General features: G+C 40.4%; 9 protein-coding genes, 1 long non-coding RNA gene and 1 pseudogene across 20 annotated transcripts in view; 6 read left to right on the top strand and 5 right to left on the bottom strand.

Moving 5' to 3' along the window:
• Window positions 1-19,419, top strand: part of itpr3 (inositol 1,4,5-trisphosphate receptor, type 3) — a 31,490-nt gene extending 12,071 nt beyond the window's left edge. Inside the window, 67 exon segments of the mRNA XM_029833409.1 lie at window positions 90-171; window positions 319-387; window positions 389-435; window positions 534-558; window positions 560-665; window positions 668-785; window positions 1,203-1,350; window positions 1,664-1,814; window positions 1,893-1,927; window positions 1,930-1,986; window positions 2,028-2,082; window positions 2,085-2,110; window positions 2,369-2,384; window positions 2,387-2,419; window positions 2,422-2,487; window positions 2,847-2,901; window positions 3,052-3,082; window positions 3,084-3,218; window positions 3,800-3,854; window positions 3,857-3,966; window positions 5,357-5,432; window positions 7,120-7,139; window positions 7,346-7,465; window positions 7,884-7,904; window positions 7,906-7,987; window positions 8,327-8,383; window positions 8,386-8,543; window positions 8,614-8,729; window positions 9,031-9,166; window positions 9,240-9,365; window positions 9,446-9,522; window positions 9,524-9,556; window positions 9,892-9,952; window positions 9,954-9,998; window positions 10,000-10,027; window positions 10,128-10,309; window positions 10,543-10,691; window positions 10,763-10,871; window positions 11,277-11,370; window positions 11,446-11,621; window positions 11,997-12,156; window positions 12,328-12,524; window positions 12,652-12,852; window positions 12,927-12,941; window positions 12,943-13,044; window positions 13,373-13,468; window positions 13,557-13,637; window positions 13,639-13,662; window positions 13,753-13,836; window positions 15,071-15,181; window positions 15,435-15,628; window positions 15,885-15,930; window positions 15,932-15,970; window positions 15,972-16,003; window positions 16,223-16,313; window positions 16,315-16,391; window positions 16,532-16,706; window positions 16,779-16,968; window positions 17,342-17,434; window positions 17,557-17,675; window positions 17,834-17,999; window positions 18,068-18,145; window positions 18,148-18,197; window positions 18,199-18,228; window positions 18,420-18,534; window positions 18,537-18,580; window positions 18,745-19,419. Coding sequence (XP_029689269.1) covers window positions 90-171; window positions 319-387; window positions 389-435; window positions 534-558; window positions 560-665; window positions 668-785; window positions 1,203-1,350; window positions 1,664-1,814; window positions 1,893-1,927; window positions 1,930-1,986; window positions 2,028-2,082; window positions 2,085-2,110; window positions 2,369-2,384; window positions 2,387-2,419; window positions 2,422-2,487; window positions 2,847-2,901; window positions 3,052-3,082; window positions 3,084-3,218; window positions 3,800-3,854; window positions 3,857-3,966; window positions 5,357-5,432; window positions 7,120-7,139; window positions 7,346-7,465; window positions 7,884-7,904; window positions 7,906-7,987; window positions 8,327-8,383; window positions 8,386-8,543; window positions 8,614-8,729; window positions 9,031-9,166; window positions 9,240-9,365; window positions 9,446-9,522; window positions 9,524-9,556; window positions 9,892-9,952; window positions 9,954-9,998; window positions 10,000-10,027; window positions 10,128-10,309; window positions 10,543-10,691; window positions 10,763-10,871; window positions 11,277-11,370; window positions 11,446-11,621; window positions 11,997-12,156; window positions 12,328-12,524; window positions 12,652-12,852; window positions 12,927-12,941; window positions 12,943-13,044; window positions 13,373-13,468; window positions 13,557-13,637; window positions 13,639-13,662; window positions 13,753-13,836; window positions 15,071-15,181; window positions 15,435-15,628; window positions 15,885-15,930; window positions 15,932-15,970; window positions 15,972-16,003; window positions 16,223-16,313; window positions 16,315-16,391; window positions 16,532-16,706; window positions 16,779-16,968; window positions 17,342-17,434; window positions 17,557-17,675; window positions 17,834-17,999; window positions 18,068-18,145; window positions 18,148-18,197; window positions 18,199-18,228; window positions 18,420-18,534; window positions 18,537-18,580; window positions 18,745-18,861 — 6,013 coding nt within the window. The 3' untranslated portion in view covers window positions 18,862-19,419.
• A 12,718-nt stretch (window positions 19,420-32,137) lies between these two features.
• LOC101075137 (keratin, type I cytoskeletal 18-like) lies at window positions 32,138-36,101 on the bottom strand (annotated as a pseudogene).
• A 912-nt stretch (window positions 36,102-37,013) lies between these two features.
• LOC101075358 (keratin, type I cytoskeletal 18-like) lies at window positions 37,014-41,182 on the bottom strand. Its single transcript, XM_029833932.1, is given in 11 exon segments — window positions 37,014-37,276; window positions 37,371-37,479; window positions 37,482-37,551; window positions 37,553-37,591; window positions 37,755-37,774; window positions 37,777-37,879; window positions 37,986-38,150; window positions 38,899-39,055; window positions 39,273-39,355; window positions 40,622-40,693; window positions 40,695-41,182. Coding segments are annotated over 11 exon segments (1,299 nt in total). The 5' UTR covers window positions 41,061-41,182; the 3' UTR covers window positions 37,014-37,161.
• Window positions 41,183-52,802: 11,620 nt separating this feature from the next.
• Window positions 52,803-57,333, top strand: LOC101066100 (keratin, type II cytoskeletal 8-like). The gene is made up of 8 exons (XM_003963019.3): window positions 52,803-53,308; window positions 54,476-54,684; window positions 55,199-55,259; window positions 55,429-55,524; window positions 55,710-55,874; window positions 55,969-56,094; window positions 56,186-56,450; window positions 56,557-57,333. The coding sequence occupies exons 1-8, from the start codon at window positions 52,928-52,930 to the stop codon at window positions 56,796-56,798; spliced, it is 1,545 nt and encodes a 514-aa protein (XP_003963068.1). The 5' UTR covers window positions 52,803-52,927; the 3' UTR covers window positions 56,799-57,333.
• A 6,694-nt stretch (window positions 57,334-64,027) lies between these two features.
• Window positions 64,028-92,087, top strand: LOC101075578 (plexin-B1-like). 5 transcript variants are annotated; one of them, XR_003887874.1, is made up of 37 exons: window positions 64,028-64,299; window positions 68,945-69,818; window positions 69,970-70,212; window positions 71,582-71,764; window positions 74,525-74,653; window positions 75,061-75,161; window positions 75,238-75,370; window positions 75,443-75,599; window positions 75,701-75,809; window positions 75,985-76,093; window positions 77,495-77,593; window positions 78,221-78,343; window positions 78,662-78,755; window positions 78,849-79,018; window positions 79,827-79,978; window positions 80,066-80,171; window positions 81,970-82,106; window positions 82,210-82,383; window positions 82,773-82,992; window positions 83,118-83,360; window positions 83,480-83,656; window positions 84,400-84,548; window positions 84,646-84,746; window positions 84,821-85,038; window positions 85,194-85,372; window positions 85,460-85,526; window positions 85,718-85,864; window positions 86,076-86,250; window positions 86,431-86,534; window positions 86,680-86,758; window positions 86,981-87,153; window positions 87,413-87,573; window positions 88,123-88,167; window positions 89,930-89,994; window positions 90,402-90,477; window positions 90,604-90,678; window positions 91,067-91,134. XR_003887874.1 is itself a non-coding variant. In XM_029833826.1 (37 exons), exons 2-37 carry the CDS (start codon window positions 68,955-68,957, stop codon window positions 91,169-91,171), a joined length of 5,745 nt encoding a protein of 1,914 aa, XP_029689686.1. In that variant the 5' UTR covers window positions 64,028-64,299; window positions 68,945-68,954; the 3' UTR covers window positions 91,172-92,087. The 5 variants fall into 5 exon arrangements, 1 of the variants encoding a protein (XP_029689686.1); XR_003887871.1 differs by having other exon boundaries at window positions 88,081-88,167; XM_029833826.1 differs by having other exon boundaries at window positions 88,020-88,167; window positions 91,067-92,087.
• On the bottom strand, window positions 79,145-119,893 carry LOC101075801 (LHFPL tetraspan subfamily member 4 protein-like). 2 transcript variants are annotated; one of them, XM_029833827.1, is made up of 4 exons: window positions 118,513-119,893; window positions 111,848-112,084; window positions 108,144-108,160; window positions 107,729-107,911 (listed from the first exon to the last, which is right to left on the bottom strand). In XM_029833827.1, exons 1-4 carry the CDS (start codon window positions 118,919-118,921, stop codon window positions 107,858-107,860), a joined length of 717 nt encoding a protein of 238 aa, XP_029689687.1. In that variant the 5' UTR covers window positions 118,922-119,893; the 3' UTR covers window positions 107,729-107,857. The 2 variants fall into 2 exon arrangements, with proteins under 2 accessions (XP_029689688.1, XP_029689687.1); XM_029833828.1 differs by lacking the exons at window positions 107,729-107,911; window positions 108,144-108,160 and adding an exon at window positions 79,145-79,845 and having other exon boundaries at window positions 118,513-118,921.
• A 4,300-nt stretch (window positions 119,894-124,193) lies between these two features.
• On the bottom strand, window positions 124,194-129,673 carry LOC115249289 (uncharacterized). 5 transcript variants are annotated; one of them, XR_003887984.1, is made up of 9 exons: window positions 129,605-129,673; window positions 128,801-128,906; window positions 128,458-128,604; window positions 128,171-128,303; window positions 127,743-127,925; window positions 127,279-127,415; window positions 126,983-127,073; window positions 126,279-126,611; window positions 126,017-126,170 (listed from the first exon to the last, which is right to left on the bottom strand). XR_003887984.1 is itself a non-coding variant. In XM_029834564.1 (7 exons), the coding sequence occupies exons 4-7, from the start codon at window positions 127,413-127,415 to the stop codon at window positions 126,084-126,086; spliced, it is 648 nt and encodes a 215-aa protein (XP_029690424.1). In that variant the 5' UTR covers window positions 127,743-127,925; window positions 128,171-128,303; window positions 128,458-129,663; the 3' UTR covers window positions 126,017-126,083. The 5 variants fall into 5 exon arrangements, 2 of the variants coding, with proteins under 2 accessions (XP_029690425.1, XP_029690424.1); XR_003887986.1 differs by having other exon boundaries at window positions 128,801-128,873; window positions 129,605-129,642; XR_003887985.1 differs by having other exon boundaries at window positions 127,743-127,909; window positions 128,801-129,663.
• Window positions 129,674-130,686: 1,013 nt separating this feature from the next.
• LOC101076026 (copine-9-like) lies at window positions 130,687-176,232 on the top strand. 2 transcript variants are annotated; one of them, XM_029834242.1, is made up of 20 exons: window positions 130,687-131,051; window positions 131,899-131,939; window positions 145,019-145,065; window positions 145,969-146,072; window positions 146,612-146,651; window positions 147,089-147,168; window positions 151,806-151,869; window positions 152,681-152,784; window positions 158,819-158,923; window positions 161,396-161,437; window positions 161,652-161,727; window positions 164,477-164,530; window positions 164,703-164,764; window positions 164,946-164,992; window positions 166,596-166,777; window positions 167,036-167,163; window positions 168,512-168,614; window positions 169,206-169,263; window positions 173,367-173,440; window positions 173,968-176,232. In XM_029834242.1, the coding sequence occupies exons 1-20, from the start codon at window positions 130,975-130,977 to the stop codon at window positions 174,142-174,144; spliced, it is 1,665 nt and encodes a 554-aa protein (XP_029690102.1). In that variant the 5' UTR covers window positions 130,687-130,974; the 3' UTR covers window positions 174,145-176,232. The 2 variants fall into 2 exon arrangements, 1 of the variants encoding a protein (XP_029690102.1); XR_003887934.1 differs by lacking the exon at window positions 173,968-176,232 and having other exon boundaries at window positions 168,568-168,614.
• LOC115249237 (uncharacterized) lies at window positions 142,281-142,912 on the bottom strand. The gene is made up of 2 exons (XR_003887935.1): window positions 142,761-142,912; window positions 142,281-142,672 (listed from the first exon to the last, which is right to left on the bottom strand). It is a non-coding gene; the product is annotated as an uncharacterized lncRNA (long non-coding RNA).
• Window positions 176,233-183,115: 6,883 nt separating the features above from the next.
• LOC101076255 (Krueppel-like factor 15) lies at window positions 183,116-191,656 on the top strand. Its single transcript, XM_003963060.3, has 3 exons — window positions 183,116-183,226; window positions 184,542-186,057; window positions 189,759-191,656. Exons 2-3 carry the CDS (start codon window positions 184,628-184,630, stop codon window positions 189,925-189,927), a joined length of 1,599 nt encoding a protein of 532 aa, XP_003963109.3. The 5' UTR covers window positions 183,116-183,226; window positions 184,542-184,627; the 3' UTR covers window positions 189,928-191,656.
• A 15,081-nt stretch (window positions 191,657-206,737) lies between these two features.
• Window positions 206,738-215,000, top strand: part of LOC101076480 (solute carrier family 41 member 3-like) — a 30,609-nt gene continuing 22,346 nt past the window's right edge. Inside the window, 2 exon segments of the mRNA NM_001305597.1 lie at window positions 206,738-206,908; window positions 206,910-207,050. Of these exon segments, the coding sequence (NP_001292526.1) occupies window positions 206,738-206,908; window positions 206,910-207,050 (312 nt within the window).

The following is a 215,000-nucleotide window of genomic DNA, read 5'->3' as shown; positions in this document are numbered from 1 at the left end:
AAATTCTACACAGGAATCTTCAAACTTGTCTAACTTTTAAAGGACTTAACTGTAAACTGAATCTGGATTTCTGTCTTAACTCCACCAAGACGTCGCATCCCCAAAGACTCTGCTCCTGGTGGGGTCCAGGGAGAATACCTGGCCATGGACGACTATGGGGACGAGGACGAGGTACCTGCCTTATTTCTAGTTTTGTCTACTTAATCTGGATTGACTGGCAACACCAAATCGATTTTTGGACTGGCTTCTTCTCTGCCAATGTTTTAACCATGTTCAGGGAGTTTCATGTGTTTCTGTCACTCTCTTTGTCTTCTGCAGGTGTGGCTGGTGTGGATGGACAAAACCAGTGAGAAACAAGAGAAGAGCATCAGACAGCTGGCTCAGGAGGGCCAGACAAGGCAACGCTCACGACGAGAACGTCCTCACTTACTATCGGTAGGACAGACAGAGAAGTCCTCCTGACGAGCAGTTAATCGAAACGCCAACATCAACTGAGCTACAACTCTGGTTTCTCCGTGGGTTGAAACGTTCAGGTACCAGCTCAAACTCTTCGCCCGGGATGTGTCTGGACCGTCAGTACTTGGCTATTGATGAGATCTCCAAGCAGCTGGACGTGGAGCTCATCTTCCTGTGTATGATGGATGAGACGTTGCCCTTTGACCTGCGGCCTCCTTCTGCCGCCTCATGCTCCATGCACATGTTGATCGAGACCCACAGGAGCTAGTGACGCCTGTCAAGTTTGCCCGCCTGTGGACTGAAATCCCTACGTCCATCAGCATTAAAGAGTTGGTCCCTTTTAACACGCTACCAACAAATCTGTGAAATGTTTGTGATGAATTTATCCTCCTCGTGTTGTGTTGGTCTCAGGTAGAGCATCAGATTAATGCAGTAGAGGCGTTTCAGCATTCATTCGAGATGCTTTAGTGGTTTCAGCAGTTTTACTTCATGTCAGGCTGGAGTGGTTTTTGGAAATATTATTAGAAGAAGTGTAAAAAGAGACTTCAGGGGTGTGCTAGTTTTACTCTCTCCTACATGTATTTTATCAGATTTTTTTATGTGGGCTTTGTAAAAATGTTATTTGATTCAGTGCCGAGTTTCTTACGCCACATTTGCGTGGTGGCACATGGCTCATTTAATCTATTAAGCTCACACTAAATGTAAATTCTCAGCCAGTCTCTCCCTCCTTTATGTGCCGTCCTCAGTTATGACTCCAACATGGACGACAGCAGAGACAACAAGAAGAACCGCTTCTCCAACACGATGGTTTTCATGGAAGAGTATCTCAACAACGTCCTGAACGATGAGCTGCCTTCCACAACGAAGAGAGAAAACAACAAACTAACCTATGAGGTTTGGCCCCCCACCTTTCTGTTGATAGTTTTAAAAACCATCGCGTTACACATGATTCGCAGCATCTCACCATTATCCAGTGTAGCGTGACATTGAAACATTATTCAGTTGTTCATGGATGTACATGTGTACGTGTGCTAAAGAGAAGAAACTGCTGCCTGGGTTGAGGCTCGCGAACTTACAACCTTCAGGTTACAAGACTGACGTGCTCTATTTCACAGTTGAATACTATACAACATACATAGATCAAACAAAGAGAAGGAAGTTGTGATGAGTCCGTAACACTTCAAAAGTGGTTTTTTTTGTCTCCAAGGTGGTGAGTTTGGCCAACATTTGATCTACTTTGTGGTTCGATAACAACAGCTTTTTCGAGCTGCTCAGACTCACCAGAACACTGCTGGGCATCATAGACTGCAGACCAAATCCTGGATATGCTGGGCTCCTCATCAACGATGATGGGACAGGTATTCTGTCAGACACTGTCTAATTGACTGACTGAACTGACTGACTGACTGACTGATGTGCTATTTTTCCATCTGTAGGCAAAAATGTAAAGCGCTCTATACATGGGGTGGGGTCAGATGATGTTCCACCATGGTCCTGAACAGGAAGGCATCCATATTTGGAGGGGCGGGTGCCCCGAGGGGGATCCCTGGGGGCCGGACTCGTGCTTGAAGGACAGAGAGGTTGGGAAGGACAGCATTGACAAGATGGACATAACAGTGATGGACACCAACTGAAAATACTGGAGATATTACAGGTAACAATGGATGTCAGCCGTGCACATCATCCCAGTATATAGGATGAGCATTTGTATGTTTCCCAATATATTGAACTGAAGGAATTTAAAAAAATATATCGTCTGTTATTTATTATTAATTAAATTTCAATAAACGTGAACTGAGATTTCACATTTCCTCCCTTTAATTCCTCTCAAAACAAAACGAGTCAGCATTCCTCGTATATCGGAACGGACTCCCTACAATGTAAAGAAAACATTTTCCCTGCTCTTCTACAGTTTATCCTGAATGTCCGTTGGACTACCGCCTCTCCTTCCTGCTGTCTGTATTTAAAAGGACTTTGTGGATGTTTATCCCATGGCTGATGCTGACGCCACCACAAATTTGGAAGAAGCAGGTATTCAGGACTGAGCCCTCTTTCATTCAGCATCACTGGCTAAGTACAGTTAGGAACCATCAACGATTCACGTTCTACATTTCTGTTGCTGTATTGTAAATGCACTGAGGCTAACATTAAGAAATAACTGAAAAGCCAATAACACACATGTTTGAGCCCAGTTGTGCAGAACAGCGTGCACGTCTGTCTAAATTTAGAACATCAGTGGCCTCATTTTGTTATTTACATCCATTTATGCTCTTTACATACTTTCAGTATTTTTCCAGGCTTTCATATTCAGTGCACGTATGAGAAGTCACCAACCAGTCAGCCCTGCTGATTGTTAAGTTTTGTGTGTGTGTGTGTGTGTGTGTCTTCAGCCACCATCAATCTGCAGCACATTGGAGAGCAGGCAGAAGCTATGTTTGGGGTCGGGTATGTCTGCTGAACCTTTTATTGATGCTTTTAAAGACATCTGAATCTCCATTGTTATTCCTCTTTTCCATTTAAAAGTAATGGCAGAATCCGGTCAACAGTCTTAAAACATAGTGTGTGCCTGCATGTGTTGCGGGCCTGTGTGTACAGGAAAGGGAACAGCATCCTTGAGATGGACGAATGAAGGAGGTCGGATGTTCCTGAGGGTGCTGATCCATCTCATCATGCACAACTACGCTCCTCTGGTTTCTGGGGCCCTGCAGCTTCTCTTCAGACACTTCAGTCAGAGACAGGAGGTTCTGCACACATTCAAACAGGTACACACACACACACACACACACACACACACACACACACACACACACACACACACACACCACACACACACACACACACACACACACACACACACACACACACACAAACAAGGGCAGTGACAGTAGTTGCTGCCTCCAAACTGCTGCCTTGATTGCCAAGATGATTGAATGGTTTCAGCCTCCTCAACATCAGGAAATTAGGAATTTGAAACACTATTTGCGTCGTACGTGCTCTCATGCATGAGCAAAAGGGAATAAAAGGCTGCCCTGTGTTGAGGCTCGAACTCACGACCTTCAGATTATGAAGACTGACGCGCTGCCTGCTTGCGCCAACAAGGCTGCGAAGCTGCTGTTTTTATTTGTCCCATGGACTAAAAAAGCTTCTGCCTTCAAACGCCACTGAAGCAGCAACTTGGATGCCGTCACGTCCGGCCTTGGTGACCCACAGACCTGATTCGCACAAACAACATGCATCACAGCTCGTTCGCCATTTGCAGCAAAGAGGCCTCAATTTAAAAAAACAAACAAATGTGGCAGTGAGTCCTGGATTAATCCAACGGTGTGTTTCCGTGTGGCTGCAGGTCCAGTTATTGATCTCGTCTCAGGATGTTGAGAACTACAAGCTGATCAAGGCAGATCTGATCGACTCCGAACACTGGTGGAGAAATCTGAGCTGTGGGTGGAGAAGAAGAATTCGGGGGGAGGCGATGGGAAGAAGGAAAAGAAAGACAAAAAGGAAAAGGAAGAGGTAGAGAAACTGTTTTTCACACGTCTGACATTCATAGCTTTCATTAACAGTTTAAAGCTAACCACAGACAATTAACATTTAACTTTTAAACGCATTAAAAACTGCACCATTTACATCTGTCTCCGCCTCGTTAACAAGTACTAATACTTAGTGAAGCAATGTTTTTGATGCTGCATCCATCTTTTCGGCACGGGGCTTGGTGCTGCCTCAACTTGTGACTAGCTGATCTGGTATCAGGTTTGGTTTGGACCTGCTTTGCATGTGACGCTTCTCTTCTCTGTCACGTCTTCCTGCTGTATGTTCATTGCCCTTAATGTGCCTTTTACATGCATAAACTGTGTTTTATACACACTTCCATTTCAGGCTGCTGATGCAACAAGCAATGTTAGGCAAAAATGAAATTGCTGATCTTTTTTTAAAGACGTAATTCAGATCATTTCTTTTTCTCCAACCAGCCACTGTGATTATGGTGTCTTGATGTAATAATTAGTATTGTCAGTTACATTTTTTATAACAATTAACTGCTGTTATGTTGTTGTTTTTTACCCTGGAGTAACAACTCACTTGAGCTGAGTAAATCCCTTCACATATTGTGTCGTGGTGACAAAATCAAACTGGTTGTCGTGACAAAACACTCGAAACGGATCCCCAAAATACCCAAACAGCTTAAAATGCTGCTGGTGGGATCTGAAAGAAACTGTCAGACATCCTTGACATCGCACACCATATCTGGTGGAAATCTGAGGCTAATCCCATCAACAAAGCTGTGATATTTGATTTCCATATTTGGAGGTCTTTCTTCCCAGAGCGGGCGGTTTTCTTTCATAAACAATCATCTGTTAATTCCAGTTCTCAGTTATTTCACTCAGACCTGTGGAAGAAAGACGAATCATATGTTTAAAAGTATTTTAATGCAGCATGTGGAAAACACCATAAGCCTTCCAATAACAGGCTCATGTAGTCCGTGCCAGGCTATGAGCAACTCCCTGCTGTTCCAGTATGATACCAACATTAATATAGAAAGAAATGTCCAAAGTTATTTATCTGATGGCCGTTCCTACACGAATGCGTTCCTGGATCATGAATAGTACTTCCTATTGTGTTTTAGTATGCATTGTTGATCTAATATGACAGTATGACATTGATACTGTCATCCTATGGTATGTTGTTGGGTTTTTCCCAAGATTCAGAGTTAACATAGTTTCAGCAGGATCAAAATGATGGGCACATTTAAGCCTCGTCTACAGCGCATCTCGAGAACGTGTTTGTGAGAATCGCCCAGATTTATAATTATTTGTGATGTCATAGAGAGAAATGAGCCCACTTTATTTAATGGAGCCATCTGCCCACAACGATCTGCATATGCTGTCTTACCCTCTGCATCCTGCAGGGGGCATTAGAGGATGCACCACCAAAGAAGGAAAAAGCGGACAAGGGCAACGAGAAACTACCACAATGTCAAAGAGGTGAGACTATTTTCACAATTACTTCCCTTTGAGAGCTGATCCAATCTCCCGAATCTCTTCCCACAAACACCTGTCAATCGACCCATATGCGTGGGGCATGTATTTTATTTTATTATTGTTGTTGTTATTATTGGTTTTGGTGGTGGTTGCTTCTTGCAATACTGTTGTCTATTGCTTCAGCAGGGGTGGCTTTTATTCCTCCAATTAATGTTTTTCATTCGTCTGTTTTACATCCTTCTCTTGAGATAAAACAAAAAATACACAAAGCATTCACAATATTTTACCTTCAATTATATTCAGCCAATGAAAATGTGTTTTTCATGTATTTAATAGAAATGTTTTTTGTGATTTTTTAATCTTTGTGTCTACATTCTTCAAATCCCGGTCATCTTATGTGGGTCAGGACCTTTTTTTCCAACCTCAACGTTTGCCCAATCATTGGAGCCAGCTCCGCCATCCCACTTCTCCAGTTCCCGATCTTCCATTATTTCCCATTCCACAAGCCTATTTTAGGCTGAAACAACACCAAATGCTGCAAAGACACTATAAAATGAACCGTTTTCTTGGTAAAGTCTGCGGTCAAGTTGCAGCCCTGGACCATGAACAGCCTAAATAATTCTTCAGTAAAGATCTTAAAGAGTTTTCATGAGGACCCTCTAGCTGCAGACTGTCCCATTGTTATATATGACCCTACCTTTGATAGTTTTACTATTTTATTTGCTTATTTGCTTCTCGCCCTGTCTGTTTATTGTTGTTGTTGTTATTACTGGTTTGTGCTGCTGGAGGTCGAGACTATAATTTGACTGGACACAGTTTCAACAAGCACCTCTGAATGTTACAGTAGTGCTGCTCTTCTTGGATGCAGCAGTTCCCTGTCTTCTCCCACATCTCTGCCCATCTATGGCAACAATCTGAACCAGTTCACGCTTCAGCTAATCTTGTCTGCTAACCAACGCTGTCCTTCACCATGAATGGAAAGCAGAATGGGAACATTCTCAATGAAAGAGGTGGCCATAAGCTAAAGAAGACAGGAAGAGATTGCTTGAGTTTTCTGTCAACATAAACCTTTGAAAGGTTCAGTGCACGAACAAAAACAACAGAATCGGTGTATCACAGGTCAGTGTAAGGTTGGAGGATTCCACTGACCCATGTGCCACAGGCCACAGAGGTGGTCTAGCAATTTCTATTTGGACAGGAAACTAAATATATCAGCAGTAAAATGCAGTGAAAGTGTCAGTCAGGCTCCACTGACTCATTAATGCCTTGAAAACTGCTTGTGTAAACGTGTAAATTTCTTTCCTTTATTCTAAAACCTTCATCTGCAGATTGCTTACCTGATTTGTAACATCTTGATATCTTTTGTTCTGTTAAAGTTGTAAAATAACCAACTTCACAATATATAAGCAATTCTAAAAATGTGCGTGAAGCACACAATCATTCCTAAATAGAAGAAACGCTTCTTTAGAAGATGAAGTTTGGGAATTTTAGATTATTGCCATAAATAGTAACATAATTTTCGGTCCTATTTGATGGGGACAACAGTGTACAACATGGTAAAAATGATGTGAAAATTTAGGACCAATGGAGACAAAACCCATCACAGATAACGAGTTCTTGAAAAGACTTGGAGCTTTAACATTTGTCTGCAAAAGTAGCTTTTTTAGGCCCCACTATTATGATCCGACAGGTGCTGACGTTTCGCTCCATGTAAGAACTGAGAAATCACAGAAACATCATCTTTGTGTCAGAGTGATGTTCTTTAAAGCGTTATTGTGTATTAACACATTATACTGGAGCTGGTTCGGCTTCGGTCTGACCAGCGGCTTGCCTTACGGTGCGTCCACAGGCTGTGAACACCAGCCTTCGCGCTCAGGACACTGTTTTGATTTTCTTGGCTCCTCTGTCACCTGCAGATTCTCGAGCGGCTCAACAAGATGTGCAGCACAGGAGTCTGGAAGAATCACGAGGCTGTTTGAAGAACATGGGGAGCACATAAAGTCATGCTGGACCTGCTGCAAGTGTCCTACGACCAGGTCAGGCCTGCCTTCACGGGTGATGTTTAAGTGACAGAAGAAGAGAAAGGACACGTTAACCTCTTCTGAGCACCAGCGCCCCCCTGTGGCTCTGATAGTGAACTGCACGAGACAGCGCTAATGCATTAAAGTAGGCTAGGCTTAATTATTGATAGAGGTTTTCAATACATGAAGCCTTAAACAAGCTCATACTTAGGCTTTACTGTTCCTGTAAGGCTTTTTCAACCTTCTTGAGTCTTTGACTAGAGGAATTATCTAAACTGTTCCATGCAGCTGTGACTGCCTGGATGCAATGTCTGATGCGCCCACTCTGCTGCTTGGAAGAGCAGTTCCAGAAGGTCATTTCACTGTCTGTCTGTCCTGTCTGTCTGTCTGTCTGTCTGTCTGTCTGTCTGTCTGTCTGTCTGTCTGTCTGCAGAACGATACGAAGATGCAGGAAGATCATCCGGTACACTCATCTGTTCCTGCAGAAGTTCTGCATGGGGAACCAGGAGAACCAGGCTCTGCTGCACAAAAACTTGAATTTGTCCTGAACCCTGGGGTACCTTCTTTCTACCCCGTAAACACATTCGTACAGAACGTTAAATGCATAAGATTGACGGTGAGATTTAACGGGTAAGTGTAGTACAAAGACAGCAAAGCAATATTTCAGCATCCAGCTGCGGCGCTTCTAAAAATGTCTTATTTCTGAGTGAAGCTAAAGACTGCATGGTGTGTTACAGAGGGAAAGGAGAGAAAATGTTTTTTTGTGGAAAGAAAAGAAAAAGAAAAATCCATCTGAACATTTGACAGCTGCGCGGATTCTCGGCTGTTTAGAACCTCCTAAAATGAGAGTGAAGAGGTGAAACGTTGCATGTTGACGGTTGTTGCCGCCTCCACAGTTGCTGGAGGCCGAGACAGTGCAGCACATCTTCAGCAACACCAGCTTTGCAGTGAGATATCAGAGAGCGTCCTGCAGCACTTCATCCACTGTCTGGCCACGCACGGCCGACACGTCCAGTACCTCAACTTCCTCCACACTATCATCAAGGCTGAGGGCAAGTACGTGAAGAAGTGTCAGGACATGATCATGACGGAGGTGAGGACAGAGACGCCATGTCATCCTTCTTCAGAATGTGTCCGTGAGCTGACCTCTTGTCTCTCTGTAGCTGACCAATGCTGGCGAGGATGTTGTTGTCTTCTACAATGACAAGACCTCCTTCAACGCCATGCTGCAGCTGATGGCAGAGAGCAGGGAGGGTGTGGGTGAGAACAGCCCCCTCAGGTATGCCAGACATCTAGAGGGAACAGTCTTTTATTTAAGTGTGTTGAATAGATTAGCTTCTGTACATTTTTAAGAGTGAAAAACCATCTGTGCAGCTCTTCCAACCTTCTCTATTAGCATGCTATGCTAATGCTTTGATTATCTCTTTGATACAGATGTACCATCATAAAATCCCAAAACACTATTTCTTTGAGAAGCAATAATATTTTAAAACTGTGACTATTTCACGATGAAGTCATGGATTTTTAATGCGATTTGAGCTTATATTGTCAACCGTGTTGGACTTTTCCACCATTTTCAGGTACCACATCTCTTTGGTGGAGCTGCTGGCCGCCTGTGCTGAGGGCAAAAACGTTTACACTGAGATCAAATGTACCTCTCTGTTACCGCTGGAGGACGTGGTCCGAGTGGTCACGCACGAGGATTGCATCACCGAGGTACTGGCCTCCTCCCTCTTTCTCTCTCCGTTAGCTGGAGCCGCTTTCTCGTTTGAATCTGCGTCTGTCTCAGGTGAAGATGGCCTACGTCAACTTTGTGAATCATTGCTATGTGGACACCGAGGTGGAGATGAAAGAGATCTACACATCCAACCACATCTGGAAGCTCTTTGAAGACTTTACGGTCGATATGGCTCGGGTAACTGTCCACGCCGTGCAAGCGTCCATGCCACCAGGAGGTCCCCGTGGTTTAATTAGTTTCTCGATCGTTTTTTACAGGTCTGTAACAAACGAGAGAAGCGTCTGTCTGATCCCATCCTGGAGAAATACATCATAAATGTGGTCTTTGACACCATCATGCCTTCTCAGCTCCCCGTTCTCTGAGAACAGGCACTTCCCTGCAGGTCAGGACCACGAGACACCCTGATCACTGCTCATGTGTTTGTCACTCGGTCAGTCAGCTCCAGACAGTCAGATGAGAAAAGTAAACAGGAAATGAGGAGCACATTATGATGACCATGAATAAAGTCAAAACTTCTACAAAATAGATAAATCAAGCTAAGCTTTATGTAAATGTCACACCAGCCAACTTAAATGAGTAAACTGTGATGTTTTATACATATCATTTTAGGAATTTGATAGAATCGGCACAACAGAGAGTTTCATTGGGCTGTGACTGATGCATTTATGGCCTTCACCAGTCTGCCGCTGACTCCTCGTGTTGTTTGTTTCTGTCAGACGCATCACACCATTGTGACGCAGCTGTTGCAGTCATCGGTCAGGCTTCATGGACTGTCCCTGGCTGCAGCAGCAGCACCGAGGTCAGGTGGAGGACCTGCATCAAGACCCTCGCAATGACAGGTCTCCCCGTCTCTCTTCCTCACACACACACACACACGCACACACACATGCACACACACTCTTCTCTCAGCAATAATGACTGTGAGCCTCTCCTCTGCAGCAAAGAGTCGTTCCATCTCTCTTCCTCTGGACCTGGAGGCCCAGATCAGCTCCATGCTGTCCACCTCTGCCCTCAACTCTTTGTCCCGCACCAACCCAAACTACAGGTCCACCTCCCGCTCCTCCAGGCCTGTGGCTTCTACCAACCCTTGGGATTACAAGAACATCATTGAGAAACTGCAGGTACATGCGGTCCGCCAGCGCCAACGAACACAGCCATCTATGATCAACGACATTATCAGGCAGCTACTTTTGATAGCAAATTATTCAACATGAGTTATGTAATGAATGGACAAACTCTCACATTTAAGATTGTTTCTGTGAACAAGAAACAGGTCCTTCGTCTCCACGCTGGTGTCGATGTCCATTATGCTATTTTTAATATGCTCAAACGTTGTGTGTTTGGGTGAGTCCAGGATGTCATAAACACTCTTGAGGAGCGTCTGAAGCCACTGGTTAATGCTGAACTCTCGGTGCTGGTGGACGTCCTCCATCAGCCCGAGTTGCTGTTCCTGGAGGGGACGGATGCCAGACAGCGCTGCGAGTCCGGAGGGTTCATCTCCAAGTAGGTCCAGATTCATCAGCCAGGGGCTCAGATGCAGAGAAGATGGGACTGATGTGTGTATTTGTGTGTAGGCTAATCCAGCACACCAAAGCGTTAATGTCTGCAGAGGAAAAACTGTGTATCAAAGTGCTGAGAATTCTGCAGGAGATGCTGATCAGAACTCTGGACTTTGATGAAAAGGTCAGTTCCAACTCTACTGCCTCATTCCAGCCTAAATCCAGTTGTTCCATATCAGAGGAGAACAGCTGTGGAATCAGAACAAGACTAAAAAACACACCTCAGAATCCTGATTTGTTTCGATAGTTAGAGGACAAGAGGCAAGGTGCAACCAACAAAGTGTGTTACACCACATCTGTTACACATCTGCTACGATTTGAAGGATTTCACATAAGGTCTCGTAATTAGCCTTAACTCGTCCCAGCGGCAGCATCAATGTAAAACTCTTTCATGAGCAGGAAAAAACATAAATAAGCCTCACCGCTATATAAAGCGCAGGGTTGGGGCCTGGGGAAAAGCCTAGCAGCTCAGACACCAGAAATTATGGTGTGTTTTACTGAATCACTTGTGTGTTTTTCTTTTCTTCAGGGAATTCCACTGCGCAAGGTTCTGCTGCAGAACTACTTGTTTCCGAATAAGAAAACCAACCCAAAAAATGACCTGGCTGAACTTGGAGCTGCGGGTAAACTTTGCGTTTCCACATTAAAAGTTGACGCTGCGACAAATGTTAAGGAGAAATATGATTTACGTGAGTCAGGTGGGGAGCAAGATCGAGACTGGGCGGCAGTGGCAGCAGTTCAGTGTCGCCTGGACAGAGAAGGAGGAACCAAATTGTTCACTGATCTGGTGATGAGCACCAAGAATGACAAGATCTTCCAGGAGAGCATCCAGCTGGCCATCTGTCTCCTGGAGGGGGGGAACACAGAGATACAGGTGACTGATAGACTTATAAGCATGTACTCACATGCACACAGAGAGAGAGAGAACAGGAACCACGGAGTCAAACCAATACTGAAACAAAGTGCTGTTAATGTATGAAGCATTTAGAACATACACACATTTATGTTATATATATATATATGTGTGTGTATATATACACGCACACACATACATTCTTCTTGAAAAGTAGGAATGTGCTGGATTTAAACATCTACCACCATTCAAGAAAGTTAGGATGAGCTTCTTGGAAAAGTCCCACCATTGGGCTTTTATAAATTCCACTTGTGGCCAGAACAGCCCATAATAGTCAACCTGTGGTGTTCCTGTGTAAAGAGCTCATGATAATGGGAAGGTCCGTGTTTCCTGCAGAACTCCTTCTACAAACTGATGATGGGTGACAACAAGTCAGAGAAGTTCTTCAAGGTTCTTCATGACCGGATGAAGGAGGCTCAGACAGACATCAAAGCCACAGTGTCTGTGAACGTCGGCGAGATGACGTACAAAGCCAACGAGAAGGAGCTGGAGACCGGTAAGACCCGTACGCGGACCCGCCTCAGAGCTCTTGTGGCGTCGGTGCATCATGCAGCTCCGCCTCTAGCGTTTTATGGAGATGTGCGAATATCTCGCATCAGACTTCACGATCAGTTGTGTTCATGCTGAACTGTGTGGCGCTGAAATGTCCCCCCGCCCCTTCCTACAGTCCTCCCTAGTGCGGGTCATCCACTGCTGGTCCAAGGACAGTCCATCGCCCCCATCCCAGGAAACGCCGTGCTTCCCGTTCAGCCAGTTGCAGAGCAGAAGGAGGTGGAGACCGAGATGGGCCCAGCCGTGACCATCATGAAGCCCATCCTGAGGTTCCTACAGCTTCTCTGTGAGAACCATAACCAGGACCTGCAGGTCTGGTTCCACTAACCACCTAATCGGAGAAATTCGCTGACAACAATAAAAAGTAGTGATGAAGCAGGTGGTTGTAGAGGACAGGGGAGCATATTTGATGTCATTTTTTGTTTTTGTTTTTTTTCAGAACTTCCTGCGCTGCCAGAATAATAAGACCAACTACAACCTGGTGTGTGAGACGCTGCAGTTCCTGGACATTATGTGCGGGAGCACAACAGGAGGCCTGGGACTGCTGGGCCTCTACATCAACGAGTCAAACGTCCATCTGATTATTCAGACGCTGGAGACCCTTACCGAGTACTGCCAGGGTCCGTGCCAGGAGAACCAGGTAGAACGGGACAGTCGAGGTTGTTTGTGGTGTTCAGCCCATAGACACGTTTGTCTTTTCTGTCTTTGTCTCAGACATGTATAGTGACCCCATGAGTCCAACGGGATTGACATAATCACGGCTCTTATTCTGAATGACATCAGGCCCTCTTTGTCGTGACGTAACCGGATGGAGATGGTGCTCCAGCTGAAGGTACACGGACTTTTCCCCTGGGGGGCGGTAGTGAGCTGTCCAGGAGGAGCTTCTTTCTCTTATGTCACTGTCAGAAAATGAGTAGCTGTCATGTAAATGTGTTTCCAGTGGGAGAGATGAAGAAGTTTGAGTCTATTATCATATATTAATAATCTTCATCACCAGGGAGAGACTGATGGAGTCACAGATACATTAAATTTCAAGCTTTGAATGTTTTATGCGATGGTGTGTCGCAGAGGTCGTTACTATTTTTAGATAAATGTGTTGTGATGAAAGCCACACTTGTGTTTTTGATGCCACTGCTTGCTGCTGTCCTCCCTCTTACTAGGACAACGCTTCCAAGCTGCTGTTGGCTCTGATGGAGAGTCGCCATGACAGCGAGAATGCAGAGAGGATCATGATCAACCTTAGACCCCGAGAGCTGGTGGGACACACTTCTTCAGTTCGAGACTGAGACTGTTTAAAAGTCTTTAATATTCTGTGTTACACTTGTATCTTCTGTCTGTGTGTAGGTGGAGATCATCAAAAAGGCCTATAACCAGGAGAGCGAAGAGTGTGAGGAAGATGAGGTCTCGCCCCGCGAGGTGGGCCACATACATCTACATTCTGGCTCAGCAGGTGACTCATTAATAGTGGAATCTGAAGTGAGCTGCCTCCTTGATCTGATGTTCATTGGTTCATTCATTTATCTCCAAAACACGTTTGCAGCTGGCCAGACACAACAAGGTCCTGCAGAACCTCCTGAAGTCTCTAAAGAAGAGCAAAGAGGGAGAGGAGGGAATCTCCTCCATGGTAAAGATCACCTCTCCATCCATCCATCCATCCATCCATCCATCCATCCATCCATCCATCCCATCCATCCATCCATCCATCCATCCATCCATCCATCCATCCCTTCCTCCATCCATCCACCAATCTATCCATCCCTCCTCCATCCATCCACCAATCTATCCACACATACCTCCTTCATCCATCCATCCATCCATCCATCCATCCATCCATCCATCCATCCATCCATCCATCCATCCATCCACCCCTCCTTTCACCCATCCCTCCATCCATACATCCTGCTCCAGCCATTCAGCATCCATCCATCCATCCATCTATCCATAACCCACCCACTCATCCATCCATCCATCTATCCATACACCCACCCACTCATCCATCCATCCATCCATCCATCCATCCATCCATCCATCGATACATACATCCATCCATCCACCCATCCATCCATCCATCCATCCATCCATCCATCCATCCATCCATCCATCCACCCATCCATCCATCCATCCATCCATCCACTCATCCATCCATCCATCCATCCATCCATCCATCCATCCATCGATACATACATCCATCCATCCACCCATCCATCCATCCATCCATCCATCCATCCATCCATCCATCCATCCATCCATCCATCCATCCATCCATTCATTCAATCATCCATCCACCCACCCACCCACCCACCCACCCACATACTCATCCATCCATCCATCCATCCATCCATCATCTGTCCACCAATCCATCCATCCATCCATCTATCCCCCACTCATCCATCCACCAATCCATCCATCCATCCATCCATCCATCTATCCATACACCCACCCACTCATCCATCCATCCATCCATCCATCCATCCATCCATCCACCCACCCACTCATCCATCCATCCATCCATCCATCATCTATCCACCCATCCATCCATCCATCCATCCATCCATCCATCCATCCATCCATCCATCCATCCATCTATCCCCCACTCATCCATCCACCAATCCATCCATCCATCCATCCATCCATCCATCCACCCACCCACCCACCCACTCATCCATCCACCCATCCATCCATCTATCCCCCACTCATCCATCCACCAATCCATCCATCCATCCATCCATCCATACACCCACCCACTCATCCATTCATCCTTCCTCCATCCATCCATGCTCCATCTTTAATGACACTCATGTGTTGGTGTAGTTGTAGATGACCACTCCAGAACGTTCTCCTTGTTGTTCTGTCCACAGCTGAACCTGAACAACCGTCCTCTGTCTCAGATGTTGAAGTCATCGGCTCCAGCTGCCGTCGTAGAACAGGACCCGCTAGAATACTATGAGCAGCACACAGCACAGATCGAGGTAGCACTAATGATAGAGTGACGTGTTACTGGTGTTTGGTCTGGACCAGTCTGAAGACTGCTACGGTCATGGTGGTCTCATTATCATACTGTCCAAGTAATCCTGATCATGAAGAACAGCGTCATATGTCTTATTTGGGTTGCTCCTGTGGTCAGACATCTATGAAGGCTTGTTCTGACCTCTGCCCACCAGATCCAGAGCAAAGACATTTGAAGTCACACGGTTCACTCAAGCTTTGTGTGCCTGCCTGTAGATAGTTCGAGAGGATCGCAGCATGGAGCAGATCGTGTTTCCCGTTCATCCCATCTGCGAGTTTCTGACGGAGGACTCAAAGTTCCGAGTGTTCAACACCACGGAGCAGGACGAGCAGGGCTCCAAGGTCACGCACTTCTTTGAACAAACCTCCTTCCTGCACGGCGAGATGGAGTGGCAGAAGAAGCTGAGGAGTGAGAGGACACACACAGACACACACAAACATCCTTGCATCTGTTAGGACCAGCTCTATACCCTGACCCCTCCATACTAACAATAACCTAAACCAAATCAAAACCGTGTTTTAACCCTCAAACAGCCCATTAAAGTTTTGAGGACCAGATAAAATGTCCTCACTAGAAGAATGTGGATTTTGGTACTCGGTTATGTAGCAAGTACAAGAACACACACCAACACACACATTTGATGCCTTTACTTGTCTATTGCAGGTTATACCAGTGCTGTACTGGTTCTCCAGGAGGATGTCCCTGTGGGGAAACCATCTCCTTCAACCTCGCCGTCTTCATAAATCTCATTCATCGCCTTTTTTTACCCCTACGACTCTGGACAAGGTATCTGATGGCCTATAGCAGTTTCACACAGCGGCTCAAAGCAACACCAACTTTTGTACTTAATAGTAAATGATTTTATTAATTATTCTAATAATGACAGTAAAATTTAAATCACAGATATATAATCTGATTATTTTACTGTATGTGTATATAAGAGTTCCTGGAGTAAATGTGTCCTCTCCGCCTGCTGCGTTGTGTCCTCTTGTACACCTCCTCTCAGTAGGAGCCATTGACGACTCTTGTTGCTGATGGTGTTCTGGATCCTGACCGGCCTCTCCGTACTGGGTCTGTTCTCTCAGCGCTATGGCCCTCCAGCCTCTCACCATCGCTCTGATTATCAGATCCATCTACCACTTGGGCCTCGGCAACACACTCATCCTGCTGGGTTCACCTCAACGTACGTCACACTGTCTCACACCTGCTCCCATTATCCATCCCAACGCTCCCATCAGGGCAGCACAATCCTGTCAGGCTACCTTCATTTTCTGTCACTCTGTTGATTCTGTTAATCCGTTTGTCGCTCTGCGGCTGTGCAGCTGATCAATAAGGTGGTGTTCGTGGTGAGCTTTGTGGGGAACAACGGCACCTTCATCATGGGATACAAGGCGATGGTGATGGATGTGGAGTTCTTGTACCACCTTGCCTACGTTCTAACTTCCACATTAGGACTGTTTGTGCATGAGCTCTTCTACAGCATCCTGGTATGTATGCAATCACACACACACACACACACACACAATTTGTCATCTCTAATCATCACAATCTTCCTGCAGCTCTTTGACTTGATCTACCGTGAGGAGACCCTGTTCAATGTCATAAAGAGTGTCACCCGCAATGGCCGGTCCATTCTGCTGACGGCGCTACTCGCCCTCATCCTCGTTTATCTCTTTTCAATTGTGGGTTTCCTGTTCCTCAAGGAGGACTTCATTATGGAGGTGGACCCACTGGCACAGATCGCTGCTGGTAACATCAATATCATATTAGAGATCTGGCAACAGAACCACGGCTTGAGATGGAGATCTTGAGTCTAACCCCTTGAACATATTTGTGTCTGATTTCAATTAACACGTTTCTAAAATGGAATTCTGGGCAAATCCAAAGGAAGCATATAGAAGTATATTTTCTTGTTAAATATTAGGAGAATAATAAGCACATGTTCTTCAGCATCTTGTTGTATTTGGAAGAAAAAAACTGCTGCAAGATTAGTTTAAAATCTAAATGTCTTGATTTAGTCAAGGAAAAAATGTTAAGTACAGGAATATTGAATGAACTCTGAGTTGAGGGATATTAGAAAAAGTGTATTTATTAGTGTAATGTTTATTATGGATGTGTTCAGCTCCTCCGCAGAGCGAAGCTTCTCGGGACTTTCTTAAATCATGCTCTGCAGAAGAAGTCAGCTGCGTGGCTGAGAGTGAGGTTGAGGAGGATGGTAAGATGGATCATCAATGGATGTTTAAACTTTCCAGTGTGTACCGCAAGCCATAATACTGTGTGTGTGTGTGTGTGTGTGTGTGTGTGTGTGTGTGTGTGTGTGTGTGTGTGTGTTCGTAGATGAAGCCAGCTCGGAGCGGGCGTGTGACACTCTGCTGATGTGCATCGTCACCGTGTTGAATCACGGCCTTCGGAATGGAGGAGGAGTCGGGGACGTTCTCCGTAAACCATCCAAAAATGTTGGCACAACTTTATCTCACGCCCATTTGTGTTGCAAAAGAAATACTTAAGTTTGGAACCACTTTAAAAGACAAGTCTGCACTTTAAATCAACTCACTTCGATACATCTGCACTCGTGTGTGTGTGTGTGTGTGTGTGTGTGTGTGTGTGTGTGTAGGAGCCGTTGTTTCCAGCCCGTGTGGTGTATGACCTGCTCTTCTACTTCATTGTCATCATCATCGTCCTGAACCTGATCTTTGGTGTCATCATCGACACATTTGCTGACCTGCGTAGTGAGAAGCAAAAGAAGGAGGAGGTTCTGAAGACCACCTGCTTCATCTGCTGTGGGTGACAGAGGCAAACTCACCACTGTATTCTCTCAGGAAACTATCTCATCAGACTGGGTTTACAGGCCTGGAGAGAGACAAGTTTGACAACAAGACGGTGTCCTTCGAGGAGCACATCAAGCTGGAGCACAACATCTGGAACTACCTTACTTTATTGTGCTGTTGCGAGAGAAGAACAAGACGGACTACACCGGCCCCTGAGAGCTATGTCGCGCACATGATAAAGGTCAGGCCTGATGCACTCATACTCAAAATATACTATTATAAATAAGAAGCTAAGCCCCAATTAACACTCAGCATCAACGCCACCCATGCAGTATGATTTAGGATTGATTTATTTTGCTACAGTGGGAAATGTAGAACTTGGATTTATGTCTAGCAGTGATCTAAAGTTGCCAACTTGTCCTCCTGCTACAGAACAGCAACCTGGACTGGTTTCCACGGATGCAGGCAATGTCTCTGGTAGTCACTGATGGGGACGGAGAGCAAAACGAGATGAGGATGTTGCAGGACAAACTGGGAGCGACAATGAAGTAGTGCACACGCTGACGACACAGCTGACGGAGCTGAAAGAGCAGGTACGTAATCTCCAAAAGTTGAAACCGAACACTGACTAGTGGTGTGAGGATAAACAATGGTTGCCAATCTTGAATGAGAATATCTGTGCAATCACCTATTAGTACAGCTTGGTTGATCACATATTCTAAAGTTGCATCTCCAAATGTCCAACTTGATCCTGTAGATGACAGAGCAGAGGAAGAGGAGGCAGAGGATGGGATTTGTTGACGTCCAGGCGGGAGTGAGCGCTGCGCTGCCCCCTAGCGCTGCTGGTGGGAACCACCCGATCTACAAATCTTAAAATAAAAATAAAAATAAATCCTATATGTCCAGAATCTAGTTTGACATGAAAAGCTCTATTCCAGATGAGGACATGTGCTCGCTGTGCCAAACTGTTTTAAGAGGTGTGAATAATATACTTGCTTTGTAATGCCGGGGCTCAGCATAATTTATTTTGTGCTTCTCTATGAGCACTCTGGTAGGCTAGCATACAGCTGTCGTTAAAACAGCTGGATTCACAAATCTAGACTCAAGACCTGTTTATCCAGCGCGAAGGAGGACGATGCAGCTTGACCTGTGATTAAAAAACCCTTAACATTGATAAGAGCTGTGATAGGATCATCAAAAATGAAGTACTAACCATCCACGATGGAGGACATGTTGACATCACGCAGACATCGATAGAACAACTCAACAGTTGAAACTATGGGGAGTTTGTGTTTGGTTTACTGGTCTTACTGAAACATTACTGTAGCTCCTGTTTGATGTGAACATTTTAAGTAGCTCAAAGTGAGGAGGGAAGGGGGCTATAAATAATAACTGTGCAAAACAATAAATGTTTTACATTTTTCCTTAACAATAATGGCTACGTTTTTTAATCCCGCCAAAGCACCTGAAGACGGCTCTCAAACAGAGCGCACAGTAGCACAAATAGCTGTTTACATGGGTCAGAATCAGTACAAGCTCGCAGGATTACAATGCAGCATGGTTTCTGTAAATGTATAGAATAAACTGTTTGCCTCGGCTCTATGATGACCCTTGTAAATACCTGCTAATTTTTGCTCCTAATCACTGTCTTGCTATGACAACTGTCTTGCTATGATCCCACGGGATCACTGGTAAAGGCATTTGCAAATCTATATTTTATTGCCAGTTGAATTACAGCAATTCATTCTTAAGCAGAAGGGCACCAGTTTCCAAGGCAGTTTTCTCTGTCAACTGGACTGGGTTTCTTCTCTTGAAGACGTTTCGCCTTCTATCCAGAAGGCTTCTTCAGTTCTGAACTCGCTGGGGACAGAGCTTGAAAATATAGCCCCTGGGACCACTGGCATGCTAATGATCTGGGTGGTCACCTGAGAGTCGTTTAGCAGGGTCGATTGGTCGGTCGTTCACCTAGTTTCAGTTGAGGTGTCTCCCCTTTGTCTGCTGGATCACATGGTGGTGAGTCTCCAGGTCTCCTGGAATGGTGTGAATGTTTGGTTTGTTGTTGGAAGGAGTGGAGGACTGCATTGTATGTGGGTGTGATAGGAAGTGCCTCAGGCCACAACCTCTGTTTAAGGATGGTTTTTCCAATTTAACATGGATAGCTTCCTTGACACCCCTCTCAAACCAGCGGTCTTCTCTGGCCAGTACCCGTACTTGGCTGTCCCTCGAAGGAGTGCCCACTCTCCTTTAATGTAAGTGGACTGCTGAGTCCTGACCCGAAGAGGTGGCACGTCTGTGTTGTGCCATTCTTCTGTGGAGAGGTTGTTTGGTTTCCCCAATGTACAGTTCCTTGCATTCCTCCTAGCACTGTATAGCATAAACAACATTACTTTGTTTGGGTCTTGGTGTCTTGTCCTTTGGGTGTACTAACCTCTGTCTGAGAGTGTTGCTGGGGTTGAACTGAACCGGTTTGTCGTGTTCAGTTCAACCTACCTACATACCTACATACATACCTACCTACATACCTACCTACTACCTAATACCTACATACATACATACATACATACATACATACATACATACATACATACATACATACAGTGGAAGGTTTGGCCACCCTTGACAATTGGCATTATTTTTATTCACCAATCATTGGGTGTTTAATTCACAACTTAATTTTGATATATCAAATAACTGATGAACACAATCATATTTCAGCAGTGAAATGAGGTTATTGGGTTAACAGAAAATGTGCAATATGCCCCAAAACAAAAAAAAGGCTTGTGCATAAATTTGGGCACCTTAATAGAAAAATCATTATTAGTAATTAGTAGAGCCTCCTTCTGCAAACTAAGAGCTAGATGAGTGTCAGGATCTGGATGATGGTATTTTGGCCCATTCCACTGTGCAAAACATCTGCAATTCAGTGATGTGTTTGAAGGATTCGAGCATGGACAGCCTGCTTCAAGTCATCCCACAGATTCTCGATGACGACTGGGATGGCCATTCAAACAATTGTACTGTGTTCCTTTGCATGAATGCTCGGGTAGATTTTGAGCAATGTTTTGGGGTCATTGTCTTGTTGAAAACACCCATCCCCGGCGCAACTCAACTTTGTGACAGACTCTGAACATTATTCTCAAGAATCTGCTGATACTGAGTGGAATCCATGCGACCCCCAATTTTAACAAGATTCCAGTACCAGCACTGGCCACAACAGCCCCACAGCAGGATGGAACTCCACCAAATTTTACTGTGGGAAGCAGGTGTTTTCTTCAAATTCTGTGTTCTTTTGCTGCCATGCATATCGCCTCCTGTTGTGACCAAACAAATTAAATTTTTGTTTCATCAGATTTCCTTGTGCAAATTGTGCTGTATCATTGACCGATGCACAGCGACGCCGTCTGCAGCAAGATATCTTTGCAAGTCTTTGGAGGTGGTCTGTGGGTTGTTTTTAACCATTCTGACCATCCTTCGTCTTTGCTCTCTGCAATTTTTCTTCCATTAAATAATAATAAAATAATAAAAATGATAATATTTTGTCCATGAATCACAGACTGCTGTTAATTATATTTTCAATATAATTAACAGCAGTCTGTGATTCAGATATTTTAGGCCAGCAGAGAAGGCCTTGCAGGCCCTGACGGCCCACCACTGGGTTTGTATCATAGCATAGTTTTATTGACAAATTCTAAATTGCAAGTAGCAGATATGAACAGGGAAATGCTACGTTATCCCCTTATTCTGCTACAAATATTCTGATGAGATAGGTGGGGAACTAATTCAGTTGGGGATAGACAGATGGAATATCAGTGTTGTTAGTATTATACTTGAGTTCTTTAGATATTGTTTTCAATTCAGAACTCTGCCACCTTTAGTTGGCTTTTGCAAAGTGGGAAATTCAATTTTATTCAAACACAAACACACACACACTCATAAAAAATTAAATCTCAAACTATGTACAAAAGTGCAACACTAAATCTCAGTGCAACATTAAATCCCAAACTATGTACAGGAGTTAAATAAATCTCAAAAGTATGTACAATAGTGCAAGATTAAATATCAAAAGTATGTACGATAGTGCAAGATTAAATCTCAATGTTAGAAGTACTTAGAAGTTAGAAGTCAATAACATCTGGCTGGATAATTATCAGGACATTAATAGCCCTCGCCTTTACCTGATTTCAGAGTGTGTAAACCCGCAATAACCATGAAATAATCCCAAAACAGGAAAGACTCGTAAGTAAATAGATTTCAATTGAGTGTGGACGTCTCCAACGATGTTGGCTTTCCTGTGTGCTTGATGTTTGGTGAAAAATGATCATACAACAAATAATGTAACGTTGAAAGACCTTTTCAAAACAAACAGTTAGCACCTGGCTCAAGGGTACCTTGGCAGTGCTCTGAAGGTGTTCTGGCCCCTTTCCCCTACAACCAGAACACCTTCCTCGTTTTGTTTGCACTTCTCAAACCGAGAACCCTCTGCTTTTTAGTCCCCAACAGTCTGAGCAACCACCGCTCGACAAATATATTATTTTGTACTATCCTATAATATTTGTGTTCTGTGTCATTTTTGGAAAATCGCATTGGTCTCAGCAAACAGAAGACTGTGGATGGACTGCAAATGGTAAGCAACAACAGATTTATTAAAACTGGAGATTACCAGATTGCAACATTAGTACCTTGAACCTTTTCAGTTTGAAATGATTTTGGAATGATTAAAATGCTGAATTTATTCAAACTGATCTCATTTAATCTATGAGACAGTGAATGTGAGCAATGACTGCTTACCCCTATTATAAAATACATTCTGAGTTCTAGAAAGCACTGAATTGAAATGTTCCTCCCATTAGCATTTTTGACAGAGTTATATTAACTCTAAAATTCATTTCACAATTAAATGAGACCCGAATCGGCACACACTTAATCAGTTACTTGTATCACCTGTATACAATTTGTCAATGATCCTGGAGTTTAATTGCACTGGCATAAAATTAATGTACCTATACAAAAGCCTTATTGGCTGAAGGCTAGTGACGCTGCAATCTTTAAACAACTAATACCGATCATTGGTCATTGATCCCCAAGCCACATCTACCCTATGTGTAACGACTGTTTAGTGCACTACCTTGCCATTAGCCACAGCTACATATGCTACTATGATATATCTGCCTACGACAGTGACATGCAGCCACACAGAAGTTTATCATCTCTGTAACCTGTAACGCTGAAGCTTCCTACCCGTTCTCAGTTTGGAATAAAACATAGAAACCCATTTGCACCTTCCTTCAGAAGCACCCTTGATTCCCTGTCCAGAATCATAGCCCATAACCTGCCGCCTCATCTTGCTGATGCAATGTTCGTATGATGCAGTACCCCAAAAAATCTCCAGGGGGCAGCCCAGGGTAACAGGTGTCCAAATGACTATGACACTAACCTCTGCACGAAACAGTCATACCCTAGTTAATTCTGACATGTTCTATTGTCCAGGGAATCAGCTATATAATATGAATTTAGTCAAGATATTATCTTACTTTCCTGAAATTCTATTATGAGAAAATGCTATTATGCTATGGAGAAATATTTGTACACGTGATTTGACATACCACATATTTCAAAACACCAAAAAACTACTGTCCACATTTACTTTCCATATCAAGACTGTTGGATGACAGTTTCATTTTTCAAAATATTTGCTCCTCACAACACCTTCAGCTAATTTCAATCATAGAACAAGAACATGTTGCATGTCTGTCAGAGCGAAGAACTCTGCAGAGATGGGTTGATTGGGACTTAAATTGAGGGGAACCTTGGTATGAACCAAAAGGCAAAGGAACAGGTTTTTTGACAACTCGTGGAATGAACTTCCCTGCTGGTCAGCAGAAAAAGACTTAGACTCCCAAACATTTAATTTTGCTTTGGCAATGACTTCGACCCCTACACATTACAAAAATTACATCTATGCACTACTCTGGACTTTCTAACCTAATATGCTTTCATTCATTTTTTTTTCATTTGAATTGTTATAATTAATGTACTTGCATGATCTCTGCCTATCTCTCCTCTACCTGTCCTCCTCCCCTCTTCTCCTCCCTCTCTACCCAGCCACCCATCAGCAGGAGGGTCCCCCTACATGAGCCTGGTCCTGCTCAAGGTTTCTTCCTGTTAAAGGGAGCTTTTCCTTGCCACTGTTGCTTGTTGGCGGTCAGGCCCTGGGATTCTGGAAAGCACTTAGAGACAATTTTTTTGATTGTAACAGATGCTATATAAATAAAGACTGATTGATTGAGAGTGTGATGAAGGGTGCTTTTGGTAGGACAGAGGAGTTCAAGGTGGAGAAGGCCAGCACCATAGATCCTTTCTGAGCAGACAAAGGCATAGAGGTCAGACTGAGATGGGCTACCTTAAATATTGGCAGAGAAAAGCAGAAGGTAACTCCCAGGCCAGAGACATGGAAGAAGATGGAGTGAAAAGAATAAAATTAGTGTGTGTAAGAAAAGACGATAGAGTAGAGGATAGGATGAGGAGTGTAGGTCATGGAGTTTAGAGGAAACTACAAGAATTAGTATAAAATATCAGAGGTTTAACTGCATCAAATTTGGAAAAGCCATGTAATTGAAGATGAATCAGATAACTTTAATCAATGAAATTGCCAATTTAATTTATACCACACTGGTCTACATGTAAGTTCAATCAATGTGCACTTTCATTTACAATCAGTATTAATATTATTTAGTATCAGTTGTGGTGTTAAAAATGTGTCCTAGATGTGTCCCTCTGCCCATGTAGAAATACAGTAGAGTCAGAACTTCATTTAAATGAGTGCAGTATAAGAACAATAGCAATACATTGTTAAAAATGAATCAATAAAAACTGCAGCCATAGACAAAACTTCAGTTACATAAGTCTACTGCCAAACGACACATAGAGCTTTCTGAATTGGATACTATCAATGGGCTATTATTATCTGAAGGACAATAAATAGAATCAGCAGCTCGCAATGTTCACAAACCAGATTTGAGTAAGATCACTGTCAGTTTCCTGGTAGAAGAACAACACTAATACGGTTTTCACACTGAAAATTAGCATATCGAGTGATGAGGGAACTATCACATAAATAATAAGTATAATATAACAGCTTCTTTATAACAAAACATGTACATTTTGCTTTTAAAGTATGCAGCTTTACAATATATGTCTAGAATTATTATTATTATTATAACTAACAATGACAACAATAACAACAACAACAACAACAATAATAATAATAGTAATAATAATAATAATAATAATAATACTATGATCAATGGGTGTCTTTGTTCTGACAGCATTACTGTGCCATTGATTGCTTTATAACAGCAATGGGTTTAGGTTACAACTTACCGGTATCTAAGTAGTTCAATCAAATGTGTATCTTGAAGTGCTTGGGATCAGATACACTGTAGGAGTCGCTGAGAGCAAAAAAGAAAACAGGGAAAAATGTGGGATAGTTATAATATGTAGCCCTTTTATTTCATCATTGATAGCTTTTATTTAAATATAAAATAAAATATGTAACTGATATGAATAGTTTTACTAAACTTAGAGTTGTGACAGGAATCAGAAGAGTTACAGTTTAGAATTAACTCAAGTTGGGCATTTACAGCGGGGAAAGGACATGGAATTGGACCACACTTGAAACAATCAACTGATTACCCAGTGCTATGCATAGCAACAGTTCAAAATAAACATCATCTGACATAAAGGCTGCTAAAGTTAAGTTTACTCTCTTACTATACTTGTTTTACATGTGCCTCAAGCCACAGGAAACTATTATTCAAATCTAATCTTTTTCTAAGTCAATAATTAAAACAATACATAAAAGTAATGAAATCTTAAAGCTTTAAACCTTTATTTCAAAATGATGTGGGTCATGAGACACCTTTTGAATGTGATGTGGATGTTAGTGGATATGTGGCGAAAACCTTTTAAAAAAAATTCTTCAAAATAATAATTAATCAAACAACCAGTACAACTGACAGTGTTTAAAATTTTAGTTAGGTCCATTCTTGGCCCTATTTCAATCTGTCCAATCAGCCCTGTGACACTTAAGATTTGACCTGGGGGTCAAGTCAATTCAAAGATAGCAAAAAACTACTTTATTCTAATTTTTGGATTTCAATTTTTTCTTTTCAATAAGATTTGGTTTGATGGTTTTTGACTCACATAACTTCTGTCATACGAGTTTAATGTTGTTGGTGTCAGAGGGGTATATAAAAAACGTCAATCAGATTTACAGTTTACACTTTTAAGGATGACCTGATGATGTATATATCCAACTGTGTGGGTCTAAACAAATTGATGTGGTGAGTGTAAATAAATAAATAAATAAATAAATAAATAAATAAATAAATAAGATGATTGTGAGACTCTAGCCTAGATTTAAACTTTCTCTCACCAAAAACCTTGCTTGCATAATGTGATTCCAGAGGGCAATGCACAAGTGTTACTTCACCCAATCTCATAACTCTTATAAGTTACTCATTTATCTTTGAGCTTGTTTTCATGTTGAGGTCATCTTAGGGCTCTAAATGTTTCCCTGCTCAGATAACTTAATTTGGGGGGATTTGTGTTGTTTGTATTTAGTTAATTTGCCTATATTGTAATATGTCTCATTTAAACTCTCGTAATTTAAAATTCCTTGCTCAGTAACCTTACATTACAGCCAAACCCATTCATTTATCCTACCTCAGTTAGGATGAGGTTACCTTTAGCAGCAGTTTACGTCACTTAAACTCCACACTCCTGTGAGATAAAAGCTGGATTGCAGTAGCAGCTAAACAGTCCTTTTTTGGTCATATCACGGTGATTGGACACCAAATAAGTCAGCTGCTTCGGAAGAATTTTGTAGACTCAGCAGTGAGCTGTGTTTTATGATTGCTTGACCTGAAAGGGGCTATTTCAGAGATGTGGATTTGGATTAGGGAAATAGATGAGATCCTGGTTATTTGATAAGGTCTTTGTACCAAAAAACAATTTTGCAACATTTTGCACATGTTTTATTTACTTGTCTATGTGTCAGCAGGGAGTCAGCTGAATGGTGAAATATCATCCAGTTTCTTTAAATAACCTCAAAATAACCTGCTCTGTCCATGATGAAAAAGGGGTCTGTCTCTCTCTCTCTCTCTCTCTCTCTCTCTATATATATATATATATATATAAGTGATATTCACACACTGAGCTAGGAGCTGATTCTTAGTCAGGGGTTACTCCCATAGTAACACTCCATCAGTACCACATTCTCTGTCCTGCTCCACGAATGCCTTGGAGATGGAGAGAATGTGGGGTATGAAGGCAACAGTGGTCCCAGAAGTGATTGGGACCCCAGGGCCTGTAACACCCAAGCTGAGTAGATGGTTCCAACAGATACCAGGAACCACATCAGAGATCTCTGTCCAGAAGAGCGCAGTCCTAGGAACAGCTAAGATCCTGCGCAGAGCCCTCAACACCCAGGCCTCTGGTGGAGGATATATATATAAAAATTTGTGTTCTGTGGCTGCCTTGTATTACATCTTTATAACACTTAAAGAAGAAAGGAAACAACTGAGCCAGTACTTCCTTTCTGGAAGTCACAGTCAAAAGTATTCCCCCCCAGGGACAGAATTTCCACCACAGGATGTGTTAATAATAGGGAAAAGGGTGGAGTTTTAAACAGCATAATGTTCTTCCACTTTGTAAGCCAATGCATGTGTCAGTTTAAAGATAATTCATGGCTTAACTTCATAAGGCATGACATGTCACAAACAACTGGATGCAACGTTTGCAAAGGCAACAACAGGACACAGAGACATGAATGAAAAGAAATACTGCATACAAAAAGACTCAAACTTCTCTCATGGAGAAAATGATTAGTTTAATTACAGCTTCATTCAGTTTAAATGGTTTACTGTTATTGATAACTACAGTAGATTGCTCCCAGCTATGATGTGAGGGTGACATCCAGGGTTAATGTCTTCTGTTTATTGAGTACACAGATCACAAAAGATTTAAGACTTTTAAAGAATAGTTGTAATGGAATAATTCAATGGCACTTTCGTTTTCCCAGCGGTGTCTTGTGATTCTTGAGTCATCATTTCCTTATTCCAAACACACCCATGAGTGGTTTTCAACACTGAGGTCAGGTGGCTTGCAATTTGCCAATATTTCGTGATATTTAACATCGACAGTAAAGTCTCAAATGTATCAAAATACGCAATTATTACATAAAAGGACAGTGACCCAAAGAGCAACTTTATCGCCAACCTAACCTTTCGAAGGGCAGATTAACTGGTTAATGAGATTTAAAGCACTTTCTGCTTGATTTCTCTCCGTCTCTGAGCAGGTTCCTACTAAATGACTGTCCTGGGCAGTGATATCGGTTTTTAGGGATTTTTAGGGCTTTTTTCCTCACAACTTGAAACATCACAGGTTTCCACTGAACAAACATTGAAGTGCAATCTTAGTGGTAATCCAAGGTAGTTTTCTCTGTCAACTGGACTGGGTTTCTTCTCTTGAAGACGTTTCGCCTTCTATCCAGAAGGCTTCTTCAGTTCTGAAATCGCTGGGGAGAGAGCTTGAAAATATATAGTTAGCTATATATTTTCAATGACCTGGATGATTGAGAATCTACACAGAAATCTTTAGTGGTAATGTTGGACATAGTACTGAACCTGTTCACAAATCTCTTGAGCATCATCAAACCACATACAAAGTAATCCTGCAAATACCCAAGGAAAATATAAAATATTGCAAAAACATTTCTGTTTTCATGATGTGCTCTGATATGATATCTGTGAGATAAATGTTAGAAGATTCAAAAATACAGTAACAATAAGATGGAAAAGAGATATACAGGTCTTCCTGTTTTTGTGTATTTGTATTTCTGTTTTTTGTATCACCCTTCCTGGGCACATTATTATGGCAGTGGAATCTCTGGAACTCATGCTGCCTCTCCCTTCCCGTGATGGAATTTTTCCCGTCGAGAAAAAAGCAACACGTAACTTCAATGCCCTGTTTAAGTTGCTGCTAATGTTTATTTATATATGTGCTTATGTGTTCAGCTACTCACCTAAGTGAAAAAAAGAGTAATTGAACTTAGATATTGTTAACATATGTCTATTGTAAAGTATCCTTGAGCTTTTTTTAAAGGTGCTCACAAATAAAATTGATTATTAATATTTTTATCATTATTTTTAATAGTAGTAGTGTTAGTAATAGTAGTATTAAAGGGACATTTATGCATAATCATTTAATACTAATTCTGCTAGGTCTTAGAATACAGTATAATTGATATAGGGTAGCAGTTAGCTCTGCCTCTAGTGGACTGGGACTGAGTAGCGGAGGGTTCTAGTTTCAAACCCCAGTGTGTTCTGGTATTATGAGGAGGTGCTGGCCCTTCTGCTCTTGTGCTGAGGTGGAAAATTCCACTCACTCTGCCACACCCCTCCTCCACACCCATCTGACCAGCCTTCATCATTTTCGCCTGTTGCTCCCTCTTAGGCCTATTTAAGCCACTGCTGTGCATTCATGTCTTACCAGATTGTTATTGCTCCATGCCTGACTCTCTGGTACTCTGTACGATCAGATTTATTGGTTTTGACCCTCCCTGCCTCAGACTTCTCTTCTCTGTCGATGCCCTGGTAAACCTGGCAACCTTCTGTCCCTGCTCAAGAGTTTTTGCCTTGTGTTTGTTTGGACTTTGCTCTCTCATGGTCTTGTGGTGTTTTTTGCATGCCACAGAGGCTTGTGATTCCATCAGTGCTGTTACCAGTGCAAGTTTTCAATAAAGCCATTTATTGAAACTGTCAGGAACTGCTGTGTTGCAAGTGGACCCCACCACACCTGTGTCAGTACCATGGCAAACAGACCCAAACAGTAAGAGCAGTGCACAGGCAGTAATCATCTAATACCCTTTTTACATTTTGGGTTACAACTGCCTGGCCAGTTTTCATGGAAACCAGATTCAGTCACTAAACAAGTTCAAAAATCTTACTATTGATTTTCCAAGAGTAAGAGCCTTGGATTTTCAGCTCTTTTTCTTCCATTTATCCTCTCCTATACAGTAGTAAGAACTGAGAATATAATTAGGAGTGGATGTCAGCAGGATGGCTACCAGGTCCAGTACTTACTGAATCTTTACTCCTTTTTCAAGCTCTGATGTGTTCTGTACTCTCATTCCTACTCTCTATTCTAATCATATTATGCCACAGTCTTTTTGGTTATTTTAAGTTTGGAAGCATTGTCAGAAAAAAATGGTAGTATGGCAGAAACCATCATTTTCCTTCATAAATACAATAAAGTACATCTTAATTTTGTGAAGACAAAGATATTTCCAAAAGGGAAAGGACGACGTTGCTGATTAGCATCATGTGGTGAAAGGAGTTAGCATACATACTCTAAATGCCAAATGCATGCATGCTAAAAAAACCTCATCAATGTTTTTGATGAAGATGAAAAATGAGATGAAACAGCAGCCAGTGATACATTGATTAAAAGGAAACCGTCCATCTAAAACTGAATTTTGTGTAAATGTTGCATGTGTGGATAAAGGTTTGATGAAATTCTGATAAAGAGGCTTTGGCTTTTTACTGTAAAGATTATCAATCAATCAAATCAATCTGTATTTATACAGCGTCTTTTACAATCAAAATTGTTTCAAGGCGCTTCCAGAATCCCAGGGCCTGACCCCAGACAAGCAACAGTGGCAAGGAAAAACTCCCCTTTAACAGGAAGAAACCTTGAGCAGGACCAGGCTCATATAGGGGGACCCTCCTGCTGATGGCCAGCTGGGTAGAGAGAGAGGAGAGGGGGAGGACAGGTAGAGGATAGAATAGGTGGGGAGAGGAGAGGAGAGGAGAGGAGAGGAGAGGAGAGGAGAGGAGAGGAGAGGAGAGGAGAGGAGAGGAAACCATGACCTAGTGGGGTGACAGGGGCTTGTTCAGGTGATCATGTTTCTGGACCCCAGCAACCTCGGCCTATAACAGCATAGCTAAGATGTTAACCTAATGATCAGACGACCCCCTAAGTATGATCTTTTTTTCTGTCTATGATAGTAACTGGAACTACAGAATTAGTGACAATAAGCTTTTTCAAAGAGGAAGGTTTTAAGCCTAATCTTAAAAGTAGAGATGGAAGTAGGGATGTAGAAGTAGAGATGGAGTCAGCCCAACCCATACCTGGACGTATTATGTGTTACCTTTTTTTTTTAAAGACATGTTCATTAGAATTAATTGATTTACAATACAACAAAGCATAAAAAGTCTCATTCTCCATGGTTTTCTGAAGTGGGGTGAAATTCAGCCTTGATAAGTATTGATGACTGGAAGAAATATTGATGCCAAGACATTTCCAGACACATTTTGGAACACAATGGTATCTGTATTTAATTGGCAGACTAGCACAGAAAAAAAATTGTGAATGAGTTCCACTATCTTACAAAGAGTGGCCTTTGAGTTTTGAAGATCAACTAAACAACCATCTGCACAGACAAGTCTTGTGGTTTATGATTTATGTTTAGATTCATTTATGTGTCTAGTTTGTCAGATATATGCTGTTAATGATTCAATGAAGATTACAAGGAGCGAGAATCTTGGGAGAGATTTGAGCAATAGTTCTCACGATCAAGTTAATGTGTCTCCAAGTGCTGTTGGATGAGTGTTGACCCTGAATTAATCCTGTTTCGTCATGGTGGCATAGCATAACTGATGAGTAACTGATTCTGATCTCTGTGCTAGGATTTACCAAAATTTTGAGATCTGCATTTATAAGATATCTGGGATGTGGCAGATGGCAGTCTAGGATCTTTATCTGTTTTAAGGCACAGGCTATTGTGAAGAGTATAGGTGTGGAGAAAATAGGCATTTTTTCTTTTATTTGTGTTGCCATTCTGTGGAACAAGGTGAATAGCAGGGTGCAAAATTCTTTGTAACCTTCAACTGGAAAACCATCTGGACCAAGGACTTATTTTATGGCCTATGTGTAAAGGCCCCCCGTCATTTTTTGTTCTGTTTTTTTTATTGCACGTTGATTCTGTTGTCTTGAGAAAAGAAAAATTTCCTCTACACATGTAGGTCAACATTTTAAAATATTTTGAGAACTTTTTAAATTCAACTGTGAAAAGTTTTCATATATGGATCTCAGCAAAATGAATGTTTTAATCAAATGTATCAAAAAGTAACTGTGTACATCATAAGAATACAAAAATTAGCTCCATAAATTTAGCTCAATTTCCACCACTCAATGTGATCAGAAGCTAAGATAATGTCATTAAGTGAAAATACACTCCGTCAAATCAAATGGCCATTAAACTGGGGATGCTGAATGAACTAACCAACTCCGACAGTTACAGGAGTACAATCAAACACAGCAGTATGCAAATTGTACTTGGTAAAAACATAAGCTAGCATGGCAGAGGCTCCAAGTCAAAATTTTACAACTTCCATCCAGAATGGGAGTAAGAATTTTTTAGTTATTATTATGTAAGTCGTGCCACCAGACACAAGCACTGTCAGAGAGAGGAAATCTGAAGCGACACCACAAGATCAAGCAAATAAGATGAGGATTTTCTCGCATTTAAAAAATTGAGGTAATTACTACTGATGGATCCCCAGAAATGTTTGGTGGGCACAATGGATTTACAATGCTTTCCCATAATGACTATGATTTTGTTTTCTTTGTTGATGATCACTTTGTCATTCCTCTTGCAGTTTTGCTTGACATTTTCTTTTGTTATGAATTTAGTGGTCACCTGATAAACTCAATTCATGCAAAGTGCTTCAGCACCACTTATCTTTTGTTGGATGAGGTCGATGTTGCTTATGGAGACCTAATCCTCCATGCTGATGTCAGGCGACTAAGTCGTGCCAAAGTGTTGCAGCAATTTATTGACTAACTTTTTCTGTCAAGAAGGAACATGGTGCATGAGAAGCTGTCAGATGATGCATGGCCAGTGGACCTGGGCCTTCTGACAGATCTGCCTACTAAACTTGACTGAACAATGAACTTCAGGGAAAAGACCAACACTCATGTTAAGATCATGCCTGGTATTTGGTCCACACATCTAGAGAATGGGAGGCTGTCACACTCTCCAAACTTGAAGGAAATGTCATGTCAAGTCATGGAAGAGAAGAAGTTGACATGGAAGTCCTTGATTTGCAAAATGACATTAAGATGAAAGCAAGATCCAGTTACAGTGAATTTTGGGGACTAGTCAGCAAGAATAAGTTTCCTCTCCCCACCTCATGTGCAATAAGAGTGAGTGCCTACCTTATCTCTGTAAAATGGCATTTCCACACATGACAACAATTAAATCAAAGTACAGGAACTTTCTTCATGACAGACACCTCAGGGACTGTCTCAGAATAGCTGTTAATAGCCATGAGACAAACTAAAAAGCATGCACAAATAGAATACACACACATCCATCACAATAACTTGATTACATGACAATTGATATCTGATGTCATCATGATTTCTAATTTCCTAATTATTTGTTTTCTGATTTCTGAGCTGAAGTACACAGACTAACAATTTGGTTAGTACATAATACAGCTCTATTGTCGAGTGTGAATTTTATTTAAGAGTGTGTTAATATATGGTAGTTACATTATTGTCTTGGTTGTGTATAATCAACAGCATAAATAAGATGGTCTCGGGTTGGAAGTGAAAAGTTGGGCCATCTTATTACATTTATTTTCATTACATTTTTAAAAAGGTCGATGTTAACTTTGACCAAGGTGGAGGTCAGGGAATTTGGGCTTAAAAAGCTTGCTGAGCATTGCAATAAACATTAAGCTTAGACTATTTAATTTAATGGTCAGATTAATGTTAAAACAGAGACTAACTACAAAACAGACACAATTTATACTTTTTTGATTGTTGCTGCATTTGGTTGCAAACAATATTTTGCCTTTGTTTCTGGCCTCTTAAACAACGTGTTCTTCACTGGACTTGATATCCTTGCTCTCTGACAACCCACTTTGCCATCTACCAGAGTTTGAGTGATTGTCACCCATTTTAGTCTGGACCAACTTTCTTGTCAACTGCATCCTCTAATCTGCAAAAGCAGGAAAAAGAAGAAAACAAAAATGATAACAGTTGTAAAATAGATGACTTTCAATATTCATGGTGCTTCATGTTTGCAATGAAATCAACCTTACTTTAGGGTTGCTCCACCATCCAACAGCCTCCTGTACTCTGCAATTCTCAGCCTCCAGCTTTACTTTGATATTAAGCAGATTTTCGTATTCTCTTCCGTTCTGCTGGATATCAGCGCGGAATTTGAGAAAGCTCCTCCTGAAACCTTAGGATGATAACATTGTATTTCTCCACTCGTGTTGTAACGCATCTCATGTCACGGCAGGGTTGCCTCCAGAGATGCTTTCTGTCAAAGGGGTATAATAGTAATTTGTTATCTCTTTTCCTGTTTCAAAGAGTCTCCAAGAAGATGAATTAGCATTTTTCAAAATGTTAATTAATTAAACAAGCAAACTGATGTAGTATTCAATATTGTAGGATGTCAAAAAAACACAAGGATTTACCAGACTAAGTGCAGATTGCAGCTCAATGTCAAAACTTTGATACCGCCGCTTGGTATCAGACAGCAGAGATGAAGCTTCCTTCAGTGCTGTTGTGCTCTCAGTAACTTGAACCTGCACCTCTGTTATCTGAGGGCCACATAAAACACATTTAGAATACCCTGTAGATGAATTATTAAAGAAATTGGCCAAACTTTGTGAATTACCTGAGATTCATTGCCATGCTTTAAGCTCCTCCTGGTTCTTTAGTGCTATCTTTTCATAATTGGCCCGCATCTCCTCCATGACCCTGCCAGATCCTGTCCTTTAGGAGCATCAACATCTACATGGACTCCAGCCTGAGTGATCTGGGTACGTAATTCAGCCAAATCCTGTGGACAACAGGAAATTATTGGGGATTAGTCATTGAAAAATGCTAATAAAATTAATTTGGTACAAAACATGTTCTACTAGTAGGAGTTTTTCCCCCTTACTGTATCATGATTCTTCTTCAGGGTGATCAGTTCCTCCTTCAGAGATTCAATGTCACTCTCCACATGCAGGCGAATAATGTTTGTATCATCCAGAACCTTCCTCAATCTGGCCACGTCGGCCTCTACTGTCTTACGCATAGACATTTCATACTCCATCCTAACAAAGCATATTGTATATCACTTTTGTATTGTGTGAGGAAACGCTTGGATTTTAGTTACACAGCTGAATACTCACTTGACTTTGAAGTCATCTGTAGCCAGACGGGCATTGTCTAAAGAGATGGCCAAGTTGTGCATTACCCTGGAGTTTGTTAAATATCTGAAAGAAATGTCAACTTTTAGTGTGCGAAGTCAAGACTGTAAAGTATATCTTAACTGATTTATGACAGAATTATGTCAACTCGATGAGGAAAAAGTTGCAGTCAAGTTGATGCCTTCAACACATTGTAAGTAATAAAAGATAAAAGGTTATGAGTATATGGGCTATAAACAGAATGAATCATTCAGTACACTTTGAGTCGTGAAAGGGTGATAGTAAAATTGTTAAAGCAACTAAAATGACTTTTAGCCTCCCATCATATGATGTTTATAAGCGGCAGGAAAGTGGCTGGATAACCAGGATCTTGCTGGCAAGCCGTTGATATGTCAGAAAATTCACAAATAATACAGTATACTTTCAGAAATGCATTCTTAATACATACCTTAGCCCTTAGGTCCTCAATGATAGCAAAGTATTTACTGTAGTCCCTTCCTTCCAAGGGCCCTTTACTGTCAACATATTCTCTGATCTTGATTTCAAGCTGGGCGTTAGCCTTCTCCAGGTTCCTGACTGTCTCAAGGTAGCTGGCTAAACGATCATTCAGGTGCTGCATTGTTGTCTTTTCATTACCGATGGCAAGGGTCATCCCCGAGTCATACCCTTGTCCAAAGCTACTGCCAATTCGTGTGCCATAGGAGGCAGTTGAAATTTTTGTCCCATGGCCACCGGCGCCTCCACTGACACTGTAGGCATAGTTCCTCGCCAGTGTGACAGGTCCGTGAGTGCCTGTCTTCTGACGAGAAATAAATTCAGTACTTTGGCGTCTCTCCATTGCTATAAGTAATGCGCTGATCAATCAGAGTACGAGGCAAGACTTCCTGCAAAGAGGGGTTTGAAAGCAGGAGGCAGAAGCGAGTCCAGTGAGCTTATATACCTCTGAAAGCAATATTCCTGCCACTCCTCTCATAACTATACGACAATCTTATCTTTTGCCATTTTTTTAGACTTTGGCCTGGTTACACCCATTGTCCACCAATCTCACCTCAAGTTAATGCTATGAGATATGCTGTCAATTTCATACAGAATGTTAGATCACCTCTTTGAGGAAAAAAAAAGCCCTGAAAATGTCTTCTGTTCTTGAGTTGGATACTGGACTTTAGCTTGCTCTTGTTGATGTAGCCATCCATCTATTGTCTACTGCTTTTCCCTTGACAGGGTTGTTGGAGCTTGTCTCAGCTGCCTTTGAGCAAGAGGTGGCAAAAACCCTTGCCACTTCACCAGCCTATCGCAGGGCTAACATATAGACAAACAGCTGCTAAATTACTAAGTACCAGCACTGATTTAATAGAATATGCCCATGACAATTTTAGTTTGTTTTGTTTTTTAATTTTTCCATTGCTACTAATATAATCTGGCAAAGGCAATTTTTCTTTCAAACATTCTGTTTTCGTACATGGACAGTTGGTTCACAAAAATCATTTATTGAAAGGACTCCACATTACAGGGCAAGAGATTTATTTAAAAATTAAGAAAAGACAAATGACAAGACAATAAAATCCAAATTGATGTAGTTAATTATATATATATATATATATATATATATATATATATATATATATATATATATATATATATATTTATTTATTTTATATGCACCCTTAATTGATCACTGGAAAGTCTAATTTTGAAATTGTGAATGTCATTCATGAATAAATTGTGATAAAATAAATAAAAGATTCCCTTTGACTCAATTTTGTTTTAAACAGGAAGTCATAGTTGTAGCACTGGGTAGCATTTAATGACCTGGCCGTAAATCTTAAACATTAAATTTCCTGCCTGTGAAATACCACTTTTATTACTCAGTGACAGAATCAGGTGATCGATTCTGGCCTTTAAACTTCTTTGGTTTCTGTGTTGGAAGAAGAAACCACCTTGCCATCCACGAGTGTCTGTGTCACAGTCATGATTTTGGTCTTTGATGTTTTCTGATCTAGAGCATCCTGGAGCCTGCATAGAAAGATAAATTGTCAGGGACTTTCAATTGACTTATTAAAAGTTAAATGAAGAAAATCAAATAACTCAGAGTCACAATTTTACATACGTGAAATTTTCACCATCTAGGAGCTGTCTGTATGTGGCAATTTCCACCTCCAGCTTCATCTTTGTGTTGAGTAAAGCCTCATAGTCCTGTGTTTGTAGCTGTATATTGTACGTAGCTGAGTAAGCTCTGCCTCCAGTCCCAGGATCATACTGTTGAGGGACTTAATTTCCATATTATAATGCCATTTCTGTGTCCCTCAGTGTGCCCTCTAGAGAGACCCTCTGTGGACAAGAATAGGTAAGTTTTGGACAGAATAGTAAGCAGACAACTTCCATTGCAAGTGGTAAACCAATGTGTAAACCATGTATCACAATAATAAATAGAAACATTAAGATAAGCCTGTGTTGAAGAAAATCAAGTGTGTGCTGACTTATTGCTTCTCACCAGGCTCCTCTGTGACTCAGGTCAATCTCCAGGGTCTGGATTTGTCTATGCAGGTCATTCACCTCTGTTTGTGCACACTTCAGTGCCTCTGGTTTCTGTGCAACCTGTGAGCGCACCTCTATGATCTGTGAAAATGAGATAATTGTTGTGAAAATGATTTAGAATTTTCATAGATTTTCTTTGTATCCTGGAAAACAATATGAATCATTATGAATAAGAGTTCAGTCTTACTTGGGACTCATGCCAAGCTTTGAGTTCTTCTTGGTTCTTCTGTGCGATGTTCTCATACTTGGACCTTATTTCTGCCATAAGCTGAGCAAGGTCCTGTCCCTTTCGAGCATCAACATCTACATGGACTCCTGATTTGGCAATTTGGTTGTGGAGCTCCATGATATCCTACAGAGGAAATAGAGGATTGCAAGATATGTTATATGTTATATATGTTTTTCTGTCCCCCCCCCCCTTCTGTATTAATCTACAGGTATCGCCGCCTTCAGAGCTGCGTACTGACCTCCGACGCCACTGACCCACTCAACTTGCACCTTACTTTACTTATTATAATGTATGTATGTATGTATGTATGTATGTATGTATGTATGTATGTATGTATGTATGTATGTATGTATGTATGTATGTATGTATGTATGTATTCTATTCTCTCCTCTATCTCTCCTCTCCTACCTATTCTATCCTCTACCTGTCCTCCCCCCTCTCCTCTCTCTCTACCCAGCCCCCCCATCAGCAGGAGGGTCCCCCTACATGAGCCTGGTTCTGCTCAAGGTTTCTTCCTGTTAAAGGGGAGTTTTTCCCTTGCCACTGTTGCTTGTTGGGGGTCAGGCCCTGGGATTCTGGAAAGCTCCTAGAAACAATTTTGATTGTAAAAGACGTTATATAGATAAAAACTGATTGATTGATATGGTCGGAGGCTTCTGACCGTTTTACTTTAACCTCAAATAATTCTTGAAGGGATTCGTGAGAAACCAACATAAAATAAGATAAAATATTTTCTTGGGTCAATATGTTGGCTCCCACAGTTGTTAAGACTTTTATCTGTCTCTTTTTCTTTTTTAAGACTTTATTGAAACTCATTGCAACTGTATACCATTTTGACTTTACACAAATGTTAAAATATGCTCATACTAACCTGTTCATGGTTTTTCTTTAGGTGGATGAGTTCCTCCTTCAGGGCCTCAATCTCACTCTCTAGGTTCATTCGTGCCATGTTGGTGTCATCGATGACCTTTCTCAAACCAACAATGTCAGCCTCCACTGACTGGCGGATAGCTAACTCAGATTCATATCTAAACATGAGATGGCAGAGTGGTCAGGAGTTTGGAACAGTGTGTGTGTGTGTGTTTGTGTGTGTGTGTGCTATAATTCAAGATGTTTAACTAGTAGACAAAGAGCTGTCTCATAATAAATATGATGCTGTTATTCATAGTATTACAATGTTTACAAAGCAGTACAATGGGATGCTGTCTGGCTTTTGTTTGACAATCTATCACATTTGCAACTTACTTCACTTTAAAGTCATCAGCTGCCAGGCGAGCATTGTCAATATTGAGAACCAGACGGGCATTGTCAGTTGTGGCATCCAAAACCTCAAACAAGAAAAGAACTAAGTAATATGGACTGTAGAATATGCATTGTTGATCATTTCAGTGAGACAAGTAATTAAATGAATACAAAAAAAATAACTGTTTGTTTTATTATTCACAGTCAAGATAATAGCTAAAATACATCTGGGTGAGGTAACCAGGTTACAAAGTCCAAGAGCCAATCGTTGGCTTCCAGACAGCAACTGCTCTTTGCCATCAAATGAACCGGATGTAACCCATCTGCGGGACGAGGGTTTTGCATGAGATGGGTGGAGCTTGTGTGTGTGTGTGTGTGTGCGCTTGTGTGCGTGCAAACCCGTATGTCGACTCACAGGTTTGCATGGGTGTTTGACTTTGTAGACTACACTGCACCAGGGTGTTGCTGAGTCTTTTTTCAGATAATGGCTGCACTGAAAGAAGCTATTAAGTGAATTTCCATGTTGGCAAATTTAGATTACAGCCGTTCTGGCTGTAGGCTGTTTGTATTGGCTGTTGGCTCTTAGCAGAGTAAATATAATCTGATAACAATGAGGGTTATATTCTGTGGGATGTTTGAGAAATATTCAAATATGAATATTTCCTTGCTTTCTTGGTCTCTAAATTAGAGTCTGCATTTCACAGAAAATTCAATTTAAAACAATGTTTCTCTTCCCATGTATGCACAAAAAAAAATTCTAATCAATTAACTGTTTAATGTTGAACATGACAGTTTTGATCATTTTCTTCTAAATTATATATGTAGATTTTTATTTTCAGTAGGCTCAGACTCTTAATCTATCCTCTGAGACACCTGGCATATGTTAACATAAAGACCTACCTTTCTCCAAATGGGAGGATGAGTAAAAATTCTACTGTTCTCTTTCTTTCTCAGCTTATGTCATATATACAAATCATGACTGTACTGTATGCTCATTCTAAATATGAAGCTATTAACACAGTTGGTAAAGGGTTAAAGCCAATATATTTATGTCAATCTGTTAATATTCTAGAGTCTAAAAATTCCCGGGACACTCATTTTGTCTTCCGCTCTTTTTTCCTGTCTGTCTGTACAGTGACATTCCTGAACTATAGTGTTTCCCGCACAGGCCTTAGCCACAAAGGCTCATTATGGCAGGAATTTTCCAAACCCAAAGAAAAGTTAGGCTCATCTGTCCAAAAATAGATAACTACTAATGCACATTGCTTATGTGGTTGAGTAAGGCATTGTATTTTTGAATGAACGTACATTTTAAGCCATGCTTTCATCTCCCCCATTTAACCCCTTCTCACCTTCTTCCTCAGGTCTTCCAGGATCGCCTGGTGCTTGCTGTAGTCTTTGAGGTCAGGTCCACTATTTTGCAAAAGCCTCCGTGATTTTGAGCTCCAGACTGTGGTTCGCCTGTTCCAGGTTTCTCACTGTCTCTATATAACTGGCCAGACGTTCGTTCAGGTTCTGCATGGCAAACTTCTCGTTGCCCATGTATTTGGCATTGTTGCCGCTCACCTGAACGGTGCTAGTGAAGCCCCCAGATCCAGAGCCTATTCCTTTGCCGACCCCTATCCCATTACGGAGGGTAGAGGCAGAGGAGAGGCTGATTCGACTCCCACTTGCAGCCCCACCATGGACAGTGGCTGCCCTGTAAACAGGCCCGGTAGAAGCACGCATCATTGAAGCAGTGGGAGCCCTGCTACTGGCGGATGAGGAGTACACAGAATATGTAGATTTCATTGTTGCTGTAGAGACTCGACTCGTAACAGAAAGTGGGAGAAAAAGAGACAGAGGCACTATCTGGTATGGTCGCAATTGGAACTCAGAGACACAACGCAGGAAAAAAAAGGGTAACCGGTAAACTTTATAAACTTTTGGGCCCTAAGGTCCACCCCTTAGACCACTCCCATTCACCCTGAATCACCTCCCATCTTTCCACCCTGCTTGAATACAGCAGTGTTTTGAAAATGTTTTAGCTTGATAACCATCGTACATTGGCAAATTCTTTAAACAAAACGAAATTTTCTTTTAACCACAGTTTGAAGGTAAACAGTGTACTGTACCTTCAACACAGTGCATGTGAACTTATTACACTATTTAGTACTTTTAGGTACATTTTTGATTTTTGAAGCCTGTGCATTTTACAAAACAACAGAAAAAAAAGTACTTCTTTTTCTTTTAAATAATCCAAATACTGATCAATATAATGTGACCTAATATACATAGTAAATAGAATGCATGACGTGAATAAAAGATAATACTGGTAAAAATAGGAAATAATTTTATTTGAATATTGTTAAATGTACTTTGAGCAGGAATAAGAAATTGCATTTTAATAATGTTGATGACAAAACCCGAAGGAATGTTTTTAACCATTGTGAGTTTGATTATATACTGTGTGTGTGTGTGTGTATATACATATATATATATATATATATATATATATATATATAGAGAGAGAGAGAGAGAGAGAGAGAGAGAGAGAGAGAGAGAGAGAGAGAGAGAGAGAGAGAGACTGTATGCTACAGTAGGATCCCAAAAACAACCACTTATATCAACAACCACTAACACCATTTCAATTACTGCTACTCTGAACACTATCACTTCTGTTATCACTGGTGGTAAAGGGCTGTGTGCGAAGTGGAAAATTTGTTTCATGTAAATAATTTCCGTGAGAGCTGACTTAAGACTTTTCATTTTTGACAGATTACATCAAATGCACACTTGTCTTATTAAGAATTAGAATCTGTTGCTTCACATTCCACATCTTATAACCCTAACCCTAAAGACATATAGAATCTCCAAGGCTTAATCTTTCAAGAAGAGAAGCTCTTCTTACTCGTTAAATGATTAAAGAAACATTATACGCCACTGTGCAAGTTTGTAGTTCTGTTCAGCTTCCTGCTCTCTGGAAGTCTTGTTTGCTTTTCAGGATGGAATATGTAGCAGGATATTAAAGAATGAAGAGCTCCAAGTGAAAATCAAACAATTCCTGTGCTATCTTTGAGCTAGCAAACAAAAGGGATCCTCAGCTATCCAGGCAAGAAGGCATAAAGATGTTTTGTGATAATAATGACATAAATTACTTATAATAATAGCACATTTGAATTTGCAACTTTTAACAAAACTTATTTAAGAATTGTTGGTTGCTCATACATGCTATTTAATGTTAATGTGAATTATTAAATGCATACTTAACATATAAGGGACTTTGAATGGTCAAAGATGAGGTTTTAAAAAATGACATATTTCATCTTGTTTCTTAGCAGTAAAACGAATCTATTGATTTATCAGAAAACACCGCACCAGTAGTGTCTAGTATATACTGTATATATATAACTTGCATTTTGAAAGTACTTCCAATTTTATTTTTACTTTTGCATAAAAATGTCTGGTATAATGGTTTCCAATGAACCTGGAATCTCAGAAAAAAGGTAAAAGGAGTGTCCATACGGGAAATGCACTAGGCTGTGGCCTAGTTCAAACTAGGTCGGCACAATATCAGATACATAGGGCTGCTTTGGAAGATTATTGCTGTTTCAAAACTGATCAAATCATTTAAAAGAAAAAAATTTTTTCAAATAAAACTTATACTAATTATACTACAATGCTTTGTTTTGTTTTTACAAGCATTTAGACCAAACAATGAACATAAGAAGCTAATAAATCAGCTCGTTTTCCACCCCTTATATACTTCAACATACTTGGCCTCTGAGTGTCCTCTTTCTCACTGCAACTCTAAATTTCCACTCATTCCTTGGTCCTGGGGTACCTCCCACTGTCACAGAGCTACTATGGAAGGAAAGTTTGAGGCATTTACCACATCACCATGGTAACGAGAAAACAAATTTTCAGCAGTTTTGGGAAATCGTCGTGCTCAGTTATTTCCTAACCTCACTGGGCATGCATGATGAATATCTAAAGATGTCCCTGCTGGATTTGACGCAGCATATGGTACCTACTAATGCAAAATGGGCTACAGTTTCCAGGCTACAGTTTCCAGGCTACAGTTTCTTGGCTACAGATGTTCCCTACTCCCCTCTGTGTTCCAAGTTTCTGCCCTGGGTGTTTTCTGGCACAATGGGTTCATTTGATTAGACGGACACAGAGTGTAAAGCAGCCACAGTCCCAAGCAAGAATAAAAAATTAAAAGGTGGGGATTCAAAGAATGACCACTGTCTGGTCACGAAGAATGTGAGTTTGGATCTTAGAAGAATGAGCCCTTTTAATAGCGTAGTGCGTGAGAACCAAGCATTTGTTGCAGTAGGATTTTAAAATGATGCCAGTATTTGTCTCTATGAAGGACAGTATTGTGAAGAAAATGTAATGATAGTAAATTAGGACCACCTACTTTCAAGTTACCTGTTCATTCACAAAACTGTTTTTGCTTTCAAGAGATTTGAATGCTTTTTTATTCATTCACCTGCAAGTATCTGCAAGTATCTCAATATAAAAAGTATACACTCAGATGGGCACATGCACACACATACAGTTCACACACAAACTTTAGTCACTGCTGGCTGCTGACCAGAATGACCTGTGTACTTGCATGTCTCTCACCGTTACAGTTTCTGTGCCTGAGTTGCACACTGTGTCTCTTATAGTAAGATATAGTTGCTGACTCATTCCTTCCTTCAAACTAAACCGTCTGTCGGCCTCGTGGGCTGCACAGTGTAGGAAAATTGCCCTCTCTAAAATAGCTATCCCCTTTCCTACCTTTTCCCTCACCATAAATTGCATTCGAAAATTATATTGTGTCCCTCCTAAAGGTTTCCACAGTGGAAATTCCACTCCTTCTCTTCCTATTTTTAAATCTGCTTTCCATGCCCCTCTACTGTGGTTAAGATTGGTTTAATTTGTTCCAAATGGCACAAGTGAGTGAAGGAATCCTTCACTATTCTCAATTCTTTGTGTATTTTGCAGACAAGACTTAATGTGCGAACAGATGTATGTGAATATGAAAATCCCATTAACAATTAAGAGTAATGTCAGTGTCATTGAAACAATACTAAAGTTTCATTTGTCAGAGAATTTTTTTATTCAGGCAAGCATATGGTAGTAGGTCAGAAAGTCACATCAGTGACCTTTAAGGTGTAACATCTCCTAACTAATAAAGGAACTGTGACTCTTTGTGGCTCTTTAAAATGTGGTTCCACACCCAGTTGAATCATTTTAAAACTTACAAAACTTACCTTTCCTTTTTGTCTCCTTCATCAGATGCATAAAAATATAGGCACAGTAGCAGTACTTAAAAAAAACAATGGTAAAACAATTTAAATTAATTTTATATTGACTTGCAGGTTCATACCAGGAAAACAAAAATGTTTTTTGAAAGTGAGTGGGTGGAATTGGTAAACGCACACACATCAGGCAATGACTGTGGCATCACAGTAAGACTTTATGTAATGTGAACATTTTTAATATTTCAAAGAAAGGGAGCTCAGTGATTTAGTGTCAATAACGGTTGAAGGGATAAAAAGAGCTGTCACTCAGATGCAATTAAAGTCCATCATGATGTGTTAAAAATAACCATTTGGCCATCCCCTATTTGTTTGCATTCTGTAACAACATGTCTGTTTTGTATCCTTTTGAGTGCATGTCTAATTTATTGGATGTGACTGTCTTGACCTTGGGTGTGGGTGATGACAGTTTAAAATTTCTGCATAGTAAAAGTCATCTACTAATTTCTTCTCCAGTGGCAGTGTCACATATTCTATTTTCTTTTTTCTACTGTAAAATGTTTATAAGAAATATACTGACTCTCAAATCTGCCACATAATATTTAACACACTATTATCTTATTGTTACCTTTCTCCTCCCTTTTTTCATTCCCACTTCCTTCCAGCTCATCTCTCCCAACCTCCCCCACCACCACCAACTCTGTCCCCACAGGAATGTGCTGTTTGCACATAAACATCACAAGGGAACAGATAAGAGTACACAAAGTCTGGAATACTGGCCAACTCAATGCTATCACTAGGGGCAACTGGAGGGGAAGGACACAAGATGATTCAGTAAATAGCCATTTCAAATTCCAGGAAATGGTCAAATGGACAGTAATAATGTAGTAAGTTGATGACTATTATATACATAAACTGTCATCTACAATTGGTTGACTGATTTTTTTTCTCTCCCTTAAATTGAAAAGCTTTCCATTTTAAGTTATTTTTTGAGAATAATGACTCTGTTCTGCAAAAACCCTCCTCGATGTTTGGGTAGAGACACATCAATCGACAGATCAATTATCATGGAAAACGTTTGTACAAACATCCAACCCATTGTTTTGGTGTTAGACTCAACATCCACAGGATCTTGTCCAGCATCTACTGTGAGTGGTGTCAAGTTACTTCCAAACAACACAATGGCTACCTTATTTATTTATTTTTTTACCTCTCTTCAGTGGCTCAATAATTATATAACAGCATATTTACCAGAAGGAGGCAGTATAGTGCAGCTGTAAATGCCCCAGAAACAAGTTTAACAGGCACCAGGTAAGGAAACTTCTTCAGCCTTTCCAGAGCTTTTCAGACCCCCGCCCTCTCTATCTGACTATCTCTATCTGTTTTCTGTTATATTACATAATATATTTGCCTTCCAAGTCACTGCCAATATGGATTTATCTGTGATCAGGTCAGCTGAACCTGTTTGTACTAGACTCAGTAAGACGAGGGTTGGGTGGGGATGAAGTAGACGCATGGTGGGAATTTAAAAGTGTTTCTGGGTGGGTGGGCCTGTGCTTTCGGAATTGGTTACCAGTAAGGGAAACACTTAAGTTAGTATGACTGGTTTTAAAAACAGTGCCATGGCAAGGAAAACTACCGTGATTATGTGCATGCTAATATTAAACAAATGCTATCTTATTTGAGCATACTGGTTGTATAGGAATTAAAACGACTTACTTCTGTGGATCCTTCCTTATCTCCTGTTCTTTTTCCTTCAGCCTGCCATGACTACGGCAGTTTTTCATATTTAATTTGTCAGTAACTACTAAAAAAATGTAAATCAGTAAACTTTGTGTGCCACATTATAGCGTAAAATCTGGTTAAAGATAAAATTTCTGTTCATCTTCCTTTTATCCTTTCATAAATTGATGTTTTGTCACAGCCACTTTGTAGTACATATATTACTTATTGGAACTACTATTATTATTGATCTTAAGAAACACCAAAATCAATGCATTTATATACTCACTTCTCTTAGAAAAATATTATTTTTGTCTTGCTTTATTAAGTTAACCTAGTGTACCCTAATATCTTATTACAAAAAAATTCTAAAATAAGATATATTGCCCCCAGTTTTGGAACAGTCTGTCAGAGAAGCTCATACACATAGCTTGTATTGTATTCTAATATATGTAACAGATTCTTGACTGTTGTGTTGCATAATGGATGTGTTCAATAAGGAAAACAACAACAACATGAAGTTACCGTACTGTGCAATACTGTGTTACTGTGCAATAAACAGGTTTGAGGGGTTTACACTGGAGACACACTTATCTGAATTGAAAACAACATTTGTAAGTGCTCAATTTAAAGATTTTAATTGACATTTTTCATTTTCTTATTTGCATTTAATATACTTACTACAGTATATACTTTTTATAATGAATAAACCACATTGTGTTCTCTTTTTTAGAATCCAATCCTAGATACATAGGCCCTGAAGGTTCCATATTATTTAGGCTTTAGATAATGTCACAAAATTGCAAACTATCTCCTCTTGTGAAGCTCAGAGCAGCTCCAGTTCTTGCTGGAGTACACAAGAATGTAAAGGTAATTGACTCTAAGCTCTCTCTCTCTCTCTTTCTCTAGCTCTCGCCACTCTTAATTCAATCCAACTGTCCAGCTGAATTGTTGAACTGGGTGTGGTGGTACAATGCAGTGCTGCAGTGCACTTACATAATTAACACAAAAAAGACAAAAGAAAGTAAAATTTGTAGAATACAATTTAAACAGTAAAAAGGAAAAGACAGTAAAATTTAGAGGTAAGATTAATGTGTAAAGATGTCTCATATATTAAAAGTTTAATTTAGTAGCAATTGTTTTTCACATCTAAAGTCATTCCACACTTAATACATTCATTATAACTCACTAAAGCCTTAAAAATACATCCTTCTCTGGTTGCAATGCCTCATTTTTGGCTAGGCTCTAAAGAGTAGGAGTGTAGGTTTGTCAACAGAACACAAGTGAGGAATTGCTCACTTCACATTCTTCTCTGAAGCTCATAAATCTGTTTCTGCCTCCACAGTGAAGCTCTTGTTTGGCTGCAGCTTCTGCTAGGACTTATTTATTGCACTTTCACTTCATTCCACTCACTGCTCAGCCTTTATTCCATGCTTGTCTTCCCTGTAACAGTGTTTGTCTCGTCCAAAAATGTGCTTTGTAGCAGCGCCTTCAATCTTGTTATGCTTAAATCTCTTAAATCTCTATGCTTAAATAGATTTGAAATATTAGTAGGACTATTCATTTTCTTACACTGTTAGATGAGAATGTATTTATCACACTGTATATCTTGATTTGTTTGCTACAAGAGCTAAAGTACAAAATGTCTTGTAACCACAAGTTACCATAAAACTAGACAAAGGGGGGGGGGGGGGGGGGGGGGGGGGGGGGGGGGGGGGGGGGGGGGGGGGGGGGGGGGGGGGGGGGGGGGGGGGGGGGGCGGGGGGGGGGAAACTTTAAAAAAAATTTTTAAATTTTTTTATTTCATAAGTAAAACATTTTTCTAAATCAAATAAAATGGTTGGATAAATTAGGAAAGGGGAATTTTAGGGCTTACTGTTATGTGGTGAAATTTTATAAACTTGTATAGACTAATGTAAGTACATTAACAGACTGAGATCATTTCTCATTGCCACATTCTTCTGTAGGCTTTTGCTATTTTGCTTCCGGGACAAAGTATGTACATGTTTGAAATGTAATCACGCCTCTGATCAAGCTGATTTATTACAGTGATTTGAAATTAAATAATCAAGACGTTCTCTCCCTTCCAAGTCCTGAGAGAGTTTCAGTCTTTGTTCCTTTTCTTCCTTTGCTTCTTTTGCCCTTTTTGGGCCCATTCCAATCCTCTGACATAATGCCCACTTTCAGATAAGTCCCTCCTCCCGGAGCAGAAAAGCAACTTCTGGACAAGGACTGTTGTGTTAAGCTGGACTGCCCACTTTTCTCTATAAAAGGTAGCAGTAATTGACTGCATGGCATTGCCAGTACATTTGGTTTGTTTGTGCTTTCAGTATTTTTGAATGTTGCAAAATATATTGCAGAGCATAATTTAGATGGAGGCTGAATTTTTTGTTTTCCTTTCCACTTGGAGACAATTGATGAATCTAAAGATTGTGGTGGAAACAGGAGACACCTCAATCTCCGGACACATAGAAGAGCTTTTTATAAGTAATTCAGAAAAGTTGTGATCCAGATTTATGTCTTTGAAATGGAGATCAGATGTTTCTTTGAACTACAAAGAAAACGCTAGAAGCGAGGTCAGCTTTACTCCTCTTTTGAGAGTGCTTGTTTTTGTTACACAATTGTGCTTTTCATTTATTGTTCTTCCCTCAACATGCTGTCCTGCATTTTCGTTTATTTAGGAAGGTGTTAAAAGTGTAATTACATAACCACATTTGATGTTATGTTGTAGATGCCATCCAAGTTTGTAGGATGATGGAAGAGAGATTTTGAATCTGCAGTTTAAATTTTAGGGTTGGCACAAGCAATCCTCAAAGTAAAAAGTGCTGAAATTATTGAAAACTTAACAGAAAACCCAAAAATTCTAAAATACTCTTTACAAATATACTTAGGGCCATTTTCTCCCTTATTCTCCTTATCTTTGGGAAGGGCAAAACCCCTTATAATGTTTGTTTTGGGGGGTTTTCCACACAGCCACACAAGATTTTGCATGCGCAGCTTAATTTTCCAAGCATCTAACCTGTAAATTACGAAACTGCAAAAGTTCTAAGAGCCTTTTAATTTACTTATAATTGAAGTCTGTCAATTAAGGTCATCAGAGAAGTCATGAGCTACAAATGTGTCTAATGTTAAAAAAAAGTACGGTAGTTCGCAAACTATAGCTCTAATTTGGGCAGTATAAAAATCATGTAATAGCAATGAGGATAATAATTACATTCACAAAGCCATTACCAGTCATGTTCATTAGACAGTTTAGATATAAATAAGTTAAAGTTAAAAACCTCAAAAGCTCTTTGGCATTCAGCTTTAACGTGACAATACACTAAACCTGGATTTTTACACTTCTGAAAAATACCTCTTTCTAGTGTCACTTACCCCTTCTTTCCAAAATACTCTGAGCCCAAAGTAACTTCCAATACTTTCAACAAGTACTTTCCAATCCTCATATTTAACCTTTTGGAGGGGGGTTATGCTTAATGAAGCCTTCCTGATGTAAAATATTGTAAAGATCCTTGTTATTATTAAGACACCCAGTGATTGTGTTTATACTGTGAATCTAAGTTCACTGGTAAATCAGTATAAACATACTTATAATTATCTGCAAATGTTTTAGTCATTTTTTCTGAAGTAATGTACAATACATAATTACATGTACTTCCACTACGCAGAAATCAATATACTTATTCATCTATTCCCATGAAAGTTTCTGTCCATTGTTCTAAAGCCGTGAGCAATTCTTAAAATCTTCACAAAATCTATTCACCAGAGAGGTACCAAGGGGCCAGTCGTATTTAAATGTCAACCATGTTGCAGGAGGATGAATGTGGTTCAAGTATGTCTATAAATGAGTTTTTTACAGGAGGAAATTAAATCTGCAGTGGCGCAAGCAAGTTGAAGTGATTCTACTTATAACTCTGAATCATCCAGTTGACAGTTATGCTGATTCTCCGTTTCCTTCCATTACTATGGTAACCTCACCAACTATTTACATGGTAATGTCATGCTGTATGCATCTGGCAAAGTCATCTTTGCTCTCTGGTCACCCCTACTACTATAGCAACAGGGTGTGGTGAAGGGTGTCGTAGAGGAATAGAGGAAATGGGTGGAGGAAAATACAGCGGATTGTCATACACACATGCACATAAAGTATGTGTTGAAAGAAATGGAACAGATGGATAAAACACATTATCATCCTAACATTAGCCCCACTTTCTCTCTCTCTTTCATGTATACGCACAAACACACACACACACACACACACACACACATACACACACACACACACACACACACAGGTAAGCAGGGTTCTGAATAATGCAGGGGCTTAGTTATGCAGTTTTTATACCTGATGTAATCACTAAAGAACAATTCAATGCCAACTGTAGAGTCTACAATATATGATTGCTGTAACATATAATGATAGTACACATCTAAAAAATGTTATTTATCTTCTATTTATCATTTCCAATATTTCTAAGAGCTGTTTGTGTATTAATGAGGAACTCAATGAGCAGCTGCTGTTGAAAATAGAGTGTAGATTTTTCTCATTTTAGTCAGAACAGGTCTCAGCTTATAACAATGGGCCTTTAAAACAACAAGTTTGGTTAGGGTGATCCAACTGTATCCTGCCAGGAAATTCTCCTGGACACAGTTATTGCTCTCTGAAGTTACTGCACTTTACACAGCGAGATGGTGATTTTCATGAATAAGAGTTTCATATACGGTCGATGATGTGCATACCTTTAAAATATAATAACCATTAATTTCGTGTGGAATGTTTTATCAATACATCCACACAATAGATGTCTTGCAGTCAGGCCACACCTTGAACATTTTTTTGTGTTTTAGCACCTTTGTACAGAGTAAAGGTCCCTCTCAAATCTTTATTTGTCATTTTGTAAAATAACCACTATTGAACAGGCTAAATCAGCCTCCCACATAGAGTGCAATTACCCAACAGATACAATATTATTAATTTGGCACAATGACAGTGACAATCCTTAAATAGTAAAATAGTTACAGACCCTTCGTCTTATTTCTTTTTAGAGTCTGACTGAAACAACTATATAATATATATATATACACATACATACATACATACATACATACATACATACATACATACATACATACATACATACATACATACACACACACACACACACACACACACACACACACACACACACACACACACACATACATATGTATATATGTATATGTATATATATACAGGAACATCTGCACTGAGTATGGACTGGAGGTCCCAGGGTCCAGGTGGGAGACACCCCCAAAAGTGCTAGAGAACAATCAAGCCAAGATCCTGTGGGACGTACAGATCCAGACTGACAAGATGGTGGTGGATAAACACGGGAAGACAGTGGTGGTGATAGATGTAGCAATTCCGAGTGATAGCAACATCAGGAATAAAGAAAACGAGAAGCTGGAGAAGTACCAAGGGCTGAAGGAGGAGATGGAGAGAATGTGGGTCATGAAGGCAACAGTGGTCCCAGTAGTGATTGGGACACTAGGGGCAGTAATACCCAAGCTGAGTAGATGGTTCCAACAGATACCAGGAACCACACCAGAGATCTCTGTCCAGAAGAGCGCAGTCCTAGGAACATCTAAGATCCTGCGCAGAACCCTCAGACTCCCAGGCCTCTGGTCGAGGACCCGAGTCTGAAGGAAGGAAGGAGGCACCGCCCAGGAGGGCGAGGAAGGGATTTATATATATATGTATATACTGTATATATAATTCCAGACATTCTGGTTTAGTTTTCTTCTCCTATGCCCTTGCTCTCAAATCAGCAGCAAAAATGATATAGAATCTGGTGATTATATATATCATGTGATTGATTTTGTTGTTCTCATGTGAATTTCAAAATGCAAATTACAAAATTTCATTTGGTGTAGGTGGTATGGTACAATATGACCACATTTTTATTTCCCCACTCTCTAGGTTACAGACCATGTAATGTAGTTTTAGAAGTTGCCATGACAACGGTGGGGCCCCTGCTGGAATGGAAGAAACAAAAAACAGAAAGCTGAATGAAAGGAAACTGTGAAAAGCATTTAATTTGTGGTGCCATGACTGGTGATTCATTGTGGTAAGTGGCAAGAATGATGCTCCAGAGAATCACAAGGCAAGGATCAATAAAAGAATGCTGAAAGCTTTTTAGTAGTGTGTGTGTGTGTGTGTGTGTGTGTGTGTGTGTGTGTGTGTGTGTGTGTGTGTGTGTGTGTGTGTAAAAAAACCCAAAAACTGTAATTTCACCCTCAACACTTTTTACCGAACAGACAAACACACAAACCTAACACACAAACAGAAACCAACAAAGCCTATTTTCAAACTGACTAAAACATAGTAACAAGCGCAATCCTCTCTAAATACCAGGGTTTCTCTAACAACATGGAAAAGTTGTTCTGACAGACCAGGCAATGGTTTTGAGGAACTGGACTATGCGTCATAGAAGTGTCATGTTACATTCCTGCCCCTTCTATTAGCCAGCCCACATTTTAGCAGCCAATAGCAATTGAACACATTCTCCTCCCACAGCAACAGGCTTAAAAACTCCTAAAAAAGTTCTTCCCATTCCTGTTTTTCCTGGTCTTTCTCCTCTGCTGGACTGCTTGCTTGTCTTGTCAACGGAAGCAATTGGTCAAATTTAATTCAACTTATACAGAAAAACAATTACAGATTTGAGAATGGCAAGTTACAGGACCACCTCTTACACAGTAAAATCCTCTTCTGCCCCACGGACCTTCAGCAGCAGCTCATACGCTGGACCTAGTATCTCACGCAAGAGCTACAGTGTCCAGAGTTCCTCTGGTGGAGGTAGCAGAGGATTTGGAGGCCTCACAGCAAGCAGTGCCTATGGCCTGGGCTCAAGCATGAGTGGCTTTGGCATGGGAGGAGGCTTTGGAGGTGGCATGGTTTCCCAAGCCCCCATCACTGCAGTGACCGTTAACAGGAGTCTCTTAGCCCCCCTAAATCTTGAGATTGATCCTACCATCCAGGCTGTCCGCACCCAGGAGAAAGACCAAATCAAGAGCCTGAACAACCGATTTGCCTCGTTCATTGACAAGGTGAGTGTTTGTGACTTTCAAACTGCAGCAATAACCTAATAAGGGCTTCATAAAAATTTGCTGTTCAAACATGCAGTTTTTGTTTAGGTTACCCTTTTAAAGTGAAGAAATGTTGATCAACAGAAAAGAGTGATAAGTGTACTGAACAAGACAAAGGGAAGGAGAGTGAGGGAGTGAGAAAATAATGGGCGTGTCATGCCGGAATTTAGAGCTTGCGATAAGGGTTACCTTGGGATCAGACCCCCCTTCAGTTTGGGTGTGGCTCTTTATACATTTCTAGTTTCTCCCACTCCCCCTATTAGACATTGAGCTACAATATAAAAAAAATAAAGACTATTATTCTAACACAACCATCTTGTGCAGAAGTAGAATTATTCAGTCAAGAATTTACTAGCAGCATTTGCTCTGCCACTAAAACTGAGCACTAGGTCAATAATTTAAGAGACCTTGTGGTATCATATGCTGGCCAGAACCAGTTGACACCCCACATATGCTCCTCCTCTTGATGCAAATACAAAGAAAGTGCTAATAGCTCACATAAATGCAAACCGCATGGCCTTCTGCACTATCACTTTAGTGGGTGTGTGTGGATCTTGTGTTCTTAGTCCATTTAACAATAGATAAAAAGTGTTTGTCGGTTCTCATATCTACCTTTATTGTCTGTAACATGCACCCCCCACACACATAGACACACACACATTGTTATGTCATCACATCTATCACTGTTAAATATTTATCTTTTCACGTCTCCCTAAAGGTCCACCCTCGTCCAACCCCTCCCACCCCACACAAACTCTTTTACATACACGCACATACAAACACACACAGACACACACTTTTTACCCCTTCCTGGAATTAGTCTTTGTTGCCTGTGAAAGCTGATGGCACAAAAACGCATGAGAAGGGTTAACTACCTTTAGGTCAGCCTTCAAAAAACAGAGCCAGTCTGGAAACACATTGAAGAGCTGCATTCAAATTTTGAATCATAGAATGATTTTGTGGATGTTGAATAAAAAAAAACTTTGATAAAAAGAGACAAGGACTTTACAAATTTGTTAGTCCAAATATAAATGGGGTTAGTCTGTGTAAATATGCTTGATTGTCCTGACAGTCGCAACACTAACAAACAACTTAAAGATGTCTTCTTGCTTTGTTATCTGACTTTAGGTTCGTTTCCTGGAGCAGCAAAACAAGATGCTGGAGACCAAGTGGAACCTGCTTCAGGGACAGACTACCACCCGCTCAAACATTGATGCCATGTTTGAGGCCTACATCACCAATCTGCGCAGACAATTGGACAGCTTAGGCAATGATAAGATGAAGCTTGAGGCTGACCTGCACAACATGCAGGGTCTAGTGGAGGATTTTAAGAACAAGTGAGTGTAGAAAGGTCCAACAGGGTGCAGATTTTTAGAAACATCATCAAACTGGTATATGTACATTCCATATGTGTCATTATCCTTACAGCTATCCATTTTCATCAGATAAACTCCAGGGATTTACCTCACTGAGAAAGCATGTTTCAGTTACATATGACTAGGGGTAATATTTTTTATAGATGCAAGGTGTCATCAACAGTCTTCAGCCTTATAAACATGTAAAGCATAGATCCTGACACACTTACACATCTCTTAGATAAACAACTGCATTGATGACACTCATATATGTCAGTCACTTATAGACAAAGGATGCATGTCATTGTGTAGAGAAGAACATGAGGAAAAAAATCTCAACTTCAGCCCCTGGTCAAACAACGGCAAACACAAATTGAGCTAGGATGGACTTATTGCGCCTCCTAGCGTTCATCAGGGTAGAAAATCTTCAGTCCGATATTTCACTCCTGATGAATGTCTCAATAACATCTGTTGGAAAATGTTTTCTTCTTCCCAGGTATGAAGATGAAATCAACAGGCGAACTGAGTGTGAGAATGACTTTGTCCTTATCAAGAAGGTGAATAATATTGTTTTCTTAACCTGATTATGAATCAACAAAGCACAATATCCTGTATGAATTAAAAGCACACTATCTTGTGTGCAATTGTTTGTTATAGATGTTATCCATTTGTCAGTTGCAATGTTTCTATTCTAACACAGAAAAACAAATAATTATGTTGTTGCAGGATGTAGATGAGGCCTACATGAATAAGGTTGAGCTGGAGGCCAAGCTTGAGAGTCTGACAGATGAAATCAACTTCCTCAGGTCAATCTATGAGGAGGTATGTTTAAAAAATCAATTCTGGACATTGTTTTATCCTCCCTCACTCCCTACAAAAGCACTTTTTTTCAATAACTTTGAATGTTTTAGTTATTTTCTGAATCACAATCACAGTAAAAATTTTGGGATGGGCAAGAATTGATATATGAGGGACTAAAAATATATCTTTATATTTATTTTGTTCAGGAACTCCGTGAGCTTCAAAGCCAAATCAAAGATACATCAGTCATTGTTGAGATGGACAACAGTCGCAATCTTGACATGGATTCTATTGTGGCTGAAGTCAAAGCTCAGTACGAAGACATTGCTAACCGAACACGTGCTGAGGCTGAGACTTGGTACAAGTCCAAGGTAATTAGTTTTTTTATTAATTTGAAAATATACATGTATGAAACAGTGATATACAGGATTCCCAATATCTCATGTTTTGCTAATTTTTATTTAGTATGAGGAGATGCAAACCTCTGCTACCAGATATGGAGATGACCTGAGGTCTACCAAGACAGAGATCGCTGACCTGAACAGGATGATTCAGAGACTGACTGCTGAAATTGACGCCGTTAAGGGACAGGTGTGAGAAAAAAAAAGCCTCAAAATTCTATCACTATTGTAACCACAGTTGGAACAACTTAATCAAAACAAATGAATAAATCTTTACTCAGCGTGCCAATCTGGAGGCCCAGATTGCCGAGGCAGAAGAGCGGGGTGAACTTGCTGTGAAGGATGCAAAATCCCGCATCAGAGAACTGGAAGAGGCTCTCCAAAGAGCCAAACAGGACATGGCTCGCCAAATTAGGGAATACCAGGACCTGATGAATGTCAAGCTGGCTTTGGACATTGAGATTGCCACCTATAGGAAATTGCTGGAGGGAGAGGAGGACAGGCTGGCAAATGGCATCAAGTCTATCAACATCTCCCAACAGAGCAGTACGTCACCTTTGACCATTTGCTGAACAGTCTCCTCGAATAGATTTTTTTAATATCGATTCTAATTATTTCGCATGTAACAACTGTCTGCCTTTTCCTTCACCAGCAAGCTATGGTGGTCTTTCTATGGACAAGAGTGGCTACTCAAGCACCTACTCCAGTGGATATGGCAGTGGATACGGCAGTGGATACGGCAGTGGATACGGCAGTAGTAGCTTCAGTGGTGGTAGTGGCATCAGTGGCGGTAGCGGGTACAGCAGCCAGAGCAAAAAGAATGTGGTTATCAAAATGATTGAAACCAAAGATGGCAGAGTGGTTTCTGAATCCTCTGAAGTAATTGAGGATTAAACAGTTATTAAATGTTAGCATCTATAGGTGACCATTTCATCTGCTGGACATTATATGCTCAGAGTTTCCTCCTCACTATATTAATGAAGTTTGAATCTAAATATTCATCAGCACCTTTGCATTTTAGTAACAATAAATAATGCTAACACATTGAATAAAACACATTAAAGGGACCAAAGAGTTTATGTTCTCTAACTTTACTTAAAAGTAGCAGTTTGACAAAATGAGATAAAGTGGCAATTTTTAAGATTAAATAAAAAATACACTCCCAAAAAAAGATCTGCTTTAAATGAACTCCAGTGTTGTCACAGGACATGAATTTATTACAATAGTGGGTCAGTCTTATTCTTCAGCTAATGTCTTGCCTCATACACAAGATCTTTCAGTAGCTAGTGCATGTGCTCCCTGTGTGTGAGTCCTGTAACTGAAACTGTTGCACCCCCCAGGAGACTGTCCATAAAAAGCTGTTATCCTGGGGTGCTGATTTTTCTTTTGTTTTTGCTACAAAACTAATAAATGTGTTTAATAAAAAAAATGTGTGTTTTAGTTTGAAGCGATAAAAGCATCAATCACATGCTTTAGTTTAATAACATGTTAGATATTAACAGATTACAAAAATCTAGTGTAGAGTGTGTCAAATATGAAGGATTCAGGAAAAAACGTTAATTTGGATCCCTAAATATCCATCACAGAACCTTGGCAACAGCTTAGAATATTAAATAGAAACTTAAAAAAATCAGTTATCTTATTTGAGTACATCTATTTATTTATAACTGTCAGGAAGAATTAGTTTCAAGGGCAATATTTTAAGTATTTTTGACTGGTCAAGTATGAACCTACTTTTGGTAGGTTGCAGCAGTATGTGCAAATTGAGACCGATACACACTTGAATTGTACACTTAATGCCAATGCAAACCAGGGTTGTAGCAATTCTTCTGCTTCATAGTGACATCTGGTGGTGCAAGCATATCATCCCCTACCAAAAAGATTAGATAATATATGCCTTTAAATAAACCTCATAATTGGGATTAAAATCATATTATCACCACAACCATGAAAAAATCTGAATATAAAAAAATGGGAGGAAGTAAATAACGGAAATAGAGATAAAAAAAATAACTGTACACAGCACAAAAGGAATATAAACATACCCACATTAATGTATCTACATGTGTACACATATTAAAAAAAAGAAAAGAAAAGCCGATGTGACCTATGTATGTGTTATATACAGAAATAGCACCCGTAACTGAGACTGCGCCTTTTAATACGGTGCGCCTTATGGTTGTGAAAATATGGCATATAAATTTCTTCCTTGCCCTCCTGGGTGGTGCCTCCTTCAGACTTGGGTACTCTACCAGAGGCCTGGGAGTCTGTGGATTCTGCGTAGGATCTTAGCTGCTCCAAGGACTGCACGCTTCTGGACAGAGATATCTGATGTGGTTCCTGGTATCTGTTAGAGCCATCTACTCAGCTTGGATGTTACTGCCCCTAGTGTCCCAATCACTACTGGGACCACTGTTGCCTTCACACCCCACAGTCTCTCTATCTCCTCCTTCAGCCCTTGGTACTTCTCCAGCTTCTCGTATTCCTTCTTCCTTATGTTGCTATCACTCGGGATTGCTACATCTATCACCACCACTGTCTTCTGGTGTTTATCTACCACCACCTTGTCGGGCTGGTTGGCCACCATCATCATGTCAGTCTGGATCTGGAAGTTCCACAGCATCTTGGCCTGCTTGTTCTCTAGCACATTTGGGGGCGTCTCCCACCTGGACCCTGGGACTGCCAGTCCATACTCAGTGCAGATGTTCATGTATACTATGCCCGTCACCTGAATATGCCGCTCCATGTATGCCTTGCCTGCTAACATTTTGCACCCTGCTGTGATATGCTGGACTGCATCAGGGGCTTCTCCACGCAACCTGCACCTTGGGTCTTGGCTGGTATGGTAGACCCTGGTCTCTATTGCTCTGGTGCTCAGGGCCTGTTCTTTTGCAGCCATGAGTAGTGCCTCTGTGCTGTCTTTCAGTCCGGCCTTTGTCAGCCACTGGTATGTTTTCTCGATATCAGCCACTTCCTCAATTTATAAATGGTACATACCATGCATGGGCTTGTCCTTCCATGATAGCCCTTCAGGTTCCTCCTCCTTGGTGGGCTTTTGTTGCCTGAGGCATTCACTCAGCAGCCAGCCAGTGGGGGCCATCTTCTTGATGTATTCTCGGAGGCTTGTTGTTTCCTCCTTGACAGTAGTTCAAACACTTACTAGTCCTTGGCCCCCTTCCTTTCTCTTCATGTACAGCCTCAGGACGCTGCACTTAGGGTGAAAGCCTCCATGCATGGTGAGAAGCTTCCTTGTCTTGATGTCAGTGGCTTGTTTCTCTTCCAGTGGCCAGGATACTATGCCAGCGGGGTATCTTACTACTGGCAGGGCATAGGTGATAATGGCCTGGATCTTATTCTTACCATTCAGCTGACTTTTCAGGACCTCTGTAGGTGTGGCTGACCTCCTAGCTGCCTCCTTGTGGTTACCATTTGCCTGTAGGATCCCCAGGTATTTGTAACTGTCCTGCACATCTGTAATGTTCCCTTCAGGTAGTTCAACCCCACGACAGCAAGCGGAGCTTGCGACCAAACACAAGTGGACAGAAATTAAAAGACTTCAACCCGCAGACCAGCTGATTGTCAAAACTTGGAACGCGCTTCCCGTCACATACCAAACACTGCAGCATGTGAATATTGCCGTATTGACCATGTTTGGCTCTACTTATGCATGTGAGCAGTCGTTCTCACATCTTAAACACATCAAGACCAACCTACGATCACATTTAAGGGATGAAGGCCTCAACGCCTTCATGAAGCTTAACCTCACAACGTATCAACCAGACTACAAAGCCATCAGCAAAACCATGCATCACCATAAGTCGCATTAAAGGTAAGACATATTTGATTTATTTTTGGTTAGCTTCAGTATAACAACATAATTAAAAAGAATGAATTCAGAGGTTTATTATACTGTAAAATTGTTGGTCTTACTTCAAAATTCACGCATTTAGTTGTATTTAGTGTTAAAAAATATTGTATGGCTGTAAGAGATACATTTTAAAATATGTGGCTTTCATGGCTCTCTTAGCCAAAACGTTTCCCGACCCCTGGTGTACACCATTTTGAAGTAGTGTCCAAATGCTTAGTGAGCATCGCTGTACCCTATGTAGTGCACCCATTGTGGGATACATTGAGTGCACTACCTATGTAGTGCACTCAATGTACCATCCATCCATCTACCACTGTAGATGGATGCGAAGGTTTGGCCACCCTTGACAATTGGCATTATTTTTATTCACCAATCATTGGGTGTTTTAATTCACAACTTAATTTTGATATATCAAATAACTGATGAACACAATCATATTTCAGCAGTGAAAAGAGGTTTATTGGGTTAACAGAAAATGTGCAATATGCTCCAAAACAAAAAAAAGGCCTGTGCCTAAATTTGGGCACCTTAATAGAAAAATCATATTAGTATTTAGTAGAGCCTCCTTTTGCAAAAATAAGAGCCTAGATGAGTGTCAGGATCCTGGATGATGGTATTTTGGCCCATTCCACCTGGCAAAACCTCTGCAATTCAGTGATGTTTGAAGGATTCCAAGCATGGACAGCCTGCTTCAAGTCATCCCACAGATTCTCGATGATGACTGGGATGGCCATTCCAAAACATTGGGCCAGATTCACCAATATGTTCTTAAGAATCTTCTTAGATTCCTTCTTAAGTTGTTATTAAGAAGTTTTTTAAGAAAACCCTACGTCGGATTCATCAACGCGTTCGTAAGCCCCAGAATTGTTCGCAGCTGTGTTCTTAGATTGATGAATGCCATCTGTTCGTAAATTGAAAGCGCGTGCCAGGTTAGTCTAATTAACAGATGATTAGCATAAGTCACCGCCCACTAATGCCCATAAAAGGAACTGCAGCAGGACCCTGTAGACAGAGCAAAAAGCAGCCAAATGCCCAAAGCGAAATGCCCAAAGCTTGCCTCTCCACGCCTGATTTCTGACGCCATGTTGAACAATCAAGAAAGGATGGCTAACACGCTTGATAAAATTGCCTCAACCCTGATGACTATAGCCAACACGCTTAAAGAAATCAACGAGAATGTAAAAAAAAAAAGAATGTAAAAAAAAAAATAAACGCGTAAAAGCTGTGCTCGGATTGTGACAATAATGCATTTTATTCACAAACGGGCAATTAATCGCGCTCGAACGTGAACCGCGTGCCTGCAGTCTGGCCCCATCATTGCGTCAGGACGCACATCCTCACGGGGTTGTGGCTCTGTGTCCAAACACATCCAGCGCCCCTTTAACATGCCGATGGTGCGTTCAATGGTGGAGCGACTGCGCGCATGCATCTGATTGAATAAAACTCCTGTGGAGTCTGAGGGTTGGTCAGTGGTGTCAACAACCAGAGCATATCCTCGATCCCCTAATAAAATAAATCAAGATAAAATCAAATAAAAACACAGTTTTGGCATGGTTTCCAATTTGGTTGATTAATGTTAAGTCATTGGCACATTTACGTAATTTTAAAATTCTCCGTAAATCACCAAAAATAGGAAATAAATAAATAAATATGACAGAATTATCATTGTAATATTGAATTTTATTGAACTGCACAAGAGAAGAAAACAACCATGCCAACATGTCGGCACTGAAATGTGCGTAAGAGTACTCCTGAGTGTTCGTAGGATTTGTTCTTACCTACGCATAAATCCAGGATAAGAAGAAATTGGTGAATGCCACAATCTTCGTAAAATGTTCGTAAGTGGGACTTAAGAACAAATTTGTTAGTAAGAACGCTTCGTGAATCTGGCCAATGTTTCTGACAGTGGAAGTGACAGCTGAAATCTTTTGGACAGCTTTTTGTAACCTTCCCCTAAACCATAATGCTGGATAATCTTGGTTTTGAGATGATCAGAAAGTTGTTTTGAGGCTCCCATGTTGCAGCTCTTCAGAGGAGAGTCAAACAGAATGAGAACTGGCATTTGGCCACCTTAAATACCTTTTGTCATTATTTTATGCACCTGTCAATTAAGTTTAAGGCTTAACGAGCTCACCAAAACCAACTTTGTGTGTCCAATTAAGTTGTTCCCACATTTTTACACAGCCTATTTTTTACATTTGATTTAATTTCATACAATTGCATACTATGAATACTTAAAATCTGTGTTTTGAAATCAAGCTAACACTTGGCTCTTATGGGCAAATGAAGGACATGCCACCAAGATAATTTTGTGTGAAGTCAGAGTCCATTATTACACAACCTCAGAGGGGGTGCCCAAACTTTCTCATACCACTGTAGAGATTTAGGATCTTGGGTCAGAAATGGGTGGAAAACCACGGCTGGAGGCCCACCAAAAAAACACGAAGATTTAGCAGAGGACCCAAAAGACTTACTGTAATAAAAATAGCTGCTCATACAGGAGATAAAACGCTCCATGGAATTGGTAACGAAGGAGCAGATAGATCAGCCAAACAGGCTACAGGTCTGAATGTAGCAAATATTATACCTCTTGTAGAAGTAGCAGGAGAGAAAACCCAAGAAATAAGACCCCTCTCAATACATGAGTGGGGCATTGCGCAAGCGACCTCTTCAAAAGAAGATAAAGAGTTATGGAGCCAGCATGGATCATCTGTAACTTCTATTGAGATAACAACAGGGGGTGAACAAGTCTATCTATGGCAGAACAAAGATGGACTAGTGGTGGTACCCGAGAGGTACCTGATGGACATGTGCCAAGAAGCACACAGTCCTGCACATGTAGGGATCGATGTCATGAACAGACTCTGTAGAAATTTCTGGCATCCCAAGCTGCAACTGTTTTGACAAATGTTGCACTGAAATGCAGGATCTGCACACAGTACAATTCCCGGCCTGGTGTGCAACTTCCCCCAGGACTATTTCCAGTTGCTAAAACAACAGGAAAATAAATCCTAATGGATTTCACAGACATGGGAGACCAGGTAAGGGGTAAACGCCATCTACTGGTAATAGTGGACGTCTACTCTAGCTCTACTCACCCCCAGTCCCAAAGGAAAGTTGAGAGAATGAACCAAAACATTAAAAACAAATTGGCTAAAACAATGGCTACAACAGGCCTAAATTGGATAGATGCCCTGCCACTGGTATTAATGATAATCAGGTACTCGGTGAACAGGATGACAGGGTTCACTCTCTTTGAGCTCCAACATGGACGTCCAAGACCCTGGGGCGCTGTGGGACCACCAACGTCCTGCAACACAAAGGTAATGTACAAAATCCTTAATCACCTCTCTACCAGTCTATCTCTGTAGTCCCCACTCCCTGCGGAAGAGAGACCGGACCTGATCACTGAAAAAGAGCTCCTCCTGAAAGCCCTCAGGCGTAAGTGGCAGAAGCCTCGTTGGACTGGTCCCTTCAATGTCGTCGCTTGGACCAACACTGCCGTCTGATTAGCGGGCAAACTCGGAAATTCAAACAACGGGCTGAAGAAACTACAATGGATTTTTAAAAAATCTAAGTTGCAGCGTCATAAAACTAACCAGGGTTAAACTTTCATTCATTCACTGAATCTTTGAAAGGATCAGAAAATCATTATCTGAGATATGTGTAAAACAACCAAGGAATTCTAATCCGAATTGTTCAGCCAGCTGTGTTTCACAAAGCTTCATTCAACATCGACATGTGTCAAGTGTGCAAAGACGGAGCAGAGAGTACTATTTTCAAAATAAAACTAATAATTGAACTGCAAAAAAACAAACCCAAACCATTACATCGTTATCTTATACATTACACATTAATACACTACATTATTATTGTTACCATTATATGATCGTTAAAGCTTTGCATGCAAGTAAAACTTAATTTATACAGCAAGTCTCTTTCAGAATGGATAACGGGGGTAAATTGTTCAGTGGTTTTCAAGAGTGAGTTTAACCAATATAAAACTCAACATCAATAGGTTAAGGGGGAAAATATTTCTGTTTCGAATACATTTTCCCAAATGAATACCAATGATGTCGTTGATTAAAATCTAAACTGCAATTGTTCAATAGATCTAGGAGAGAAATAAAATCAGATACCACTTAAAATCTTAATGTCTTTTGCCTAGTTTCGTCAAAGTCCGTTTGAAGTTGTGTCACGTTGGACTTTTACTTTATAGGCAAGATCAGAGACTTCCCCTTCTGCTTGTCTCCGGCTGGGTGTTTTGAGGTCCTGAGTAAAGCGTTTTCTACCTCCCGGTGTTGCTCCTGTTCCTCCTTTGCATAATAGAATAACACCCTCCTGGAATCCAGACTTTGTTTTGATGTTTAATACAAAAACGTGCTTAACGTTGCATTATTTTTTTTATTTTTATTGAGGAACGGAGAAAGAACCCTAAAGTGTAGCTCCTGTCTGTAAGCGTGGGTGAGACAATGCTTTTGGTCAACAGCATGGGCAGCTGATTTTTCTACTTTACTAATCCAAAAGGTAAGTTCAATTAATATCTAATAGAAATAATACTTTTCACTCAAACACATTGCCCCCAAAGCCACTGAAAATCTTGTTAAAGAAACAGGGCGTTTCAGTAAATCGTATGATTCATGCCTTTGAATTTTACAATGAATCATTTAGTTGTTTTTCTTAAATTGTCAATTGTGATTTTTATTGCGCGCAACATCCATGATTATGCTTTTTAGACTGTATTTTTTTTCTCATCTGAATATGTGTTTGACAACTTATCGACAAGAAAACACCAAGCTAATAGGTTTGTGTTGAATTTTACATGGTTTTAATGTGGTTGTCTGGCTAGAAGTAGCTATGACTGTTCAGTGTCTGATGCTTAGAGATTTTCAGCTGTTCACCCTCTGGCCCTTCTCAGTCCACCCTGTGTATCACATTGGTTTACAGTTTGGGAAAAAAAAGGATCCGTTTTGCAAGTGCTTTATTATTTTAAAAAAGGGTTGATTTTCATGTTTTTAAAACCCACTCATGTTACAACCCCAACTGATCCTACAGTGTCATAGTATCCAGATATTTCTAAATACATGACCATCTGTTCTGCTTTCTGAGGGTCTGACTCATATCACATTACTATTGCTCTGAGATAGATGAACCAAATGTTTGCATGCAATGCAAGGGCCATTTATATGGCCCCTTTATCTGTGAATCAAGTTGAAAAATGAACTAACCAAATGATATCTCACAAAGCATGGTTTTCCCCTTATTTCACTGTTAACTGTTAGAACTCTGACCCTGCATTTTAATAGCAAGAATTTGTCAGTCTAAAATAACATTGCATTACATTTGTGCATTCTTAACAGTTAAATAACCCTGTCAACTCAAACTAGAATTAGCTAGGACAAGTTAACATTAAGAAATTTAATTTGTAAATAAACATTATAACTATCATGGATACAATAGAGTGTACAAAACTGTGATTTCTGTGATTCAAGGATTTTTTTCTTTTTAGCCGACTCTTCTGGACCTTTACCTAAAAGGCCTTGTTTTAATAGCCACCTCTCCTCTCCATAGACTTCTAGTTTCTCCTGTGCTACACCTTTGCTGCTAAAACAACATGAACTCCAATTTGAGTCTAGGATAATGTGGCACAATGTCTTCTATGTCAATTTAGCAAAGGTATCTGCAAATTTTTTTGTCAGTAGTTTCTGAATGATGAATGAAAGGTGCAAATTAAAAGAAAAAAGGGGGGGTGCAGACAATGAATTACACCGCAGCACTAATCAGATAAAAGCAAAGACTTGAGCACTATTTGGTTATAGACTGAGGTATTCATTTGGATATTTTTAATGCATCACTTGTGATGCAACATTTGCAAACATAATTGTACAAAATCTTATAGACTTGAGTTTACTAAATGTTTCTGATTATGGTTACATAACATGCACCCCAATTATTATTAATTACGAGTAATTCCTGCATGTTGCAGTCTTTCTTACACTATATTTCATTACTGATGAAGCTAAAGCATAAAAAAAACAAAGAAACAAAAGCAAAACAAATTTTCAATTCTTCCTTAATCAGTGAAAGAAGGGGCATAAGCATTTTCTGATAGCTATACTAAAAACACCACACTCAGCAAATATGATATATACAGATAATTTCAATTGCTCTTTTTTTGGATATACACAGACTTCTAAACTTCTAGTCCAGTAATCAATTACTAATTCCAGTTTTACTAAGGATTATTTTGAGGTTTAAAGCTATAGCTTAAAAAAAAAACCCCACACCATACTTTCTGTTATGATATCATTCATTAGAGTGGGTGCTTGTGTGCATGTGTGTGTGCGTGTGTGTGTGTGTGTGATGTGCAAAGGAAAAGTTGGCTGTTAGGGGGTAAATCAGAAGCTAGACAACCATTCATAATTTCTAATGAATGAAACCATACTGTATATCCGGGGTTGCCTTACTGTAGGTGAAAGGCATCACAGATCACTCAGTTTTTGCAGCCGTACCAGTCAGACAAATGATTGTAGTAGTGTTAGAAATAGAAAAATTGCGGTGGGGATATTTTATGAAACTCTGGGGTACTGGCTCGAAGATGTTATTAGTGAAAGGTTTGCAAAGGGTTATGAGGCTCAAACCAATTCATTCATAAATATACAGTTCACTAACTCTACATATGTTCAATTAGTACAAGTAATACTACTAGTTTGGTGGCTTATTGTGATTCTTTCCATCATCTACTGTGTCAGTCTATAACAGAATAAAATATTAGCCATAGTGTTTCCCAGAGAAGATAAATGATAGTTTTCAAAAAATGTGCTGACTTAAAAAGAGAAAACAACAGTTTCTCTGACCTCGCCTTAGCAATGGGAGAGGGTACAGACAACAAACATTGAGACTAGCTGAAAAATGCCGATTGGCTAGTGTAACTACACTTCCAGGTTTATTCATTGCACCCAGGTGTGTCAACAAACAACAAAGGATGACAAAGACCTTTCACAGGCTTTTGAGTGCTGTGAAAGCCAAGTCAACAGTGTCTGAAGTCAACATGTGGCAGTACAAGTTGTAGATAATGTATGCAAACTGGGCACACTGTTACTGTATGTCTAGCTGGAAACTCTTACATCTCTGACACACAATGCACCTAGTGCATCCTTCACTGGGCAAATGCCCAGATGAAATTCAGGACAAAACGTGCCAATAGGGTTGCGAGTCTAAGGTGGTGGTAAAACGCAGCTTTCTCTACAACTGGAACTGCATATAGCCAAATTCTGCACACACAAGAAAAAAAGGGCAGAATCAAAACCCAGCCTGGAACAATTAATGCAAGTAATACAGGAATATACATGCCAATAAAATATATTAAAAATAATTGTGTCATTGAGAGACTTAAACATATCATCCTACTTTAATAATAATGGATGTTATAACGTACATTTCTGGCATTGTATTGTTTTGGGTTCTGTTTTTCTTTTTACATTTATTTGAACCTAATGTTTTCCATTGTTTTTCTATTGTATGCATGCAAATCCATGTATATAATGTAAAACAGTAAAGCAATAATTCCTGAAGAATTTGTCTAAAGATGTTTGTTGAAAATAAATTTTGTGTTAGCACATAATGTGACTGTGTATGTCTTAAATTTCTGATAATAGTGGATGATGTGGAGGTCACTGGTGGCACATATAGGTGGAGAGCTGGAGACAGCTTAGCCAGTAACCATTAACTATTCATTTGCAAAGTTCATAATAAGATCACTTAATGCACCCCAGGCAAGCAATATTGCCATCTTCCCTACAATGCCTGAAAAGCTGCAAATTTCAAAATTACAACCCTTTGACAGTGTCAAAATGACCCAGGATGACCTGCTATTTTTCTGCATTGTGAAAGGGGCTCAAGACAGTGGACAGGCCAGCAATGTACGGTTTACAGACGGTCACACTAAGATAAAAGAAGCAGAGATGAAGATGATTTGGTTCTCTTTAGGAACAATACTGATGGATCGGGTAGGGAATGACTATGTCAGGTGGAGAGTGCATGTTAGACATTTTGCAGAATAAGCCTGCAGATTAATGAATGTATTGGAGAGGGAGAGAAGGCATGAAGTTTGTCGGTGCAAGAAACGAGTATTCAGACAATAGAGTTAAATAGAGATGGGGACAGCCAGAAGTAGTAGTTGTAGTTGCCCATAGCAGTAGTTGTTTTGTATTTAACTATTCAATTAATTGATTAATTTATTAATGTACCTTTGCATATCTACACCTTAACAACCTTAAACAAGATGTTTAAGGTCTGTCATGTTTTGCACTAGAGATGGTTTTAGTTGTGAAACCTGAACATATCCAGTAATTTGCAAAAACAAAAGGAAAAAAATCTCAGAGATGGGCAAATTCGTGGAAAAATGATGATTATTCGATTAAACCTATAGTGCCCTGTAGATTGGTTAGCTGTGGAAAAAAAGGATATTTACATTTTAAAAGAAAATAAGCAAGAATCAATAAATGCAAGTCTGTTATTCAATAAATGAATGTTGGTTGTCAGGCTGGACCCTGCAGCATGCCTGAACACCTGGTAATTCTGGCTAAAGGGTTTTCTACCTCTTCTGTCCACTTTGAAGATGAAAAGAACCAGTATTCACGAAAAAAATGCATGTTTGGGAAGTAGCTTTTATACTGTGTCCGTTCAGCAAAGCCCTTTGATGGGTAAGCTGTGAAAGGGACTTTATTCCCTCCACCAGTAGACAGAGAGTCTTTTTAGCATACCAGTGAAACCAAGAGAGACCTTCTCTGTCTACATGTGAACTGAGGGTAGAGAGCTAGCCATTGACTATCAACATTGACGGAAATGGGAAATGGGCCAAACTCCTATATGTACCGTTCATAATATAAGCACTTTCAATGATCTATGAAGGGTCAGCTAATGTGGTATATCTTGCACTGAAACAAGGCATGTGAAAAAGATTTATTGGGAAGTGAGCTTATTTATTTATTTATTTCAGTGCATGTAGAAAATATTCTTGTTTTTAAAGAGATACCCACTCTCCTGTTTCAGGGTATAATGTGATTATGCCAGAACATGATGAAACAAGACGCTGCTGATGTGTGCTGATGTGATGTGTGTGTGTGTTTGTGTATATGTATTGCCTAACCATCTTCTCTCTTTTCCTCAGGACATTTGCCATGCTACATAGGAAGGCTCAAATCTCAACCCTGTTCTTACACCTCATCTTCATCATCTTTGGCACGATTTATAGTCATTCCTATCCTAGTTTTTCATGTAATGACACTGAATTTCAGCATTTGGTGCTCCACCCAGATCCCTCTATGGGGACTGTCTATCTTGGAGCCAGAGACCGCTTGTTCCAGCTGGATGCATCAGAGGGATTACATCTCAAGCAAGAGGAAAGCACAGGCCCAGTGAGTGACAGCAAAGACTGTCTTCCCCCAGTGACTGAGGTTAACTGTCCCCAAGCCAGGAAAACTAGTAATTACAATAAATTATTGCTTGTTGATCCTAACGCATTGGAACTGATCACTTGTGGAAGCATCCACCAAGGCACTTGCCAGAAACGGAGTCTAACATCAATTAAAAAAATCATTTTCTCAACCGAACGGCCTGTAGATACACAATATGTTGCAGCAAATGATCCAATGGTGTCAACAGTGGGCCTGGTGGTGAAGCTAAACTGTTGTGAAAAGACAGTGATGTATGTAGGCAGGGGCTATACAGCCAGTCACCCCCCCATATCCACCCGTCATCTTTCTTCAGAACCCATCTTTTCCTATGAGGAGACAGCCAAATTGGCTGTTACTGGGCGCCTATCTGAGTACGATCACCATTTTGTGATGGCATTTACACGGCACGCAAATGTGTACTTCTTGTTTTACCGGCGTGACATCAAGACACCATTGAGGGAATACCGTACCTATGCTGCCAGATTGTGTCTAAACGACACTTCCTACTATTCTTATGTGGAAGTTCCTCTTGTTTGCCAATCCCCTTCAACGTCTTCCAGCTCATACAACTTTCTTCAGGCTGCCCAGGTACCAGGCTCCCCTAAAGTTTAATCACATCTGTCATGTCCTTTTGAATACAAGCCTTATAATATGAAGTGTCAATCTAACTGAAATTATATCTCAGGACTTTTAACAAGGTTACACTGATGTTGGCTGTTTTTCACTCTCTTCATGCCAGGTAGGACAGGGTTCAGGCAGAGAAATTGACAATCTCCTGGGAGTCTTCTCCAGTAATCCCGTCTCAGCAAACAAGAATCCACTTGATTCCTCAGCTCTTTGCATTTACCCACTAGATGAGCTTGACCAACACTTTGACTCCACCCGTGACCTTTGTTACAGCAAAGGTGGACACGTGCGGGGGAAAGGAGAGGTGGCCTACATAGAATATGAGGTCAAGTCCAGCTGTGCTAACCTGCCATTGGTAAGGATGTAATGACTGGAGATTGTTGGTGAAATATTTTCATCATTTTATTGTCATTTTCTTTTCACACTAAGGGCCACTTACACGACAATAAAAATTACCGAAAATGGAGAGGTTTGTTTGCGTTTAATGCATTTAGTTTACATGAGGACAGTGCCCAGAGTGCCTTAATCTGCATACTTTTGAAACTGATCTACAGAGTGAAAAGGTTTGCAAATATTGACAGAAAAATGTGTCCCTTTGTAAACATGCCACATGTGGCTCTCATGCACACACTTGTAACACCGCTGTTTCGCTACAAACTTACACAGCCAACTACTGCCCTGGTACCCTCACTACTGTGTTTTCAGTCGTTATCGTAGATCCTTGTCAATGCGCATTGCGCACTATTGAAAAACCTTTCTTTTTGAAGCTGTCGACTCACTCGGGTGTGCCTTGCCATGTGTAACTGGGACAGGCTCCACCCTCCCACGTGACCCTGAAAGGGATACAGCATTCAGAAAAAAGAAGAGAACAGTTATCTTCTTCCTTTTTTCTGAGATACACAGTCATGAAGTTATACCATATTTCCTTTCTTTTTGCATGTATATGTTCCACATGCATACATAGTAAATCTTAGTCACTCAATCAATCAATTTTTATTTATATAGCGTCTTTTACAATCAAAATGTTTCTAGGCACTTTCCAGAATCCCAGGGCCTGACCCCAGACAAGCAACAGTGGCAAGGAAAAACTCCCCTTTAACAGGAAGAAACCTTGAGCAGGACCAGGCTCATGTAGGGGGACCCTCCTGATGATGGCCAGCTGGATAGAGAGAGGAGAAGGGGGAAGGACAGGTAGAGGATAGAATAGGTAGGAGAGGAGGGGAGAAGAGAGGAGAGCACAGGAGAAGAGGGGAGGGGAGAGGAGAGGAAACGAGGGGAGATGAGAGCAGAGGTAGAAGAGAGAATAGGCACACATAGTCCACAGAGTACATACAGAAATACATTATATTTAGTAAAGTAGGTTGCCGGTAGTAGTGCTTACTCAATGAATCGTAGTCCTAGTGCCTGCATAAATAACGTTTTCTTTATCTCGTATTTAGGTCCTCATTTAAAACAGCCCAAAGTTTCCACATGCCCCACATGTAGCTTGGTCTCGCTATAGATCTGCCTACCTCCAATACTGTTTATTGGCATAATTTTTCCGTCTAAATACTAATTGCTTTGCTGCTACTTAATGACCTCAGACAACGAAGGGTATCTTCTCAAAACATAAGAAAACAGAGTTTGAGAAAACAGAGTTTGAGAGACTAAACATACAGTGGGACAGCAAAAAAAAATTAGAAAGGGGATACTTATTTGATGACTAACATAGTTTTCTTTTGCAGAATACTGTAAAAGCCTATCCTTGTGGTTCTGACCACACTCCCAGTCCAATGGCAAGTAGAAAACCTCAAGAAGCTAAAGCTGTTTTGGAAATTTTCTCTCATCATCTTACTGCTGTGGCTGTCAGCGTAAGAAAAGGACACAGTATTGCCTTCCTTGGAGATACAAAGGGGACACTCCACAAGGTATTTCATCCCATACCCATCCATTGGTACGGTTGACATTTATTATATAAATACATTTTACACAGAAAGTAACCATTTCTTTAAATTCAGATTAATATGGAAATTATGGCATACAGCTAAAGTAAATGAAGTGTCTCAGAAAATCAGAATTTTCTAATTACAAATTAAAAAAAAAAATGAAATAGACATGGTGTCATTTCTAACTAGCTATTTATCTCAAACCACCTGCAGAAGGTTCTTGAGCTTTTAAGTGGTCTTTTAGTCTTGACCAATAGGCCTAAAGCTCATGGGGAAGAGTGCTGACTTGATTGATGTCCAGAAGATGATTATTGGCTGCCTGCACAAGCACAGGAAGACACAAATGGTCATTGGTAGAGACACTGGCTGCTCTGAGTGCTATTACCAGTCACATTAATACAAAGTTGAATGGCAGGAAGAAAAGTGGTAGAAATATTACACAAGCAAGGGCTCTTTGGCTAGAAAACACACCTGTGATAAACACAAAAGACAATCTTGAGAATACTGTCAAAAGTAAAATATAAGACACTGGACCCAAAAACATGCTATGACCAAACAACTTTAAAGGTCTGTAGACCACTATAAAAATTCCAGGTTAACACCTCAGAAATACCACAGAATGATCACCTCCATGCCGTACCACATTACTATAGAATCGATGCAAGTGAAGCTGAGACCAAGAATTAATTGCTGTAAATATTGTGACTTTTCAGTCGTCAAACACTTGTGCTTTAAATGTATTTTCTCAAGAATTCTGCTCAGACAATATAATAGGAATACATTATGATCCAGATTCCAACAACCACATAATGTATTATGTGCAAAAAGGCAAATATATTAGTGGAATATTAGTCAGTGTTTTTTTAAACATATCAGTCCATGTCTAATGAATCTTTTTTTAAATAAATTACTGAAATAAATAAAACTTTTTAATGTTATTCTAATTTATTCATACATAATGTTATTGACTGCCAGTGCAGAGAAGCCTGAAGAGAGAAACTTGAACAATGTGGTCCCTCTTACAAGTGCCTGTAAGCCTCACTTTCCATATATCCTGTCTGCACCACAAATATTGAGTGACTGACAGTGTGTGCCCTTGCCCACTTGATGTGTTTCTGGAGCACTGTGGAGAATATATTCCAGGTTGCGATGGTCCGTCCACACGATGAATGGCAGCGCAGCACCCTCCAACCAGTGCCGCCATTCCTCCAATGCCAGTTTGACAGCGAGCAGCTCCTGATTCCCCACGTCGTAAGAACGCGCACGGGTGCAGCTTCTGGTCCTCTTGAGTCCTCTGTGACAGCACTGCTCCCACACCCGTGTCGGTGGCATCAACTTCGACCACAAACTGGCGACTGGGGTCTGGCAGTTGCAGGATGGGGGCAGTCGCAAACCGCCTCTTGAGCTCTCGGAATGCCGCGTCCGCCTCTGGGGTCCAAGCAAACCCCTTCTTGGTGCTAGTAAGGGACGTGAGTGGGCCTGCTGCGGAGCTATAATTTAGAATGAAGCGCCGGTAGAAATTAGCGAACCCCAGGAATCGCTGCAGCTTCTTGCTGGACTCGGGGCGCGTCCAGTCCACGACCGCCGAGACCTTTCCTGGGTCCATCTGGATGTTCCCTGGCGCAATGATAAATCTGAGGAAGGACACCGACGGGGCGTGGAACTGGCACTTCTCAGCTTTTACAAACAGCTGATTGTCCAGTAGCCGCTGCAGTACTGCCCGCACATGCTGCACGTGTTCTTTGAGTCAACCTACAAAAGCCCTACCGTCTACTGGGGCTATCTTGCGTCACTTTCGGCCCTGTAGGAGACACCCTGATGTAGGACACTCTGTGATACATTCTCATCAGCTTGTTTTTGCTTCATTTTATGAATACATTTTGGGTTTATGCTTTTGAACACTAACTACCACTAACTACACTGAAAACCACACCTTCAATTTCTTTTATCATCACTATCTGACATTCACTTTTAACAAATTCCTTACACACCCCTCCTTCCAGATTTATTATGATACTCCATTTATATAAGGTACTCCATTTATTATGGTGTAAATGGTAGGAATCCCATTTACACAATAATGGAACTGTTTGGAAGCTTCTAGCCTTGTTTCCTTTCCACCTGTTCACCTGGCTACACAGCATATCTGTCTTCAGAAGATAGGGTTACATGGAGGGAACTGATTTGCTGTCTCGATCCCTGAAGGGAAAAGCGGAAAGAAGAAGCAGACATTATATGTTAACAGCACTGATAGTGGTACGGTAATTGATAACCCAGAACTTTATCGGTCTGCTTTGGGAATTCAGAAATCTGTCCAAAATGCCAGTCAGTATGCAGCTGGTTCTCATACTATTACATACAGGATGCTAGTACTTCCTTTCTAACAGCTGGTTCCATTCTATTTATATTGACCAAGTGAGAGCCTCTTGGAAATATGGATTTAAAAACCCTCTGCAAAGCTCACTAACCTGAGGTAACATGAGAGTTTGAAAGTCAGTGAAACACCTAAGATAGAGGTGTCTTCCTTTCCTTTATATTAGATTTTACTGTGCTATAATCTCATTCATGGCCACTCCTGCTCCAATTCTGCAGAAGTGTGATTTGATTACAGTTCGGCCTGCCGTCACTTTAGCTTTGCAGGCAGAGCAGTAGCCACTTTTAGTCTCAAACATCTCTGTACATATCACTACATTTTTAACAATAGTACTCTTCAATATAGTTTTTTTTGTCTGTTTTGTACAGGTATATTTGGGGCAAGATGGCGAGGTGAAGGTATATGCAAATATAACAATCCAGTTGAACTCCCCTATTAACAAGGATCTTTTACTAGACCACAATGGAACACATATCTACATCATGACCAAAAATACAGTAAGTATACGGGAGTAGCAAAAGAAAGTAGTTTAGCTGTTGATTGCTGTAGAGAGTGCTCATATGAATCTAAATATAATAAAAATATGAATACCTGTTTCTTTGCCTTATCATTTTCAATTAATAATTTCTTTCATTCTTAATGTTTTTTGTATGTGCTTCTTTTATATGCAAATATGTGCTAAAGGTAATAACAAATTAGTCATGAAATTAAAATTAATTAAATTAAATGATAAACAACCTCATTTTTTGTGGACAGTTGCAAATCTTGGTCAGTCCTCTCTAAAATATTCTCACATATATCTCTTCTGTAGATGTGCAATTACTTGCTGTTGGTAGCAAATGTTGTAAGTTACTTTCAAGGTTTTGTTTTTTTCTTTTTTTGCCATCTACTCACTGGCCACCAGGTACAAAAACGCCCCGTCGCAGAATGTGGAGCTCACCTGGACTGTTGGTCCTGTCTGTCTGCTATAGACCCTTACTGTGGATGGTGTGTCCTGCAGGGACGGTCAGTAAAGAAAAATACACTAAATCTGTTACCATTTTGTCACTATGTCCTCACTCCCTTTGCTCTGCTGCCTCAGATGTGGACAGCATTGGGAATGCCAGCAGGGATCTGTGCAGGGTCAGTGGATTTGGAGTTTCAACCAGACACAACAGTGTCTTCATATCCATCATCTTAGTCTCTATAACATCAGTCTTGGGGAAAAAAGTAATGTATGTAATGGAGAATAGTTGTATATTCCTGCTTAGTGCACATGTTGATTTCTCTCTCACATTCTGTCCTAGATTATAGTATCTGTTAAAGGCCTACCTAATCTAGGAAAGGGAGAGGCCTACTCTTGTTTTTTTAAAGATGCACAAACTCAAGCATTATTTACCACTTCTGGTGTGATATGCCCAACCCCTGATGCTGACAGTCTGCCCCCAATTGACCATGGAGATGGTATGTGTAACTTATATATAATTTTATTCTTAAACCAAAACAGCATTTAGGAATCAAAAATAAATATCCTCACAAAAACTAATCAATTTGTTTTCATACAGAGTTTGTGGTATTGACCCTATCATTGCGTTTCATGAATGTGATAGTGGCAGAGACAGAATTTACCTTTTACAACTGCAGCTTGGTTCAGCAGCTGTCTGGACGTCGTCCGTGAGTAAACACATCAAATCTAATAAATCTTCATTGCTTTCTAGCAGGGGTTGCCTTTTTTCTGGAATTTGTTTCCTGAAAGCATCATTGCCCTTTGCTGTGATAATTATTTGAAACAACTTGGCTCTAAATTTTATGTTTTGTTGAATTTTATTTGTACTTTTTGTCTGTACAGATGCCAGGGGTGTGTTAGCAGTCGCTGGGGGTGCAACTGGTGCATCCACCAGCATGTTTGTACACACAAACAGATTTGCAGCAAAGGAGTCACAATTTTCAATCGAAATGTAAGTTAACTGACAAACTAACTTTGCAGAAAGGCTTTTTCATTTTAAATTTTTGGAAGCATTATTTAACTCATAAATAGAATTAAAAACAAATCATCCCAGTTGCTGGGGCATTCTTTGAAAATGTAATCTTAAATGTCTTTTTTATTTTAATAAAGTCACAGAATGAGAAGTTTGAAGAAAATAAAAATACAGTTTGGATGATTCATTATTAATTGTAGTCAGCTAGTGCCTCTACATTCCAAAAATGAAAAAAAACCCCAAAAAAACAATTGTCATTATGGCGCAGATTTGCTTGTATTCGTTGTGCGACAGTTTCAACAGTGATGTCTCCCAGATGAGCCACAAAAAACAAAAATATCAAAGAGCAACAAAGAAGGAGGTAAACATGAAATCGGCTGAGGTGTTGTCATAAGAGAATATAATTTAATTTAAAAGTGATCAAAGAATGGTCTGACAGGAGGGGGTTCTGAGGGAACACTGACACATGTTCTACCTCAACACCATAAGTCAGAATTGGAACCGTAAACATGTAAATGTTTGCTGATTAGCTCTAGATCTGTTGAGCGATGTATATGGCTTTACTCACTGTATTTTTTAAAAACTTTAAAGAGACTGAATTTGATTGGTTAAACGATCTGTTAACCTCTGCAGTAGTTCACCACACCTTACTTTTTAGAGGATGCATACTCTAATTTGCAGTCATTTAATATATTTACAGTAGTTGAAATATGTCTAAATGACAGCGTTAACAACATAAAACTTCTAAAACATAAAACATCTAAAAACAATCTTTTTTTGTATTGCACCCATCAACATTCTAAACATACTGCTCATATTGCGTATGTTTTTTTTTTTGTTTTTTTTTGTCCACCAAAACTTTTTGATGAAAAAAACTTTAATTCAACTGATCTCAAATCATTTCCCTTCATTGTCAGGGTCAGACACACGCGTCATCTGGGATAGGGTGTGAATGCCCTAGTGTTTTCAAATTTTTATTTCAAAAGTTAAATGTAAATTAATCATTTCCATTTATTTTAATTAAAAGGTGTACTTAAAATCACAACCACATTGAGAGAGATTAACTGGTGTTAATTGGTGGTCTCCAATTTCCTATTATAAAATACAATATCACTATTCATCACATTGTATATTATCTGAGGTTGATTGAGATGTTCTAATTCACAATTAGAATAATTGTGAATCATCTCTAATTTTCTCTCATTAGCTGCCAGGATTAAATCTGTCCTTCTTTTGTGTTTTTTGTGTGTCGGTTATACTTGCAGTATCCTATGATTCCATCTTGCTAATTTTTTTGGATGACTTCTTACATAATATAAAAAAAGACTATTGAACATATGAGTACTACAATATTTGTAATGAATATTAATGTGTCATCAGGAATGTCCATCTGTTGAGAGAGTTCAGGGTTCCTCTCTCCTTCCAGTAAGTGTGGAGAGGAAAATCACTCTTTTGGCAAAACACTTAAATGTGTTCCAGGTAATGTAACCATCCACAATTCCAGTCTGGTTTCATTTTGAAATAGATAATAGATTAATTTTTAAAACCATTGTCTATTCAGCTTTTTCATGCAAACATAACTCATCTGTCTAGCTCAAAGAAAAAAATGCAAGACAAAGAGTCGTTTCCTACTGTTGTCAGTAAGATGTTATCAGGGTTAGGGTTAGGGTTAGGGTTAGGGTTAGCCTAACCCTAACAACTATAGATATAGTAGTAAACAATGTTTACTTTTTCTGTAAACATTGTACACAATAATATTGTATTGGATCTGTTCTAGTAAAAATGGTTTATTTAAATTAATATAAAGTTTTATTGCCTACACAATGAACACAATGGCAAACATGTTTGTAACCAATGTATTGTTGTGTATTATATTAAAAACTCTACACTACGTGGTTCTTCGATGGTGCTGTTTTACCATCAGAACAGTCTATACAGTATCCATATCTAGATACTCTATACTGTATGTATTCCTGCATTTACTCCCATTGAATTCCTATGATCAGAATACTATGAAAATATTAATGTGTCTATAAATATACCAAGAGGAGTTTATTTTCTAATGTGCAACTTTGTACCAATAATGTGTATGTTATGTGAACTTAGGATAAAAGTTTGGACTATGAATGTGTGCTGGAAATTGAGAATCAGTCAGTGGTAGTAGATGCAGCTGTAGAACCAGACATCAATCAGCCTTCAGTCTTCTTAATCAAGTGCCAACCAAACCAGGTCAGAATGCTTTTTCATTGTCTTTAACCTCTTACTTTTTCTACAACTTTGAATCACAATAGTTTAAACCGGCTTTCATAAAATCCAATTAAATTTTAACCTGGAAACCCACGTTACTCCAATAAATTAGAAACATAAACCATTAGCCTAATGGATTGTTTCCCAGAAGAATGAATGGAGTTTTATGTAAATATGGGTGCTCTTTATTTGTTTTAACAGCCATATAGCATGTACAGAACTGTCACTGCTTTAATATCAATTATTACATTTGACAACTGAGATTATGCTGATTCAACTCTCAATTGTTCTTTTTCTAAGTATTTATATTCTGTGCTAATGGAGGAGTATACAGCCATGATCATTGTGAGGAGGAAAAATAAATTTCGCATAGATAGTGCTGAGGATCTGTATGGTGAGTGTCACCATCTGCTGATAAGCAGTAGCACATATTGTGTATTGGGTAGACTGTTGTTTTACAGATGTGATGTTCTCGGTTTTGTTTCAGTCAATCTGTTCAACTGCTCAGTGGGGAGACAGGACTGTAGCCGCTGCCACACTGCTGACCCTAAGTACGGTTGTGTTTGGTGTAATGGTGCCTCGGCTTCTGGATGTGTGTACCAGGGTTCTTGCAACGGGGAAGTTCAGGTCACCTGTCCTGCACCCGTTATTCACTTTGTAAGTCTTAACAGTTTTTGAACAAACATATGGGCATCATGATATATTTTGACATGTTTATATATTGTTTACATATTGTACTTATTGTTATGGGTTTTTTTTAAAATGTTTTTTTATTTACTGACTGTTTTACATGAGTAGGGCATGAGCTACTTCGTGGCGCTTCAATGGATTTTCCATCCTTCCAAAATGTCATGATCCCACATACTGTACATAATTGTATCACGTCAAGCTGCAGCTAAATGGTTTTGTGCAGCCTAGCAACATTTATCACAAAATTTTGGACACATTTGTAAAATCATAGTCTCTTAACAGTTTTCTTTCAATAGTTACATAGCACCTCATCAAGTCATCATATTCCATATTTGTGGCCAGGATGTGTGATACCGACATCTCATGTTTAGAAGAAATATCACTTTAAATATCTATCTAGTTCTATCTCTCTACCCAGGAAATGTTTATATGGACATCAAGTTTGTCAAGACTACACATATTTTGTACACATCAAGTAACACTAAATGCAATCCTGACGAAAGTTGGCAAGTTCATGTATACCAGTATTGCAGAAGAAAAGGAGTTTTTGCACTTTGATACAATGCTGTTGGAAACTTTTCTTTTACATTCTTGGATAATGCTATAAGACATTGGGCATTGATTTAGACATTGACATCCATCAGATTTATTGATAAAGAAATAAATCAAATATAAAAACATAATTCTCTTCAACAAATTATTCTTTGCTCATGTCAGAAGAGGTTAGGATGTACAGCACAGTCTGTATGCTGTGATTGGTCTTTCTGTGTTTCAGCTGGATCCATTATCTGGACCTGTGGAGGGAGGGACAGTAGTAACAATTTCAGGATCTAATCTCGGCCAACGAGCAGAAGATGTCCAGAACTCGGTCACAGTGGCTGGGATCCCCTGCAGTGTCATTAACAGCAGATATGAAGTCTCCTCAAAGTATGTCAAAAACACACTCTAACAAGTGAAACCTACTGCAAGATTTGTCTATCTTAAAATGGTGCACACTTTCTTCTGTCTCCTTAGAATTGTATGTGTAACTGCAAGGAGTGGACAAGAAAAGATAGGCCAGGCATTAGTGAAAGTTCAAGGGGGAGGACTTGGCTTATCTGCTCAGATCTTTAGTTTCCAGGTCTGTTGCTGTTACATTGTACATTTAAAAAAGCAACCAATATTCCTTCACATTGTCAACCAGGGCCCGTATTCACAAAGATTCTCAAAGTCCTTTTAGAAAGCTCCTAACTAAAAGTGCTTCAGGAAGATTTTAAGAGCAGCCCTTAGAATGGAGGGGAATAAAACTTATCTTGGTGAAGAGGTGTGGATGACCTTGTTGTTAGGAGCAACAAAAAGCTGTAGTTTGGATGTTACAAAAACAAATGCACTCCTAGTAATGGATGGACAGGGTAGTCAACGGATCATAGAACGATACATTTTATTAAGAAATGTCTAATTGTGAAACATATTACTAATATCATGAGGAAACTAATGTTAACTGTTATGTTTGCTCATCATGCTGTTAATTTTACTACTTATTCTATTTGATATTAATGGTGGATGCAGACTCAGCTGTCAGCAATGATTGTCACAGCTGCGGGCAATCGTGCCGTAAGTCGCTTCGCCCCACGCACCTGTTGTGCATCAGGACACTAATTAGCCCCCTTTTCAGTCCCCGGAGGCACACCTGCTCCCTGCCAGATTGTTATTCGTGTTCAGACTTCCCAGCGTATTCCTGTTTGCCTGCCTGCCCGGTTCCGACCTTGCCCGTTCTTGACCATTCTCTTTTGCCTGCTCCCCGGTAAATTCTGTCTGCCTTCTGCCCGATCTCGACCTTGCCTGTCCCCGACTATTCTATTCTGCTCGCTCCCCGGTGAATCCTGTCTGTTGTCTGTTTCTGGCAATAAAGCGGTGTTCAGCCAAACTCTGGTGTCGCATTTGGGTTCTCATCTGGTCCATGACAATGATGATTGCTGACCTATTTGTAAAAGTTTGATTTGGCAAAATTACCAAAATGAAATGGATAAAAAAAGAAGGAAGATTGAGGAGGGTATTGCCCTACAAATCAGTGTGTCATTTGATTTCCTTTAATGCACAAGTGAAGAGTGAGAAGTCTTGGTATGGGCTTCAGTCCAAAGCACTTACACTTATGAAGTGTATATTTATATGGATGAACTGTATGTGAATTATGTCACTCAGCCCCTCCACATTCCTGTGTGCTTGTTTGTATATTATTTATTTATATGGATATAGGATAGAGTGCTGTAAATAATTTGCAAATCGTCAATGCATCGTCATTCCATCATCTTGTGTGTTTAAGACGGTCTTAAGCTTCTTAAAACTACTCCTTGCTCCTCTTAACAGTTTTCCACCTGAGGTGTTTTATGAATGACTTATTTTACCAAGGGACAATTCTTATAAAAGCCCTAAGATTTGAGGAATTCTAAGATTCTTCATACAATGACATCCCTAAGAGCTAATTTTAGTGTGAGGATCCTTTGTGAATATGGGCCCAGAATTTTAATGTTTCATACTTCTATATATTATAGAATTAAGATTTGATTTGTTTGTTTTTCTCAATTTTTCAAGGAACAACAGCTCTTAACCAGAAATGTTTTTACTTGTGGTTGAATTTAAATTTGTTTTTGTCAAAATGAAGTTTGTATGTGTCCAAAGTAAACAGAGTTGATATTATATCTGTTCAATTCTATTTACCCTAACATAACATCATTTATAGCTAGATAGTGCCCAGGTTTATTTATCTATAATAAAAACTATTCTCATTATTAATTAGAGAAATCAAAGCTTTTGTTATTGTGATTAGTTACTTATGAATTGGATTTAGGGGTAACATTACATTCCAGTATAATTGTAACCCTACATACATTGCTATATTTTAATCATCATGTCTCATCTTTATGATGCTCCATCACCAGAATCCTGTACTGAGCAGTATCTCCCCTCGAAGAGGCCCTAGGGCAGGGGGCTCATCTATCACCATCAGGGGCTGGGGTCTGAGGACTGGACATTCAAGTGAAGTCAGTGTTTTAATTGGAGAAGTACCATGTATGGTGTAAGTACTTGTATCTGAGCCTGAAGTCAGATAATATTGAGATCCTTATATATTACCACGAATCAAAATTCAATTTTAATCAAAATTTCTGCCCTTTTACCAGTTTGAACATCCAGGAAGATAAAATAATCTGTGTAACAAGCGGTTGCAATAGGACTGGGGATTACAGAGTCACTGTACACTTTGGAGGTGCTGAGCGACATCTGCTGGGTTCAGTGTATCATTACACTCCCAATCCCAACATCACAATGGCGGCCCCGACCAAAAGCTTTCTCAGGTGGCTGAGTCTCAACATAGGAGATGTGCGAATTTGAGTAAAAAACACAGTAAACTCAGTATTTAAGCATGTGTTTAGGTACTACTCGAATACATGAGGAATAATTTACAATTGTGTATTTTGAAAAGTTATCAAATGCTGATGGAATCTATCTATATTTATTCATACAATTAAAACTTTGAATTAGTTTTATATAGAATGTAACCACTTTAAAATGACCCACAATTGACCCACAATTTGCTTCTTTCTATTTTATGTACCTCTATGAACATTTCCAACATTTTCCATAATTACACGAGTACTCCTAATGGACTATATAATAATTACTTAATTTATAATAATAATGTGATCTTTTTTGGAATCGATGATTTTCATCGGCTCTTTCAAAGTGGAGGAAGGATTATTAGAGTCTCTGGTCAGAACCTGGATGTTGTTCAGGAGCCAAAAATGAGGGTCATTCTCAGTCCTCCCGAGTCACTGCCCCCTAGAAGAAAAAGGAGACTGAGCAGTGAGAGCGGACGGCATGATCGTGGCAACCCACTGAAGAAGCAGAGGAGAACTGTCCCAAATGCAGATTGCTTTGAGGGTACTCTTTGTCATTTGAAACAGGTGAATTTATGTGCTGTTGCAAAAAAAAAAAGTGAACTGTAATTGCTTTGGTCCCTATAGGCAAAACAACTAAAGCAAGGGAGAGAAAACACTGATATTTCTGTCATTAACTGTGTCTTCTCCAGTATGAGTCTCAGTGCTGTGTGAACAGCTCAACCCTCATTACTTGCCCCTCACCGGCAGTGGGCTCAGAGGCTAGGAGGGCAAAGGTCAAAGTTCTGTTCTTGATGGATAGCCTCCATTTTGACTTCACCTCTGTGGGGATTGACAACTTCAACTATGAACCCAACCCAAAGCTTTATCCACTGAATCGCAATAACCCTACCAAGCCATATCACCACAAGCCGGGCAGCATCATCTCTGTGGAGGTTGGTGCCTTCAGTGATGCAGGATCTGCCACTAACTTTACTTAAAAATCCGCTGAACAAAATACCAAAACAAACACAATGCAAATATACAAATTAAAAGTTTCATTTTGCCTTTGTAGGGGGAAAACTTGGATCTGGCAATCTATAAGCATGAGGTGCAGGCCCTGATCGGGGAGGGGGTGTGCTCAGTGAAGACACTGACCCACAACAACTTGTACTGTGAACCTCCTGTTCAGCAGCCATCAATTGATGCCAACAGCAAACAGGAAGGGATGGACAATCTGCCTGAATTCACAGTAAATTCAAATTTTTTATAGTTTTCGTATGACCCGTGCTACCCTTGACATTTAAAAAGTTACATGCCATACTAAGGCCACAATCTACTAAGACAGAAAATAACAAGTGCTAAATTCTGTGAGCTTCTGTAACTAAAAGAATTGCACATGCTATTAGTGGATGTGTGGCAGGTGATCTACTGTGATTGCATGCTCATTTTTTAATAGGTGTGCAAGTGATGTTTTTCCATAGAAGACATGGGATGGAAGAAGTTCAAAAATGGCATAGCTGGATAGATAATATGTCTCTACTATTTTTATTTCTGGCAATGCGAATATGTTGGCACACACCAAGCATTCTCTCTCTCGTTCATCTGCATCTATATGTCCTTGCCACAGTGACCACTGCCATTTGTGCGTAAAACTGTGCCAGCTTGTACCCGCCTCTCAAACATGCTAAATATTGATGTAAAAACACTGACCACAATCAGTTCCAGGTTTAATAAATCACATAGGAAGTGCTAAAGTATCACATTTGCATCTTCTCCTCCCAATATTTTGCAAATTCTGGTAATCTGCATACCTAATACATATTCATAAAGCCAAACATGCTAAATTGATTGCATTTACTTATTTTGCTCATTTGACAGACGTAGTAATCGCTGTATCTAATTAGTAGATCAGCTTTGCACGCACTATCATGTTTACACGTGTTCGTAAAATTGTAGAAGATCAGGGCTCAAATGTCTAAATTTTCTTTTCAGGTGAAAATGGGAAATCTGAATTTCTCTTTGGGCAGAGTAAAGTATGACAGCCAAGCTCCATCTATATTTCCTGTGGAGGCTCAGGTGGGAGTTGGAGTGGGAGCCTCTATCGTGGCACTTATTGTGCTTATCATAGTCCTTATATACAGGTAAACATGAAAACAAACACACACTTATGTTTTTGACAGACTTTCAACATTCCCTTAGTTAATACACTAACTATGTAGCCTTGTCAATGTTTTTCAGGAGGAAAAGCAAACAGGCCATGAGAGACTATAAGAAGGTGCAGATCCAGCTGGAGAACCTGGAGACCAGTGTGAGAGATCGCTGCAAAAAAGAGTTCACAGGTACCATCACAAGTACCTTTAACAAAGGAATATCCGTATCAAAATAGGTTTAAATTAGATTGTGTTCCTTACAGATCTGATGACGGAGATGATGGATATGTCTAGTGATTTGGTTGGCTCAGGGATACCCTTCTTGGATTATCGGGCCTACATTGAGCGCATTTTCTTCCCGAGCCACCAGGAGTCGCCACTAAGACGAAATCTGGATGTTCCTGAGAATCGGAGACAAACCGTGGAGCAAGGGCTCGTTCAGCTGTCCAACCTGCTGAACAGCAAACTCTTTCTTACCAAGGTCAGTCAGCGTGGTTATTTTTGATATTGGAGACAGCTGCTTAATCAAACAATATTTATTAAATACATGTCAAAACTGTGGTTTTCTTCACTTTTATATGGTTTACTCATCTTTGCTTCTTCCACTATCCTGTTTTTCTCCCATTTTGGCTCAAGTTTATTCACACACTGGAAGTCCAGCGGACCTTTTCTCCAAGGGATCGGGCCTATGTAGCCTCTCTGCTCACAGTTGCACTGCATGGTAAACTGGAGTACTTCACAGACATCTTGAAGACATTGCTTAATGATTTAGTGGAGCAATATGTTGCAAAGAATCCAAAGCTGATGCTGAGAAGGTGAAACTAAAGCAATTAAATTTACCTTGAAAGCTCAATGATGAAAATTAACTGTTGCTGTCTTCTCACACGTCTTCTAATTTGTAGGACAGAATCAGTGGTTGAGAAACTTCTGACAAATTGGATGTCAGTCTGTCTTTTCACATTTCTGCAGGTATGCATTAAGACAACGTCTCACCATATATCATGGACGGAGGATTAATGTGTCTGTATTCACAATCGTTACTCAGTCGAAAGAGAAAGTGCTCATCTTCTATTCTGATGTACCAAGAACCAGTACCTACTTGCATTTATATATCAGTCATTATCTTAAGCACTCTGTTAACAATCTATATTCCTGGCCAGGAATCAGCAGGGGAGTCTTTCTACATGTTGTTCAGAGCAATAAAGCACCAGGTGGACAAGGGACCTGTGGATGTGGTGACAGGAAAAGCCAAGTACACACTGAACGACAACCGGCTGTTGCGAGAGGATGTGGAGTACCGGACACTAGTGAGAATGCACAAATGCAAACCAAAAGACTGACTCCAGTCACAAGGACAAGTTCCCTAATCTTAGTAAAATATTGAGATTGTATTATCTGCTAAATGTTATAATACATCTGGATTGTACGTATGTACTTTTTCAGGCTTTATGCAGACAAATATTAACAAACAAATTTTAGAAGCAGGTTCCTGATCACCCATTATTTTCTTCCACGTAGACCCTAAATGTGGTAATCCCAGCTGCAGCCACTTGCACCGGTGCCACCAGCCAAATAGTACCAGCTAAAGTCCTAGATTGTGACACAATCACTCAAGTCAAGGAGAAACTTGTGGAGCAAACATGGAAGGGGACCTCTTTTTCCCAGAGGCCACATATTGACTCATTACAGCTTGGTAAGTTCAGCTTCTTTACAGTTATGTTTATGATAAAAGTTGCTCCAGAGGATATTTTGGGACCACTCTTTATTCATGGCAGTGTTCTTCTGGAATGAGACACAACCTGATTTGATTATTTATTCAAAAACACCATGGTATTATAAATGCCTCTCTGTTTTTAACTCAATATTGTTCTAGAGTGGCGTGCAGGTGTTGCAGGTCACTTAATCCTATCAGATGAAGATCTGACATCAGTGGTACAAGGCTCATGGAAGCGCCTTAACACACTGCAGCACTACAAGGTGAGTGAAAGTAACACAGAAACTCATCTTCTTAAAAAAACACTCTTAAACTGCAGCACAATCCTCCTAAAAGTATTTATATAATTACTCAAATAGTAGTTTTTAAAACCAGGAATGAAAGTTTTGGTGAAACTGTCCATTTCAGGTTCCTGATGGAGCCACAATGGCACTTGTCCTAAGCAAACATCACCTCCATGACAGCCATGATTACATGCCTGGAGAGAGTGAGTCCTTAAACAAGTTCACATATTTGCATACTTTGATGTGTACTTCAGTAATAAGTGCGACAAGTGTAGCTACATAAGTGACTTATGACCAACACATATGCATATTTTTCTCACTGACGAGTCAAAATGGACAGGAAATGAAACTGTTTCACTTTGTATCATGCTGTGATTCACTGGAGGTGTGATGGAACTCCATTTTTCTGTTGCCCATCCCATCAGAGACCCCAGCACTAGATGATGGAGAGGAGGAAGGAGTGAGACTCTGGCATCTGGTGAAGGCCAGAGAGGAGTCAGAACTGCCAAAGCACAGGAAAGGCAGTGTAAGGGAGCGGGGAGGTGAGCGAGCCAAGGCAATCCCTGAGATCTACCTCACACGACTGCTATTCATGAAGGTAAAAATGTTAGTTGGATAATTCCAGTTATACTGTGGATTATTTTCACAATTTAAACAAGATGACTAGTGTTTTTAGACACCCAGGAACTCCTCCTGTCTCAGTTCACAATTTGCCACTGTCTCAATATTAAGACTATGAATACAATCCAATTGTCAAATGTCCATCTAGCCATGAGAATTTTTGTAAATAAAGCATCATTTCCTTTGAGAATATGTGCTATAATAACAATGTTTTTGTGGCACTCTGTCTATGTCAGGGGACTCTGCAGAAGTTTGTGGATGATTTGTTTACTGCAATCCTCAGCACCAGTCGACCCGTACCTCTGGCTGTTAAGTACTTTTTTGACTTGTTGGATGAGCAAGCGCTGCAGCACGGTATTACAGACCCTGAGATAATCCACATATGGAAAACCAACAGGTAGCTGACATACAGCAGCAGTGGCAAACACTGACAGTTTATGAGGATTTTGAGTGTTTGGGGGCATAATAATTCACCTGATCTCATACCCGTTTGGGAAAAGTTTCATATTCTCTTAACCAAGGACAGGTATCTAGTCCAGATCTTGATCTTCACTAGATTTTTTTAAAAAGAACATCAGTTTCATTCCTATGATGTGTAATTCTGCTCTCTTGACTAATTTTTAAATCAGTTTGACAGAACTGTATCGATGGTACCCTATCTAGACCTCACATCTTTTTAAAAGCAAATGACGAGTACATAAATAAGACCAAGTAACTAGCTGTCCATCACCAAAGTGGGGTTTGAGTATTATGTTGTTAAATTGTTTATTTGTGAAAATTGACCACTGTGGGCAATGCCAATGTGCTTTTATTCTTGTATTCCTGTTATTTCTTGTTTAAAAGTTTGCCATTGCGGTTCTGGATCAATATTCTGAAGAATCCACAATTCATCTTTGATGTGCAGACTTCAGATCATGTGGATGCTGTGCTATCTGTCATTGCTCAGACTTTCATGGATTCCTGTACCATTGCTGATCACAAGCTGGGACGGGTAAGCTAAAATGCAGTTTTTAGCTAAACTTTAGTGAATTGTACAGGTTATCTAATCTATAAAACAGTTATATTTAACAAATTAGAAAGATCTGAGGTACGTGAAAAGTCTTTGGTATGTGTGGTATAGACTCCCGCTGCACGCTACCAATCCCCAAACATTTTGGAAATGTTATCTTGCCCCTTCTATTCAAAACCATGTGTAAAAGTGACAAGCAGCTGGATGAATTGCCATTCTTCTCCATGAAGGCAGCTATGGTCAAGCACCATGATGAGTTAGCAAACAACATAATTAGTATTTGTGTTTTTGTGGCAGGGATATGTAAACAGCCGGCTGATGACTGAATGTAGGAATGTTTGAAGCAATTGCAATCATGCTGACTTCTAGGGTGGCCAGACATCCTTCTTCATCATGATATGCCTTTTTAGCCCTAAAAATGTGTCCTTGCGGAATTTCAAAAACATCTGGGATTTTATTCTACTAGAGCCATAAACATTGAATTTGAACTGAATTTGTGTTGCATTTTCATTCTCCATGCTGCCATTGAAGGGTTCTCCTTTTCGCGCTACCCTTATGATTTGGAGACAAATGGAAAAAATAGTCATTAGTTTAATCTTTATCTGGCCATAGACCACCATCTTTCCACTTAATATATCTCACAACAGATCTTCTCTTCTAATGCCTTGTTCACACAACACAACTTTAAGAGTTGTTGGGTTGCCGTCCTGTTCATACTACGTGACTCTCTGTCATCTGGTTAGGAGTCTGTGGAGTGTTCATGCTACACGACTGTCCATCAGCAGGCGTGACGGCTGCTCCACTTGGTCTCCAAAATGTTAGGTATGACAAACTCACGCGAGAAGCTAAACAGGAAAGGCAAAATGCGTGGGCTGCAAACATAGATGCAGATTGGAAGGGAGTCATCCAGGTTGTTTGTGTGCTACTATGTAGTAAAAAAAGACGCTGCTGCCTCTGCTCTACTCTACTGCGCTGGGTCACTTCCACATTTCGAAGCAACCCTTGTGTCTTTCATTTTGTCCCAATCTGACTGGATATTTAGCATGATAGCTATTCGGTTTGAGTCTGACTAGCATCTTCTTGGTGTTCACGATTAAGGTCCCAGGAATGCTGAGCGGATCACTGCCTCACCCCAATCTGGGGGAAGAGTACAAAAACCTGTTGACTGGTCCTCAACTGGACTAAAATCTGAACATTACGTCACATGTGGGCTTAAGTCACACCCAAACTTTGTGCCATTTTTAGCCTCAGACTCATCACTTTGGCACTCTTTTAACTTCAAGCACATTTCTATCAAACACATAATTCCTACTCTATTTCTCTTCCATCTACACCATGATAAAACATGGTATAACCCTGATCCTAGACTTCTAGCATTGCTACCTCTCTACGTTATCTTCTGGACATCAAGTATTTCTACCTTCCTTGCATCGTGTCCACTATCTAGCTTTCCCTGTCATAGTCCCATAAATACTCAGTATGTATCTTTGTACCTTCCTGCTGGCTCTGCTCTGTCCTCTTCTGGCTCACTGCTCCACCTCTCCCATACCTTTCTTATCTCCCTGCATTTCTCTCAAACCTTCTCCATCTTTTATCTTCTGCCTGAATTAATATGGCTTATCTTTATTCTGAAATCTTAATAATTTTGACAGGATGGTGGCTATGACAGGCCTTTTGGCTTTTTGTATCACCAGCCTGGCGCGATGACCACTTTAAACTTCCCCAATTTGTGTTCCTTTGGCAGGATTCTCCCATCAACAAGTTGCTGTATGCTAGAGACATCCCACGCTACAAACAGATGGTCGAGAGGTAAGAATATTTAACTGTTGACACCAGTGATGCTATGAGAGCAGACTGCTATGCCAACCACTGTCTGCACATTAGACCTTAAAGATTACACTAAGGATAGATAAAACCTTTAAAGCTAGATCCTGTCTCACCATGATAAACCATAAAAATTTCATTTTCACCCCAAGTAACAGCATAGGTCACCACACTGGTGTTAAGGACAGGAAATTCCATGTGTGCTTGTTATCTGAGTTCAAATGTCAGTTCATGTGTGCTTGTTATCTCTCTGTATATATATGATGTGAGTCTGTCCACTAGGACTCCTTTAATTACGCTTAGGTCACGCTTAGGTAATATTGGTGTTTTGTACAAAACTCTAACCTACAACTATGAAGTTATTGCTTTACGCGTTCTTTTTTTTCTGCAAGGTACTATGCAGATATACGACAGACCATCCCTGCTAGTGACCAGGAAATGAACTCTTCTCTGGCTGAAATTTCACGCGTAGGTCCTTGTTTTTGGAAAAATAAGTTTCAGACAATCAAATAATTTTAGTGGGAGGCCACTTTCTATGTGCAACTACATGGAGATTTATTGCTCACTGTGTTGTATTTTTGTCTCTTCATTTAGAATTATACTGCTGATATCAACTGCCTTGTTGCTTTACATGATCTGTACAAGTATATCAACAAATACTATGATCAAGTAAGTACATGGACCAAAGCATGGGGCTCGGGTGTACAGGCGCTCTGTAAAAGAGCATTAAATCTCTTGTCTGGTTTCCTAGGACTTAAGATCAGTCTCACAGAAAAGTGAAAATCAGCAGACCTTAATTTGAATCTTGGGCTGAGAACATGTGCTTGTTTTCCTCCTTAGATAATATGGGAGATGCAGATATTGTGTCTGGTCCTCACAACTTCAAAGGGTTAACTGTATGGGGTTAATACCTGGATTTATGGTTATAATATGGAATAGAAATACAAGGAATTTTTTTGTGCATATACCAGTTAATGAAAGCTATGTGAACACTGCTACAGCCTCAAGCATATAGCTTCAATATTAAATGATGTCCCTTTCAAATTATGTGTGGCAGATTATTACAACACTTGAAGAGGATACCACAGCACAAAAGATGCAGCTTGGTTACAGACTCCAACAGATTGCTGCTGCTGTTGAAAACAAGGTGACAGATCTATGACTGAAAAGGTCACTACAAGAGAAAAAGGAGGACAAACAACACATTGTGGCACAGTTTTGGAAGTGCTTTTTTTCAATTAAATGGACAGTTTAGAATAATTTTATTTAGGCTTATAAGTATCCTATATCTCATAGGTGCAGAAAACTTTCTTTCAATTCCTTGAAAAACATTCTAGTAAAATAACAGTCCTTAATCTATGAAATCTGCATTTGAACAAAACCTGTTGATTTTTACAAACAAACTTTCACAGAACATTCCTGTACAGCTATATGTTTGAGTCCTTTGCTGAGGTGTGGCAACTTGGAAGCTGCAAGGAAGAAACTATGTAAGAAGAGCAGAGCAGCACTAAAACATAATCATGAGAAGACTGTTTGTTTTAAGAGAATTTTAAAAATGTTTCTCATTTTTTAATGCAGTTTTGCAAAGGTACTCAAAATGAATTAGCTTTCCTATCCTGTATATGTTTACTTACACAAACTAACTAAAGTTAATGGACTACTAGGATGTGTACTAATTAGACAAATCATGTAGAAGCTGAGAAAATCAGGAAAAAACCTAAAGAACAGGACTCACTTATAGCTAATTAGATTACCTAGAATTAACAGTATAGAAGTTGGATGTAAGCTGAGAGAGATACACACAAGTAGTGTGACATTGAAATGCCATACATTTTCTAATGTGCATTTTTATGAATATTATTTCTGATAATATGATATTATTTAGAGTAATTTCATCAGGTTTGAGCTTTCATACATCTAAGACATGAGGCCCCCCCAAACGCTTTTGGGTGAAAACATGAAAACTCCTGTCTCTGCTAACTGGGCACTTACTGAAAAACATTTCTTGTAAATAATTGTAACATTGTAGTTTGATGTCAAATGGTAATACTACAATTAAAAGTAGCACTTACGATTTCCCTCTTAGAGTAGTGTTTTATTCACTAATTTATTTTATTTAATTTTATTTAATTCAATGACAATTTTGTTTTACAAATGCTGGTGGTGAGCCCAGGATTGTTGCTACTGGTAAAAATGATTATTCTACTAAATTGAGGACTTTTAAAAGCAACTCTGTACATTATCTCAAACATTTCAAATGTATATTTTGTAATTTTCCAGTTTACACATACTGCTTGTCTAATAAATAATTGATACCGTAATTTCACGACTATAAGGCCCCTAAAACACTGAGATTTGAGGTGCGCCTTATAATATGGCACGCCTTGTGTGTGGACTGAGTTCCAAAATCTGCTGTGTGCCTTTGGTAGGTGCACTACGGTAAATGCTCCGCCCATCGATTAGCGGCACACCTATGCGTAAGGACTCCCTAAAATGGCGCCGGTCAAGCGACACGCGTATGAGGCTTACTTTAAACTGCAGGCCATCGAATATGCGGCTGAAAATGGCAATCGAGAAGCTGCAAGACATTTTAATGTGAATGAGTCCATGGTCAGAAAGTGGAGAAAACAAGAAAGTGAACGAAAGTGAGGAAGACTAAGCTGAGTTTCCGCGGGAACAAAGCAAGGTGGCCCGAGCTGGAAGACCGAGTGGAACAGTGGGTTGTGGAACAGTGAGCAACTGGAAGGCGCGTCTCTACTGTCACCATTCAACAAAAGGCCAAAGCGATTGCTGAAGAAATGGACATTGAGCACTTCCAAGGAGGTCCGTCTTGGTGTTTTCGCTTTATGAGGCGGCGGCATCTCTCCATACGCGCAAGGACAACTGTTGCACAGTGGCTGCCCGCAGATTACCAGGAGAGGGCGGCCATCTTCCCTAACCCTAACCAGGAGAGGGCGGCCATCTTCCCTAACCCTAACCAGGAGAGGGCGGCCATCTTCCCTAACCCTAACCAGGAGAGGGCGGCCATCTTCCCTAACCCTAACCAGGAGAGGGCGGCCATCTTCCGCACCTACTGCCGCGACAAGATAACCGCGCCCAGCCACATCTATGAGGCAGCGGTGGGCAAATTATGCCACCATACAGTATGCGGGTGGATTGTAGACGTATGGGCTATGATACCGTCTTCATGTATTGTAAGAGCTTTCACAAAAGTCGGCATCAACGCTGAAGCGGAACCGGTTGGTGAGTCTGATTCAGATGATGAAGAAGAGGAATTCGGGATGTTCGACGTTGAAATAGCGCAGCTGTTTAATTCAGATACAGAAGAGGAAAACTGGTTTTGTGGCGGAAGAATGAATATTTTGTTCAAAAAATGTGTCGAAACTCACTGTTTTACTTCTGTTGTCATTTTTTACTGTATGTTTTAGCATGCGCCTCATAATACGGTGCGCCTTGTGTATGTTTTAAATACAGATATAGCACCTATAACTGAGACTGTGCCTTTTATTACAGTGCGCCTTATGGTCGTGAAAATACGGTAGGATAAAGGAGATGGAATAAAAGGGTCCTGCTGTAAATGTTCTCTAAAATAATTCAATTAAAGAAAAGTAAGGAAAGTATTAATCATAATTTTGTATATACATTATCTTAATTCCCCTTATCGTATATTTAAGCAATACATCACGACAGGCCACGCTATACACATTATACAACAGCTAAGGGGCATTCTTTGGCCTAAGGCAGAGCTAGAAAGCAACAAAGACCGTCCTGATCCATAGAATATAATCAAGCCCTGACCTCTGGAGATGAATAGCAGAATGTACTTCCAAATTAATCCTGGTTATAATGAGTCAGTGCTCTGTCCAGCGCTCTGCACTTGTCATTGCACGACTGAGCAAGACATCTTTTCTATCAGAAATTGATTAAATTATATAATCTGACAGGTGCCGACATTTGGGAAGTGAGAGCATATAGGATATCGTGTTTATTTTTGAGTAGAAAGAGGGTATTTGTAATGATCAGGTCATGCGCTGCACAGAGATTTAAAAACGCAGTCCATAGCATTGACTTGGCCAATACCAAGGCTGCGATGACCCCTCTCCTTACTTTGCTGTCATTCCCCACTTTGGCATTGAAATAACCCAGCAAGAAGATCCTTTCCTCTTTGTGTATGCAACGGACAGAACGTTACCTGTTTGGTACCTTGGTAAGTACTCAGTTATGTCATCTTTTGATGGAAGAGTTGGTGCATAAGCATTCAGAAGGGTTGCATATAGATTCTTTGCCAAAGCGATTCTGTGTGACATAAGTCTTACTCATGCCAATTAGTGTTTAGGATTTTTGGTAGGAGTGTGTTTTTACTGTCAGTCCCACACCATGCTGACACTGTCCTCCTGTTGGGTTTTCTTTCCAAAAGAAGGTGTAACCCTGCCTTTCTTCTTTCAGAAAGCCATCATTTAGTTAGCTGGTTTCATTGGGAGCAGCAATGTCAATGGTTGAGTTCCGCTGCAATAAGTGCAGTACTCCTGTGAGGTCTCAGTAATGGCATGACTATCCAGAAAAGTTCATATGTAGTACATTTGAGAAGCATTATTTTCTTTTCCTTATTCACAGAGCTGAGTGGAATGTCCCAATAGGATCCAGGATGGGTTGAGTGGGTGATTTTTAGATTACCTTTTCCAGACCCTGACCTAATTCGGGTAAGCGGTGTGTTTCCTGAATATTGCTGGTTATCCACACAGGCGTCTGCCAAGAACAGCTGCCAGTCAACCCCAGCTGCTAATGACCATGAATAGCCCTGTGCCACTTATGTGCAGGGTTCTGATTACAAGCTTCCGGCATGCTCGCACTTGTTCCCGTCACCAGACACCCCATCACCGCCAGTTTCAACTACTTTCAGTTGCTGTTCTTTCCGGTTTTCTTGTTTGGCTGTTCAGATTACATGTTCAAGTGTGGCCTGTCTGCAGACTGCAATGTGAAGAGCTCACACTCCTGGAGTGGCATGCACCCTCAGTTGAACAATAATGACGTCTTTATTGTAAAGCCCCAGTTACTGTGCGGCCACTTGGAGGCCTCGTAGGAGTCTTGGTGATGGAGACGTTGCTTCTCCATTCACCACAAGGGCAAGCCGGCAGCCGTGCTGAAAGCAAGAGATAGGAAGCAGCTGAGGAATAGTCTTGCACCTCCCCTCTAACTACTGCACAACTTACACCACCTCTTGAAGTATACTGTGAAAAAAATCCCATTTTTACAGAAAAATGCTGGCAGTTGTGGTTACAGAATCTTTTTTTTTTTTTAAACGCAGTACAAATATAAACCACTTTACAGAACTAGTAAATCTTATTGAAATTTAATGTATAATTAACTAGAACTCAATGTAAATATTGATGTTATCTAAAGTGCATAAAGTTGAATTTTATGTTTGACTTTTTTACTTCTCCCCCTTGTCCACTTCTCAGGATTGAGAAAAAACACATTTGGTAACAGAGGAAAAGTACATGACTAATAATAAAACATCTGAAATTATATTTTTCTGTGAATCCCTGTAAGTTCAACTCAATGAAAATGTCAAATAAATCCCATCGGACAAAATCACGCACCTCTGCAGACATGCCAGCATCTACGCCAGCTCTGATGGATATTGAATGATCAAACAGTAAAAGCTCCCAAATGTCAGGCACAGGGCAGAAATATACAGTTGTAGAGGATGTTATCACAAACCGGGATAGTTAGTGGCAAAGAAGGGACTCCACGCATCAATATCCAACCACAATTAATTTATTAGTGAGTCCCAGATTAAACCCAACAGTAAATTCCAAACGAATGGCAGGAGGACAATACTTATTTTCCATGATGAGGAGACCCGCACACAGGGCTTAGTCTGCAAACAAATAAAGGGGGCTAAACCCCTGGATAGTCAACTCTTAAATCTGCCAGATGGTTATATTTACCTGCACCATGATTCTGTGTTTGACGGTAGTGGTGTTTTGAAATATTTTGTTCATAAAATGAATCAATAATGTCTTAAAGCTGTATCGTTAACTGCCACAGAATGTCTTCTGGATCCTACACTTTGTCAACAATTAACAGGCAACAACTTTAAGAAATTCCAGTTCTGGATTGCTTGACCTGAAAGCTTGGACCCCTCAAAGCTGACAGCACATCATTTTGTGAGAGTATCAGACCCTTTGTACTTAAACTGCTTGATGCATCAGTTCAATATTGAATATGTAAACCAATATTTTTCCTATTAAAGGCAGACTGATAACTGGAGTCAGCCTCCCGTACCTGGACAGGGAGCTGGTTCCACAACAGGGGGGCCTGGTAGCAAAATGCTCGGCCCCCCATTCTACTCCTCGAGACTCTGGGGACCATAAGTAGACCAGCATTCTGAGAGCGGAGCGGTCTGTTAGGCTGGTAAGGTGTCAATAGCTCCTCCAGGTAGGATGGAGCTCGGTCTCTGAAGACCTTGTAGGTCAGAAGAAGGATTTGGAAAATTATTCTGAATTTAATGGGCAGCCAATGAAGAGACGCCAGTACAGGAGTTATGTGATCTCTTTTGTCAATACCTGTCAGAACTCTAGCTGCAGCATTTTGGATCACCTGGAGGCTTCTTAAAGAGTTGCTTGGACATCCTGATAATAAAGAATTACAATAGTCCAGCCTGGAAGAAACAAATGCATGGATAACTTTTCAGCATCATGGTGGGTCAGTAGTTTTCTGATCTTTGTGATGTTCCCCAGGTGAAAAAAGGCACTTCTAGAGACTGTTTTAATGTGTGAGTTGAAGGAGGGATTTTGGTCAAAAGTTACTCCTAGATTCCTCACAGAGAGACTAGATGTTAATGAGATACCATCTAGAGTGATCATGTGATCTAATCTATCCCTGAGAGGTTCAGGACCAAACACCATGACCTCAGTTTTTCCAGAGTTAAGGAGGAGGAAATTTGAAGACATCCAAGACTTTATGTCTTTAAGACAGGTCTGGAGCTTCACTAACTTCTCTGTCTCCTCTGGTTTCATGGATAAATGTAGCTGAGTGTCATTAGCATAAAAATGAAAATTTATCCCATGCTGCCACATAATGTTTCCTAAAGGAAGCATGTACATGGTGAAAAGGATTGGTCCAAGTACAGAACCTTGTGGAACTCCGTGGCTAACCCTACTGTATGAAGAGGGAATGCCATGAGCAAACTGATATCTATCTGATAAATACAATCTAAACCAGTCTAGTGCTGTCCCTTTAATCCCAATCACATGCTCCAGTCTATGTAACAGGATGCTGTGATCAACTGTATCAAAAGCAGCACTGAGGTCCAGCAGAACCAGCATAGAAACCAGTCCATGATCTGAAGCTACAAGAAGATCATTAGTAACTTTAAGAAGTGTTGTTTCTGTGCTGTGATGAGCTCTAAAGCCTGACTGCAACATCTCAAACAGGCTGTTTCTCTGCAGGTATTCCAGTAACTGAGTCACCACAATCTTCTCAAGAATTTTAGAGATAAAAGGAAGGTTGGATATCAGCCTATAATTTGCTAGTACGTCCGGATCCAGTGATGGTTTTTTAAGCAATGGCTTAATCACTGCCACCTTGTAGGACCGGGGTACATAACCTGTCACTAAAGAACAATTGATCTGGTCCGGGATCGAACTGCCTATAGCTCATGAAGTCTTCACCACTAAGGGAAGAGGGGATACGTGGATATAAAACACTGTGACTCTTGGTTAATTTGGCCACAGTGCTGAAAAGAAACTTGGGGTTGTTCTTGTTTTCTTCAATTAAAGAAGAAAAATAAGCTGATCTAGCCTTATGGAGGGCCTTTTTGTAGACTACCAGACAGTCTTTCCAGGCTACCTGATAGCTATACATTTTACAAGAATGCCACTTCCTTTCTAGTATGCACACTTTCTGCTTGAGGGTCCTGATATGTGAATTATACCAGGGGGCACACCTCCTCTGATTTACTATTTTCTTTTTCAGGGGGGGCAAGAGAATCAAGCGTGATTCTCAGTGAGGTTGCTGCACCTTCAGCAATAGAGTCAACCTCAGCAGGGCTAAGATTATAATTATTGATCCCTGGTGAAACACACGGTGGTCCTGGGATTAGCACAGGAATCACTTCCTTAAACTTAGCTACAGCATTATCTGAAAGACATCTGCTATAGTAAGACTTTGTTCTGAGCATAGAAGAATCCTTAATCATAAATGTAAAAGTGATCAAAGAATGATCTGACAGGAGGGGGTTCTGAGGGAACACTGACACATGTTCTACCTCAACACCATAAGTCAGGACTAGATCTAGGGTGTGGTTAAAGCTATGAGTTGGTTGGTTTATATGCTGGAGGAAACCAACTGACTCAAGTAATGAAATGAAGCCATTTCTAAAGCTGTCATTTATAACATCTATATGGATATCAAAGTCTCCAATGATAATGACTTTGTCTGTTCTGAGGACTAAGTCAGATAAGAAATCAGAGAACTCAGATAGGAACTCTGAATGTGGCCCAGCAGGAGGCCGATATACAACTACAAACAAAAGCGGCTTTTCTGTCTTCCAGTTCAGATGGGTGATGCCAAGAGTCAGGCTTTCAAATGAACTGGAACCATGTTTTGGTCTAGGACTAATTAATAACTTGGAGTGATAGATTGCTGCCACTCCCCCTCCTCGACCAGTAACACAAGGAATATGATAATTAAGATGGGTAGGAGTAGATTCATTTAAGCTAACATACTCCTCCTCCTGAAGCCAGGTCTCAGTAAGACAATGTGATGATCCGCTATCAGGTTGTGCACTAACAGGGATTTACACAAAAGAGATCTAATATTTAAGAGTCCACATTTAATTGTGATGTTAGTTTCTCCAATTTGTGCTTTGGTATTAATTTTAATAAGATTATGGTGATTGACCACTCCCCTACTCTGTGCTTGGTGAACTTTTAACCGTGGAACAGAGACTACCTCTATAGTGTTAAGTATGTTATTGTTGGTGGATGAGGGTTCTGTGGAAGCAGCAGAGAGGTGTGTAAGACTACAACTCTGCATCCTGGTCTGGACCCTGGTTTGTCAGGTCACTTTGGGTCTAATAAAATTAGCCAAGTTACTAGAAATGAGAGAGGCACCATCCCGTGTGGGGGATCAGACCAGGTTTTCCCCCAAAATTCTTCCAATTGTCCATAAAGTACACCTGGTTTTCAGGGCACCACCGTGACAGCCAGCGACGAAGCAACGACATGCGACTAAACATTTCATCACTGGCCAGTGGGTGTGTCGCCGAGTGGGGAAAAACGATTAGCCACAGGAAGCGGTTGGTGGTGCACCGTGGGCCTTTGGTTTGGGCTACGCTTCCTGCGAACCGTCACCCAGCCGCCCTGGCTAGCCGGCTGCTCGGCTGCTGCGGGAAGACCACTAGCTCTAGCTACGCTAGGCAGCTCCGCAGCAGCTACCTTCTCCTGACTACCTGATGCAACTCCGGATAACTCCAAGCTGCGGAACTGCATCTCAAGCTCACTAAGTCTCGCCTCCAGAGCCATTAATAAACTACACTTTCTGCACCTATTCCCTTCACTAAAGGAGGCAGAGGAGTAACTAAACATTTCACACGCTGAACAGACAAAGACACCGGGTGAAACAGACGGTGAGGCCATGCTAATGCTAATAATCGGCAGAGCCCTGTATTTGTTTAATATTATTTCTCACTGTTGTTATCAGGTGACTAGAATGTCCCAAGTATTCAATTTTAAGTAAAGTGAATCCAACACACCTTGCACAGTGCAACCAACGAACGATTGAGAAGACAGGAAGTGACGCAGTACGTTACCCCAGGAACACCCTTCAAAAGTCGCTGCCTCCCGATCACTAGCGTCTGATCGTTTTCTTCGGCTTTGTGGTAAATGTGGGCCAATGGTATCTTCTCTTGTTCCGTTACTTCAAGTAACCTTCCCCGTTTTTCTTACTTCTCTTTCTAGGTCAGCACGCACCCCTCATTCAGAGGAACGATCTGCACTTCACGCACCTTCTCACCACGTGGTGCAGTTATCTTGGTTAATTAGTGTAAGGGGAGTGTACATTAAGGGAATGGGGGAGAAGCTTAAGGATGAATTGGCAGCGCGAGACAAGACGCCAAACCTCAAGACTTTGATGTCCCTCACAACGCGCCTGGAAAATTGCCTCAGAGACGGAGGGAGAGGTCCAGATTTAGCCGTTTTCTTCCTCCTACTTCTCCAGCAGCCCAAGTAGTCCCACGGTCAGTTTGTTGGAACCAATGTCTACCCCATGTGTGTCAGCCACAGTAGAGGAGCCCATGCAGATGGGTTGTGCTAGTCTGGTCTGATGTACTGCAGTGGAAGCATTTTTCTAAGTGGTGGATAGATTTTCCAAGGTGGTCCACTTCATCCCTCTTTCCAAGTTTCCTCCTTGTCAGCCATGTCTTCCGTCTTCATTTTTTCCTGATGGATATTGTGTCTGATTGAGGGCCCCAGTTTACATTCCGAGTTTGGAAGGCCTTCTGCAGCGCCCTTGGGGCCTCGGAGAGTCTCTCCTCTGGTTACCACCCACAGTCCAACAGTCAAGCAGAAAGAACAAACCAGTCTTTGGAGAGTGCCCTCCATTGCATGACCATGCACCATCCGATACTTTGGAGTTCTTTCCTGCCCTGGGTGGAGTACGCCCACAACTTTATGGTCTTGGCCTCCATGGGGACGTCTCCTTTTATGGCCTCCATTGGATATCAGCCACCTCTGTTTGAATTCCAGGAGGAGGTGGTGGCAGTGCCTTCTTTACAGGCCAACCTACGGCACTGCAAGGTGTGGGGGCGGGTCGGTTCTTCCCTCCTACGTGCTTCCTCACAGTGCCAGCGACAGGCCAACCATGACCATGTTCCAGCCCCATCCTATCTACCGCGCCAGAGGGTCTGGCTCTCCTCTAGGGATCTCCCTCTCCAAGTCGACTCCCAGAAACTTACCCCTCGTTTTGTGGGACCATTTGTGATCGACCGCATTATCAACCCCTCCCCGGGTTCGCCTCAAGTTCCCTTCTTCACTTAGGCTTCATCCCACGTTCCATGTCTCTGTATTAAGTCGGTCTCTGAGTCAGACATGGCCGAGCCCCCACCTCCCCCCATGTTATTGATAGTCTGACAGCCTACACGGTCCAGCGCATTCTGGATGTCCATCTGCGGGGATGTGGCCTCCAGTTCTTGGTCGATTGAGAGGGGTATAGTCCTGAGGAAAGATGCCACATCCTGGATAGCAGCCTCCAGCATAACTTTTACCGGTACCATCCCCAGAAGCCTATTAGGACGCCAGAAGGCGCCCATTGAGGGAAAGGTACTGTCATGGCCTGTGTGTCTGATGCCTTTTGTTTGTGTTTTGTGTTCCTGGTTTTCTCACTGGGGGGCATGGTGGATTCACCTTAGTACCATTCGCTGGTGACGTCACACCTGCAGCTGGTTTCCAGTCAACACCCTTCAAATGCCGCTGCCTCCCGATCACCAGCATCTGATTGTTTTCATTGGCTTTGTGGTAAACATGGGCCAATTTTATCTTCTCGTGTTCTGTCCCTTCAAATAACTTTTCCCGTTTTTCTCAAGTCTCTTCTTAGGTTACCACGCGCCCCTCATTCGGAGGAACAATATGCACTTCGCGCACCTTTTCACCACGTGGTGCAGTTATCTTGGTTACTTAAAATATTGTGTTAACACCGTCAGCTGTTTGTCTGCTTACGGTTCCTGCCTGAATTGCATCCTAACAGCTGTCCCTGCAATCCTAATATGATTTGTTCTGGCTCCAAGCAATGACAACCTCTTAGCCAGACGCCTCTCTTCAAAAATGGTAATGGTATATTAGTAATTTTGGTTTTGCTTATGAAAAATGGCTTTGCTGTAATTATTTAATAATAGGTCCTAAAAGCCTTGCAACCAACATCATGGACTACTTTTATGGTAATGACTGAACTTTTTGACATGATTGCATTGTTTTTCCTTGATAAGAACAGTTATCTTTGGAGAAAGTTTAGTTTGATCCAAACAGAGCAGAATTAATTTCTGAAAGTACGCGTCAAATCCAGACACAAATTCTGTCTTAAATATCTTGATGTTTAAGTTCTGTCTTACTCTCTGGAAGGAAAAAAAAGAATGCCTTTCAATACCTGCTAAAGGGAAGTATCTCCACCATGATTCGCAGTGGGGAAGAAATGTAAGCCGTTTCTGCCACGCATCTCTTCATTTTATTTTGTGACATCATCTATTTCCACTGTTCCGAGTGAACACATTATACAGTACAATGTAACTCCACAGGTTGAGCACTACGGTTGATGCTAAAAACTTAAAGGATGGCACCACTGGTTTGTTGATTAGTTACTCTCAAATGCTCTGGACTCAGATTGCATCAGGTTACACCTTCCTCATGATATGCATTTTTATGTAGATGGCCTGCGTGTTGTGATATTTTTGTTAATGTGATTCACACTGTGGCAAATGCAGGGCTGCATGCTTTGTCCTGCTTTTCCCTGCACAAATAGCCATGTTTAAATTATTGCTAGTTTATCGTGTTCCTTTTTTTTAAAAAACAAACAAAAACAAAACAATGTGTTTTGGGTTTTTATGTTGTTTAAGTACAACCTCATTCATCCACAGATTTGTCCCTGATTTTGAATGTAAAATATTTTTATTTGAACTTTTCAAAACGTGTTTGAATAACAGAAATTGTCATCGTGGTGAGCTGGAATACTATCCACAAGTATGATTTAAACAGTCATTAAAAAATCCCCCCCCCCAAAAAAAAAAAAAAAAAAAATCATGTTATAATTTACAAAAAGAAACAAGCTTAATTCAGATCTGGCAATCTTGATCAAGCAACTTCATTACTAGAAGTTTATACAATTGATGAAAAGATGAGGTTTCAAAAAACACATCTTTTAGTAACATTAAGAATCTGAGATGTCTGGTATTACAGAATCCTCAAAAACATCAAACACAAATTAAAGTAAAATACAAAGTAAAACATTCTGTTGCTTACACCAAAGCAAAGATCTCAACAGTGTGAATTGAAGATTATTAGTTTATCCTTCTTTTCTTAGACAAAAACTTATTTTCTTTTTATGTCATCACAATAGTTAATGGTATCTGCATTTCAAGAATTAACATAAAGTCAAATATTAACATAAAACAGTCACTAGATGTTTTTCTCACAATCCATCTAACCATCATATCTATACATAAAATTGCATCATTAAAAACTAGTATGATGAAATAATTGACACAGTGATGACATTTACAGTCATGGTATATTTACTGTTGACGATTGGAAAAAATATTTTCATCTCTGTGTCCTTTTTTCATTATGAGCTTTATATTTTCCTGCAATTCAAGGCTGAGGTGAATTAATTTTTCTCTTGGAAATGTTTGAAACGGAATTGACCTCAAATTGCAGTAAAACCTATCTGTCATTGGTGTAGTCAGAGTATGAAGTATTTTGTAGAAAAACACCTACAGTTTCACTACTTGTTTTGCTGGTTCTCCACCACATCTCGGTTAGATCAAAAGTTCTTAGAGGCACCTGGAGTGGTACAAATATGTGCTCATCATGGTTAAGGTATTGTCATTTCCCTTGTAATTATCAAGTCCCCAGTAACAACAGATTTGGAAATCAGACCCAATGTATCCCATCAATCTAGTAATCATGCTATGTTTAATAAGACCACTTATATGTCTCAGGCCTTTTATAATTTGTAGAGTTGAACTCTATGTCCCATTATAATGTCCGCAAAGAAATAATGATTGCTGTAGGAGATGTGAAATCACAATACATAATATATGAGAGACAATATCGCCATTTATTGATTTTAATATGAAAATAAAAATATAAAATGCTATCTAAGCAAGCTCATTGATTTGCTCATGTTGGCCTACATGATAAAAGTAAAAACAGCTTCACCAATGAGGAAAAGTGTTTCTTTTCGTTGGTAAGTGAGGGCCCATCTTTCCCATATTAAATGGTTTGATTACCCTTCGAAATGTCCAAAACATATATAGCGCAAAATTACGCAAAGAGCAGTTGTGGACAACATCACTAGATGCAGCATAAGGTCTATTTTCATGTATCATAAGAGCCAACTAAAACCAGTCGATTTCTCAGACAAATATGACATTTGGGCCACATCACAACAAGAGAATTATCTACAAAACATACTTCTCTGTGAGATTTGTTTTTATTATTTCTTTAGTAAGCCTTTAATACAGTGCTGCATGTACAGCTTCCTGAGAGTTGGCTACTGGTAGCAACCATGACAAATCTAGGTATCTGCTCACTGTGTGTATAGATTGCATGGCTGCACGATTAATAAACTGAAGATGAAGGTTGGTTACACAGCCAATGTCAATTATATGTTTAGGTTACCCAGTTACTATTGAGAAGATAGAAAGCTGTGGTTCAAGCCCTGGTGTGGTCGAAACCTAGGAGGTGTTCTGGTAGCAGGGGGAGGTGCAAGGACACCTTCAGAGAACTGCTGAGGTACCCTTGAGCAAGGTAGCAATGCGATGAGCTGACAACTGCCCATATGCACCTGGGCTAGGCTCCAGCACTCTCCCTGTGTGTGTGTGTGTATACTGAACATGATACGCAAAGTATCTAAGGGATGGAAGTAAAAAACACACAGGTTTTAATAAAAAAAAGGTAAAAGCTCAATTGTTTATGTGGCACATTTAATCTGCTATAAAGTATAAATGTTTGCTCCAATAGCACTGTAGTATTGTAAAGGGGATGTATTTATCAAAAGAGATTGGACATGTTCCACGGGGAGTGTGCAAAATTACCATTATACTATTAACCCAAGTATTGATTTGAACCGTAGTTAATTTCATATTTACTGTGTTTTAAAACACATAAATTACTTAGGAACCAATCATTCCTGTTTTGTCTTTATTATATTCTATGAGTTTAGCAGGGATGACTTGTGTGAAGTACATCACTGTTTAATTAATAATGTGCTGAATATAGAAATTCATTTTTGTGTGTATAATTTAATGTGTATATTCTAATAGGATGTTTACTGAGGCAATATATAAATCCATTCAGCTGTGATCCAAGCATCGAATGGAAACAGTACTCTGAACTCCATATGACTTACAGAGAGTATTGGTAAAGTGATTATAAACATGCCATCAAGTTATTCTGGTTTGATATTCCCAGCCTAAAATATTACAGTATGGTAGAGGTCTAAAACAACTACCATGTCAATCCTTTGGTACTGCACCAGCATTTTGGGGATTTGAATGGCAAAATAACTCTGGGTGTTTTGTGTTTTGGCATATGCAGTATGTTGGCATATGCAGTTTCTCTTTTCTGGCAAATTGGTCATGTAAAATAGATCAACCTAGGGGCAACAAAACTTTGCCAGTATGTATTATATGTATTGGGAAGTGTGCCAACCAATGCAAAGAGTTCTAGTCAAATGGTGGTTTGATAGATTTGGGGGGGAAAAAACCTATTTGTGTGAAACTGGAAAATTCATCAATAAACAGAGTTGGAGGCTAAGAACAATTAGTCACACAAGCAAGTATTAAAACATAATTTAAAAAAAAAAAACAGCATTATTTATGGTGATTTCATTTTTGTCACTGAAATGGTACCTATTTCAAATACAAGCAATATTCAAATACAAGCAACTTATTCATAGATACCTAGTAATGCCACGTTTCCACTGACGTGCTGAGCCATCCTGCTGTATTCAACTCTACTTGCATTTTTTTGTGAGGAAAAGTACCTGGTACCTGGTGCTACTTTTATGGTATCTGCTCCTTTAGTCTCCCAAAAAACGCAGTCCAGTACTTTAAGATATTAAATGGTGACATAGACACATTGGAGACATTGCAATGCTCTGATTGGCCATGAGATTATTATCACTGGCTAGTGACGAGAGCATTAAATTTCAGAAAACTCAAAACAGTTTTTAAAACCTTGTAAAGTAAATGATAGGGGCTATAAGGTAATACCCTCGTCCAATGAAGTAAAGATAGGACTTTTTGTTTTTTAAAAGGACTTGCAGCACCAATGGGTAAGAGATGGGAGAAGAGTTGCCTTGACACAGCAATGGAGTTGTTGGAAACTTGATTTTTTTGTAATTTTCAGCTTTTTTACAGTACCCATTACATTCATGGTGAGGTCACTTTGAACAAACAAGTATATTTATAAATAACATTGTTTCCAGTATGCGGACAATGAGCTGATAGCTAGCCACCAGACCTGTCCTCCACTTGCATTTTGCGATTGCTTCGTTATTGTGGGGGTGGGGAGAATATTCAGGTTGCCAGTAACATTTGATAATGTAATCAAATGTTAGTGTTGCTTATAAAGTCTGGTTTTATGTGTTGAAGTTACATTCTGTTTGTGTACTTAAATTGTGTATTTTCAATGAAGTCTTGCTACAGTTTGGATTTTGCACATGTAATCTGTCTAGATTTTGATTCCAACTATAATAAAAAGATGCAACACTACAAAACAAACATTTATCAAAAAAAGCCAACGAGTTATTTACATGCTACCAGCCAGATCTGCATGGGGATAGGTTAGAGAGAAAGAGAGGGAGTGTGTGCACATACAGAACGTGCATGTATATGCCATCACAGAAGTTTTGCGTGGCATGAAGGGGGTATTTTTTTTGTGGTGGAAATGCTCCTCACAAAAGGTACTGGCTCTCAACAGTGAGTAGAGTAGAGCTAATACTGTCAGTGTCAGTAGAAATGCGGCATAAATGACATCTAAAGACATGCAGCACTTGGGGGTTTCCTCTGAGAGAAGATTGAGTCAAACAGCCATATTTTACACAGTCCTAAGACATCAGTAGTGTAAACTGACCCTTGTCTGTAAGAACCAGACTGGTTTAAGCTGCACACCAGAGAGAGGGTATTGTAAAATAATAAAACTAAATAATAGACTAAAACCATTTAAAATATCTGAGTTGGCTTACTGCATTATAGAAAAGAAAATGACCAATTACACTAAGCAACACTGAGGCCGTGTTGATGTGGCAGAAGCATTTTCATTGCCAGAAAATGATTGATTCCTTTTCTTTTTCTACTCAGTAATGTAGTAAAATATATCCAGTTTTGCCATAAATCTAATCAGACCAAATCAGAACCATGTATTTTTACATACACCGGTGAGCAATCAGGATGAGGACACCAAAACCATAGATAGTGAAGTGCAGGAGTTGAGTGCAATGAAGTCCAATGATGCTTTGCTTGTCTGTTGTTTCTGTCAGGAGAACTGTTATATACATTTTAAGTATGTACTGTAGAGAATCTCCCAGAGATGTTGAGGTCCTGTAAAGCTGCAATGGGGGGGTCCCTAATATTCCTTGACAGCAAAGGTCAAAGATGAAGAGCCATACAAATCCCTGTTAAAGTGTGGTAAATGTTCACTGTGTCGCTGTATTGCGAGTCTTGACTCATCAAGTATTTGCAATCTATTTTTATAAAACTTTGAATGTACACTACACAAAACTCAGTCATCAAACAGGTTTTTTTTTTTAAACGAATCATCAAATCACATATGGACATAATGGTTCTTCTTCTCAAGGATTTAAATATTGACACAAATCAATACTTTAAACATAACATGTTTTTTCCCATCATAAAGGTATTCAGAAAGTAAGTGTAGTGTTAAATGCTCTGTACAACCATGTATATTTTCTTCTCAAAATAGAGCTGTGCATTTTTTTTTCAATCTTACAGAATCCTGTACACTAAGAGTCTGCAATGGGATTGGGTGATGTCTTGATCATCAAACCGAAGTAGAGAGTAGAGATTCATATGTGACAGCGTAAAAGAAGGTTTCCAATGCGACTCTTGCCCTCAGTGGAGTCGTTGCACTCCATACCTTGGTTCATTTCGGTCACGCACTTCAATCTGTCAAGAACAGGACAGAAGATTCTTCAGCTTTATCTTTACTAAATAATACAGTTCTATTCTGTATGGTACATTTCATATTCCTTGATCTTGCACTGTTATGGCTAAGAATGTAGGACAAAAAAACCCAAAGCATCTTGAGCAACCTGAAGGGGTGGACTGCAGTAGAGAACAGAAACCTTGAAACCAAAACATAATGGCCATGCAGAGTATAACATAAAACTGAACCTACCCTTGAAGCGGAAAAATCTGTAAAGAGAAAACAAAGAAACAAACAAGTAAGGAGTTACTGACTGTTATGTTGTGCTGCTTACGATTTAAGATTGTTCCTTAGAACTGGACCTAGATTTTGTTTAAATAGTAAGTCAAATACATATTAGGAGTTTTAAAAGGTTTCTAACGAAATTAAAAAATGTGTAATGGGAAAGTACGGCAAATACTATGTCACAATGTTTTCAATGAAATTTGTTGACATCAACAAGTTCTGTTGCTTTATGAATGCAAAGCTGAATATGCCTTGAGAAAATTGTAGGCAGAATTCTTTTACAGATTTTGGTATGGAAGCACTGGATGTGTAAAACCAGTTCATCAGATAAAAACTAAAAGACACACCCATGCCCTGGAATAGCTCCGGTTACCATGGAAACCACCATGAAGGTAGATTTTCAGAGAATTGAGACACTTTATGTCATTACTCTGTCTTTTGATTTCCCCTTCTCTTTCTCTCAATCCTCTACCATCCTTTATCTGGCTGTATAGCTGTATCTGCATCTTTCTTCTAAGGGTTATGCCACAGTCTGTTGTGTCCTACATTCAGTTTGCATATTTGGATTAAATACATGATTTTTACATAAAGAGAAATTTTATTGTTTTTCATTGCTTCAAAGAAATCCTGTTATTGCTGTCCTCTCTCTCTCCTTTCAGATGAAGCAATGTAAGTAAAGTCATCGTGTCATCACAATGGCAACACAATGTTGTTTATCCCTGGTTTTGGTTATTCATATATATATAGTTTTTTTTATTTGTGTTTTTTCCATATATATTTTAATATATTTTTTTTCATGTAACTATACAACTACAACAATGATCTAAGTACAATTAGTGCAATGTTAAAATTATTTATCTCGGTATTCAAGCAAAACCTATCCACATTAACTTCTCTGTCTTCATCTGCCATGTCTTCTTCTACCAAATGTCTAATAAGTGGGACATTAAACCTTGTCACATTATGGTTTTCACAAGTATTGATGCACTCTTGACGCAACATTTTGATTCCAGACTTGTTCCACTTGTGTTCTTAACTTAACGAGCCCTATGGAGCATGACAGTGACCACATGGTTGCGGATTTCAACAAAGTCAATATGAGAATTGTCCTGCCAATATATATCTAACTGTCTTATGTAATGAGACCACATGATCCTTCCACAGTGGATATAAATCTGCCACTCTCCCTTTAGCCAATCAAATCTCATCTTCAGTTTGGCTTCATCTAGGCAGGAGGAAAAGACCAGTGATACTTTGGTCTAAGCATTTGAGTGTTGCTTTACAAGACGTCCAACTCTATGGACTTGAGTGTCTTAACAGACATTAATTTGAACAAACATGCGGGCATGATGCCATAATGGCAAATATATTAATAATGTCAGGTTACCGTAGAGGGGTAACAGGAGTCCAAAACCAGAAATGGCTTGTTAATGGTCAAGTCAAAGCATGACATAAAGCATGGGCTGATGGTGATTTAAAAGACTACCAGAGAACCCGTACAGCAATGGGGAGTGACAAGAGGCAGTATCGGAACAGAGCTGGGTCTAGTTACAAGGGCTCTAAATTTAGGAACACGTCTTCTCGACTGAGAACCATCACAGACTACAAAAGACCAAATTAAGTGAACACCTTTTTTGTTTGAGAGCAGTGATAAAGAGCACAACATCAGTGTTCTCAGTTGTGTGTAAACACCTTTAGTAAATGTGTTTTACAAAACTGGTCCTGTCTGAGTTCCTCTGTGTCCACCATTAAGTCCATCCCCAAGAAGTCACAAATTAACTGGCTAACTAACTAACTTGTCCTTTGACCAGTGTTGCAGGAAGAAGGGCAATCTTTTTTACTTTTCTTTTTCTTTTAATAGCCTAGATATATTTAGGTTTGGGAGTGAGACTTAAGGATTTTGTAGGCAGTAATTGCTGCTGTAATTATTTTGCATATAACATTAAAAATCATTATTTGAACACGTTGCCCTCAAATTTCACTTACAGTGATGAGGACATACTCCACACATTTAACCAGTCACAAACTGTAATTTAGAACATGTAAAAGTTCAATTAACTAGATGATCTTTATCAATAGTTTTAACACACCAAGAGTCCTATCTTCATCTGTGACACCTGTTGCTGTAAAAAGTTTAATATTTATGATATGTCCTTTTTGAGGTCAGCCTTTTTTCCCCCAAGTCTATCTTTCTCAGCACCACTCCCTCTGCTCCTGGGTAAGTGCTTCTTCCTTTATTAATTCAGGGCGTATATTTTGCATGGTAGTGGAACAAATACTGAGACTGACTAAAAAATGAGTTTAGTTTGGAATATAAACAGGTCAGACATTATTTTGCCTGGTCATCAAAAAGATATACCGTATTTTCTGGACTGTATGTCGCTCCGGAGTTTAAATTATAATAAAGAAGAAAAATAGATATATAAGTCGCACTGGACTATAAGTCGCATTTTGGGGGAAAATTTATTTGATAAAATCCGAGACCAAGAATATACATTTCATCTTGAAAGGCAATTAGCACTGATTAGCAATAGGGTTACGGTATGCTAATGTAACAAATTCAGCTACATGACCCACAACGAACTGAGTACGTGTCTGCTTTGTTAACGTAACATATTAACAGTTATTCAGATAACTATAGCATAAAGAACATCCGAGCAAGTTTACCAAACAATCAAGTCTAACTCCATAGACCAGGGGTCGGCAACCCAAAATGTTGAAAGAGCCATATTGGACCAAAAAAACAAGAAACAAATCTGTCTGGAGCCGCAAAAAATTAAAAGCCTTATATTCGGCTTATAATGAAGGCAACACATGCTGCAAGTGTCTATATTAGCTGTATTAGCCTACTTTCCAAATGATAAGTAGGCTACAAATACATAATGAGCATCCTGGAGAGAATGACGCACCACATGGCCACTTTAAGTTTAACTTCCATTATAATGAGATGTTGAAATTAAATATTTGTTATACACATTGGTAAACTTTAAGAATGATTGTCACGTTATTCCTCCTACAGAAATTATATTAAAACAATTTCCTTTTCATATTTTTAATAAGCTCCAGGGAGCCACGAGGGCGGCGCTCAAGAGCCGCATGCGGCTCCAGAGCCACGCGTTGCCGACCCCTGCCATAGACGAAGCACCGCTTCTTCTTCTGCGTCGCTAAAGGAACTCGTTCCTCAGGTACACATGCCTAGAGCGCCCTCTTGTGGTTGTCAGTATGAAAATAACAAACATGTGAAATTCTGTAATGTATTTATTTATTAAGTCGCACCCCTGACAAACTATGAAAAAAAGTACGACTTATAGTCCGGAAAATATGGTACAGTATTTTTTGACCAAATTGGTTAACAAAAGGATTCATTATTTTACACAAATAAATTAAACATTAAATGAGTTCACTATATAAAATGAACAAATTGATGGCATTATTTGAAATGTAATGTGATTTTACCATAATGAAAGTTTATTTCTATAATTGATATATTTTTTGTTGTTTATGTACAGGCTAAATTTAACAACCATTAAGTGATTTTCAGAAATAGAATATTGATGACTTTTTTAGAATTATTCAATGCCCTAATGGAACGCTAATAGTAAACTACTATTACTCTAATACTCTAGAATATAAAGAATACAGTGTGTGGCATTAATTATATTTTTATTTACCTTTGCTGTCTGTCTGTAAATCATCAAGGTAGAAGTCTGTCTGCCTGTTACCCAGGACAAAGGCCAGGAATGAGAGGATCAGGGCATCCAGAATGCCAATTATGGCCAGCATGTAGGCCCAGCGTACAGAGCAGTCACCAAGAGAATATTTCCCTGCTTGCTCCCCGCACATATCCCGAATCACCTCGGCATCCCATCCATCCGGAAAGATCATGCAACCCAGCACGAGGCACACTCCTGAAAAAAAAAAAAACATACACATAGAGAATGAGATATGTTCCAGAATCTGTAATAAAAATGAAAACAAAGAATTTTTGTGGCTACATTTAAACAAAAATATACCATTAAATAGTCTAAAATAGTAAATTACATCCTTCATTCAGTCCTTTGAAGTATCTACTTAGTAGTAGTAGTAGTAAATTCTACTATATCTATTTTAGCAAACAAAAAGTGCAGATGGAGCCACTTTCCAGTTGATGAACAGTAGAAATTCTTGTGAAATCCTTGAGTTACTATGATTAACAATGCTGATATATTTTGACAAGTACTTAATAACTTATATTAATAACTAATGTATTATTAATTTACTTGAAAACATACTTTTCCTCATTACAAATATCATTGTGGTTCATCTAAGATTAAATACTTCTGGTTGGTTTACATACCAGCGAACCTGGGATAACAGAGAAACAGTCCAAATGTACAATTTATTTAATAAATGCATATACTTTCTCTGCCACAACCACACAGTTTATGGGACCTATGGAAACACGGTGTTAAAAAAAAGATTCTCCAACAAATGTGATAATCTATACTTTACACCTCTGCTTGTTCAACAAAGTGAGCCCATATGGGAGCTCATTGTGCTATATTCTTTTCTAACCAGCACTGTTCAAAGCACTTCCTGATGTTCTGTGAATATAGTGGCTTCCATTGGGAGCTAGAGAATATATATGACAGATGTCACATGAACCTTTATTTCAGAAAGACAGCTTTTCAACATATCATTTTGAGAGAGTCATCAGGCTTGCTCAATTTACCGTGTTTTCACAACTATAAGGCGCACCTAAAACACTGAGATTTTCTCAAAAATCGACGGTGCGCCTTATAATATGGAGCGCCTTGTGTGTGGACTGAGTTCCAAAATCTGGTGTGCGTCTTTGGTGGGTGCACTACGGTAAACGCTCCGCCAATCGATTAGCGGCACACCTACACATACGGATCCCCTAAAATGGCGCCGGTCAAGCGAGACGCTTATGAATGAGGCTTACTTTAAACTGCAGGCCATCGAATATGCGGCTGAAAATGGCAATCAAGCAATCTTAGTGTTTTCGTTTTATAAGGCGGCGGCATCTCGCCATACGCGCGAGGACAACTGGCGCAGTGTGGACTGTTAAATATTAGATCTCTTTTGTGTAAATCCCTGTTAGTGCACGACCTGATAGCGGATCATCACATTGATTTATTTTGTCTTACTGAGACCTGGCTTCAGGAGGAGGAGTATGTTAGCTTAAATGAATCTACTCCTCCTACCCATCTTAATTATCATATTCCACATGTTACTGGTCGAGGAGGGGGAGTGGCAGCAATCTATCACTCCAAGTTATTAATTAGTCCAAGACCAAAACATGGTTCCAGTTCATTTGAAAGCCTGACTCTTGGCATCACCCATCTGAACTGGAAGACAGAAAAGCCACTTTTGTTTGTAGTTGTGTATTGGCCTCCTGCTGGGCCACATTCAGAGTTCCTATCTGAGTTCTCTGATTTCTTATCTGACTTAGTCCTCAGAACAGACAAAGTCATTATCATTGGAGACTTTAATATCCATATAGATGTTATAAATGACAGCTTTAGAAATGGCTTCATTTCATTACTTGAGTCAGTTGGTTTCCTCCAGCAGATAAACCAACCAACTCATAGCTTTAACCACACCCTAGATCTAGTCCTGACTTATGGTGTTGAGGTAGAACATGTGTCAGTGTTCCTTCAGAACCCAGTCCTGCCATCACTGGATCCGGGCGTACTAGCAAATTATAGGCCGATATCCAACCTTCCTTTTATCTCTAAAATTCTTGAGAAGATTGTGGTGACTCAGTTACTGGAGCACCTGCAGAGGAACAGCCTGTTTGAGATGTTGCAGTCAGGCTTTAGAGCTCATCACAGCACAGAAACAACACTTCTTAAAGTTACTAATGATCTTCTCATAGCTTCCGATCATGGACTGGTCTCTATGCTGGTTCTGCTGGACCTCAGTGCTGCTTTTGATACAGTTGATCACAGCATCCTGTTACAGAGACTGGAGCATGTGATTGGGATTAAAGGGACAGCACTAGACTGGTTTAGATCGTATTCATCAGATAGATACCAGTTTGCTCATGTCCATGGCGTTCCCTCTTCATACAGTAGGGTTAGCCATGGAGTTCCACAAGGTTCTGTACTTGGACCAATCCTTTTCACCATGTACATGCTTCCCTTAGGAAACATTATTTGGCAGCATGGATACATTTTCATTGTTATGCTAATGACACTCATCTATATTTATCCATGAAACCAGAGGAGACAGAGAAGTTAGTGAAGCTCCAGACCTGTCTTAAAGACATAAAGTCTTGGATGTCTTCAAATTTCCTCCTCCTTAACTCTGGAAAAACTGAGGTCACGGTGTTTGGTCCTGAACCTCTCAGGGATAGATTAGATCACATGATCACTCTAGATGGTATCTCGTTAACATCTAGTCTCTCTGTGAGGAATCTAGGAGTAACTTTTGACCAAAATCCCTCCTTCAACTCACACATTAAAACAGTCTCCAGAAGTGCCTTTTTTCACTTGAGAAACATCACAAAGATCAGGAAGCTACTGACGCGGCATGATGCTGAAAAGTTAGTCCATGCATTTGTTACTTCCAGGCTGGACTATTGTAATTCTTTATTATCAGGATGTCCAAGCAACTCTTTAAGAAGCCACCAGTTGATCCAAAATGCTGCAGCTAGAGTTCTGACAGGTATTGACAAAAGAGATCACATAACTCCTGTAATGGCGTCGCTTCATTGGCTGCCCGTTAAATTTAGAATAATTTTTAAAACCCTTCTTTTGACCTACAAGGTCCTCAGAGGCCTCGCTCCATCCTACCTGGAGGGGCTAGTGACACCTTATCAGCCCAATAGACTGCTCCGCCCTCAGAATGCTGGTCTACTTGTGGTCCCCAGAGTCTCTAGGGGTAGAATGGGGGGCCGAACATTTAGCTATCAGGCCTCCCTGCTATGGAACCAGTTCCCTGTCCAGGTACGGGAGGCTGACTCCATCGCTACTGTTAAGATTGGGCTTAATACCTACCTCTTTGAAAAAGTTTATTGTTACTAATTCTGTAGTTTCAGTTATTATCATAGACAGACAAATTATCATACTTAGGGGGTCGTCTAATCATTAGGTTAACATCTTAGCTATGCTGCTATAGGCCAAGGCTGCTGGGGTCCAGAAACATGATCACCTCTGTCACCCCACTGGGTCATGGTCTCGTCTCCTCTCCTCTCCTCTCCTCTCCTCTCCTCTCCTCTCCTCTCCTCTCCTCTCCTCTCCTCTCCTCTCCTCATCAAGTAGACTAGTGATGCTATTTCTTGTGTAGTTTTTCTGCTTATAGCGCTCAGCAGCTGTCTTAGTGAATCTGTAAGTGCGTAGGAATCTCTTTAGCACTTGAAGATCGAGAATAGGACCGTTAACAGTCGTTGGTTCAGGGGGGAGGAAAAATCCCATGAATCGCGATGGTTTTCGAGCCGACGAAAATTCTTCCAATTAGCCTTGAATGTCCAGGCTGATGTCCAGCCAGGTCATCGCTGTCGTGACAGCCGTCCAGCCCCTGAAGAGCCAGGTTAGCACAGTCAGAGGTGCCTGGTTCTTATTCGGCTAACTCGTCAGCGAACTCCATGTGGTCTGCCCAGCTTTCGACGGGGTCTCCGACCAGAAGTTCCTTTCCTTCGAACATAGACGAAGCCAGTCCCTTTGACGAGGAAGGAAGTGGGTCCTGCTGAGCCACGATTGCCTTACCGAGTACTTTCTCCATTAATTTAACTTGCCTCTCGAGGGTTGGACCACGAAGCAGGTGGCAGTGTGCACATGAGACCGGCTCTGTTAATGCCCTCCTGGCATGGCAAATCCCCAGGCAGACGGGACAAACTTCATGGAGATCCTTTTCATGCAGGGAGAAGCCACACTCCTGACGACAGGGGCAAACTGAAGACTTCTTCCTCGCATGATTAGGTTCCGAACTCATACCAAGATGGAAAGTTGTACGAAGACAAATTCGAAATTAGCACTCCGCGGGTAGCCAGTGGCTAACACCAACAGGGGCAGTTCAGCTAAATTTGAGTTGGCTGTAGCCGTAACGAAGACAAAGCTAACTAGCAGCACCCAGTTAGCCAGACTTGTGGAGGTGTTCTTAGCGAGGTGAAGAGCATAAGAACTGAGAAATGACCATGGCGATGGGAATTTAAATGTGAGGGCGGACCTCACATACGTCACCTTGGGTTATTTGCCTTAAAAGGCGTGAATAGCGGTTTCTTCAGAGGGAGCATTAGGCAATCTGTTCCTCTTGCTACACATTCATCAACAGGAAGGACAATAAAACCAGCTTTAGGTTAGACTTAAATTTAGTTTTGTTGATACGAACAGGCTGAGCAGCAGGAGTACCACATTGCACTCATGACAGGTATTTTGTGTCTTTCCACACTGAAAAGAAAATATCAAAATTAAGATTTTGGAATCACATAAAAATCAAGTAAATCTTCATAAACCACATAAATATTAATTTTCATTTCCTTGTTCCTACCCTACTTTAGATTTGCATATAGTACAGTTAACTAGCCGCTGTATTTATTTAAACTCTATAAACTTATAACAGAACAAGAAACTATAATGCAGGAGTAAGATTGATGCCTTTAGATTAAAAAGGAGGCAATGCTGTGTTAAATAACCTAACAGTATATAAATTCAGTTGACATGCTGGTCAGTAGATTAATTCTCAACTCGTAGTATGAGGCAGGGACAGCATGTGAATTGGCTGTAAATGCAAATTTTAGCATCGATTTTCCCACAGCACAAATTTCAGTCAAGTAACAGCTAAATCATATTCACTGTAATGTAAAACCTCTCTTTTACTCACTTTATAGGATGCTTTTGAAAAATGAGGAAGGATTAAATCAAAGCATCATGTTTCCTCTCTTACATTAATGTCAATCATTCCCTCAGTGTTTTATTTTTGCAGGAGCTGTTTTTCTTTGTAGGTTCTGTCATTTCATGTAGTTCAGTTATTTATTTACATTCAGATTTTTTGATTAATTAGATTCAATAATTTTGATGCTATAAATACAGGCTCACACATTACAATTAATTTATGCTCATTGATGTTGTATGGGAGCAACACAGTACCCTGGCACCATTTCAACTACTGCTATTGCAGACCCTGAATACAAAAAATGTTCTCTCTTCCTCTCTTTCTATCCATCTCATTTTAAGTCAGTATGCTGACTGCTTCTGTACATGTTTTGACTCCCACATTGTGTTGCTTAGACTACTTGTCACACTGATCAGCCTATAAAGAAGTTAGATGTGTACAACAGGCTAAATAGAAAGGCTGTGGGTAAAATCATGTTGCACCTTCTAACCTAGGCAGAGTGCCGCCATCTCTCAAAGGCTAAGTTATGCTTATATACCCATTATTTCCTGGTAACATCTAATCTTCATCTATTAAATTGCTATCAATGGCAATTTTGAAAACTCATAAATTCAAAGTTTAAAAAAATGCATTTCACCAAATTAATTTTCAACTTTGCAGGTTGTTCAGATCACTGACAAGGAAATCAAAACAAAAGGTTCATTAAGTAGTCATGTTTAGTGCTAATTCAAAATTATATAGCCAAAAACTGTTAAATCATATGACACTGTCACTTACGTTAAACTCAAACTCTCAAAACCATAGGTGGAGTTAAAAAATTATGTTCTTATTAGTTATTCAGATCTAATACCTGTTTGTTATTGAAAAAATATAGCATCAAAATAATATTGTATTTGAAGTCCAATTACATGCTAAAAACACTGGATATTTAGAACTGATCCTAAATCACCCCTTATTAACTACACACTACCCTTATAGCCAATGTGGACCTCACACAGTACATATATGTTGGGAGTAAACCATAATCTACAACACAACTGACAAACTCTAAGTTGCAACAGCAGTAGCTGCAACAATGCCATTTTGAATTCACTAATGCTATCACTTTGAAAATACTGTCAGGCATCAATATTACTTTGCTTTACCAAACATCATGTTGCACCACACTATAGTGTATTGTGCTGAAAAGGGACGAAGAGATAGCATTCCACATCATCAGCACCAGCTGTAATTCTGGAGGTGAAGTAATGGATCCCTAAGTCATCAATTAAAGCAAAGACCTCCAGACTCAGTTGTTTCTTTGTATGCATGAATAATGGGTCAAATAATTCTCACTGACTCACTGCCATGTTATTGTTGCAACAGAAAATCTGTTACACACTCCTGACAGGTTTAGAATAAAAGGAGTATTTGATACAATATTGATTCCTGTAGAAGATAATAGATAGATAGATAGATAGATAGATAGATAGATAGATAGATAGATAGAGAGGGAGCTTACCACACAGCAGCTGCATCCAAGCGCAGGTCTTGTAAACAGTAGAGGTGTTGCAGAAGAAGAAGAGCGCCATGCAGGCAATGCAGCTAAGAATCAGCACCATGGAGAGAAGCACGAACACTGAGGCTGCCTTGAAGGCTCCGGATGGGATTGAGCTGAAGTCAGAGAAGCTACCCACGCAGGTGAGCTCCCGGCTCGGCGATGGTCCAGTACCCACACAGTAGTGGAAGAGGCCGAAGTAGCCAACCTGCGGTGTGGTGACGCTGTCGCCAATCCAGTAGGGCTGAATGAACACCACGACATTGACGATGGCAAAGCAGATAGTGAAGATGGCCCAAAGCACTCCGATGGCCCGGGAGTTGCGCATGTAATTGTCATGATAAATCTTGGAGGCTTCTTGGGAAGGCAACATGTTTGGTGTTTTTTGTTTATTTGTAGGTTTTCTTTCTTCCTTTCTTTCTTTCTTTATATTCAATAATTCAAACAATAAAAAATGCAAAATTTACTTATAAAAAATAACTGAAAGCTTCACACCCCTGCTGTCCATTTAAAACAGATTTTCGTTTTGCCTTTTTTTTTATTCATAGGCTGATCATCGGGCCTACATATCTACAGAGTAAATGTAACCTATAAATCTAACCTAACAGGACCTAACATTGCAAAATTGAGAAAATGCTACGCTGAAGCAACAGAAAAATCATAGCCAACCTACGCCACTAATGAATAATTTACCAGAATCAGTGATTCAACATTGCTGCCAAGGCGTGCTTCTATATGGCTACACCTTCAATAATTTAAGAAGAGAAAATAGTAAATAATAATAATAACAATAATCTCTCTCTATATATATCGTTCTGCTTATTTCACAGTGGTCGAGTGGAGGGGCCTTACAGCTGCTTTTCATCTTCATTCACCGGTTCAAAGATTCGTGCAGGATGTCTTTTGTTGCCATTCGTTGAGAAAGGATGCGTCTTGTTGCCCGTAGTGCAAACGATAGCCCCTGAATTTACCTTCCGAGACATACGTGGTTTGCTTCCTCTGCTCGCCTTCAATGTCCGCGCAGAAAAGTAAAACGAGGACAGCAATATATTAGGAATAAAAAAACAGTAATCAAGACTAGCCTTTAGTCTGGTTCCGCTGTCAAATTTTAACAGTCCTTTTGCGTAAATCCGACATCCCCCACCGCCGCAACTCCATTATCGTCATGCTTTTGTCGTCGCCTTTATCCAGTATGTCTTCTCTCCCTCTCCCTTCCTCCGTCCTCCTCCCTTTTTTCTGCTGCGCGCACTGGTCTGGAAGATGCTGATGTGCTGATGACAGCGATAGTGCGCGTTCGTTTACAGGCGCCGAGGAACACTAACAACAGCAGTACGGGTGCATTTGCATACGAGCGAGCACCAGATCCTATTCACTTTGAATACAAAAATCTGAACTAGCTTCTGGTCTATACACACAATATGAGAGCTTGTACTTGGAAAAATAAGAGCTAATAATAATGATTGAAATAATCACTTTTGTCACGGGTGTCCTGCTGGTTTTAATGCGTCAAGGTTATTTTTATAAATTGATGCGTAATGTATGTGTTATTTTGACACCTTAAAATACTATAAATGATTTGTTATTTTGGCAATAAATATGAATATAAAAATTGTTATCATTTGACTATTAACTTATTTGCTGACTGTTTTACAAAGATGGAAATATCAACTTATTTTTTTCCAAGTTTTGTTTTCTAAGGCTTTACTAAAATATAAAATGGAATGTCACTTCTCTAGGCATCTTCATTTGAAGTGTTTTGCACATGACAGACCAATTGTTTTCCATCTTCATGAAAACATATGGTATGTCACCCTCAGCATATGTGAAGATGGAAAACACTTGGTCTGGAAAAGATAAAGCCAATGATTTACAGTCATAGATGGGAAGCAGATGCTCAAATCACAGTATTTTTTGATTAAACCCAAATGAATAGACACCTTTTCTGGACACTTGATGGATTTTGTTTTACTGTTGTAAAAATAGTTTATAGTAATTGCTTCAATGATTGTTCTTTTACAGTAGTAAAAATTGTAGATATTAATTGGCTCAATGATTCTAATTTGAATGCATTTAATTATGTATTTACGGATGTAGACATGTAGACTTGCTCAAATTCAAACCAAGCATCAGAAGGAGGAAGAAAGGAGATTTAAATGACCGTATGTTGTTGGTGCTGGGACAGCTGGTCTAGGTATTTCAGAAACTGTTGATCTACAGGTATCTTCACGCACAAGTAGGTCTATACATAAACAAGATGCACAAGATGCAGGACTGAAATGGATGACAGTGATTGATTCATGGTGACAAGTGATATTTAATTGTTCAGTTTGATAAAAAAGTTACTCAGTCCAAAAATCAGGCAGAGATTTTTCAAAAAAGGATGAGACAAAAGGCAAGGTAAAAAACAAACAAACAAACAAAAATAATCAAAGACCTACACTACAAGAATGTGACAAGAAAATGCTGGATTGAGACAGAGACACAGAGGGAATTAAATACAAACTGATAAGGGGAGTGATGCAGGGAAGTGGGGACACAACTAGGAAACAGGTGCACACAGACAGAGCGGGGGCAGGGCAGACATGAACCTGAAACAACTAAAACAGGAAGCATGAATCATGAGAGGGAAAGAAGACAAACTTAACAAACAGGCGAGTATGACACTCCGAGATTTACAGAGAAAAGAGAAAATATGCAGTGTAGATGAATATTCCGTGTTGATGTGAGGGATCAGAGGGGAATGGTAGACTGGTTTGAAATGTTAGAAAGGCAAGACTAAATAACCACTGATTACAATGGTACCATCTTTGAAAGCACAACCCGTCAAACCTTGAATAAGATGGGCTATAGCAGCAGAAGACCACATCAGGTGACAGGTGTCAGCTAACAACAGGAAAAAAGGTCAAATTTGAGCCACAGTGTCAGCTGCAACAATTAGATGGTAGGGCCAAACAACATGAAAGTGCTCAAAAAAATTAGAAGAACACTTTTTAATCAGAGTATAGCAACCTATCAGTCAAACTTCTGGGATATTGATCTGGTCAGTTAAGTAGCAGAGGGGGTTGTTAATCAGTTTCTGCTGCTTTGTTGTTAATGAAATCAACAACAGGTGCATCAGAGGGGCAACAATGAGACGGCCCCCAAAACAGGAATGGCTTTCCAGGTTGAGGCCACTGATACTTTCTTCCCGTCCTCATCTCTTTTGGCTGATTTTTTTGAGGTTTCTTTGGCTTGGATCAACATCTGTGTTGATAGCATGGTGCGGTACCTGGTCGCTACAGCGGTTGCACAAGTAGTCCAACTCCTCCAGGATGGAACATCAATAAGTGTCGTTGCAAGAAGGTTTGCTGTGTCTCCCAGCACAGTCTCAAGAGCATGGAGGAGATTCCAGGAGAGAGGTAGTTACTCCAGGAGAGCTGGACAGGGCCGTAGAAGGTCCTTAAACCCTCAGCAGGATCGGTATCTGCTCCTTTGTGTAAGGAGGAACAGGATGAGCACTGCCAGAGCCCTACATAATGACCTCCAGCAGGCCACTGGTGTGAATGTTTCTGACCAAACAATCAGAAACAGGCTCCATGAGGGTGGCCTGAGGGCCCGACGTCCTGTAGTGGGCCCTGTGCTCACTGCCCGGCACCAAAGAGGTCGATTGGCATTTGCCATAGACCAGAATTGGCAACTACGCCACTGGCACCCTGTGCTCTTCACCGATGAGAGCAGGTTTAACCTGAGCACATGCGACAGACGTGAAAGGGTCTGGAGATGCTGTGGAGACCGTTATTTCATTTCATTCATTTTGAGTTGCTACAATGACATTTTGGCAAAATGGACCAGTCTGCTGCATCATTTTTTCACTTTCATTTTTGGGGTGTCTTTGATTTCCCCCCTCTATAGGGTGATCATTTTCATTTCTATCAAATTATGTGGCATCATTTTGTTACTAATACATCACCTACTTTTATTCAGAAAAGATGTTCAAGATCACCCCAAGATTACCATCTTGTGGATGAATAGCAAATCGCACAGGAAAAGAGGAAAGACACACACACACACACACACACACACACACACACACACACACAGTACCTCTGCAGATAAAGAATCAGTTGCTGCTTGAACAAGTACAAACAGCCAAATGTTGATCATCAATTTCCTCTTCTTCTCATGTGTTTGGGCAGCCTTACAAATTAAAAAATGAGATTTGAGAGAGTCAAAACAAAGACATTTTAAAAATAAGGTCAAGCTTATTTTCTTCCTTATTCTTCCCGTTCGCGTCCTTCAATTTTCTTAAAACCTTTCTTCAACAAAACTCTTATTTTGATGCATATATATTGATAATAAACCATAGCTGCTGAAATTGTGAATAAGCTTGTTTGCAAACTATTCTACAGTCAGATGTTCTGCTGTCTGTAATTTGAGTAAGTGGGGTGGGCATGAAACATGAGAGGTATCATACTTTTGTAAGGGTGAAGGAATTACATTTAAACAATACAGCCTGTGTCACCTGGGTAAAATCTGCTGGTCAGTGTTATACAACCAATATTTGCTTTATTTCTACAATAGCATTCTTGTGTCAGGTGTAATCTAAGTCTGTGTAATATTTATTTCACAAAAGTCTCAGGTTGCCCAGTAGCCGGAGGACAACCAGCTGTAAACATTGCCCTTCTAACACTACCTGGCTACAGTTTTGCTGATGGACATAAATACAGTACAATAATATTCTATTCACAAAATAAAACCAATACTAATGTCAAATCCTACCTGTGAAAATAAATCCCTGAGCCCTGCTTTCAGTAGTCCAATGATTTTTACAGATGATTCTCCCAAATCTCCTCTCTGGTGCTTCAGTTTTTTTCCAGGTAGGATGAACTGACCAAAATGGCAGCCACAGCAGTCAATTTGGCATCCATTTATCTATGGGCTCAGTAACATCATGTGGGTTACACTCCTGCTATATGTGGTCTCTGTTTCATCTCTCTCTGGTTTGTACTTGTTCTCCATGGAATTTAGGAAGGTCCCACCAAGGTAATCAGAACTTTTTGATATTTTGTGATTTGCTCCTTCTCCTTTTTACCATCATCCCTTGAAGGTTCCATTTGTACCACGTGTTTCAGGTTAATCTAAGAATCAGCTTTTGTCATATAGGATGATAGAACTGTGTGTATTGCAGGACTGTTGACTGGATAATTCTATTCTCCCTGGCATCGTCACGGGTGAAATTGATATAATCCACTGTGCTGATGTGGTCAGTAAAAGCATCAACTTCTCTTGTCTTCTTGACACCAGACAAGTGCACTTCTAACTCAGAATTGTTATTCTCTTTCACTGAGTGTTCATTAGTCTTATTTATGACACATTAAAGTGTACTTTTAACACTAAAATTGTGTAATTCCTATTCACCAAGAGTGTTAATTAACATTGTTTTGTTTCACAATACACTAAGAGTGCAATTGCATGTTCACTAGCTGAACATTAACATACAAGTCACCAAATCTGAATATTCTTGTAGTCACCTGCAAAGCTACAGAAAGGTAATATACACAACATTCTCTATCTCAAAGGTTCTGTGTTGACCAGCAAAAATGATCAAGCATTGAAATCAAATTTTTATTTCAAAAAAATAAACCAACTTCTCAGCACCACAGGAATATTCACAAAAAAAAAAAATCGGGCACAACTTAAACATTTACAAAGAAAATAATGGCACAATATACTAGTATAAAACTGATCTAGTCTTATCTTGTGCATTTCTCATGTTACGACCCTACCTTGTGATTAACCCGAAAGGTAAAGGCCCGCACATAAACCACACAACAGAGCGGGTAGACTTTCTAGGAGACTTTATGAGGTAGAGTCCCACAACAATATAGCATACAAACAGAAACACATCCCATCTGGCAGAGAACAAAACAGGGGTAACAGAAAGGGCGGCCTCCTCTACCAGCCCAAAGAGGGACCGTCGGATAGGGAGCCGACCCTCTAACCCTAACACAAAACCCTAACTCCAAACAAAGCCGAGGAAGCTCTGCCAGCAGGCGTGAGGGGATCCACGGATCAGCAGTCAGGCAGGTAAGCTCAGGAGCAGCAGTGGCAGGGAAGCAAGAGAGCCTGAGCACGCCGCATCTGCGGCCTTAAGTAGGACAATGGCCAATTAGCCTCACCAGGAACACCTGGTCACAGGGAGAAAAGAAAACAGTTATTGCTTGGGTCATCCCCTAGAGGGAGACAACGTAACACCCCCACCCAAAATTAACTGGACCCTGGAAAGTCTTGAACTAATACAATTAAAATGGCAGTACAGGGTTCAGTACAAATAAAGAAAGGGGCAGACAAAGATGAGGAGCGAAGGAAAAAAAAGTCATCCAAAGCGTTGTCGAGTCATTGCCATGACAACCCGTCAGCCAAGACGTTGTCACGTCTGCGCACATGTTTAATTTCAAGGGTAAACGGCTGAAGGCGCAAACTCCAACACATTAACCGGCGATTTTTGTTCCGCATCCGGTTTAAAAAGACAAGCGGATTGTGGTCCATGAAAACAACAACCGGCCACCTGGTCGAGCCCACATAAACCTCAAAGTGCTCAAGCGCTAGTACTAGTGCCAGTGCCTCCTTCTCAATGGTCGAATACCACTTCTGGTGGCAATCCAATTTTTTTTTAAAAGAAAGACACGGGATGATCCACCCCATCTGAACCCTCCTGCAGGAGCACGGCACCCACCCCCGAGTCACTGGCATCAACAGCCAGCTTGAACGGACAATCAAAAAGTAACACATAGTGGGACTTAAACAGTTCATCAAAGGCACCTAACGAGCTAGTGGCTTGGCAGGGGATGAGCTGTTTGTCCACAACAATGTAGTAACTGTAAATCTTGTTCCTGGTTCGCCCAACTGCAAGGATGTACGGTTGTCTACCATCTCTTCTTCGAAGGTGCTCATCCAAGCTGCAGCATGACTGAAAACATAACGATAGAATTAATACTTCACACTGTCAAGTTTTCAACAGCTCACTTGGGTCTGTAGCTACACCACAAGCCATGACGAACAGTGTGTGCATCTCCCAAAGAAGCCCTCGCTAGTGAGGACTTGTTAAAATTGTAGCCATTGTCAAGACATTCAGTTTAGTCCTTAATTTTAAATGACTCGGAAAAGCATAGAAACATGAGTTAATACATAAAAAGACACTGTCAAACTGGATAATAAAAGAACTGGATAACAAAAGTAATGCATAACTTGTGAAAAACCAACATTTTGTCCACTGCATCACTGGGACTTATCTTGGTCCTTTTCTGTCTGGCTGTCGGTGGCAGGAGATGGAGAAGGAGCAGCAGAGAAGCCATGTCACAGTCCAAGGCTATCAGGAGGAAAAAGGGGTGAAAACAGTCATTAATATGAAGTTGGAATGTACAAAGTAACAATTATTTGTTGATAGGATTAAAAATCAATCATGTTAATTTGCTTACTGGTGTCATTGTTCTGTTAGTTTCTCAGCAGCTTTTAGAAGTTGGCACAGTTCAATTGACTGAGTCAGGTGTTTGGCCTCATTGATAAACTTGAGCCTGAGAGTTGTGTCCCACTTCTCTGGAAGCTGTTTCAATTCCAAACAGCAAAAGGAAGTCTTGATTCAGCTGTTGATCATAGAAGCATATAAATACACAAAAATAAAAAGGTCAGGATTGTACATTAATTTAAGCAACAAAAGAAAGAATTTTAAACAGACTAAATGGACAACTCACCAGCACTTTAACATCTAAAAACCATGGAAATGTTTTAAAGACATCTGTGGTTCTCTGTGGATCATGCACCAAGTCTTGGCGATAATGAAAGGTCATCTTCATTTTCTGAAACACACTTGCTTCATCATGAGAGTGAATAAGATATGATATGGCTTCCCTGCAGGCATCTCCATCAAGTTGCTCAGGCAAAGTAGCTGCCAATCTTCGGCGCTTTGGTCCTTGTGCTTGAGTAACTGTAGCTGTGTTAGCTGGTCTTTTAACTGTATTCCTGGACATGGTCTTAAGGCGCCATGCTAAATATCCAGTGCCTTTCTCTGAATCATAGAAGTGCTCCTGTTAAGATATTTAAAAATCATTACACAAGTCTTATTGATTTTACAAAAATCTAACAGTATTAATAAAGATAATCACTTAAAAGTAGGGGTGCCATTTTTTGATTCACGTAGTTTCTACTAACCAAATTAATTACGATCGCAAGACGAAGCATTTCACTCATTAGATGTCATTTAGCATCCTAATCTTTATGGCAGGATTAAATTCTGGAGCATACTCAACTTTTGGCTATTTTGTTAGACTTCAATCACAATTAGAAATACATGAATGTAAAAATGTCAACATTTTGATCAATAACTTTAATTAAAATCTCAAAAACACTGCCAGCAAAAGAGGTGTATTTTCTGGAAGTAATCATTTATTAAACTTACATAGCCCTTTGGAGAAAAAGGATCCCTTAGTGAAGGAAAGAGTGTTATAATTCCCAGGGCATACTTCTCCTTGTGTTTACGGGACGGCATCCTTTAGAAATAACATTTCAATTCAGTTTATACTGACTCAAACTCAATAGACGTTATGTATTACACTGCTTATACAAACAGGTCAAGACCATAATAAAACACACAATTAAAAAATGTCCCACTTGCTTTGTTAATTCAATGCAATGTATTTTTAAAATATATTCTAATCTTTTTTAATATAATCTAGCAATTCGCTTAACACTCACCCATGGCTCTCAGTCATATGGCTAACCAATATGTTAACAAGCCGTCTTCTGGTGCGGTGAGTGAGAGACTTTTCTGCTTTGTACTCTTCGATGATATCCTCACCCCCAGGTTTGCAAAGCAAGGCATTCTCTACCATCTATTCATAGAAGAGAAAATACAAGTCACAGTGCACAAGTCAGTCTTGCAGGATAAAATAATTTTAACATTATACCATAACATTAAAGTAAAAGTTAAAGTCATGATTCAGAATGGTTTCTTACACACAAACTGGATCAGCAATTTAAGCCCCCAAAAAAATTCCAACAAATTGTTTGTCTGATTATACAAATGTGATACCATTTGTCACAGAGTGTTGTTTCTTATCTGTCTAAGATTACTAATGACAGAGCTATTAGCCAAACCTGATCAATCTAAATGTCAGTGATGGTCAACAATGGGAAGTAAACCTGCTGCCCTCATGTACCTATTTTGCAGCCTCTGACTCAGGAACCTCAATGGTAGGCCTGTGTATAACCTCAGAGCTGAATGTACGTCTGCCTATGGGAATCCCATGTTCTGTTCGACTGGAGTGGTCATTGTCAATTGAAGAAAGTGATGTGTTGGTATCCGTGAGAGAGGATGTTGAATGATCTAAAAGGAGAGAAGTCTAAAAGAAACAAAATGCAACTTTGGCTTGCGTGAAATGTAGCGCTTGACAGTTGTCCAGACACTGGTTAAAAATCACACCTGCTTTCGCATTTTTAAGATGTTTTTACAATCACAATTAGATCTTTCAAACACAATTTAGGATAATCTACTTTGTCAAAGTATTTAAGGCAGAGACGTGACAGCTCAACTGATTTGTGGAGCAGAAAAATCCTTTATTACAACAGATTTTGTGATGAGACCTACCTTCCTCTGAAATGTCTTCTTGTGTTTTTGGACCTGGACCACCATCGATCTGTATCTCAAGAATGACGTCTTCTTCTAGTGTCAGTGCAGGGTAGTTAATAGATTCCATGTGATCAGAATCAGATTCCCAAAACTGAAAAATACCAAAAATATAACATGGGATAAAGAATACCGGTACAGTTATAGGCCTTTTCCACGAGCCCCGCTCGAGTTGACTTTTCACTGATGGTAACTTAACCAATATCTAAAATTTCAACAATTTAGGAACTATAGAGAAATGTACCTACCTCTGTCTGGAATTCTGTCACGTACAGTCAGACATAGATCTGGACTGGCCTCTATCAGTTCAGAAAAAATGTCTTCCTCAACTACTGTGTTGGTTTCATCAAAAACGTCAAGTTCAGTAGCATCAGGAAGACCAAACTTGGATTTGACTGCAGGAAGATAATCATGGAAATAAAGTGATAACAGTACATGATGATTAAACTGCACTTTAATGATGACTGATCAAACTTCCCTCTTTAACATCACTGAAGCTATATAATGTTTTAATTTATGCTATCCAAATTTAAAAATCAAACAGTCATTCAAATACAACCAATACACAAGGAAACAATGATGGCAACTCACCTTGAGCGATGAAATCCCAAAAGGTGAACCCTGAGATTAATCGGACGTACTTTTTGGTATTCTGGTCCTTCACCTTGAGCAACATTGTCACGTTTTTATACTGCAACTTGTAGAGTATGAAGGGAATGTGCAGAGAATTAATTTTAGACTAAGATGGACCCAATGCGATGCCTGGAGGAAAGTCAAACAACGAACAGCAAGCACAACAGAGCCTTAAATGAATTGTTCACGTCTAGAAGAGAGTCGGCGGCGAGATGTGCGCTGCATAATTTCTGCATCTTGCTAGTGATATCACGTTCACGAACTGATTCCTTTTTGTAAAAAAAAAAAAAAGAAGCAAAACAAAACTTCGCCAAGAGAGTTTAGATAGTCTCCAAATTGGCAACACTGTACGTAACCTCTGACGTTTACTGTTGCGCAGAAAAGTGATGTGCCACCTGCAAATGATACAGTTGCTAATCTGTCGTAATCACTTGAGGATTCTTAAAAAAAATGGAACTCTGACCTACAGACAATATGTAATTGTGCGAATGAGTATAAAAGGGTGATGTACGTGCCTGATTAAACGAAAAGACTACAATATCACGAATATCACGGCGGTGGCGACGTCCACCACTTTAATTAGCACCATTTTAAATTTAAGTTGCCACTCTGTTTTAAGCAACCATTTGTTGCTAGCAAACGTAACGTAATTAACAGCTTGTCAGCATCCAGCATCGATTACAATTCAGTCGCCTCGTATGTTAACATGGTTTCATACAGCTATTGCCACCCCGTATAAGCAAATATATCAGTTCTTCTTACCTTGTTTAAGCCATATTCTCGAAACAGGTTCTTTGCCATCTTCTCCCTCTTCCAACCGACGCGAGTGGAAAATGCCGCGCAGGTGTAAACCGGAAGTTGTGATCAACTCCGGCAAGAGCGAATGTAACTCAGTCACAGGTGTTAACATTGGTCTCGCATGATTGACAATGCTCCCAGAGCTTTTTGATTACTACAAGTGTTAAAACAACACCATAAAAACACCCACTAATCTAAAAATATTAACAACGAAAAAACAACACTATCGATTTTGCTGTGTTGTTTGTTTCATTGTGGTTTATGAAGAGAATTTGTGTTTATCTTGTTATCATGTGTTCTATCATATGTTCCTGTCTTTTGTTAGGAGTACTTTAGAAGTTAGGAATGGTAGAATCTTTAGTAAGTGTAATAAAGGTCAGTTGACCCTTCCTTGACATGATTGTTGTTTACATAGTTGTAATCAGCAGGAGACATTCAGACACAAAGTGTTAAACCCCATCGTAAAACGTGACAGCATAGTTTACTGGTGTTCATAGGTTACTCTGCAAGAAGGTGAACTTTGACCTGGCCATTTGGGAAACAACGGAAAACAAGGACTGTGTCAGCATCCAATGGGATGGGAAGAAGAAGAAGAAGAGGTCAACCAAGAAGAAGGACTGGATTGGACTGGATTAGCATCAATAATTTGCGTACATGTTTCTATAAAAGACTGGGTCCACGGATAGTTAGGTTGTCAGACTTCATGCCCTGGCAATGGACTCTGTTATTGTAGGGTTATGAACTGGCCCAGAGCTCTGTAATATTTGTATCTTGAATTGGTTCTATTTGCTAAATACATTTTGAAATTGGCATTTTTCTTCTTGAAGTCTTCATTCAAAGAACACGTGGATTGGCAGTGACACTCAAGAGGTATTGCGATCCAACATTTACTTACTAGAATGTAAATATAAAATATGATGGATAGATAGATGGATGATAGATAGAGTGTGCAAGTTTATTTTGTGTGTGTGTGTGTGTGTGTGTGAGAGAGAGGGGGGGGGGGGGGGGGGGGGAGGGAGAGAGAGAGAGAGAGAGGTGGCGTTTGCGTTTCGGTAACTCCAGTTGGCTGCGCTCCCTCCGCCTTTTCCACCTCCACACTGGACACACACAATGCGACCCATCGTAATTTACGAAGAATGAATGAACTTTACTCTCGCACAACTTCCGCTGATTCCTTCTCTGCCATATATTTGTGATTTTCCTCTATTCTGCTGCTTTTTTGCCCCGGAAGCGAGAAGACACCTCGACAATGGATGTTCTGCGGTCACGATCCCACTGTAAATGACCACGTCTCTTTTCTTGGCAGCTGTTCATTACGGTCGTGAGTTCGGACGATGGCATCAATCGGGGACTTCGACCCTCTGAACACCAGAGTCCCTGCAACTAAAATAGAACTTACTGTTTCTTGCCGGTAAGGTCAAAAATCTAGATGATATTCAAAAGAGTATTATTATCATTTAAAATGCAATTAAAAAAAAGTGACAGCCAACCTGATAAGAAAAACTCGATATATATTTTTTTATTTTTAAAACCTAATTTCTTCTGCTCCAGCCAATGTTTATCAGTGATATTCAGAACCCTGCATAGATATGTGTAATTTAAGCCACGACGCAAATTTTGTAATAATAATAATAATAATAAATAAATAACATGGTTCCAAAAATGACACAAAAATAATTTAAGTATATGTAACATTGGCATAGAATATCTCCAAATGGTATTTTTATAAATGACTGCTGGCAGGCTAAATGGTTGACTGCTTTTGATACTGACTGGCTGATGGAGCAGATTTAAAGTGGCAGTGTCTTACCCATGTGAGGCATTTCCTCCCATATCATGCCTGAATAATACATGTTGCTCCCCTGTAGTTAATTTTGAGATCATCCCAGCCAAAGTATACAAACATCTTAGTCAGATAGGTCATAGAGGACTGAGCTCAGCTGTGAATTTGGAGAAAGAGATGTATTGGAGCTCTTTTTCACATTCAATTACTGTAGTTGTATTATGGCTTTTCACAAGATTTTGTTGTAAAAAAAACAACAAAATCAGATTTCCTAGGGCAATAAATACTGTATATCATTTTGGTTTACAATATGAACATAAAATCTGTACTAAGGTAAATACATTTGTTGATTCATTATATAAGGGAGCTGTCAAGGTTTTATGGGTGATCTGTATTTTTCAAAACTCTAGCAATAATGATCAAAGCGCAAAACAAAACAAATCTTCTGCATACTAACTTGAACTTGTTTTTATAGGAGTCTGCTGGAATTGGATACATTCTCCAAGTCAGATCCTGGTATGTAGACTATATTGTATTTTGGTCTGTGGTGCTGATTGAAAAAAATGTGAAACAATTTTTCTGTTCCTATTATTATTTGAGAATTACTGCCTATGGTGAAATTTGCCAGAATTTTTGCCAGAACCTGAATAATACACAAGACCTGTTTGGCAGGGAGTATGCTGTGTAGTTATTCTTAGTTAGGAATGGTGGGTATGATGATTTTGTTATTTAAAAAAAAATTTAAAAAAATTCCACGTGTATTTGTGGCCGTTTACCCCTTGATTTTTCTTGAATTTAAAATGCAAGTCTCAGACACTATGCACTTGAGCTACAGTAAGTACAAACTTATTTTAGATATATTGTATATATTTGGTTTATAATACTGTAAAGAATGGAGAAAATATCCTAATTTCTAGAATACTACACTCCTGGCAGATAAGTCATTTATTTGCACAGTACAACACTGGGTGCCATCCTTGTGATGTACTGATTGATCTTTTCGATTTCATCCTAAGTACTGGCTCTCTAATCCTCAGCCTCCTTCTTTTGCTTGGTGTACATTCTTAGGGGGATAAATCTTCCATGCATTGACCGTTGCTGTCTTTATGTGAGTGACAAAATGCAAAGATTGATCTGTCGGGCACTATACTCTCCAATGATCACTGCCCTCATGTACATACTCATTGCAGCTGCTATCATAGCTGACAGGAGCTTCCATGTTTTACTGGCCAGTAGTTAGACAGGATTGCCTCTTTTGTGGATACTTTGGGTTCAGGATTTCAGTACTCCACCAAGCCTTGTTCCTATCCATTAGCAGCTCCTGATCTTTTACACAGGGACACAAAACACCCTGTTTAGAAAACACACAGAATAACAATAATAATAGTAATAATAATAATAATAATAATAACAAAATTATTTTTTATAATAATAACAACCATAGTAATAATAATAGTAATAATAACAACCACAATAATAAATAGATAGATAAATAAATATTAAGAAAACAACAATACAATTTATCCCACAAGGGGGTGTGCAAAGTGCAAATGATCCTCCGTTTATTGCATAGTACATTTCTGTGACACCATATATCGCGGAATTGGCCGAGGTCATTTATCATTTTATAAAAAAAACAAACTCCAACCTCAGCCTACACCAGACATTGCAGCACCACACAGAGGTGGCTTCACTATCTCCAGCTTTTGAAATTTTGTTTTTCCTAGAGATGTAAATCGCCATTTTGGCCTCACCACTGTTGGGTTTTCTGGGTTGTGCCGGTTGTTGTCCTGCAGGGGGTGGAATGGAGCAGAATTGGTAGCAGCTGGCACTGCGGGCAGGCGCATCTGTAGGCAATTTACATCTTGCTGCCTATTTAAGCAGGTTGTGCATGCCTGTCAGGACCAGCGTATCTGTTCGTCTCCCTCGTTCCCTCTGTCCTCGTTCTCCCTCGTTCCCTCTGTCCTCCCTCCTCTTAAGGCAAGTACAACACCTCCTGCAGGACCCAATGCATGCCGTCCCAGAAGAAGGCCAGAACTCTTGTCTGAAGTTGTGCTAGTAATCCTGAGGGTGGCTCGATGCAACTGAGCCAATGCCAAAGCACAGAGGCCACCAGGTTATTGAGGACAAGAGTTCTGCCTCTGTACGACACGTGGGGGAGGAGCCATTTCCATTTTTTTATTTTTTCTTCTACCTTTTCCAATGTGTCTAGCCAATTTCGTTTTTCAGTTTCTTTGTCTCCAATAAAAACACCTATTTTAGGCTGTCCCTCTGCCAGGAAAGATCCTGGGGAAGGACCGGCAGATCATTTGTCCACCTGCCAACGGCCAGGGCCTCACTCTAGTGTCAGTTTACCCTGGCTGCAGACAGGCGGTTGAATAAAACCTTTAAATTAAATGGGGTGTCCACGTCACTCTGCCTACGCACCACTATTATTATATCATCTGCGTAGGCAGATAAAACATATTTTTTCGTAAAAGGACGGCAAAACCAGGCCATCCGTTTGAACGGATCCTAGAGAGGAGGGGTTCGAGGGAGAGAGCGTAGAGCATTCCAGAGAGGGCGCAGCCCTGCCGGACGCCTCTACATAACCTGAAGGGGACATGCAGACTGCCACTGAAGTTCAGCATATTCGCAATGTCACAGAACAGGACGCGGATCATCGCTATGAAGCCAGGGCTGAACCCGAACCTCTCCATCACCTTCCAGAGGAACTCTGGAGGAACAATAATGGTGATGGTGTTCAACCCGGTCAAAAGCCTTTTCCTGGTCTCACGAAATGAGACCAGTATCGATGTCCAATGACCTAGAGACTTCCGAAATATCCCGAAGGAGGTGGACGTTATCTACTATAGACCTGGTGTAGGCACACAGTAAGTCTGGTCCTGGTGGATGACCTGCTCCATAGCTTTTTGAGCCTGGAGGCCAAAGTCTTGGACAGAATCCTATAATCCACACACAGCAGAGACACAGGGCGCCAGTTCTTAATCTCCTGCAGGTTGCCCTTTTTTGGCAGGAGGGTGACCACCACTCTCCTACAGGACAACGGCAGGGAACCCAAGGCCAAGCTCTCATTGAATACCTCCAGCATGTCGTGGGCCACAATATCCCAGAAGGCTTTGAAGAACTCCACCATGAGCCCATGGACACCTGGAGCTTTCCTTCCTTTCATGCTGAGCAGGGTGGTGTGGAGCTCGTCGAGTTGCAACGGCCTGTCCAGCTGCGAGTTTGTCTCTTCAGAGACCTGAGGAAGGTCCCCGCAGAACTCGTTGAACAGGCCGTCATCCCTGCAGTACTCACTCTCATATAAGGAGGCAAAGAACTCCACTGCCCGCTTCCTTATCTGGCCCGGTTCCACGTGTTCCTGCCCTGTGCTCAAAAACAGTGAATGGATTATTAGGTTCTGTCTTCTGGCTTTTTCTCCAGCCCAAAAAAGAAGCTAGAGGGAGCATCCATCTCAGTGAGGTCCTGAATCCGGGACCTGACCAGTGCGCCCTGTACCTGATTGTCCAGCAGGCTGGCCAAGGCCATTTTTTTGGATTGGAGGATTTCAATACACCCTCGATCTCCTGTGGAGCTGTCAATCGCCTCTAGCTCCACTATCTCCGTCTCTCGGTCTTTTATTGACGTGCGTGGCATTGAGAGTATACTGCTGGCACAGGAGCTGTATCTCTAATTTACCACGGTCCCACCACTGTCCTAAGCATTTAAAATTGGATTATTTCTTTCAAAACTCTGACCAGAAATGACAAAAAACCTCTCTAAAACTATTGTCCTGGGCTAGTATGCACTAAATGCCAGTATGCACTCCTGAGCATAATGTTCTTTATAGTGACTTCACCTAAAACCAACGAGTAAATGGTAAAACCAACTGGCATGATGTTACACTGCCTAAAAACACTGAAGTGATGCCAACAATAAAAACGGTCAAGTCTGGCCGAGGAGATCCTACCATCACCTAGGCGGGACTAAGTGTATTGCCTGTTGTCTGCGTGCATCCTCCTTTACACATCCACCAGGCCATGGAAGAGGCCAGCTGTCTCAGACAATGTTGCAAGGCTGGATGAGGCACCGTCCCCTCATCACATGCTCCACCTCCAGTAATGATGGAGTGAAGCCCCTTGAAAAAAGGAGGCCCACCCCACCACTGAGGGTGGTGTTGTGGCTCAGCAGCACCTGCCCTTCTCACTCCTTCTCCCAGTTCGCTTTGATGCCTCTGTCGCTGTGGGCCTCCTGGAGAACATGACATCAACATGTTTTCTTCTTGCTGTGTCGAACACAAGTGCCCTTTTTTTTTGCATCCCTGGCTCCGTTGACATTCAACGTTCCAATTTTGAATGTATTCATGGCGAGGGGGAAAAAAAAATCAAAGACTGTTATAAATAAATACAAGGAAACATGGTAAACGTTTTTTCAATTCAGCTGTTTCCTCGCCTTGCCCATGTGCTTCTTCAGCCTATAGATTTCAGGGTCTGTGATGTCTGACGTTGCCTTATTCCTAATTAAAAAGCTTGCTGACCAGATGAAATGGAGCCTGTCAGGGAAATATGTTCCCAGATCAAGGCCTCTCATGCCCTTGGTCTGCGTAAGGAACTTTTTAAACAAGCTTGGAGGGTACAAGTCAATTTCCTGCCTGTCTGGCATTGTCCAGGACAGTTCGCTGAAGTCCGACATGGACTCGCAGTCGCTGGTGTCTGTGCCTGCTGCTGCATCCTCCAGCCTTCTGGTTTTACCCCCTTGTCCTTCATAGCGCTTTTCCGCTTGTTCCGCCACTTCGCAGGAACAAGCCACCACTCGGACGCGCCACTCGTGCCCTCACCTGCACTCACTGCTCCCTCACCTGTGCCCACTGTCTCCTCACCTTGCTCCCCTGTGCTCACTCCTCCCTCACCCCGCTCACCTGCCTCACCTCACTCACCTGTGCTCACTCCTCCCTCACCCCACTCACCTGTGCTCACTGCTCCCTCACCTCGCTCCCCTGTGCACTACGTTTTTGTGCACTACAAAGTGGTAATATCACTCGAGCCTACATGAATTGCTTCATTACTGCCTGTCAGTGCAGCATTGAGCTGCTTACTGAAGATACAGCCTATGTATTTTGGCATGAAGCAGAGAACAGAGGCGACATGTACAGCGAAGTCAGTCCGGATTGCAATTGCCATCCATCCATTCATCCATCCATCCATCCATCCATCCATCCATCGCTTATCCGGGGTCGGGTCGCGGGGGAAGCAGCCTAAGAAGACAAGCCCAGACTCCCCTCTCCCCAGCTACTTCATCCAGCTCATCCGGTCGGATCCCCAGGCGTTTGCAGACCAGTTGAGAGACATAGTCTCTCCAACATTTCCTGGGTCTTCCCGGGGGTCTCCTACCGGAGGGACATGCCCTGAACACCTCACCAGGGAGGCGTCCAGGGGGCATCCTAACTAGATGCCCAAGCCACCTAATCTGGCTCCTCTCAACGCGGAGGAGCAGCGGGTCTACTCCGAGCTCCTCCCGGATGGCAGAGCTTCTCACCCTATCTCTAAGGGAGAGCCCAGCCACCCTACGGAGGAAGCTCATTTCGGCCGCTTGTACCCGTGCTCTTGTTCTTTCAGTCATTACCCAAAGCTCATGACCATAGGTGAGGGTAGGAACGAAGATCGACCAGTAAATCGCATTACTGCGGACACTGCACCGATCCGCCTGTCGATCTCCTGCTCCATTCTTCCCTCACTCGTGAACAAGACCCCGAGGTGTTTGAACTCCTCCACTTGGGGCAGGATCTGCTCCTTGACCCGGAGAAGGCACTCCACCTTTTTCCAGTTGAGAACCATGGCCTCGGATTTGGAGGTGCTGATTTTCATCCCAGCCGCTTCACACGCAGTGGTGAACCGATCCTCTGATCATTGGAGGTCACGGGATGCCAACAGGACCACATCAAGTGCAAAGAGCAGAGACCCGATCCTGAGGTCACCAAACCGAACCCCCTCAATACCATGACTGCACCTAGAAATTCTGTCCATAAAAGTTATGAACAGAATCGGTGACAAAGGGCAGCCCTGGAGGAGATCAACCCCCACTGGAAATGAGTTCGACTTAATGCCAGCAATGCGGACCAAACTCTGACACCGATCGTATAGGGAGCGGATGGCCCGTATCAGGGGGCCCGACACATACTCTCTGGGGACCACCCACAGGACCCCCCAGGGATACGGTCGAATGCCTTCTCCAAGTCCACAAAACACATGTGGACTGGTTGGGCAAACTCCAATGCACCCACGAAGACCCTGCTGAGGGTGTAGAGCTGGTCCACCATTCCACGCCCAGGACAAAAACCACATTGCTCCTCATGAATCCTAGGTTCGACTATCCGGCGGACCCTCCTCTCCAGTACCAGGGAGGCTGAGGAGTGTGATCCCCCTATAGTTGGAACAGACCCTCCGGTCTACCTTCTTAAAAAGAGGGACTACCACACCGGTCTGCCAATCCAGCGGCACGGCCCCCGATGTCCATGCAATGTTGCAGAGTCGAGTCAAGTTCCCAGCAAACCCTCACAATACGTTTGGGTCTGCCGGGTCTCCCCCACCATCGGAGCCAACTCACCACCAGGTGGTGATCAGTTGACAGCCACCACCTGGATTGCAATTGCATCAAGTGTATTATCAACGTTAAAGCACCTCTACTTATGTAATTCATTGGTGAGTCAGAATTTGTCTTTGGACAATTTTTTCCACATTGCTTAGTCATTGAATAATTGAATTTAGTCTTTGTTGCTGCATCAATTTAATTTTCTGATTCCCTTCTCTGACTTTACACATGTGGTGTATGTATATCTGTCCAATCAAAACATTTGAGAAATGATAAATACAGCCTTGATGCTGCATCATATTAGAGGATAACAAAGGCAAAACGTCCATCAATGGTGGAACTTCTAATTGTGCTACTGTGGTAAATTTCTTCTGGTGGTTGACAGGTGATGAGAAAGGAATCTTCGTAGACACCGACTTGGTTTTAAGAGATGTTTATTGGAGAGAACAGTCATGTATTGTGCAGCTTGCCCGAGGGAGGATTTCGTGGTCCCAATGGTGAAGATCTCCAAAGTGCTTTGTTCGGTAGACCCTTATATATGGTCAAGTAAACACATTCCTTTCTTGTGACTGCATGACACAATATAACCAACCAAATGGTATAGAGTTCAGTCTGAGAGCCCAGGAGCCTGTGGACCCCTGTTGTCCTTCACAGCAATTCCACTTGGCGGATAACAAGACATTAAATCACGAGCACAGAAAAACATAGATGACAGGACACAAATGGGACATGTTGAGATAGTGCCAGGATGGCTGAAAAAGAAGATAAGATCTTCAAAGCTAAGATCCTCAGAGGTCAAAAGTCAGGATCTGCAAGGGATCAATACACATTCTTTAGACATTACAGAGAGAATAGGTAGAACATAAAAATTAATTAAAATAAGCTGCCGGTAGAGTCGGGTTGGGTGGGTCAGTGGGGTCGGAGGTCAGTAGGTAGGCATACAGCTTATGAAGGTGGCGATACCTGTAGATGAATACAGAAGGGGGGGGAGCAGTAAAACTAACATCACTACATGATCCTCTCGCGGGGCTGTTGAATGAGAGAAACTGGTGGTCGACAAACTTAATCCAGTCCTATAAGGTCCAATTCTTTTGCAATTCCCAACCTCGGTGTTCTTTGCATCTAATTGATTTTTCTAGCTTCACACAGCTTTATTTTACCATCTTTTGGAACCAGAGTATATATATACAGTGGGACCTCTACTTATGAACATCTCTACATGCGGATTTTTCAGGTTATGAAGCGTCTCAACGGGAAAATATTTCCTCTTGTTACGAAGGAAATTTCAGGATACGAAGGTCAAAAATATGCTACCGCTGCTACTCCCAGCTCACGGAGTTTAGCAAACACAAACTTGCTTGTAGTTGTTCTGCCATTGGCTATCGCCTAGCATTTTCCTGTCATCCCATTGGCTAGGAGGGACGTCAATATTTACAAGTTTGTGTGTATCCCAGCGTCGCCTTTGTTTCACTTTTATTTATTGTGGTTGTTCGTGTGTTTGTCCATTAGATGGCGGTGTAACCACAAGTGTTAACGTTCGTTGCTAGTAATGACGGCTAACGTAAGATTAGCCTGTAATAGAGTTCATTTTGTTCCTGGAGAAGCCTTGCACTGAATTCCTACATTTATTGTGCGGTAATCTAATTGTAACATGTATTTGTTACATATTTTGATGCATTTTTATGATTTATAAAAAAATTATGTCCGAATTTCTGGGGGCTTGGAACGGATTAGGGCATTTACATGGAAAACACGTCTTTACTTAAGTAATTTTCAGGTTACGAAGCAACTTCTGGAACGAATTAAATTCGTAAGTAGAGGGCCCACTGTATTGTGAAAATGTTGCTTTTTTGTAATATATTGATTGTACAGTCGCCTGTTGTGCACCGTGTGTATACTATCACTTTGCTTCAATTTTGTGCAGGAATTGACAAAAAAGAAAAAAACTTCTTTAAATACATTTTTCTGTACTCTCAAATAATTAATCTGTATTAATTTCTGAATTGTTTTTAGTTTTTTTTCCATCAGGATGTAATATAATCAAGTCATCAATCACTCACTGGTATCACACTGTTTTATGTCTCACAAAGTGATGGTTACACCAGACCTTTGAGAAAGCCTTACTGCATGGTATGTATCTATGTCATCTACCTAAATATGTTTCCACTTACACTCAATGTCAGAAAGCTACTGATTGCAGCATTGTATTTCATTTTCATTCCTTACCCAATCCTGGCTAGATTGTAAAACGATTATAATATATTCAAGGCATGTGTGACCTTAACCACAGTGATGTTGTCCTTGGAGAAATGCTAATAGCCTTTATGCATTGAACTACAGTAACAAGAAAGGGAAAAATACATCAAAAGACATTTGGGGGCTTTTCTGTCATTTCCTCATTTGTAATCAGTTTGGTGAAAATAATGGTATACATGAGATTTTTATTCTTGTTGTCAAAAGCTATTTCACGACTCTTTTCTGGGTGGCACAGCTTTTACCATTATTTAACTAAATAATTTACACTTCAAAAACACCATAAATTGAGCACTAATTTGTGTCAAAATTTTAATCAATCAATCAATCAATCAATCAATCAATCAATCAATCAATTTTATTTATATAGTGTATTTTACAATCAAAATTGTTTCTAGGCGCTTTACAGAATCCCAAGGCCTAACCCCAAACAAGCAACAGTGGCAAGGAAAAATCTTGAGCAGGACCATGCTCATGTAGGGGGACCCTCCTGCTGATGGCTGGCTGGGTAGAGAGAGGAGAAGGGGGGAGGACAGGTAGAGGATAGAATAGGTAGGAGAGGAGGGGAGAGGAGAGAATAGGCACAGATAATAGAGAGTGCATACAGGAATACATTATATTAAGTAAAGTAAGCTGCCGGTAGTGTCAAGTTGAGTGGGTCAGCGGGGTCGGAGGTCAGTATGCAGCTCTGAAGGCAGCAATACCTGTAGATGATTACAGAAGGTGGGGGTGGAGCAGAAAAACACAAAAAATAACATCACTAGTCTATGTGATGGGGAGGAGAGGAGAGGGGACCATTTCCCAGTGATGTGACGGAGGCCTGTCAGGTGATCATTTTTCTGGGCCCCAGCAGCCTCGGCCTATAGCAGCATAACTAAGATGTTAACCTAATGATTAGACGACCCCCTAAGTATGATAATTTGTCTGTCTATGATAGTAACTGGGACTACAGAATTAGCGACAATAAGCTTTTTCAAAGAGTAAAGTTTTGAGCCTAATTTTAAAAGTAGAGATGGAGTCAGCCTCCCGTACCTGGACAGGGAGCTGGTTCCACAGCAGGGGGGCCTCGCCGCTAACTGCTCGACCCGCCATTCTACCTCTAGAGACTCTGGGGACCACAGGTAGACCAGCATTCTGAGAGCGGAGCGGTCTATTGGGCTGATAAGGTGTCAGTTGAGCAGTTTAACAGTTTGAGCAGTTTAACAGCACAAGTGTAATGAGATGATCAGCAAAGACAAATTAAAATGTTGCTCAAGACAACTCAAGAAAAAATTAAAGGAATGTTAAACACTGTGTCATGTTCCCCCTCTGCATGCAGTTCATGACTGTCTTTTATTCATCTCCACCACTAAGCTCCGATCACTCATAAGAAACATCCCACTTATCTTATGTAACATCATTAAACACTGGAGTACTGGCTGTTTTGAGCCACATGCGTAGCTGCTTCACTCTATTAAAATCTGAAGGAGACATAGTCTTCTCACTCTCACTCAGCCTTGAGTTTCTAAAATTATATACTTTAATGGCAAAAATGTAGCTAGGGTTAGGGTTAGGGTTAGTAATCATGTGTATTCATTTTGCTGTGTCTGTTCACTCAGGCACAGGGTGAATGCTTTTTATGAAATGTGATGAGGTGGGGGGCTTTGAGACCTTAATATTGTTCTATCCTAAAAATATATACAAGTTGCTCCTTGATTTTCTGGACAACTACGAGAAAGTTTTGTTTTATGTTATATAGAATTGTTAGCTCTCTCTGCATGAGTAGACTATCTTGAGCAAAAACTGTTATATAAGATGTGATCCAATTTGGTTTATTTCAGAAGTAAAAGTATGTAGATGGAACATTGTTTTATATGTTGTTTATGAACAACTTTAAGATTTTAATTTCAGTAATTAAAAGTCAAATAAAAGCCACACTGGGGCAATCCTCTGTAAAAAAAAAAAGATTGCCCTGCCTGCTAGAAAGACATCATCTCTCTTTATGTTAGGAAACAAGGGTTTTGAACAGAACCCGAACACAGGCCAGGACAGTGGTAAAATGGTCCGAATGAGTTTTATTGTCAGGGGAACACACAAAAAGACAGAAGCAGTCTTCCGGGACTGCAGGGAGCTCGGAAGTCAGCGTCTGCTCTTCACAGGTCCACCGGTGAGTCCTTAACCAGAAGCAGTCCCCCTGGACTGCAGAGGACTCGGGAGTCCGGCACGGCACACTTGCCGGCCCAGCAAACGGCATGAAGACCTAGAACGTGCCGGAGAGACACAGAAGACAGAAGCAGTCCTCCTGGACTGGAGGGAGATTGGGAGTCAGCGTCAGCGCTTCACAGGTCGTCCCAAGTGAGTCCTCGAACAGAAGCAGTTTTCCTGGACTGCAGAGAACTCGGGAGGCAGGCTCTGCACCACCCAGGTCCAGCAAATGGCATCAAGACCTAGAACGTGCCGGAGAGACACAGAAGACAGAAGCAGTCCTCCTGGGCTGAACGGCATGAAGACCTTGAATGTGCAGGAAAGACGGACCAAGCAAAGCCACGAAGCCACACCAACAAAGCCGCAACACTCCCGCCACCAAGCCGCAAAGAAAACACAACACTCTGGTGCTGATGGGCAGGTGCTCCCTATTTAAGTAGGCGACCAGATATTAATTGCCCACAGGTGCGCCTGCCTGCAGTGCCAGCTGCCGCCAATCAAGCTCCTCCACGCCCCCAGAGGAAAAAAACAGACACAACCCTGAACCCCAACACTTTATTTGCCAAATTTAGTTGTTGTTTCAAAGGGATGCCTCGAACATTATCTCCCCAGACAATTCCGCCATAACCCCGGCCAGACATAAGGCATTGACTGAAAAAGTGGCATTGTTGGCGTTGTGGCACTGTTCATCAAACCAAATAGTCACTGTTTGGTTTGATTAATCAGATAATATCAGGCAAGCTGTGGCTGTGCCAAACATCATAGTAAATCAGGTCCTTAAAATTAAATTAAATCACTTCACTTCCTCCAAGAACCTTGCCAATCTAGTCTTCCAAGTCTCAGATGCAGGTTATAATACTCCCCCATAGTCTTTCTTTAAAATCACTATCGAAGAACAGATCTGTTGTTTTCAGCTTTACTTCCTTCCCTGAAATGCATGGTTTTGGATCTAAGATGCCAATAGCTTTATTACCATAGGTTAACATGTAAAACATTTGAGTTAATGGAGGGATGGTCAACAAAAATTAATTTAAGGTCAAGGGTAAGTTTTGCTCCATGGTCCTTAAAGATTTTGAGTTTAATCGTCCAGTTACAGAAATTGCTTTTCAGACAATTATGACTTTGCCTCTACTAGAATACTAGATGACTAGGAAACAATTTAAATGACCCTGCTTTACCTAAATTACTCTGTGAGGTGTGTAGGTTAGAGATTTTGGTAAGACAAGCCATGAAAGGTATGTTACTGCATTGTTATGTAACTGCAGCTTTCAAGATTGTTTTGGCAAATTGGATAATTGTTAGCAAGACTGTTAGCGAGTTATGCATCATTTTTATTGTAGTTTGTGTTTTGTCTTGCAGCCACCGTTTGTCTTAACCGTTAATTACCCAATGTGCCTCACTTGCTTCTAATTATCCCTGCTCTCTTTCTTGTATATTTAAGCCATCTTCTCCTTACCTTCTGTGCCAAGCTTTATTTTGTTGGACCGTCCAGTGTACCCTTTGTGCTTTGTTCTTGTGTTCTGACTGTCTGGATTACTGACCTGATTCTGTCTGCTTGTTTGGGTTGCTTTAAGGTACAAACCCGAATAGAAAATGTTTAAAATTCTCAACCTGTCTGTTGTTTGTGACATGACACGAGTCCAGCTCAAGTAGTTTCCGAGAATTTAAGCAGATTCATCTCAAAAGTGTTATTTCTTCTCTTTTTAACTGAATGTCATGTTGCTGGATTTAAGAACAGTTAGCTTTTTGTCTTGTTAATAATCTTTTCTAATTACAAATCTTTCTAGAGCTCCACGGTGGAAAAACCTTTTTTACAAATTTCAAAATATGCCATTGCTATTACATTCTGAGTGGTCATTTATGATGACCTATGCAATATTTTAATGGCACTATACTGTAGTTGCTTAATAATATTACATCAAAATATATGTCTTTCATTAGAATAAAAACATACATCTCCATGGTGGACAAATTGCCATCAATGTTGAGTGAACCATAAATTTCTTTATGGATTAGAGTGGTCAGGGGGCTTAGAACGTTCCTTTAATATCCCATTGTACCCAGTTTAAGAAATTAATATAACAGGGAAATAGTTAAAACTTTTTACTGGTGCATAAAAGCCCCACCACCCTACAATATAATGGATTTGTCAGTCATCAATGGCAGCCAGCTGTTAGATTTTAAGTTTTTTAAAATCCATACCTCATACAAACGAGGTTTGATTTTCAGTTTCTATTGATAGGTAGGAACTCACCTATCAGTTATATCTGCAATGCATCAATCACATTTTCACGTGGGCAGAGTTTGATTTTTGTTCCCTCCTGACTTATATTTTATGTATTGTCACAACAACGAAGAAGAAGGGCAGCTGCAAAGCTTCCAGAGCAGAAGATGATGCATGTGTGGATGGATACATATTAATATTATAGACATAATTTAAAATATATGTCACTTATTGATTTTGTTATGCCATTGTTTTGATGCATGTCAGATGCTGAAGCTACAGGCATCACTTAGAAACAATAAATACTCAACTGAATGTTCCTTTTTCGTTCTATACCTTGAACTCCTGTTTTTCCTCTGTACAGTGGTTGTGCTATACTTGCAAGCTGTTGGCACCAAAGAATGGAGAGAGGTGAGTAAACCTTAATTAATCTCTGACAATGACATTGTCTGTCAGGTATGTGTATAGTATATATAATGATTTTTTTTTCTGACTTCTGTGGCACTAACTAATCCTCTCTAGAAGTTGAAACTACAGACAGTGTTATTACATTTAATGAAAACTAATATTGACATTTTAGGACAAAAAGTTGTTAAAAATCTTCTTTGAAATTGTAGGTATAACATTGCAGTATTTCCAAATGCTCTGTCACAAACTTCAATTCATTAACACAGATATGCATCCCCACAAAAGAAAAACAATTAGGAATTAGTGAAATTGGAAACCAACGGACAATACTCATAGAAATAGAACTGCTGCACACAATAGCATTTTGAATAAAGAGCCGATTCTGAGGCCCATGGATTTCTATTTAGGTGTATTTAGGTAATGGATAAAATAGAGACACATTTGATTGCGCAGATTATATTCATTGAATGCTGAAGACAGAAGGCAGAGGTATTGAGGCTGCAGGGAAGCGGTAACAAGATCAATAGCTCATTACCTGGTGCTGTCGGGTCTAACCATGGAGGCGAGGCTGGCAGCCTATAGGGATTACTGGTATAATTGCCACGGAGATGTTGGAACCAAATGGCCCAAGAGACACCGACTCAACACCGGCCTATAGATAGATCTCGTATAGCAGCCTAATTTCCCAAGAGATTATGGATTTAGTTAGCTGGACAGTAATGACACTGTTGCTGTTTTTTTTGTTTGTTTTCAAAAGAAAAGTGTGGAAAGTGTAAAAATAAAACATGGGTTCCTTTAAAATTTATTTCATTTAATTTACTTTACACTCTAAAGCAAATATTTTCTCACTCATCAGCTTAATAATTTCTATTGTTGAATCAGTATCAATTAGCATTTCTTTTGCAGTTTGGCAGGACAGAGGTAATTGATAACACCCGAAACCCAGACTTTGTCAGGAAATTTTTCCTGGATTTCTTCTTTGAGGAGAAACAAATCCTACGTTTTGATGTGTAAGTAAATCAACCACATATTTGTTTGTTTTTTGTTCCAAATAAACCAAAACTCCCACCAACCACTTGCCTACCAACTATAAAAAAGATCCACTGTAAAAAAAAAAGCTACGACCATCATGTCTTCAACTACATTTAAATAATTTAGATGTTGCAGATTATTTGAACAATTAAAATTTATGTTGTAATAAATGTGTTTATGGATCTCATTCATCCATTTCATAGTGATTTTTTAAATTGCACTTCTAAATTAACTGATGGGATTCGGAGAGATATATATACACTGTGCTGGTTTACTGAATGCCATTGTTACTATTGGTGGTAATTTGCAAGTCAACCAGTAAATCAAAAAGTAAACCAGCACGGTATATGTAACTCTGGGATTCCCAGAGTTAAGCCAAGAATTCATTGTGGATGACTGTGAACTTTCATCAACATAAACCTAAATTGTGTGCAATTGTGAGCACTAACAGCAATTTTTCCACAATGAAACTACTCATATAGTGTATCCCAATTTCTTTGACATTTGTTTCTGACAGCTACAGTGTGGACTCCAGAAGCTCCAATATTTCCAAACATGTAAGTTTATTGTGCCAAATGCCAGCTTTGAATATTGACAATGTACATTCATTCATGCTTTTTTTTTTTTTTTTTTTATAAATATCAATTCCTGGAAGAGCAGAAGGTAAGTCGCATATCAGCAGTTATTTAATTATTTTCTGTCTGCTTTTCATCATGTATTTGACTTGAAAGTAAATGCAGACTTGTGGTTTGAGACAGTATATTAAAGTAGTTTGTGTGTCTGGACATTTAATTACTTATTTATAACTGTCTTTTGCTCATGCAGACACAGCAACATGCTGCATTATGTTAAATGCTATTGTCCCTGTTTTATTTTATTATTATCATGGGCGGCAGTTGTTTGAATTCCATTCTTCTGGATTGGCCACTGTATATGCTTGCTTTCTAACCAATGTATCTGAGCTATGTGAACCTAATAAGGACTTATTTCTCCCAAGGACTTTTTGGGCCAGACGTTTTGTTCTCTTGGAGAAATCATAGGGTCTACTGGAGGGCGGCTTGAGCGGATCCTCTCGTGAGTAGTTTTGCATTTATCGTCTGTTGCATCAGGAGGAACATAATTGTTAGTATTTTGTTCATGAAAAAAATCTCTGCATTCAACAACAATGACAAAATTAAAGCAAAACAAGTCTCCTTTTATCCTGGGATAAAAACAAGAAAACAACAGAGACTGGTCATCATTTATACAATTTATGCTTGTTTAATGATACAAAGTATTGATAAATCCACTTACCATGCTGGTCATCACTAAATTCTACAGCTAGGAATAGGTAACCTAGCACAAACCAACAAAACACCATCACTCTGGGGGAAAATAAGTCATAAAAACACTCAACCAACAAACTGAAGACACACCACACCTTGGGGAAACCTAACAGTACTTTTCACCACCAAAGAGAGTTACCATCAGTCACTAATCCATAAAATCAGCCTCAAGCTCTCACCACTGTGGTCCACCATCTATCATTCTTTCTCTCTTTCTTTCTCTCTCTCTCACTCCTTAAAAATCATCTTATTAGCAGATTAAGACGATCTCAAAGTCGAAGGCGATCAACTGGAGAGGTAGAGTGGTAAAGTCAGACACAGACATAACACCACACAAAATGGCACTAGGTCTGTAACAAGCACAGCCACTATTCCCATATGGCCTGTGTCTGTGATGGTTGACTGCAGGGAATAGCTTCTGGCAGATGAGAAGCAGCAAAGCCCAGGGGATAAAACAAGGGAGGATGAAGAGAGGCAGGCAGGTAAAGACCAGCTAAAAGTTAGACAGATTCATCAAAAGTGGCAAGGACCTTGACAAAAGAGAGAAAGATGGAAAGAAGGAAAGGAAAAAGTTTAATAAAAACAGAGGGGAGGGGAAAAAAAATCATACTAGAGATTAAAAAAGGTTGAAAAACTAGGAAACAGTTCAGCCAAGGTTCTGAGAGGCCTAAACATTTTTACTGATAGGTCTAGACATTTTTAGTGCTGTCATCTTGCCGGGCTGAATAAGAAACACATAGCCAATAACAAAAAAAAACTCAGTATATAAAGCTTTAGCTATTGATTCCTCAACACCCACCCCCGGTATTTTTCATAGAACATATATGGTATTGGTAGCCTCCACATGCTGGTGGGTGTATTTTTTGTAGGTCAACAGTTTATGAAAGGGGCCTCATGCTGCATTGCAAAATTAGCACTTCTTTACCCTTACCTGTGTGTTGCTATGGCAACAATGGGCTGAGGTGGTAGTGCTATAACAATGATGCAAAAAGTACCCTTTTAAAAAATATGTAGAATGCCTGGTAGGTATATTACATGGACAACCATACAATGAAATAACCATACATTTAAACCTTTAACAATAATTTAAGAAATATTTAATTGTAGATAATTAAAATAATTCAGGCCATAGATTTGAAGATTTGATTCCCTTCATATGCCTCAGAGGATTGGCCCACCTCTGACATCACTCCCTCACATAGCTTAATCAAATCAAATCAAAACATATTTATTTAACATCTGTTACAATCAAAATTGTCTGTAGGCGCTTTACAGAATTCCAGGGCCGGACCCCGAACAAGCAACAGTGGCGAGGAAACACTCCCCTTTAACAGGAAGAAATCTTGAGCTGGAGCAAGTATCAATATCTCTGTGTACGCGAGCCTCAGTACTTAAGAATGTGCAGTCTTTCATTGTGCAAGGGACACGGTGATGAGGGGGCAGAGGAGGCACAGAGTTAAGTAATCATGAAAGCCTGGAGGAAAAAATTGTTCTTCAGCCTAATGGTCCTCTGCCATAGTTGGGCAGGGTTCTCCTGCGATGCAGATGGTTTCATTGGTGAGCTGTAAACTGTATATGTAATGAAGGGAGGGGATAGAGGCTGAGCTTACGATGCTGGAGGGTCTTCCAGCAGAATATGGTGTAGGTGGCATGATAATTAGGCTTTTCTGCAGTATGTTTGCTGACAAGAAAATTTGTCGCTCAATTTTCTATTGTGAATCATGGTGGTTTGGTGGTGAAGTGCAGTCTAAACTGTTGTGCATGAAAGAAGGGGTGCAGAGTTCTTTTGGAAAACATTTTTATCTATAATACTTATTACACTGAAGAATTGGATGATCGAATTTGGGACAGTCTCGGCATATCATATCATGTCTCACCATCTGAACAACACACTTCTTGGCACTATGATGTCCAAGTGATTTCTACCTTATTTCACAAACATTGTACCCCACAATCTTTTGATGGCTGTGTCTGATTAGGAAAATGCAGAAATTAACAGTTTATTGAAGTTATTATCATAGTGATTTGACAAGTCTGTTTTTTGTTTATGTCATAAAATGTCAGGGTTTTTTTTCTCGTGATAATGCATTAATGTAGATATGATAAACTGTTGATTTTGAAGGAAAGTTAGCATTTCTGATAATTTCATGTGGTTTAGTCCATGGGGTTCTCCTGATTTCTGCTATGTCAATTACACAAAACCTTACATACAGTTTATGCACTAAATGATAGTTTGTTTAGGACTGAGCTTTCATCTAGCAACCACATAGGCATCTGAAGACAAAATAAAATGTTTTCGCAAGAAAACAGACTTTTTTTAACAGACCTTTAGGAAATAAGTGTTCATCAGGTGAAAATTATTTTTTTTAAAGTATGTGGCTCAGATTCCAGACATATCTTCATCACATCTGATGAAGATTCTGGAGCGGCTCTTCCTCAACCTCCTCAGGCCCCAGGTGCAGCACGCTGAGGACTCCTTACAGTTTGCCTACCGGGACAAGGTCGGTGTAGAGGACGCCATCATCTACCTGCTGCACCGAGTCCACTCGCATCTGGACAAGGGGAGTGGCACAGCGAGAATCCTCTTTTTGGATTTCTCGAGTGCCTTCAACACGATCCAGCCCCTTGTCCTACAGGACAAGCTTCTACAGATGCGAGTGGACCCCTGCCTGGTTGCTTAGATCTCCAGCTACCTCACCGACAGGCCGCAGTTCGTCAGGATGAAGGACATCACGTCTGACACTGTGGTCAGCAGCATCGGTGCTCCACAGGGGACTGTGCTGTCCCCCATCCTCTTCACTCTGTACACCTCGGACTTCTGTTACAACTCTGAAATGTGTCACATTCAGAAGTTCGCTGATGACACAGCCATCGTTGGATGTATCAGAGACGACGAAGAGGAGGAGTACCGGTGCCTGGTGAGGGACTTTGTTGCCTGGTGCCACAACAACGGCCTGCAGCTCAACACCTCCAAAACTAAAGAACTGGTCATTGACTTTGGGAGGGACCGACCAAGACCTAGGCCAGTTCAGATAGGAACGGGGAGGTGGAGGGCGTGCAGACCTACAAATATCTTGGGCTGTGGCTGGACAATAGGCTGGACTGGACAAGCAACACGAGGCAGCTGTACAAGAAGACACAGAGCAGGATGTACTTCCTGAGGAGACTCAGATCCTTCAACATCTGCAGGAAACTCCTCTGGATGTTCTACCAGTCTGTGGTCGCAAGCGTCCTGTCCTACGCTGTGGTGTGCTGGGGGGGGAGTGTGACAAAAGCAGACCTCTCCAGGCTGGAGAAGCTGATCAGGCGGGCCAGCTCGGTGGTTGGGATGAAGCTGAAACCTCTGGTGACAGTGGCAGAGAGGAGAACTATAGACAAGCTGCGGAGCATCATGGACAATGTCCGCCACCCTCTGCACACTGTCATCCACAGCCAGAGAAGCCTGATCAGCCAGAGGCTGCGCCTCCCCAAGTACAGGATAAACAGACTGGGGAACTCATTCATCCCCCGAGCCATCAGACTGTTCAACTCCTCACTGGGGGGGAGGAGGGCCAACAGAAGGACTGGAACAACACTGCAATAACATAATACTGGGACATCCAATCATTCCGTTCATTCATTCATTCAGTTAATTTATTTACATTTCTATAGTTTTATATTTTATATTTATATTCTATTTTTAATTTATTCTATTTTATTTCTTATTTTATTCTATTTTTATTTTTATTATTTTTATTATTTTAAACAGTGCTGTATGTTTCTTTGGGGAGATGCTAATTTCCCTAATGGACACCCCCTAAAGGGATCAATAAAGTACTCTGATTCTGATTCTAAATCTGATATTACATTTGTTTTAATATTTTTAATGCATTTAGCTCAGAAATCTACAAATAGCTCATTTTTTCAATATTGTTGTAATTTTTTTTTATCACGACTGAATCAGTCTTTTGCATTCAGTTTTGGTATCCAGATTGTGATTAAATTAGAGAGAAGGATGGAATAAAACCTGTATAGCCTTTAAGATTTAAAATTGTCTTAGCTGGATGGAAGAGAGTAAATGCTGCATTCAAATTCTGCACCTGAACAGAATGTTCGCCTGAATGTTGACACGGCTAACATTATGGCAATGTTTGTATCAAAATTGTATCTTCATCGCCTGATAATAAAATGATTTTGAAAAATGCTGTTATAATGTAATAATGTGTAATTATAATTTCAAAAATGTGCCAGGAGATGTTGATTTTTTAATATTAAACTGTTTTTTACAAACATACTGTTAATTTTTTTTAGAAGGTATTATTTATGTCTACTCTATGCAGACATACTGTAAGTACGACAGTGTCCTTGTTTTTGATTAATTTCCATTGTCACTTTTTTTCTCCTCAGTGGGATTCCTGGAAAAAAGTGTGGAACCATCCTCTTTACTGCAGAGGAGCTAAGTAACTGCAGGGTCAGTCCGCATCACTTCTTTCATACACCCGGGGCCCGTTACTGAAAGCAAATTTTGTAAGAATCCAGAGTTAGTCAACCCTTAGACGAGGCAAACTCTGGATTTGGGGTTTCACAAAGACAGTTCAGCAAAGCTCTGAGTCAATTACCTGGGCAACATACGCTGATACTAAAAAGTAAGAAAGTATCAACCTGCTAGCAGGTTTACGTCAGCTAACCCAGCGTTTCTCCTGATGTCAAGCCTGCAAACTGGAGGCAGTGGTCAGCATAATGTGTCCGTTTTCCAGTAGCAGTAAAAAATATTGCATCAAAAACAAGTATTTTGTTATAGATCTGTTTAAAACAGTTAGTTTTTTTTGTACTACATTGTTAGAGTAAATATAGTCTGTAATTTAATAGCAGCCTACAGACAAAGAGTGTGGAGCAGTGTAAATGTGTTGAAACATAGCTATGCTTGTCGATTACTGTAATTAAGCCTGTCTATCAAATGGATTTGAGTTTAATAGAATAAATATGATTAATAATACATGCAATATCAACAACATGAGTTTTCTAAAATATGTCCCTTAGTATATTCTGTAATTACCCTATGCCACAGATGTACAATTATTATTATTTTGCTAACTGTTGCACTTATTAAGTTATCACTTTTCAACATAACCTGCATCAGCTGTCAGATCAGATATGAGTGCAAGTGATTGTACTTCTTGTTTGAGGCTTTTTTTCAGTTTGAGTTCCACCAAGACAGACAAGTCTGAATTGGGATGGTTTTTATGTTGACATATATTTAAATCACTTGTTTCCTCTTCTAGGATCTTGCCACCATGCAGTTGTGTGCCAACAAGTTAGACAAGAAAGATTTCTTTGGCAAGTCGGACCCCTTCTTGGTTTTTTATCGGAGTAATGAGGATGGATCGTAAGTTGCATGCTTAACGTCAAATTTTTACGCATATCTTGTAGTTTGCTAACCTAATTTTAGATTATACTTATAACAGGGCCATGAATTTCAAAAGACAAGAGATAATTAAACATTCTCACAGGAATAGGCTAAAAAACCTAAAGATTTGACATTGAAACTCCTTCTCAGACTCAAGGTACCATTGGGGATTTTTAAGTTCCTCATCTCCCTTCAAAAGAGAATTTAAAATAGAAACGAAGGAAGTTATGAAACTTTAAAAAAGAACAGTTTATTCAGCAAATTAAAATGTTATAATGCGATAACCAGGATTGATAACCCTGGCGACATAAGTGGTTTGAAACACAATTGTTGAATACAGACTCTGAAAGTTGTCCAACAATATACTATTACTTAGGGTACAGCAGACATACAATTTTTTAGTTCTTCTAAAATTTCATTTCAAGTTTCTCCCTTTTGATCTTTTTTGGCTGGTTTTCCACTCGTGCTGATTTTGGCTTGCGTAATTATCTCTACTGGCAGTATGAGGCCATTCCTTAACCCTACAGAAGTTGCATAGGTTGTCCAACTTCTCCAGGATGGCACATCCACACGTGCTGCAGCAAGAAGGTTTAATGTGTCTCCCAGCACAATCTCCAGAACATGGAGCAGATTTCAGGAGACTGGTGGTTATTCTCGGAGAGCTGGACAGGGCCGTAGAAGGTCCTCAACCCCTCAGCAGGACCGATACCTGCTCCTTTGTGCAAGGCAGAACAGGCTGAGCACTGCTCGTGCCCTACAGAATGACCTCCAGAGGGCCACTGGTGTGAATGTCCCTACCCAAACAATCAGGAACAGACTTCATGAAGGTGGCCCGACGTCCTGTAGTGGGCCCTGTGCTCACTGCCCAGCACCGTGGAGCTCGACTGGCATTTGCTCAAGAACACCAGAATTGGCAAGTCCGCCACTGGCGCCCTGTACTTTTCACAGACGAGAGCAGGTTCACCCTGAGCACCTGTGATAGACGTGAAAGAGTCTGGAGAAGACAAGGAGAACGTTATGCTGCCTGCAACGTCGTTCAACATGACAGGTTTGGTGGTGGGTCAGTGATGGTCTGGGGAGGCATATCCATGGAGCGACGCACAGACCTCTATTGCCTAGGAAATGGTGCTCTGACTGCCATAAGGTATCGAGATGAAATCCTTGAACCCATTGTCAGACCCTACGCTGGTGCAGTAGGTCCTGGTTTCCTCCTAATGCACAACAATGCCCGGCCTCACGTGGCAAGAGTATGCAGGCAGTACCTGGAGGATGAAGGAATTGAAACAATTGAATGGCCTTCACGATCCCCTGACTTAAACCCAATAGAACATCTCTGGGACATTATGTTTCGGTCCATTAGGCGCCGCCAGGTTGCTCCTCAGACTGTACAACAGCTCAGGGATGCGCTCACACAGAACTGGGAGGAAATGCCACAAGACACCATCCGTCGTCTCATTAGGAGCATGCCGCGGCGTTGTCAAGCATGCATACAAGCTTCTGGGGGCCACACAAGATACTGAAAAGCATTTTGAGTTGCAGAAATTAAGTTTTGGAAAAAATGGACTAGCCTGCCTCATCTTCATTTCACTCTGATTTTATGGTGTCTACACAATTGAGCCCTCTGTAGGCTGAAAACTTTTATTTCCATTAAAAGACTTGGCATCCTTTTGTTCCTAAGACACTGCCCTGTCGTTATTTGTATAGATATCCAACTTCATATTGAGATCTGATGTATCCAATGTGTTTCTTTAAAGTGCTCCTTTAATTTTTGTGAGCAGTATATATACAGTATATAGTGGCAGGACGAGGAACGACTCGGACAGAGCAGATGGTTTGGATGTCTTTCTTCTGCATCCACCAGAATATACTAAATGGCGCGCTGAACACCCCTATGTGTCTGCCACACAGCACCCCCAAACCCCCCCCCCCCCCCCCCCCCCCCCCCCCCGGAACACCCAGTAGGGAAACAGCAGGGAGAGGGAAAAAGAAATGAAAAGAAAAATTTTACATATCAGTCCCTGACAGGGGGTTTAATCAGCCTGCCATAACGGCTGCGGCGTCCCGCTTCCGGGAACGCAGATGAGTCGCAGGCAGGAGAAACAAAGTCCACAGCAGGCTGTAAATTAGAACAAAGATCATCAGACGGGACATTCTGGACCTTAGAAGGAGGATGGCCCTGACGGGGAACCTGAGCCGGCAACACATCCTGCCGGCGGACCCAGCCGAAAAGGAACTTCTGGCAGGAAAGTTACAAGGGGTGCACTTTTTTTTACAAAGGGGCAAAAATTTCCCAGGAATACGAAGCGGTTGTCCCAAGACCAATTCCGCAGGCGAAGCATCCACATCCTCTTTAGGAGCTGAACGCGAACCGAGCATCACCCAAGGTAATCAATCTACCCAGCTGTCATCCGAGAGCGCGACACGTGTGCAGCCTTGAGTGAACGGTGAAAGCATTCGCATAGCCCGTTAGCCTGGGGATGGTACGCAGTAGTACGGTGAACCTCTGTGCCCAATGATATAGCCGTAGATGACCAGAGTTCCGAGACAAGCTGAGGTCCCCTGTCAGAAGTGTCAGAAATGCGACCCAAGCAGAAAGAAATGCTCGAGCGACATCTGCCAATGTCGTGGAGGAAAGAGGGACCACCTCTGGCCACCTGGTGGTCCGATCCACCATAGTGAGCAGGTGATTGTACCCATGGGATGGAGGTAAGGGTCCCAACCAGGTCCACGTGCACGTGGTCAAACCGTCTGGCTGGAATCACGAATTGTTCGAGGGGTGCCTTGGTGTGCTGGTGAACCTTAGCACGCTGACATGCTACGCAGGCTGCTGCCCATTCCCTGACCTCTTTGCGAAGGCCAGGCCAGACAAACTTGGCACTCAGCAGTTTCACTGAGGTGCGGACCCCCGGGTGTGAGAGGGAGTGGACCATATCAGAGACCCTGCGGTGCCAGGCCATCGGGACCACAGGTCGGAGACGACCGGTGGAAACATCGCAAAGGAGGGTAGGACCACCATCCTTTACTACAGCTTTCTCCAGCTTCAAGCCTGTACCGGTGGACTCAAGAGCCCGTATCTCCGGGTCCGCAAACTGGTCGGCCGCCATGGCAGAGAAATCCAGCCCTAGATGCACAGGACAAATCAGCACCCGCGACAGACAATCGGCCACTGGGTTAGCTTTTCCAGCTACATGCCGAATGTCAGTCGTGAACTCTGAGACTGCCGCCAGGGGACGCTGCTGACGTGCAGACCATGGCTCAGACACCTTTGCCATAGCGACTGTCAGAGGTTTGTGGTCGACATAAGCCGTGAAAGATCGGCCTTTGAGTAGAAAACGAAAATGACGCATATCCAGGTACAATGCGAGTAACTCCTGGTGAAAAATGCTGTACTTTCGCTCATTGTCCCGTAGCTTGCGGCTGAAAAATGCGAGAGGCTGCCATGCACCACTGACACTCTGTTCAGCCACCGCGCCGACGGCCACATCTGACGCATCAGTCGTCAAAGCGATGGCCGCCCGAGGTGCCGGATGGGCCAACAGTGTGGCGTTGGCTAAGGCAGACTTGGCCCCCTCAAAAGCCTGGACCAGCTCAGTAGTCCAGTCGACCTGATCAGTAGCCCTCTTCATCCACAGGGCCTCATACAGTAGCTACAGGAGGTGGGCTGCCCTGGGGAGAAAACAGTTATAAAAATTCACTATCCCCAAGAACTCCTGCAGAGCCTAACCGGAGACCAGACAAGGAAATTCTGCCACCCCTTGCACCTTGGATGGCAACGGAACTGCACCCTGGGAAGAAATGCGGTGGCCCAAGAAATCAATCACCGGCAGACCGAACTGGCATTTCGCCGAGTTTACAATCAGGCCATGATCTGCTAGTCGCTAAAAAACCTGCCCAAGGTGGGTCAGGTGCTCATCTGCTGATGGACTCGCTACCAAAATGTCGTCCAAATAGACGAACACAAAGGTGAGGTCACGCAATACCGAGTCCATCGACCGCTGAAAAGTCTGTGCTGCCCCCTTCAGGCCAAAGGGCATGCGCAGGAACTCAAAAAGCCCAAACGGAGTAATCACTGCAGTCTTGGGCACATCCTCGGCACGCACCGTAACCTGATGATAGCCATGCACCAAGTCTACTTTGGAGAAAATGGTAGTGCCTGCCAAGCGAATGGAAAAATCCTGTCTGTGCGGAATGGGGTAATGGTCATGGCCTGTGATGTTGTTAAGACGATGAAAATTGCCACACGGCCGCCAAGTGCCATCTGAGGCACCATATGGAGCAGAGAGGCCCATGAGCTCTTACAGCGCCGCACAATTACCAAACGCTCCATTGTGGTGAATTCCACCTTAGCTGTCGCCAACTTCACAGCGTCGAGTTGCCGTGCACGTGCAAAAACGGGCAGACCCACGGTGGGGATGAAGTGCTCCACCCCGTGCTTTGTGATGGCCGTGGATAACGCGGGCGTAGTAAGCCACAGAAAATCACCGAGCAATCGCTGAAAAACATTGCCCGCCGCAGCAAAACTGGCATGTGCCAGCGGCCCAGGTCCCCCTGTCAGACATGGAAAGGTGGCAAAAGACAAAGCATCGATTAGACGTTGGTTAGCAACATCCTTTAACAGACCATGAGAACACAGAAAATCTGTGCCTATGATGGGAACAGTAATGGAGGCTAGCACAAAGTCCCATATAAAACTCCGTCCAGAAAAACAAACAGTCACCGACCTGGTACCAAATGTCTCAATGGAGGAACCATTAGCGGCAGTCAGTTGGGGGCCTGCGCCCGAGGATGACAGATTTGCACTGCCTGGAGGGAGGGGGATCTTCTGGGAGCCAGAATCCACCAGGAACCGCTGGCCTGACAGGGAGTCTTTGACAAACAGCAGCTCCTCTTGTTCACCAGCGCCCACAGCTGCTACTGAGCGCTGGCCCTGGTGTTTCCCTGCATCTCGAATGCACATGGAGGAACACAACGCCGGGCCTTGTGGCCAAAACGCTGGTGGAAAAAACACAGGTCACTCTTCCTCCTCCGGGAGGAAACTCCAGCCACCATCGCCTGGTCTGTGTCCTCTGGTACCAGCTGCCAGGAATCCGCCAACACGCTCTGCACGGAGGTCCTCCTAGCAGTCAGCAGCACACAATCCGCTTCCTTAGCCAAACCACCAAAATCACCTGCAGCCAAACTCGGGGAGTTCGCCAAGGCCGGCCAGATCGGATGTGGAAGTTGGCGCAGGAAAATGTGCGGGAAAAGGAACCCACCCTCGTCTGAGCCCAGCAATGACAGCATGCTGTCCATAAGGTCCACCGCTGAACCATTGCCCACACCCAACAGGGAAAACAGTTTATCTGCCCTGTCCGTGGCAGATTGGCTGTACCTCCGGGGCAGGAGCTCTTTGATTGCTGCGTACTTGCCACGCGGCGGCGGGTCAGCAGCTGCATGACGCGGCGAGTGGATTGCTGGTCCAGAGCCGCGACCACCAAATAATATCTGGAGTCGTCCTCGGTGACTCCTCGCAGGTGGAACAGCGCTTCGACATGCTGGAACCACGGGGCCGGGTCGCTCTGCCAGAAGTCGGGCATCTTCACGGATGCGGTGAAGCTAGATGGCTGCGTGTGTCGGGGCGACATGGCCGAAGAGGAGATACCTTCGTCTGCTGCCTTGAACATGTTCAAAACGGGGTCACCAATGTGGCAGGATGAGGAACGACTCGGACAGAGCAGATGGTTTGGACGTCTTTATTCTGCATCCACCAGAATATACTAAATGGTGCGTCGAACAGTGCATCGAATCAAGGGCTAACCACACCCATCACCCCATGCATCACCTGGATGTGAGATACACCACACTCCTAAGAAAAGAGAAAAACTTGTAGACAAGGAGAAAATGCAAATTGTGAATCCTAACAATTTTTAAGCATTACAGGAGGAACCTGTAAACTAGTGGTGAAATCTCCCCTACGTGTAGACAATCGGAGGAAACCAGATGTGTAATGACTGTATTTGTTGTGTGTTGCCAGGTTTACCATCTGCCATAAGACAGAGGTGATCAAGAACACGCTGAACCCAGTGTGGCAGCCATTCACCATCCCAGTTAGAGCTCTCTGCAATGGAGACTATGACAGGTCAGAAAGCATTTTGATGGTATAGAATTATAAAAAATATGGGAAATGTCAACTTAAAAAAACAAAAATGGAATAATTTAGTGTCAGTCATGCGCCGCAGTGACATTACGTCTTGGTAGCCCTGTCAAAATGATGACAATCGCAGATTCTCAATAAAACTCAATATTTATGCTTATTTGTGCTTATTTCAATACACAAGGTTTGATTTACAACCCACCCAGGGTCTACCATTAGTTTTATTATCTGAGGCTACTTGTAAATGTTTATTCAGGGTTCATTCTATTCTTTTTATGCATGCTATTACATATTGCTTAGATCCGTCTCGTCTATATCCGCTTATCTGGGACCAGGTTGCAGAGGCAGCACTCTAAGCAGAGATGCCCTTACCCTAGACACTTCTTCCAGCTGTTCTGGGAGGATTATGAGGTGCTCTCAGACTAGCCTTGAGACACAGTCTCTCCAGCATGTTCTGGATTGTCTCTGGGGCCTCACTGGGATATGTCTGGAACACCTGCCTAGGGAAATGTGTGTACCCTCCAAGCATGTTTAAATGTGTGTTTTTGTCCAGTGTAAAAGGGGCTTAGGTAGTGCGAAATTGCTGCTGGGGCCCTGAAGCCAGGAACAAAGAGGCTACCAAAATGGTTGACAGTCTCAGATCATTTTTGCTGGCTGAAGTCACATGCAGGTGTGAAATGTGATGAGTGTGTGTTTGATGAGGTGCTGGGTTATGTATTGCCTAGTATGCCAAGAATGTATTGCAACTTAGCTAACATCAACTTAACAATGTGGCAGATGTAACTAAACCATAAACTGTCAACCAAACAACTCACTACAACATAAATACAGCATCAGGTCAAAGTTCTATGTTTAGCTTAGCTTATCTTGACTAGATCCAGTTTTGAAAGGAGTCTTTGCTGTGAAATTGCCTCCACTGCTCATCCACAGGTTCAGGTCCCAGCATCCCTCTTTTGGTCTCCCAATTTCAGTTGAGGTGTGATTAAGAGACCACGAGTTTCCATGTGTAATTCAAGTGGGCAAAGTTTATTTATGTAATGATATCTGGACAATCTGGTAACCAAATTAGCTACCTTGGGTAAGCAAGAACAAAATAATTAGAAAGCAAAACTGAAAAACACATAGGTACATAACTTACAGCATCATTAATAAAAAGAATGTCAGTGATGTACACTGTTAGGGGTAAGATGCAGAGCAGGACAGGCACCTCAGAATAAACACTATAGTGCAGGGGTTTTAAACTCATTTTAGCTCAGGAGCCACACAGAGGAAAATCTATTCCTAAGCAGGCCAGACCGGCAAAATCATGGTATACAACTTAAAAACAACAACTTCAGATTGTTTTCTTTGTTTATTACTGTCCATAGGACAAACAGAACAGCACTATTAATCATAAAACACTTAAAGTTACTTGAAAATTCTGAGGACAGAACACACAATAAATCACACTACGTGATTCACAAAACCAAAACAGTATCACAAACCATATCAGGGTGACATTTCTCGGGCAGAAATGTAGATAAAATCATAAAACTCTGTTGCCCAAATATTTGCAAAAGCCTGTCGCTTTTCAGGGCACACAATATCTTCTGCCTTCACCATGCATGTTTTGATGAAATCGCCCTCACTAAATGGCTTTGAAGCCACCACAATTTCTTTAGCAATGAGGTAACCAGCTTTGACCGCATCGTCACTGATCTCTTGGCTGTGAGTAAAAACAGACTGCTGTTTCTTCAGACTAGACAACAGTTTATCCACCGTTTTCTCCGCTGTCCTTGAAAGTTATATTTGTTGGCATGAAAACTCATGTGAACACAACAAACATACTGCTTTCCCATTCACTTCCACGAAAAAAATAGGATGACCATCGTTCTTGAAACAGTGAGGGTGAAAAACATAAAATGTAGAAACCATAATAAATCACGGGCAAAATACAAAAGAGCTCATCCGATTGGCTCTTGTTTGACCTACTTATATTGCCCTGGTATAAACAATTTGCTTGTTTAACACAATTGCTATTGCGCCATTCATTGGACGGATTTAGAACAGCAGTTTACTTAGGGGGTCGTCTAATCATAAGGTTAACATCTTAGCTATGCTGTTACAGGCCAAGGCTGCCGGGTCCAGATACATGATCACCTGACAGGCCTCTGTCACCCCACTGGGTCATGGTTTCCTCTCCTCCCCTAGGTTAAATCCTTGTGTCATCATATTTTATGATGACACAAGGATTTACTATGCACTGTCACCGAGAACCATTTGCATTTTGCACAATCCCTTGTGGAATAAATTGTATTGCTGGTTTTTCACATTTATTTATTTATTTATTTATTTATTGTCATTCTGTGTGTTTCTAAACAGGGCGTTTTGTGTCCCTGTGTAAATTGTGAATAAAGTATTTTTGTAAAAATCAAAATCTTCTTCTTGTTTTTAAAGGCTTTTTTCTTTCTGTTCTAGGACTGTCAAGGTAGACGTGTATGACTGGGACAGAGATGGGAGGTAAAATTAAATGCATGTGCACCTAATTCCAAACATAACATAACAAATATATTGGTGTTAAATGGCATAGGAAAATGAAATCAATAAATGTTCTGTGGTAGAGAATTTAAAATACTTCAGTGCTCTATAAAACAACTGACAAAACATTTCAGCACAAGGAAAGTAGACACAAGAATGTAAGCATACCTGTAAGTGACTATTTTTTTGTCTGTAGCCATGATTTTATTGGTGAGTTCACTACCAGCTACAGAGAGCTCTCTCGGGGGCAGAACCAGTTCAGTGTCTATGAGGTGAGAGAATATGTTTAATTTGAAATATACAATTCCATATGAAGCCAAAAATCTATAATAAAATGGCAAACAAAAAGGAAATTTCATAATTTTTTACATAATCATTTTAGTTCTTTTCCTAACGTTAATTGGTGTTTGACTATGGGAAATTGCATTTGGTATTACCAACTATGGAAGCTCCAATGACATCACGTCTTCGTGAGAAGGCAAACTTTACCACAGTTCTTGCTTGGTTGTACTAGCTTGTATCTGTGTAGCCAAGGCTAATGCATCAAGGCAAGCTTAATTGCTGCGAGTTAGGTAACATTAGTTTGTTGCCTGGACTAGGAACTTGAGTTTAGGTAATGTGGCATGACAAGCTAACTCTTGACTACTAATAGCCAGGATTTGCCACTTATGCTATCGGTAGTCTGGATAAAGGCTAATGTGATGTGCCGAGCCTAGTCCGATAACCTATCGTGGTATATCTCTCCTTGTCAGTATATCTGAAGCCACCCTGTCCCCACCTCTGCCACCAAAAAGAAGAAGAGGAGGCCTCATCTTTTCCACTCACCGCATCTATTTTTTAGAGAATTTCCAAATAAGCAGCACAGTCAGTGTGCCACCTTTCACACTCTTGTCAACTAATGAGGCTGAGATATTGCAGGAGATGGGACATCACATCACTGGACTCACAGTTTCCCCAACCCCCTCCTCTGGGAGGAGATAATAATCTTCTTCTATGCTCCTCCAGGGGAGCGGTACATGGTTGTAGCCCTGTCATGGGGCTAGCTGTTACAGGTGAGAAAACCCTGTGGTTAAAATTTCTCTCGCTCAAGTGATTCTCATATAACCGAGATCATGGACACAGCATACGTCCCCACCAAGATTCTCTTTGGCTCAGACCTGGAGAAAAGGAGAGAAACAAGCACTCACGGGAAGCAGGAGGGAAAGAATTTGACCTCTGTTTACCATGCAAACTCCAGCCTTGTCTATCACAGCCTCTCAGTGCTGGCTTTGAAGTGAAAGAAACAGTTGCCCCAGGGCACAGAAGATAGCCCACCTTTCACGAGAATCAAAAGCATGGGGAAAACATTCCTTTACAGCAGTTGGTACAAAGAATAGACCATCTTCCCACCCCAGGAAGGGAAGAATTCCCTTTTGTTCTCACCCCTCCTACAAAACGGAGGGATAGGCACAGCCCTTTGATTCAAGGTTAAGGTTTAGGTTTATAAGTTTCAGCTACTTATACTCTTCAGGGGCCATTAGTACATTTGTAGCTTCAGTCACCTGCTTGTTGGTTGTGCTAATGATTGGTGTTGCCAAATGTGCTAATGGCCCCTGAAGAGTATAAGTATCTGCAATTCCCCAACAGTGAGTTAGAACTGATGAAGCCTCTTTGAAGGGAGGTGAAACGTCTTGCAACTCAGTCTAGTTGCTATGATTCAACTTCCAGAAATATCCATTAAACTTAATAGATCCAGTTTTTATAGGCTCATCAGGTAGTGTCTTCTGCTGCGACGCAGAGGCTGCTGCTGCTAATTTTCTGAAGGAGTCTCTCAATAGTCTTTTGCAGTGCACAATAAGAAACTTGCTTAGAGTGAGGAGGAAGGGGTCAGTCCACCACGATTTTGGAAGTAGGCACGTCCCTGAGCTTGACCGGGCTGTCCCTGACAGACATGATATCATTAGACATTAGGGTTGGTTACATGCAAGGCAATTTCCCATAGTGAAACACATCACTCTGTTCAAAGAACCAATGATTACACAAGTAGCACCATGTCTTTTTCAGCTGCTGCTCCACTATTTATAATTGGTTTGTTCACTCAAAACTTGACCAGAGGGCAAACCGAACTCTAGTTCTACAGTTTACTGTTGAGAAACAAAGACACGGTGTTTTTTTCTGAGAGTGCCCAAAGTTGGCTACAGTGGACTTGACTGACATTACACAATTTATGTAAATATCCTTATTTTCACATTAACTGTTTATTTGGTAAAAGATGATTTTTTTTAAATTTTACATAACAAAATATGTCCATTACTCCGAGTTTGATTGATTGTTACAGGGACGCAATTCACATACGAAACAAAACTGTTTTCTTAGTCATGAACTGTCTATTAGAAATAAACATGAACACTTGTTGCCATTTTTGCATAGATTTTAGAAAATAATATATCATACACTAGCACAGTACATTAGATTCTAAATAATTAAACCCACTTAGTTAAATTCAGCAGATTAGCATTTTAGATATGGTGCAGATGTCTTGTGTACCGGTAAGTATTTTTATAGTGCCTCCGGTAGGAAATTATTTTCTAGTTATGAGGTGTTGACAGTGTTGATAAATAAGAACTTTGTTAAATTTGTTAAGTCAAATTGAAGCTTAAAATTGATATCTTAACTAATTTGCCATCAGCTCATTATTGATTTTTTAGAATATAGAACATGATTAGAGTTAAATGGTGACTAAAATAGAACATTATTACAAAATCAGAAGCAGTTGTTTAAAGAATGTGTAATCAAATGTCAAATATATTCGTGTTGAGATGATATGTATGAATGAATCTGTTACCACACATATTTGAATCTCGTGCCAGTGATATGACTGGTTTTCGATACGGTTATCATACTATAATATGAAACTGAAATATCAGGGGACAGAAGTTGTCTACCAGGTAAGATGGAAATCTTTCCTGAATTGCAACAGTCATTGGACTGGTTTGCCCTTACCCTTGAATGATTATTTACACTATTCTTCATCACCAACAGGTCTTAAATCCCAAGAAGAAAGGAAAAAAGAAAAAATATGTGAATTCTGGAACTGTAAGTCCACCAAACATTATATGTAATTTGTTCTATATTTTATTGAATGTAAAAAGTATATGATCACATCAATCTGTGTACCTCTTACAAAGTTGTTACCAGGTACCTTATTTACTTTTTCTCTTTTAGAACTGTTTCTGTGTTTGTGTGTGTGTGTGCCTTTGTTTACCAGGTTACTCTGTTGTCTTTCAAAGTGGAGTCTGAGCACACCTTTGTTGATTTCATTTGTGGAGGGTGAGTGAAAGGCAGACTTTCATGTTATCCTGCAAATTGATTTACATAATTTTGATATATCCTATTCACATATTGGACTTAATTACTGCTACCAACTTTTGTGGCTGTTTTTAATAATAATGTGTTGACATGATAATAAGTATGCTGATTGTTTTATTTTAATACATATACTTTGTGACAGGACACAGTTGAACTTTACAGTGGCTATAGATTTCACAGCATCTAATGGTAGGTCTTTGAATGTTCTAAATTGCATTTGTGTCCATTAAGTTCTATCAGAGAGTCAAATGTTGAAAGAAACTCGAAGACATTTCGAAAATATGGATGACTGAGTTTGTTTAATGAATAGCTGCTATGCCTAAAGCAAAAATTCCTCTAGTTCCTTTCAGGAATGCAGTTGACCTTTCAATGAACCTTAATGAATATGATCTGAATGAATGACAAATTTCACATACATATGGCATTTGTGTCATTATTGCAGGTGTGTTTTTAATACTTATTCTGTGCATTTAAGAAATTACAAAAATGGCCTCTTGCCATTTTTCTCAGATTAGCAAACTGAACATTGTTGAACAGAACCAGAATCAATTAGTGTTAAAATAGTTTGTGCTTGACCAATTTTTACAATCCACACATTACAACCGTATTTTGCATACTGATAAATGTTATATGTGTAGTTTTGTTCTTTCAAAAATGGAAGCCTACATTTATGATAAGCAAATAAACTCACAAGCAAAAGCACACCGAACAGTATCATATGTAATAATAACAGATGATCTCAGAGTTTCTAATTCTTCCGAGCCACAATTTTTATTTCCGAAATTTCAGTTTTCCCTTTAAATTTATATTGTCTTCAGAAAGCATGGTTGTTCATTGTATTGGTTCTCCCTACAGTCTTTCTACAATGCACATTATGTCAATTAGAGACATGTCTCAATTCCTGTGATATTATTTAAGGCTGTGTAAATTAGAATTTTTCATTTAGATTTGTATAGCTATGCAAGAAAATAAAATATATTTTTAAAAGCAATATAAATCTATGTAAAGGGCCTGCAGACTTCTGACTGATAACTGGTATAAATGTTGACAAGCAAATATTAATTGCTCCTTGACAAAACTGCATGGTCAATGCACTTTGTATTACCGTAATTGATTAAAAGCACATAATCTAATTTTAGAAAGAAATTCAATTTAGTACTTATATAAGCCGCATTGAAACGCCGGTCCCGGAAGCACGTCTTCAATCACACACATAACCTGTCTTATGGTGTACAGGTGCAAACAGTAATTAAAACAGTAATTAAATACATCAACAACCAGAACTCAATACATAGAACACTAACATTGAAAGTTGCAAAAGATAACATTTACAACGAACAAAAACAGGGTTAACACCAACCTGAACCCACAGACACACTGCCACAAAGCATGCTGGGAAATTCTCACACTGACCCTCCCCAACACGCTACACTACCTTTGCTTTTCTTTTCAAACGGTGCCTGTGACATGGCAGTAACACTAACAGGGCTGGTTAAAAAAACATACCGGTAAAATTTCTTCTTGCATTTTCAATATTGAGGGTCTGTTTATGCTAATTTTATTCATACACAAAGCGCGAAGTTACACTAAACTTGCGTCTTCCTCGACACATATATTCCACCCGTCTCTGTTACCTTTTCCGCTCGAGCGGCTGATAGAAAAAATACATAAATAAGCCGCACCGTAGAACAAGCCAAAGTGTTTAAAGTGTAGGAAAAAAGTAGCGGCTTATAGTCCGGAAATTACGGTAATCAGGTGAAATTTATTATATTGTGTTATGTGTTCCTCCCAGGGAATCCCTCTCAGCCCACTTCCCTCCATTATATGAGTCCTTACCAGATGAATGCATATGCAATGGCCCTGAAAGCTGTAGGAGAGATTATCCAGGACTACGACAGTGACAAACTCTTTCCCGCCTATGGTTTTGGAGCTAAGCTGCCCCCTGATGGCAAAATCTCCCATGTTTTTCCACTGGTGACACACACACACACACACACACACACACACACACACACACACACACCCCAACCAGAATTCTCTTCACTTGACCCGCTCATAATCCAGATAATTTAGATCAACTAGTCATATAGCTACTATTTTTCTCTTAAAAGAGGCCTATTTTCTAATTTGATTCTAAAATCAGTAATCCCGAGTCAGGAAAAGAATACACAACAAAAAATTGCATTCACATTTTAAAACATTTCATTAAGTGATGGATGCTGTCCGTTGCAGAATGGTGACAGTGAAAATCCAAACTGTGAGGGCATAGAGGGGGTGATGGAAGCTTATTTCCACAGCTTGAGGATGGTGCAACTCTATGGACCCACAAATTTTGCACCAGTTATCAACAAAGTTGCCAAGTAAGTCTGTTTATGTCTTTTGTTGGCGGTTTGCTCACAATATAGGCCATATAGACTGTTGACATTGTTCTATGACTTGCCTTAGTTCTGCACCGTTTTACCCCAAGCCAAAAAAAAACTTAATGGGATGCAGCTAACAAGATTCACTATGGCAGCAGGTCAAAACAAGCCTATATCCTCCTACGAGGAGAGTTGCAAAAATTAATGACCACATATGCAGAAGGTGTGCATATAAAAAAAAAAAATGCAGTAGCAGCAAAAGAGCGTGGTAAAAAAAAATTATGATCAAGTCAATGCTTGATTATTAATTGGAGAAAAAAAGAATTGCATATTTGGATACTAAACAATGTGTCTATTGAACTGAACAGGGAAATGTCTTTGAAAATTGAATGTTGAGCTATTTTTATTTTATTGAGTCAGAGATTGATAAAACAAACAATTGGGGTCTGATAATCCTCTACTGATGGAGTATCTGTGATTCAAAGTCAACTGGCTCCTCAAGAAACAGACATCTCATGTCTGCCGTCAGTCTGCAGGTTTCATATTAAGCAGAGTAAACTCAAGAGTAGGTGAAACAAACCTGCCAGCGAGCTCGGGATAACGGTGAACTGGTCTTGTGAAACCAAAAAGTCCGATTTTCCCCCATTTCAGGGTTAACTAACCCAGGATTTTCACTTAAACGGCTTTCTGAAATTGGCTCCAGGTCTGAATCTGCAGTCTCTAAGTCTGCATTCTATTCGTGTGACAATGCACACGGTGGTTTAGGCTGTAAGTCACAATATGTGGGGAGCTTAGCTGCTTGGCAGTCTCCTACTGCTACTACTACTACTACTACTAGGACGATAAAAGTTTGCTTGTATGGTATAGTGTACAAAATATGGTCATAAAATTGCTTTTTTTAAAATGTGTGTCACATTGAGCTGTGAAAGCGCAAAACTGACCAACAAAAAAGCATGTTGTATATTTATTGAAAAACAATCTATTTTGACTTTTTTTTAAATCTAATTTGCTCTGGATTTATCAGTCTAGCCTGGAGGAACAATATTTTAAAACAAGATTTTGTGCATTCTGTTCTTGGTCATTTTTTTTCTTTTTCACTTTTTGTTCTTATTATATTATTAGTAGCATAGTAGGGATATCTACACACGTATCTCGTTAAATAACATTTATTAAGAACTCTGCCTTATAAAGAGACAAAATTATGAGAACTAAAACCAAGGATCTCCTGTTTTCTCCTGTGTATTTTTGGTGATATGAACAATCTTAATATGACACTTAATAGCCGAGTGGACAGGTTAACCCAAATATCTTTGTACTTGTATGTGTACGTTTTTGTATGTTTTTCCAGCTGTGCAGCTCAGTTTACAGATGGCTCTCAGTACTCTGTCCTGTTAATGATCACAGATGGAGTGATATCTGACATGGTCCAAACCAAAGAAGCTGTGGTCAATGTGAGATCACACGCACACATGCAAACAAACACTCACTAAGTACCATTACATGACACTGTAAACTTGTTACCACCCAGTTTCCACTAAAAGCCACATGCCCACAAACCCTGGCGTATGATTCTCGAACAAATATATTCAAGAAAGCCAGCCTTACTATACATTTTTCTTGTTTGCCATTCAAAATTAACATCACCAAGAGGGATAGCGTGCATCTAATCTGGACTATAAGTAAAGCGTACATTATATACGAGATTAACAAAACTGTACAATTATTAATCTTTCTGTTGTTGAAAAGGTTGGTCTGCTGCCTGATGTGGTTGATTTTTATGGGATGTAATATGTCAACTGTGAATGGTGCCATATTGACCTGCCAGAAAGATGCATATTCCCACCTAGTGTTGACAAGCCAAAATCTATAACTTCCCCTCAGTGACAAGATACAAAGTTTTGAGGATTGTTCACTTAAACTGTGAATGTAAACATACTGACTGAGAAAGAGGGGGAGAAATTATTCTATCATTCTAAGGCCATATCACACAAGACGTTTGCATAAATTAACTGGCCTCATTGATAATTGTGTTTTCTGGACAGGCTGCATCACTTCCCCTGTCCATAATTATTGTGGGTGTAGGACCAGCTGAGTTTGATGGTATGTATTCTATTTTACATCTTTGTTTGTTTCCATCAATCTGAAGTGTATCTTGTTTTCATCTCATATCAAGTGAAAGAAAATCTGGTACTGTAGAAGATATTTACGTTATAGATTCAAGAATGGTTGAACATGAAATGACCAAGTGAAGCTTAAATAGAAATCTCATATTTTTTTCTCAACATAGACATCCTATCATATAATGGACAATGTATTTTTTTTCCATTCTTTTCTTTCATTATGATACTGTGGCCTTTCAAAATAATAGATAATATATTTTCCTTTTTAAAAAAAAAAATCTTAAATTCTGATACTGTGGCCAGAATCACAATGATTTATGTATAAAAATCTCTCACACACATTTTTTTTCCCTGGGCGGTCTCTTCCTCTTTTAAACTCTGGTCTTCCACCCAAGCTAGATGGTCCCACGCAGCACCTCAATGGTCCTAGCACTGAACAGATAACAGATACTATTCCTGTGATCTGCAGAATCCACTACTGCTGTGTCCCACTTTGACCTCAGAAATTCCAGTCCAAACTTGGAACAGATGAACATTTGTGCTTTTCCTGCTCACTTTCTATGCCCTGCTGCACTTGATTGTCTCAAGGGCTTCTTTGTCTGGTTTGCTTGATCCCAGCTTTTACATAATCACTACCTCTGTGCTGTCTTTTAGTCCTTACAGCCAATAGCAGGAATCTTGAGCCCCTTCCTCAATCTGCCATGCAGGGGCTGTTCTTCTCATCTTGGTTCCAGCTGTTTTACCCTGTCTGGTTTCTGCTGCCTGAGGTATTCACAGAGCATCTTGTCTCTGGGGGCATCTCTCTCATGTACTCTCTCTTATCTGTTTTGTCTTTCTAGTAGTTCTGATGCTTTCTAGTCCTTTGCCTCCATTTCGCTTCTTGTACAGTTTCAGGGTGCTGAATTTGGGGTGTAACGACCTATGCATTGTGAGCAGCTTTCACGTCTTGATCTTGTCTTTCTTGTCTTATGTGGCTTCTATCTCCTTTGGCCAATTTATTATACCAGCAGGATTTCTGGTGACTGGCTGGGTGTAGGTGTTTATTGCCTGGAGTTTTTTTTTTCTGTTCAGGTGACTTCATACTCTTTCTTACTCTTTGAAGGTTTTTGGCTATGGCCATTGTTGTCAAAAGTGCACACACACAGTATATTATGTTGCAAATCTGCTTCATAGGTTCAGACCGCGAAATGACCAGAGAGTCGGTGATCTTCAGTAAAAAGTTTATTAAACACAATTGTGGGCCCTTTTATAGTACGAGAGAAACATTCTCCATCTGCCAAAAATTACACAAGAATCAGCATAACTAGTCTGCTTGATGAGGAGGAGGAAAGGAGAGGAAATGAGAGGAGAGGAGAGGAAACCATGACCCAGTGGGGTGACAGAGGCCTGTCAGGTGATCATGTTTCCGGACCCCGGCAGCCTCGGCCTATAACAGCATAACTAAGATGTGACCTAATGATTAGACGACCCCCTAAGTATGATAATTTGTCTGTCTATAATAGTAACTGGAGCTACAGAATTAGTAACAATAAGCTTTTTCAAGAATTACAATAGTCCAGCCTGGAAGTAACAAATGCATGGACTAACTTTTCAGCATCAGGCCGCGTCAGTAGTTTCCTTATCCTTGTGATGTTCCTCAGATGAAAAAAGGCACTTCTAGAGACTATTTTGATGTGTGAGTTAAAGGACAAATTTTGATCAAAAGTTACTCCTAGATTCCTCACAGAGAGACTAGATGTTAATGAGATACCATCTAGAGTGATCATGTGATCTAATCTATCCCTGAGAGGTTCAGGACCAAACACCATGACCTCAGTTTTTCCTGATTAAGGAGGAGGAAATTTGAAGACATCCAAGACTTTATGTCTTTAAGACAGGTCTGAAGCTTCACTAACTGCTCTGTCTCCTCTGGTTTCATGGATAAATATATAATCTGGCTCCGGTCCAACTATAGCAAAACTGCTGGTGTTGTGAGTGCAGCTAGCTACAGATTGTGGTGAGCTAAAAATGTCAGGTCAGACAGCCAAGATTTGCGGGTGTTTGGACCACAGCTATCAACAGGGTGTGTGGCTAGCTTCTCCGGCTCCAGGTTTTCTACAGAAGCAGGCATATTCTGTTCATTATTTGTTTGTGTCGATGGCAAAAATATTACCAACTCCCTCCTCCTTTCTTTTACAATAGTAAGTATGGAAAGTCACAAGGTGGTGGATGAGGATGGAAATGATGTGTTCATGGAGGTAAAGCAGAGATCAATATAAATATGAAATGAGATTGACACTGTTATGAGCTATTGATAACACCCAAACTCTTAGCCTGAGGGCAAGGAGAGACAGTGAAATGATTGATTGTGAGTGAAAAACTGTCAACTTTGAATAATGTAGATCGTTAAAACTACAAGGAATTAGGTGGCAAAAGCTGAAATCTTGGCTGCTTTTTGAGCAATATGACAATGTCTATTTTTTCCAACAATTGATGGAAAAAATGATGGTGTGTTTCTGTGATATGTAACCCCCTTGTGTTTCAATGCTTGCATTAAGCTTTATCCACAATGCCACAATTTCCACCAAGGATCAAAGCAAACCATAATTGAATGAATTGGCCATTTTCAGTTTCACTGTTCCATCCGTGCATAATTAGACTTGCATTGCTTGATGCTTAACATAAGCAGATACTATTGACTGGAGCAACCAGGTAGACTATGGAGGGGGAGGGGGGGAGGGACCTATCACCGATCCAAAGAGTGGGAGAGTAGTGTATGAAAACTAGGTCTTATCAGTCTTATCAGTCTTATTACTGTGGATAAAGTGTTGGCACCACTGCAGAACATTGCATTGTACCTTTGAGGTGAAGCTGAAGTGCCAGAGGAACTGTCAGTCTGAACGGTAGCATCAGGCCAAATGGCAGTGTTCACTATGTGGGAGAGATAACCAAGAAAGGGTATTTTTCGAAAGGGAAAAAATGACCAGCTTACTCAATATTTTTGATCTTATGAATTTGCTCTGAATTTACCAATCCTCAGAATCACTGTAATGTTCTTTATGGCAGACATACAGTTGTTATAGACATGGGAACTGTTGAAAATTGGGCTTGTCCACAGCAGACATGGCACCTATGTGGTGTTTCCCTGCCCTAGCTGGTAAGGTGGACAGAACACCTCACTGATGGTCCTGTGCTGTCGCCTGCCACTGTTCCTGTCTTACCCACAGTGGTCCCTGGGGAAGGGACCACAAATGCTAAGATAAAGATTTTGTGTAGCAACAAATTGTTGCTATTTTTTTATTTTTTTTATTTTTAGGGTTTGAGTTCCAATTGTAGGAATTAAAATATCCTGAAAAATGTCCCTGTTAAAAGACTATAATTTTTACTTATTTTTATTTTTTTACTTTTGCATGCACTAAACTATAATAATAAAACAATTAGTATTACTGATGACTTTGGAACTACTTGAGATACTTATGTAGATTTTCAAACATTGGAAGAAACATTTACAGATTCTATTATGCATTTTACTGGGAAGTAAGCTAAGGCAGTTGACAACAATTGTTAGACCATACCAATAAAATGGTTATGCATCTTGATTATTTAGTTCTGACCATTAAGTACACATGAAGCATTATTCGGACATCATGATCAAGCATAAATTATACATTCATTCATGATAATTCAAGGAAAACTGAAGCTTTCTTATTGCAGGGATGCTATAACATGCTAATTACTTTCTTTTTTGGTCAAATTATTATTGCTAGACAACAGGCTTGATCAATTCATTGGTACAGATAAATATTGATAACAGAGAGAAAAATCTCTTATGTTCTGGTGTCATTGCCACTCTATATGCATAAAATGATTTTCCAAAGAGAGATTAGCAATAGCTGTGAGTCACCAACCCATAGTGTGACTGCATAGTAGATTGTGTTGAAGAGATATAAATATCTAAAACATTCTAAACATTCCCTGCTGGCTACCTGTTCTTTTCCTTCATCTTTTATTCCACATAGATATGCATATTGCCCGGAATATGCACTGGTTTTAAATTCTAGGTAGGTCAAGAACTGGCTCAGTCCCTTCTTTCTATCATTTTAGCTATGGAAGAGCTTGATGGAGATGAAGTGAGAGTGTCTTTCCAAGGACGTCTTGCTGAGAGAGACATTGTACAGGTACTCATTATAATTGGACTGCTTACATTCGGGATTTGGAAATACACAAAGGGAAGTGCCTCATAAAGGCTCAGGACTCTCTTCCTTCATAGTACCATGCAGTTTGAAGACTACCAAATTTTTGTAAATATCGTTTTTTTAATAATGCAGTTTTGCCAGGCTCAAATTGAAAAGCAATATGAAACATGTGAAAAAATATAGATTGAAATTTAATAAAATATAATTCAAAACAATTGTAATTGATGAACATTAAACCAATTTGCTATAACTTATTTTCCAATACATACTGTTTCTTCATGGCCAAAACGTTCATATCCATGTTCACATTAAGTTTTTTGAGCTTTTAAACATATGATGCGTTGATAATCATGGTATATTAGGAAGTGTAAGAAAATATGCTTATAGTTGTGTTGCTCTCTTTGTGAAATACCATTTGCTATTTTTCTTGAACTTTCAAACAATGGATGTTTAATAATGTTATTCAAATCATACCCCTATTCTTCAGTTATATTTCCCTTTGCTTCCAGTTTGTTCCATTCAGAGATTATATCGACAGGTCTGGCAACCAGGTTCTCAGCATGGCCCGGCTGGCCAAAGATGTCCTAGCCGAGATTCCTGACCAGCTGCTGTCTTTTATGAAGAGCAGAGGAATCCATCCACGACCAGCCCTCCCCTCATGTCCACTACCTGAGCTGCACAACTAACCCTGACAGAGGCACTTGCCAAACCCCTGCATGTGGTTCTCTAATCTCTTGAATGTGTCATAAAATATGCCTGTGACTAATTAACTTGGCAGCCATCCTTGATTTACATGCTGCTGTGTTTCATTTTTTCCTCCTTTACTTGTATTATGTTAGGAAAAATTGTGAGCTATACATAAAACAGGAACCAGGAAAATAATGATATTAAACTACTCATTCAACTTTTTCTTCCGGTAGGTGTTTACCCAACAATCTATACATGTATCTGTGCTACTGGACATGGAATGCTGGAACTTTGCCAAAAAGCTGTCCAGCACATTTGTCACTAAGAAAAAAAGATTTTCCCTCTGTACCAAAACAAAACATTAAAAAGGAAATGACATAAACATATGAAAAATGATAAATTATACAATAACAGTATCAATTGCTGACACTGTATCCAAACAGCCAAATATTTTGTCTTTTATTGGTCTGTCTGGCTGAAAACCTCAGACCCCAGGGTTAGGACAGTTGATCTTAATGTGTCTCAATATTAAAAAAGGGTGAAAAGAGGAGAGAGAGATGTTTTAGTTTTAGTCAAATGATCTCAATATTATCAGTCATGGCCTCTCAAACTAGCAACCCATGAGCCATACACACATGTATATACATTCTGCTATGACACACACCCACCCTTTCTTTGCACAGCATGAAACGAAGCTGTCGCTGATTCCCCTCCTGCAGTTCAAGAAATGTCAGTCTCTTTAGTTGCCCTGCAGCGTGAGGAAGGAGAAAAGGACAGATGGAAGAGGCAAAGAGCAGGAAAAACAATGAAGGTGGCACTAACATGCACAGAGATGGGAAAGAAATATGAGCCTTTGTTGTACACGTTATTATGTGTTAAAATGGAACGTTTCAGCTAGGGTTTTTATTTGAAGCAGACTGTTGCTTGAAGTGTCTATATTTTAAGGTAAAGCTACAGTCTCTAAAGCAATATATGACTTCTAGTGTAATGTAATCCCTATGCACGTCCGTTTCTGCCGTCGTAGAATTTCCACCAGTGTATAAAATAAACCAAAGCTGCCACCTGGTGTCCATTATTTGTACGGGAGGTTGTCTATATTTTGCATGCCGACTGTACAAACTAATACAGAACAAGTGCAGGTAACAGTATTCTCTGAAGCTCTGAAAAGAAGCAGAGATGCAATGGTCAGTACAGCACCATCAATAACTCAAAATACCTGCATTGACCCCAAGTGACCATTCACCTCCTATGAGTTACTCTGCCATCATTTAAAAGTTACTTCAGAAAAATTTGTGGTCAGCCTTAACACTGTGTTTTGTTAAGTCAAGATGGTGATGGTGACTTAGAGGGTTGTTTGTGATGTGCTGCATGTGATGTGTCAAATATAAGCACTGCTTAATTACAGGTTTGTCAAGTTTTTGCATGGTGAAGAAACATACATGAGGTTTGAACAGAAAACAGTTTATTTCATAGTAATGTGTATTTCATATGTGTCACATGTCTTGAACATTTTGCAGTATACAGTGTCTTCCAGAGACTTATTTCATTTCCTGTTTTTATTTCTTCTTCCCTGCATTTTCCCTGTTGAGAACAGGCAGCAAAATGTGCCACTGGAAGACACTGTTGGAACAGAAATGACTTAGTGTCTGTAATGTGATTTTTGTAAGCACCACAGCAATTTTGTCATATCTTATGACTGTATGAACATGTCTTTTTAAATTTACAGCTGTTAGTGCACAACATTGTGCTGAAGGATTTCAGCTCTTTTTTTTAAAAAAATTCTCTGTGTAGTAACATACTGTATCTATATTATAATATATCTTAGGAATGTTGATAGAAGAATGTAAGGCTTTTAACTAGAAGCCCTAAACTATTTTCAAGACAAAGAATATGTTGTGCTAGAAATTTTCAATATATTTACATTTACTGCCAATGGCTGAAAAAGTTGTTCTGATAATGCCAACAAACATGAATCTATTAGCATAAAGTTGATTTGTCTTTTAAAAACTGTGTACCACTACTGGAAACAAGTGATAGTTTTAAATAGTTGGTTGAATGAACAAATTAAAGCACTTTACCTTATTTTACTCAATTGTACATGTTTACTTTGTATTATATATTTACAGCATGGAATAGAATCAACAAGCTGCCCAAATCAACTGTGTTGTACAGACAGCAGCTAACAGAGCTCTTACTGTATGATATGTTCTGGTTGTAGTAAAATGAAGTTGGCCAATATTCCCAAAGTAGGAATGATTTTAGTTATAGAACCAATTTATCTGCAACCAAAATCATACATTGATACGTTAATGTGAACATTTATATGGCAATACCTGAATTTTAATGGTTATGGTACACCACTGATGGTGCCTAATTTGCATGTATCACCGTGCCTCAGTTTATTTGAAGCCTCAACTTGGTGCAAACAAGTTTAGGTGTTCGTGACTCTTCTAATAGAAGTGATTAATTCTATATATTCATTATTAGAACAAGAACAGTGAACTTTTAAAGACATAGTGTACCATATTATACCATTTTATCTTTGTTTTTTTAAATTCTCAACATAATCTTTTAAGTTTATAGAAACAAGGAACAACATCTGTGTGTGTGTGTGTGTGTGTGTGTGTGTGTGCGCGCGCGCGCGTGCATGCTCTATGTATGTTTTTTTTAGTATTTAAACAAACCTGGTTTTGTTGGACTGGGTAATAGGTCAGACAGGCTTAGCTCAAGGAAATTTTGGGAAAATATAAATTAGGCCTTCAAAGTTGGAAAAACAAGGAAAGGTACATTTCAAGCTGAGTGCTTCTAGGTTTAGTCAATCTGCTGCTTGTGGCATAGTAATAGTGTAAGATATGGGTATGCTTCTGCTGAGATAATGGTTGCTCTCCTGGGAGATCTCCCAGAACTTGATTACAGAAAAAGGTTTTTTCTGGAAAAAGTAAAAAAAAGAAAGAAAAAGAAACAGCTCCTGGACAGCTCCTAGAAAATATTATTATTATTATTATTATTATTATTATTATTATTATTATTAGTAGTAGTAGTAGTAGTAGTAGTAGTAGTAGTAATAATAATAATAATAACAGACAGACAGACAGACATTATTGGAGGAACAGTCATCAAGTAAAAATAATAATAACAGACAGACAGACAGACATTATTGGAGGAACAGTCATCAAGTGGGGACAGATTTCAAGTGGGGATTTCTTCCAATATCTTCAGAACAGTAGCTATGCTGTTCTTTTGAGTTTCCCTCAATCTTTTAACACATCTGCTCACATGTCACAGCGTACTTGCTTCTTTTTTTGGGGGGGGGGGGATTCTGCTGTTGGATTTATTCACTTTTTGTGTTAATACTGTTAGAAAGGTATATAAAATAACACAAAGAAAATTTTCTTTACAAAAAGTCCATTGATAAAAAGATTTGTCCATGGCTTTGAAATTATGAACTCTGGTCATGTTTACAAATGAAACGCAAATGGGAGCAAATAAGTGCAGGACTCATGGACTATGCTCAACTTAAATACGTAAGCGTTGTTGTCAGGATCCTTTACTTTCACACCTAGTCTGCTAAACTTTATTTCTTTTCCTTTTTTATATGTTGGTTTTTAAACTTGTGAATGTTTTTTGATTGATAAAGCAACATAAACACATTTAAATTTGGTTGTTATCCTTGAAAGAAGATTAAATTACTTTGCTTGCTTGCCATGTCTTGTGAGTGTCTGGCAGCTGATGTAGCGAAGGAAAACAATGTCCTTAAAATTTAATGAATTTATCTTTACCCGTTTTGCTTTCCTTGTGTCCCATGTGTGAAAGAAAACCCATACAATAACAGAGCAGAAGGACCTATGAATGTGTTTGTTGTTGGGAGCAGTGGCCTCTGGATTATTTGATGTGCGTCACTTGGCTGAAGTCACAGTTCATTAACCTTTACTTCAATATCACAGTAATTTTCTAACCTTGAAAAAAATCTGCATTTGTGACTGACCACACTGCCATATGTTGCTTAACCAGGACAAGGTAAAATCTAAAACTTTTATTCAAATGTTTTTTTTTAAATTGTTAAAAATGGATGTGAAGCAGATTTCAAGCTAAGAATATCTATAGCCTTTTGACTCAGCATCAGTCCCCCATAAGCATCAGTCCATCCTCATCTAAGAGGCCTCAGCAGAGGACGTCTTCACAGCATATGCGCTGCATGCACCGCGTGTGTTTGGTGCCTTCACAGCCTGTGTTTCGGCTGGCGCAAGAAGTTGAATGGCTGAGAATGTCGTCCCCCCCAGTCGTTTGACACAGGTCTCCTTTGAACCTCAGGGCGCCTTTGTTTCCTGTAAATGCATGAGGTGGCAAACGGGCTCAAGTGCTCTCCCAGTCTCCACCACACCCTTCCTAAATTTCCATTTCAACCCTTCCTTTTGGACTCAATTTACATTTCACACTCAAATTCCATTTCAGTTCTTACACACAAGACATTGTCAATTGGTAACTATGAATCTGAGTATATGAAAATCAATTGTGGAGCAAAAGTCCAAGCATGGGCCTTTTTGATTTAATACCTACTCTGGCTCAGATTATGGAATATTTTAATGTCTCCAATCATGAGATTACACAGAACTTTATACATCAATGTCAACTAATGAAAGCAGCCCCTTATATTTGCTGAGAAAATGCACAATTGAAATCCATGAGTGATGTGTCAGAACTTTTTACAACCGAATACAGAAAAATTGAAGCAATTGGCTGTGGCCCCAAAAAGGAAAGGTTAGATCTCATGTCATCTCACTTAAGACAATGAATAAAGCTAGAAATTTTGGTGCATTTATGGACTTAGACTAGAACTTTAATAACCACATCGGACAATTGCAAAATCAGTTTATTGATTGCAAGAATTAAGGATTACTCACTAAACAAGATTTACAAGAAAACTTGTTTGTGTATTTGTTTTCAGTAGGCTGGATTATTGTAATGGTGTGTTTAAAGGTCTAAATAATAAATCAGTCAGATAGCTACCGCTTAGCCAGAGCCCTTACTCACATGAAGTGGGGGGAACACGCTACACCTGTGCTTAAATCACTGCACTGGCTGTTTGAATGTCAAAGAACCGACTTCAAAATCTCACTTGTCTAAAAAGCATTGAATGGCCTTGGGCCTAAATACTTGTACAATATGAAACAACCAGACCCCTCAGATCCTCAGGAAGTGGTTTCCTCATGTTTCGTGGTGTCAAAAACAAATTAAAGCAGATTTTAGCTATCATTCTCCTCTGGAACAAACTTCATGAGGACTGCTCTCAAACTCATTTCTTTTAAATCAGCCTTTAAAACTTTATTATTCACACAGTGCTTCCATGAGATAATACATTTTATTTCTATTCATTATTTTACTAAAGCTTTAGTATTGGATTTATCCAATGGTATTGTATTTTGCTTTGTTATACCGCATTTTCATGACTATAAGGCACACTTAAAACACTGAGATTTTCTCAAAAATAGACGGTGCGCCTTATAATATGGTGCGCCCTGTGTGGGTTCCAAAATCTGTGCGCCTTTGGTGTGTGCACTATGGTAAACGCTCCGCCAATCGATTAGCAGCACACCTACGCATAAGGATCCCCTAAAATGGCGCCACGCGTATGAATGAGGCTTACTTTAAACTGCAGGCCATCGAATATGCGGCTGAAAATGGCAATCAAGCAATCTTAGTGTTTTCGCTTTATGAGGCGGCGGCATCTCTCCATATGCGCAAGGACAACTGTTGCGCAGCGGCTGCCCGCGGATTACCAGGAGAGGGCGGCCATCTTCCCTGACCCTAACCAGGAGAGGGCGGCCATCTTCCGCACCTACTGCCGCGACAAATAATATATAAATAATATATAAATATAATATATATAATATATATAAATAACCGCGCCCAGCCACATCACCAACATGGATGAGATCCCTCTGACTTTTCACATCCCTTTGACCCACAAAGTGGAGAAAAAGGGACCAGCACTGTGGCGATACGCACAACTGGGCACGAGAAGTCGTCGTTCACCGTGGTTCTCGGCTGCCACGGAAACGGACAGAGCGCTGGATGACGGAAGGCGAACACTCCTTCACAAAGACTATGAGGCAGCGGAGGGCAAGTTATGCCACCATATGCGGGTGGATTGTAGACGCATGGGTTATGATACCGTCTTCATGTATTGTAAGAGCTTTCACAAAATCAACGCTGAACCGGAACCGGTCGGTGAGTCTGATTCAGATGATTAAGAAGAGGAATTCGGGATGTTGTTCGGGATGTTACTGCCGAAGCCGCACCAATCGGCCTGTCGATCTCCTGCTCCATTCTTCCCTCACTCGTGAACAAGACCCCAAGGTACTTGAAGTCCTCCACTTGGGGCAGGATCTCCTCCTTGACCCGGAGAAGGCACTCCACCTTTTTGAGAACCATGGCCTCGGATTTGGAGGTGCTGATTCTCAGTCCAGCTGCTTCACACGCGGCGGCGAACCGATCCAGTGATCGTTGGAGGTCACAGGCCGATGACGCCAACAGGACCACATCATCTGCAAATAGCAGAGACCCGATCCTGAGGTCACCAAACCGGACCCCCCCAACACCATGACCACCTAGAAATTCTGTCCATAAAAGTTATGAACAGAATCGGTGACAAAGGGCAGCCCTGGCGGAGACCAACCCTCACCAGAAACGAGTTCGACTTACTGCCAGCAATGTGGACCAAACTCTGACACCGATCGTACAGGGAGTGGACGGCCCATATCAGGGGGCCCGACACCCCATACTCTCGGAGGACCCCACACAGGACCCCCGAGGGATACAGTCAAATGCCTTCTACAAGTCCACAAAACACATGTGAACTGGTTGGGCAAACTCCAATGCACCCTCAAAGACCCTGCTGAGGGTGTAGAGCTGGTCCACCATCCCACGTCCACATTGCTCCTCCTGAATTCGAGGTTTGACTATCCGGCAGACCCTCCTCTCCAGTACCCCTGAATAGATCTTACCAGGGAGGCTGAGGAGTGTGATCCCCCTACTACCATGTTTTGCACACTCGGGTAAAGAGAGGGGCTGAGCTGTCAGCCGATCACCACCTGGTGTTGAGTTGGATTCACGGGCTTAGTGTTGTGGAGGAGGAAGTAGTGTCCAAAAAATGTGACACAGAGGACCAAAAGATTATTCTTTTTAAAAAGATGCCTGAGATGCAAAACATACAGCTGGAGGTCAGAGAAGATGACAACAGGGTCGATCATCGATCCCCGGTCCAAGGTGTCCTGCGAGCCTGTGAGCCTCAACCCCAGGTCTGGCTTCAGAGTGAAGCCCCGGTGACACCAATCTGGGCAACGTAAACAACCTTGATTGTATTATCTTCATGATGGGTTGTTGAACCACCCTTAGTCTGGCCTGTCACCTAGGACCTGTGTGCCTTCGGAGGCCCTACCATGGGCATAACAGTGCTGGACAACCTAGCTCCCAGGATCATTTGGGCACACAAACCCCTCCATCGCAGTAAGGTGGTGGTTCAAGGAGGATAGTCATTGTTAAATCTAAATTTCAAATTAAAGTCTAAGTTCTTAAGCTAAATGTTGGTAGTACACACTATGGTCATCTATAGTTGCTCCACAAACATGTCTGGTGAATCAATATTAACAAAAAATATTGACAGGGCTGTTTTGGCAGCCATAGATAATATTTACTTTGTTGTCAGCAACAATGACCACATGCCATTTACTAACCTTATTCTAGGCCTTGAAGAATGTCATTAGCATCTGACAGGCCAGATGCTGTCATTGTAATATTCTCCTGTAATTGTGTCCTGCACTTTAGGCTTTCATCAAGTCTGGCCAGTAGCAGGACAAAGCAGCAGAGAAGTCTAAATTTTGGTATTTATGATGTCTTATTAAAATTGAATTACAAACAGCACTCACCAAATGATGCTGGCAGTATCTTAGAATGGCTCAAACACAATGCCCTTATAAAATTCCTCTAAGTTGTCAGAAAAGAGCCAAAATATCACTGTGTATCATTTATGACCTATGTTAACTATTGATTGGAATAAATTTTCTTAGTTTGCATTTATTTTGCTCCAAAACCCACAGCTTTTGATGTGAAGGCTAATTTGAGCTCAACTTCCTTGTTTAAATTTCATTGTATAGTTGGTTAAAGGAAAAAGTGGAAATTCTATTCAACAAACTGCTTTGTCTTACTTTTTTGAATTAACAAATATTCCCCCCCCCCCCCAAAATGGTGTTTCATTATAGAATTTGAACCATTCAATTTTAATCAGTTCGTATATGTGTGTGTGTGTACAGAGTACCAGACAAGTAAGGTACTCTTCTTCTTGCTATGTTCCTCTTTGGAAAATCACAACATGATTTTTGAGGACTCAACAGATTTCTAAAATCATGATATGATAATAGATGAAGTATAACATTAGTAAAATTATATACATATGGTCAGAGAGGTCATGGGAGAATGTAAAGAATGAAATAAGTGTTGGATGCATTATGCGTAAGGAATTTAGTTGACAAGAGGATATTATTGTATTTTGACGGTATGCTTGATTACTTACTTCTGTAATCATGTGTAGATTCAAACACAACTTTATCTCAATTTAATTCAAGTTTAAAGTGCTTTATTGGCATGGAAAACAATTGTTTACTTTGCCAAAGCAAGTGTCAATTACCGTACAATACAATGCCTCTCTCTCTCTCTGTCACACACGCGCGCGCGCGCACTAACCAACTTCTTAATTAACTTAGCTGTCATGAAAGTACGTTACAACTGTCGAATTAGAGTGCAAGTTTATAAAGGCTCGCCTCCCCGACCCGCCGCAATTGGCTCTTTTTCGGGAAGAGAGGCCGGCCTAGGGTCTGGCGTCACCGTGCGTGCGCGCGCGCACGTTTGTATGCGGGAGAGAGAGAGAGAGAGAGAGAGAGAGAGAGAGAGAGAGAGAGAGAGAGAGAGAGAGAGAGAGACGTGGATTTCCATAGACATTTACACACGGTTAGACGGTTTGACAGCGATTTGACAGCAACTTTCCCAGAAAAGAGCCCAGCGCGCCGGCGAATATCTCTTCTATTGGTAAGTGCATTAAAAGTCGGGAAGCTGCTCCGACTGCATAGTATAAACTTTTTTTCACCTGCACAAGGTCTTTCGGAGGTAGCTGTTGCCCGTAATGTGAAACCGTGTTTTTTAGTTAAGAAGGAGATCTCACACTTAACGTAAGAACATAAAATGGCTTTTTTCCCCTTTGACAAGTTAGAGTGGATATTTACAATGTGTCAGTTATTTTTTCTGGTCATGCAGAACGACCCTCGTTTCACTTCCCACATTTACCTTTAGGAATATCTTCGGCGTGATCGCGACTGGCAAAACGAACTGCTGCCAAAGGCAACTGGTTCAGGGCGACAGAGTTACCGCAGGGCAAACTTATCTCGCAAGCCAAGACGTCCTCAAACGTCTTTGCCCCATGAGGTAGTACCTTGGCAAAGCAGGAGTAGACCCCCTCCTCCCCCATTAGTATATATTTTATCCCGTTCGAGCTCAGCGTTACCATCTAATTAACCATCACTTAATTAACCACATGGGGGATGTTAAAGGAGCAGAATCTGCATCAAACATTCATACCCAGAATTAAACATGTACAGCTTTAAAAACAATTGAAAAAAAATGTAGGGTCCAGCCGATGTCATTGTCTGTACAGCAGTGGGCGCTGAATCTTTTTCTGCAGTACACGTGTAGCAGAAGGGCCAAGAGGTGATCTCAATGACGCTAGATTGCACAAAACCAGTGACTCTGTTTATGATAATATACAATCCGTTTTACTGTAGAGGCACTGAATCTAATTTGTTTAAGCCTTAATTTGTTTAAGTAATCTTGACATTTTCTAGCTGTTTGATATCAATCACCAAGCAATACTGCAACAGTACAGCCATTTGGCTTTAATGTAGACCTGGTGAGAAAGGGTAACTTGGTTTCAAATGGTCAATGTGAAAGCTTCAGCCAGCAGCTGCAGCAAACACACACACACACACACACGCACGCATGCACGCACGGCATCAGAATTAAACTTTCTGTACGTGCCGTTGCCTTTCCTTTCAAATTGTTATCGGTTTCAGACCTCTGAAACAAGCACAGTAGTAGCCAGCTTTTGATCTTCATTGTTTTTTCAGCTATCCTGTTGCTTTGCTCATGTTCATACAGTACCAACATGAGGTATTTTCAGTTAAACATGAATCTCTTTCCATTGCTCACAGCTGTGCTGTACTGTCGGTGTGTTTTCATTTAAATGTTGGTAAACCAAAAGGTTGCTTGTACTGAGAACCAGATTTTACTTTGGTGGGTATAGAATTCAAACAAAGCAAAGTCTTCCACTGATGATGTTTCTCCTTTGCAGACAGGAGACAAAACATTTTCATTAATATTGAGCGAACTGAATATTGGCAAAGGCTCTCAAGCGCATCCAAGATCAGCCACACAGGAATGGTCGATCAACTGATACTTTGTGAAGAAACCTTCTACTCCAACTCACGTCACCATGTCGATGGTGGAGTGTTACCAGGAATCATGGTAACAGACAAGTGCATCTATAATCACCATAACCCTTACTATGGGCTTACATCCTCCCCTCACACTTCTGAAGAAGACCTCAGTGACTCATCCAGCCCTGTCTCTTCTATCTGCTCAAGCCCTGAGTCATCATCACCAACATTGAGGCATATTCTCAACTGTAAATATGGAAACAAAAGAATCTGTAACAATGGGAACTGTGGTTCCTCAACAGGAGACAGTCAAGATAGTTTACTGGACCTTATCTTTTCACAGGCCCCTCTTAGCGCCTCATTGAGTTCAGATACCCCCCATTCTTCACCATCAGCATCACCGCTGTTGTCTGCGCCTGTTTCTTCATTCTCACCTAACCCTCATTTACCTATAGGTCTGACCTGGGAGACCAAGGGGGAGCAGCAACCAAAACAGGATTGTTATGAGTTCCCTGTCTTTTTGGATGACATGCAGGATCCCACAGCACTTCTCTTTCAGCCCACCTTAGAGGAGATTGAAGAGTTTCTAGAGGAGAATATGATCTCATTAATGTCAAAAGAAGAGGACAAAAGTGATGAAGGCATGTCTACCACATCGGAGGATGCAGAGGCAGACAATTCAAGGACTTTATCAGGAGAACCTGTGCCAGCATCATGGAATTCAGATCAGACTGTACCTGTGGCAAATTCTCCCCTTTCCTCTTGCACAGAGACCAAACCATTAGATGTGGGCAGTTCAATATCAGTTAGAGATTGTAGCCATTCATCTGTTTCAAGTTCCATTTATGGTGAAAATGATGGAATCAAACAGGAGCATTGTGCTACACCATCATCTGTGATGGCAAATATCAATGATCCATCTAGTGTGCCTGTCATCCTACAAATCCAGCCCATAAATATAAAACCGGAACCCACCCCCAGTGCCATATCTAATCCCAGTACACAGCAAACCCAGAAAGTTGCAACCCAGCCAAGTCAGACTCAGGGAGATATCAAAATTGCCCAACTCCTGGTCAGCATCCAGGGGCAGACCTTTACATTGGTACCTCAAGTGCTTTCACCAGTAAACATTACTGGATCAAAGAAAAATGTAAGTGCATCATCTAAGTTTGTTCGGATTGCACCAGTGCCAATAGCTGCAAAACCCATTGGGTTGGGAGAAGGTGGGTTAGCCCAAAGTCCTGCTGCAGGGTTCTTTGCTGGAAGCCAAAGGTACCAGAAGGGTGCAGTAGCAGACCTTATTAAAATGCACAAGTGTTCTTTTCCTGGCTGCAATAAGATGTACACCAAGAGCAGCCACCTCAAAGCCCATCTGAGGAGGCACACAGGGGAGAAGCCTTTTGCCTGCACGTGGCCTGGCTGTGGATGGAGGTGAGCATTTAAAGCAATAAAATCAAATGCTTACAATTATATATGGGCTGGAGAAAATACATTACATATGCTTCACAGATCAAAAGTTATACATACATACATACTGTACACACACACACATATACATACACACATACACACACACATATAGCTTAAGAACACCAGCAAAATGTGCTTTATTTTGAACTAAAACATACTATTGGGCAAAATAAGGCGATACTTACCAGTGAGTCACAACATTGATACATGTTCATGACAGAGAACGACAAAGGTAAATTGTTCGAACTTCAGCCATTGTGATTTGTGTCTTCTTATAACATGTCTATGTCCTCACAGACATGGTGGATGTGACTTTGGTGATAAGACTTGGCATGGTGCTGTCAGTAGTGAAACTCATGAAACCTGTAATGTTTGGTTTGGGGAAAGCCTTGTTTGGTGCAATATTGCGAGAATCACAATTTGAGATTATAGTTTAACTTGTATCATTTTGAAATCTGGCGGGACTAGATTATTGTTTGTAAGATAACTTAGTTATGAAAGGGAATGTTTTACAAATAGGATTGTACTTTTTCTGGATGTTACACATTGAATTGTTTCAAACATTTAGTTTAAATGGAAATGGAAACCATTAATCTAAATGGAAACTAAACACGCAAATGTTTTAAAGTAATTTATTACACCGTTTTTCCCTCTGTATTTTGGTAGCCTGTTAAAGTTATAGATTAGATAGACCACCTTTTGAAGTTTTTGTTTGCAGACTTTGTACCCTACTCGTTGTTGCAAGTGTTTGCTCATTTTCAGCAACTACTTCTCATATCTAGACACACACTCAAACAGCCCACCAGTACAGCGATATATCAGACGATTGCGTCATAAAAACTTTCCCTTCAGACTAGCACAAAATAGATTTTCTGTCATTGCAAAAAGGGCAGCTGAGGCACATGTTGGAGGTAAAACCATACCCATCTTTTGTGTGAAGAGTCTGGGATATATGAGTCTGTTTTTATCACATCTTCTGCTGCCTTAATTCTAACTGTAAGCACCTCAGAACATGATGTATTTCCTGCACATGGAATCAGACCTTTTTGCAAAAATCCGTTTTTCAGAGATCTGGAATGTATATTCAAAACTTAATGTTAGAAAATATACATTTTTGCTCTTAATACTGTCCAAATGTGAAAAATGCCCTCAATATATACGTATGTCACTTCCTTAATTATTCCAAAATAGTTTTTTCCATTCTTATGGGGGATGAAACATAGGTATGCTTTAGAAACAGTAACCTTCCACTCTATTTAAGCTCTGGATAGATATTTGATTTCATGGGTCCATTTTATTCGCCAGACTTTTTCGTGGAAGCTTCTTTATGTCACTTTTTGTGATTTTCATATATCATAATTTCCATCAAATCCCATCAACCCTCTTGTCCAGTCTCTTGCAGATTTCTCAAAGACAGACACACAGACACAACCATAATACACATGGATTTTTTTTTTTTTTACAAAGAGTTCACATTGGTGTTCTTGGGTTCAGGAGACCCTATGCTTGTGATGGAACTAACAACAAATACCTGAACTTTTGGCATTTTTAAAAGTTATTCATCTGTATGTCACATGTGCACATGATGATAAAGCCTATCACTGTTCATCCCATGAAAGGATTGTTGCCCAAGACCATTGATACTTTTCACTGGGTTATGTATAGTTTTTCAGTGTTTTATACAGTTATTGTATTTTATAATCTATTCATAACTCTGTTGGTATTGTATGATTTTTAAATTTAAAGTGCCTTTGAGCATTTGTAAAACCATTTACAAATAAAATGTATTGTTAAATATTATTAACAGTACTACTGCTAATACTAACAATAAGAAAAAAATCAACAAAAACAATAGCATTATTATTATTATTATTTATAGGAATTTAGCTTGTATTTAGCTCAGACGTTCATAGACTTTCTTGGTAATTGATGGATTAATCCCAAAGAATTTGTTGTCCCAACATTGTACTCGACTTCTGTCAGGCCAGTGACTTTTAAGGTTGTCAGCTGATGAATTTGGCATCACAGCCGAACAATGTAGCTTTGTAGTTCAATTTTATTTATATAGCATCTTTTACAATCAAAATTGTTTCAAGGCGCTTTCCAGAATCCCAGGGCCTAACCCCAAACAAGCAACAGTGGCAAGGAAAAACTCTCCTTTAACAGGAAGAAACCTTGAGCAGGACCAGGCTCATATAGGGGGACCCTCCTGCTGATGGCCGGCTGGGTAGAGAGGGAGGGGAAGAGGGAGGACAGGTAGAGGATAGAATAGGTAGGAGAGGAGAGGAGACAAGAGGTGAGGTTGAGGAGAGAATAGACATACAGTAGATAATAGAGAATACATACAGAAATACATTATATTAAGTAAATTGTGCTGCCGGTGGAGTTAAGTTGAGTGGGTCAGCGGGGTCGGAGGTCAGTATGCAGCTCTGAAGGCGGCGATACCTGTAGATGAGTACGGGGGGGGGGATGAGAGAGAAGTGACTGTTGTTACAGATTTTTTTTAAAAATCCAACATGGTGTACAAACAATCAAACCTTTATCAGCTGTTACCACTGCATGCTGCTTGCTACAGACCATTTGGGCATGCAAGAACAAAATTTGTATATGTATTTCCAACATTATCCAGTGATAAGGTATAAGAGGGTAGAGGACATATTTGATCACAGATTGAAAGGAAAATTGATAAAGATGGTGATTAGTTTGACTTTTCATTTAAATTTAAACAGCAAAACAGTTAACAGTTAAACTGAATTGGATGTTTAAACAAATCACACAATGCCAGAAAAACAACATCAGAGAACATAATGTAGCACATACAAAAAAACAGCACTGATGGGTTTGTAAGTTTGCAAGTCTCTCTGTATAGCTAATATTGTCACTTCACTCTTCAGGAGAAGTGCATCAGGTTTACATTGAGCAGTGCATTTGAAGTTATGTATGTTCCACAGGAGGATTTATCCCAATATAGTTATATTTTAGTTCAGCCCATTTTTAGCCAGAAGATCATGAGTAGGTGCCATAGCTTGAAAATAAACCTACTTTAGGGTGTCGTATACTACAAGAGAGTTTACAATGTAAAATAAATATTGTTCACAGTAATGCAATTAATGTATTATTTTACTCTTGCAACTTTTTTACTTATTTATATTATGAAAACAATTTTACAATGACAATATTGCTATTATATATACAATAAGTGAAACACATGAGCCTAAACAAAAGAAATCAGTTTAGCTTTGTGACCTCTGCCCACTACCTTTTTATTGGTGGCCATTAAAATGATGAATGTGCCTGTTGTGCAATCCCTGTTCAGAGTGGAAATGGTCTGAAATAACTGCTAGTGACATTTATACATCTCAATGAATTATCGCCTTCATGCATTCAAAGTACCCACAGCCACACCTACTGTTGCTGTCACTTGTATAATACAGTGGCTACATATTGAGGGGGGAGCAGGCCAGAAATAGTCTGAACATATGCCTTGTGCTAAATATGGGCTGACCCTCAATATATAGAATAAATATTGTAATCTTAAAAACATGTTGCTAAATACAAAGGAGTCAACTGCAGTGGAGTTAAACTTAACTAGCTCCACAACAAACATGTAAATAAGTTACATAACATCATTTGAATAACATCTTGGTTCCCTATTCTGGCAGATTCTCCCGGTCTGATGAGCTCTCCCGTCATCGCCGTTCCCACTCTGGCATAAAGCCTTACCAGTGCATTGTCTGCGAGAAGAAGTTTGCCCGCAGTGATCACCTGTCGAAACACCTGAAAGTCCATCGCTTTCCGCGAAGTAGCAGAACCAACCGCTCTGCAAACTGACTCCACTGATGTTAAACACGGAGAGGTGTGGGGGATAAAAGGATAGTTGTGGGAGGAAAAAAAACAGGGGTGTCAGTCCAAACAGCTTTACAAAGGGATTCCAGAATATTTTCCCCATTGCGTTAATATCCAAACATGTATGCTTGACATATGTTCATGGTACTGTGATAATTTATTTAGTAGTGAGGAAAAGACTATAAAACTCAAAAACTGTTACTTGACACACCTTTGGGTGGAATGATTATTTTGCATAATGTTTTAACTTGTTTAATTGGAATAATAATTGTAACTTGCTAGTTAGAGTATTTTGCACATTGTGGCATGAACAAATAATTACAAAGCTATTGAAATGCAATGTTTCAAACTTAGCATTCTTTTTTTTTTTTTTAACTCCACACAGCCAAATGCCATTTAAATACAATGAAAATGTGTTGTTAAAAATTGTTGAAGCTTCTAGGAAGTATTGAGGGTTTTTTTTAACTCGAGTGAAGTAATAGATCCTATAACATTCCTTCAGCTTTAAGTAACTGTTGCCTTTGAAATGTGTGGCAGGGACTGAAACATATGTTGAATTACCGCTTGCCAACAAAGATCAGGTCATTATGTAATTTGCACTGGTGCACAAAACCTTTGGGTGTCTGCCCAAAGTATTCAGTGATTTTGTGTAGGTTGTTTTCTTGACATCTTTGTTTCACTTTTGTGAACATAAATCTCAACATCAGCTTCTATTGCCTTCATTGTTTAATAAGATACCTTTTATTCTTACAAAATGTTTAAATAATTGCTATAACATTCAACTTACTCATTAGTGGAAATGGAATGCAGTGTGCTGATTCTCTTGCATTATTCATGCACATTTTCGGCTTAATTTAATGATTTTCCACTCAGAATATTGGAAGAGGCAATCATATGGGCTTACATGCTGCTAACTTTGGTGAACTTCAGTCAATGTAATTATTATCAGGCATAATACAACCATTGAGGGATGTGTCAGAATGTATTTAATCAGAAGCCATTGAATTAAAAAAATGTATAGTTAAATAAACATGTGCCTCTGAATGCTGTGCCTAAATAGCACAATAATCTGTCCCTGGTTGTAATTGCAAAATGTCTTATATTGTAAGGAATATGGACAGTTCTTTATGTTGTTATCTTTTGTTGGTGTAATTTTGCATGTTTCTGGAACTTTGGGAGACAAAACTGTTCAGCGATTGTCACATGAATATAGTATAATTTTAGAACTGATAAGAGAAGCCTGAAAAGAAAACTATTATTTTTATATTATTTTTTTCATGCATCATGCATTCCTTCCTAGTCAGAACAGATCTTTTGCCAAATGTGTAACGTTAGTAAGCCTGTGAATGTATGTAAATACCATATCCTCGTCTGAGAGCCAAAGTAATCAACTCATCTTACCATGTCTGTGATTGTGAAAGATATCTTTGACAAATACTGAACACATACACATGCTGAAATTAACTTTTGTCAGGTGTTTACACAAAAAAATTAAAATTCTCATGTTTCAATTTTAATTTCTGAATCGCAGCTTAGTATTTCCTGTAGTATGTGTGATCAACAAGTTTAGCAGGTTTAAATACACTGAATGTTTGAGGAGGCGTGAACAAAATGAGCCTTTTGTAAACACTTGACAAATTGCTTAAAATATTTTATTTTTCTCTTTTGTTCATACTCTTAAATATATGTACAATAAAAGTGGTTATTAAAGGTATTCATTGGTATTTCTAGCCTTTATTCCTCACCACCATAGAATAATTGAAAACAGCAGATTCTTTTAATATGTAAAAAAAGAAAAAGCTTTGGTTGGATTATGTAATTATCTAATATGAAAGCAAATATTTTATTATTATTATTATGGGCGTATGATAATATAACTAGGTTTGATGGAATCTGTCTTGTCTGAAGTCACCACAACTTAAATTATGAGTATTTCAAAATTAGAATTGTCCTGATCACGTATCCTATTGTATATCTGCTAAGAGCAAAGTCCTGCCATTAACAAAACAAATGCCCAAGGTCAAACTTTTAATGTGTCGGGTATCAAAAAGCAACTGACGCTTAATCAATTGGATATCAAGTTATTTGTGCTTTGAAAACAAATACACTGCTATTTGTGTAACTTTGGGGCACACAAACTTATTACTTTATTGTTGCCAGCAAAAATAAGAAAATGATTTTAAAAATTAAAAGTCATAAAAACATAAAATCACACTTAAAGAAGATGCAGTCTCCTGTGAAACTGCTGATTAAAAAATGTTTCTAGAGATGCCATTTAGGTAAAAGATGCTGATACATAAAAGTAATTAAAATGCAAAAAATGTGTTCCAGCCTCAATGCCTGTCATTCTGCCAGCTTTTCACATTAGCCCCTTTTCCCCCTCCAGGAACTTTTTTCACCTGCCCATGAGTTTGGAAAACATCAGCATGTTTGTACTAAAATGACAGTCTTGCCAGTTTTCACAACCCTGTCAGAAACAGAATTGCAAAAGTGATATATTCACACATAAAATGATTATCTAAACATACTGTTGTGGTTTTGTCAATGGACATATTCATGAAGGGACAGGCACACCACACTCATAAATGATGTCAATTTTACTGTGTTGTCGAGATGTCAAGTCACCTAATAAGGTAAAAATAATTCTGCTGAGAACACTCATTCATTTATCTACTTTAAATCCTGCCAAAGAAACCCTTTCAAGTTAGATAGCAAGTAAATTTTGTTACTCTTTCAATATAAGGTCATGATGTTCTGTTGTCATTCTAGTGGTTTCAATATACCATAAATACCCTGGGTGTATTCTGCTGCAGAACCCTCAGTAGATTGACTAAGATTTACTACAAAAAACAGGGAAAATATGAAATTATTGAATTTTAAATCAATACCAACAGATTGATTACCGTATGTCCTGGACTATATGTCACTCCGGAGTTTAAGTCACACCAGCCAAAAAATGCATATTAAAAAAGAAAAATAGATATATAAGTGGCACTGGACTATAAGTCACTTTTGGGGGAAAATTTATTTGATAAAATCCGAGACCAAGAATATACATTTCATCTTGAAAGGCAATTTAAAATAATAATGGATTAGCAATAGGGTTACGGTATGCTAACGTAACACATTCAGCTACATGACCCACAACGAACTGAGTACGTGTCTGTTTTGTTAACGTAACATATTAACAGTTATTCAGATAACTAGCATAAAGAACATCAGCAAGTTTACCAAACAATCAAGTCTAACTCCATAGACGACGCGCCGCATCTTCTTCTGCATCGCTAGAGGAGCTCGTTCCTCGGGTACACACGCCTAGAGCGCCCCTTGTGGTTATCAGTGTGAAAATAATTAACATATGAAATTCTGTAATATGTAATGTATTTATTTCACATATAAGTCACTCTGGAGTACAAGTTGCACCCCCTGACAAACTATGACTTATACTCCGGAAAATACGGTACTTTGAAACTGAACATAAATGCAATACACTGAGACTGTTTAAAATAATTAAAATTATGTTTAACCTTACATATTTTGTAGAATCTTATCACAATGATGCCTAAAGTGCTTCAGCAATGATAAAGAAGTGATTGAGCAAGAAGAGAAGATGATTCCAACTTCTAAACTCCGGTTGCATACGATCAAAGCATCTGCAAGGCAACCTGAGAATCAAGTTGAGGTCCTCAATGTCGTTGGACTGCCCTGTTATCTGAATGCCTCTTATCATGATCTTTGCAACCAGGTCTTCAAAGAAGTACTATCACACAAGAGCACATAAGAGCAATAGCACACATGTCCTACAGGGGACAAATATTACCAGTATGTCTACATAATAATCACAAAATGAAACTCCTGAATTTTTGTAGTTGGTTAACTTTTTGGTTATGGTCAGCCAGGCATTTAGATGCAAACATTAAATGCAATATTACACTTTATTAACAAAGTTTAGAGTTTCATTTCCTCACCAGTCCAAAACATTTTGGCTCAGTGCACAACCCAGGGTATTCTCTTCATTATAAGCTGCTATATGTTGTGAATTTCATCCTAAATGAAATCAACACAAGCATTTAGTTTAGTCATTATAAAAACATATCAATTTGCCATCTGAATTCCATTTGCGCTATGCTGAGAATATAGTCATTGTGGTTCTTTTCATCCCAGCTTTGATTTTTTCCCTGCCTTTGTTTCTGTGCTGTCAATATTTTACACCCCCCTCTCTTTCTCTCTCCCTCTCTTTCTGTATGAGTAGGTGCGTGTAAACCAACATTACGTCTGTTAAATTATAACAGATATTAGTGGATGTTGAAATCAGACAAACTGATTCTCAGGCATATCCAGGGAAATATTGGGCTGGACTCTGGTCTTGTGTCTGCCTGGCACACAGTTTAGGAGTAAAGTGACACCATTTGAGGTGATGTAGTTTTGAAACATGGCACAGTATGGACTTGCAAATCTTTAATATCCAAGGTCTTGAAATTGGCCCCGAGTATTCGAACATGTTTGTGAAAAAGAGAATCTCCTGTTATTTCTCAATTTGGTAAAATGTGTTTTTTCTGACAAAAATAAATACTGAGAACAGTCTAAATATAACTTATCTAAAGATCTCTACAAATGTATAAATTGTTACTTTATGAAACTTAAGCAACACGGTAGGCATCACTTCAGTCTTAACTATTTGTCAAACATAGGTTTACAGTCCAACAGATGATTTTCTCGGGCAAGTTTCAAAAGAGTCTGAGTGGCTGATTTCAACATTCATTGGCATCTGTTATAGTTTAACAGATGCAAAATTGTTTACCAGAGGCACACACACATGCGTGCATACGTGCACACACACACGCACTGTTTGTACTTTAATTACATAATTTATTCCACAACATACACCTAGATATTCCAGAACTAGGTACCCATATTAAACATGTCTCAAGGTCTGTCTGCCTTTTATTGGATGCAGAACATCACTAAAATAAGGAACTTCCTGTCCCAAAGTGCATGTGGAAAGATTAGTCCATTCATTTTTTTCCTCCAGGCTGGAGGAAATATTGTAATTCACTTTTATTGGGCTGATCAAATAAGTTGTTACACTCTTCACAGCTGGTCCAGCTATTCAGGTGTTGATTAGAACCAGGGAAAGAGATTACATTCATCAGTGTCGGTGACAGTTAATTTAGAGTAGATTTTAGAATCCTCCTCCTCACATTTAATACTGTTCATGGTTGTGCTCCCTCTTATTTATATAACCTTATAAATCCTCATCATCCCACCACCAATATTAATAATAATAATAATAATATAGTCAGTCATTAAAAATAAAGAAAAACTATCCAAGGTCAAGTTTAACTGTTTAATATCAAATAAAATTACAGTGCCTCAAGTCTTTGAAGCACAGAGCAAATGGTGCCTTTTCAAGGGTGATATTCTTGGTCCACTTACATTCTTTGATTATTGAAGTAGCCAGATCATTAGCCCTCCTTAATCAAAATGACAGAATAACTGTATAATTCATATTGAAAACATCCTTTTCACTTCCCTACACAAATGAGACTGATTATGTAACTGAAGCTCCCTTCAAGTTATTTGATTGCTCATTAATTATTGTTTCCAAGTTACCTGCATTAAGTCAATAAATGCACACATGCATACACACACAAAATAAATACACAAGTAAAATGAGCATCCGCTTTCTATATAATTACACTTGTGTAGACAAATCAGGAAGACTAAAGACTTTACATGACTTTACATGACAAAATGCATTGACTGAACATGAATCATAATCGAGGAGAGTTATACAACTTAAGCCCAGCAGAGGCCTCTGTGCTTACATGGAAGCAAAAAAGTGTATTTAATGTATATATTTTAAAAAGCATAATAAAGGCCTTTTCAGGCAAAGACACATACAGTTATGCTGTTGGACATGATCAATTCCATTTAGTTCCAACCAAACAAATATTCCTTTATCTTTTGTTCAAGCAAAGCTTTTAAAAGCAAATACATTACACGACTGTATGATTTTACTTCAGTTTAATCAAAATTGGTGTTTTTTGTTCAGCAGGAATTGTTAACTGGTTGGAATGCTCACCAGCATGGTGAGCGATGACTTAGTCTTTCCATGGGAATTTCAGAAGAAAGGAAAACAGCATCTTACATACTACACTTACTATTTTATGAGACATACAATTTTAGACAAAATCATTTTTAACAACAAGGAAAGAATCAATCAATCAATCTTTATTGATATAGCGTCTTTTACAATCAAAATTGTTTCAAGGTGCTTTCCAGAATCCCAGGGCCTAACCCCAGACAAGCAACAGTGGCAAGGAAAAACTCCCCTTTAACAGGAAGAAACCTTGAGCAGGACCAGGCTCATGTAGGGGGACCCTCCTGCTGATGGGTGGCTGGGTGGAGAGGAGAGGAGAGGAGAGGAGAGGAGAGGAGAGGAGAGGAGAGGAGAGGAGAGGAGAGGAGAGGATAGGAGAGGAGAGGAGAGGAGAGAGGACAGAGCACAGAAACACATACAAAAATACACTATTTATACAGTGGGTCAGCGGGGCCGGAGGTCATCAGGCAGCTCCGAAGGTGGCGATACCTGTATATGAATACAGGGGGGGGGGGAAGCAGAAAAACACAAGAATCAGCATAACTAGTCTGCTTGATGAGGAGGAGGAAAGGAGAGGAGAGGAAACCATGACCCAGTGGGGTGACAGAGGCCTGTCAGGTGATCATGTTTCCGGAGGAAGAGGAGAGGATAGGCACTGCCGATCTTAGCCGCGACGATGCCTGATAGGAGCTTCCATAGGAGCTTCCATCTATATCTCTATCTCTCACAAGGAGATATATATATATATATATATAGGCCATAAGTGGATGCCTTTATGCCTGAACAAGGTGTTTGTTATGGACAATCTGAGACTAGCACAGAAGTCTAATAACAAAACACCATTCGGGTTCAGATCAGGGGGGCCGTTCTTCCCAATCACACCTCTCCAGGTCACACTGTCGCTGCCAACGTGAGCATTGAAGTCACCCAGGAGGACGAGGGAGCCCCCAGAAGGAGCACTCTCCAGCACTCCCTCTAAGGACTCCAAAAAGGGTGGATACACTGAACTGCTGTTTGGGCCATAGACATAAACAACAGTCAGGATCTGTCCCCCCACCTGAAGGCGAAGGGAGGCTACCCTCTCTTCCACTGGGGTAAACTCCAATATACAGGCACTGAGCTGGGGAGCAACGAGAATTGCCACCCCTGCCTGTCGCCTCTCCATCGGCAACTCCAGAGTGGTAGAGAGTCTTCTCGAGAAGACTGGTTCCAGAGCCCTTGCCATGCGTCGAGGTGAGGCCGACTATATCTAGTCGGAACTTCTCAACCTCGGTGACATTTCATGTCCATAGAGCCAGTTTATGCAGCCGGGGATCAGACCGCCAAGGTCCCTGCCCAACACACAATGCACCCGACCCCCTTGGCCCCTCCTGCAGGTGGTGAGCCCACGGGATGGGGGTCCCATGCTGCCTCTTCGGGCTGTGCCCGACTCCATGGGCAGAGGTCCGGCCACTAGGCGCTCGCCAACGTGCCCCACCCCCAGGCCTGGCTCCAGGAGGGGGCCCCGGTGACCCACATCCGGGCAAGGGAAACGTACGACCAATGTTCTTCTCCATCATTAGGGGGTCATGGGCTATGCTTTGTTTGGTCCCTCACCTTGGACCTGCTTGCCATGGGTGGCCCAGACAACGGAGCTCCTAGGATCATTGGGACACGCAAACCCCTCCACCACAATAAGATGGTAGTCCAGGAGTGGGTAGAGGATTTGTTATTATTTAAATTATAAATGATTTGATTAGATTCTTTTTCCCCTAATGATTAGATACTATTTGCAAATACAGTACATAACTAGCAGTTTAAAATTGCCTCTGTGGTAAGGCAGGGGAAAGCCAAAAAGTGACTTCTCTCAGGGTTAGAGTTTAATTATCAACAGCATCCCATCAGTCCTCACCAATGAGGATTATTGTGCATGTGCTACCAGCCAAGTAAAAAAATAATGAACATACATTTTGAAAAATGTATATCTTCAAGTCGATTTTTCTCTAATTACTTTGGTTTTCAAACTTCCCTGCCATGCCGTTTACTCATAGTGGGTCATTTGGTCATTGAGAGATATCAAAAAGTGTGCTTGTTATGAGCATTTCAACCTGTCAACAAATACACACTGTCACTTAATGGATTTTCTTTTCTTTTTTTATTAATAAGAAATACAAAACAAATAGGAAATACTAAATGTGCAGGATGAAACCAGGATAAAACCAGCCAGGATTTTAGCATGGGGTGTGTTAACTTATAAATATAATATTGTAATATAATTTACTACTTTCACAAACACAAACAATGGCTGGTGATGTTTTGTTGGTTATTCTTTTATCCCCTGTTTATACTTCCTTGACATTAATGCAGTAAAAGGGGATGGATCAACACCCCAAATTAGCAATTAATCATTACATTGGGAAAAAAATGAATGTACAAACACTCACACACGCACACACACACAACTCACCATCAAAACAAGGTTTAAATTAAGCTATGAAAGGGCAAGGAATCACAGCTGTTGCCTTGTGTGGTAGTGACACTGTGAATAGCCACTGAAATGTGAGCTAGTCTTCTTGCACCTGTGTCAAGTTAGCAACAACTTGAACTGCTGAGACTGCAACAGTGGAGATGCTCGTAACAGAAATTATTACTCATATTATTGCATATCATGAAAAGTTAGTTAAAAACTGGACTTAATATCTGCTTGTGTTTATACATGATTAATTCTAATAAATAACTTTGACCGTTGCCCTGCTTACAGGCGTCAGATGACCCCTCTCACACAACCTCTCTGACCCTGTCACCTTAAGATGCACAGCACAAGAATCTATAACCCTTACACTTCAACTCACAAACATTTATTTGAACCTCCCCCCGCTTGGATCAAAAACTAAAATGGACAATTTTGCTATGTAAATATTTTTCAATTCAATTTTTAAAAATCTGCATAGACTACTTTTGATTTATGTATACTTAATTATATCTGTTTCAGCAATCAGCATTTACTCTAAGGACATATAAGTAACCTCGAGCTATATCATTCTAAATTGTACACTTTCAAGTTGCAGCCTAGCCTTCAAAAAGAAATAAATTGATAATAATTATCAAAAGCGTTTAACAGATTCAACATGACAAAGCATATCAGTCCGACAAAAAGACACCAATGCCCCTTTATGTATAATGTCATGCTAGAGTCTGACAATGTGGATTTTCCATTCATCTAGAAAAACTCAAAAATATGATTTACAGAATCATTTGAAACTTTAATTTAGTAGAAATTTGATGCATGTGTGTTTGTGCCTTCTGATGATTATCCAGTCTGTGTGAGAATATCCTTGAGCTGAGGTGCTGTAACAAATAAGGAGCCCCAGCAGGGTTATGCAACATTTCCCTTCAAACATTCAGACTCGCCAGCAGCTAATCAGCAAATGCTCTGTTCAAAAGTGTCAAGAGAAAGCTGACATACTTGCTTATTTCACAGCCACTGTAGAATTCACTTTTTGCGATCACCAAATTCTCATATTATTTGAACATCAGGTCAGAAAATTTAGGAAATGCATAATTAAAACAAAATGAGCAGTTTCAACTCTCCTTAGAGAGAGTTGACTCACATATTCAAATTTGGAATTCTCTAAAATAAGCTTTGCTCCCATGGGGCCAGTAGATATGATAGACAGTTAATTTGCCAAATCTAGGGAAAAAATATCAAATTACAATCTTTGGATTCCACAAATCCAGGTCAGAAAACAATAAGTTGCCGTTTCTGCTGCGATGTGACAGCTGAATATCAATAATAGGAAAATCCAACTTTGAATAAACACAGAATAAGAAACTGCTTATTCCTAATCAAGCCATGGAACATGTATGAATGCATATGAATGCCTTTAAAATAAACAAATACACAAATCTGTCTCTCTGTCTGTCTGTCTGTCTGTCTGCCTGCCTGCCTGCCTGCCTGCCTGGCTGCCCGTCTGTCTGTCTGTCCGTCCGTCTGTCTATCTATCTGTCAAGAGAGTGAGAGAGAGAGAGAGGGAGAGAGAGAGATGGAGAAAAAGAACCAAGAGTCAATAAATCACTTTTTTGTGTGTTTAATGTTCAGTTAGTGCCTTGAAATATTGCTGGTGTCAGAGACATACAATTTATACAAAAAGTTTCCCTCTTTCAAAAATACAAATAATGCTGAGTCCTTTTTTTTCACCTTTAGATGGCATTCTTGAAAGTGGACACAGCTACCCAATGACATAGATTCCATTACAAACAAGATGTACTCGTTTGGATGCATGAACATACCCATAACACACAAAAAATGAGAATTTATCGAAAACTGCATGAAGCAAATCTGCCATACATAAAAACAGCACAGCGGGAAAGAACAATGAAGCAAAAGCGATGGAGAAGATTAAATGGCTAGAAAACATTAATGTCATTGAAATAGTGATAATGACACACAAAAGACAAGAAAAGCAACACTAAGAAAAATGTACAGGCTATTTTAGTTTTCAAACACCACAATGTTCTGTATGCCAGTCGGTCTGATGGGAAATACTAGCTGAGCACTGTACTAGCATTATATTAATTTTAGAAAGTCTATCAATTTCAGGGCTTTCAGATTGAGGTGGAAATGTGTCAAAGCCCTTTGCAGAGTATAATGTACTGTAAATAATATTTTGAAAAACTAGGGGCCTTGTCTTGAAAAGCTACAAAAAATACAAATGCTCTCTGATTCGTAAAAGTGTTGCCATGATTGCATGGAAACAGGTGATGGAATATTTATTTATAGCAGCATTACAAGTTTCAATCATAGGTTCCACCAGGCAGGCCAGAGATCCTGATCCATCATAGATTCCACCAGGCAGGCCAGAGATCCTGAAACATGACAATTTGAGTCACACTCACACATTATAAGAAATTCAACTACTCTGTTAGCAGAAGCTTTAAAAACACCACATGAATCAAAATCCCAGCTCATTTTTTGTTTCTTAAGTGGAATTCATGGTACAATGAGATTGGAGGAAATGTAGGATATTAGATGGTTTCCTTTCTTTTTATTTATTTCTTTTTCATTTCTACAACCTTTAATATCTCCAATTTCCCACTATTTGTAATAAAGCAAATTCTAGTAACGACTGAAAACTTTAATGATGTAATTTGGACCAAAAACGTTGGACCCTTAATCTACTTGCAACTAACTCAGTGTCAGCTCTGCAATGGTAACGTGCTTCTGTAAATTTGCAACATGATGTTGTACTCACAAAACATCACTGCACAAAAATACGACATTATATTACTGCCACTCTCACTGCCATGAATCCTTAAAAATGCAGAACTTTCTTTGGTTTTACCTTCAAACCTACCTGATCCCAATCAGTACTGAACTAATGTTAGGGTTTGTCCTATGAGGTAGGGAATAGAACTATAATTTAGGATTTAGTGATTAAAGTTTAAAGACACAAGAATCTTGCTAGCTATGCTGCCTTTAGTATTTTGTTCAGTAAAACATTCTGATTCATATTAATGTCATATTATTGTTTTTTATTAACACTCATGATCCTCACCCTGCCTGTGTTTGGCATCTCCTTTTAGTGCTATACATAAACTGTATAGGACAAAGAAAGAGAGAAAAATGCTTTTGTTGGTTTTCATTGCAGTAATGTGTGTAGGATAAGCAGAACAAGCATGTAAACTAGATTCCCATTCCCTCCAGGAGATTTCTGAGGGGTTTATGAATCTGAATATTGGAATGGATGTAGTTATAGGCATACTATAGATCAAGTTACTAAAAACTTAAATAAGACCAAGACTTCAAGCACATCAGAGACAGATCCTCACAGACCACCATGTTGTTTTCGGCCAAGAATAACCTTTTTTTGTTTTGTTTTTGTTATCTTACTCATGGAAAATTTGCATTCATATTTTTTGTCTATCTTTTTAAACCCTGCTTCCACCTAGTGGTGACATTGTATAAGTTCACATAAAATTTGGTAACCGCTGCTAAAGAATGAAAACCAGTTGAAAAAGGGATTTGGCAAAAAAACCCCTCACAGGCACCATTTTTGTTTACCTGAAAATCAAGTATCTTCAGAGCAGCTCGTGGCTCAGAGGAAAGGAAATGGTCTTGCAAAGGACTGTTGCTCTTTTAAATCCCAGCATAATGTATAAGCTGGCATCCCAATGAGGAAGGCACCCAATCCCTTTGCTCACCACTGTGAAGTGCAGCCCACTGAAGTCAAATACACTTTCACTATTTGGTGTGTGTGTGTGTGTTTGATCAGCCCCTCCTGGGCTTCCACCTTATTGTGGTGGAGGGGTTTGCGTGTCCCAATGATCCTAGGAGCTTCCGTTGTCTGGGGCTTTATGCCCCTGGTAGGGCCACACATAGCAAACAGGTCCTAGGTGAGGGACCAGACAAAGGCGTCCACGTGTGCACTTGGCATCAGGACGCCTTAGTCCGCAGATCGATGATCGACTTTGTGGTCATGTCATCGGATTTGCAGCCGCATGTTCTGGACACCTGGGTGAAGAGAGGGGCAGAGCTGTCACCACCTGGTGGTGAGTTGGCTCTGATGGTGGGGAAGGATGCCTGACAGACCCGGCAGACCCAAAGGTATTGTGGGGGTCTGCTGGGAACGCCTGGTAGAGTCTCCTTGTCAGAAGGAGTTTCAACTCACACCTCTGGGAGAGCTTTGACCATGTCCCGGGGAGGCGGGGGACATTGAGTCTGAGTGGACCATGTTCCGTGCCTCCATTGTTGAGGTGGCTGACCGGTGCTGTGGCCGCAAGGCGGTTGGTGCCTGTCGTGGCGGCAATGCCTGAATCCGCTGGTGGACACCAGCGGTGAGGGATGCCGTCAGGGTGAAGAAGGAGTCGTATCGGGCCTTATTGGCCTGTGCAACTCCTGAGGCAGCAGATAGGTACCGGCAGGCCAAGCGGAGTGCAGCTACGGCGGTTGCCGAGGCAAAGACCCAGGCATGGGAAGAGTTCGGTGAGGCCATGGAGAATGACTTCCGGACGGCTTCGAAAAGGTTCTGGACCACCATCCGGAATCTGAGGAAGGGGAAGCAGTGCACTGTCAACACTGTATAGTGGCGATGGTGTGCTGCTGACCTCAACTCGGGATGTTGTGGATCGGTGGAAGGAATATTTCGAGGACCTCCTCAATCCCACCAACATGCCTTCCAGTGAGGAAGTAGGGCCTGGGGACCTGGGGATAGGCTCTCATATCTCCGGGGCTGAAGTTGCCGAGGTAGTCAAGAAATTCCTCGGTGGCGAGGCCCTGGGGGTGGCTGAGATCCGCCCAGAGATACTTAAGGCTCTGGATGTTGTAGGGCTGTCGTGGTTGACTTGACTCTGCAACATCGCGTGGTCATCGGGGGCGGTGCCGCTGGATTGGCAGACCGGGGTGGTAGTCCCTCTTTTTAAGAAGGGGGACCGGAGGGTTTTCGTCCTGGACGTGGGATGGTGGACCAGCTCTACACCCTCAGCAGGGTCTTTGAGGGTGCATTGGAGTTTGCCCAACCAGTTCACATGTGTTTTGTGGACTTGTAGAAGGCATTTGACTGTATCCCTCGGGGGTCCTGTGTGGGGTCCTCCGAGAGTATGGGGTGTCGGGCCCCCTGATATGGGCCGTCCACCCCCTGTACGATCGGTGTCAGAGTTTGGTCCGCATTGCTGGCAGTAAGTCGAACTCGTTTCCAGTGAGGGTTGATCTCCGCCAGGGCTGCCCTTTGTCACTGATTTTTCTGTCTATAAAAGTTATGAACAGAATTTCTAGGTGCAGTCATGGTGTTGAGGGGGTCTGGTTTGGTGACCTCAGGATCAGGTCTCTGCTCTTTGCAGATGATGTTGTCCTGTTGGCATCATCGGCCCGTGACCTCCAACGATCACTGGATCGGTTTGCCGCCGCATGTGAAGCAGCTGGGATGAGAATCAGCACCTCCAAATCCGAGGCCATGGTTCTCAACCAGAAAAAGGTAGAGTGCCTTCTCCGGGTCAAGGAGGAAATCCTGCCCCAAGTGGAGGAGTTCAAGTACCTTGGGGTCACGAGTGAGGGAAGAATGGAGCAGGAGATCGACAGGCGGATTGGGTGCGGCGTCCGCAGTCATGCAGACTCTGCATTGATCTGTTGTGGTAAAGAGAGAGCTGAGCCAAAAGGCGAAGCTCTCGATTAACCAGTCGATCTTCGTTCCTACCCTCACCTATGGTCATGAGCTTTGGGTAATGACCGAAAGAACAAGATCACGGGTACAAGCGGCCGAAATGAGCTTCCTCCGTAGGGTGGCTGAGCTTTCCCTTAGAGATAGGGTGAGAAGCTCTGCCATCCGGGAGGAGTTTGGAGTAGAGTCGCTGCTCCTCCGCGTTGAGAGGAGCCAGATGAGGTGGCTTGGGCATCTAGTTAGGATGCTCCTTGGACGCCTTCCTGGTGAGATGTTCAGGGCAAAGGTTAAATTCCACCATGTCCATATGGGTCACTTTAAAAAAAAAAAAAAAAAAAAGAATGAAGATCATGCTGTTGTCATATATCAACAATAATGTGTAAAAACGAGGAACAGTTTGAATAGAGCTGATAAACCTGCTATAACAACAGTAAAATGTGGCCCAAACCACTTTGGTAGAGGCTTAAATTTTGCTGCTGCTTACTGGTATCATGAAAACAGCAATGGGCAAAATGATTTCAGGAAGCTACAAGTAAAATAATTAATTTCCCTGAATGAGATACACCACTCTACTGCTTCCTCCAACCCCAGCAGAGATTTAAAAAGACATGGGGGGGGCAACAGGCATAGCATAGTCTGCCAATGCTGTGAAATCCAAGATGGTGCGCTGTAATGCATGAGCTCTTGACACAATGCAAAATGCTTGAGCAACTGGAAAATAATGTAGACAACTGAAGCACTGCTTTAAGATACAATAGGCAACCTGTCTGCATTTGCTAAGTGAGGCATTTGCATTGGAATACATACCAATCTCACATATACACACGCATACAAAGGCAGTTATTCCTATAACTCACATGTTGTTGCTGTTGTCCACATTAGCCATGCATAAAGTTTATAATCTTTGGAGATAAAAGTAGGATAAAAAAAACCCCCCCAACATTCCATGTTTTGTGAATTCATTTCTCAGGTGTTTTCATAACAACAGTCATAATGTGCATTTATTGTACAATAATAGATGCATCATTTCACTTAACTTAATGGCACATACATTCCGCGCATTATGTCATTTAATTCTTCACTTTAGCGCTCTACAGGACATATGACAATCATTTCATCTACCCCATTGTTCTGATTTTGGTTTTGCTCTGACTGTTTTGCAGCGTCGCTGTCACCATTTCGAAATGAAGCGTATCTGTTTCTGTTCTAACACCAAATTCGGGTGATTTTCCACTACGATCGCGGTGGTGATGAGGTTGCTAATTTGGGATTAACAGTTGTATTAAAACACAACCAAATGTTGACGCATTAACATCGCTATTGCAGTGCAAATAGACACGTCTGCATTTTTCGTTCTCAAGGGGGCGAGGTTACACGCTGTCACAAAGCTCTTCCTGTTCTTGACCAATAACGAAGCGCCTGGTCTTGCAACCCGGGTTACTTGGGCTATAGTATTATGGTATGTACAGATGGCTGCCTCAAGGGGAGGATTTGATGTCCACAGTAGATTGTGTGTATGTTGCGGTTCCAATATAATGGTACTTTGGGCTGTTTACAGGTTTGGAGTGATTTAGGCGGTAACCATTTTGTGTAATATTTTTATTAGTTTATCTCGGTTTAGTGTTATTTTGCCGAGGTTTTTTTTTTTTTGCAGTTTGTTGTGACTGAAACCATCCACTGTCCAGGTAAATGATGCTGAATGGGTTTTTATGTTGTTCAGTTTGAACATGTGGGTCGAACCCGTTTTAGGTGGTGTAAATATAGCGTGACAAGAAAGTAAAAGTTTGACAGACGATATCAGGGATACTGTTCTTCCGAAAATAGTAGGAACGGCTTCCAGAGACTCGGTCTTATTTTACTGTGTTGCTATGTCTTTTAATTTTTGCATAGTTACTTATTTAAACATAAATGGAGTTTCTCAGCTGTGTTAATAATATTTTTTTTTAATGTACTAATTCGCAACCTCTAAAACCAGTATTACGCTTATTACTATGTTGTGCACCAGTGAAGCACACCAATGGTCTCTTGATTAGAGTCATAACATTAGAAAAAAAAGTTGTTTTACCCCATAACCCTAATATGGTGGGGTTATCATGTGGGACGTTATTGTTCTGAGCTTGTGAAATAAAAAGTGAAATGATTAAATCACAACGTATGAAATGACATTTTTGCATTTCCTATTTGACCAGATCCAGTTAAGGAAAGCTTTTATATAGACATATTATTTTCATCATGGATTCATTTTACATTTACAATACTTCTTGCTCTGTGTCAATCATTGGCTTTTTGGCTGCTGTTTTGTAATATATTCTAAATTGTCATTGAAAACACAATTCTTGTATGGCAATCAAAACGTTCAGGTATATTTACATACATTCCTTAAATCAAGTTTTTTTATGTGGTAGCTTTGTAGTCTAAACAAATCAACTTGAAGTTATTGTTATCATTAAAACAATAGTATAGTATTAATTGTAGTTTCTTTAGTTTTACAATTTTAATTCTTTATCATATGTACATTAACTGGAACTATTCATCCATCCAACAGCTTCCCACTGTCACCATGATTGAAGATAAGCCACCACAGCAGATGCGCCAGAGGAAAAAGAGTAAAAAGTCTCACTCCAAAGGGAAGAGCCCAGGGGGGGGTAACAATGCCCACCTGTCTCACATTACAGACGGCCATGATGACCTCCTTTTACCACCTGTACTGGAGCCCCCAATGAAAAAAAAAACCAGCTGAGGTGAAGCGAAGGGCATCTGTTGCCAAAGTTGAGGAGGAGTCGTCATTCGCAGTCTGTCTTCAGGTGCTGTTTCCCTTCTTGCTGGCTGGGATGGGGATGGTGATGGCTGGCATGGTGCTACACTATGTACAGGTGAGCACAAAATTTAGAGAATTTAGATTTAAATTTCTGGTTCATTATTAATTAAATGGTCATCCATTTCAATGCTCCAATATAAAATCAAGTTTGTTCACCTTTTCAATGATATGCCTTGACCATATGAGTCATACAAGTTGATAAGATTTTGATCAAGTTCAAATTAACATTTAAATAGATTAACACATCAAGTTCGTCAGGCTCAAAGAAATGTACGTAATTGAGTGAATATGGCACTGGCTGTTTTTTTCTTTCAAAAAAGCATATATATATAGCACACACACACACACACACACACACATATATATATATATATATATATAATGTAAGCCATTTAATTCCTGCCAAATCTAGATGTATAATATCAATAAGAGAGCAGACCCTGTATTATTCATAACCCCGCTAAACCTGAGCACTATGCCTTGATGTCACATGATGCTCAGTGACTAGTAAGCAGCAAAAGTAGGCTGATGGCTTTGTTATGTACTTGTTTGCATCAGTAATGCATTAAGTTGAGAGGGTGGAGATGGTGGAATATATTTGTATGGATTTAAGATAATTTGGTATTAAAAGAGAGACTCTGCAATTCAGGTGTGCTTTTAATATGTAATTGTGTGTTTTCCAGCACTGGGAAGTTTTTAAGGTGATAACTGAAGTATTCATCCTGGTGCCTGCACTTGTTGGACTGAAAAGGAACTTGGAGATGACCCTGGCTGCTCGCCTCTCAACTGCTGTAATATATGTTATTTTTTGTCTTGATTAATAAGCTTTGTCCAGAATAGAACAACAGTGGTCTGCTATATAATCAATGAATTGTAGATACAAATTACAAATTCCTTTAGTGTCATGAATATATGTGGCTATTCAATTTTTCCATGCATAAAATACACCCCAACTATTCAAAATTGTAGATTCAAAGTGTTTATTGCCATATAAAAAAGTAAGAAATGTGCTTTCTTGAACATTGAAATTCTTCCTTTGGTCACAATAAATGCGATAAGAAGAATAGATAACTACTGGTATATCATTTAGGAATAGCATATAGGCATACCAAGAGTAGCACATCACCTGTATGTGCAAACCGAAAGAAATAGTCAGTGTACAATAAATGGATATTTTGGTAGGTAGCAAAGGCAAGCAGGTAAGAATACATTTTACCTGCCAACTCTGTGAAAGGGGAGTAGTGCAAACATCAACTGAATGTGCAAACAATGAAATTTGCATATAGAAATACAGCATTAGCACAATTGTGTAAACATACATTTAGAAGTACTTAATTAGTAATCAGTTTTTATTTCTTTTTGGGTAATGCAATTTCTTTTGCTGTTTTAATATCTTAGGGTTCCTTACAGAGTGCAATCATATATTTGGCAGTTGTACACATATAAAAGTTTATAACAGGTTGTGCAGTTATGGTCTTGGTTGAATCCTGGGTTGTGCCTTTCTATGTGGAGTTTCTATATCACATAGTGGCCTGAATAGCTTTTCTCCAGTTGTCTCTCACTTTCAACGATGCACTTTTTTCCTTGAGAGTTAAAGAATTCTCCAGGGTGTATGTGTGTGTGAAAGTGCCCTGCAGTTCAGTGGCAATTGATTAAGTAGACTCCTTCCCTTTACTGAAAATGGGAAACTACAATTTTAGAAACGATCAACATATCACTAACTAATGAAAATTAGCAACACAGGCGCATTTAAAGAGAACTTTACCATATTTTTTCCTGACCTCTGTACTTCAGAAAATCATTTATTATTTAAAAATTTCATTTTAATTCAGTGACTTCTTGTTCTCCACATCCCCATCGTTTTAGGCAAACACAGGCCAGATGGATGATCCTGATAATCAATGGACTATGGTATTCAGCAATCTGGCACTTATACAGGTAAAGCCCTGTGTCACAATAAAATTTATCGAGAATAGATTTATTAAGGGCATGTTTGGTCTCTTGTAGTTTGTAATCTGGACTCATGAATGTTTCATTATAAGCATTGTCTAATCCAGTTTTAAAAAAGTTTAAAATAAACGCAGTCATATTTAATATGTGCATAATGTTTATTCATAATGTTATTAACATGCATGTAGTGACTATATTATCTTATCAGATACTAATATTTTTTTTAATACAAAATTTTTCATATTAATTTTCAGTTGACAGGCAAACTAAAATATATCCAAAAATGAGAGCTTTATCATGATGACAGAAATAAAGTGATTAACATGTATGTTAATCACTATGTATGTATATTGACTTTAACAAGAGAAATGTCCTCATCATAAGGAAACACAAGAAGTTGCTAGAAACAATATTTTCAAAGTTTATAATAAATATTCTGGAGGTGATAACAATTGTGATAGGAAGTAAATACAATTTATAACTTTTAGTGGATGGTAAATCTATATTGCCATTACACAATGTATTATTGCAAATGTGATCTGACCATGTTGTAATATCAGTTTTATTGCCTTTGTTTTGTAGATTTATAAATCTTTTAAAATGTTCTATAGGTTCAGGCAACTGTGGTGGGCTTCCTTGCTGCAGTTGCAGCCATTGGTTTAGGTGCCGTTTCCAGAGGAGGCGTTGAATTGGATCAGGCTGCAGTCCTTTGTGCCAGCAGTATTACCACTGCTTTGTAGTCTGCTCTTTTCTTAGGTAAGTGAAAATTAACCATGGGTTTTCTATGCTCTCATATCTAATTTCCAATACTAGAAAGGTTGCTATCATAAATTCTATAACATGCTAAATCATGTTATCAATATGTAACATGCAAATTAAGTGTTCTTATAAAGCATTTAATATAGTTTTATCATTACGTGCATGGGTTAGTTTATATACGGCGCCATGTGACCTATAGCTATGAGCAAAACAAGGTTTAAAAACTGACTTGTGTCTGTAATAATTATTCTTTTTACTGTTATCCGGAATCAAGACCCCAAATGCAGACACACACGACCGGGTGAGGTTGAGAATCAGTTTGACTGTGAATCTGATTAGGAACAGTGAGTGAAGCTGGAAGCAGATGAACACGGTCAAACTGGAGCAGGCTGGGCAGCGCGAACAGGCATCCGAAAGGCGATCTGCGGGAGAGACGAATTATCAGTCTCACACTGGAAACAGAAATGAGGAAACAAACTTGCACATGGGGTTTTAGGAGTCAGGCTGTACCACAGGGGGTTAACAACAAATTGGCAATGATGGGAGAGTTGACCAGGCTTTTAAAGAGAACAGCAGGTGTGGAAGATTGACTGGAGATCAGTCTCAGGTGTGTTTCGATCGCCCCGACGGGGGAGAGTCTGGAAGCCGCTCTGCCTAGCCTGAGAATAGACAGACAAGGGAAACAGACAAGACAGAGATGGGGAGGGGGAGAGGGAAAACACTCGGGACTCCTAACAGACAGTCATAATGTCCTTTAGCTTTGTAATAGCCTCATTGTAATCAGGGTGATTTTGCAGGTAGTCAAGGACAAGACCCTATGAAAAGGGCTGGGTAAGTGTTTTTGTTCAAACTAGTGATGCTGGGTCTCCTAATTTTTTCACATGCTTCATCACATTGAAACTTCTGTCTGAACTTGTCTGTCTGAAGTCTAATTTAGGTTTAATTTTCTTTAACCTTATAATTGGATAAGGAAGAACTTTATTGCCAAGTATGTTTTTTACACATACAAGGAATTTGACTTGGTGTTGGTCAAATTTGGCCACCATATAGCTTCCCAGTATCCCCAGTACTACAATTTAAAAGATGTAATTAAGCCCATTAAGGACTTTATTAAAAGTAAAGTCCTTAATTGTGCAAGTGTTGTTTGGTTGTCATTTTGCAATGGCTTAATCTTATAATTAGGATGTCTAGGCTGGTAAACTATGCAGTATCTCCCAGAACACCATTTTTTTAACATATTATATTTCCACAGGTCTGGTGATGATTGCAGTAATCATTGATCTAAAAAGGTTGGGATCAACCCAGACAATGTGGCCACACCTATTGCAGCAAGCTTGGGTGATTTGATCACACATCTCTGCTGGCTGGGGTCAGCAGCACACTCTATAATTACATAGGTGAGGACATTTTTTCAAAGAGAGATGGTAATCATGAAAAATCACAATTATATTGCTGATATTAAGAAAGTGACTTGTCAAAGATGTGTTTTTTCAAACAACACAAGATGGCAGCAAATATTCAACTCAAATTTATTTAGAGCCTAATTCAAATATTGTTTGCCTGGAAGGTCTGTACAGGCTGCAACAGTTGAGACACCTTCCATCCTTCGATCAGGAAAACCAGGTCAGGAAAAGCTTAAAAATTGTTTTAGGGAGAAAGAACAAACCTGAAGGAGAGCCACAGATGAGGGATCCTTATCCCTGGGACAAACAGACGTGCAGTAGACACCACATATACAGTGCACACCTTTCTTTCTTTCTTTCTTCTTTCTTCTTTATTTCTTTCTTTCTTTCTTTCTTTCTTCTTTCTTTCTTTTTTCTTTATTTCTTTCTTTCTTTTTCTTTCTTTCTTCTTTCTTCTTTCTTCTTTCTTTCTTTCTTTCTTTCTTTCTTTCTTTTCTTTCTTTCTTTCTTTCTTTCTTTCTTTCTTTCTGAAAGCTGTTCAGTGCCCAGGTGCATCTTCAGACGTCTCCTCAGATGGAGCTCTGAGCATTGCGTCCGCAAGAGAGCTAGGTGCAGGTTCATTACATGAGCATTCGGCAGTCTGAAAAGTATAGCAGATGATAAAGCATTTCTGTGTTGACCTTAATTATAAGGTGTGTCTGCTCCTGAATCCAGACTGGGAGCTGGGGCTTAAAGCTTAAGGCCCCTGTATAACTTTGGAAACCTCAGGAACTACATATTGATTCCCCTATTTAATATATCATTATTTTGTCCAGTGAGTAAAATTATGCTTTCATATTGATTGTGAAAACTTTTTTTTTCTTTTTAAAAAAGGCCAATTCTACTGTCACAATTTTATGTATGAAAGCAACAAAAGGAAAACCATCTAAGGGGGTTGAATACTTTTAATAGGATTTGCTTAATTAATATATCTATATTCAGAAAATATTTCATATGTGTATGGTAATGTTTGATTTTAATCTTTTTTTTTAAATCTACACATATCTGGTCCTTTCCCCAGATACATGGTATCTGTCTCCTCTGGTGTGTCTGGTCTTCTGGGTCTGATCCAGTTCTGGGTGGTGGTGGCTCGGCTGAGCCCACAGATCCGGAGGTCTCCGCTCAGGGTGGCAACCTGTTATTATAGCTATGTCTATTAGCAGGTATGAACCTTAAACCTTCATTTATTGTACATTTTCATAATTTAATTCCTCTTCATATGGTGTTTTCACTATGAGGCACAGCCTCCTGCAGCCCTGACAGAATAATTTATCTCAATCCACCACTCCTGGTTTGCTATGTCCATCTGCACCTACTAATAGTCCCATCTATTATAAATGGTGAACACAATAACACTCTCCTAATTCAAAACCACTTTTTAACTTTGCGAACTTATCTCACCGAATGGATCTTTGCTGGCTTCCATCACCAGGCGCTAGTTCGTTGCATTTGCAAGCATTCATGGTCGAGAGCCTCAGCACCCCACCACACCACACTGCTGAACCACAGTGTAACTACAGAGAAAGACAAGAACATGGCATGGGACAGCTTCAAAGACTGACTACGACCAGCAATGCCCATCCTGTTTTCCAAGAAGATGTACTGGAAAATGTTCTCCACAGGATGAAGATGACATATTGTTCCAGCTTCCTCCCTGTCTGTGAAAAAATAAAATGCTCAATATTTCTAAATGTAAAATAATTTTGCAGAATGAATAACAAAGGGGCCAGACGAGTGGTTCATTTTTGAATTCCTGTTTGGTGGAAGAGAACAGGTTTTTGCAAGGAAGCTGAAGAAATGCATTTGTACCCTGTGAACTGCTGGAATTTCTCCAATGAAAGAGAATACATTTTGCCTACTTTTAGAATGTTGCTATGTGCAATTGATTGCGGTGAATTCTATTAACCTGACTCTGTTTTTCCTGAGTTGTTGACCGAGCTGTCCAAGTAACTGCCTGTACAGCAACACGGTGGCTCTATCCTGTTCTCAGCATAGCTCCACTGCAGGCAATGGATGCCCCCGTTCTCCTGCCAATGCCTCCAGTGGAAGCCCCCCACATCTCTGCCTAGGTAGCAACGAGCCAGCTCTTCACAGCGTCCTCCTGGGGTCCTCCTAAGTAAGCCCAAATGGTTCCAGTGTGCATAGACTGAAAGGTGATATGAGGCCAGCCACCCTTTTCGGACAGAGCTCTCAGTGCTTGTTCCACCCTCACTGCCTACCATGCAGAGTGTTTTGGAGCAGAACCCTGATGCAGGGGATGAATTTTGCAGTCATGTTGACTTGTTCCTCCATATCCAGCACATCTCAGTCCACGCCACAGGTGAGGTGATGTGACCTTGAACTATGAGGGCGAGATGGAACAGCACACTGGCTTGAATTAAGGAAGCCTGATAACATAGGAATCTACATGGCAATCATCTTGGGGTGCACTTCAGCTCTCCATTCACAATTGTAGCAGAGATGTAAGGCAAAGATGGACAACAAAGACCCTGACATATTTTCCCCGCGCAAAGCACCCATGCCTTCACCTCCAGTGCAGGGCAAATCCTTTGGTCAAGCTGCTTGTAGCCCCCACATCTCAGGATACAAGGAAGGTGCATGGAGCTGGCTGGCACACAAAGTCTCCCGCCCTAACTGCAGTTGTTTTTACCATCACCGTGGCCTCTGTTTTCCCAGTCACAGAGGAAAAAGAGAACAGCCTGATAGCCTTCCTCTAGGAGTCTTCCTCCTCTGTAAACCCTGTATGCATCAGTTCACTGGGGAATCCCTGTACGGTACTGAAGCCCATCCCCATCTTTTTACCTAAAGTAGTCGGTTCCTCTCCCAGTCAGTAGCAAGCACAACATGCTGGGTCTCTAAAGTTTGTACACACTTATGTGAACAGGGCACAGCACATCAGGAGTGGTCAGCTCTTACAAGCCCAGGGCCACTAGCAACGGATGGTGCAGTCCTTGAGTCTTAACAGGATCCACAAGGATCCTCCCCACTGGCCGGTGCTGTGCTTTGTAGGCTGTTTTCTGGCATTAGGGGACCTACCAATCCCATAGAAGTGTTTTCTGGGACTACTAGGTGTGGTGTGTGGATGAACACCTTTCACCTGGCCAACAGGATTGGAAAGATTGAGATAAATAATTCTGTCAGGGCTGGCTGCAGGAGGCTGCATTCCATATTAAGTCACCTTGTTCATATTATTCTAAGAACTGCGGCTATGTTAGATAACCAAATGTTTAGTTGACTGCTGTTAATGCTTAAAAAAAAACAATGAATTATCAAAAAAACAATTTATTTCACATTTGATCGACCATATACAAATAACACTACATTGACGTAACCAATAAAGGTAATTAAAACACCAGTGGGGGTAAATATTTATTTGGGTCCCTGCTGAATTTGTGAGTTTGCTTGCCTATAAATGTTTCCCAATGTTTTTCGTGGAATTAACCCTTCATGAAGTTGCTATGGTTAACCCAATGGTTACAGTTGCTAGGCTTGGTAAATTTGCCGGTTCATTTGGGTTAGTTCATTCAGGCATGTAAATGGGGATTTTTCAGCATCTTCGGTGAAAGATATTAAACATATGAAAGATCTAGATTCATAGTTCCCAGGGAAGAACTAGACAGAGGGGACTGCAATATGCATTTGAGAAATATATTCACAACATTATCGGCAAAGTAATGTTGACGACGAGGACGTTAAACATTGTCGCAAAGATTCACTGCTCACTTGTACTTGTCTTGACAAATTATGACAGGAACTGGCATATTGGAATAAGAATATGTCTTGCATCACAAGGTAAATCAATACGCTGTTTTATTTTAAGCTTAAGCTTTTAGTTTTGCTATCTGATATGTAAG

The sequence above is a fragment of the Takifugu rubripes genome, chromosome 3 (assembly GCF_901000725.2).
Source record: "Takifugu rubripes chromosome 3, fTakRub1.2, whole genome shotgun sequence".
NCBI classification, from domain to species: Eukaryota; Metazoa; Chordata; class Actinopteri; order Tetraodontiformes; family Tetraodontidae; genus Takifugu; species Takifugu rubripes.
This window is presented reverse-complemented; position numbering and strand designations above follow the sequence as displayed.

Excerpts from the sequence above, each read along its gene's own strand:
- LOC101066100 (XM_003963019.3), top strand. The coding sequence starts at position 52,928 with ATGGCAAGTTACAGGACCACCTCTTACACAGTAAAATCCTCTTCTGCC. Across the intron at positions 55,260-55,428 it reads ACTTTGTCCTTATCAAGAAG|GATGTAGATGAGGCCTACAT; the intron begins GTGAATAATATT and ends ATGTTGTTGCAG. Across the intron at positions 55,525-55,709 it reads TCAGGTCAATCTATGAGGAG|GAACTCCGTGAGCTTCAAAG; the intron begins GTATGTTTAAAA and ends TATTTTGTTCAG.
- LOC101075578 (XM_029833826.1), top strand. The coding sequence starts at position 68,955 with ATGCTACATAGGAAGGCTCAAATCTCAACCCTGTTCTTACACCTCATC. Across the intron at positions 75,600-75,700 it reads CCCAATTGACCATGGAGATG|AGTTTGTGGTATTGACCCTA; the intron begins GTATGTGTAACT and ends GTTTTCATACAG. Across the intron at positions 82,993-83,117 it reads CTCTTTGTCATTTGAAACAG|TATGAGTCTCAGTGCTGTGT; the intron begins GTGAATTTATGT and ends TGTCTTCTCCAG.
- LOC101075801 (XM_029833827.1), bottom strand. The coding sequence starts at position 118,921 with ATGTTGCCTTCCCAAGAAGCCTCCAAGATTTATCATGACAATTACATG. Across the intron at positions 112,085-118,512 it reads TTGGATGCAGCTGCTGTGTG|GAGTGTGCCTCGTGCTGGGT; the intron begins GTAAGCTCCCTC and ends TTTTTTTTTCAG.
- LOC115249289 (XM_029834564.1), bottom strand. The coding sequence starts at position 127,415 with ATGGTAGAGAATGCCTTGCTTTGCAAACCTGGGGGTGAGGATATCATC. Across the intron at positions 127,074-127,278 it reads CATATGACTGAGAGCCATGG|GATGCCGTCCCGTAAACACA; the intron begins GTGAGTGTTAAG and ends TTATTTCTAAAG. Across the intron at positions 126,612-126,982 it reads CTTTTTCTCCAAAGGGCTAT|GAGCACTTCTATGATTCAGA; the intron begins GTAAGTTTAATA and ends ATATCTTAACAG.
- LOC101076026 (XM_029834242.1), top strand. The coding sequence starts at position 130,975 with ATGGCATCAATCGGGGACTTCGACCCTCTGAACACCAGAGTCCCTGCA. Across the intron at positions 158,924-161,395 it reads TGCAATGGAGACTATGACAG|GACTGTCAAGGTAGACGTGT; the intron begins GTCAGAAAGCAT and ends TTTCTGTTCTAG. Across the intron at positions 167,164-168,511 it reads GTTATCAACAAAGTTGCCAA|CTGTGCAGCTCAGTTTACAG; the intron begins GTAAGTCTGTTT and ends ATGTTTTTCCAG.
- LOC101076255 (XM_003963060.3), top strand. The coding sequence starts at position 184,628 with ATGGTCGATCAACTGATACTTTGTGAAGAAACCTTCTACTCCAACTCA. Across the intron at positions 186,058-189,758 it reads TGGCCTGGCTGTGGATGGAG|ATTCTCCCGGTCTGATGAGC; the intron begins GTGAGCATTTAA and ends CTATTCTGGCAG.